At 40.6% G+C, this 288358-nt stretch overlaps 5 protein-coding genes and 1 pseudogene across 8 annotated transcripts; 4 read left to right on the top strand and 2 right to left on the bottom strand.

The window, feature by feature from the left end:
• Positions 1 to 4554: 4554 nt before the first annotated feature.
• Positions 4555 to 14951, top strand: SPIC (Spi-C transcription factor; the record flags this gene model as incomplete). Its single annotated transcript, XM_079776005.1, has 6 exons — positions 4555 to 4595; positions 6212 to 6236; positions 8393 to 8486; positions 10467 to 10579; positions 12016 to 12124; positions 14527 to 14951. The coding sequence occupies exons 2-6, from the start codon at positions 6234 to 6236 to the stop codon at positions 14949 to 14951; spliced, it is 744 nt and encodes a 247-aa protein (XP_079632131.1). The 5' UTR covers positions 4555 to 4595; positions 6212 to 6233.
• Positions 14952 to 78134: 63183 nt separating this feature from the next.
• Positions 78135 to 166204, top strand: MYBPC1 (myosin binding protein C1; the record flags this gene model as incomplete). The annotated part of the gene is made up of 31 exons (XM_079775502.1): positions 78135 to 78171; positions 97976 to 98017; positions 102034 to 102075; positions 110027 to 110065; positions 110980 to 111015; positions 112624 to 112734; positions 114618 to 114766; positions 115095 to 115212; positions 116409 to 116460; positions 118987 to 119043; positions 123894 to 124063; positions 125834 to 125966; positions 127508 to 127632; positions 128567 to 128672; positions 129555 to 129721; positions 131192 to 131354; positions 133098 to 133204; positions 133538 to 133671; positions 142173 to 142332; positions 143926 to 144030; positions 144799 to 144987; positions 146641 to 146775; positions 149818 to 149874; positions 150690 to 150857; positions 152758 to 152846; positions 155676 to 155871; positions 156557 to 156696; positions 160602 to 160761; positions 162214 to 162350; positions 164148 to 164334; positions 166086 to 166204. The coding sequence occupies 31 exons, from the start codon at positions 78135 to 78137 to the stop codon at positions 166202 to 166204; spliced, it is 3630 nt and encodes a 1209-aa protein (XP_079631628.1).
• On the top strand, positions 139894 to 140532 carry LOC307102274 (UMP-CMP kinase-like; annotated as a pseudogene). The gene has a single exon. The product of its transcript is annotated as a UMP-CMP kinase-like (transcript).
• A 13636-nt stretch (positions 166205 to 179840) lies between the features above and the next one.
• CHPT1 (choline phosphotransferase 1) lies at positions 179841 to 202069 on the top strand. Of its 2 annotated transcripts, none has more exons than XR_013813706.1 (9): positions 179841 to 180257; positions 188662 to 188809; positions 189089 to 189230; positions 190995 to 191079; positions 193683 to 193814; positions 196454 to 196612; positions 197079 to 197204; positions 199317 to 199516; positions 201901 to 202069. XR_013813706.1 is itself a non-coding variant. In XM_079774949.1 (9 exons), exons 1-9 carry the CDS (start codon positions 179985 to 179987, stop codon positions 201943 to 201945), a joined length of 1221 nt encoding a protein of 406 aa, XP_079631075.1. In that variant the 5' UTR covers positions 179841 to 179984; the 3' UTR covers positions 201946 to 202069. The 2 variants fall into 2 exon arrangements, 1 of the variants encoding a protein (XP_079631075.1); XM_079774949.1 differs by having other exon boundaries at positions 199317 to 199427.
• Positions 202060 to 211506, bottom strand: SYCP3 (synaptonemal complex protein 3; the record flags this gene model as incomplete). The annotated part of the gene is made up of 7 exons (XM_079775501.1): positions 202060 to 202215; positions 202864 to 202962; positions 206736 to 206835; positions 207632 to 207749; positions 210450 to 210484; positions 210657 to 210723; positions 211422 to 211506. 7 exons carry the CDS (start codon positions 211504 to 211506, stop codon positions 202081 to 202083), a joined length of 639 nt encoding a protein of 212 aa, XP_079631627.1. The 3' UTR covers positions 202060 to 202080.
• Positions 211507 to 223252: 11746 nt separating this feature from the next.
• Positions 223253 to 273408, bottom strand: GNPTAB (N-acetylglucosamine-1-phosphate transferase subunits alpha and beta). Of its 2 annotated transcripts, XM_079774617.1 has the most exons (21): positions 273009 to 273408; positions 259292 to 259377; positions 253814 to 253933; positions 252746 to 252787; positions 250274 to 250479; positions 248897 to 248961; positions 248496 to 248630; positions 241787 to 241948; positions 241220 to 241399; positions 240837 to 241007; positions 238945 to 239068; positions 237703 to 237906; positions 235950 to 237055; positions 234672 to 234871; positions 233774 to 233993; positions 232748 to 232861; positions 228873 to 228958; positions 228521 to 228619; positions 227793 to 227960; positions 226978 to 227068; positions 223253 to 224306 (listed from the first exon to the last, which is right to left on the bottom strand). In XM_079774617.1, exons 1-21 carry the CDS (start codon positions 273123 to 273125, stop codon positions 224229 to 224231), a joined length of 3774 nt encoding a protein of 1257 aa, XP_079630743.1. In that variant the 5' UTR covers positions 273126 to 273408; the 3' UTR covers positions 223253 to 224228. The 2 variants fall into 2 exon arrangements, with proteins under 2 accessions (XP_079630743.1, XP_079630744.1); XM_079774618.1 differs by lacking the exon at positions 259292 to 259377.
• Between the last annotated feature and the right edge of the window lie 14950 nt (positions 273409 to 288358).

The following is a 288358-nucleotide window of genomic DNA, read 5'->3' as shown; positions in this document are numbered from 1 at the left end:
GATCTAGCTCCAACCCGGACCTATGCCAGGACCGGGAATTGAACTGTGTGACCTCTGGTTCATAGGTTAATCTACTGAGCCATTCAGGCTTGATAGGATTATATAAAAACCATCTACATTTCAGAAGAGGGATGGTGTGTATATTTGCATAACAAAAACAGGTCAATAAACAAAGTAATTCGTTTCGAACAATAGTCCCTATCAACAGTGACTTCAGATTCAAAAATGCTAAAATCTCTCCCCCTCCCAGAAGATTTACTATAAATCCTTAGGTGGGTTTCCCCCTGGCTACTGGTGACAGCTATTATAAAGTGGCAGAAAGTTGCCTTGAGTTAGGATGATATAGGCTTGTGTTTCAGAGGAGCGGATGATTTCCAGCTGGTACCAGTGGATGCTAGATTGGATTCCGAAGAACAGGTAAGACGGATGGGCTGAGAATGAAGCATTTGTAGGTGGACGGAGCACCCATAGTTTCCATCAGAGCCCCTGGAAACCATTGCAAAGAAACCTTCAAGCTAAAGAAGAAAACTTGACACCCTCGGCAAATGCAGCAGCTTCAAGCAGTTTACTGGTAGATCACCACCCATAAACCTCTACCAACCATTTGCTAAGCTCCTACTAAACATGGGGATCCAAGTGTGCAGGGCAAGCAATAGCATTTCCTCCTCTAAAATGAGCGCTGGTTGTTTTGGTTGGTTTGGCTTAGTGGTTGGAGCATCGGCTTGTGGACCAAAGGTTTGATTTCTGAATTCCCTGTGAAAGGCACTTTCCTCAGTTTCAGGTGTTTTTTGTTTTGTTTTTTGTTGTTGTTTTAATCTTTGTTGTTGAAAGTATTACATAGGTCCTTCTTTTCCCTCTGTTAACTTCTTCCAACCTGCCCCCAAGCCCTCACCACCCCATTGTCTGTGTCCATGGGTTATGCATATATGCATACAAGTTCATTGACTGATCTCTTCCCACCCACCTTTCCCTGCCTTCCCTCTGAGGTTCAACAGTCTGTTCATGCTTCTTTATCTTTGGATCTATTTTTGATCATCAGTTTATTTGGTCATTAGCTTCCACATTTGAGTGAGATCATGTGATACTTATTTCCTCTGATTGGCTTATTTCACTCAGGTCTATCCATGCTGTTGCAAATGGTAAGAGTTCTTTTTTTTTACTTTCAATAATTTAATCTTTTTACATTAAAAATGATGGCCAACATAATACTGATCAATATTTATGAGGATTGTTTGAAACCCTCTGACAGTCTTCGAAAACATACTTGTAGTTAGTTCTATTTAGAGATGCCCTTTGACAGTTTCCTAGTTGTCTGTTTCCATAATGAGTCACAATTTGGGGAGTTTTATGCTAGTATTTTCACCAGTCACCTAGTATTTGCACTATTCTTTTTATTTTTTTCAACTGTCACTCCAGACAGGATCCCAAGAGGAGTTTTACCATCTCTTCTCTGGGTTTAATGGAGATTTTAGTTTACCCTTCTGTGTTAGCCTCTAAGTTCTTTCTTTTTTGATTGCCATGTAGTTTTCCATATGTAAATGTACATAGTTTTGTGTTTGCTTGTTTTTTAATCCATGCAAATGGATATAATTTCTTTTTTTAAAAAATATTTTTTATTGATTTCAGAGAGGATGGGATAGGGAAAGAGAGAGAGAGAAATATCAATGATGAGAGAGAATCATTGATTGGCTGCCTCCTGCATGCCCCCTACTGGGGGTTGAGCCTACAACCCAGGCATGTGCCCTTGACTGGAATCGAACCCAGGACCCTTCAGTTCACAGGCCGATGCTCTATCCACTGAACCAAACCAGCTAGGGCTGTACCATAGTTTTTTTATCCACTCATCAAATCTTAGCTTTTGTAAATTGTGCTGCTAGGAACATAGGGTGCCTGTATTCCTTTTTTTTTTTTAATACTTTTTTTATGGATTTCAGAGAGGAAGGGATAGGGAAAGAGAGAGATAGAAATATCAATGATGAGAGTTATTGATCAGCTAGCTGCCTCCTGCAGCCCCCTACTGAGGATTGATCCCACAACCAGGGCATGTGCCCTTGACTGGAATCGAACCCGGACCCTTCAGTTTACAGGCCGACACTCTATCAACTGAGCCAAACCAGCTAGGGCCATGTATTTTTTTTAAAATATATTTTATTGATTTTTTTACAGAGTGGAAGGGAGAGGGATAGAGAGTTAGAAACATCGATGAGAGAGAAACATCGATCAGCTGCCTCCTGCACACTCCCTACTGGATATGTGCCCCAACCAAGGTACATGCCCTTGTGGGTATGTGCCTGCAACCAAGGTACATGCCCTTGACCAGAATCGAACCTGGGACCCTTGAGTCCGCAGGCCGACGCTCTATCCCTGAGCCAAACCGGTTATGGCCATGTATTCTTTCTGATGAGTGTTTTGGGTTTCTTAGGATATATTCCTAGAGGTGGGATCATTGGGTCAAATGGAAGTTCCATTTTTAATTTTTTGAGGAAACTCCATACTCTTTTCCACAGTGGCTGCACCAGTCTGCATTCTCACCAGCAGTGCACTAGGGTTCCCTTTTCTTCACAACCTCGCCAACACTTGTCGTTTGTTGATGATAGCTATTTGACAGGTGTCAGTTGATACAACCAATGAATGATACAACCGCTTACCAGTTGTGCGCTCCCATGTAGTGGGCTCTTGTTATTTTGTTGGTTTCTTCTGCTGTGCAGAAGCTTTTTATGTTGATGTAGTCCCATTTGTTTATTTTCTCCTTAGTTTCCATTGTCCTAAGAGATGTATCAGTAAACATATTGCTACAAGAGATGTCTGAGATTTTGATGCCTATGGCTTCTTCTAGGACTTTTCTTGGTTTCACGTCTTACATTTAAGTCTTTTATCCATTTTGAGTTTATTCTTGTGTATGGTGTAAGTTGGTGGTCTAGTTTCATTTTTTTGCATGAACCTGTCCAATTTTCCCAACACCATTTATTGAAGAGACTGTCTCTGCTCCAATGTATGCTCTTGCCTCCTTTGTCAAATATTAATTGAACATAGTGGCTTGGGTCAATTTCTGGGTTCTCTGTTCTGTTCCATTGATCTATATGCCTATTCTTGTGTCAGTACCAGGCTGTTTTGAGCACAGTGGCTTTGTAGTATAACTTGATATCTGGTATTGTGATTCCTCTAACTTTGTGCTTCTTTCTCAAGATTGCTGCAGCTATTCAGTTTTTGTTGTTGTTCCATATAAATTTTTGGAGTGTTCTAGGTCTGTGAAGTATGCTATTGGTATTTTAATAGGGATTGCATTGAGTCTGTAGATTGCTTTGGGTAATATGGGCAATTTTAAAAAATACATTTTTTGTTGATTTCAAAGTGAGGAAGGGAGAAGGAGAGAGAGACAGAAATATCAATGATGAGAGAGAATCATTAATTAGTTGCCTCCTGCTCACCCCACACTGGGAATTGAGCCTGCAACCCGGGTATGCACCCTGACCGGGAATTGATGACTAGGAATCCAACTGGGGTCTCCTGGTTCCTAAGTCGACACTCAACCACTGAGCCACACTGGCTGGACTCAGTTGCAGGTTTGATCCCTGGCCTCAGGGTCGGGGCTCATGTGGGAGGCAACCAATATGTATCTCTCTCATGTCAATGTTTCTCTTTCCCTCCTTTCCATTCTCCGAGGATCAATGGAAAAAAATCCTCAGGTGAGTATTATAAATAATAAATAAGTAAATAAATAAGTCAATAAGTAAATAAATAATCAGGTGAGTATTATAAATAAATAAGTAAATAAATGAATAAATAAAATGAACTATGGTCAATACAACTAAGGCTGGAATGAATAGTCTCCAATGCCAAGGCAAGGCCTATGCCTTTAAAAACTGTCCGTATGGTGATCAGTAAATCACAGTATGAGTAAAGAAGTTTGAGAGTAAAGAGACCCATTTGGGGAGATCAGAGTGAGACAGCTGCTAAATAGTTCAAACAAGAAAGGCCCTATATTGCCCTGCTGGCATGGCTCAGTGATAGAGTGTTGACCTATGAACCAGGAGGTCACAATTTGATTCCTGATCAGGGCACGTGCTCAGGTTGCAGGGGGGTGTGCAGGAGGCAGTCAATCAATGATTCTCTCTCATTGATTTCTCTCCCTTCCTCTCTGAAATCAATGAAAGTATATTTAAGAAAAATAAAAAATACATATGAAAAAAAGGAAGGAAAGGCAATTAAGGTCCAGAATCAGGGGAGAAGTAACAGGAATTAAAAAAAAGAGGAGGGGCAAGCATTGCACAGGTTAGAGTTTCCAATAGGGCTGTGCAGGCCTAAGGGCTGCAACTTACATTGGGTGGGGGTTTCATGGGGTTTGTTCTAATGCTTTCGGCCCATAGGATACAAACTATTCTGCGCCTCTTCAAAATATTAGCCCCTGGTGTCCACTGGCTGTCTCATGAAATAGAAATTATGAAGGCACTGTATCTTTTAAAAAAAATCCCCTTTTGTAGCACTTCCTTAAAAACAGCTATTTAATGCAACTCTGCAGTGAGTTCTTGACAGTTCTGTCTTAACAATTTCTATATTCATGAAACATCATTGTAAAGGGTTGAAGTGCCTTCCTGGTAAGTGTTACGCTTATTCTTTTCAAAGCATCTTGTAAAAATGGTTATTAATTTTCTCCTTTGGTCTAACGAGTGTTTTCTATTTACTGCCTGTCCTGATACAAGATATATTAAGCAGCTGAGTGATCAATACGTTTTCAAACTTTTTTCTTCCCTTTGAGTTTGCTACTTTTGAGAGTTGTGGCAGTTTCGTGGGGTATTGTAGTAAAAAAAGGAGTAGCTTCATTTAAGTATTTAATTCAAAGTACAGCACTCATGTATTTGCTTTGGCGCTTGCGAGTAGAGGCATATTTAATTGAAAGTCATTAACGTGGCTTTTGAAAAATACATTTTTTCCCAGTTTTTTTGAGGTACAATTAACGTATAATATTTTAGAAATTTAAGGTGTACAACATGATGATTTGATATAAGCAAATATTAGGAAATGATGACCACAATAATATTAGTTAACACCCATCATCTCAATAGTTTCCTATTTTATGGCTTTTCTTTTCGTATTCTCTTTTTACTGACATGATATAGTGATTTCAAAGAGCTGAACAGAATTTCTATATTTGACTTATTGATGTGTTTTGGATATGTATAATTATAGCATTAGATCCTATCACCTCATTGTATAATGCCATATTAAATATTAGAGTAAGCTCATTGTGTTTGCAGAATAAATGTTAACAACTTGTATAAACAGTTGTTAGGTGTGCTAAATGAAATGATAAGCAATGTTGGTTACAATGTTGTTATATGGATTTATCTGTGTGTGTGAAGTTTTATAGAATGTAGAGTTAAAAAACATTTAATGTGGGTCAGTGTGATAATTGTTTATTTAAAACAAAATCTAAATTATTTACAGGGATAAGAAAGTAGATAACATAAAATTATGGATCAGGGTTCTTAACTCAGGATTTTAGGAAGTCCATGGATGGGTTTCAAAGGCTATATTTTTATTTGTGATATAATTCTATATTTCATAAGAGAAAAAGTGTGTCTTGCCCTAACCAGTTTGGCTCAGTAGCTAGAGCATCGGCCTGTGGACTCAAGGGTTCCAGGTTCGATTCCCGTCAAGGGCATGTACCTTGGTTGCAGGCACATACCCATAGGGAGTGTGCAGGAGGCAGCTGATCGCTGTTTCTCTCTCATCGATGTTTCTAACTCTCTATCCCTCTCCCTTTCTCTATGTAAAAAATCAATTAAAAAAAAAAGTGTGTCTTTCACCATATTCTCTGAAGGCTATATAACATCTGAAATGTTTAAAAAAATCACTGCTAAAAAACAAATAGCTATGTGTGAGGTAGAAAATGATTTTGTTTATCAGAATTTAGAAATACTTTTAAATATTTAAATACATACCTGAGTTATTTCTGTATTCTCTTATAAGCTAAACCATGTAGGAAATTAATTCTATTTAGCTTTTTTAAATTGAAGAAGTTTTATAATGATAGAAAAGCAAAAAAAAATATTTATAGGAAGAAAATTTGTACTCATCATATAGGATTCAGATGGTGCTTTTGGTTTATGTAAGACATTTTAAGAAAAAAATTTGAGTAAGATCTTTTAATTCAGAGGAAAATTAAATAGAGACACTTTAATTTTGGTTTTTAAATCTTAATCTTTTTCAGAACTTCCAAGTTAATAAGAAGTATGGTAAGTGGCCATTTAAAAATCTTTATTCATCCTCCATTTTGAAAGTAAAATATGTGGATCAGATTAATAAGAGCAAGCAATGGTTTGCACAACAGTTCTATTTTAATTTATTTATTTACTAGAGTCCTGGTGCATGAAATTCATGTGTGTGTGGGGGGGGTCCCCTCAGCCTGTCCTGCACCCTCTCCAAACCAGCAATCAGATATCCCTTTCACAATTTGGGACCACTGGCTCCTAACCGCACACCTGCCTGCCTGCCTGACTGCCCCTAACCACTCTGCCTGCCTGTCTGATTGCCCCTAACCCCTCTGCCTGCCAGCTAGGTTGCCCCTAACTGCCCTCCCCTGCCAGCCTGATTGCCCCTAACTGCTCCCCCCTTCCAGCCTGATCACCCCTAACTGCCCTTTCTTGCCAGCCTGCTGGCCCCTAACTGCTCCCCCCTATTGGCCTGATCACCCCTAACTGTCGTTTCTTGCCAGCCTGGTCGCCCCTAACTGCCTCTGCCTTAGCCCCCACTGTGGCTTTGTCTGGAAGAAAGGAAGGATGACTGGAAGATATCCAGTCAACCCAGTCTCATTAGCATATTACCCTTTTATTAGTATAGATTTTCTTGATTTCAGAGAGGAAGGGAGAGGGAGAGATAGAAACATCAGTGATGAGAGAATCATTGATGGGCTGCCTCCAGCACACTCCCTACTGGGGATCAAACCCGCAACCCAGGCATGTGCCCTTGACTGGAATCGAACCCAGGACCTTTCAGTCTGCAGGCTGATGCTCTTATACACTGAGCCAAACCGGCTAGGGCTAGTTTTTGAAATTTAGAGAATTTCAGCCCTGGCAAGTTTGGCTCAGTGGGTGGAGCATCACCCCTGATACCAAAGGGCACCATGTCTTGGTTGCAGGCTTGATTAGAGGCGTTTGTGGGAGGCAACCAATTGCATCAATGTTTCTTTCTCTGTCTCTCCCCCTCCCTTTCACTCTCTCTAAAAATCAATGGAAAAATATTCTTGGTTGAGGATTAACAAAAGGAAAAAGAAAAAGAAACGAAGAGCATTTTGTTCTTAAGTAACATTTCAGATTCTGTTTGATTAAAGATAATTTCTTTTTAAATATATTTTATTGATTTTTTACAGAGAGGAAGGGAGAGGGATAGAGAATTAGAAACATCAATGGGAGAGAAACATCAATCAGCTGCCTCCTGTACACCTTCTACCGGTACATGCTCTTGTCCGGAATCGAACCTGGGACCTTTCAGCCCACAGGCTGACGCTCTATCCACAAAGATAATTAATTTCTTGATCCCTTTTTCCAAATCAGTCTCCAGCTTGAAAAAATTCACAAGAATGTTAAAATACTTTACTATAGTCCAGCTGGTGTGGCTGAGTGGTTGAACATCGAACTACACACCAGGAGGTAGCCAGTTTGATTCCTGGTCAGGGCACATGCCCAGGTTGGAGGCTCAATCCCCAGCATGGAGCGTGCAGGAGGCAGCTGATTGATGATGTTTCTTTTTCAAAATTTAAATCCTCACCTTCACCCGAAGATATTTTTCCATTGATTTTTAGGGAGACGAACAGACAGAAATATCCATGTGAGAGAAACACATGATTGGTTGCCTCCTGCATCAGGGCCCAGGCCTGGGAGGAGCCTGCAACCCAGGTACGTGCCCTTGACCAGAATCAAACCCAGTATCCTTCTGTCTACAGGCCGATGCTCTACCCACTGAGCCAAACCAACTATGCCAATAATGTTTCTCTCTTATCAGTTTTCTCTCTCTCCCTTTTCTTTCCTCTTACCCTAAAAATCAATAAAAACAGATTTAAAAAATTACTATACTATATAGTATGAATACTGGTCTCTAAATATGATATTATAGAGCACTGGCTCTCAATCAGGGTTGAATTTGTCCCCAGGGGTATATTTGACTATATTTGAGACATTTTGGCTGTCACAGCTATTGGAGTGCTCCTGGCAGCTAGTAAGTGGATGGAGGCCTGGGTTTCTGCTAAACATCCTACAATGCCCAGGACAGGGTCCCCTTCCCCCCTCCCCCCCCAACAAAGACTTGGCCAACCTAAAATGTCAATAGTGCCATGGTTGAGAAACCCTCCAATTGGTAATTTTGCAACTCCAGAGCATTGCCATTGTTCTAACAGGCTTCTGTCGAACAAGATAGGCTGGGCCAAGCATTTGAAGATGCTTTTGACGTACTGAGGCAACATTCAGCTGGAGATCTTCAGTACCCTCCAGGTAAGATGTTAGCCCCTTCTTCTGCTGCTCCATCAAATGGCTGGTTGGTAACATACATATGCAAGAATAATGATAAGAACAGAGAAGACCATTTTTACCCAATGCAGCTAGAATTAATTCTAACAAAGGCAAAATGCATCCAGGGTTGCCTCGCCTAAATCAAACTAAAGTCTCACATATAAAATCCAGAATACATAGAGAATGACATTCCATACAGGAATACTAAGACATATCATTCTTTTTTATTAAGCACCAGAGGCCTAGTGCACAAAATTTGTGCATGGGGGCAGAGGGGTCCCTCAGCCTGGCCTGCACCCTCTCGCAATCTGGGACCCCTCGGGGGATGTCCGACTGCCGGTTTAGGCCTGATCCCATAGGGATCCCTGCGGGATTGGGCCTAAACCGGCAGTTGGACATTCTTCTCACAATCTGGAACCGCGGACTCCTAACCTCTTGCCTGCTGGCCTGCCTGATCACCCCTTACCACTTGCCTGCCTGCCTGATTGCTCCTAACCACTCCTGCCTGCATGATCACCCCTAATCACTCTCCTGCCTGCCTGATCACCCCTAACTGCTCACCTGCCTGTCTGATTGCACCTAACCACTCTGCATACCTGCCTGATTGCCCCTAACCACTCTGCCTGCCTATCTGATTGCTCCTAAGACTCTGCCTGTTTGCCTGATCACCCCTAACCACTCGCCTGCCTGTGATAGCCCCTAACTGCTTGCCTGCCTGCCTGATCACCCCTAACCACCTCTGCCTCAGCCCCTGCCGCTGTGGCTTCATCCAAAAGGATGTCTGGAGTGACATATGGAAGATCATTTGGCTGTCTGATCTAATTAGCATATTATGCTTTTATTATTATAGATATCTTATTGACATTTTCAGAAAGGACTTTTCAATTATTCTAGTTTATTTTAAAGACCTCCCACCCAAGCAAAATATATTCTACTGGAAAAAATAAGTATGCTATTCTTTCTTACCCATAATCCCATAGACTATAGAAGTATAGCCTAGATGAGATGCAGATATTTTAAAAATTGAGTTTACACAGGGTATTGTGGGAAGTTCCAAGATACAAGAACTCATGTGATCTCGTCCTGCAAGGAGCATGTGCTCTTGTAGAAGAAATGGAATATGTAAAAATATATCTGTAATACCAGCATAATGCAATAAACACTCTAGGGAAATGCTAAGTGATGAAAAGAACATGGTGGAAACAATCCTATCTAATAAAGAGGTAATATGCCAATTGACCGTCACTCCAACACACAAGATAGCCGCCCCTATGTGGACACGAGATGGCCACCACAAGATGGCCAGCAGGGGAGGGCAGATGTGGGCGATCAGGCCAGCAGGGGAGGGCAGTTGGGAGTGATAAGGCCTGCAGGGGAGGGTAATTAGGGGTGACTGGGCTGGCAGAAGAGGACAGTTGGGGGGAACCCAGGCCTGCAGGGGGGAGGGCAGTTGGGGGGGGACCAGGCTGGCAACAGAGGGCAGTTAGGGGTGACTGAGGCCAGCAAGGGAGGGCAGTTGGGGGCAATCAGGCCTGCAGGGGAGGATAGTTAGGGGTGACCAGGTCTGCAGGGAAGGGCAGTTGGGGGTGACCAGGCCAGCAGGGGAGGGCAGTTAGGGGCAATCAGGCCGGCAGGGGAGCAGTTAGGCATCCATCAGGCTGGCAGAGGAGTAGTTAGGGGGTGATCATGCTGGTAGGCAGATGTGGTTAGGGGCAATCAGGCAGGCAGGCAGGCGAGCGGTTGGGAGCCAGCAGACCTGGATTGTGAGAGAGATGTCTGACAGTCAGACATTCCTCGAGGGGTCGCAGATTGGAGAGGGTGCAGGCTTGGCTGAAGAACACCCCCCATGCACGAATTTTGTGCACCAGGCCTCTAGTTGCATACATACGCATATACGTATAAGCACGTATACACACAAACATAAACTTTATCTTTTTAAATTTCTTTCTGTTTTTACATTAGATTGCAAAGACTACGTGAATGTCATCAACCACTGTTCTCATGTCATAGGAAGTCCCAGCTACTATGGTTTGCTTCCTCCAGAGCAACCTGTCTATAACTGGAAAACAGTGATAGTGAGTATACACACCAGGAGACCTCCCTTCTTCCCCTCCTCCCCCCTCAGTAACAGGTAAATTTCCCTTTTGCACCAGATTTCCCCTTGGCACTTGGTGTATGCTAGCTGAAACCCAGCTGAAAGACAGCACAGACTGCAAACGCTTACTCATGGCTACCATCAATCAGGGTATGAATTTGACAGGCAATGTGGGCGGTGATGAGCAGTGCTGTGAAGAAGGAAACTGCCCTTTGTTATTGCTCCTCACCCAGCGGCAGACTGGTTCGAATGACTTCTAGAAAGAGGAGGCGCTTTCAAGGTTCTAACATCACTGCTTCTCTTAAGTCCATCCGGAAAATTGCAGAGCAGTTATGATGGGTCCCTAAAAACCAGAGGGCAAAGGCCCCAACATCCCCTGCGCTGGCTTTACCTACAATTTTGTATTCATCTGTTCTATCCCCCACCCCCCAAGCAGTAACTACATGTATTGAACCAATTAATTTATATTTTAGTAGCTTCCTGCAAAAGTAAATATCCCCACCATCTCCATTCATTCGTGTGTTCTTTTACATTGTTATAACGTGTCCATTTTATTAAAGCAGTGTTAATGTAGTGGGGAGTAGATAGGAAATGATTTTTCTTTTTCTCCTGTCATTACTTGCAACCGTGCTATGCAAAAATCTTTTTTTTTTTTTTTTTTCTGACCCTGCGAATTGTTCTGTCACGGCCTTTCCACGAGACATTTCTTTGAAGAGGGAGTTTTTGGTTCCAGCTTAAGCTCTTCTGCCTCCATTTAGGGTTGCCAGGTAAAATACAGGATGCCCAATATTTCTATTGGTTAAATCTGGCAACCCTCCTTCCACTTCAATTCCCACAGCCTGGCACACACACACTGCACTGCCTCTTGTGGTTGGGAAGTCCTTGCCTGTTGGGCAGCCCTCTTGCATGGGGTGTGGTAAGATCACTCAAGTTCAGCCCCTTGCCCCCGTGGAGATCCACATGTCCTTGTCATACGGAATGGTAGGAACTCCTGTCCCCTTTCTTCGCTCTGCCCTCCTTTGGTTGCCATCTTTCTCCTCTTATCTCCTCTTTGGCATCCAAAGCAAGAAGGGAAGCCCATCTCTCCTTTTTGCTGACACCTAAATTCCTACCACTGATTCTTTTTGGACTTGCATTCTCATTGGTATTTTTAGGGGAGGGAAGCCACCCCCTGTCCTTTCTCACATGGAGAGGACAATATGGAACTCCTCAGAAACCCAAAGATGACCCTCCATCGCTAGGTCCTCTGCATAATATGCTAGTTCTCCCTGGGAGATATATGGCTGCAGTTGAGGGTAGTGCTTTGGAGAATCTGGAGGATGTTTAACACTCTTTTGTCCCCAGCTTTTGACTTTAGCCATCAACTGAGGGCCACATAGAAAGTCCCACTTAACATCCTGTTCATTGTTTGTATAGAACCATCCTGTGGACCTCCGTCTTGAAGGGAATATTCATCCATCTCTGCAGAACATCCCTGAAAACCATGTGGTACAATATCCTGTTCTCCAGCAAAAGGGAGGAAAAGGTACATGGATCCATCATGTAAAAGAACCAGGTCCCGCCCTGGCCGGTTTGGCTCAGTGGATAGAGCGTCAGCCTGCGGACTGAAGGGTCCCAGGTTCGATTTCGGTCAAGGGCATGTACCTTGGTTGCGGGCACATCCCCAGTAGGGGGTGTGCAAGAGGCAGCTGAATCGATGTTTCTCTCGCATCAGTGTTTCTGGCTCTCTATCCCTCCCCTTTCCTCTCTGTAAAAAATCAATAAAATATATTTAAAAAAAAAATTAAAAAACAAACAAACAAAAAACAAACAAACCAGGTCCCTCTCAAAGCAGTTTTAAGGGGATTTCATATCTGTTTGGAATTGTATTTGCAAGATATTCTCTAATCACGATTGAGCATAATTTAACTCAGACAGACTGAACTATACTAAGCTATTCATCTTGGATGAGCTTTCCTATTGCTTAATAGAGATATTATAAAGCTGCAAAGTATCCACTTAGCTCAAATAAATACATAATGTGTATATATTGTATTTTAGGTATCGAAAGGGGGAATTTTTCATGTTATTTTAGCATTCTTATTCCAGTTGTGAAGTCCTTGGGATAGAAATCATCTTCTTTATTAAGTTTTCTGCAAAAAATGTTCCATAATAATTTGATATTTTATAAATTTGAACTCCTGATGTGAGAGAAACATGGATCAGTTGCCTCCCGTATGCCCCCAACCAGGGATTGAACAGAAAACCTAGGTTATGTGCCCTGACCGGGAATCGAACCCTCAACTTTTAGGTGTATGGGACAACACTCCAACCTAGTCACCTGGCCAGGGCAGCATTTAGAATATGCATGTTTGTATATGCAAAAAATAAGAAAAATTTCTAGAAATATGTAGGATAGACTAGAACTTTTACTTTCACTTTATGCTTCTACTTAATCATTTACCATGAGCATATAATATTTTATTTAAAAAAAATAAAAATTTAAACATTTTTTTTAAAAAGCTGAGGATCCTTTATAATTGGTTTAACCACTGAATAAGAGGCAGTGAGTTTGTTTAAGGTTATGACTTTTAATTCATGATTTGTTTTTGGTAAGTCCCTTTCATTTCTCAGTTCATAAATTCAAGATAATACCACGCAAAAGATAATCTTTGTAAAAAAAAACCTTTGAGGTTTTTGGATGACTAATGACTGATGCAAGAGTATGACTCCCCAGAGGCTATTTAAAGCAATTTGGAAATCCACTATTTTAATTTCTCAAGGGGGAAATGGAATTTGGCCATGGATTTTTTATTTTTATTTTTTTTTAGCTCCTGACAGATCTGATGAGGCATGGCATTTATAGGCCAATCCCCAAGTTACAAAACGGGTGGTCACCTTTGTTCTCTGTTCCACTAAAAATATACAATCAACCAACCAAAAAACCACAACAAATCTTCCTGAAGTTTCCTGTCTAGTAGTTCTAAAATATAAAGGGCTATGCTCCTAACGAGAAAAACTCTGGCAGTACCAGTTTATGTAACAGCAATAAAAAAATATCACAGTGCCCATTGTCATTGCTCATAAACAATAACAAAATGTCATGAAGATATTTCGGCATTTTCCACTCCAGTTTTCTCTATACTTGATTTTTCAAGAAATTATGCAGACCCAGAGTTCGCATTTTTACCTTAGTCTCTGTTATTGAATTCACTTAGATTTGCATAATGTTTTGCCTTTTACAAAATGGATTCATACTCCTTACCTCATTTTGACAACTCATTTGAATAAAGATCTTCAAATGACTTGCTTTCTGAAAATGGCTTTTGGGGCTTCTCTTTAAGACCACTAAACTTGGTCATCCATTTGGCTCAGTTTCTTTGGTCTGTAGAAAGTTTAACACTTGATATAAAAATACTAGTTAAGATTTAACTAGAGAAAAAGAACACATGAGAAATGGGAGATTCAGGTAAAGAGGTTCCAGGCTTCTTTATCATTGAAAGATGATACAATATTTTTTGACAACTTTTCCAACAAATAAAGGTCCAGTTGAAAGTTCAAGGTCAAAAAGACCCTTGACTTTCAAGTCCCATAAAATGATGCCCTAAATCAGTGGTCGGCAAACTCATTAGTCAACATAGCCAAATATCAACAGTACAACGATTGAAATTTCTTTTGAGAGCCGAATTTTTTAAACTTAAACTTCTTCTAATGCCACTTCTTCAAAATAGACTTGCCCTGGCCGTGGTATTTTGTGGAAGAGCCACACTCAAGGGGCCATAGAGCCGCATGTGGCTCACGAGCCGCAGTTTGCCGACCACGGCCCTAAATGCATGCCTACCAGTCCCAGGACAGCTTTTCATGTTGTAGTCCATCAATAAACTCTTCCTGAGGATGTTCCTTGTTACAGCAATGAGTGGAGTGTGATGTTGTTTTCCTCCTTTTTAGGCAGAAAGAAGCTCCGACTGTTCGAATACCTTCATGAATCTCTGTGTAATCCTGAGATGGCATCTTGTATTCAGTGGGTAGATAAAACCAAAGGCATCTTTCAGTTTGTATCAAAAAACAAAGAAAAACTTGCCCAACTTTGGGGCAAAAGAAAAGGCAACCGGAAGACCATGACTTACCAGAAAATGGCCAGAGCACTGAGGAATTATGGAAGAACTGGAGAAATCACCAAAATCCGGAGAAAACTAACTTACCAATTCAATGAGGCCATTCTCCAAAGACTCTCTCCATCTTATTTCTTGGAAAAAGAGATCTACTCACAGTATGTTCAACCTGGTCAAGGATATCTAAGTTTAAATAGCTGGAATGCAAATTGTAACTATACATATGCCAATTACTATGAGTTGAGTTACCCTAATTGCTAAATATAATCTTACATATTATGATTTCCTAACATCAGAAATCCCCAAACCCACAATACAATGTATAACTAATAAATTATAGAATTGTATACTATATAATTTTATTAACCAGTCACCCTGATAAAATTCAATAAAAATTTGAAAAAAGAAATATCTATAAATTTCAGGATTTTTCTCTTTTATATTTAAATCTTTATTGTTCAGTATTACATATATGCCCTCTTTTCCCCCATTGACCCCTTCTAGCCCACCCCAGCCCTTCATCACCCTATTGTGTGTGTGTCCATGCATTATGCATATTTGCATACAAGTTCTTTGGTTGATCTATTCCCACCCACCATCCCTCTGAGATTCTACAGTCTGTTCCATGCTTCTATGTCTCTGGATCTACTTTGTTCATCAGTTTATTTTGTTCATTAGATCCACATATGAATGATTTCATGTGATACTTGTCTTTCTCTGACTGACTTATTTTGCTTAGCATAATACTCTCCAGGTTCCTCCATGATGTCTCAAAGGGTAAGAGATTCTTTTTTTACTGCTGCATAGTATTCCATGGTATAAATGTACCACAGCTTTTTTATATAGTCATCTACTGATGGGCACTTGGCCTGTTTCCAGATCTTAGCTATTGTAAATTGCACTGCTATGAACACAGGGGTGCATACATTCTTTCTGATTGATGTTTTGGGTTTCTTAGGATATATTCCTAGAAGTGGGATCACTGGGTCAAATGGCAGTTACATATTTAATTTTTTGAGGAAACTCCATACTGTTTTCCATAATGGCCGCACCAGTCTACATTCCCACCAGCAGTCTACTAGGGTTCTCTTTTCTCCACATCCTCGCCAGCACTTGTCATTTGTTGATATGTTGATGGTAGCTATTCTGACAGGTGTGAAGTGATACCTCATTGTTGTTTTAATTTGTATCTCTCTGATGATCAGTGATTTTGAGAATTTTTTCATAGGTCTTTTGGCCATCTGTATGTCTACTTTGGAGAAGTGTCTATTTAGGTCTTTTGCCCATTTTTAATTTGGATTGTTAGTCTTCCTTTTGTTAAGTTGTATGAGTTCCTTATATATTTTGGATAATAACCCTTTATCAGTTGTATCATTGCCAAATGTTCTCCCATTCAGTGGGTTGCCTTTTCATTTTGTTGACGGTTTCTTTTGCTGTGCAGAAGCTTTTTATTTTGATGCAGTCCCATTGGTTTATTCTCTCCTTAGTTTCCTTTGTCCTAGGAGATATATCTGCAAACATATTGCTATGAGAGATCTCTGAGATTCTGCTGCCTTTGGGTTTTTATGGTTTCATGAGTAACATTAAAGTCTTTTATCTATTTTTAGTTATTCTTGTGTATGGTGTAAGTTGGTGGTCCAATTTCACTTTTTTTGCTTGTATCTGTCCAATTTTCCCAACATCATTTATTGAAGAAACTGTCTTGACTCCACTGTATGCTTTTGCCTCCTTTGTCAAATTAATTGAACATAATGGCTTGGGTTGATTTCTGGGGTCTCTGTTCTGTTCCATTTATCTATATGTCTGTTCTTGCGGCAGTACCAGGCTGTTTTGATTACAGTGGCTTTGTAGTATAACTTGATATCTGGTATTGTTATCCCTCCAGCTTTGTTCTTCTTTCTCAGTATTACTGTGGCTATTTGGGATTTTTGTTGTTGTTCCATGTAAATTTTTGGAGTATTTGTTCTAGATCTGTGAAATATGCTGTTGGTATTTTAATAGGCATTGCATTGGATCTGTAGATTGCATTGGGTAATATGGACATGTTAATGATGTTGATTCTACCAGTCCATGAACATGGTATATTCTTACACTTGCTTAAATCTTGCTCTATCTCTTTTTTCACCATCCTATAGTTTTCTGAATATAAGTCTTTTTACCTCCTTGGTTAAGTTTATTCCTAAGTATCTTAATTTTTTTGTTGCAATGGTAAATGGGATTGCTTGTTTAGTTTTTCTTTCTGATAGTTCATTGCCATTGATTTCCTGGTGTTAATTTTGTATCCTGCTATATTGCCAAATTCATTTATTAAATCTAGTAGTTTTTTGGTGGAGTCGTTAGGTTTTCCTATGTACATTTTTATGTCATTTGCAAATAATGATAGTTTTACTTCCTCCTTTCCAATTTGGATACCTTTTATTTCTTCATGTCTGATCACTGTGGCTAGAACTTCCATTACTATGTTGAATAAGAGTGGTGAAAGCGGACATCCCTGACTTGTTCCTGTTCTTAGGGAAAATGGTTTTGCTTTGGCCCATTGAGTAGGATGTTGGCTGTCTTTTTTTTTTTTTTTTTTTTTTTTGTCTTTTTTTTTCACCAGATTAGGAAAATTTGCTGCCATTATTTCTTCAAACACATTTTCTATCCCTTTCTCACTTTCTTCCCCTCTGGCACTCCTATGAAGTGAATATTGTTACGTTTCATGTTGTTCCACAGCTCCCTGAAGCTGTCCTTGTGTTTTTTAATTGTTTTTTTTTCTTTTTGGTTCTCTGATTGAGTGATTTTTTTTTTCTACCCTGTCATATAATCCACTGATCTGATACTCAGCTTCCTCTAATCTGCTGTGTATTCCTTCCAATGTGCTCTTTATTAGTGCTATGACATTCCTTCTGACTGGTCTTTTTTCATAGTTACTATATCTTTTCTCATGCTGTTGAGTATCCTTGCCATCATTATTCTGAACTCTATGATAAATTTATTATCTTCATTTCATTTAGCTCTTTTTCTGGAGAATTCTCTTGTTCTTTCATTTGGGGCTTGTTTGTCTTCCCATTTTGGCTGCCTGTTTGGGTTTGTGTCTATGTATTAGGTAGATCTGCTATGACTCCCAACCTTTAGTGCAGCACCATTTCAGATGCTGTTTCTGACTGGCCCTGAGTCCCCTGTTTGGTGCTATCAGCAATCCACAGCTTGTGGCTTCCTCTGTTGGGGCTGGCTGCCTTTGGAAAGAACTAAGATGTGCACTAAGGTCTGCTTTTTCTAGTCCTAGGCCCTGAATTAGATCAGGCAAAGACGTATAGGCTCCAGATACCTGCCTCTGCCTGCAGTCTGATTGTTATTCAGTCTGATTAACCTCAGGCTATCAACCACAGGATGAGGTGAGAAGTTTTCCAACAGGGTAGGGCAATTGCTTCTGCCTGCAAGCTGATTGTTATTCTCACTCTCTTAATGGGCCTCATAATCCCCACAGGGTAGGTCAATGGTTTTCCAATAGGGTGAGGCAATTGCTTCCCCCTTCCCACTCCAGACAAAAGCTGCCTGGATGGTAAAAGTCTGCTGGAGAAAGATGTCCTCTGCAATATGAGGGAATGACTCAGCACAGGAAATGGGTGTCTGCCTTCAGAGTTATAATCCCAGAGCCCCCAACCCTGGCTTCTGTTCACACAGTCCAACCCACTCTGCCTTCCCTCTGCTGGAACCCAAGGTGAGTGCCTGCACACCTAATTTTGTGCATTGGCTGTTTAAGAGGTTGCCTGTATTCCCAGCTATCTCTCCAAGGCAGACAGTAACCCTGATGCTATTCACAGCCAGATGTTCTGTGGTCACTTTTCTCAGTTCTGGTGCCCTGGGCTGGGGAGCCCAGCTTGGGTTTAGACCTCAGAGTTCTCAGTGGGAACTCCCCACAGCTGAGATATCCTTTCAGAACTTCAGCTGCTGTCTGTGGGAGTGGGTCAGCCCTTCCACACCTCTGTACTTCCTACCAGTCTCTATGCAGTCTCCACTTTTTATCCTTGGTTATCAGGGTTCTCTCCAGCTAGTCTTCAGTTGATTATTCAGGGTGGTTTTTCCGTATTTGAGTTATAAGTCCAGTTTGGTCCTGGAAGCAAGTCAGTGTAGCTTCCACTTACTCTGCCACCATTTTGGAATCTCCAGTATTTTCCTCTTAACGCAAATGCTGAAGAGAAGAACTTCATTGTTGTTATTTGTTATTAAATAGCATATAATTGCCTAGCCAGTGTGGCTCAGTGGCTGAGTGTTGTCATGAAAGAGGAGGTCATGGTTTGATTCCCGGTCAGAGAATCATGCCGAGGTTGCAAGCTCAATCCCCAGTAGGGGGCATGCAGAATGTAGTCGATTGACGTTTCTCTCATGGATGTTATTATCTCACTATCCTTCTCCCTTCCTCTCTCTGAAGTCAATAAAAACATACTTTAAAAAAATAAAAGCATATAATCTATAGCAACTTGGTGAGATGTTCTCCCAGCAAAAGATAAAATTATCAAGGCTCATATGAAAGCATAGTCTAAATGTCTTTGTTCTTAGTATTGACTAAATACAATACTTTCTTCTAGATTAACAATGTCTGAAGAGATTACTTGATTTATATATTCACTTAAACATTTTCCTGCCATACTAAACAAAAAAAAGTCACTAACACCTTATGGCTTTAGCAATAAAACCAAAACTGATTGTGATGATAGTGTTTATTTTATGCTAATATACACTTAATGGCTTTATCATCTTCAGTGGCTATCCTGAGCTGATATTTTTCTCTGCACTTGGGACCTTATGATCTATAACCTGTGGTGCCAAAGAACAATGGTCTAAGGAAAATGCCACCTAACTTAAGAAAAGCTTATACCTCTCAAAAATTATTTCCTTTCATTTCTTTCTTCCATAGGGTAGATCCAGAAGCTAATGGTTCTTGCTCTCCTGCCACTAAGCCACAGGGAGGGGCTCTTGCCCCATTATCTCTCTGGTGCAACCTTGGAACATGATCTCCTTTTTCCCTTGAACAAGCCCAACTGAGACCAAACTGGAAGTTGAAAAGGAAAAAGACTGATAAATGATAGAAACTAGCAAATACTAAACCCAGAATGAAACCAGAATTTAGTCAGTCTGGCTTGAAAGCTATGGTTTAATCTCCATGGTACATAAGGAACGCTGGGAAGAAATATTTTGCTTTTTCCTGCTTGGCAGGTTCATGCCTGTGCCATCCACATAACTGTGAAGCAAGAGAGCTTCCTAGACCACATGGACCATTGTCATCCAGGCCAAGAGCCCCCTGGAGTCTGCCTTATCCCATTTGTAGCATTCCCACTCTCCTTTGTCTTTGTGTCCTCCTGGTGCCCTTCCCCAGGGACTCTTAAAGAAAAAGAACATGTGTGGATTATAAAACAAAAAGCAACAAGCTCATAGTTAGAAACAGCAGAATGGTGGTTACCAAAGGCAAAAAAGGTGGGGAGAAGACAAAGAATGCAAAGGATGTCAAATACATGGTAACAGAAGGAAACTAGACTTTGAATGATGAGCACACAGTTGAGTATACAGGTGTATTATAATGTACACCTGAAATGTATATAATGTGATTAACCAATGTTACCCCAATAAATTCAGCAGAAAAACAAAACAAAACAAAAAATCAACAACATGATAGATCCAGAGTGATAAAATGAAGGCTAACTTGATATTGGTCATCTCTACATGTACTCTGGGTTTCTGTTATAGACTGAATGTGTACACCCCTGAAATTCATGTTTAAATCTACTCCCAATGTGGGGGTCTTTGGGAAATGATTAAGTCATGAGAGTGGAACCCTCATGAATAGGTTTAGTGTCCTTATAACAGTGATTCCCAGAGAGCTTTCCTTCCCTTTCCATCATGTGAAGATACAAGAAGACGGCCATCTTTGAATCAAGAAGTGGCCCTCACCAGTTACTGAATGCTCTGGCACCTTGGTCTTGGACTTCCTACTCTCTTGAACTGTGAGAAATAAATTTTTGTTATGCTATTATAACAACCTGAACAGACTAAGACAGTTTCAATGAGTGCTATCATTAAAGTAGGACTCAGCAATTACACTCATTCTCCCACAAAGAGAATATGCTTTATAAAACATTAATAAAGAACATAACATTTAAAAAATACATTTTTTATTGATTTCAGAGAGGAAGGGAGAGGGAGAGAGAAAGATAGAAACATCAGTGATGAGAGAGAATCATTGACCAGCTGTCTCCTGCACATTCCTCACTGGGGATTAAGCCTGAAACCCGGGCATGTGCCCTTGACCAGAATCTTATCCAGGACCCTTCAATCCACAGGCTGATGCTCTATCCACTGAACCAAACGAACTAAGGCTAAATTTGACCACAGATTGCAAAGGAAATGAAAAGGGTTTAATCATTCAGTCAGCGACAATAAAATTCCATAAACATATTCTCTCCATTATCCATCCTATATCTATTACCAGCCTGAGGGGCTCATCTGGACAATTCTCCCAGAAGTCCCCAGTCAGTTCAAGTTCTTTCTTACTGTTATAAAGAGATGCTTCCTCTTGGGCAGAAACCTTGGATCTGCCTTTTACCCAAAAATGCACCTACCAAAGCCCATTTTCACAATCAGATCTTTCCTTTTAAAGACATCTCATACTGTTCAAAGACTAAAACCCTCTTTATATATTATGGGAAATGATACCCTATTTCAGTGGTTGACAAACCGTGGCTCACAAGCCACATGCGGCTCTTTGGCCCCTTGAGTGTGGCTCTTCCACAAAATACCACGGCCTGGGCGAGTCTATTTTGAAGAAGTGGCGTTAGAAGTTTAAGTTTAAAAATTTTGGCTCTCAAAAGAAATTTCAATCGTTGTACTGTTGATATTTGGCTCTGTTGACTAATGAGTTTGCTGACCACTGCCCTATTTCAAACAGGATGTTCTCCTGGCCACCACCCAAGGACAAGAAAGAGACTTCTTACCCTTGACTCATGACCCCTCTTTCCCAGCCTCCATCTTTGTCACTTTCCTCTTGCTGAATGTCTCAGTGCATGGGAGTTCTGAAAAGCAAACTCCATCCAATTACAGTGCATCACATGGGCAGTTTCCCCTTATTCCGTCTCTTGGCCCATATATTAAGCATTAATTCTTTCCTTCAGGGTACTTCCTGTTAGTACTTCTTTAAATCAAAGGATCCTCCTCTGTACTCTGGTCCTGGAGTCTGTGGTCTTTCTGGTTGACTTACCCTCTTTTCTGCCTTCAGTTCTTCCTATTCATAAAGTTTAAGGAAGTGCTGAGAATGTTTCCTTTTCCTCATCCCAGCCATGCTGAGTAAGAAATATTCTATGGGCAACCCTGTTCAAATGCATCTCCTTTACCAAATTAAGGGGGCAAAACCTATATAAAGTGGATGGCAGCATTAATTATAATGCATAACTAAAAAATAGCGAATATAATTTTCTTCCTCCCCTCCTCTGTTCCCTTTTTCTGCTACCCTGTGCCAGGTAGAATATATCATGCTCTGGGTATTCAATGCTAAGCGAAACAGACATGTTTCCTTCTGCCATAAAGCTTCAATTCTACCAATATTGAATCATCCTATCTAATAAAAGAGTAATATGAAAATTGACTGTCACTCCAATACACAATATGGCTGCCCCCATGTGGTCAAATATGGCTGCCCCCATGTGGACACAAGATGGCTGGCAGGGGAGGGCAGTTGTGTGCGATCAGGCCAGCAGGGGAGGGCAGTTGGGAGGGACCAGGTCTGTAGGGGAGGGCAGTTGAGGGGGGACCCAGGCCTGCAGGGGGGGACCAGGCCTGCAGGGGAGGGCAGTTGAGGGGGGACCCAGGCCTGCAGGGGGGGGGACCAGGCCTGCAGGGGAGGGCAGTTGGGGGGGATCAGGCCTGCAGGGGAGGACAGTTGGGGGCAACCAGGCTGGCAGGGGAAGGCAGTTAGGGGTGACCGGGCCTCCAGGGGAAGGAAGTTGGGGGCAACCAGGCCTGCAGGGGAGGGCAGTTGGGGGCAACCAAGCCTGCAAGGGAGGACAGTTAGGCGTGACCAGGCCAGCAGGGGAGGGCAGTTAGGGCCAATCGGGACAGCAGGGGAACAGTTAGGCGTCGATCAGGCTGGCAGGGTAGTGGTTAGGGGGTGATCAGGCTGGCAGGCAGAAGCAGTTAGGGGGAATCAGGCAGGCAGGCAGGCAGGCGAGCAGTTGGGAGCCAGCAGTCCTGTGGGATCAGGCTTAAACGGGCAGTCGGACATCCCTTGAGGGGTCCCAGATTGAAGAGGGTACAGGCTGGGCTGAGGAACACCCCCCCACCCGTGCACAAATTTCGTGCACCAGGCCTCTAGTAGATTTATAAATTCTTAGTGGTTTACTGATGAGCAATTTCTTTTTTTAATCTTCACTCTAGTATATTTTTCCATTGATTTTTAGAGAGAGTGCAAGTAAGAGGGAAAGACAGAGAGAAATATCAATGTGAGAGAAATACATTGATTGGTTGCCTCCTGCATTGATTGATTTCCTCCTGACCAGGGCTGGGCTGGGGATGAGCCTGCAACTGAGGTACATGCCCTTGACTGGAATCAAACCTGGGACCCTTTGTTCCACAGGCCGATGCTCTATGCACTAAGCCAAACTGGCCAGGGTAGCAATTTCTTCTTTGATTGGGCACTCATACAGTATATAGTAAAGTGAATAAAGTGCATTAAGGTGGAGCATTATTATATCTAACCTTCACCGTATAGAATGAGGTATACACCTGCATAATAATCATCTAGATTAAGAAAAACAACACTTCCAGCACTCCATAAGTTTCTCTCACTCTCCTTCCCAATCTATGTCCACCTCTTGAACATTATTATAAATGGAATCACATAGTATGTTCTCTTTTACATCTGGTCTTATTTTCCTCAATATCATATCTATGAATTTAATCAATGTTGCTGGATATTCCATGAGTTTATTCTTTTTCATTGCTTTTCAAATTGATTTTTAAAGAACAGTGTCAATTCTTTCACAGTCCTAGAATCTCTCCGTTACTCTCTAGACATTGAAAATATAAAATGGACCCCAAATATATCCAATGCTCACATGGATAATTTTACTTTCTGGTTTGAAAACTGTTCCTCCAAGAGCTGGAATGACTTTTGACCTTAAGAACATTAACTTACCTAACACTGAATAATCACACAAATTAATAAGCATAACACAAATAAACCTATTTTTCTTGTTCTCTAAAAGTGAAATATTTCTTGTTGCACACACCAAACAAGTCAGTCCAAGACTAATGACGTGGCAATCGACTGCTAAAATATTCGCTGCTAGTATTAGTGGAGAGAAATGGTGCACCTGCGCATAAGGCACGTAAGGGAAATGAATGCAACACGATTATAGTCATCAGTCATTAGCGAACGTTGTAGTTTGTTATTAATAATTATGTATAACAGGATATTGTAAAAATTAAGTTACAAAATTTTTATTAAAACATTTCTTACATACCATTATGTTGGCTGGGTCACATGAGGCCCTTGGGCCGCGAGTTTGACATGCTTGATATAGACTCTAAATTGGTTGGTTTGTAATTTAAAAATTGCAGTGGACTAGAGGACTCTCCATGGAGAGGTGTGGGGAAGATGAGGGTGGCAGTTGGCTAAGGCAAGGTGACTCAGGCATATGATTGGGTTGTCCAGAACCAGGTGTGTTTCACATATGCATGCAGGGCAGATGCAAAGCATCAAGTTTACAGAAACTAAAAACATGATTAATACAAATGTTTAGTTGTCTCCTCTGATCTGTGATTGTGTTTGCTCTTCATAGTCCAGCAATCCTATATAATAAAGAGGTAATATGCAAATTGACCATCACTCCAACACACAAGATAGCCACCCCCATGTGGTCAAAGATGGCTGCCCCCATGTGGACACAAGATGGCCACTACAAGATGGCCAGCAGGGGAGGGCAGTTAGGGGCGACCAGGCCGGCAAGGGAGGGCAGTTGGGGGCAATCGGGCCGGCAAGGGAGCAGTTAGGCATTGTTCAGGCTGGCAGAGGAGTGGTTAGGAGGTTATCAGGCTGGCAGGCAGAAGTGATTAGGGGCAATCAGGCAGGCAGGCAGGTGAGCAGTTGGGAGCCAGCAGTCCTGGATTGTGAGAGGGATCCCAGATTGGAGAGGGTGCAGGCTGGGCTGAGGGACACCCCCCACTCCGTGCACGAATTTTGTGCACCAGGCCTCTAGTAGACTATAATACAAGGTCAGAGTGAAAAAGGACAAGAGCAGAACACAACTCCCCATCACTGTCCCATAACACACATTTCATCCAACTGCACAGGAATGGTGAGATTCCTGCCTGGAGAGGAGTAGATTCCATGAACAATCAATGGGACTGGTCCTATTTCCATTTTCTTCGGGGAATACTCTTTATTATGTCCTTCATGATCTCTAGTTCGGTTTTTTCGGATAATCTCCAAGTTTATTTATTTATTTTTGTATAATCGTATCCGAAATGGGCATTCAAAAGATGTGTTTTCTTAGTACCAAACAGCACTGTGCTAATACGAGTTCAGAAATCTGATATTGCCAATTCCATATTTTAGCATTTGCTACTAACAACACCCCACTTCCTGGTACTAAATTTTGAAGCAGTAAACTTTCTTGATTGTAGCTAACTGAAATCAGCTTTGACTCACTGAAATACTCATGGGAATTTATTGAAAGATATTAGATTGCTTACAGAATTTCTGAGAAGCCTGAAGACCATGCAGCCTTTGGATCATAAAGACCCAAACCACATCAAAGACTTGGTCAAGTGAGGACATTGCTGTCATTGTTACCAATCACGAGATGCCTCAAGTTATGTCATCTCACATGTTACTGAACAGAACTAGCATCCATCATTGCTGCCCCTAGAAACTAACTTGCTACAACTGTCATTGCATTCAGAGACAGTTGTCTACCATTCCTGCTTCTGTACATCGAATTGGCTGAGGCTTGGTCATGTGCCTATGTTGGCTACAAAGTAAGCTAGGAAAGCAATTATCTGGAACTTTCCATTTTTATTCTGGGAGTCTATTTCTGCATCCTATCAAGACTCATAAGGTCAAGAATTCCCCAGACATAAGAAGGGGTTCACATGTTGGGCAGCCAAAAGAATGACAAAAGTTCACTTGATTTTTAAACTACAGTAACAAAGATCAGAGCATGTATAGTTTAATTTTAAAGACCTTTGACATGCCTGGCCAATTTCCCAAAATTCTTTTTGTTCTTAGTACTTCTGTGGTCATAAAAATTTAAATAGTCTCTAAACAACTTTTTTTTTTAATCTTTCTGAGAAGGCAGTTTCAGCACAGTGTTTAAACTCTCTCAATATCAAGTAAAATTGTAACATATTTCTATAACAGAAGCTTATCTAAGAAATGGGGGTTTCTAACTTTCGCAATATGAAAGTTTTATTAATGTCTGTCTACCTTGCTCAGGAAACATTTATGATGTTCCAGTTTCATGATTTAATTTTATTGGGATGAAGTTTGGAGAGCTGGACATAATATAATCAACCAGTTACAATTATAAAAGACTAGTGGCCCGGTGTACGGATTTGTGCACATTGAAAGGAAATTAATTACTGCCAAGTCACCACAGCTCAGCAGTAAACCAGATTCGGGGCCAACAGTGCCCCAGCAACAACATAACACACGGCTGAAGGTGGAATCTCATGGCCCCTATGAGGAATCAGGCTCGCTTCTCTTTGGACCGGAGAACCACCACTGCCAAGTCACCGCAGCTTGGCAGCTCCTGCATTGAGCATCTGCCCCCTGGTGGTCAGTGTGCATCATACATACTGGCCGGTCAGCTGGTTGGATGATCAGATGGTTGCTTAGCCCTTTATATATATAGATAACTGATACCGATTCTATTCCCAAGAACATTTTTTTCTGTTTGCCAGAGCTCACTCTGAGGATGGGAGGGGTACATTGGAAGTGCTCAGGGTAATGGCCTCTTAGGAGCAGCTCTCAGTCAATGACAGATGGGAGTTCATAGGTACTTACCTCTGTTTCTTTATTGCATAATTGAAATAATGCTGAGACATGTCCTTACACTTCCCTCTTCCCCTAATGCTGTTTCTCGCAACCTCCTCTCAAACTACTAATATTCATGTTCTTGTCTCAATGTCAGCTTCTGGAGGAAGGGGAGGACCAAACATAAATGATTAAATGACTTAAGTCACTTATGACCATTCAGATGTATCAATTATGGATGAGAGCAATAGACTACCACTTAGAGCTTACTGCAATACTGATATGTTTCTTCTTCTTCTTCTCTCTCTCTCTTACTACACCGTGGGTGTTAGCAGCCCCATTTACCATTTATATCAATAAAAAAACTGAAAGAATTTATGTATTTTTTCTAAAGTCATCCAGCTAATGAGTGTTCCATTGTCTGTATTCAGGTCAATCTAATCCTTCCTACTGTGCTGTACTGTCTGCTGATGTAAAGACTACCTTAGGAATAAGTTAATATGTGTTCTCTACCTGTGCCAATGCCAGATCTTCATAACATTATCATTCTGGAGGAAAACATCTGCTAAGTGTATTATTCAGTGTTATTAACAAAAGTCATATATAAAATAACCACCTACTCCCCGTCACTGATGATGAGAGTATACTAACTAGTACATTAGTACAACCTTTGAGGACAATATTTTAAATTAAAAAGTAATGTATTTATTTGTATCAAGGTATAATTTTATCATGTACAAAAGTTAAACTTCAAATACTTCTAAAGGGCTTATCATGAAAAACAACAGTGCCTTGCCCCAACCCTCTCCTTCACCAAGACTTGCTTTCCAGAGGCAACCACTCCAAACTCGTTTACCTATTTCTTCTGTATTTGTGACACAGATCTAACTAAGTGCAGGGCTGCTATTTCTTGGTTTCACAGCTTTAAATAGTATCAGCTGACATTACCAACAAGTGACTTTCCTGTGATGGGCCCCCACTTGTAGCATGTTAGGCTTCTCGTTTTGCTAAGGCACATCTACAAGGAGCTTCTTCATAAAACTTCATGGCAGATAGATGATTTTAGCTCATGTATGTGTCAAGTCTTCTTCATTTAACCCCATATTTGATTTATAGTGTTATTAGGTAGAGAATTTTGAGGGTTTTTTTCTCTGAATTTGGAAGGCATATCTTCATTGCCTTCTCCCATTCACTGTCTTTTGAGACATCAGATGCTCTTCAGATAGTGGTGCCTTTTCTTTTCCCTTCTGAAAGCTTTTGGACTTTCTTTGTATCCTGGGTATTCTAAAAATGTTTTACTTGTGCCCTTGGAGGAATATTTCTTAAACATATTGTGCTGAGTATTTAGTGGATCTTTTAAACCTGAATGCTTATACCTTTCAGTTGTAGGATTTTGTTGTTTTTGTCATGCCTTTGAAATTTCTTTTCCCAAATGTTTTCTCTGTCTTACATTTTGGAACTCTAACTATTAGATCTCATAATTGATCTTGTCAGTCTTATCATTTCTCTTCTCTTTTTTGGGGGATATTTCCTTAATTTCACATTCTCATTTCTCAATTAAATTTTATTTTAGCTATTATATTTTAAATATACAAATGTTTTTTAAAAAACATGTTTATTAATTTCAGAGAGGAAGGGATAGGGAGAGAGAGACAGAAACATTAATGATGAGAGAGAATCATTGATCGGCTGCCTCCTGCACACCCTACACTGGGGATGGAGCCCGAAACCCAGGCATGTGCCCTGACCAGGAATCAAACCATGACTTCCTGGTTTATAGGTTGACACTCAACCACTGAGCCATACCGGCCAGGCAAATATACAAATGTTGTATCTTGTTTTCTGACTGTTTCTTTATTATTATTATTATATCTTATTTTTATTCTATAGATCTGTTATCCTCTACCATATTTCTGAGGTTATTATATATATGTAGCTTTAAGTTTTCTTCCATTTACAATAATATATTTTTTCCTATCCCCTCACTTAATTTTTCCCCCTATTTTTTTCCTTCTTTTTTATATTTATGAATTTCTTAAAATGTCTGGTGATTCTTGTCTCTCCACTAATGGGTAAGGCACTAAAAAGCTTTTATGGGTAGAACTTACTGACTATAGGCTTCACTTTATGATAGTATGGTTGGGAGGTGGCTATTTTCTAGAAAAGCCCAAATATCATCACATGCAGAAGAATATTCCTGAGAAGAATACTCATAGAGAGACCCTGGAGAGACCAATTCCTAGTTTTTGGGGTTTCTCGGAGCAGGTTGATAAGGGTCTGGGGATCCCACTATTCAGTAAGCAGATGTTCACTTAATGTTAAGGTTTTCAGCGTCACACTTCACTCTACCCTTTAACCTAAGTTGGAGTCCTTCTGATCCAATTTCTCCAAATAACAAACCTGTGATGGAAACAGTCCAGAGATGGAAGACGCTGACGACGCCTTGCCATACTAGCAGTCAGCAGCTGTGCGTTGCTGCAGGTTGCCCAGGACCAAACCAGAGAGGGTCGGACCTGCATTACCACCATTTGTCCACCATCCAGAACTGAAATATCATTGCTGACATGTACACATAAGGAACTGTTTGACATTGAAATTGGGACTCAAAAGAACTGTTGGCCCAGAAAGAAACTCACTACAGACTGATTCATTTGCCTCTCAGCATAACCATTATTGTTTGTCTCATTTTCTGTTCTTATGTGTGTATTTCTAGTATCACATGATCTCACTCATCTATGGGAAATAATGAACAACATAAACTGATGAACAAAAACAGACCCAGAGACAGGGAAGCATCTATCATACTGTCAGGCCTCAGAGGGAGGGTAGGGAAGGGTGAGGGTGGGGGGGAGAGATCAACCAAAGGACTTGTGTGCATGCATATAAGCCTAACCAGTGGTCACAGACAACAGGGGGGTGGGGGCATGCATGGGGAGGGGTTTGGGATGGGAATGGGGGGATGAGGACAAATATGTAATACCTTAATCAATAAAGAAATAAAAAAAATAAAAAACCAAAACCTGTGATATACTATTATATGGACTAGTTACTTACCTGTCTGGATAGAGAACCTAAGGACGCAACTGTTGCATTTAAAAATTTTCAAGTAATCACCCTATTTTCAACCCTATGTTGCCCTTAACCTTCCATGATACCTCATGCCTCCAAATATTGAACTTCTCAGGGAGAGAAATCAGCAAATCATCTTGGTTTTACAGTTTCCCCTTCAGTATGCATGTGGGTTGAAGTTTCTCTTCTTGCCAAGGCAGTTATTATCCTTTCATGGATCATTTGTGGGTCTGTTTCTGTTGTCTATTTTTTCTCTTGGTTTGTGTGGTAATTTTAAATTGATATTTACTATGAAAAATTATAGAGACTGTAGATGATATTATTTCACCAAGAAAGGATTTATCTTAGCTTTGGTTAGGAAACAGTTTAGGAATATATCATTGTAATCCAGTCAGGCACTATGTTAATTCAAGACTAGGTTTTGGGTTTTTTAAGGTATAATCCTGCATATATATATATTTAAAATTTTTACTTTAAAAAGCCTGTTGTATGATTTTACAAAATCCAATAATGAGAACTTTGTAAACATGTGCTTTTCAAACTGTATATATTTACTTCCCATGGGTAAGAGGAAATGTACCTTGTTGAGGGAATATGGTGTTAAGCTATAGGATTAACATGCTACTTCATTCTGGAGAATAAATTTTACTCAGAGATAGGGCTAATAAAACTCATTTTTTCATGAAAACAAATGTCATTGTATTAATGATAGAATGCAGTATTTCCATTAATCCTTGTGCTAAATCATAAACTGATTTTTTACTTCTGGTGGGTGGTTTCAGTCTATGCACCCAACGAGTCATTCTCCTTGAATTTTAGGGGGATATTCTTCTTAGCATTGATTGCATATAATCTGCTTCACCTCCTTCCTTGTTACTCCCATGGCTAGGGAATTCAGGACATCATATCCCAAACATTCAGTAATAATAAATACCATTAACTTATGTAGTCATTTGTCAGTCTCAATTTCAGATTTAATTATCCATATTTTGTCTATATTTGTTTTCTGTTTTTTATCTTTATCAAATATTCTTTAATTTTTTTTTAATGTGCTGATTTTAGAGAGAGAGGAAAGAAGACAGAGAAACATCTATTTGTTGTTCCACTTATTTATGCATTCATTGGTTGATTCCTGTATATGCCCTGACTAAGGATCAAACCCATAACCTTGGTGTATGGGGACAATGCTCTAACCAACTGATCTGTCTGGCTAGGACTCAAAAATGCTTTTATGTGTATTTATTGTCTGCTGCTTCATGGTCTTTTGGGAAGTAGATATATTTGGGAAGTAGATATATTTTATGTATCTATCACGTTGCTTATTTTATTCATTGTCTTTTTTTTGTAAGCTGACTGAGCCTTTCTTCAAAGACAGAGTGACATGATTTATTAATTTGTGTGGAATTTTTAATAATACCTATCATTTTTTTCTTTATTACGGTATTGTATATGTGTCCTTATCCCCCCAATGTCCCCCATCCCCCTCCGCCGCTCATGCCCTCACCCCCCTAGTGTCTGTGTCCATTGATTATGCTTATATGCATGCATACAAGTCCTTTGGCTGATCCCTCCCCCTTCTCCCCCTCCCCTGTCTTCCCTCTGAGTATTAACGGTCTGATTGATGCTTTTCTGTTTCTGGATCTGTCTTTGTTCACCAGTTTATGTTGTTCATTATATTATGTGTGGCATTTTATTAAAATCACTAGGAAATCAACCTAATCTAGGACTAGAAGGTTAAATGATCAATGTAAAATACATTAGTGTTTCTTTGACTATTTCTATGGAATTATTATATTGTTATATTTTCAAATATGTAAGGCACTTTAAAATACAAGGAAAACCATTCATTCTATTCATTTGGTCTCAGGAAATTATTATTTCTTTTAGGTTCCCCCCTGCAAATCTCTTTCAAAGGCAAAAGCAACCCAATGCTTTTATGGATATTTTTAGAAGCATTTATATGTAGGGACTACATGATATCAGGATGATGTAAAAATATTTTTATAGGGCAAGAATAGCTATCATATCCACTGAGTGGCAGAAGGAATATGTCATTCCATCTCATAAAAATACTTTTGCTATCTTATGACCTCCATACTGAGTAACTTATTCAGCTCATTTGACTTGTGGAGTACCAAGAGACTAATTTTCATTGCAATAAATAAGAGAACTTATAAAATTATTTCTTAGATTGCCATATGGCTTTGGTGAGGGAACTATGACTACCTGAGGAGTAATTTGTGGGAGAAAGGAAATCTTGAGTAAATTAAATAAGTGAAATAGCATTACAATGAGACTTACGGCATAGGAAATATTAATAACAAAATATGGGGCTGTTATACTTTTAAAATATATTTTATTGATTTTTTTTTTTTTTTTACAGAAAGGAAGGGAGAGGGATAGAGAGTTAGAAACATCGATGAGAGAGAAACATCAATCAGCTGCCTCCTGCACATCCCCAACTGGGGATATGCCTGCAACCAAGGCACATGCTCTTGACAGGAATCGAACCTGGGACCCTTGAGTCCACAGGCCGGCGCTCTATCCACTGAGCCAAACCGGTTAGGGCTAGGGCTGTTATGCTTTTAAAAAATGTATTAGATTTTCTCTGAGAATATACACTAGAGTGAGTTTGAATCTTCAGTCTTGGACAGTGACTTAAATTCTTTGAGACACAATTTATTTATCATTATAATGTAGATACTGCTCTCTCTCTCCAAGACTGTCTTGAGGGATAAATGACATATCAACCTCATAGAAAAAACGTATTCACTTCAATGAAGGGACCCCAAATATAACTTGATTCCTAATTTTCTCAATTAGAAGTCTAAACAATAAGTTTTCAATCACTTGAAAATACAAACTTCTAGGGTATACTGTAGATTAGTCAAATGACTATGTTTTAGTATAGTAATTTTGCTACTCCTATATATTTAAAATTGCACATGAAAAATAGCAAATAAACAATGATTATATTAACTATATAAATATTTATTGATTTAAGGAGATGCATGTGGGTACCAAGTTGATCAGGGGTCGATTTGTAATGGTTAATTTCATGTGTCAACTTCACTGGGCCATATGGTGCCAGACATTTGGCCAAATATTCTTCTTAGTGTGTCTGTAAGGGTGCTTCTGGATGAGATGAACATTTGAATCAGTAGACTTAGTGAAGTAAATTGGCCTCCTTTTCATGTAGATGGAGCTCATCCAGTCAATGGAAGACATGAACAGGCTCAGTAAGAAGGAACTTCTGCCTGACTGCTGGAGCTAGACATGGATCTTTTCTAGCCTTGATCTTAGACTGAAACATCAGCTTTTCTTGGATCTCAAACCAGCCAGCTTTTGGACTGACCTTTATACCCTAGGATTCCCTGGTTTTCAGGGCTCTCAGCTTGGACTAGAACTACACGCGGACACTCCTGGGGTTCCAGCTTGGAGACTGCTGATCTTGTAACTCTTTAGCCTCCGCAGCTGCATGTAGTTTAAATAAATTAATGTGTAGGCAGAATATCCAGCTGAGGGAAAATCGAGGGGGAAACCCTCTCTCTAAATCGAAGAGCTAGGAAAACTGGAACGTGGCAGATGAATTCGACACTGGCACATGGTGAGGTAAGCTTTCTATTTCCTTCTGCAATATGTCCTCCACATTGACTCCCATGGTCAAGGTGCCTGAAGCACTTTGCCTACCTTGAAGACTTCATTTTCTCTTCTCCCAGTGCTCTCTGCCTTTAGTAGACTTCCGTTGTCCCTATGCAAATAGAAGTCCTAGCCCCAGCCAAAGAGTTCCATGTTAATTTGTTCCTATGAATTGACTATAAACCTGTGGATATAATAGCTGATTAATTTTCCATAATCACTTGGTCAGGGACTTCTTTGATCACCATGTTTTTTGTTCAAATGGAAATTGCTTCATTTAAAAAATTGTACACACATTTCATACCTCTTGTAAAAAGCTCTCAAAGTATAAATATAAAGGCATAATAACCACCTTTAATTCTTTGTATTGCCTTCCAACTTTTTCTTTTTACAATATGCATATATTAATTGATTTTTAGAGAGAGAGGAAAGGAGAGGGGGAGTGAGAAAGAGAGAGAGAGAGACATTGATGTGAGAGCATCGATAGGCTGCCTCCTGCACACACCCTACCTGGGATTGAGGGCTCAAGCCTGCAACCAGGGCATGTGCCTTGACAGGGAATCAAACCGGCAACCTATGGTGCCCAGGACGGTGCCCAACCAACTGAGCCACATCGGTCAGGGCTCCTTCCAAACTTTTTCTATGCATATATAAACATGCACATATTTTACAAAATGATGCCATAAAAATACACTCTATTTGTAATCGTTTCTTTTCACAGAGAAATGCAGCCTGAACATTTTTTGGAGGGGGCAAATAAAACTTCATATTATCCTTTTAATAGCTGCATGATATTCCTTATGTAGATATGGCATGATGTATATAATAGATTACCCATCTTGCTCTATGACATTTTCCAGAAAAATTTCCAGATTTCACATCTATTTTTACCTTTAAAACTTTATTTATTTATTTTGAGAGTATGTTTATTCAAGCTGGGGACAGTGAAACAAGGGCTTAGGATAGAAAAAGCAACAGGAGAGAGACTAGATGGGCTGCTTTGGTTCTCTGAAAATGTTACAGGAGAGAAATGAGCCGAGGTAGGGCTGCTGTCAGCTCACTGGAGCGTCAGAGAAAAGGGGGGCTTGGAGGCAGATTCAGGGGGTAGCCTGGGATGAGCTGACGCTGTCCATTGCTCCCCTGGTTGCAAGTCTCATGGGGTCCCCTAGAGTTTAGGAAATGCATGCCTATGGGGGAAAAATGGAGTAAGGGACAGGCACAGGCATGCTCCTGGGAGGGAGAGTGGCAATTTTTACCTTTTTCTCAGACGCCAACCTTTTTAGGTTCAAACTGCAAGTTTTAGCAATAAAAATAGAAACCCAGGGCTCTGATGGCTGAGCCCTAACTCCTATCAGGTCACATCCTCTGTGGGGTGCCACCCTTTTTCCACTGTGAAACATTATTTGAACAGATTCTCAAAATAGCACTGCCTCTTTTTAGCATGCCAGCGTCTCCCTGGTGTTATCTGGCCTTCCCCAGTGGCCAGCAAGAATTCTCGACTCCTCGTCCCGGAGTCTCTCTGTCCCTGTGCCAGACCAGACTTAGCAATCAGGGCATGACGTCAGATTGCTGCAGGCAGTTGGACCTTTGGGACAGCAAGTGGGAATGCAGACTTGTGGGACTGGCCAACTCCCTGTCTCCACCCATAGCCAGAGATCCTGGTGTCATGCGTACAAGTGTTCTGAGTAGGGGAAAAGGTCAGGGGTACGGGCAGATGGCGTGTTCTAAACCCAGTCTAACCAGCTTCCACTTTGGACTTGCTGTTGCTTATAAATTACAGAGGAGGTTGAGGGAGGTCATAGATTTTTCAATTCTTTAATTTTCACTAGACATCATATCACTCCGTAAAAGAGCATGGGCTTCAGAATCAGTCTTTTCTTTTTTAAAATTATTTTTTTTATTGATTTTAGAGAGGAAGACAGAGGGAGAGAGGGATAGAAACATCAATGATGGGAGAGAATCATTGATTGGCTGCCTTCTTCATGCCCCACACCGGGGACTGAGCCCGCAATCTAGGCATGTGCCCTGACCAGGAATCAAACCGTGACCTCCTGGTTCATAGGTCAATGCTCAACCATTGAGCCATGCTGGCCAGGCAGAATCAGACAGTCTTAAGTACAAGACTATATCTTCCACTTACTTTCCATGAGACCTGATGCATACATAAGGCAGTCAATAAGCACCTACTGAGTAGATGTGTTGAAGGGTATGTCTGTGACTGTCCATTTCCCCAGCTGTAAAATGGGGGTGACAACAGTACCATGTCACAGGGTTGTTGTGAGGACTATTTGATGAATGCATAATTAGCATACAAAATGTGCTCCATAAAGTAGAGCTGTTACTTTATTACTTTGAGGAGAAAAATTAGAGCTCCTCTTACCAGTCTGTCTTACAGTCCCCCTTGCCACATTTATTTGCTCAACAAATCGTTATTAAATAGGCACTGTGCCCTAATCGGTTTGGCTCAGTGGATAGAGCGTCAGCCTGCGGACTGAAGGGTCCCAGGTTTGGTTCCGGCTTATCTTGTCCAGTCCTGCACTGCCAGCCACCTTCTCATTAATTTTCTTTCAATATGCATGAATCCATGCACTGGGCCTCTAGACTATACATATAAAAGGCTAAATAACTGACCAACCATCCATCTGACTGTCCAACCAACCGGCTGGTACATATGACGCACACTGGCAATTTAAAAATAAATGTTTACTTACGCAAGGAAAATTTTCCCATCGAATTTCTTTTTAAAAAAAATATATTTTATTGATTTTTTACAGAGGACTGTGCCTGCCACAGAGTAGGTACTCCATATTTTGTTACATGTAGGAGTGCATGAATGAATTTGTATTGTTTAAAAACCTCCAGAAATAAAAATTCCTCCAGGAATAAAAGTTCTGAACCTCAGGTTGGCACATTCTAGGATAGATGCCAAAAGTTATTTTTTTGTTGGGCTCAATTTTAAAAAAGTAATAGAATGAGATCTAGAGAGAAGGGAGTCAGTCTCCTCTAGGAGAAGAGTAAAGAGAACACTCCAGCAGCAGAGAATTTAAAAACTCATTTGTAGCCGAAACCGGTTTGGCTCAGTGGATAGAGCGTCGGCCTGCATACTGAAAGGTCCTGGGTTCGATTCCGGTCAAGGGCATGTACCTTGGTTGCGGGCACATCCTCAGTAAGGGGTGTGCAGGAGGCAGCTGATAGATGTTTCTCTCTCATCGATGTTTCTAACTCTCTGTCCCTCTCCCTTCCTCTCTGTAAAAAATCAATAAAATATATTAAAAACACACACACAAAAAAAACCCCCAACTCATTTGTATTTAGAGACTCTATTGATGAGTTCCTTTTCCACTATCTGTTAAGACCTGTTGGTGAATAGGATGAATAACAGAGTCAGGAGCCTGAATTTGTTGTCATCCTAATTAACTAGTTAATATTAATAAAGGAAGAAAGCAAAGACATAATAAGCATGGTCATCTGGGCAGCTTCACCAGGAAGCTGCAGGCACAGTGAAGGCGAGGTGACATAGTGAAGGTGCTTGCCTGTCAGTCTAGCCTGGAAAAAAGATCATTGGCTAGGACGGTGGAGCCACTGCAAGCATGCGAAATCTTTTTTTTTCTTCTTCTTTTTTCTATTTAAATCTTTTAAAAAATCTAAATATATATGTCCCCTTCTCCCCACATTGATCCCCTTCAGTGCACCCCTGGCCTTCACCACCCTATTGTCTGTGTCCATGGGTTATGCATTCAAGGTCTTTGGTTGATTACCTCCCACCCACACACCCTCCCCCACCTTCCCTCTGAGAAGCATGCGAAATCTTAAAAAGTTGATTCGTTACTTTGAAGAAACCCCTGGTTAAAATCCCCAGAGTTCCCTCTCTCTTGTTCTCTCTTGCTCTTGCTCTCTCTTGCTCCGTGACCTGCACTCACCCGTGCAACTCACTTGTTCTCTCTCCATAGGCATGTGGCCTTAACCCCATGGCCCACGGCCCTGCAGAACTCATGCACAATGGACTGCAGCTGGGAACACAAGCTAAGCCAGCCGGATGTTGGACTGGGCTGTAATATGGAACAGAAATTATGGGCAGTGGCCTTAATTCTGGCCTCGTTGAAGACAAGATTGGACCTCTTCCATGGCGAGGCGGACAGAGATGGGACCTTGGTGGGAAACCCCTTAATTTTACATCGTCAATAAAGCTTTCCCCAAAACCCCATCCTCCCCTGGGGGCCTCTTTTCCTTGTGGCACCCCGAGAACTCTACTTGCACTGATAACAGATTCGCATCCCTGCCTCACCACTTATTAGCTACGTGACCACAGGCAAGTTAGATAATGGCTCTGAGTCCATTCAAGTGAGAAATTGACCCCCAAATCTGCTACAAAGTAAGTGCTCAGCACATGTTAATTAACAACTATTTTTTTTATTCTGCTAAAATTATTTTTAAAGGCATACCATAGCCAGTGTAAACGATACCAATAGCTAAAGCCTAGCATGGTGCTGGGTGTGTCAGGTATCAGTGAGAGGGCTGGTTAAGACACAGAGGGTTGGAACCCTCCAGGAGTTTCCAATTTAGCAGTTCTGGTGGGGCCTGAGAATTTGCATTTCTAACAGTTACGTTTCCAGGTGATAATGATGCCGCTGGTCTGGGAACCACACTGTATTTGACAGTGGTTAAGTACACCAACTCTGGTGCCAGGCTGGCTGCGTTCAAGTCCTAACTACACCTCCCTAGATATATGATCTTGACTAAATTCCTTAATCCCTCTGGCCTCAGCTCCCTCCTCTGAAAGTAGAGATAATAATAGAGCCTTTCTCCAGAGGTCATTGGGTGGTTAAAATGAGGCCTCACATATTGTAATTGTTTAAGACACATTGATACATGGACCAGACTGACAAATGTCAGAGGGGAGGGGGCGGGACTGGATAAAAGAAGGTGAAGACATTAGCCAAAGAACATAAATGCACAGCCCATGGATACAGACACGTGTGGTGAAGGCCAGGGGAGGAAGTAGGGCTGGGTGGAGCTGGGTAAAGGGAGGGAAGTGGCGGAAATCTGTAATAGCATCAATAATAAAAAATAGAAAAAATTAATAGACAAAAAAAGACACATTGATTGTTATTTGTTAATAAAAAACAATTAAAATAAACTTCTAACAGTGCTATCCAATAGAACTTTCTGGGATATGGAAAGGTTCTATTTTGCGCTGTTCAATTTGGTAGCCACAAGCTACATGTGGCTATTGAGCACTTGAAATGTGGCTAGCTAGATGGAAGAGCTGAATGTTTGATGTCAATTCATTTTAATTAATTTAAATTTAAATAGCCACAAATGTCTAATTAGAGTTCCTCCCCAGGACCTGGGCAGAGCCCAGCTCTTTGGAAAGCTGACACACATGGCAATATAAAGACACTAGAGGCCAGGTGCACAAAATTTGCGCACTGGGGGGGGGAGGGGGTCCCCTCAGCCCAGCGTGTGCTCTCTCGCAGTCCAGGAGCCCTTGGGGGATGTCCGACTGATGGCTTAGGCCCACTCCCTGCCATCAGTTGAACATCCTTAACGCTGCTGTGGAGGCAGGAGAGGCTCCCTCCACCACCGCTGAGCTTGCCAGCTGTGAGCTAGGCTTTTGGCTGAGTGATGCTCCCCCTGCGGGAGCGCACTAACCACCAGGGGGCAGCTTCTGTGTTGAGCAGGATCAGGCCAAAATCGGCTCTCCGACATCCCCCGATGGGTCCTGGATTGCAAAAGGGCACAGGCCAGGCCGAGGGATCCCACTGGTGCACAATTGGGGCCAGGGAGGGACTGCAGGAGGGCTGCAAGGTATGTCCAGCCCATCTTGTTTCAGTCCCGATTGGCTGGACCCCAGCAGCAAGCTAACCTACCAGTTGGAGCGTTTGCCCCCTGGTGGTCAGTGCATGTCATAGTGCCTAGTTGACTGGACAACTGTCTGCCCCCTGGTGGTCAGTGCATGTCATAGCAAGCGGTTAAGTGGCCTTAGCATATCATTACCATATTACACTTTGATTGGTTGAAGGGCTGACCGAATGACGGGACACTTAGCATATTAGGCTTTTATTATATAGGATGGGTTTATGTGAACCAACTACTTTCTAAGTGCTTGACTTTTTAATTGAGCTGCTTCTAGCAAGCAGCTCAATTTCTTAGCAATGCAATTTCACTTATAAACGGGAATAACACCTGCCCTGACTCCTCAGAAATTCTCTATGTGCTCTGCGATACTATTCATTGTATAGAATGCTTCCTCACTTCTAGACTCTGTCCTGGCTCAAGCCTTTGATGGACAGATAACAACAACCAATCTACATTTTTCTTGGTCCTCCCCCATCCCCAAACAGAAGAAAAACTATCCCTTTTAATGATTTATCTTGGGGCTCATCAACATAATACTTCCCTCTACCCAGCAACTTCATTCATTCATTGATTTGTTCTTTTATTCCCCCTAAGGGAGAAAGGATGTAGGGCCATGAAAGAGAGGAGGAACAAACAAGCAAAAAGAACAAAAAGAGAGGGACTCCTTGTGAAATGGAGGGGGATATGGTGGTCATGGCTCAGAGCACAGAACAGGACAAATGTCTGTCCTTGCTCTCTCTGTCCAGCTGCTATAAGTCCATCCACCACAGTCTGAGCTTTTCTCCCCTCACCCCCTGTCATGCTCCTCCCATTCTGACTTAGAAGCCTCTTTCAGGATTTAAGTTTTCTATTTTTTTCATCTCAAGCTGCAAAGGTGCAGAGTAATTAGCCGTGTTAGTCATACAAAAATAGAAGGAGGTGGGCCACAAACAATGGGGGTCCTGATGATTCCAGAAAACTTTTTTGTAAGACCTAAAAATATATCTCAGAGTTGTAAGATGAAAGAGTGATGCCCAAAGACTCAGTAAAGTCTGAAATGTGAACAGTGAGTCCTGGACTTGGAATTTCCTGGATCTGGATAGGATAGTCCAAGGAATACAGCATTGGGGCAGTCCAATCGATCCCTTAAGAATATCACAGCCCTAGCTGGTTTAGCTCAGTGGATAGAGTGTTGGCCTGCGGACTGAAGGGTCCCAGGTTCAATTCTGGTCAAGGGCACATGCCTGGGTTGCGGGCTTGATCCCCAGTGGGGGGCCTCATGCAGGAGACAGCCAATCAATGATTCTCATCATTGATGTTTCTATTTCTCTCTCCCACTCTAAAATCAATAAAAATATATATATTTAAAAAAATGTATGGGCAAGCACTATCAAATAGAAATAGGATGAAAGCCATGAATGTATGTCATTGAAGATTTTCTAGTAGCTACATTAAAAAAGATGAAGCTAAAAAAAAAAAAGATGAAGCTAATTTTAGTCACGTCTTATTGAAATCTGTCTATCTGAAATATAATTCTAATATATAATCAGTAGAAATAACTGTAAGTGAGATATTTTATATATTTTATAGTGTTTTCAAAATCTAACATGTATTTTATACTTGTAGCACATTTTAATTCTGACTGAACACACTTCAAGTGCTCAGCAACCGCATGGGTTACTAGGCACTGTCTTGGGCAGTGCAGATGTGGGCTCTGCAGCCATAGTACCTAGAGCTATAATCTTGGGAAAGCTATACAACCTCTGTGCTTCAGTTTCCTCATCTGTAAACTGGAAAAAACTCCTTACCTTGTTTAGAATTGTTATGAAGCTTAAATGAGCACTCAGTACATTGTCTGACAGAGTTGGCTATCAGTTAATGTTAGCTTTTATTATCATCAGGTATATGTTTAACTACATCCTTATCATGACCAAAGCAGTCTTTCAGTCAGATCTTACTCTGGGCTTTCTAAATGGGGACTATATGTTTGATACCTTGCAACAATAAAAATCATCAGAATTTCTACCTCACTTCAAACAGAAATTATCAGGAGCAGCCTGGTCTTTCACAAAGCTGGGAAACCTATAACTTGACAAATTTCTTTATATTATTAAGTCTGCAAATAGATTCCTATTGAATTTTCCATATAAGCAATATCATATTTTTATTAGGATGTTTACAGTTATAAAATTATCCCAGATTGCTTTTTAATGAGCTCTTAAGAGATTAAAACCATGCTTCATTACAGTAAGAAGATAGCACTGTTTTCTTGAAACTATGGCACATAGCCATAAATTCATATTAATATCACAGGATATAATTGAGGGCCTAGGCACCATGATATATAAATTATTACTTGGGACACTCATATGACCCTTTGGAATAAACAGTTGAGTAATTCTACAACAGTTGTTTTGGGCCACTTAAAAAATATATCTTAGAAGTTTCCAAATCTCAAATTCTTTCATTCATTTATGCATTCACACATTCATTTATCAACTATCTGTTTATTCAGCAAATATGTGTTGAGCACTTACTATGAACCAGAAACTTGGCTAGGTAATGAGGAGTCTATGGTTAGCAGAACATACAGTTCCTGCCCTCATGAGCTTACTATGCAGTGGGGTAGAAAGACGTTGATCAAATAATCACACCAATAAAATTGCCAACCAGCATAATTGCTATTAAGAAAAGAAATGGTTGCTTTGGGAGTCTATGAGGAGGGAATTTGATTTGGTCAGGAAAGCCTTCCTCAAGGAAGTGCTAATGGGACTGAGGACTGGGGAGTAAGAGGTGGAGTGGGGAGGCAATTGCATCCCAGACAGAGGGAGCAGCATGAGCAGAAGTCCCGAGATGGCAGGGTCATGGTGAAGGGGAGAGACTGAAAGAGCCGTGGCCCTGAAACAGAGTGCCTCAGGGGCTCCCGCACCATTGGCCCCCAGGGGAGTAGGTTACTACTTCTGGGTTACATTTAATAAAGGGTTCCATTTCCTTCAGCTCAGTTCAAGCTAAGCTATTTGTAACCCACTTAACTTGTGTGTCTTCAAGGGTGCTTGCTCCCAGAAGCCATTTCAATTTCCTGATAATCTTTAGGTTGTAAGATCAGCAAGAAGAATGACCACTCCTCGTTTCCCAGATATTATCTATTTACCCAGTAGGCAACTAACTTCCTGTGATTTAAAACAGCCTTGGTCATTTGCTTTCATTTCATTTGTTACTTTTGTGTCCCAGGATCTACAGAGTGCATTGACTGTAGATGCCTCTGCAGCTGCCACTCTCCTCTTCCTTTTGTAATTTGGAGTGGGAATTTGAAGATTCTAAAATTAACACTGCACGTATTTGATTAGATTTTCTCTTCATTCGTATGTCAGCTTGATTTATATCCCATTGGAAGGGGGAAAGAGATACTAGTTTTGTGTGAAAGTTGATGATTTTAAAGCAGCCCAGGTTGACAAACTTAGAAAATGAGTTTGAAGAAAGAGCTTAAAAGTAAAAGTTACAGCTGAAACCGGTTTGGCTCAGTGGATAGAGCGTCGGTCTGCGGACTGAAAGGTCCCAGGTTCGATTCCGGTCAAGGGCATGTACATTGGTTGCGGGCAACATCCCCGGTGGGGGGTGTGCAGGAGGCAGCTGGTCGATGTATCTCTCTCATCGATGTTTCTAGCTCTCTATCCCTCTCCCTTTCTCTATCCCTCTCCCTTTCTCTCTGTGAAAAGTCAATAAAATATATTTTTAAAAAAAGTAAAAGTTACAGCTATTGCTTCAATATGAGACACCAAGAAGGACAATGTTAGGTAGTGCCTGGGTCTATACTTTTTAAAAGGCTTGAGTTGATATTTGAGAGGTGTACCCTAATATAAAAAGGGATCTCCATCAAGAGCATCAATGATGCCAAGTGAAAAGTGTAATGAACTTACTTGAGTATGCTTTTCCAAAGTGGTCTTCTGCTTCCAGCTGACACTTTTCAAGATATACACAACTCCCCTTTTAAAACATATAGTGATGTCCTTCTTTTCTTTAAGCCCCCATCCCCTCAGATCTCAGCATTTTGAGTTCATTAAAAAATATATTTTAAGCCACCATTGCAATCTCCTGGAAATGTTACTAGAATAACCAATCCAGTCCCTTATCCAGGTAGAGTGACCCTACATAACACTCAGTGCCTCAGTTTCCTCCCTGTCAAAGGAGAGTAGCAATAATACCTACCTCAGAGGGCTGTTGTGGGAAATAAATAAGTCAAGTGTCTATATATGTAGAAAATGTATAATCAATTACCTTATTATTATCAATATCATTATTATATGAGAGGTGAGTGGCTGGTAGGAGACATTCCTGGCCCAGCATTCTCTTGGGAGGATATCAGAAAGAGAGAGTGAATTGACATTTGAGAGTTCTTGATCTGTCCAGGGCAGATGAATATGTCTGTGTTCTTTCTGTACCCACCAGAGAGTCATGTGGACCTTAACCTCTGCCCTAAGACTTTTCTAGGGTTCACTGAGTCATTGAGGCAATTGATTTCTTGAGATTCTAATTACTTGCCATTTAAACTTATAGATCCAAAAGGTAATACCCTCTGCCCTTTTGAGGAGCCCAAAGTAGCCAGGATTTATCTACCACTGCATTGTAATACCAAGAGGCCAAACTAAAGCAAAAATGGAGTGACCGCCCTCACTGGTTTGGCTCAGTGGATAGAAGTCAGCCTGTGGACTGAAGGGTCCCAGGTTCGATTCCGGTCAAGGGCATGTACCTTGGTTGCGGGCATATCAAGTGTGCAGGAGGCAGCTGATCGATGTTTCTCTCTCATCGATATTTCTAACTCTATCCCTCTCCCTTCCTCTCTGTAAAAAAATCAATTAAAAATATTTTTTAAAAAAATGGAGTGACCATAATAGGGTAATTGACATGGTCAATATGGCAAAGCACAATCTCAGGAGACAGGCCCTGCTCAGCTTTTTATTTAAAGCATGTTAGGCCATGTTATTCCTACTGCTGATCCATTTGCATAGCAACCCCTGCTCCTCACCCCTCACCCCTCACCCAGGGTGTGCTTTATACATGGTGAAAACACACCAGCTAATTCTCTTTGAGCCCCAATCCCCCCAGGCTTGCCATTTGAAGATGGTTTGTGGGCACAGAGCTCATTTCTGGAATGCTGAAAGAGCTAAATATTTGCCCAGTGGACGATGCACCAAAGGCGGCCCCAGCTTTTTAGCTTTGATGACTGTTTCAGGGTAGGATTTTGCAAATCTATCTTGCTGCACCCTTAACCATAAAGATAGACTTCCTGGCTTTGGGAAGATGATCCAGTTCACAAATTCCCTTTACCGAAACTGAGTCAATTCTCCACAACTGCCCCAGTTTCCTGATTCCAAGTGTAATCCTTTTATGTTACCCCTGCCAATGAACTGTGACCACAGAAAGGTCAAGGGCTGTAGATAAAATTCAAATTGATTTTGAGGTAAGGGATTATCTCAACCGAATTTGAGGAGGCTCATTCCTTTCAGCATCTGGTGCTATCGTCTCATATGATATCGAAGTATTCGGTCTAAATGCCAATCCTACAGATCTGGGGGCAGGATATAAGGTAGAGCTAACCAATCAGGAGATATTTTTCATGCCAGCTCAAAGTAACTCACAGATACCTGACAGCTGCAGCTGTCTGGGCCCCTGGCGATGGCATTGGTCTATGACTCAGAGGGATGTTTATGCCAGAGAATGTTGCCTCTGCAACACTATCCCAGATATGCCCCAGGAGAAAGTAATTGGAGCAATGAGTGTGAGAGGAAGATCTCTGGGCAGATTTAGTCAAACCCAGCTCCATATCTGAGTGCAAATAGCGGTAAATGGAGAGGCAGAAAATGCATGGGCTTTGGGGTCAGACAGACCTGGCCACAATTCTCAGCTCTGGGTAATTTATTTTTTATTTTATTTATTTAATTATTTGTCTTTTATATATTTTTATTGATTTCAGAGAGGAAGAGAGAAGGAGAGAGAGATAGAAACATCAATGGTGAGAGAGAATCATTGATCAGCTGCCTCCTGCACGCCACACATGGGGTATTAAGCCCACACCCAGGCATGTGCCCTGACCAGGAATCAAACCGTGACCTCCTGGTTCATAGGTCAATGCTCAACCACTGAGCCATGCCAGCCAAGCAGCTCTGGGTACTTTATATTCAGTCAGTCAGTTATTTGTTCACTCATTCACTCACTCAGCTATCTTTATTGAGGAGGTACTATGTGGCAGCCACTGTGCTAGGTGTTGGGATATATGAAAAGCAGGTCTGGCTACATAATTTGTGGGGTCAGTGCACAAGAAAAAAGCAGGGCCTCTTCTTCAAAATGTATTAAGAATTTCAAGATGGTGACAGCAGCACATTAAACCAAGCGTGGGGCCCTTTGTTCCGCATGAAGCTAATTCTCATGATAAACCTTATGAGACAAGAGGCATAGTGCTCATAAAGCTGAATTTCTTGGGGGAGGGGATTATTGAATCACACCAATTAACCTATTTTATTTTACTAATTAAACATGACTTTATAAGGACTGTTGAAAGACAGGAGCATGATGCTATGAATATCTATAAAATGGGGTGTCAGCTCAGTATACCACAGATTGGGTGGCTTTAACAACAGAGATTTATTTCCTCACAGTTTTGGAGGCCAGAAAGCCAAGATCAGGATGCCAGCTTGGTCAAGTTTCAGTGAGAACTCTCTGGCTTGCATCTCAAAATTATCTCCCTTCCCCGGAGGGGAGGAAACTAGGGTATTTATCCTCCAATTCCCACTCACTTGGCCTGGCTAAGAAAAGGCCCTTAGGTGAAGATGACTTCTCAGGCATGAACTGGAGTGGTTAATGCTCAGGGGACAGGGATAAACACAGACGGGAATAGACACAACAGGGTCTGCTATGGAGAAAGCAAAACAAAGCAAAGAGCACAAATGAAGAGGAGAAGAAAGGAACTCTGTGTGTGTGTGTGTGTGTGTGTGTGTGTGTGTGTGTAGAGCAGCGATTTTCAACCTTTCTAATCTCATGGTACACATAAACTAAATACTAAAATTCTGTGGCACACCAAAGAATATATTATGCTTTTTTGCTGATATGACAAAAAATATGCACAAGTTTGATTCATTCACATTAGACGACTATTGTGTTAACTGTTGGAAGAGGTCAGTGCCCTTGACTAAATAGCCAGGTATTGCATATTTTAAAAATTCTTGCCTCTCTCTCTCTCTCTCTCTCTCTCTCTCTCTCTCTCTCTGTCTTTCTCTACATTGATAAAAATAAAATTATTGCAGCACAGCAATTGAAAATCACTGGTGTAATGAGCTCTATTAATACATTTTTAAAAATAATAAATAGAAACGCCTACAACCAACCCCTCTATACAACTCTTCTCTCTATTTGAAATAAGTACTTCTACATTTATCAATTCATAAATTGTTTCTTGTGTATGGATTTCCAAATAGAACAACACATTGCAAAGTATTTATGAATAAAAATGGATTCATAGAAGAGAAAATTCCCTAAAGGGTTAATAAACATAATAAATATATGAAAAGGTATTCACATCACTGGTATTCAGGGGAATGCATATTAAAATAGTAACATCCCATTTTTTGGGGGGGGGAAATATTAAAAAGATGAATAATATTCAGTGTTGACAAGAATATGAAGGAATAGACATTGCCATCAATGCTGTTAGGAATTTGAGTTACTACCACTTCTGGGGAAAGAAATGTAGCAGTATACGTTAAAATTTAAAAGCTCCCATGCCCTTTGGTGCTGCTTCTTCTTCTTCTTCTTCTTCTTCTTCTTCTTCTTCTTCTTCTTCTTCTTTTTTTTTTTCTGCAAAAGTTTATTGTTTTCATTTGGTCCCCAGAGCCTGGGAGAGGGCTCCAGGGTAGTGAAAAGAATGGCTAGGGGTTTAGGCGAGCAGTTCAGGCAAAAGCCAGACACCAGGGGAATGCAGAGGGGCCCCTCAAAGTCCTCTGGGTTCCAAAGGCTCCTAGTCATGGCTTGAGCCCGAGCCTTTCAAAGAGATACTCACCCAGCCCAGCCTGGGGCAGGCCTGCCTGCAGGAGGTGAGTCAAGTGGTCGCCCATCTTCTTGATGAGTTTCACCTGCTCACCCAGGCAGTGGATCTGCTCACCCAGGAAGTGAATCTGCTCACCCAGGAAGTGGTTCTGCAGGAAGCCACAGAGGCGAGGTTCTGTGCCGGTAGAACCCAGGGCATGCAGCTCCAAAAGGGCCTGGTTCAGGTTCCTCTCCAAGGCTCTGGCAGCTTCCATGGTGACCTGAGTGTCACCCTACTCGTCCTGGGAGGCTTCAGCACGTCCTGGAGAGAATGCGGCCACTGCGCTGGTTTTGCATCTTTAGGAGATGCTTGGCGCCCTCGCGTTTCTTCTCCGCCAACTCTGGGAAGAAGTGGCCCACGCCCTGCAGAGCCACTTCGTAGAGGTGGAAACCGAAGCCCAGAGAGAGGTAGGTGCAGGAGGCCCGCAGATGCCGGGTGAGCAGGCGGGTGATGGCAGCCTCTTCCTCGGAGGAATAATTCGAACAAACTTGGGAGATCTTGGTTGTTCAGCAATAAGAAGTTAAGGTCACCCTAGCTCTGTGGTCGGCAAACTGCGGCTTTCGAGCCATATGCGGCTCTTTGGCCCCTTGAGTGTGGCTCTTCCACAAAATACCACGGCCTGGGCGAGTCTATTTTGAAGAAGTGGCGTTAGAAGAAGTTTAAATTAAAAAAATTTGGCTCTCAAAAGAAATTTCAGTCGTTGTACTGTTGATATTTGGCTCTGTTGACGAATGAGTTTGCCGACCACTGCCCTAGCTGGTTTGGCTCAGTGGACAGAGTGTTGGCCTGTGGACCAAAGGGTCCCAGGTTTAATCCTGTTAAGGGCATGTATCTTGGTTGCAGGTTCCTCCCTGGCCCGGGCCCTGGTCAGGGCTCATGCAGGAGGCAACCAATCGATGTGAGATATTTCTCTGTCTTACCCTCTTTCTCTAAATAACAATGAAAAAATATTCTCTGGTGAGGATAAAAAAAAGAAAAAGAAAGAAGTTAAGGTTAAAAAAAACAAAACCACACAAAAAACGGGGTTAGCTGGTCTGGAAGGCCGAGATGGCTGATGATTCTGAAGGTGGTGACTGGAAAAGATAGTGGAGGGTGGCCAGAGGCTGGAAGAAGGGGTCCCCGAGTCTGTTCCGTCCAAACATTGTTGAAGCAAGAGACAGACCCGGGGGGTCCCCGAGGGCACTGTACCCTTTGGTTCTTTCTGGAGTCTTTCCTGAATTAATAAAAGCACCAGAGTGCAATGATATTTATACAAGGATGTTTATTGCAGAATTATTCGGGCAAAAATATTACTCCACCCCAATAAATTCAATAAATAAAAATAATAATTCCATTAGTATGAAAAGATGGAAAATATATGTTATATCCATATTAATAGAAATAATAAATTAGAGCTATGTGTTGTTGGCTTTGAGTAACATTTATGATATAGTGAGAGAAATTAACAAGTTGCACTATGCTATGTATAGTTCAATCCATTCAAGTAAAAAGTAATACCGTTATATTTGTATGAGCTAGAGAAAGGTATAGAAGAATATTCCTCAACTCTTACCACTAATTACCTTGAAGTTGGAGGGCATGGTGAGATTTGTAGTTGAGGGGTACTGCTGATGAAAATGTTTGTTCATTGTGTTGTCCGGCCTATGGCAAGAATCAAGCAGGTATTTCTTTTGAGGTATGAAAATAAATGAAATGAAATGAAGTGAAATGTGAAGTGAAAAACCCTCAGTGCTGGCAGGACTGTTGAGAAGCAGATATATTGACAGACAATTGGGGGCCTTGAAAATCAGTGTTTTCGTGGGAAGGATCAGAGCACATAAACAAGGGTTCTAAACCAGGTAATACTTTGGGATATATCCCGACGAAATAGCTTCCCCTCCCCTATCCTTTTTAAAAAAAAAGGTATAATTTTTTCTTTAGCAGTGCCATAAAAAACCAACATAGCAAAAAATTAGGGAGTAGTTCAGCAAATCATAATGTACTGAGTACATTGCAATAGACCAGTAATGGTCAAACTAGGTATCTGTTGGGTCTGTGCTTGACTTCTGGCTCTTTTACTTGCTGGTTATGTGACTTTAAGGATATCACTTAGCATTTTGGAGCTTTAGTTTCTTCATCTTGAAATGGGGATAACAATGGTATCTAAGTCTCAGATTTGCTCCAAGGGTAGGAGGATTGTGCATATCACTATGGTTACTACTAATACTTCATAATAAAATGAATGAGTGAGTGAATAGATGAATGCAGAACTCTCTATGAGATACCACTAAGTGAAAAAATAGAACACACATGTGCTTTACATTAATTATGTAAAACTTATTTACACAATAATTAAAATCAAAAGGTCAAAATATTTTGTAAATGCCAGTAGTTGGTACTTTAACATGAAATTATTTGCCTTTTTAATTTTGTTGATCTTTAAAGTTGGTTAATTATGTAACAACTTACATATATATATATATATAATATTAAAAACAAATCCAAGAAACAAAATTGCTTAATCTTTGACAATAAATATAATATTTGTGGTGTGCTTGGGACAAAGTTTATTATATCTCTTTCCACCTCCCCCCCTCCTCTCTCTCTCTCTCTCTCTCTCTCTCTCTCTCTCACACACACACACACACACACACACACACACACACACACACATCTCCCAGAATATCCCCAGGCTGCTGGTTTGAAGTTGAAATCTTAACAAACTAGAGCATCTTCTAGGACAGTGGTCGGCAAACCGCGGCTCGTGAGCCACATGCGGCTCTTTGGCCCCTTGAGTGTGGCTCCGCGTTAGAATCACTTCTTCAAAATAGACTCGCCCAGGCAGAAAACCTACTTCTGCGCATGGGCCACAAAGTTTCAATCGCACTGTACATGCGCACCCGCACATGGTATTTTGTGGAAGAGCCACACTCAAGGGGCCAAAGAGCCGCATGTGGCTCTCGAGCCTCAGTTTGCCGACTGCTGTTCTAGGATGTCTTACCGAAGTCCAGGCTGGTAGAGGCCTTTGAAGCAGTTTCACTTAGAGGGAAAGCCAGGGACACACAGATACTGTGTACTGTGCAGGAAAACTATATAAGTCTGGTTATTAATAAAAAGAGGAAGTTCAAGTTCCTTAGCAGAGTAGATAAGGCCCCTCAGAACCTGGCTCAGCCTCTTTGTCAGCCTCCACTCCTGGCACTAGGCAGGACCCTACCGGCATCCTTGATTCAGCCCCACCAGTCTCTGAATACAGCTTGATGGTCACACCTTTATGCCCTTGCCTGGGCTGCTTTCTCTGTCAAGAATGTCCTGCACACTCTCCAAGGCTCCTCTGGGAAATTTCCCTCATTATTCTCTTCTCTTCTTTCCATAGAAGAGAGAATCACTGTCCACTATGCACGGCATTGGGTACAGTCTCCGCTGGAGCACCTACCATCCTGTGCTGGAACTATTGGGTTCTATAATGTGACAGCCCCAACTACATTATCATCCCTACCCACTTTTGTTTCTCTTTCACCCTGCAGTGAGTAGTAAGTAGTAGGCATCCTATTGGTTGGCAAAACACCTGGTGAAAGAAAACACAGAAAGAGAATTGATTATTCAGTGACATCCAAGAACAATTGAATTCACTACCTCACTATGACACAACCAACTCTCACACAGAATTAAGGATGAACCTAGGCCATCTTCAAACATAGTAACACACATCACTTGATATTGATTGCCTTCTTTTCCTTCCCTCTTTTCCCTCCTATTCATTTGATTCATACAACAAATTTGGACCAAGCACTTAGTGTTTGCTTAGCATCAAGCTATGGGGATACAGCATCAATAAAATGTAATTCCTGCCCACCTGGCATGGCTCAGTGGTTGAGCATTGACCTATGAACCAGGAGGTCACAGTTTGATTCCTGATCAGGGCACATTCCTAGTGTGGGGTATGCAGGAGGCAGCCAATCAGTGATTCTCCCTCATCATTGATGATTCTACCTCTCTCCTTCTCCCTTCCTCTCTGAAATCAATAAAAATATATTTTAAAAAATGTAATTCCTACAATATTTAGATTTAGAAACTTGGTGCTATCACTCAGTAGTAACATGAACTTTGGGGAAAACAACCTCTCTGGCCATAGTTTCCTCATCTTTGAATTGACCTAGCTTTTCTTCCATTAAGCAATAAGAATCATTTCACTTTAGGGCTTTGGGAAGAGGGAGAATTCTCTTTAGCAGGACAGAGAAGAAAGAAGTTGTGGATACCCTTACATGACTTTTTTCTTTTTTTGTCCCATCACAATGATGTTTGGAAACCTGTAGGGAAAAATGTGTCATAGGCAAATGTAAGAGGAGAGCCAAGTTAGGAGTGGAAAGGTACGTGAAAAGAGTATCAGCAGGTGGATTTGCTAGGATGGAGAGGACCCATCTACCTGGTTGTAACTTAAAATAGCTTTTCTACTCATTGATGTGTCTATTGAATGTTACTAGTGTGGTAGAATTTGTACAGTTGATGAATGAATTCTATCAATGGGTATAAAATAATCTGATATCTTTGGAGAAGATGTTTTGCTTAAATTTTTAAGTATCATTTGTGAAAGTGAATTATTGAAGAAGCAAATCAGGAACAAACACATCACACTGGATTGAGCTCAAAAAACATAAACTATCAAAATGGTTAAATTACTTAAATGTAAGATGGGAAACCATAAAAATCTTAGAAGACTCCATAGGCAGCAAAATATCAGACAAATGTTGTAGCAATATCTTTACCGATATAGCTCCTCGGTCAATGGAAACTAAGGAGAAAATAAACAAATGGGACTACATCAAAATAAAAAGCTTCTGCACAGCAAAAGAAACCATCAACAAAACAACAAGAAAGCCCACTGCAACAATGCTATTTCAGATAAGGGTTTAATCTCCAACATTTATAGGGAACTCATACAACTTAACAAAAGGAAGATAAACAATCCAATCAAAAGATGAGCAAAACCTAAATAGACACTTTTCAAAAAAGGCATATGAAATCATGCTCAAAGTCACTAATCATCCAAGAGATGCAAATCAAAACAACAATGAGGTACTATCTCACACCTGTCAGAATGGCTATCATCAACAAATCAACAAACAACAAGTGCTGGTGAGGATGTGGAGAAAAAGGAACCCTCCTGCACTGCTGGCGGGAATGCAGACTGGTGCAGCCACTGTGGAAGACAGTATGGAGTTTCCTCAAAAAGTTAAAAATGGAATTCCCATTTGACCTAGTAATCCCACTTCTAGGACTGTATCCCAAGAAACCAGAAACACCAATCAGAAAGGATATGTGCACCCCTATGGTCATAGCAGCACAATTTACAATAGCTAAAATTTGGAAACAACCTACGTGCCCATCAGCAGATGAGTGGATTAAAAAACTGTGGTACATCTACACAATGGAATACTACGCCACTATAAAAAAAGAAGGAACTTTTACCATTTGCAACAGCATGGATGGAACTGGAGGGCATTATGCTAAGCAAAATAAGCCGGTCAGAGAAAGATAATTATCACATGATCTCACTCATATGTGGGATATAATGATCATGATAATTTGATGAACAAGAATAGATCCAGAGACAAATGGCAAGGCGGGGTGGGGGTGGGGGTGGGGGTAGAGAGCAACCAAAGGACTTGTATGCATGCATGTCAGCATTAAGCAATGGACACAGACACTGGGGCTGTGGGGGCTTGCCCTCGGGGGTGGGAGTGGTGGTAGGGGAAGGGGTCAATCAGGAAAAAAGGATACATGTAATACTTTAAACAATAAAAAACAAACAAAATAAGATGAACGAGGTTATCGTTGAGTGGGGATGACAAAATGAGAGCTCGAGGGTGTCAGTTTCTGAATATGGGCTTAGAGCCTGACAATCTAAAGTCTAATCTCATCTCCACCACTTAACTAGCCATGAAACTTTGGGAAAAATACTGAAACTTTTGTTCCTAGGGATCCTTACCTGCAAAATAAAGATAATAATACTACCTACCACATAGGATTGTTGTACTTGACAAATCATAACCGAGCATATTTAGCCCTCTTGTGATTGAGAGTTGAGAATGTTTTTCTTCTTATATTAAACTGGTGACCTGGTGCACGAATTCGTGCACATTGAAAGGTAATTAATTAGAAGGTGGCCGGCAGGGTGGGACTGGGTGAGATGGGCTGGACATGCCCTGGAGCCAACCTCCACGGCCCCTCCCCAGCATCTGCGGAGTGAGCAGGGGTCCCTTTGGCAGGTGGGGTCCCTTTGGCAGGTGGGGTCCCTTGGCCTGGTCTGTGGGGATTGGGCTGAAACCAGCTCTCCGACATCCCCCGAGAGGTTCCGGATTGCAACAGCGCGCTCTGCAAAGTTGCTGTAGTACAGGTTGTGGAACGCAAATGCAAGTGTGCAGTAAATCAGATTCGGGGCTGACAGTGCCCCAGCAACAACATAACCCATGGCTGAAGGTGGAATTGTGTGGCCCTGCGAGGAATCGGGCTCCCTCCTCTCTGGTTTCGGGGTGTGTCAGTTGAGAACCGCTGCTGCCAAGTCACTGCAGCTCTGTAGCTCCTGCGTTGAGTGTCTGCCCCCTGGTGGTCAGTGTGCATCATAGTGACCAGTCAGATGGTCGGACACTTAGCATATTAGCTTTTTATATATAGAGATGTTTTGATGAAATAGAACTTAAGCATTATAGTTAAATCCGAATGGGATGAGGAAAGAAAGCCAAGGGCATGGGAGAAATTTTCATTTGCCTGAGCTATTGCCTTGGATAATACAATTGTAGTATATTACAAGTGGAGAGAGCACTGCTGATATTTTTGGGGGAGCACCACAGATTTTTGACCAGATATTCACATAAACCATTAGCACTTTAATATACATATATACAATATATTTTAATTGATTTCAGAGAGGAAGGGAGAGAGAGATAGAAGCATCAACGATGAGAGAGAATCATTGATCACTCTCTCCTGCATGCGCCCTACTGGGGATTGAGCCCACAACCCGGGCATTGGAATTGATCTGCGAACTCCTGATACATGGGTCAATGCTCAACCACTGAGCACACTGGCTGGGCCCATTAGCACATTATATGTCAGAAATTAAAACCTAACCTCATGAGGAAAGTAGTTTGAGTCTATATTTATAACTACCCTGGAAGTCTATTGCTGGATCGGAAGATCTTTATTTATTTGAGCCTTAGTCAATTCAGGTCAATGAAAGGAAGGCACTAATCTAAGACAGGGCTTGTGATAGATGTCTTAACTTGTCACAGAGATGTTTTCCAGAGGAGATATGGAGTAATGTTGAACTTGGCAGGAAGTTCATATTTTGCAACTAACCATAGTATGGTTTGTTTATTCTTTTTTTCCCAAGTGTTTTTCTCTGTATTATTTTTTTAAATGTACTCTCCTATATTTTTCAGAGGAAAGGCTTGAAGGCTTGAATATTCCTGAATTGCTTATCTGCAAGGGAACATGACTTTGGGCATGTACGCTTGTTACTGCTATTTTTCCTTTTTAAATGCAACTCCCATCGTTACTCAGAGCAGTGCTGTGAGGTTGGCTAAAACAAAGTGTAACTAAGATTTTCATACTGTACCTGTGGCCAACTATATCCTATACCCACTGTGTTTCATCAGTCCTCTCCAATGTTCCTGTCAGCAGGCGATTACAAATCCTATGGGAAAACAGGACTAAACATGGGCTTGGGAATGCTATGGGTTTTACAGGAGAAAGGCAGACCAAAAGAATGGAAAAGACCCCTATTCACTAGCCTTTCGGTTGGGGTTTCACAGTTGCTTCAAATTCTAGACACTTAAAACACTTTACTCCCATCTGCAAAAGTAAGTCAAGGAGAGGTTCTTTGTTCAAGGTTCAAGTACTCTTGTGACCTTCCCAAAATAACTCTGAGTGTAATACAGTAGAGTCTCACGTAGCTAAACACTCAAGACTTGGACCTGTCATCATTGTCACCCCAATCATTCTTTCCTCCTTTCTTAGGTGAGTCAACCACTTGAATAACATTTTCCATCAGCACTCAGAGTTACATAAACCCCTCTTTTTGCCTTTCCGAATCCACTAGGAGTCTCCCTGTCAGTTAAAGAGAAAAGTACATAAGCTGGGCTTATCAAGGACTTCTTTTCTATGTAAGTTTTCCTAGCAGTTTATACTGTTTTTCACCGCAATCTGAATCAGATTAAGTCAATCTTCCCCATTGGTTTTATTTCACCAAGGGTCTTATTTTCTTAATTTGTGAGATTTTGCAAGAACTGTGACCATTTCAACCCGCTGTTTATTCCTAAGGCCATGTGTGCCACTGTTCAGCATGTATTATTTATTCCATCAGCCAAGTCATTGTGCTGAGTTGAGCATTCAAGAAATACGATAGTTTCCTTGGTCTCTGTTTTGGAAGAAGCTGGAGTTTTATCCTTGGTGACAGCATGAAAACAATATTTAAACGAGGTTAACAGAGATGGGAGGGTAAAACTGCAAATGTTTTGTTTTAGATGACTTCAAGATACAGCATAGGAAATGAAAATGGGGCAGTTTCTAGAGTTATGGTAATGTCACAAGAAAATGCAGCAGATAAAATGTATGTGTATAGAAAAGTGTGAAGTTGACACCAAAAGGAAGGAAATATACCAATAACATTGAATACTTGGGTAATGAAATCTCAGGTGATTTATTTTTTTCATATGTAATATGAGATTTCCCCCTATCTATTTCTTTAGCTTTCCTATATCTTCTATCTATATATATGATTTTACACAATCTTCACTATTTCGTGTAAGTGTTTTTTTGTAGAATAAGTTACTAAAATAGAAGTGGTATATATAAACCCCTACCCCCCACCAATTTAAGGGTCTAAACCATTTTTGTTTCAGAAATGTATAAAATTTAGATAATAAAATATTACATAACCAGCTGGCATGGTTCAGTGGTTTAGTGTTGACCTACGAGTCAGGAGGTCACGGTTTGGTTCACGGTCAAAACACAATCCCGGGTTGCTTGCTCAGAGGGCGTGCAGGAGGCAACCAGTCAATAATTCTCTCTCATCATTGATGTTTCTATCTCTTTTCCTCTCCCTTCCTTTCTGAAATAAATAAAAATATACTTTAAAAAATATTACATAGCTAAAACATTGAAAACTTTTTATTTTCCTTTAAAAATAATTTGTGTTGGTTTCCTTTTATCCTAGTTACAAATGGTACATGGTATAAAAAAATGAAAACTGTTACTACTTTAATGATTAAGCCATCCTATTATAATTATAATTTACAAAACAGGATCATGTTATAATACTGTTCTGCCACTTGCTTTTACCCCTGATATACCTCTTCCATATTGCTCCATGTCAACTTGAATAAGTTTACCTCTTTCTAATTAACTAGTGGCCTGGTGCACGAAATTTGTGCACGGGGGTGGGGGGGAAAGAAGAGGGTCCCTCAGCCTGGCCTGCACCCTCTCCAATCTGGGATCTCTCTCACAATCCAGAACCACTGGCTCCTAAGCACTCACTTGCCTGACTGATGCCTCTAACTGCTCTCCTGCCTGCCTGATGCCCCTAACTGCTCCTCTGTCAGCCTGATGGCCCTAACTGCTCTCCCCTCCTTGTCTGATCCCCCTAACTGCCTATCTGCTCTCCCCTCCTGGCCTGATCCCCCTAACTGCCTATCTGCTCTTCCCTCCTGGCCTGATCCCCCTAACTGCCTATCTGTTCTTCCTTCCTCTCGGTGCCTTCAGACCCCAGCACAGGAGTGCTGAGAGCTCTCCGCCCCCATCATGACACCCCTCTCCAGGCCAGGCGGCGCCGCGGGTGTGCGCGCCCTTCCACCAGGGGGGTGCTCCCTGCAGCAGCCTCATGTCCCAGTGGTGCAAGTCCCCACCCCCATCCCCGCCCACCAGCTCCTGTGTGTGCGCAGCCTGGTAGTGACTATGACACCATTAGGACCAATTAGCATATTACCTTTTTATTATATAGATTATATAGATGGTGATGAGTTTCTTTGTATGTGCCATTTCAGTGTAACGGATACATATACTATGTATACATACCATGTAATCAAACTCCCCTTACTGGACATGGCTCATTTTCTTAATAATTGCAAACAGTGCCTTTTATGTAATCTTTTAAAAATGTATGTTTTTATTGATTTGAGAGAGAGAGGGAGGGGGGATAGAGAGAAAGAGAGAGGGAGAGATACAGAGAGAGAGAGAGAGAAACGTGTGTGAGAGAGAAACATCCATCTGCTGCCTCCTACACTCCCCCTATTGGGGATTGAGCCCACAACTCGGGCATGTAATGTACGCTGACCAGGAATCAAACCAGAGACCTTTTGGTGCAGGGAAGGAGCCCAACCAATTGAGCCTCACCAGCCAGGGCCCTTTTATATTATCTTTACCAACTTATGCATAGATTTTTGTAGAGTCGATTTTTAGAAATGAAAACGTGTTTTCCAATCAGTCTTGGAAATGCGTTAGATGGCATTTCTAACTCCTCATGACCACAGGGTGGTGATTTGTGTATCCTCCAACCAGCTCACAGAGACTGCAATTGTCTGGAAAGATCCTGTGTTTTGTTGAGAAAAATGGCAAGTTCTGACTTGTTGTCAGTGTCTTCACCAGTAGATGGCACCTCATCTTCCCTTGTATTGATTGCAATGCCCCCTAACTTCAATGCATTCCCAGCGTGCCACTGAGCCCGCACTAACAAAGCTATGATCACATCACGTACAAATGCTCCTCTCTCAGCGTGCTTATCCCATGTTTGTATTGTTCTGGTTCCAGAACGCTGAGACTTTAAGCCCGAGGCTCTAACTTGAGCAGGAAGAGTTTATTTTGGGATGAAGCATCTTCCCCCCTAGAAGGGCCTCTCAACCAGCGTCTCTATTTCTCTGTCCTTAGAGCCCGGGAAGTTCTGGAGGGGAAAGCGTTTTCTAAATCTGCAGAATTGACTCTTTTCTCTCAAATAATATCAGACACGTGTTTGTCAGATTGACTCAGTTTACAGAGGGAAACACAGTTGCAGGGACGCCGAGGGGCTGAGGGGTAGTGCCCAGTGCGATTTCAGTCAATTATGCTTAGGAAGACGACCCTATAAATCTCTTTAAGTATGTAGAGTTGATGGGATAAATATATACAAAGTCTCCATTTCATCAACCCTATAAATATATGTGTTTAAGAGGGCTAAGGAGGAAGGAAAGAGCAGTAAACTATAATTTTTTAAAATGTGATGACACATCATTTTGTTTAGGGTAGGTGTCGGTTTTCTTTCAAATATATCAGAAAAGCTCAGTGTAAGAGTTTACTATTTTAGTTTGCTTTAAAGTGTTTTTTTTTTAAATCAAAGTGAGTAAGTGTGCATTTTTTTTCTCTCTAAAAGAATTAGTATGACCTTGAGTAAACCTTCAAGAAAAATGGGAGAGAACTGGAAATTCATGGTTTGCCTTTTCTATAACTATGGAAATGTAAATGACATTTCCATTTGTCTCTCTTAACAGTTCAAGTATATGGAATTTTCTCAAATGAGATAAGAAAGATGAGCTTTGGGGTTTGGTAAGAAAGGAAAAAAATAACAATTTATGATACATTTGGCCAAATGTGGCACATAGCACTGTGAAAATTCCACGTTGGGCCCTCTGGGCCGATTTTATACTATGACGCACAGAGTTTGCTAATCACCAGCACAGCCTGCGAAAGTCTAGTCCTCAAAAAATAGCCAGATTTTCTGCCTCTCCTCTTCCCTTTCCCTTTCAAACCCAGAGAGACAATGTAAAGTTAGGGTCTTTTCTAACAGAATATTTTATAAGCAATTTGGCGGTATTGGCCAGTAAAATATAAAAATATCTTAGTTTTGTTCTAAGGTAGCTGAATCCATCCTTAGGTCACCCTCTCCGCAGAATATGATATTGCTATTGGGGGGGAAATAAGAAGTGAATTTTCAAATTAAAAAAATATATGCTTTGTAGAATTATTTGCTTCCATATTTAGGCAAACACGTTTTCTCCTTTTTTAAGTTACAACATTGTGCACTTAAATCTTCTTGTCTTGCCTAAGTCTGATATAGCCCCAAAGCTCAAGCTCAGCCTAACTTGAGATTTTAAAGGAAAGGTAAATGATAACTTTGGAAATGGGGAAGAAAACTCGGTCTTTATGTGACTTCTGAACAGAATATAACCCTTTGTACCCAGATCCATATTAAGCTTTAAAATATTCTCTCTCTCTCTCACACACACACACGAAAAGTAAAAAAACAAACAAAAAAACACACACAAAAAACACAACACACACAAAAATAAAAGCAAAATATAAAAATAATCACAAAACTGTTTGCTACAGGATTCCTTTTATATCAGGTTTCTTGGTTATTAGAGCATTAGCTACTTGACAAAGAAGCTGAAGTGTGGATGAGTAGCCACAAATGAAAGACTAGGGCTTTTTAAATGTATAAAGCTAGTGAGTGAGCTACAGTGGCCTTTCAGAAATGCCTCCACATAGCATAATATCCTCAAGGTCCATCCTGTTGTCACAAATGACACGTGTCCTTCTTTCTCATGAGCTAAGTCAGACAGAGAAAGACAATTACTGTATGATATCACTTATATGTGAAATCTATAAAAGCAAATGTGTGAAAACAGAGAGCAAAATGGTGGATACCAGGACTAGGGAGGTGGGGGATAGGAAAGATAGTAACAGCACAAACTTGCAACGAGGTAAATAAGCCCTAGAGATCTAATGCACAGAATATTGAATATAGAAAACAAAGCTCTAGCATAGCCATCAAATTTCCCAAGAGACTAGATCTTAATTATTCTAACCACTAAAAATAAACGATAATCTGTGATGCGATAGAGATGTTAATTATTGCTACAACTAGGGACCCGTTGCAGGAAGATTCCTGCAAGACTTCCTGCGGGCTTCCCTCCTGCCACCACCACCTCTCCCACCCCGCCGTGCCCAATCCCGCGGCCACTGCCGCCGCCCCCTCTGCGGCTGTGCGCGCCGCTGCCGCAGCTGCGCACCCCACCCCGCCCCGCCCGCCACCACCCGCCGCTGCGCGCCCAGACCCACATGCCCGCCCCGCCCCACCCCGCCCTGCCCTCCACCGCCCACCGCTGTGGCCGCACACGCTTTCCCTCCAGCAGCCGCCTGGCTTTCCACTTTCCCTTCTATGCTGTCTTCAGTCTTCACTCCTCCCTCCCTCAGCATATGCAAATTAACCGCCATCTTTGTTGGGTTAATTTGCATACTTGCTCTGATTGGCTGTGGGCGTAGCGAAGGTACGGTCAATTAGCATTTTTCTCTTTTATTAGTGTAGATAGCAATCATATTACAATATATGAATATATTAAACACATTGTATACCTTAATTTTACACAATGTTATATGTCAAATATATTTCAATTGAAAAAAAAGAGAAAAAATAATATATTCAATGTATAATGTGAGCTACGTGGGTAGGAATTTTTCCTCTGAACCAATCAACGACCTCTACTAAGTCCTTAAAAGTCTGACTGTTGGGATCTGTGGTTACAACCCTGGATGCACGTTTCCTTTTAAAAAAAAAAAAGTTTTTATTGATTTTTAGAGGGAGAAAGGAAAGAGATAGAGATAGAAACTTCAATGAGAGAGAAATCATTGATTAGCTGCCTCCTGCACACCTGCTACTGGGGATCGAGCCCACAAATCAAGCATGTGCCCTGACCAGGAATGGAATCATGGGACGACACTGAATCACTGAGCCATACCAGCTGGGCAGGATGCACATTTCAATCACTTGGGGGAATATTAATTTTTAAAATGCTAATGCTGGCGCCCCATCCCACCCACTCCAGCTAAATCTGAATGCTGAATGTGGGCTTGGGCAAAGCAATGTAAGCCCCTGTATGGGTATTTTTTCAAAGTACCCAAGAGATTCTGATGTGCAGCAAACCATCTGCCTACATCTAAAAGGAAATCTCCATTTCATATTCCCAGAGCAACTTGCAAGTCACTGGTTAGATTTTAAAGGGTTTTCTCCCTTCCTCAGAAGGGGGCAACTGGACTGTGCTAATGATATAACCAAGACAGTTGGGGACAGAAGAGAATCTGACTTATGTGAAAGGGCCAAGGGTACTCACAGAAATTATTTAAAGAAAGCAAACTTTCCTTGCTGAGTGTGCTTCATGGCTACTATTTATGATCCAGTGCTTATCAAGGTCTTTTTCTTTTTTCAGAGCCAGTTTCCTAAGGAACTATAAAGCTGAACAGTTGGCTTCCTCCAATATCTTGGCCTCTCTCCCATTTAGTGAGCCCTAATGATGATTTGAGCCCATGAAATGTTCAAAGGGAGGACATTTCCGGTCAAATGCAGGCCTTCTAGTTTAGGTAAGGGGAAAGGGATTTATTCCCAGCTTTTCATGGCTGACTGAGTGTGCGAGACAGTGCACCACAGGAGTGAAGGGTGGGTGCTGGAGACACCCCTCAGGTTCTAATTCTGACTCCTCTATTTCTGAAATATTTCTACTTGAAGAAAGTACTCCGTTTTTCTGAAACTTGTTTTTCTCATCTGTGAAGTGGTGATGATAATTTTCAGGGTTATTATAAGAATGAAATGGGAAACTATATACAGAATGTAAGGATCAAATGGAATAAGGGATGCAAAATGTTCAGCATAGTGCTTGACTCAGGCTTAGTACTCAAGAAATAATAGCTATTACTACCCTAACTCTCTTTATCCACCTCCACTTAACTGACTGGCAAAATTAACCACCTCTCTTTACTCCCCTAAAAAAAACATACTGATGGCCGCACCCTGGAATACTCTTAAGTACGCAGGCTTACTTCTCCCACCAGTTGAAGTATAGGCTTATTAAGAGTATTATTTGTTCCCAAACCTGTTCATGCCAGTGTAAGACTTATAATTGAAATTTAATTAAATGTTAAGTAAATAGATGAAATATGAATATGAAGAGTTGTTTCTATAAACACTAGGTTGGATGCATAAACAAATTGAAATTGCAAAAAAAGAAAAATGTCAAAGTAGGTATGGTAAAACAAGCTGTAAAGATTTGGAAAATGGTAAAAAATCTAGCTGGTAGGAGAGTTGTCTGGTGCACTGAAAGGTCTTGAGTTCAGTTCCTGGTCAGGGTACATGCCTGGGCTGCGGGTTCGATCCCCCTCCCTGGTCTGGGTGCATGTGGCAGACAACCAATCCATTCGATGTTTCTCTCTCACATTGATCTCTCTCCCCCACTCTTCCTCCCTCTCTAAAAATCAATGAAAAATGTCCCCCAGTGAGGACATATGTATATATGTACATATATATATATATATATATATATATATATATATATATATATATAAATTAAACTTAAAATATTTAAATAATTCATGTGTGCATGTGTAAAATAACATTCTTTGAGATATGTGAATGTTGCCTATAAACTCAAGAAAATTTCAACTTAAAACCACAAATCTAAATCAATTACTCAATTACACCTTTTAAGTTGGAATCATGAGACTGTCTCCTAAATAGCTCAGTTCAAATGTCAAATATGAATATGAAAATAGTAGCACCATGGTTTTGATTCTCTGAAACTTTTCTACACTTTCTTCTAAATCTTCCCGGAGTTTGAAAAAATGCATACTCAATGAAGATGATTACCATGCTAGTGAACCAAGGTTGTCTTTTCACATAAAGACAGATACCATTCAGTTAATGGTGGTCATTTCAGATCAGAGATGCTGTCCAGACTTGAGACCTGGTGCTCCAAGGACATTTAGCTATTCTTCTCTCCACTCCACTGTCAACCTGAGCTCCTTCTTATAGTCACTGTGTTTTGGGTTTTGAAAATTGAAAAGACATTGCCCTCTAACTTGCATGACCCAATTCTCTGTTGTCAAGTGTCTGCAACTCTGGACCAACTCAAAACCAGACCGATCACTTGCTTTCATGCATGTCTTCACCTCTTAAGATAAGTGCATAAGTTTCTCATTTATATCTAAAGACTTTGGACTTAGGATTGAAGATACATAAATGCTTTTTCTCACTTAACTTAAAAGACTTTGAACTTGATAAAGTCCGAAGATATGAAAATGTTTTTCTGTTTTGCTTGATAAGAGACTATAGACCATATACCTTTCAGGAATATTTGAAATGATGCTTATGACTTTGTCTGACCTGTGGTCCTTATTCATGAAATCGTTTTCTTGCTACCTCTCTCAGAATTGAAGCACTAAACTCTTATTTGTGGACTTTGTTCTCTTCATCATCAATAGATGTACATTCTGAAAGTTCATGCAGATTTGACTAATGGATCACTGCATTTTCCTCACTTAACCCAAATGTGATACAGCCCTTTAAGTAGTGTTGCAAGTGGCACTACAAGATCTATAGAGTGAGCCTACAGAAGAAACCTCCTTGTCATCCTCCTTATGTTAAGGAAGAAATAAACAACTCATGATAGAAAGAAATGGGTTTGTGAAGGAAAGATATCCACCTAAATTTATTTGAGGAAGAATAGTTTAATAGTTAAGATAATAGATTCTGGAAATCATACCTGCTTTCAAATACAAGCTCTACCTCTTCCTAACTGGGAGCTTTGGGAAGTGATTTACCCTCTTTGTATCTGTTTCCTCATCTTAAAACAGGGGTAACAATGATATCCATCTCAGCGTTTTATGAGAATTCTTTAAATGAGATAATACATGTAAAATGCTTAGCAGGATGCCTGGGACATGCTAAGTATTTACTAAATGATGATGGTGACTTCCCTGCATTTTCTGAGAGACAGCTGAGCGTGAAGCACGCCTTCAACTAGGGAGGCAAAATGAGGGCACCGTGGGACGGCAGCAACCGTCAGGGCAGCTGAGCAGCACCAGTCTTTTCAACAAAAGCACAGGGCAGAAAATAAATCTGAGCCCAGAATCCTATCTCAGAGGCCCCAGCGCTGCAAATAGCAGCTGCAGCTGCAGACCACGGGCTGGCCTTTACATGTCCAGTGTGAAAAGACTCCTGGTGACAAACTAATCTTTTCTATCACACCCACACAGACTCAGCAATCACACATAGGAGTAAACTCTGAATATTAAGGAGCCATTTGCAGTAGCCGTATAGCAGACTGACAGATAATACAGACTTTATGGGAAACAGGGCTTGGTGAATTTTATATATGAAGTGTACTATGGATGATTCTGGATTATTCAGCTGCCAACAAAAAACGCCTTCCATCTATAGAGCACTTAACATGTCCAGACACTATGCCAAAGGCTTCACATGTGTTAGCTCATTTAACCTTCCCATGTCTCTATGGGGCAGATATAATTATTGTCTCAAACTAGGTCTTGAAAGGGGCCAGTAAAAGATGAAAAAAAAACCTAAGGCTAGAGTTAAATAATTTACCCAACATTACAAGTTTCTAAATAGAGAGCCAAGCTAGAAACCCAAGTCTGTCTGACTCCAGCATCTCATCTGTTAAACACTTTGCTGTGTTGCCTTGAAACTATAATGATATATTGCTCATAAATTATTTCATGTGCTTATTTCTCGTTACCTCAAATGGGCCCCTACAGGGAGGGGCAGGGTGCCACACTTGTTTGTTTTGTGCCTCGAAGCTTTCAACACGTAGTGGAAGATGAATGATACTTATTGATAGATGTTGAGCAATGTTGTGATGGAATAGGAGAATGGGAGGAACTGGTCAGATCCCAGTGACATAACCTCACAGTCACTTACAAATAAAAAAATACTTGCCTCTCAATCCATATACATTAACTTTTTTTCAGCCACAAATTCCTAAGTGCTTGCTGCAGGCTGTAAAGATGATTAACACAAGATCCTGCCTTTACAGTACTATAGTCTAGACTGAGTATTGCAAATTCAAATGCCCACCTGGGCTAGGCAGTTAGCCCAAATGATTGAAGAGGCCCAAGAAGCAAGCTGGAGTGGGTTCTATTGAGCTCCAGTTTAATGTGTCTACCTAGACCCAGTATTTCCAAGAGAGGTCAGAAATCCATACTTTGTATTATATACATCTATATATAGATATGTTATTGATTTTAGGGAGAGGAAGGGGGAGAGAGAAACATTGATGTGAGAGAGAAATAACCATCAGTTGCCTCCTGTATGCGCCCTGACCAGGGATAGTACCCGAAAGCTGGGTATGTGCCCTGACTGGGAATTGACTCCACCACCTTTTGGTGCATGGGATGATGCTCCAATTGACTAAGCCACATAGACCAGGGATGATTTTTATAGTGTTTTTTTTTAATATGAAATAAGTGTGTGTGCCAAGCAAAATTCATTTGCAAACTGGATTTAGCTCACAGGCTACCTGGTTGAGATCTGGTTTAAACAATAAGTCACATAAATAGGGACAATAGGAGGTAATCGGACTGTGTTTACTCTACAGGGAGTATATGTAAAGTATTCGGAGGAGTCAGAGTTCATGTCGAGCTAGAACAGTAGAGAAGGCTTTGTGGAGGAAGTCATCTTTGATTATCCTGCCAAACTGGATCAGCTTTGGAACCACCACGATGGGAAGTAAAGCTGCTTGGGCTGCAGGAAGCAGTAGGTACAAAGACCTGCAGCTGGGAAATAATGGGTCAAGGTCAGGGACCTCTGGGTTACTCTTACTTTGTTTTCTAGTGTCTCGCTGAAAAGAAATGTATTGCGCATGTCACCTACAGTCATCAGAATTTGGAAACATGTGGATTATTCCAATGCGCATTATAAGCCCAGAGTAGAAGATACTGAGGCTGAAAATTGTTAGGGTCCATAAATCAAAGGAGATATTAAGGCAAAGGAGCTCTCGCTGCTTATAGCCTACTGCATGGTGTGTGGTAGGACATGAAGCTTAAAAGAACATCTGAGTCTTGGAAGGGATCCAGCAAAGGCACCAGGACTAATTTGGGAGATGAAGGGTATGTCTTATGAGGAGCGGCTTAGAGGGCTTAACATGCTTCAGCTTTAAAATAAGGCGGGTGAGCAGAGTTCTATTGATAGCCTGCAAGGTTTCCAGTATGAACTTGTGCTTGGTGTGAGAGAAAATTCAAAGTCACACCAAGGAATGTCCAGAAAGTGGGTTTCTTTCTTTCTCATTTCAAGAACAATGAGCAAGAAAGTTTTTAAAACATGGAATGGATTTCCATAGACTATTGGGGGCAATACCTTCCATTTTATCACTACCCATTCCCCATTGGCATTCATAATGCCAATCTATAATGTCATGGGTGGAAACATCACTGCCCCAGTAGCTGCAAGTGTGCATGGAACAAACGTGACACAGACATCCACACAGGCAAAATTCACTTAGTCTAAAAGTTTACAAATTCATCAAACCTTCCCCACCTTCGTCACTTGTTCCTTCTTGTTTCATATACTGTAAGGCTGGTTATGGCTGGGAGAACTGGTAGACCTAAGACTGTAAGTGATAATACGGGGTCAGGCTTCAAATTTTAATTTACTCAATAGCCTGCTTTCTTTTGTATTTTAAGTAATTTCATTTTGGATCCTGGACCTCTGCTTTTCATGGCTTAGTTAAAACTCAAAAATTTCCACAATATATGCACAGGAAAAAATGAAAGATACTGTAAGTTTTAGCAATGGTTATCATCCTTAACTGGTTACATTTTTAATATTCAATGCAGATTGTCGGTTCAGAAGTGAAACTCAGGATCAAGGTCAGAGATGGGTTCTGCGAGTCATTCACACAGTAATAGCTGAGAATCTGAGAGGGGATTAGCTCACCAAGGGAGAGAATGTACACAGAGACCAGAAGGCCAGGAGCTGAATCTTGGGGAAAGTCTCCCCCCCTCTATCTCAGCCAGGGCCCAGGAAAAGAAGAAAGGGAAAGCAGGGGGAGAGGCAGGGTCTGTCTACTGCCACTTAGATCCATGAGCTCCTTCCCCCTGATCATTGTCCTCTTTTGAAACCAGCCGTCTAAACAAAGCCCTTAAACTATTTTGTTTGCATACTTTTTGCTATGGATGGAATTGTGTCCCCCCAAATTCATATGTTGAGTCCTAATCCCCAATGTGAAGGCATTTGGAGATGGGGCCTTTGGGAGGTAATTAGGTTTAGATGAGGTCATGAGGGTGGGATATTCATGATGGGTTTAGTGTCCTTTCTTAGAGACACTCGAGAGCTTTTACTCTGCCTCTCCTGCCATGTGAGGACACAATGAGCTAACTGCCCTCTGCAAGACAGAAAAAGAGCTCTCACCCAAACCCTGTCTTGCAGGTACTCGGATCTCAACTCTCCAGCCTCCAGAACTGTGAGGAATACATTTCTGTTCTTTAAGACACCCTGTCCATGGTATTTTGTTATGGTAGTCTGAGCTCACTAATGCATCTTCCAAAAATGTTTTTGGATAATCTTCATACATTTCCAAATTGATATTTAACATTTTTCTATCATAAATTTAAATAGTTGCAAAGAATGTCATTTCCAGCCTCCTCTAAAAGTTGGCCTTAAAAATAACAAAAACACTGTAACCTCACCATTTTAAATATCTCCCCTGGAATAAAAATATCATAGTGATATGATACCCAACATAATATATTAAAGGTATATAAATAAGCTCTTTAACCTCTGGAAATGTAATGTTATTTTATTTCTCCCTGAGTAAATATTTTTATTCTATTTACCTCACAGAATTCTATTCCCATTTAATATAATTTCTGGCCTTAAGTGTTAAAATTTTTTTTCATCTTATATTTCTCTACTTCAAAATATATATTTAAGTAGAAATTTTTTAAAAAACATTTTTTTCTGACTACAAGGCTTTGTAGTGTTAAAACATTCAGAATTAAGTTATTGTTATAAGCATTATTTGTATACAATTGATTAAAGTAACAAAAGATATATTACTAACTGATAAATTATTATTAAGCATAAAATAATACTTTATTGAAAATGCATATTAGGTGGGAAATGGTTTTCCCACCAGTTAGTTTATTTATTCATGGTTGAATATTATCCCATATAATAAAAGGCTAATATGCAAATTGCCCCCTTGGGAGTTTGACCACTCACTATGACGTGTGCTGACCACCAGGGGGCGGCGCGGAACGAAGGAAGGCCCCAGCCGGCAGCCAGAAGGCCTCGATCAACCCTGATCACTGGTCAGGCCTAGGGACCCTCCCATGCACAAATTTCATGCACTGGGCCTCTAGTTTCTTATAAGAAAGAAACAGTATCAATATCAGACAGAATATTCTAGCCTCAAAGAGCACATATTGTATGATTCCATTTATAGGAAATGTCCAGAATAGGTAAATCCACAGAGACAGGAAACATAACGTTGGTTACCAGGGCCTGGGCAGAGGGGTGAATGGGGAGTAACTGATTACTGGGTACCAGGATTCATTTTAGAATGATAAAAATGTTTTGGAAGTAGGTAGAGGTGGTGGTTATACAACATTCTGAACTTACTAAATGCCACTGAATTGTTCACTTTAAGATGGTTAATTTTGTATGATGAAAATTTCACCTCACTAAAAATTTAATTTAAAAATATGAAGAAATCTTAATTTTTTAGAAATTAAGAAATAAATCCCTTTTAAATAACTCCTGGATCAATAAGAAAATTAAAAATAAAACTGAAGATTATTTATAAATTAATGCAAAGGTTGGTAGGTTAAGGCAAAATCTATGGGATGCAGCTACAGTCCTAGGCTAAAAATGTCTAAATTAAATCTTCAACATAGAAAAACAACAAAAAATTTGACCAAAAGAAGTTATGAGAAGAAAATGTAATAAACCTACAAACTTGTTCTTCCAAAACACCAATAAAAATAGTTATACTCAGCAAAAACATATTAAGAGAAAATAAAAATATTTATTAGGAATAAAAATGGGGCATAAAAATCACAGATATACGAAGCATTACAAATTAAAACATTTATACAACAATATTCTTACTAAATCTAGAAAAATAAATAATTTTTAAAGTAATTTAAAAAGAAGTAAAAATCCTGAACATCTCACCGCCTAAAGAAGAAATTGGAAATATTTTAAAAGATTTATGAATTAAAATGGATAAGACCAGCCCTAGCTGGTTTGGCTCAGTGGATAGAGTGTCCGCCCACGGACTGAAGGGTCCCAGGTTCAATTCCAGTCAAGGGCATGTCCCTCAGTTGCAGGCTCCACCCAGGCCCTGGTCGGGGCATGTGTGGAAAGGCAACCAACCCATGTGTTTCTCTCACATCGATGTTTCTCTCTCTGTGTCTCTCCCCCTTCCCTTCCACTCTCTCTAAAAACCAATGGAAAAATATCCTCGGGTGAGGATTTAAAATAAAATAAAATGAAAAATAAAAATGGATCAAACCAGATGGTTTTATAATTGTGTTAGTTATCTTTAAAGAACATCTTTTCTTTTTATTTGTTTACTAGGGGCCCAGTGCATGAATTTGTGCACCTTGAAAGGAACTGTGGGCCGCGAGGCTGCAGTTGGCCCATATTCTGTGCCCCTGCCCGGCCCCTCCTGCTGCGCCCCCCACACCCCACCCCCATCCCCTGTTTGCCGGCAGCCCTGCTCCTGCTGCCATTGCTCCCACATGCTGACGGCGCCGGCCCATCTCTTACCCGCTGATGGCGTGGAGTGATTGGGGCCAGCGCCATAGCAGGTGCGAGCGGTGGCTGCTGCCCCAATCACCCTTCAGGAGCAGGGGGAGGTGGAGAAGCCCTCAGGGGCGATCGGGGCCAGCAGCCACCGCTCGCACCCACTGACAGCGCCGAGTGATCAGGTCCGGGGCTGGGCACCGGCAGCGGGTGTGAGCAGCAGCTCCAGTGGTGGCAGCAGGTGCAGGCACTGGCAACAGGTGTGAGTGCCCGGAGGGACCATGGCGCGCGGGAGCAAAGAATTTTCAGTAACCACCAGAGGCTTGCCCCAATGACAGTGACCAGTGCCCCACCTTGGTTTGAAGCCCCCACTCACCTGCTCCACCATCCTGCCGTGGCCGATGCCCGCCATGTTCTGCGCTCTGCCACCTGCTACTGATGCCCACCATGTTGCGTGCAAACCCCCTGGTGGTCAGTGCACATCATAGCCACGAGTTATTTGGTTGTTTGGTTGTTTGGTTGTTCGGTTGTTCTGCCGTTCAGTCTATTTGCGTATTAGGGTTTTATATATATAGATTCATTTATTTTTTTATTACTTTACTAGAGGCCCGGTGCACAAAATACGTGCATGGGGGCGGGGGTTGTCCCTCAGCCCAGCCTGCACCCTCTCCAATCTGGGACCCCTTGAGGGATGTCTGACTGCCCGGGCAGTCAGCTCTCACAATCCAGGACTGCTGGCTCCCAGCCACTCACCTGCCTGCCTGCCTGATTGCCCCTAACAGCTTCTGCCTGCCAGCCTGATCACCCCCTAACCACTCCCCTGCGGCCTGACCAATGCCTAACTGCTCCCCTGCCAGCCCGATTGCCCCCAACTTCCCTTCCCTGCAGGCCTGGTCCCCCCCAACTGCCCTCCCCTGCAGGCCTGGTTCCCCAAAACTGTCCTCCCCTGCAGGCCTGGTCCCTCCCAACTGCCCTCCCCTGCTGGCCTGGGTCCCCCCCCCCAACTGCCCTCCCCCTGCTGGCCTTATCACCTACAACTGCCCTCCCCTGCCAGCCATCTTGTGGTGGCCATCTTGTGTCCACATGGGGGTGGCCATCTTGTGTGTTGGAGTGATGGTCAATTTGCATATTACCTCTTTATTATATAGGATTTTTTCCATCACCATTTATCCCCTCTATGCCCTCTTCTACCTCCACCCTCCATCTTCCCCCAAATCACCACAGTGTTGTCCATGTCCAGTTCTTTCTCTTTTTTTTTTCTTTTTTGCTCAATCCCTCCACTAATCCCACCCCCTCCCCTATGACTCCCTCCAGAGATGTCTGCCTGCTCTTAATCTATAAGGCTGTCTCTATATTGCTTGGTAGGTTAATTCAAAGAACATGTTTTCTTGTTATTCCAACTATTTTAAATATTAGAAAAAGCAAGTATCTATAATCAATTTCATGATGCTAGCATAACTTACATGGTAAAGATAGCACAAAAAGAAGTTATAGAATAATTTCACCAATATATAAATGCAAAAATATATAAACTAAAATATTAGCAAATAAATCCAGAATTATATTAATAAAATAATAAAGACACCATAATATAATGGATTACCTGGAAGGCAAGGATTGTCCAATGTTTGGCAATTTTTCAAAATACTGTAACTCATTTTATAAGCAAATCAAAGAAGAAAAGCACATGATTACAATAATATATATATAAATATATTTGATAAAATTCACTAATCATTACTAACAAACACTAGATACAAAATAATTATAAAAATAAATTTTATTGCTTTTCTTTATACTCTTAGTAACCAATAAGAAATAGAAATGGAGAAAAGAATTTCATTTGAAATAGTAACAAAAATAGAATGCATAGGCACAAATTTAACATGAATGGTATAGAATTTTAATGGGAAAAATTATAAAGTGTTATTAAAAACTACAAAACAATATCTGACTTGAGAGACAAAACATATTTTTAGATGAGAAAAATTAATATGATCAAACGACAATCATCTATGAATTAATATGTAACAATTTATATAATTTTAATTAGAATATCCTTTCTGTTGGAAGCAGGTTACTGAAATTGACAAAATGAATTTAAATTTTACAAGTAATAACATAAATTGAGAATTGCAAAGAAAATTTTGAACGTTTAGGCCAGAGAGGGGGACTTGCCCCATTAGATATTAAAATATAATGTAAAGCTAATTAATCCAAATAGTATGATATTGGCTGAAGATAAACACACTGATGAGTGAAATGTGAATACTGCATCTATAAATAGATTAAAATTTATATGGGAACTTAAACCCTGGGTTACATTTCAAGTCAGTGGAATGGTGCTAGCATGACTCCCTGTTAAGCTGGGGCGGGGGAGAATAACCAAGTTTGGATCCCTAATTCACACAGTAAAAATATTTAAATATTTATCAATCTTTGAAAAAAAAATTAAGCGAGTATTTGAGTAACCCTGGGTGGAGAGACATTTTTAAGTAAGACAGAAAATCCAGAAGCTAAAGAGGAAAAGGACAGATTTGAAGAAATAAAATATTTATGGCAAAAAAAAAGCAATATAAAATCAAAAGGCAAAAAAAGGGGAAACATATTATAGACAGAGTTAATATCACTAGAAAAAAATTAAGTATTTGAAAAAAAGCAATAACAAAAAAAAATAGAAATCACCAATAAACATGATATGTTGCTTAATCTTTGGAAAAAATGGTTAATAATGACCAATCATTTCTAACATATTAAGTTGATAACTTTTAAAAAAACACATACAAGGTATGAGAAAATGGGCAATCTTGTACATTGCTGATTGGCCTGTTAAGTAGGCAACATTTTGGGAAAGTAATCTAACAAAAATCTATAAAGATTTGAACTGCATCTACAACAGCAAGTTCACTTTTAATCTCTGACTAATTTAAAAGTATCTATATAAATTTATAGTCTATGATGTTATTTATGGTGGCAAAACACTGGAAACAACCTGAATGTCCATCAAAAGAGAAGTAATTGAGAATACATGGCACACTATGGTGCATCCAGTCCATGAATGATTATTATTCAGCTATATGCACACACACACACACACACCCATACATACATACATACGTATACTAGTACATATTAACATGGAGGATGTCTGTCTATGACAGGTTAAATGGGAAAAGCAAGTTGAAGAGTAATGTACATAAAAATCGATGAAGAACTTCCTATGTATGAATATATATTTGCATGTGTATATATGAACACAGAGGAAAGTTAGAGCACGTTTGGATCCCTAATTCATACTTTGAAGTGAGGATAAGGTTAAGGAGAGGGTGAGGGTTAACATTTATACTTCTCTGCACTCTTTGTTTGGTGCAGTGAACATTATTGTTTTTATTTTGAAAGATGTGCTAGAAGTTGGTATTTGCCTAGCCAACATCCATTCTCTTTATTCTCTTTGGTAACAGAAGCCCATTGCCACTGAGAATAAAAGACTACATTTGCCAGGTCCTTTTGTGGCCATGTGATCAAGTTCTAGCCAGTGAGATGTACTAGACGTTGTGTGTGGGGCTTCAAAGAAGGTTCCTTAAAATGAAGAAAGTGAGTCTTCTTTTTTTCTGCTGCCTGGAATGTAGATGTGATGACATGAGCACGAGCAGCCATTTTAGACCATGAAGTTACCTGAAGGACGGTAGGTAGAGAAGAAAGGAGGAACGTGGATTTCCGATGACACTGTGGACCCACTACAATGACTAGACTAGTTACTTTTGGATTTCCTTTATGGGATCCAGAAAGACTTCTATCTTGATTTAGCTGTTATTCTGTGGGTTCATGCAATATTCAGCCAACTCTAATCCCAAAGAACACCAAGGAGGGTGGGGGACAATAAAGCATTTAAAAATGGAAACAAAGAAGAGCCCTGTTGACCATTTTCCCCACTCCCTGAGAGGCATGTTGGAGATAAAGCGTCTGCAACCTTCTAGATGGATGTGTAAGATCTGAAATAGGGTTTATGTGCTCCTAAAACGATACAATCCTGAAAAATTTCTCATGTCGACGTATTACCCTGATGAAAAATTTTACTTTACCCATCGAATACACTCTATAATCATTTCCCTAGAATTTGTTCATACTTCCAATTCCTCCAATTAGGTTTTGCCTTTTTGTTGTTGTTAATCCTCAGCCGAGGATATTTTTCCATTGATTCTTAGAGAGTGGAAGAGAGGGGGAGAAACAGAGAGACACATGGATGTGAGAGAGACACATGGGTTGGGTGCCTCTCACACATGCCCGGACTGGGACCAGGGATTGAGCCTGCAACCTAGGTATGTGCCCTTGACCAGAATCGAACCCAGGACCCTTCAGTCCTTGGACCAATGATCTATCCACTGAGCCAAATAGGCTAGGGCAGTTTTGTCTTTTTAGCAAAAAGTTCCCTAGGCCATAAAATATTTTCTCCATGGGTTTCAATATCTCCTGGCACTTGTTCACTTCAGTAAAATGATCAGTGTATTAAAAACCCAACAGAGTTTCTGCAGAGGCCAATGATGGCATGGCACCTCTTTTGTGGCATGCGTGAAATCTGCCCATCACTATAAACATTCTTCTGCAATGTGACACTCAGTCCTTATGTCCATGTCATATGTGGTGTTCAGTGCTATGGGAATGCTGAAGAAATGATTCCTTTTTAGGCCTACCCATGTAGAATCACTATGTTAAATCTAGAAGGATCTTCAGGGATCATTTAAAAGTATATATTTTATTGATTTCAGAAAGGAAGAGAGAGAGTGACAGAGATAGAGGCATCAATAATGAGAGAGAATCATCGATTGGCTACAGAGATCAATTTTTTTAAGCTTTTTTTTTTTTTTATCCTCACCTGAGGATATTTTTTCCATTGATTTTTAGAGAGAATAGAAGGGAGAGGGAGAGACAGAGAGAAACACTGATGTGAGAGAGACACATCAATTGGTTGCCTCCCACATGCCCCCGACCAGGGCCGGGAGCCTGCAACCGAGGTATGTGCCCTTGACCAGAATCGAACCCATGACCCTTCAGTCCGCAGGCTGACACTCTATCCATTAAGCCAAACCAGCTAGGGCCAAAGGTCATTTTTATATGCCCCTCAATTTACACAAAAGGAAACTGAGCCCCAGAAAGTCCCCTTATCTTTCTTAGAGTAACTCAGCTGATCAATGAAGGTCCGGAAATAGAACCCAAGGGTCCGACTTCAGATTCTAGCTTCTTTAGTTTACTTCATGTATTAATTGATACTCTCATGGTAGACTCGGGGGTGAGGGAGGAATGTTTGGTTTTGTTCTTTTCAAGGCACATCTAACTTAGTATTACAAAATATGCTGTATTCTGGCTGACGTTTAGCCTCTAAGAGCAAGGAAATCATTTTAAAAGCAAAACAATGGGATCAGTGGCGTTACGTGGTTGAGAAAAGGCTTTCTTTGTAGAAAATGGTCCTTGACCTTCCTGACTGCTCTCCTCCTCCCCCGCCCCCCACATAGCTAAAGCATGATGCTATTGAGTTCTAAGTTGAGTTTCCATCCTTATATGAAAAGTTAGCTTGGCACAGAGTTTGGTAGAGCTAAGTCTGACCAGCTGCGCTCTCAGCCACAAGGGAAATTAAATGAGACAGGGTGGCTGGTTCCCTACAAATCAATCCAAGTCTCTTGAGCATGATCTTGAAAACACATGGCAACAAAGGCACTCAAGGAGTCTTTTCATATATAAACTAATTTTAGTTCTGGTCTCTGAGGTGCCATGAATGTGGATAAAGAAAGTGAGGTGTCTTTTTTAGTTTGATCACTTGGTAGCTCATAGTTCTCCATGAAGTTCCAGGAGACTTTTGAGAGAAAGTGGCCAAATCTGATAGTCTACCAATATCTTCAGTTAGATTACTGTGTCTGTCTGCTGTCTTGAAACAAAACAATGGCTACTGGTCTGTCTGACTTTGCCCCATATATTTTTTATTATTTATTTATTTATTTATTTATTTATTTATTTATTACTAGAAGCCCGATGCACGAAGATTTGTGCAAGAATAGGCCTTCCTTCCCCTGGCTACTGGCACGCGGCAGGCTCGCTCCGGCAGCCTGTGCAGTGGTGGCGGTGGTGGCAAGCCCTGCACGCTCTGGCACCGCTTCCTCCTCGCCCTTTTTCTCCAGAGAGTTCCTCTGTGCAGCGCTGGTGCTCCCGGGGAGGCACGGAGGGGAAGAGGTGGGGGGAGCAAGGCAGGCAGGGAAAATGGAGAGGTTGGGTGCGCTAGTGCGGTTCACTTTCCCATTGTGCAAGTGGGACGCAACTGGCCCCCTTCCTCATCCTCTTCCTCCTCTGCCCTCCGCCTCCTGCCCTCCCACCCTCCCTCCACGCCCATCGCCCCTCCCCTCTTGATTTGGTGAGATAGGGAGGAGGGAGATCTGATAATTTGGGTTACTGTATAGGTGGCCTCTTTCATCTATTCAAAACAAAGTTGAGCTGCCTGCTGCTGCCTCCATGGCCCGGGGCTCCCGGGGTGCTCTAACTGTGCATTGAGCTGCTAGGGTTTTGTTTACCAGAGCAGCAGGGCAGGGGTGGGGTAGAGGGAGACGCCAGACACAGGGAACTATGACCTCAGGCACCAGAGGGTTGCCTCTGAGGCCAGGGTCTGGGCCACAGGGAGGCTGCAAGGACAGTTGACAGGTGTGGAGCAGGGCAGGGAGGCCCTGAGGAGGTGCGCTGTCCAGGGGCCCGGAGTGGCCAAGGGGCAGGGCCGCCGCCATCTTTTTTTTTGGGTTAATTTGCATACTCATTCCTGATTGGCTGTGGGCATCACAAAGTGATGGTCAATTTACATATTTCTCTTTTATTAGTATAGATTTTTAAATATGTTTTTCTTGATGTCAGAGAGGAAGAGAGAGATAGAAACATCAATGATGAGAGAGAATCATTGATTGGCTGCCTCCTGCATATTCCTGGGCATATGCCCTGACTGGGAATCAAACTGTGACCTCCTGGTTCATAGGTCTACGCTCAACACTGAGCCAGGTCACCCAGGCCCCCATAAATTTTGAAATGTACAATTCAGTGGTTTTTAATATATTCACCAAGTTGTACAACCATCATCACAATCTAATCCCAGAACATTTTAATCATTCCTAAAAGTATCTTCAGATTTATTAGTAGTTACTTCCAATTCCGCTTCCACCCAGCCACTGGCAACCACTAATCAACTTTCTGAGCACCCTGGGCATTTCACATAAATGGACTATATGGTAGGTGATCTTTTGTGTTTTCCTTCTTTCAGTTGGTACCGTGTACTCAAGCTTCATCCATGTGGCACCATGTATCATTCCTTCATTCTTTTATATGCTGGCTGCATATAAAACATTAAAAAGATGTTTCTTGAGAAAATATAAAGTCTAAGTATTCCTTAATAGAAATCTTTTTCTATTCTTAGAGGATTAAATCAGAGAAGATATTCAACATAGAAATTTTGCTATTCAAATTAACTTCAATATATCATTAATGGCCCTGGCGGGTAGCTCAGTTGGTTAGGGCATTGTCCTGATATGCCAAAGTTGTGGGTTCAATCCCTGGTCAGGGCACATATAAGAATCAACCAATGAATGTATAAATAAGTGGAACAAAAAATTGTTGTCTCTCTCTCTCTCTCTCTCTCTCTCTCTTTCTCTTTTTCTTCTTTCTCTCAAAAAAATAAAAAATTTAAATCTAATAATTAAGAACTGACAAAATAAAAATCTAATGGGAGCATAAAATGATCATCTTAATTCAGAGATTTTTTTTCTTTATAACCTTAGTAAAAATTAAGATAGATGTTGGATTCACATATTCTAATTTTTAATTAAATTAATTTTTTTAATCATCTGGCAAACTTTTTGCACTCCTGAGTCGAGACAGGCTTTCATTAGACAGAGAAAAAAAGAGAGAGAGAGAGAGAGAAAGAAGGAGCACGAGGCTGCAGCTGAATTTAGAAAGTAGAGGTGTTCTCATCAGCCACATGAGATGGACAGGAGATTCCTTCCAATAGGCGAGAGAGCAGAGTACAGACAACAGATGTGAGAAAGGTCCTCCTAGCTGTCAAGTTCCAGCATCCTTGTGCTGAAGAAGGGGCGGTGCCACATGATTGAAGTTCAGAGGCAGTACAAAAGCACAGGATTTCTCCCCAACTGCTTGTCACACTGACCTGCACCATCTCTCGACTGCTCGTGGGATTTCTGTCATCTCTTACTGGAGGGGAGCAAACTCTTTGGAGAATAACATTTTACTGCGGCCATGCCTGAACCTGTCCCAGAACCTGCTAAGAAGGAGGGTAAGACTCATCCATAAACCTTTTTGCTGTACTTTTTAATAGAGTATGTTCATGTTGGTATTAATTTTTAAACAAATCCAATTTCTTAAATAGACTATAAAATAATAGAAACACTGCTTTCAGGAAAAGACCCTTGAGAATAAAAAGACCAGAGGAAAGATATAGGAAGAGTATACCAATTTGAAAATATCTGACAATGATAGTTTGTGAAGGCACAGTGACTGAAAGTTTCAAATTGTGATTTTATCATTCAATGACAAGGGATCCTTTACATGTAACTTGAGGATGTTAGTTGCTTGTGGTGAGCCAGTTGCATTTTTCAAGTGTACTTTCATAGGTTGAATCACAAATTTTTCACTATGTATTTGCAATGTGTGTGTGTGGAGAAGAGCTTGGAATATAATTTTTAAAAAATGGTTAGTAGATTTGATCAAGATTTCAAAAAAGAATTGGTGACACTGTTTCCAGATTGGTTGTTTTTATCAACGGGCAAACTTTTTAGAAGAGACAGATGCAGGCATTTTTTGCTTTTAGTGCATTTGGAGCTTCATTCATTAAATTCTTGCGTGGGAAGAAAATCAAACACCTGCATAAAAGAGACAAACTTTGAATATCACTGATGGGTTGTGCTTTTAATGAGTCTTATTGTAGATAATTTCATAATATGTAGCCTTTAAAAATAATTAAACTGAAAATATGAAACTATTCTTCATTAGAAGAAATGCTTCTCCTTTCTATAAAACAATCAAGATTAACTACTAATTAGTAACATAAATAAATTGGAATCAGAAATTACTAAAATGACTTAATGAAAAGCACAAATTAACGGCACAATTACATTTAGTTCAGTTTGGAAACATCTGATAAAATATTATTTTATTCATATGAGCCTTTATTAGTGCTCATTGAATTTTTATTTTTGACTTTTGCAAATAAAAGCTGAAAAAAAGATTAGCAAAGAGCAAAATATAGCATTTAGTTTTTTCATTTTTAATTCTTAAAACTGCTTTTAACCATTATTATGAAGAACCTTGGAAAAGATGCTAGACATTGAACCAAATTATCAAAAGTCTTTGAAATATATTTTCTTTATGTAATTAAGTAACCAGTGTTGACAGGCTGTGGTGATCAGCTTACAGGTTGGCTTTACTTGCTGGTAGAGCATTGATGGATGAAGTCTTCCACCCGAAATAACCACACCAAATGCATGCATTAATATGGGAACTTAATCCTGACTATCGGGCAGGGAGTCCAACCCCTACTAAAGTGTCTTATTTGTAATGCAAATGATTTACATGCGTATTAAGTGTCCTTTTTATTTGATCTGTCACTTGACTAGCCTCTTCAAGGCTTATGTGGATGAAATGCATTCTATGTTTCCTGACTGAGGACAGAATATTGTTTTAACTAACCCACACTTAGTGGGTGAATTTGCATGAAGCCCACTTGAAAATGGCTGAGAAACTACTAAAGAAAAAACAAAAAAGATGACAGGCTATGGAGCCTATAAAGCTAATTAAATTATTCTGTTTGCTAAACTTTTACTTTGTCTGACAACTCAATCTGATCCATTCTACTTTTAGAGACAATGAAATTTTAGAGCTTACAAAGAGGAAACTATATCTTTAACTTCAGCTCCTCACCACCCAAAAAATGTATATTTTTACTAAAGTAACACAGATACCAAAGTCCTCATGATCTTCTTTTGCTATAAAAGTACTGTTGATATTCTGTGTAGGAGTCCCCGACCCAGGACAGTAATTTTATACTCATACATTCTTTGGTTAGTTTAAATTTAGGTGACAGGGAATAGAGATAAAGAAAGGGTTACTGATATATTTAAAATCTTTTCAGGAATTACAGGGATTTTTTGCATTTGTATCATTACCAGCGGGACTGATTCTTTTTTTTTTTTTGGCATTAATATATATTTTAGTATTGACACTATTACAGATGTTCCCCATTTTTTCCCCTCTTGGCCTACTTCCGCCCAGCTCCCCCCTCACCCCTCCCCTGACCTTCACCACACTTGTCTGTGTCCATGGGCTATGCATATATGTTCTTTGGCTAATCTCTCCACCTTCTTTTATCCAGACCCTCCCAACCCCCTTCCCCTCTGACATCCGTCAGTCTAGAACTGATTCTTAAAGAAACTGCACCTTGAAGAGTTTTCATGGGGAAATGTGTGCATTTTAATATTGTTTCCATCAGAAGAGTTAGGACTATGTCAGTTCAGGAACTATTCTGGTTCTTGTACCTTTTCCTAACTGATTTCATTTTTACTGGGGTTCGTTTTATTCCACGTAAACATCCCTCTGAAAGATAAAAACTTGCCTCAAGAATAAAACTTGCCTCCAAACCAGTTCTTCAGAGTCATTTCAAACTACCCAAGAGACAGGTTCCTCCAGCCCCTGCAGGTCTTACTACCTCTTCCCCAGCCCAGACAGCCATGCCCAGGAAGGACATGACCAGTTGCTGTCACTCTTGATCGAATACATGGGCTGTTTGGCCCTCCTAGGATCCAAGAGGACCTGGCAACTCTTTGAAAGAGGCTGAGTTTTCAGCACCTGAAGCTGCAAATGATGTATCTCTCAACTGCCTCCCAACCTTCAGTGGCCTAATTCTGGGAACTTCACGTTGGGTCTTGGGAGAGCTGGATCTTTTAAGGAGGAGGGAGAAGTACAGGTCTAACTTTGGCCCTCAAGAAGGAACCCTGATGGAAGTGATTAGTTAATGGGCCTTGTTTAGACCCTTGAAAATATTCTGGATGACTCACTAACCCTTTTTGGAGGAAGACAGTATTATTTTTAAGGAGCAGCCACTTCCTATTCCTTCTGTCAACCACTATAAATTGTATATTTATTCTGTGGAGAGCTGGATTATTTGTACCACCAGTTCTAGATCTTATAGTTTGGATTCATGCAGAACCTGAAGCCTGGTAATTTTAAGTTATCCTATTCTAAGGGTGAGAGAGGATGTGAAAAAAATCTCGAGATTTGTGGGGATGCTTTACATACATTTATGCATGCATCAACCTTAATTGAGCAGTTACTAGGAGTCAGTTGCTGGGACTTGAGAGATATATTCAATATGGCCTCTATTTTAAAAGCCCTTACTAATTGCCCTGGGGTTGATTTTAAAAAAATTACCTTTCGCTGGAAACTTCTCTTTTTTCCTATCAAAAAGTAATTTTATCAACATGCAATTAGAAAATTCTAAAAGCCTTTCTTCTGTGGTAGGCTCTCTAATAGTTTTAAAATGCTACAAATGGCTCTTAACCACCACCCCCCAAAAGATTCCTCAGAATGGTATCTCTGTAGTTTGTGATAATTAAAACCACAAAGCGGTTCCCTACCATACTTAGACAACTGTTTGCTGTCACAATCTAAAGTTACTAGAAAAACGCTCCTCTAAAGCACCAAGTTGAGGCTTCAACACAAATTTCACTTTCTGTTACACGACCTATCAGGCCCTTTTATATTTTATGTACTTAACATAAGCACACAAAGGAAAAAGGCAAAGTTCTTGTTATGGTGCTTGTGTAACATTCAAAAACCTTGGGGGAGTCACTGTCATTCCTTCATCAGCCATGTGGGATCTCTTCTTGAAAACTCAAACATACAGAAAAACATCACTCAGTTTATGACCATAATTTTAAGGTTATCATTCTTATTAACTCTGAGAATCAAAGGATGGCATTGTTACTAGATTCTTTTGCTATATCATCATGCAATATCTATCTAGCTAATCTATCTTGGCCCTTTTCAGTAGAAATAGGTGGGGACATGGTAATGGAGAATAACCTTTTTTTTTTAAAGTCTATAAGACTTTTTCGTTTGCTATATCTTTCTTTCTTGGTTCCCTAGAGATTTCGCCATATTTTAAAATTCTGCTAAGCCCCAAAACTATCTCAATGTAGAGCAGCATTCATTACCTCTTGCCTATTTCTCAGCATGGCTCAAGGCTTAATCATCATCAGAAAAAGGAAGCCTGGTGACAGAAAATCTACCTGCATGACATCGGATGGCTTATTTCAAACACCAAAACAAATTTATCTTTGGAAAAGTCATCTTATTCCCTGGCTGGCGGGGCTTAGTGGATAGAGCATCGGCCTGTGCACTGTGAAGGGTCTCAGGTTCGATTCAGGGTTAAGGGCAATGTATTGGGTTGCAGGTTCGATCCCCAGCCTGGGTCAGGATGAGTGCGAGAGGCAATCAATCGATGTGTGTGTGTGTCTCTCTCTGTTCTCTCTCTCTCTCTCGCTCTCTCGCTCTCTCTCTCTTCTTCCTTCCTTCCTTCCTTCCTTCCTTCCTTCCTTCCTTCCTTCCTTCCTTCCTTCCTTCCTTCCTTCCTTTTCACTCTCTGAAAAGCAGTGGAAAAAATACCCTCATCTTATATATAAAATATTACCTTTCCTTCAAATTGGGAAAAAGTTCATTTGCAGGAAGTAAGGGAAAGAACAGGGGAAGAGAGAGGAGGTATTTAAACTATTCTTCTACTTCAAATGGTTTATTTAGGCCAAGTGAAAGATTTGCAAGAGGAATAAAGAAGTTGTATGAATGAATGAATGCTACAATATGTTTCCCCCTGAAAAAACATTGCCATGCTGTACTGGAGAGGTCTGTGTAGGTTTGAGCTATCTGTTTTCAGAAGGAATACTCTGGGGCAAATGCACATGAGAGAGACTTAATACTTGGCAAAATCATTCTTTTTCAGTAGCCTGATTTTATGACTGTGCGGATTGCACCTGTTAGGAAGATAAATAAAGGACTGGCCAATTCTTTCCTCTCAAGCGCCCTAAATATATCACTTTAAAAAAACTTGGGAAAACAAATTGTATCCTTGCTTCTCATCCAGTAAGTCAGAAGTCTCCCCAGACCTTTCAAACAGCAGCAAAGTTGGGGTAAGAAAGTTCCTGAAATGAACAGAGATCGAGGTTAGGCCCTCTGGCCCCTGGTGGGTATGAGGGACCCAAGAGAAAGGGAAAAGTGTGGTACTTGCAATCTTTTGTTCTCTCAATGGCTCATTTTATTTTGTCCATGAAACATTTTTTAAAATTTTTTTTTATTATTTTTGTTGTTAATTTTCACCTGAGGATATTTTTCCATTAATTTTTAGAGAGAGTGGAAGGGAGGGTGAGAGACAGAGAGAGGAAAAACATTGATGTGAGAGAGAAACATCGATTGGCTGCCTCCTGTATGTGCCCCTACCAGGGCCGGGATGGAGCCTGGAATTGAGGTATCGTGCCCTTGACCGGAATCGAACCCGGTACGCTTCAGTCCATGGGCCGAAGCTCTATCCACTGTGCCAAACCTGCCAGGGTGAAACATTTTCTTTTAGACTCCTCTGGACACACAATTCGCAGAGTTTTCTTATTTATACCAATTGCCAAGTCCCTGAATCTGACATGAATATTGGAATAAATTACCCAGACTGAGGTCTCTAAAAAAACAAAACAAAACACACACACACACACACACACAAAAAACAAAACAAAACAAAAAAAAAACAACAACAAAAACACAAAAAAAGCCCAAAACACGACAGGGCACAAAGATAAATGGTCACTTTTTGAGTAAAAATAAAATGATGTTTTTGCAATACTTCTGTAAACAAATAGATGCTTTTTTAAACTTCAGAGAGTTGAGGGAAGAGGCTGCTATGAAAGGAAATAAGTGATATTGTTTTTATAGCCCTAGAAAGCTTTTTGGTTATTTTTGCTTAAATTTCTTGTGACTTTTTAAATTTAAAATTTATCTGTAGGCTCTTGATAAACACACAGAGAAGAATTTTTATTAATGTTAATAATTGCTATTTTTGTCTGCACTCTCCCTTAATTAGTCTATGAAACCTATATTAAGAGACACAAAATACTCTTGGCAGCCTGTGTCTTCTGGAGTAATTCTAGACCTCATCCCTAGACATGCTTGGGTGTGTTAGATAATAAAGAACAGGATTAAAGCTCTAGCAATAACAAATAAGCAGAACACTTTTCACTCCGTGTGTAGCCGAGGGGAGATGGCCATGTCTTCTTTCTTTGTTTTTACTTTATGTCCATTTGCGATGGGAACAGATTTCTTTCCTGCAGGAGTCCTTGGTTGGTTCAGCGTGTTGTGTCCCTAGGAAAACTCAAATACACAGAATCATAGGTGTTCTGAGTGAGGGTCACCATGAAGTAGCTATTGTTTGTGCAAGAGCAGTTTCCTAAGCATAATATTTAAGGAATAAGAAACGGAAAAAGCAACTTTATCATTTAATTTCCTATGTGTATGCAAATTGTCTTATCACCAGAGCAAACAGGGCTTCTGTCCCCAGAGCTTTTTACAAGGACGGCCTCAAAATATCAGTAGTGATCTTTTCTGCTTATAACTAAAAATTGAACCATGTCTCTTTGCATAGATAGGCCCAGGTGTAATTTACAAAGAGTGCATTCATTTTGGACAGCCACAAAAATACACAACAAACAACATTTCAGGATGTTCGCATTCATGGGGCGGGTTATTCCCGTGTTTTTATATGCATTTCCATCAAATTTTACATGGATTCCATCAGATTGGGGTGTGAAGTGGTTGATTTGGCAAAGAGAAATACCAGGATCATTTATTCACATGCTTATTTCTCTCTCTAAAATGAGCACAAATGCCCGGCCAGTGTCACTCAGTGATTGAGCATTGACTTATGAACCAGGAGGTCATGGTTTGATTCCGGCCAGGGCACATGCCCAGGTTGCAGACTCAGTCCCTGGTGTGGGGTGGGCAGGAGTCAGCCAATTGGTGATTTTCTCTCATCATTGATGTTTCATAATTTTTTTAAATAAACTTTTAAAAAAATTGATTTCAGAGAGGAAGGGAGAGGGAGAGAGAGATAGAAACATCAATTTTGAAAGAGAATCATTGATGGGCTGCCTCCTGCACGCCCCCTACTGGGATCAAGCCTGCAACCCAGGCATGTGCCATTAACTGGAATAGAACCTAGGACCCTTCAGTCCACAGGCTGACGCTCTATCTACTGAGCCAAACCAGCTAGGGCTATTGATGTTTCTATCTCCCGCTCCCTTTCCTTCCTCTCTGAAATCAATAAAAATATATTTAAAAAATAAAAATAAAATGAGTTTCCAAAAAACTACCTGCAATATGACTTTCGTTATGTCTTTCAAGTCTGAAACCCACTTTGATAAGACTTTTGCCCTTTTATACTCTCTTAGGAATCTTTTTATGGGCCTAGTTGGCACCTCAATACAACATCTAAAATTATGTCTGATATGCCTGACCGCTGTGGCTCAGTTGATTGAGCATTGCCCCATGCACCAAAGGGTTGCCGGTTTGATTCCCAGTCAGGGCACATGCCCAGGTTACAGGTTCAATCCCTCGTAGCGGGTGTGCAGGAGGCTTATGATCATCAATGTTTCTATCTCCCCCTTTCCCTTCCCTCTCTATAAATCAATAAAATCATATTTAATAAAATTATGTCAGATGTTAGATTTTATCATTTGGTCTTATTAATTTTTTTGTCCTGTACATTTACAAGAACCTGGGCTAAAATTTTTTTTTCTCCAAAATCATCTAATTCTTCCTCTAAATAGCATTAAATCTTTTTTTAAATGTCTCAGGAATTCTTTGCTTGTATTAGGTACTAGTTTCTGCCTTCTATAAAACTATATATATCTTGAAACAGAATTTTCTGCTTATAACTAAAAATGTGTCTATGTGTATAATTCTACATTTTAATTTCTCATTTTTAAGTTAGATATCTTTAGAGTTGTTTTGCATATAGTATGCATTTGGCTTTCTTCTTATCCATATTAAATAAATAATATTAATTATTAAGCATAGTGATATGAAAAATTATACTATTTATTAATAGAATATTCTAGACAGTTCAAAGTACAGTCGTACCAAGTACTTAGTTACCTCATCTGTAGACGAAAATAATAATACCTAACTCACTGGGTCTTTGTAAGCATTAAATAGGTCAGGTAAAAAGCTCAGAACAGGACTTAGTACATAATAAGAACTGCATTTTCCTTCTGAAGCAGCAAACTTAGAGAAATCTTGTCTGTTAAAGGTGTTAAATGCCACGTTTAATATAAATTTTGAGGATATTTGACTTCCTTACCTTGTGTTAATATCCATAATACATTACAAAAGAGCTGTTGTTATTATCTTAGCCATCATTGGCACCATCATAAGCTTTTCTTTTTTTTTTTTTTTAACTCGGGTGAAGCATCTTAGCTTTTACCCAGGGATCAAATAAGAGTTCTGTACTCCCAGAACCTCTGTTGTGTTACCTGAAATGTGTCATGTCCAGCTGGGGGTCTCCAGTTGTTAGACAGAAGGTGACATTATTGCGGGGCATGGCCTTTCCCACGGAGGTAAAGGAGTCACCCTGGACAGTTGACCATGTAACTAGATCTGCCACTATATCTGGGTTTGTTAGACATTAAGATGTCTCTCTGCACCAGGGGTGCTTTTTGCAGGTGGGGGTCTGACTATTTCTGTGATAACCACATAAAGAACGCCCCTTGATTCACATATGGATGTGGTGGGTGATTGATTGAGTGCTTATAACTAAAAATGTGTGTTTACTGCTGTGGAATTTTATTTTTATGACCCCACCTGGCATTGGCACTGTACTTCCTCTATTTTTAAAAAGTTACCCAGTGTGAGGCCCAGTATGCCTTGGGCAAGGTCTTTAAGGAATTATCTGATAACCTATAACCACCTAAGAGCGATATGGTTGTGGTGATGGTCAGCCGAGGAACAGACCCCCGGGAAAGGCATAAGAAGGGACTAATCGAGGAAATTGTTAACAATTCAAATCACTTTTGTAATAATTTTCTTTGGACCTGTGCAAAGTTTTTAAACTTCTTCCATTTGGGTAAAGGTCCCCCCACACCACTATGCCATTCAACCCCCATTCGATTCTTACTTTAAAGCATGTAAGAATAGGGAGAAAGAGACAAGTCATCAGATCTTAGCAGAAGGTCTTATTTTCACCCAGCCCCATGTTTATAGTGAGAAGCTATTTGTTGCAATGTAATACTAACCACATCTTAATCCTCTTCCTGTGTAGAATGACATCTTGAGTTGAAACATTCCTAATTAGAAAGACTTAAGAACAAGCTGACTAGGAGAGAAGGAAAATAAATCCTGTGGATTCAGTGAACTTCCATCAAACTGAATAACGAGCCACTGAAATTTTACATACTTGATGCACAATTAAGTTAATCTATTCAGAACCTTAGAATATCGTCTTTGGCAATACATACGCACAGTAAATGAATACAGATTAAATGGATCGAATCATTCTGAATAGCTGGATTCTCTGGGTAGCTATGGGTTTTTATTCTTGAATCTTATTATTTCAAACAATTTGGATAGCGACAAGCCTAAAATGTAATATATTGCTCCTCGCCCTTTTTTTTCTTTTTATCCTCACCTGAGGATATTTTTCCCATTGCTTTTTAGGGAGAGTGAAAGGGAGGGAAAGAGCAGGGGAGAGAGAGAGAGAGAGAGAGAGAGAGAGAGAGAGAGAGAGAGAGAGAGAGAGAGAGAGAGAGAGAGAGAGACATCGATGTGAGAGAGACACATTGCTGGGGATCGAACCTGCCATTCAGAAATCAAACCCATGATCCTTCGGTGCTCAGGCTGATGCTATAACCACTGAGTACACCAGCCAGGTCAATTACTCTTTGCTCTTAAAAACAAAGTTCAATGGATATAATTTAACGTTGTCTTAAGTTATAGGTATGTTATTGTACCACCTGAAATCCTGAGAGCCCAAATTATTTGCTTTTGTATTAAATGGGCTCGTGTTATTTGTATTTAGAATTTGTGTCCAATTTTTCATAGTTTTCCTGTCTCATCCCTTGCTGGGAGGCTGCTGTCTTCTTTTATTGCTTTTGTCAGTCAGTATGTGAAGCTGCCCTTGTCTTCCCTTTGTTGTTTGCTCTGGACCCCAGACCAGGTCACTGATCTGGTTGAGTAGGGCCTCACTAAGGAGTGTCTGCAGGGTACCTAACACATCACATTTAAGGAGGCACTCACTCTCAGGGTTGTGCAAGAGCAGTGTCAGTGCCTGTGAGTGAGTGCCCCCTTAAAAGTTAGTCCCTGGGCACCTGGCCTGCCTCACCCTGGTCCCTCCCAGTTCCTAGACCAAGTGAGGACCTGGGTCAGGGGCTTCTCTTGTCAGTAAAGCACTTGAGCTCTTAGTGCTCAGAACTTGAGGGGCTTGAGGAGCTTGAGACAAATCCATTTTGCCCTTGGGAGACCCTTTTAATTTGCTGCTCAGCAGCTGTTGTCTGAGTAAGTGAGGTTGCTAGATAGCTGAGTTCTGAGGAGAGGTGGTACTAGATAACATTGACCTTTTGTCACTATTATTGTACTAGGAAAATGGTTATTACCCCCAAATCAATTTATGACTTAGACTGCTTTATTTCTTTTATTAATCAAGGCTACAGATTATTCCTAAATGAGCCATATGACATGTTTATTTAAAAGAAAGAGAAAAGCACACATACAAAATATTTTTTAACAAGATTTGCAATAAATTCTAAACATTTCTTAAACTTTTTGGTCCCAGGTCCACTTTTATATTATTTATAACTAGTGACCTGGTGCACAGATTCATGCACATTAAAAGGAAATTAATTAGAAGGTGGCTGGCAAGGTGGGACTGGGCGCGAAGGGCCAGACACGCCCTGGAGCCAACCTCCCATGGTCCCTTCCCGGCCAGCTGCACGTGGGTGGCTCCGTGGCTCTAAAGGCACCTGCGGAGTGAGCAGGGTCCCTCTGGCAGGTGAGATCCCTCGGCCTGGCCTTTGGGGATCAGGCGGAAACTGGCTCTCTGACATCCCCCAAGGGGTCCCAGAGTGCGAGAGGGCACTCTGCAAAGTTGCTGTCCTACAGGGTGTGGAATGTAAACACAAGTGTGCAGTAAACCAGATTAGGGGCTGACAGTGCCCCAGCAACAACATAACCCACGGCCTGAGGTGGAATTGTGTGGCCCCGCATCCTCAGCTCCTTCCTCTCTGGTTTCAGGGTGCGTCACCCAAGAACCACCACTGCCAAGTCACTTCAGCTTGGCAGCTCCTGCGTTGAGCATCTGCCCCTTGGTGGTCAGTGTGCCTCATAGCAACCCATTGGATGGAGTGAAGGAAACTTAGGACACTTAGCATATTAAACTTTTATATATAGAGAGGCCGATCATATATATATATAGACTAGAGGCCCGATGCACGAAATTCTGCAAGAGTAGGCCTTCCTTCCTCTAGTTGTGGCACCGGCTTCCCTCTGGCACCCAGGACCCAGGCTTCCCTCGCAGCCCCAGTTTCGTTGGGAAGGATGTTGGGTCTAATTAGCATATTATGCTTTTATTATTATAGATAATAAGGAAATTAAAAAGCATTTATTTTGCTCATTATATCTATCAGTATTTACTCTACTAGGAATTTAAATTGATAAAAATTTTACAACACAAGAATACACAGCACAACTTATATTAGCTGTCAGAGCATCATGTCTTCACACATATATTCTATGGAAAGGTTACTGCATATTTGTGAGATTGTGAGTGCAAAGGGCAAATAATGTCTTAGCATTATTTTAAAAAATAGTTTTGACCTCATGGACTCCCCAAAGGGGTCTTGAGGGCTCTTGGGGATGCCAGACTATACTTATAGAATCACTGTTATAAATCAATATAGAATTGCCTCTAAAAAATGTGTAATTCCCTTAAGTGTCAAGGTATAAAATGTAGAATCAATAGAACAGGAAACAAATTAAGCACAAAACTATAAAAACATTAGATTAAACAATAATTTATGCCCAAAATCTATATCACTGATGCATAAGCCAGTAGAAATTATTATCATTTGTGTTTGCTGATTGTTTTGGTAACACAATTTATATAATCAAAACTTCTCTAAGAGTGATGGCCACCCCCATGAACAATATTTTATTTTTAAAAATATATATTTTTATTGATTTCAGAGAGGAAGGGAGAGGGGAAGAGAGATAGAAACATCAATAATGAGAGAGAATCATTGATCAGCTGCCTCCTGCACACCCCATACACTGGGGATTGCTGCAACCCAGGCATGTGCCTTGACCGGGAATCGAACCATGATCTCCTGGTTTATAGGTCAACACTCAAATCACTAAACCATGCCAGCTGGGCTGAGCAATATTTTATATTAAAGCATTTACCGCTGTTCTGTTGTCAAGGCATATATAGTCCAGACTGCTACTTGTTCAGAGTGCAGACCCCACTATCAGCAGGGGATGCACCTGCCAGTGTTTATGACATATTTACTCTAAAAAGAAAGATAATTTTCTGCACTACCAAATGTGACAAAACAGGAGTTGGCCAGACAGAGCCTTATTCATCATAATGTTTGCAATACATAAGGCATTTACATATTTTATTTCAAACCGAGAATTTCACTCTAAGAATAAGAAATAATAATTAGGGATAACATACAATATTTGCCTGCACCCCAAGTTACCAAAGGATGGTTTTAGCATGTTTATTTTATATAAAAAAAAAAGTGACAAAAAGAAAACCACAAAAAGACCTAGAATCCTGCCACTCAAGGGTAATAACTGTTATTATAGGTTCTTCCTGTCTTTTCTATGACAACATAGCATATTATATGATGCAATTGTGCCCTTCATGCTTTCAGAAAGCTAAATTAAATTGCGTATGAGGTCCCATAAGATATTTTTAAGCGGGTCAGGCAATGTATTGAGCCAGTGAGCCCATGGCAAGAGGAGAGCTGGGTTGTTTACATCATTTTGGTGTAGAGACACATACATATGGAGAGGCAAGTCAATGCCTCTTAAGACTTCAAATTTCCCCCCTTAGTTTACTGACCATGGGTCCCTTGATCATTGGAAGCAGAAACGGACTGCACTGGAGGCCAGTAATGGAGTTACTGGGTTCCTAGCCTTTCAGCAACAGCACGAAGGCCACATGTGGGCTGTCTATTTAATAGCTGCCACCAGTGCCCATCAATTAGAATGCCCTGGCACTCGCTGTGCGGGCCTGCCATTGGTGGCATACCTGTGCTTTTTACAGTAGGTGGTCATAGGAAAAATCCACCATAAATAGCTCGAGCCCTTTGAAAGCATTTCAGTGTTGCAGAGGGAAAGTCTATATCTGTGAACCAGACAGGATCAAAGAGCAGTCGTGCTTGCCAAAAGGGGAAGGAGCTCGCTTGACTTGCTGGTTCAGAGTCCAATTCATTTTCACATTGTCCATTAAAATATTTCCTTGGGCTTAACTTTTTAGAGTATTTAGTTTCTTCTTTTTGTTAAAAAAAAAAAAAGGAAAAGTTTAAAAACAGCAACAGCCTGGCTGGCATGGCTCAGTGGTTGAGCTTTGACCTATGAACCAGGAGGTCACAGTTCAATTCCTGGTCAGGGCACATGCCCAGGTTGTGGGCTCAATTCCCAGTGTGGGGCATGCAGGAGGCAACGATCATTGATGTTCCTCTCTCATCATTGATGTTTCTCTCTCTGAAAACAATAAAAAGGTATATTAAAAAAATAAATAAAAACAGCAACTTATATATCCCTGCTTCTTTAGTCCATCCTGCTGGTCTGCTTTCTAATGCAGACAATGGGATGAAGGCAAAGAGCCACCTTTCCTCACATGGCTGAAAAGTTGCATGGAATTTGCCCTTTGGCTTTTGAAAAAGCAGAGATGTAGTAGAACCTCCCCGGAATAAATACCCATTTGCTCTAAATCTCAAGAGCTTCCCAAGGCCAGGTGCCTTCCGATAGTCACAGCAAGGCTAAACTAGTTGACAGCAGAGGTGGCATGCTTGCCCATGCCTGTCTGGGGGGCTTTTTGCTAAGAAATGCAGCCCAGATTTTGAAAGGGGGGATTCCTTAGAAAGGCAAGGGGTATACTGTCATTGACGGCCAAAACTCTAGTCCTAATTGCTCTCCTGCCCTTGTTAAGAAATGGAAGAGGTGTTGACAGTAAGAAGAAATATAAATGATGGGGTTGGGTGAATGCTTGTGAGCATACAGCCAGCGGGAGGGTCACCAATGGGAGACATAGTGTTCCCTGTGGGTAAGACAGACGAAGAAAGCTGCCCTTAGAGTGCCAGGGGCCAGTCTTCATTTCCTGGCAGTGAGGGGAAGGGCCTTTTGTGCGGGTAGGAACAGGCTGCCAGTCAACTATATTTATGGAGCAGCTGCTGTGCAGACTTTGAAAAGGAGGAGGAGACAGGCCTTGTCCTCAAGAAGCTTGTGATCAAAGAGAGAAGAAAGCTCTCCACCTACTGTAAACCCTTCGCATTCACGATGGCATTTGAAATGGAGGGGACTTGGTGAAAGTCAGGGCATAGTCTGAGCCTTGTCTCTCTAAGTGTGTGTCAGGGACCGGCAGCATTAGCATCACCTGGGAGCCTGTTAGAAATGCAGAATCTTGAACCCAGAGTCAGAATGTGCACTTGACCAAATCCCTATAGATGATCTGTCTGCAGTTTCAAAAGCACTAGAGGGGCCTGGAGGTGGTGCATTTAGAATATTTTGAGAGAGCAAGCTACCTCAAAATATTCGGTTCAGTGAGTAAATTGGTAGAAAGGGAAGTTCATTTACCTGTGAGCTTCTTAAACACTGGCATCTCATCTTAGCCTCATTTACTAGTATAAGCACCGCCGTTCTTATTAAATTCATATGGGAGCTCAATGAATTCCAGTTGCATGGGTACCTTCCTCTATAGGCCCTATTCAATGTGATCCTGTGGAAATTGCTGTGAATGAATTATTGTTACAGAGGCAGCCAATGAATTTTGAGAACATGCTAATGATTATTAGAGGAGTGGGCAAAGCTATGGGCAAAGTCAGAGACCCAGGTGTGAATTAAAGTAAGAGAGTTTTGGCCCCTGAGACTTACCTTCAATGGTTTGTGTTCAGTCTAAGTCATGTGCCACTTGGCCTTCGCTACTCCTGGTTCCCCATCTCTCCCGGTTTAAGACAGCTGGTATTTTTTGTTTCACATGCACTGAAAACTATTGAGAGTTCATTTTCTTATCTTTTCTGTCCCACCAGGATTGATTGATAGAGTTATCTACATTGTGCACACTCTATATCATGCATGTAAATGTCATCAAAATCAGTTATTACCATTTTATAGTAGGAGAGTGAGAGTCCTCTGTTCGCTTCCCAGATGCTTCCTCACCTCCCACCCCAATATCAGACGTGTTCTAGAACATGACACAGCCCACAGACCTCGAAATAAGGCCAAACCCTAGCAGGTGGCATGTGTGGAAAGACAATGTGTGTTAGAGTAAAATTCTGATAATGATGATGATAACCAAGAAGGGATAAAACATATACAGGGTGTACCATGTTTCCTGCCCCTGCAGGAACTCACTCATTGCTGCCAACAACCCTTGAGATAAATTCTGCTATTATTTCCATTGCCTAGGAGCTTAAGGCACGCTCTACTCCTACAGACAAGGCAACATCCACCTGAGGCTGTGTGGCCATGGCAATAATAACTGCCATGCATCCAAAACGGAAACCATCCCCACACGCCACGAATTTTGAATTTAATTTAAAAAAATCAATTTGTAATGAATATTATAAATATATTACTCATAATTCAGGTGTTCTTGAATATTTTTGGCTGAAAATTGTCACAACAAAATGATTTTAAATTTGGTCAGAGCTGCCACTTAGGGAAAACATTTTTTTTAAATAGATTTGTGTGGCGTGTGGGGAAGGTCTGCCGCTTGGGTCTACAGATGCTTATGGCGTTCAATAGGTTAAGACCAGTCAATTCGGTGGGGGAAATGCAGTAATCCTATATAATAAAAGTCTAATATGCAAACAGACTGAACTGCAGAATGACTGGTTGTTATGATGCGCACTGACCACCAGGGGGCAGACGCTCAATGCAGGAGCTGCCCCCTGGTGGTCAGTGCGTTCCCACAGGGGGAGCACCGCTCAACCAGAAGCCGGGTTCACAGCTGGCAAGTGCAGCGGTGGTGGTGGGAGCCTCTCCCACCTCTGTGGCAGTGCTAAGGATGTCCGACTGCCAGCTTAGGCCCACAGACATCCCCTGAGGGCTCCCCAGACTGCGAGAGGGCACAGGCCAGGCTGAGGGATACCGCCCCCACAGTGTACGAATTTTGTGCACCAGGCCTCTAGTATCTCTGAAAAGGCCATCCGTTTACTTCTGCTCCACAAGTATGAGCATCTGAGAGGGGAAATGCAGCACCAGGCTGCAGAGCCCAGGTTCTGAGTCAGGCAGACCTGGGCCACCCTTCAGGAGCTGTGGGACCTCGCCTGGCCTCAGTTTCTTTCTGCAAAATGGGGGTAATTATAGCACTGATGGCATAGAGTTGTAAGGATGGTAAGAATTAATATACACTAGGTCCTACGTGTGGTGGGTGCCAAAAAGTGGTTGTGCTTTATTTATTCCTTCACTGGCTGTAAAGTAATGGATTTTCTATGGTTTTAAGAAGGAGAAGTTCTAGCTCTGCCTACCTACCAGGTAAGCTGAATTTTTCTGTTTTTCCTTCCTGCAACCTTTCTAAAAATGTACTAGCATTTATATCCTAAGTCTCTGTTGTTCTGACTATCCGGTAATGACCTATGCTATGTGGATTTCTCGGGAGTGGAATTAAGCCCTTTAAATTCTCACTTTGTTTTGATTTGGGGCATTCAGACACAATGGAAATGGAGAACTCATATTCAGGGCACATTTACAGTTTCAGTGTTCAAGACTATTCAATTTTATTTATTTGATTAGAATTCACCCTTGGCCTTACTTCCAAAACTGGATTTTAAGTAACTACAGCTTCCCTTACAAAATAGGCCTTTGTTTACATAGATGCTGAGAAAGTACCACCAATTTGATAGTTTATGTGCAATCACCAAAGAAGCCCTTCTTAAGTTTTTTTTTAATCAATTCACTGCACACTTAATGTGTTTTTGGCAGTAAATGAGGTACCAGGAAGAAAAGAAAAAAAATGAAAGATCCCTGTTCTGATTTTGTTGTGAGGGAAAAGAAACATAAATATACAAAGACAACTGAAGATTAATGAAAAATAATTAATGAATGAAGAATGTATTATGATGTGGCCCAGAATTCCAAGAAAATAAGGGAGAGGAACACAATGGAATAATTAGCTCTGAGTATCTTATAAGAAATGTCAAAAAGGTAGGTCAAGATTACTATCAGACAATAGTGGTAATAGTTATTGCTGTAAATTATAGAGCTCTATCTACATGCCAGGAACGTTGCTGAGTATTTTACATAGGATTAGCACCCTCGGAGGTCTTTTATCTTATTATTCTTATTTCACAGATGGGGACACCAAGCTGATAGAGATTAAGGAATTGCCCAGGTCACACAACTAATAGGGCGTAGAGTCAGGATTCAAAAACCCAAGTCTGTCTGACACAATCCCACGTAGAGAAAAACACAAAAAGTCTGTTGGGAAGAAGATCATCACTCTTCTCAGTGGCAGAAAGGTCAGAAGGCGAAGAGAGACCCCAGCTCTAGAACAGAGGGGCCGCCCGGAGGGAGAGGGAGGAAGTGGCCGCTGACAGTGGCTTTGAATGCTAACCTCCAGGGCCTAGACCTAACCAAATAGGTAACAGGACCCTCTCGTGTAGAATAACAGGATGAAAACCAGCTTCGCCTAAGTAATCCCTGCAGCTGTGGGGAAAGAGACTGAAGGGAGCCCAGTTGGTGTGGCTCAGTGGTTGAGCATTGACCTATGAACCACGAGGTCATGGTTAGATTCCCAGTCAGAGTGCATGCCCAGGTTGCGGGCTCGATCCCCATTAGGGGGCGTGCAGGAGGCAACTGATCAATGATTCTCTCTCATCATTGATGTTTCTATCTTTCCCTCTCTCTTCCTCTCTGAAATAAATAAAAATATAGTTTTTTAAAAACAGACTGGAGGGAGGAGAAACTTGTCTGCAGAGAGAGCCAGGAAGAGGTCCTCAGGCAATGGGCAACAGAGATAGCATGTCAAAGAAATGGGCTTCTCGCTCTCAGTATTCTGATATCCATGTGCTGAATCAGCTCACCCAAAGCTGAGAGCTCAACATTAGATTTCCACCTCTGCACTCAGAACTCTGAAAATAAAATGCTTTGACCCTGGGCTTTGTCTTCTGGTTGCCAATGGCACTAAAGATCATTTCCATGATGTGGCGAAGAAAGATGCCATCTATGGAACACGTGTCTTTCACTGTATCTTTAAGCCACATGACATCCTGTCACGTTATCGTCTGCCAATCTGAAAGGTTATATGTGTGGATTTTTTTGTTTGTTTGATTTTTAGAGAGAGTGGAAGAGAGAGGGAAAGACAGAGAGAAACACTGATGTGAGAGAAACACAGAGATTGGTTGCCTCCTGCACCCACCCCGACCAGGGCCCGGGCCAGGGAGGAGCCTGCAACCAAAGTATGTGCCCTTGACCGGAATCGAACCGGGGATCTTTTAGTCCGTAGGCCAATGCTCTATCCACGGAGCCAAATTGGCTAGGGCTATATGTGTGTGTGTCTTTTTCCATTTAGTCATTTTCCCCCTACCTTATTACTAAATAGTAATATATTTATATGATCATCTGAATGAAAATCATTTTTAAATTTCGATTGGAGTTTATACCTGGCACACACACAAAAAAATTAGTGATGGAAGAAGACGTTGCTACATCCTGGCAGCCCTGCATCTCTCCTTTCTTGTTTTCTGTTGCCATGACATCTAGCCCTTCTTCGGTGCCCACTCCTGTCTGCCCAGACTGAAACAGGGAGCTTGGCCTGCTCATAGAAATGACTCTTGGGCCACACCACTGGTTGTGAGGTATTGTCCTCTTGGCTTGGAAAGAGCCACTTGTGGAAAAATGTGGAAAATCGTAGATCCAGACAAAGATAAAGCTCCCGGGATCCCACAGAGTGCCTATAATATAAAAACTTTGCTTTGATATTTAATTGTCAAGAAGAAAATTGCAAAAGAGATCGCCTTCGTTAACTGCGTCTTCCTGCGCTGGAGGAGGAGCAGCTGGTCCTCACGCGCAGGTCACTAATCCCCAATCCTGGGCATCCGCCGGGACTCAGCAGGGGAAATTCTATGCCCTTTGGTCACGGGGTGTGCCTTTAGGGACTTGGACATAGAATGTTCTTTAACAGAAGTTTCTTTAACAGACTTTACTGCCAGACTGCTCTATAATTCTGGATCTCTAAAGCCAAGTATAAAACCTCAAAACCAGAGCTCTAAAACCTTTGGATAAGTGTAGGTGGACATCTACTCCGGGCATATGACCCTGCCACCTGGATCCCCATTTTACCTGTGCTCTATCCATCCCTAGTCTCTGCCATCTCCTTGCAAATGTATACAATACCATTTATTTTTTATAAAAAATATTATTTTATTTTTTATTTTTATTGAGTTCAGGGAGGAGGAGAGAAGGAGAAAGAAATAGAAACATCAATGATGAGGAGAGAGAATCATTGATCAACTGGGGATAGAGCCTGCAACCCGGGCATGTGCCCAGACCAGAAATTGAACTGTGACCTCCTGGTTCATGGGTTGACGCTCAACCACTGAGCCATGCTGGCTGGGCTATACAATACCATTTAGATGCTCACCCCACACCATACACCAAAAGGCATCGTGTTTTGGGCCTCTTGATGCCACAGGTTGATGTTTTACCTGCTTCATCCCTCTTGTTAGTACCAGTAAGATGACGGCCTAGACTTTAGTGCAGCCAGGGGCTATGAAACGTAGCTCTGTGTTACAAGAGCCTAACACGTACGTTACTCTTTTCATTTCTAGAAAATGAAGTGCCAGCTCCAGCCCCAGCCCCACCCCCGGAAGGTAAGTAAAGACACTATCTCACCCATTCGGGCTGCAAATCCAGAATGTCTCTCCGGCATGATTTGGCCTTCAGTGAAGCTGGGAGCTTTACTCTAACTCCTATGGAGAAAGTGGATGACCACAGTTGTCGTGGGTTTATAATAACAATAATAACAATACGTTGTGTCCATATAACCCTCTCACGTTGATCTAATTTAGATGACACGTCATATACTTGTAAAACCCTTCGAGTTATGCCCAAACTGTAGTTGTGCTGATGTTTTTGTGTTGTGGGGGCTGGGCCTCCGAGGGGCTGACGGCTTTGCAGGGCTTTTTCACATAAGCTCAGAGTAAACAAAACGCACATCCTTCTTGTGAGAGTGGAGAGCAGATCCCACCTCGGTTCTGGAAGATCAGCAGCCCCTTGGGGACTTGGACTCTGCCACCATCAAGCACCTCCAGAAACTCCTCAGCGAGTTTCTCGGAAGATTTGGTGGCCTGAGTCTCAACATCAGAACCAATTTCTCCAGTCCTTAGTATCCTGTTGTCCACCAGGTGGCAACAAAAAAACAAGGAGTAAAGAGTTCCAGTGAACTTGGCAGGTAGAGACAGTGCCCAGTGACACACACCAGGTGAAGTCAGCTTTTATACCTACATGGACCCAAGGAAGAGAACAAGACTGAAAGGACGACAGGCCTGAGTGGAATGTTAAACTCCCAGCATGGGTCTCCAGAGTCATTTGTCTACCATGCAAATGACCCTCAAGATGGAGGCGATGTACCTTTTCCTATGAAGACATCAAAGTGCCTTCCCGCATCTCTTCCTCCTTGAACAGGATGAGAAACTGGCATTCATTAAAGAATTATTCACACAGACTGTACATACAGAGAATAGACTGATGGTTTCCAGAGGCCTGGATGAAAAAGGTGAAGGGATTGAGTGGTACAGATGGGTAGTTACCAAATAATCGTGGGAATGTAAAGTACAGCAAAGGGACTAGTCAATAATATTCTGATAACTATGTGTGGTGTCAGGTAGGTAGTGGAGATATTAGAGGGAACACTTTGTAAAGTATATGATTGTCTAACCACTATGCTGTACACGAAGTAATATTGAACGTAAATGGTAATTGAACATTTTTTGTAACTCTGCCTTAACCCTTCAGAAGGATACTGGGCTCTCTACCAGATTCTTATTGATAATGGGTACAAGCAAACTGAACTGGATGCAGTGGAGAACTCTTAGAAAACATTTCTGTGTATTCAGTGTGCTTACTGCCTCATACAGAATAAAACACGGACCAGGGAACAATTCAGTAAATTACAGCCACTATGTTGAAACATGAAGCAAAACTCTAAGAACTTCACAAGGCGGTATGTGGTTTAATGCATGTTACTTGAGTTGAGAATGTGGTGTGAAGACAAGCGTGGGAGGACCCTGTAGACCAGTCCAGCCTAGTCGAAAGCAGGAATTGAATAAGACCTCAGTTGCTAGTGATCTTTTTGCAATTAAATGTGTAAGGGGGATTATGAAGTTCTTCCACCCTGGAGATCATTTTCTGGAAGACAGTTTGAGAAATCTAACTGCTCACAGAAGCCCCTTTGTCCAGCTAAGAATACCAGACCACATGCCCCAAACCCTCCAGTAGTATAGAAGAGTATTGCTATGTGTCAAAATGAATGAAACAGGCTCAGTGCCACGAGTTTAAACAGGGGTGAAATCAAGTTTAGTTTTCTTTCAACCATATAAATGTGTGACATTCTTCTGAGGAACTTCTCCTTTGGTATGTTTCCTTCTTGCCCATACAGAGTTATCTTTGCCAACATTGTGTACATTGAGGACCTACAGGCCATTACAGATATAACCTTTCCCTTCTGTTCTTCAGATCAGTAGCTGTCACTGGGCCACTATAAAGTTTCCCTTATTATGCCATATTTCATAGTCATTGCACAATACTGACTTCCTGTTGCTCAAACAAGTCTCCTACGAAACTCTGCTCAAAGTGTCTTTATTAGTTAACTAAGATTCAGATCTATATTCAATAAAAAAAGAGAAAGAGTTCTTGCTTGAAAGAATTTCTTTCTTACATGTACCACAAGTCAGATACCATTTGAAGGTATCTAAACTAATGTGGTTTTGAACAGAGAGAAATGCGGAGTAGATGGTCTCACCTGATAAAATATGATTTTCCTGCTATCATATTGTACTATTGGCACTCAACTCAACCCAGAAGATTAATATTTGTCCCAAATTATTTTATTTAAAACTATTGTACAATTATAGATTTTATACCCTATATGAAATAGGGTATTGGGGGTGATTGGGCTGGCAGTGGAGGGCAGTTGGGGGCAACCAGGCTTGCAGGGGAGGGCAGTTTGGTGTGACCAGGCCAGCAGGGGAGGGCAGTTGGGGGCGACCAAACCAGCAGGGGAGGCCAGTTGGTGGTGACCAGGCCAGCAGGGGAGGGCAGTTGGGGGCAATCAGGCTGGCAGGGGAGGGCAGTTGGGGGCGATCAGGCCAGCAGGGAGGGCAGTTGGGGGTGATTAGGCTGGCAGGCAGAAGTGGTTAGGGGCAATCAGGCAGGCAGGCATGTGAGTGGTTAGGAGCCAGCAGTCCCAGATTGAGAGGGATGTCCCAGATTGGAGAGTGTGCAGGCTGGGCTGAGGGACACTCCCCCCCACCCCGTGCACAAATTTCGTGCACCAGGCCTCTAGTCTATATAATAAAAGACTAAGCAACCATTATGATGGAATGACCAGAATGACCGGTCACTATGATGCATACTGACCACCAGGGTTCAGATGCTCAACGCAGGAGCTGCCCCCTGGTGGTCAGTGTGCTCCCACAGGGGGAGCGCTGCTCAGCCAGAAGCTGGGCTCACAGCTGACGAGAACAGCGGTGGTGGTGGGATCCTCTCCCGCCTCTGCGGCAGCTCTAAGGAGCAGCGAGCCAAGCGGTAAGGAGCAGCAAGCAGGCGGATGGTAGGGAGCGAGGGGTCCTGGACTACCAGAGGGCACAGGCCGGGCTCAGGGATGCCCCCTTCCCAAAGTGCACAAATTTCGTGCACCGGGCCTCTAGTAGGATCATGATAGTGCAGTATTATTTAGAAATAAAAACTATTAGAACCACTACATGGATCAAACATCCTTAAAAAGTCAGTAAGTCTCTTGTTGGGATCTACAAGGAATTGACCCACATTTTATAAGCACCATGCGTTAACCAATTGACCACTGGAGCATGACCCATGTTTTATTTTATTTATTTTTATTTTTATTTTTTTTACAGAGAGGAAGGGAGAGGGATAGAGAGTTAGAAACATCGATGAGAGAGAAACATCGATCAGCTGCCTCCTGCATACTCCCCACTGGGGATGTGCCCGCAACCAAGGTACATGCCCTTGACTGGAATCGAACCTGGGACCCTTCAGTCCCCAGGCTGACGCTCTATCCACTGAGCCAAACCAGTTAGGGCATGACCCATGTTTTATATTCACTTCCATGACAGCATGTTCTAACATGAACCCAGAGCTGAAAGTATTTTAACAAAAATCTGTATTGTATGTTTATACATACACTTTTTCCAAAAGTGATCAAATTAATTGCCTTTATAAACAGTTGAATGTCACTCTACATTAGACTCCCCAAATTCACCATTTCTGTACAGCATAATAAGTGAATATTAGTATCATTTATGATATGTCTGTTTTCATTTAAACCCCCCCCCCCATTTGCCCATCACACAATAAAATACTTTCCTTAAGACACTTTAAAAGTATGCTTGTTGCCTTAGCCGGTTTGGCTCAGTGGATAGAGCATCAGCTTGATGACCAAAGGGTCCCAGGTTTGATTCCAGTTAAGGGCACGTACCTTGGTTGCTTTCACATCAATGTTTCTCTCTGGCTTTCCCTCTTTCTTCCACTCTCTCTAAAAGATCAATGGGAAAATATCATCTGGTGAGGATTAACAAACACAAACAAATAAATAAAACATATAAATAAATAAGTTTTTTTGAAAAATGTTCTTGTACTTTCCACACAGAACCAAATAAAGAGAAGGAAGCCGGAACTGCACCAGCAAAAGGTGAGTGAAGGGAGGGAGAATGGAGCTGAATTCAATAAAATTAGAAGCAGAAAGAAGTCAGTAAACGTTGCCAGAGGGGCTCCATGGAATTTCTCTGCATTATCTTTCATCAGCCTGGTTATGTGTTCCTTGTTTTCATCTTATCTGTACAACCCAGTCAGTATAATGGCAAATGATGCTTTGATCCATTTTTATTACACACATTTCTAAAAGAAAAACAACGATAAAAAAAAAAATGACAAGCACTTGTTGAGATGCCAGCAAATTAATTGGTAGTTTCTAATTCCCAATGTGCATATGAAGTAAAAGGGGTGTCTGGTCTTCTGGGGAATACACCAATTTGGAAATTCATCTGGATTGCCCAGTTTTTCTTGAATTGAATGTTTTCATGTCACTGTGCTAAACTGTTCCAGGTTTCACTAGTAATTTTGAAGGCCAGCATCTCATTTTGTAACACTATGTATTCATGTAGATTTATATAATGACGTATAGATAGACAAGACAACCTTAAGCAAACATCACATTGCTCCTTACTGATTTGGAAACTCATTTATTTCTGCAAAATTATTGTTTTTACTTTATATGTAGATAGTCTAAACAATATATAATCTTTATTACATGGATCTGTGAAATGCAAATTCCTTTGTGTCCCTATGGAGGAAGTCATTGTCACTTCTGACCATCTGTCTTAAGCTAAGGAGTATTAGTTTTCTACTAAAAACAATTTTCACAGAGGCAGATATGACAATTCTGCTTTATATGTTTGCATCATGACTTATACATTCATTCTTATTTGTGTAATGAATGACATAGTTTAAATTTTGGAATAGCCAATTATTTCCTGACTATAATAAGACCTTTTTCTTTTTTCCTGGATACCACTCCACAAATGTTAAGTACCTTCATTCTTACTATGTTATATTTCATTACCTAATTCTTACAATATTATTGTCTTCTATACATGAGTAAAATACCTTTTTCTTTCTTTCAGTATATTGGACAACTTTTCTTCAGCTAACTTGAACTTATGCGCTCATAAATGAACACATAATGTTGTTAGTACACTCACTTTGTCCTTGACCTTCAGTGGCTTCCATGGATAGTAACCTGAATACTAATCCTGGCTACATGAGACGGTCTGAAGGTTATTTGCTTATGGAATGCAGACAATGCAAACTCCTAGAACTCCTTCCATGAGATGGGTTCAAGGATGTTTGGACATCTGGCTGAAGTTATTGTAACATTATTCTCTACAAAGCTGATGGCATACACCTCTGTTTCCAAATTTGGAAAGATGTCTGGGCCAGGTTGTAAGGCTCAACCAACAGAGCAGATGATATAATCCCAGAGGGCAAGCTGTCAACGTTTAAACAAAGCCTGTGCTTGACCCTTAATGTGAAAAGTCATCCAATTATATTTGTGTGTTTAAATGAGAAAATGACTTTCTGTATATTACAGTCAACCAACCAACCAAGCAGTCAACCAATCAACAAAACCCTTCTTTCTGGAGAACGCAGTTTGATGAAAGAGCCAGACCAGATGACTAGGGAGGGACTCCTGAAATTAGTAGCCTTTTTTCCCTGACATTTGCAGAAGTTAAGCAAGGCTGTGGCCACATACAGTCACATGCCCAAATACATAAATTGCCATGTATCTATTTTCTCTACATGCCTAGGAAGAAAATCAATTTAGGATAGAAGGTGACATCCCTAAATAAAGAAGGTAGGTAAATAGAAGTTGTTTCTAAATATACAAACCTTTCAACTATTACCCACTTTCATCAAGGACAGGAAAATTTCAAAGAAAAACACTTAAGCAAAGAATACACACAATAAACATTGCTGTCTGTATGGCTGTGGTTGAGAAAGAAGATGTGCATGAGCATAAGCAAGATTGACAAGTGCAATAGACCTTTTCTGCAGCATTGACTAGAATGTCCTTCCCTGCCCTTCACCCTCCCCAATCCTCAGTCCATCTAATTGATTTAACCCTTCAGCTTGGTTTTACTTCTTTATACAGCTTTCCCCTGACTTCCATCTCCCTCCTTCTGACTTCTCTTGGACCTACTGCCTCTGTTGTTCAATCACTCTTTTCTCCACTTCATCACATATTAATGGTTCATTTATTTCCCTCACAGGTGTAAGCTTTTTGACAGTCAGGTGCCATGTCTTACCACCTCTTTGGGCCCCTCATCTAATTTTTACTAGTTTTTGCCAGAGAGTCACACATGGCAATCTCCTAATAAGTACCTGTAGAAGGAATGGACATTTGAATTTTCGCTCTGGCTTAGCTGCTGATTCCATAGACAATGGTAATCTAGATAGATTTTTATTTCTATTGTCTGGGCAGGATGATGAACACCCCATGCATACTTTTAATAATGAGGTTCAGAATGAGACAATGATGCTGTGTATTGAGTGCTCAGAACAGATAGTCCTCAAAACAGATAGATGATGTACAACCAACTCACTTAAAGCTATTGAAAATGGTCATGCCTGGATATTAGTACATGTTCACACTTAATTGGTCCCCTATCCAAGTAATTTAAATATATTCAGTTGATAGCTCCAAGACTGTCACTGTAAAGAATGTCATTCATACCAATACAGCCTTAATATTCCCAGATATTTATGCAACAACCCGGAAATGTTCTGAACCTTTTTATGTAGCCGCAGACTTTTGTCTGGTTCTGATATCAATCTTACAAGTAATGCTTGTGGGTAGATGTGCCAAGTTTTCATGTTTACTAAGAGTCTCTGTCTGGGAAACAGCTGATTTCCCAGAATGGGGTTTTACTATTTGTTGATTTGCTTGTTTGCCTCTGGACTTGTCCATCCAGCTATCCTGTTCCTTAATACTGCCCACTTGTCCTGGAATTGAAACAGTAGAGATGGCAATTTGAAAAAAAAATGTGTTTAACTAAACAGCAGTATCAGAATTTACATGTGCAAATCCCTTTAAATCACTGGGAGGCATTGTCCTTATAAAAATAAAGCTACCGTGACTTAGAATTCTTCCATGTATTCTGAAAGAATATGACAAGTGGTTAAAAAAAAAAAAGAAAAAAAAAAGGTAAAGTACATATTCTTTTTTTATACCATCAGTGGTCCAGAGAACTGTCTTTTATTCTAACGTTCATTTATTCAGCAAGTGTTCAGAGGGAGCTGTGTACCAGGCCAGAGTCTAGTGCTGGGTCCTGCCCTCCTGGAGCATTAGAGGAGAGAATGACCATCAACAGAATTCAGTGCATTTCAGCTTTGAAAGCAGACAATTGTCATGGAGAGCCATGTGTAAAGAAGAATGTAGGTGTTTAAATGGGATTATACTTTTTATGGCCAACCAACATTGAATCCATGAACATAAAGTAATGAGACTGACTCTCTTCTGTGCCTCAACAACGGGCCCTCTGGCAAGTGTCAAAACTGGTTGGCCCTGTAGGTGGTTGCAAATGTGCCAGCAGCATTAGAATCAGAGGTTACTTTGACAATAAGTACTCATTTTAATGCCTAAGTTCTGATATATGTTTTTTAATTTTAGTTTTTGCATCTTATTAATGTATAGTCTGTATATTGTTTGGTAAGCCCAATTGGGATAGTTACTGCCTTTTGATAATCATGGCAAGAAAAGTAAAATCTTTCTTTTTCCCAGTCATTAAAAATAACTTTACCACATAAACTATCGTAAATGAATTCTGTGCATATTAAAGAGCTCACATAAGTTGAGTTGAAGCCTCTTTCTTTGGGAATGAGCGTGATTGGCAGAGGAGGAAGTGAATCAATAGAAGTTCCAGAAAATTTCTCCTAAATAATATGATTCTTTTAATTTAAAAAATGATTATATTTTTTCTTTATTTAGCTCTCTTTACATCTGCAATAATACTATCTTCATGCTTCTTACTAGCATGCTAAAATATTTTTGTGGAATTTTACCTTTAGGTATCAGACAACCATCTATTAAAATGTCTCTGTGCTTTATCTGTGTCTTCTAACTACATATTTCTTTGTGAAAAAGTTTGTTAGAAATTAATATCACCATAGTTTTCTTTTAAATAAATAAATAAATATATATTTTAGAGAGAGGAAGGAGAAGGATAGAGAGAAACATTGATCAGCTGCCTCCTGCACACCCCCTACTGGGGATCGAGCCTGCAACCCAGGCACCTGCCCTGACTGAGAATCGAACTGGTGACCTCTTGATTCATGGATCGATGCTCAACCGCTGAGCCACACCAGCTGGGCAATATCACCATACTTTTTTATTCTAAGACAAAACCATTATAAGATGCAATATCAATTTAATAGATTTGGGGAAGAAAAAACTTATTAGTCATGTTTATTGTAAGATGAATCTTGATTTCAGAAGCATGAAAATGTGAAGGCATGTATCTTCTCATTAAGAAAACACAATAATCTAACAAATGCCTTAACACATGATGAGTTAGTGTTAGCCATTGGTGTTATTGTCTTCCATACATGGTGGTTATTGTTGTTATTTTTATTTTTGGTATGTTAATAATTACTAGAACTGATTACCCTGCTTGAGGAATTCATAAATCTGTCTAAATCAAATCATGTGTTTACCTGAGGCTTGTTTATAGTCACTTTTATTTTTTTAGATATTTTTTAAAATATATTTTTATTGATTTCAGGAAGGAAGGGAAAGGGAGAGGGAGAGGGAGAGATAGAAACATCAGTGATGAGAGAGAATCATTGATCAGCTGCCTCCTGCATGCCCAAAATTCAGGCATATGCCCTTGACCAGAATTGAACCTGGGACCCTTCAGTCTGCAGGCTGATGCTCTATCCACTGAGCCAAACATGTATTTCACATGTATTTTAATTTTATAGGCTTTTTGGTCTTTATTCTAAAATCTCAACAATAATCTCAAGTTTGTTTTACATAAAAAATTAATGTAAAAAGGCAATTGAAATCAACCATAGGTAGAAGTTATTTTATGCTTAAGAGAGTGTGGAGAATTATAAGAATGTAAATATCCTATTATCAGTGGAAGTCTCTCCCTCAAATTTCAAATTTCATGTGTATCCTCCAAAAATCCCATGTAATAGGAGACTAAATTATTTCTCTCCTTTCCAGACATTCTTCTTCGGGAATTTCAGTTGCTTAAAGAATCATTTTCTACGGTTTTACAAATGCTATTTTCCCATGACTTGAAGGCAAATAAAATTCTGCTTTGGTGAATTTTCCTTCAGTGTAGCTAGGGGAGCTAGTGCAGCTGCTCTAGGTCCATGTCTTCATGTATGCTGTATCCTAAAGAGTCAAAAACAGATGTGTATGTTTTCATCATCATTGTAGTCACTTTTTAAATAGAAAAAAAAGAGAAATTGTGACTTACATTGTATATATCTTTTTTGCTTTGTTTTCTTTGAAAATGTTCTTTGTATGATGCCATACCTCCCCATGTGTGTTGTTGAATTAGGCACAACTCAAAAGATTTGGATATTCAATTTCCCTTCTAGCAGTAGATCCTGTTTTTCTATGGTAAAGAAAAACAACGAAACCTTTCATTCTCATCCAATTCAACCAGATTTAAACAGGCAACTTTTCAAGAATTTCAGGTCAGGATCCCTACATCTTAACTATGTTTCCTAATCTTAAGAAATGTCAGGACCAAAGTTACTTTTATTTATTTATTTATTTATTTATTTATTTATTTATTTATTTATATTTTTAAATTGATTTCAGAGAGGAAAGGAGAGGGAGATAGAAACATCAATGATGAGAGAGAATCACCAATCTGCTGCCTCCTGCACACCCCCTACTGGGGATTAAGCCGCAACCTGGGTATGTACCCTGACTGGGAATTGAACTGTGACCTCATGTTTCTTAAGTCAATGCTCAACCACTGAGCCACCCCAGGTGGATCAAAGCTACCTTTCAAAGAAGGGACACAGTCAACTTGTCCATTATATTTTCTAGCACTTAAGTAAATTTGGAAATGTATACATAAGAAATCAAAAATTGCCAATTGAGCAGGAATTGCTGTTTGGAAGTAATGTTGGATCATCTAGATCATTTCATGACACTCTGAAACTTTGGTTTAATATGTGGTGTCTTAATAGTCTAAACTAATTGTGCATGTCCATCCAAATAGTCTTAACATTTATTTAGTGAACGTCAAAACTACTCATTCATCAACATTTTGCTCATCTCTTCATTTTAGTTTTATGAAAGTATGTGAATATTCTTCTTAATCATTTAGCATTCCAAACAATTAACTCAAGGATTCATTATACCCTGTGCATAAAGCAAACAAATACCTATAAAACCTATATAAAATGAAGTGTTCATTTGACTCAAAATGGTTCTAATTTCTATATAATAAAGGAAGTTCCTTCCTAGGACTTGGTTGAGTTTTAAAACTTATTTTTTCAGTAATTTTTACAGGACTTTAAATCAAGATTCTTTGTGTAGTTCAGTAAATAAAAGTTTTTAAATTACAAGAATAAAATATTAATATTGAATTAAATTTATGGCAAGTATTTTTAAATCACCAGGTATTTCATTTTTATGTAAAATTTGAATTATCTAAGTCTTCTGAACTGTAGAATTCTGCTGATAGCTCAGAAATGCCTATCCTTCCCCAAATGTGCAATTTTGTGTAATGTTCATGGATATTCCAGAAGGAGCCAAACGTAAACTAAGTTTGGGAAATATTAACTGCTGTATCATTTCTTGTCTCTACCCCGACTGCTGGAGCATATTAGCACACTGACAGCTTTGAGATGTCCCTAACAAAAGCACACACACAGTACAATAGGATGCAAGCATTAAACTTCATTTAGCCTAACATCTTCCAAGCTTCTCTGACCACAGAAAGCTTCCTCTGAAGATCCTGATTCTCACAGTACCCAGCAAGTCACCTCATGGGTTCTGAAGATATAACATTAAGGTTCTCTATTACCTTAATTATTTTGTAAAAAATAATAATAGATATCTTTGGTTGACAGTCTTAGAAAAAAAATTTCAGGCTAGTAAATATTATTTGCTGTAAATATTCTAATAAATTATACAGAAATGTGCTATTTTACCTCAAGGAATCTTTTAAGGCACTTTACCTGGTATAATTAACAGTCATGTGCATGCATTTGCTGAACCCTATTTTATTTTATTATTTTGTTTTTTTAATTATATTTTTATTGATTTCAGAGAAGAAGGAAGAGAGAGAGAAACATAAATGAAGAGAGAGAATCATTGATCAGCTGCCTCCTCCAAGTCCCACATGGGGATCGAGCCCGCAACCTGGGCATGTCCCCTGACCAGGAATTGAACCATGACCTTTTGGTTCATAGATTGATGCTCAACCACTGAGCCACGCCAGCTAGGCAATATTTTTAAAATTATACAGCATTGGCCAACACCAATATAATCTTGATAAAGTTCTTACAAAATTTCTAAAATAATTATTGGTGAAGTTAATAAGTATGACAAATTGATTTATATTAGTTAATGTTGACTTTCGTTTTCTATAGAAAAGGGAAATTAATCATGAGGTTTTTCGGGGTGGGAGGAACAAGTTCTCAAACAATACATATATGCTTTGATGGCTGTGTCCAAATGATCGTGGTACATGAATTATGCCTGTCATTGATGTTAGCTACAAAATGAGAACTCAAAAATCACCTCCGCTGTGGATTTCATCAAGGTTAAAAATTTTAACATCCTAACCTACAATCACACAAAACGCTTGCATAGCGTTCCAATTTTTAATTTACACTTTCATTTGGATTACCTTACTCCCTTTTATTTATTTTTCTCTTCTGCCCAAAACACTCAAATTTAATCTTTCAGGTACCAGGTCTTCTAAGGCTTACTCATCAGTTGAAAGTGTTTTGTGTAGTTTCTCCTCTTCTTTTTCAGATTTCTCTTTCCTCAGGATACTTGGGATGAAGTCCTTTTCTCCTTGACTTTGTGTGCCTATTTCTTGTTTCAGATGAAGAGGAAGCCTCCCCATCTTTTGTCCTGCCTCCAGGTTAGGATGATCCCAAACCCCCTAATTCCCCACTTTGTAATTTATTACTAAGTTGCAGTAAAGGAAAAGACAGAGCACCTTGATGAGACAAGGCACAGAGCAGGTAATGCCAGAGCTAAGAGGAAAAACAATGGCTTTAATGGCAAATTTGTATTTTTTTCTTTAACATGAGGACATTTTTAAAAAGAGACTTCCTTTGTGAAATAAGTAAGACTCATAAGTCTTGGATATAAATTTTAGGGGCAAAAATATTTGTCTTCTATTTGTTTTTTAAATATTATTATTGGTTTTAGAGAGAAAAGGAGAGGGAGAGAGAGATAGAAACATCAATGATGAGAGAGAATCATTGATTGGCTGCCTCCTGCACACCCCCAACTGGGGATAGAGCCCACAACCCAAACATCTGCCCTGACCCGGAATTGAACCGTGACCTTCTGCTTCATAGATCGAGGCTCAATCACTGAACCATGCCAGGTGGGCAATCTTATTGATTTTATTTTATTTTTGTTAATATATTTTTTTTATTGATTTCAGAAAGGGAGAGGGAGAGGGAAAGAGAGACTAAAACATCAATGATGAGATAGAATCATTGATTGGCTGCCTCCTGCACGACCCCTACTGGGGATCAAGCCCGCAACCCCGGGCATGTGCTTTTGACTGGAATCGAACTTCAGTCCATAGGCCAATGCTCTATCCACTGAGCCAAACTGGCGAGGGCTCATTGTTTTTTAAATAAGACATCTTTTTAGAGATGCTTTCATAGTTGAAGCTCTACTGATTTTCCATCCAAGCCAACTTCTAGTTTCTTTCTCCCTATTATCAGAAAAGGGTTTGGGGGATCCAAGGAGGTTGCAGTCAGCACTTCATTGGCACCCCTTTCATCTTGCATCATCCAGATCACGCTTTCCTTTCAGGTTTGAGTAGTCGAGCCCTGGAGAGAAAAGACTCAGGTGAGCAGACGCCTGGAACAATCACTAATGGCCTCATTTCTTGAAGCTGCATTGATTCTAATCTTTGTTTTATTCCGTTTGGAGCTCTGATAGCCATCTTTCATTACATTACATTTCTTACAAGAAAACTAATGTATTAAGAAACAATTAATTTTGCATGATACATATACACAAATGCAGGAATCTACCTACATACACCACAGGTTTGTTTGTTTTATTATAACCATCATTTGACAAATACAGAGAGATTAAGAAACTTTTAAAATCTACACTTGGAGAGTGCTGAAGTTAGATAATAAACATTTTTATAGAGCTTTACATATAGTTGATAAAACACCTACAGATGCATCCTATCAGCTGTGCTACAATTCATTTATTCATTCATTCAACAAGTTTGTGTTGAGTGCCTACTATGATCCTACTATGGGCTTCATATGGGCCAAGCATTTGTAGGTATAGAAATGAAAAAAAAAAAAACACAGTAAAATTTCTGCCTCATGTTCTAAATGTGAATGATCACTATTCACTATTATTATTAATATCACAGACACACACAACATAAATTTTTAACATCAACTTTGTTATTAAAAATCATGTAATCATGTGACTACATTGCATAACTTCATTGTGAAAATGATGGTCTCTGTGGATAGAAATACTGAGCATGACTGATACATGACAACTAAAATAACTAAATCTACATTCTCTTCTTTTCAAGAAGCATTAACAGGTAAAGTTGGCAACCCAAGCATTTTTTTCCAGCTATTTAAGCAGCTGAAACTGAACTTCTCTGAATTCAGCTCTCAGAGACAGAGGGAATATCTACATCCTCTCTCCTACCCCCCTCATTGGAGTTGACTGATGATTAATCCAAGCTAAGAACCTGGAGTGCAAACTAGAAAATGCAAAATAAACTTCATTTCCAGGTTCTCTCTCTTCATGGGAAAGCCTCAAAGAGTTTTTTTTTTTTTTCGTTTTGTTTTTCTGAGCTTTCCCCCACTTTCAGGATGCTCCTAGTATCCTTGAAACTGTACCTGCAGGTCATGATCTGTTACTTAATTGTCCAACTATGGCCACATCTGTATGATCCTGATAGAATTGTCTAATTATACAATAGCAAGACATTTAGAAATATCAGGCCAGACTTGGTTGTCTCACCCTTCCCAGTTGACTTGCAAACTGACCCATCCAACTCTTTTGTTATATGTGTATAGCCTCATAGTCAGTGACCTGCAAAAATACTAAGAATACTGCACTTTACTATATTTCTCACCATTATTTATTTGTTAGGGTCAGGCAGGATGGGAAAAGAAAGGAACCATGGCTTCTAACGAAGATAGAATAACACCCTACCTGAAAAGTGTTAGTTTCTAGGAATTAGAAAATGTTCCTTTATCCCATCATGGAAGAAACATCCATGTAAGAATGGGAACCTGTCACTCTCTACTGATGACTGCAGGGAGATGGATGGAAAGAGTGGTGTTACATTTATCCAGGTTGACTAGACCAAGTCAAGCTTCCGCGATGATGAGAACGACAAACCCAGGTAAGTCTACCTCCGAAGAACCTGGCCCTGAAATGATCCTTTTCCTCCTTTCCGCTCATTAGAATGGTCTCTTGGAGAATCACCTGCCACAGAGGATCAAGACAAGCAGAACGCCAATTCTCAGCCATCCATCCTGTTCGTGGAAAAGCCTCAAACAGGAACAGTGAAAGTTGGTGAGTGCCAAGCATAAATCCCGCTTAAAAAAAAAAAATGCAGGTGAAATTCACATAACAAAAAATCAACCATTGTAAAGTTGGCTATTAGTACACTCAATGTACGACCACTACCTCTATCTAGTTCCAAAACTTTTCGTCATCCCAAACAGAAACCTTGTACCACCATTAAGCAGTTACTCCCGATTCTCCCTCCCCTCAGCCTCTGGCAACCACTAATCTGCTTTGTCTCAATAAATTTTGTTATTCTGGATATTTCATATAAATGGAATCATACAATATGTGACCTTTAGTGTCTGGGTCTATCCATGATGTAGCAAAAATCCTTTCCTTTTTATGGCTGAACTAGAGGCCGGGTGCACAAAATTCATGCACGGGAGGGGGGTCCCTCAGCCCAGCCTGCACCCTGTCCAATCCAGGACCTCTTGGGGGAGTCCGACTGCCTCTCACAATCCAGGATCACTGACTCCTAACTGCTCACCTGCCTGATCGCCCCTAACCCCTCTGCCTGCCTGATTGTCCCTAACCACCTCTGCCTGCCTGATCGCCCCTAACTGCTTCCCTGTTGGACTAATTGCCCCTAACTGCTCCCCTATTGGCCTGATAGCCCCTAACCGCCTCTGCCTCGCCCCGCACCCGGGACCCAGGATTCCCTCCTCTGGCTGGTCGCAGGCACCCGGTACCTGGGCTTCCCTCCCTCTGGCTGGCCGCAGGCACCCAGAACTTGGGCCAGCTTCACCCGGGCCGGCCGCAGCCGCAGGTGCCCAGGACCGTGGGGCAGGCGGCTTGTCCCTCCTCCAGGCCACAGGTGCAGATGCAGCCGCTGGTGCCTAGGACCATGGGGTGGGCAGCTTGTCCCTCTCCTGGGCCACAGCCCCAGCCCCTGGCGCCCGGGACTGTGGGGACCATGGGGCATGTGGATTGTCCCTCTCCCAAGCTGCAGGCTCAGGTGCAGCCGCTGGCACCCGGGACCATGGGGTGTGCGGCTTGTCCCTCTCCTGGGCCGCTTTTGCAGGTGCAGCCGCTGGCTCCCAGGACCAGGGGGCAGGCGGCTTGTTCCTCTCCCAGGCCGCAGCCTGGCTGGTCCCCATTCCTCTCTTGCAAGCTCATTTGTGCCTGGCTGGTCCCCATTCCTCTCTCCCCAGTATAGAGTGTCTGAGCCATTACGGTGTGATGGCATGAGGGCATGATGGCCATTTGCAAATTAGCTCTTTATTATATAGGATAGTATCCCATTGTATTTCATATTAAATCCTTAAAAGGGTGAGTTATCATTTCCGTACACTTTAGTATGTAGGAGTTGAGTGCCTGGAGCCTGGAGCCAGGTGGGATACAAATAGGTTTCTTCATTTGTCAAGTGGGGATGATACTACCTGTGAAGTACTTTGAACAATGCTTGGTGTATCTTAAATCTCTGAGCCAGTGTTTGCTGTCATTACAACACGCCTCATTCTGTAAGATGATTACAACACTATCAGAATGTATAGTATCTCAGAGGAAGCTAGTTAAGCAGATGGTTCGACTTTGAGATACTCATTCAAAAATACTGATTGCACACCTGTTAAAACACTGTTCTGAACACTAAGTATAACATGTGAGCACTCAGAACTTGCAGTTTTAACGGGAGGAGCAGACAACAACAGATTAAACCAACAGATAATCACAAAAACTAAGTACCATGAAGGAAATAAACAGGGTGGTGAGTTAGAGAACAACTTGGGGTCCAGGAATTTTTAACTAAGTAAATTTTTATAAGAAATATACTGGGATCAGAACTAGTCTTTGACACTTACTAAATAGTATGCATATGAGCCTATAGAGCCGCACTGGCTGGGCCAAATGACAATTTTTAAACCAGTCTGAATCACTTGTGCTTTTTCTAGGTGAAAATATCACCTTTATAGCCAAGGTCAAGGCTGAAGATCTTCTTAGAAAACCCACTGTCAAATGGTTTAAAGGGAAATGGATGGACCTGGCCAGCAAAGCTGGGAAGCACCTCCAGCTGAAGGAGAACTTCGAAAGGCACACTCGGGTAAGGCCCTGAACTCCTGGCATAGGGGCCTGGCTAGCTCATTCCTTCAGGGTGGGTAATAGGTCATTTTTATGTTCAGCTTTGAGAGATTTCAGTCCCACAAAATTCTCTGGAGTTAGTGTTCCTAGCGTCTACCCTTAGCATGCTTGCCATGCTGTGCCCAGGGGCTGCGGAGCATAGGACCCCTCCTCTGTTGAGAACATCGTCGTAGAATCCACAGATACAGATGTGTCTTTAAGACAGTGCTAAAGGGTTGGGGAAAAAACTGAAATGTGATGGCATCTTTCTGCCAGGTAGGACTGACATGTGTGGATGCATTTCATTGCAGATATACACATTCGAGATGCAGATCATCAAGGCCAAAGAGAACTATGCAGGAAATTACAGATGTGAGGTCAGCTATAAGGATAAGTTTGACAGCTGTTCATTCGATCTTGAAGTGCGCGGTAAGAGAGCCTTCTTATCTGGATAAATGTGATTTATTTTTTTTTTTTTGATGGGGCATGAGGGGATGGAGGAGAAGGCCATTTAATACAACGATATTTTGAAAATAAAGTTTTCTTTAAAACAGTGTGCATTTTTGGTTGTGATGGTTTCAGCAAGCCTGCTGAATTATATAGTTATGAGGTAATTTATAAGGGAAAGTTGGGGATATTATTGCTGAGTATCTCTTGTTCATGCTATCTATATCCCTTCAATCTCCCAAATAAGGGCTGATGCTGTACTGAATGTACATGTTTCATTGGGTCCATTTATTCCCACTCAGGTTTGGGGATAAGTTAATATGGCATAAGGATGTAAGGATACCCTGGCGGAAGGGAGGATTTCTCTTATAAGGAGAGAGATGAGATATGGAAGTTCTTCATTTATATGTTCTGTGTACCGCCCAGAGCTGATTTAATAGGGATAAATGTAAAGGTGTACAGGTAGTTTGGGGGTGGGAACCACTTCTCTGAGTACACAAAGGGAAAGTTGACTTGGCAGTTAAGTTTATCATCATAAACTTAAGATGATTCCAAAGTGTGATGTCACTGCAAAAGACAAAGCTGGCATAATTTAAAACTAGGCCATTAGACATGGCATAGAATCTAGGTTTAGAAAATGACACCCCACTCTGCAGCATGCTAGCTGATCCGCATCGGGAGTAATGTCTTGAGCCCTGGGCGCTATACTCCACCAGCATCCCTTCTGGAGGAGGGTAGCCAGGGGGATGGAGAATCCAGAAATCATTCTCTATTCAGTGTGGATGGAGGAGGTCCTGCATATACGATTCATTGTAAATAGAGGAAGGAACATCACACAGAAGGACAAGGCCATTTTCCATGTCCTTGAGAAGTGTTTAGGCAGATTAGAATCAAAAGGTGGAAATTAGGAGACGGTGAATTTTGTCTTAACATTAGAGTGAGCTCTGTCATTAAAGCTTTGTAGACACAACAGAAGGTTGTCAAGCAGAGGCTGCGGTAACATTGGTTCTGGGTGAGGGAGGAAAAGTTATGCTATCTCGGCAGCATTCCAGGAGCAGCCATGCCCCCTTCACCTGGCATACCTTCCTTCTGAAGAATCCCCACAGCCTGGAAAGGGACTGAACACAAAACTGCCTTCTTAATGGTGTTTATTTTATTGTTTTTCTTTCCTTTCAAAGAATCTACCGGGAGTACTCCAAACATTGACATCAGATCTGCTTTCAAGAGAAGGTAACTTCAAAAGGGGACTCAACATAGCTTTTGTACAACATGAAAGTGGAGGATTTTAAAAATGCACTTTCTCTTCCTCCACCCTCTATAATTTCAAATGAGAACTTTTTTTTTTCACTATCGTTAAACATACCATATATTCAAAAGTTAGCGTTCTAGAAAAGCCATGGGCTTAAGGCCAAATCGAGTATATACTGATCATGCTTTTTTTAAAAAAAATCCTCAACCGAGGACACATTTATCAATTTTAGAGAGAGAAGAGAGAGAAACATCGATGTGAAAGAGAAACATCGATTGGTTGCCTCTCATATGCATCCTATCCAGGGACTGAACCCGCAACCTAGGTAATGTGCCAGGACTGGGAATCCAGCCCGCGACCCTTCAATGTATGGGGTCAACACTCCAAACAACTGAGCCACACAGGCCAGAGCTTATGGGTTATTCTTAAGAATATTCTTGTTAGTAGTGAAGCTCCCATTTTGGCAGGTTTCACAGTTGTCTTATAAAAACATACTTTCAATCTATTCATATGTGCCTTCTTCCTTAATTGCATTATTTCCCACCAAATGGCCAAAAAAGATAAATATATAAAGATATACATCTTATGTAGAACCAGTTAAGTAATGTCAGAAAACATATCGCTTTTCATCTAGAAATCACTTATGGAGCTATTAAATCACAGAAAACCACAATTAAGTAGCTACTTACTAAAGTTGACACTATTTAAATATTGGATTATCCTAAATAAAAGACCACTGAGTCTGCTGGAATAAAAACCACTGTAAAAAAAGTTAAAATACAAATACCTACTTGATTTATTTCCCAACTGGCAAGGCTGAAAAATCAGGGGTCAAGAAAGAAAAATGAAAAAAAAAAATTTCTAATCTATTACAAGTGTAACTAGCCCTTTCCTGCTATTATTTTACTTTCAGTACTTGATATTTCCATAATATAAATTCCTTAATGAGAGCAAATGTTTTTGTTCTTCATACAACTAAAGGTACATACGGTTTTATTTAACAAGGAAAGTCATCCCAAACTATTATAAAACAATGAGTTAGTCTGCTGATAAAAGGCATATTTTCCTCCTAAATTATAAACAAATGAAAATTTTAATTACTTTAAAAGATATTTAATATTACATGATCAGTCAATTGGCATTTTTAAAAAAGTTATAACTTTCAAATCCTGTTCGTTTCCTTCCACCTTGCCAGGTCCAGCAAATGCAGAGGTCTGACACTCTGCTCATACCATGTACAATTGGTATATTTTACCAAATTTTGTGCTTTAAAGGAATAGAGATGTGTTTATTTCAAAATACACAAAATTCTCCAAATACACACAATTAAAGAACTTTTGAAAACACATTTTTGGACTTCAATTCATATGACTTATATGTTATACACAGTTTTTAAACCTGCAGACTCCCCTTAGGAATCATAGCTAACATTTGTAAAGAGCAGGAAACAAAATCTTTATTAAAAAATTAAACATGCAAGCCAGTATGTAGTGCCATTTAAGTGTAAGCTCCATAGCTTCTATTTAGAGTTTATAAGAAATCAAAGATGGCTGCATGCCTAATTTAAGATGCATTTCTCTATAGAAAAGCACTTTTAAAAAGTCCCTGTAGAAGGCTCATCAACATTTCAAAGGCAAATTTTTGAAAAATTCATTTTAAAAGAAAATGAAAAGCTTATACTTATTTCCCTTTAAAACAGAAAGGAATGCAACTTTTATTTTTACTTTTTGTTAATACTCACCTGAGGATACTTTTCCATTGATTTTTAGAGAAAGTGGAAGAGAGAGGGAAAGATAGAGAGAAACATCGATGTGATAGAACATTGGTTGCCTCCTGCACACACCAGACCAGGGCCGGGGCTGGGGAGGAGCCTGCAACCAAGGTACAGAATGGAATCCGAGACCCTTTGGTCCTCAGGCTGATGCTCTATGCATTGAGCCAAACTGGCTAGGGCAGGAATGTATCTTTTAAAAAGCTTTGCACTAGCTCCATTCTTACGTTATGTCGGTATCACATTATCTGATTCATCTATTGATGGACACAAAGAGGTTACCTTTGAATATAAGCTTTGCACTTATATATATTTGACACTGGTACACTTCGTCCTCCAAGCCAATCTCTGTTTGACACGAGTGACAGAGATCAGCAAAAGTCCTTTGCTTTTTACACGGGTATGTTTCCAGATCCCCCAACTTGCAAAAACAAAGTACTTTGTGTTGTTTGGCTTCATTGCATTTGTGTTACTCCATTTTAACACAAATCTGAGCCGTTTTATATATGCAATCTACAAAACTGTGTCTCTTCATGTTTACTTTTCCACAAGTTACATACTCCACAAAGTTTTCAATGTCACTTGTGTGAAAAGGAATAGTTTGTGTTGATTTAGTCCCAGGACTTGTGTGCTGGTACAAAATTGCATATACATTATATGTAGAGTGTTTGGGGGAAACTGTTGTGTATGTGTCTCAGCACTAAACCCAGATTTGCTTTTCTTTCGTTAATGACAGTGGAGAAGGTCAAGAGGATGCAGGGGAACTTGACTTTAGTGGTCTCCTGAAACGTAGGTGAGAACCAAGTGATGGAGTGAGGAGCTGTGGCCTGGAAATTTTTAGATACCCACTCAGAGAAGTCAAGTTTAAAGTAGATGTGTTTCAAAGAATTTCTTACTTCTTAAAACGTGTTTTGCTTCTAGAACATAACAGAGTCAACTAAGAAAGAGACAGAGAAACAACTGCATACTAATCTGATCAAGGTTTTAGCACACTAATCTGTTTAAGGTTCTAGCTGGTGCTGTTATATTTTCTTCTTAAATGTTTTATGAGTCTTTGCATATTCTCTTAGTTGGGGATGAAGAGACTGAAAACTGAGACAGAAGACTTAAATACCTAAAAACCTCTAATTTCTCTCATTTCAACCATGATTCCCTATGATGCTGGGATAAAGCTTCCATTCTCCTGCCTTTGATATTTGACTGAAAAATCAAATCAATTTCACAATTTTGGTAGAAGTCTATGTATACACACACACACACACACACACACACATATAATATACACATATTATATATATAAAATACATATATATTTTGAAGGCACACCTACTTTAATATAGCATTTATTATTTACTGTATTTCATCAAATCTAAGACACCATCCATTTTAAGATATACCTGTATTTTATAAATCACTGAGCAATAAAAAATTGCTCCAAATAGTTTAGTATGACATACTTTTGATTATAAGATACATCTTTCTTTCAGAGTTGTTTAAATGTCAAAAAATGTTCATTTAAAAAGAGACAAAATATGGTAGTAAAATAGAAATAAATATTTAGCATTATCACATCCTGTTAACGTTGTTCTCTTTTACAATAAAATTTGTACAACTTCATTATGGACATATAGCATATAATCATTTTATATTTCTGTCTATACAGTTGCATATATAATCATATCATATGCAATATTATATTTGTTATATATAAAGTTAAACATATCCAGATATTTAGTGCAGAAACAACAAGAAGAAATTGATATTTGCTGGGATTGTGTTTATCTAGTAAATTTGTAAGTTAACAGTAAAATTACAACTCTAAATTGATGATATATAATATTGATATCAGTTTTCATTGAACTTTTTAGGTTCACTTTTTATTCCTTTTAGTGCTTGCTATGGTTATTAAAGGAACACAAGTACAAATATGCTTGACAACAAATGATAAAAAAAAAATAACTGGGATATCTCAGTTTAGTTTGATGCCTTTATTTAAGTTCCAATGAATGAAAAATTCACCCCAGCTCTAAACATTTAGGATGAGAACAGAAATATTAAAATGTGCAATTTATTAATTACCAATTTATTAATTAGCTATTCAATATACATTGGCAGTATCAAATCATCTTTCCTCCTTTGGACACTTCAAATTGATGCTTCAATTTGTAACACAAATTGACACTTTATGAAGACAAGAAAGGTTTTTCCCCTGCAAACATTTACTCAACAAGCAAAATACTGTTTTCTTTGTATAGATATAATGCTACAGGTGATGTGAGGAAAAGAAATCTAGTGTCTTCCAGTGCCTGGCACACAGAAAGGGAAGAATACATATTTGTGGGAGGGAAAGAATAGTGGTAAAAACATGGGACTTGAGTTTCAACTCTACCACTTACTGATTACATGACTTCAGTCAAATTATATGTCCTCTCTGAGACTTGGTTTCCATATATGTAAATGTGGTGAATAAAAACTACTTAATAGAATTATTGTGAGAATTAAATGTAAAAGGCATGGCTCACAGTAGGTGTTGAATATTCATTTCCACCAAAAATGTGACATTTTCCCTTGAAGAGTTTATATTTGTAAACAAAATATATTCATATCAATCAGCCAATCAAAACATGATACAGTAGATTATTAATTGTCACACTCTGGGTAAAAAGATAAAAGAACAGACTAGTTCTACCCATTTGCAGAGTAAAAGAAATCATCTAATTAATGGTGAAAATGACTAAGGAAAAAAATTACTAGAAAAAATGGGCAGCCAACATGTCTCATTTTCTTTACATCCCCTAATTATGATTTTGACTCATAAATAGATTGTTGTTAACATAAGACAATATTCATTTAATATACTATACTAATCCATCAATATAACTTTACAAATCATTGTGTTTTTCTACTAACTTGTGAATTGCATATGTTTTCATTGTGGTAATGACACGTAGTTACCATTTCTACTCCAAGAGTCTGCGGCAAAACTGCTATCTGAATATATATCATTATAACCAACATCTCCATACAACAAAAGATATTCCTGCCCTGAGTAAATCTTTTAGGTAGCATCTTGTTATGGGTTTTAACCTATATAAATACTTGAAAGTTTTATTCTACATAAAATTTCTATAACTGCTTTGTACTTCTCTAGAATCATCAAGTTATAGAAATTTTGATGTAGATTAAAGTACTGTGAATGTTATATAGGTTGATCCCAGTGCTTGGAAAGGAATCAGGAGTGCCTATAGAAATTTGAATTTTTCTCCCTACTATAAATTAATGCAGCCATGCAGGTAGGGCCATCTGCAGCCACATATGTTAAGAAAAGATATGTTCTGGATGAGTTAAGGAACTGCTACAGATGGGACTCTTAATCTCACAATCCAGTACAAAATGAGGAATACTTCAATCTTGCAATTTGGGATTCAGTTAAGTGATAGAGAGAAAAGGAAGGAATAGACATGAGGTCATCGGTGTTTGCACACAAAATTTGATAAAATTAAGAATGTGGCAGAGTGAGGTATATTTTGGTGTTTTAATGGAAAAAGATGGTGAGGATTGGTTTTATGAATCTGCCAACAAAACTTAAGAAATCACACAGAAAACGATCTTTAATACTGGCTTCCATCATATCAATATTCACCTCATGGATCTAGGCATGCCTCAGTGTTTCACTTGGGCCTCTTTTTAGCTATTTCAACCTGGTTTGCTATTTTAAATCCTTTCGCCAGTGTCAGGAGGATACTTGAAATGTATATGTATCTAATTCTTCTTGGCTGAAATACAAATTTAACCCAATGTATCATGGCACAATTTTATAGTTTGGGGACTATATTGAGGCTGGAATGTGACAAAAACAGAGCATTAATAAAGTGGATTGAAGGAATACCCACACAGAATATATACATATGTACATATGCATTTGAATTGCAATTCTTCCAGACTTCCTACAAAATATTTAAAAGACATATTTGAAATTTAGACTGCTTTCAGGCAGTAGATTTAGTAGATCTGGCAAATTATTACTAATATTCCAACATCAGTACAATTTCCCAAACATTTCAATGTCCCCAGGTTAATAGAGGGTGTTGTTATTTCAGTGAGATGAACATAATAATACTTGTGTTTTTAAGAGGCACGCTTTTTCTAGTAGTGTTTTCTAGTCCTTTCCACAAAGGTTACTGATGGACCAGTGACCCTCACTCCCTTCCACTTTCTAGATTAGCCTCAGCATCCTCTGCCTCTCGGCAAAGTGACTTACATGGCAATGGAAATTAGATATTCAGAAGTCATCCTTGCCTAACATCACCCTAAACTCTATGTTAATATTTGTATTCTCCTCCCGTTCCCATAATTGCAATCCAGCATTTCCCCAAGACACTGAAACAAGTGTGATTCATGTGACAATGCAAACATATGTAATCCATCATTTGCTAACATATAGCATGAATCTGTTTTCACATTGATGTTTAAGATGTGTTGACCAGTTTTCCTGGAAAATCATATCCAAACCAGCATTATTCACAGTAAGTAGTCACTGTAACATTTCCTAATTAATCTGATAAAAAAATCAATTAAATGTCAGCAAAATCAGGATGATTTAGCCAATGAAGGAAATCCATTGAAATTATATTTTGCATTTACCCTAAAGATCTTTTCCTAAAGAGTGTTTATTCCTGAGTTTTTGTTTCATTTTTTTGTTTGTTTGTTTTAAAACGAGGGCAGACAAGTATACTTTAAATCAAACATTCTTTAGTTGTATATGTTCTTTACATGTTCTATATGTTCTATAGTCAGTAATCAAAGTTTTTAGTCATAATTTTGACAATTACATTAAGAAGTTACTATCCCCTTGTTCATGTAACCCTTAACCATTTGCTGTAAAGTTTAACATTTATATCTTCATAACTCATACCAAGCCTGTCCTAAAAATTTCAAGACAGTACTTTAAAATGAAATAATAATTGGCCTCGTTCTTCTTCCCCTGACAATTTAGAAAACAATTCTTTTCAAAATCATATGTATCCACAAAAATCAGACAAAAAAACCAACCAACCAAAAATAAAATAAAACGTGGCAATTTCAAATATTTTTTGCATTAAAAAATAGCAAAAAATGATTAATATGGTAAGAAACACGCTATTTGCAAAATCCAAAGGTGTGTGTGCTATATGTGTACTGTCTTCATATATAGATAGATAGGTAGGGTGTGTACACCAATAAAGGTAGAGAGCCTTTTCCCCCTCATAAACCAATATTTAAAACTTCTAGTTCTTAATCTACTTTTTTCAATAACCATATCCTGGATGAACACTGGTCTTAAATTCCTCAAATCTCACCTTCTAGACTTTTCAAGTTGAAAAAAAATCAGTAAAAATGCCTTCAGGCTATTTTCTGATAGCCTCCAGTCCTCCCCCAGGCCCCCACCTTCGACCCCCGGCCCATGGGCTTTGCACTAGGAAAACGAGTGTTCCTAATAAGTGCACCTATCTGATCTTTAACTTCAAGCAAAGCCCTAGACTTTCTTCTCAGCTTAAGTGCTCAGACGCTAAACAGCTTTCTTACACTGAACCGAGAAATCCTTCCCGGTCCTTAAGGGCCAGTGAGCAGCTGCTAAACTAAGCCGTGGTTCTCCCCGGTTAGGGAGGTGAAGCAGCAGCAGGACGAAGAACCCGAGATAGACGTGTGGGAGCTGCTGAAAAATGCGAACCCCAACGAGTACGAGAAGATCGCCTTCCAGTACGGCATCACCGACCTGCGCGGGATGCTCAAGCGGCTCAAGCGCATGCGCAGGGTGGAGAAGAAGAGCGCAGGTGAGCCCGCTGGGGGGGCGTGGCCGCCGGGGAACCCCTGCCCGAGAGCCTTCCTCTCTCCCCCTGGGTTTGGGGGGGACTGGATGGGGTGGGCTTGGCAGGAGTTAACGCTTCTCTTGATTACCTTTGGCTCCAGGTGGACTAGTTCACTGCCCCGCACAGCACTGACTTACGTAGGTAGTTGACAAGCTACTGAAGGTGTAAGGTTAACAGAAGAATTACATTAAAATACTGCCACGTACTGCATATAATAGAATATTAAATATTCCCAATGTGTCACTGATAATTTCTCAGCGGCCCCTCTCTCCAGCCTCCACATCTCCCTCCCTCTCTAGTCCTTCACTCTCGTTTAGGCAGAGTAGATTCGATGTCTCTTTGTTTTACCATCATGTTCTTGTCAATTCACTTCTCACAGCCAGTAAGGTTATCAGCCTGTTTTGTGAAATAGCTATGCTGCTCCCTGGTGACCTAAAGTGGATGCAGTTCCTCTGGTTTTTAAATACCCTTTAAAAAAATACTGTAAGACGTTGACATTTAAACTAAAAAAAAGAAATACGTTTTAAATTGATCATTAGCTCTTCATAGTTTCCTATACTTGGTCACCGTCAGTTATGGTTTATGACACAGCAGGCTTAACATATCAATCTAATTCTTGTTTATTGTTTGTTCATGTTCAAAGAGAATTTAAAGAATCTCACCACCTCCTTTTAAAAATCTGCCCTTTATTTCTCCCTGTAAATTGGCTGAGAAATGGCCCCACAGAAATATGGAAGTGGTTTGTTTCTGTTTTGTTTACTAACTCGGCCATTCTCAGACTTCACTCTCTCGGACCCCTGAAGTTTTATCTCTGAGAGGTGTCTGACACACCGGCCTTTCTTATACTTGTCACTTAGCTCTGAATTGATGTCTCGAGGTATGTGATAGATAACTTTTTTAAAGCTAATATGTATTTTATCTTGCTAAAATATGAGGACGTGAGCTTGTTTGAGAAGTAGTATAATAAAGTTGGAATGATGGAAATGCAAGCATGACAACTTCTTGAGGCATTCCACACTTAAAGGTATTTCACAAACTGTTAAAATGAGAAGTATTATCTTTAAAATCGTAAAACATATGGACTTTTAAAAAGGTTAACTACCTTTGTTTAGGACCTTTCAAAGGCAATATTTTAAAGAACCACTATGTTCTATGTTATTTAAATTTTTTGAAACCCTGTAAGAGGAGTTTTTAATGTGCCAGTATTTGGACAGGTATCCATAGTACAAAAATATCTGATAAGCCTATTTCAATTAGTCAAAGGCATTCAATTTAATCTTATGAGTCATTGAATTTATCTCACAAATTCTAGATTTTAAAAAAACTATCTGTGACATAGAAGACATACTAAGGTAACACCAATAATCCTGACAGTAATTATTAGTATACTAGGCGGATAAGCATATTCTTTAAATTCAATTTCATTTGGGTGCTTTATATTATACAACCCCTGAAGGATTAGGACAATCATTTTTAAAGCCTCTTCAGTAATTCCTTTCTTACGTTTCTTCCAAAAACATGTGGATTCTCTTTAAACTTTATAAACTATTTTATTGTATGTAAATCAGCCCAGAATTCTAAAATATAAAGGATAATTTGTAAGATTTCTAATTTTTTTCTTCTCTGAGTCTTGATTTTTCATTTTGTTTTGGGTTCTCATACATATATTGACTATTTAAATTCATAGCATACGTGTATGCATATTAACATAGTTTTGCTTCTTCTCTCTACTAGCTTTTGCAAAAATTCTTGATCCCGCATATCAGGTTGATAAAGGAGGCAGGGTAAGGTTTGTTGTGGAATTGGCAGATCCAAAGTTGGAGGTGAAATGGTATAAAAATGGTCAAGAAATTCGACCCAGTACAAAGTAAGTGAACTTTACAAATAATCAGTGATAACTATATCAATCAAACAGTAGTTTGACTTAATTTTCTATGAATAACAGCACTTTTTATTTAACCTTTACAAAGCAAGAGTATATAGAGGGAGAGTAAAAACTTTTCATGTATTTTGGAACCATTAAAATTATAGTGCTGTATGAATTAAACCTTGTTTTAGATTTAATTCTATATAAGCTATTTCAGATGACTCCCAATTATCGTTTTTATCACTACAAGTTATATGTGATTATATCAGGGCATTACCAAACTTCTCTCAATTTTTTTAAAATAAAAGCTTGAAAAATTTTGAAATACATATTTGATATACCAGCTGGGAGTCCCAATTTATAATTATATAACTTTTGTTTTCCCAGAGTAGCATCTAAAGCCTGTGTTTTATTATTGCTTGGCCCTCTCCCAAATGAAGGAGACAGACTAATCCCTGATGTCTGATGGTATCACTGGTCTATTATGACACTGATTTACAGCGATCCTTGTCAGCCCGAGATATTTTCAACTCCAATACATTTTTTTAAGTTAATAAGAGCCACATGCACGTCTATAAAAGACTTTAATCTTAAAAATGTGTCACTTCTGTAGGACAATTAGGTGGCTTCCGATTTCTTAATGTGGTCATGCCTACAGGGTGACTGTGATGATAGTTTGTACCTGATAAAAACCTCTTGAAGGTGGCCTGAATTTACCAAAAACATAATTTTACTTGGTTATCTTAGTCTAGAAAATGTTTAGTGTTTTATTCTCAAAGTCTTCAATTTGAGAATTTTCCAAATAAAATGTTTTTCTGTAGTAGGTTTTGATGCCCTACTACACTCATCCATAATCCAAATCATAGATAATGAAATTGGGCAGACTTCTTGGCTTTTAGTTTTTTTGTTTCCAAATACCCAAGTTCTTTCTTAATAGATGGTAACTGTGATCTGATAACACAAGTTCTTAAGTTCATTTAAAAGAATATCACATTCTATAGAATTACTGTCTATATTAATGATTAAGTTCATATTATTGCTTAAATTGTGTAATCATTTATTTGCCCCAAAAGTCTGTGTCACTGGACTAGGCAAGGAGTGGAATCAATGAATCAGTGAATAAGATCAAGGCTCTGTCCCTCTACAAAGTAGATAAATTGGTCATTTAAAAAATGTACAGAGTTGACAATCTCTCTGACTACCTCAGACAACACTATTTGCCAAAAATGGGTTAAAAATATTAAATAGAAAATATGTGAGCACTGATTTATATTTGAAATAAAAACCTTATATAGAAGAAAATTACTGAAATTAAACATTAGTGTATAAGTATGCATAAAAATTATATTATGTATTATAAAGATAAAAAATGATTTCATGTTTGCTGTTCAGTAAACTATGTAAGATATGCTTCATAAATGGCAGATCAAAATTATATCCCTATCTTTCAAGCATTACCAAATTATAAGCCAAATTTTCTGGCAAGAAAGAAAAGAATAAAATCAGGTTTATGGACTCTATCTTCCTCCTATTTAAAATAGATACATCTTTGAACATAAAGGATGTGAAAGAATTATGTTTATCAATAACTGTGGGCTAACAGATGATTCGGAGTATTATGTGACGGCTGGCGATGAGAAATGTTCCACTGAGCTCTTTGTGAGAGGTAAAGTGAAATCTCTTACTGTAGTCATCAAAAGCCATGGCTGTCTCTCGGGTGTAATAATTAAAGTGAAAGTGATGAGGTGAGGTCTTGAGCTCCACAACAGAACTAAGTAGCGTCTCTAGAGATGGTTTAGTTTGGATGCTCTATTGGCTTTGTATTGAAGCTACTCTACCCTGGCAGTTAATGTATATCCTAATTAAGCTTCAGTTTCATTGAAGACTAGAAAAGCCAACGAGAGAAAAAAACTGCTGAGTTCAAATGCCTATAGGTTTTTACTCAAGCAAGCAGTAGTTTATAGAGTAATTATCCCAGTTATACCTTCTGAAACCCAATGAAGTCTACAAAATAATGCTCACTAGCATGCTCATCTGATAAAAAAATAGATTTCTCTTGAACCCAGCTTCATAACTAAAGGGGCATCAGTGGTTGGCACTGAGGGCTCTAAAGAGAATCATTTCCTAAGACATCGTGAAAAGAGCCAGATGTCGTGAAGCCAGCTACCACTTATTTTTATTTTTGTGAGACCCCTGCTTAAGACAATTCTGCAATCTCTATCACCCATCTAGAGCCAGAATTGAAGAATTTTAGTCTTAAAGGTTCTTCTTCATCAGAAATGTCTACCAACTGGTATCTTATTTGTCCATCCTCCCCCTTCCCCACAGCAAAAAATGATGTTTGATACATTTTGTCTGCTCTCTAGAACAATTATTTATTTTATTTGATGAGTTCTGGGAAAATTTACTCAGGGTTGTCAGCTATTTATTTTGCCAAGATAAGTCATAAAGACCCCACCTACTATCTACCACCATCAAAAACCATAACTCTGTGGTATCATACTTTCTTACTTCTGGTTTTTCATCTGTGAATAAGTTTGGGGTTGTGAGGCAGGTTTGGGACATTTAATGATTCTGATTCTCTCTTGTTTTCACACTAGAGCCTCCAATTATGGTGACCAAGCAGCTGGAAGATACAAATGCTTACTGTGGGGAGAGAGTGGAATTAGAATGTGAGGTGTCTGAAGATGATGCAAATGTAAAATGGTAAATATCTTTTATGAGGTCTGTTCATTTTTAGTAGACACACAAAAAAGTACCTTCATAGATTGGAGAATAGGAAATTGTTTTTACAGATATGAAAAGAATCCAGTCTCATTCGTGTTAGTATAAATGGTAACTAAAACTATACTAAGATACTGTTTTGTTTTTTACTTACGAAACTGAAAAAGATCTGAAAAGCTGTATTGGTAAGGATGTAGGGAAGTAGGTTCAAGGTTGCCAGGTCTGTTCAACCCCAAAGACAATAGATGCTTTTCACCTCTATACCATGCTTCCTCTCACTATACCATGCTGGCAACTTACATGGAATATATACTTTTTAAAAATTTTATTCCTAAGCTTTTTATTGTGATAGTGCCTCAGAAAAATATTTTAGACTAAAAATCACCAATTACTTTAAAAAATAAAACCTTTTTTTTGTCAGATGGAAATATTTAATTTAATCCTAAATTAAAATGCTTTGTTGGGAAGTATAGTAAATTACATGGCTGGAGTCTGTAGTAATTGGCACAGAGTCAACTGTTCATTCTAATCTAGAATAATAAAATGTATTAAACCATTATACTCACTAGTGTACATCAAAGGCCCAAACATGGGTAATATCTGCTCTTAGCATATTCATCTGTTTGATCTTGAATGGAAAGAGGGAGCTTATGTTCTTTTCATGTAGTTTTTCAGACAACATTTGTCATAATCATAATTTATTGATAGATGGATTTATACATTCTTTAATTCATTAAATAGTTCTTGAATGTCTGGTGTCTTGACAAATATTCTACAAAACACTGGGATATGGGGAAAACAAGGCCAATAAGGCCCATCTCTTGAAGGATCATTTATAGAACATTTTAATCTATTTTAACCCAGGTTTAAGAATGGTGAAGAGATCATCCCTGGTCCAAAATCAAGATACAAAGTTAAAATTGAGGGCAAAAAACACACTTTGATCATAGAAGGAGCAACCAAGGCTGATAGTGCAGAATATTCTGCAATGACAACAGGAGGACAGTCATCCGCTAAACTTACTGTTGGCTGTAAGTAAGACTTCCTTGGATGTCTTCCTTGTTGGCTTACCAGTGGTGTTGCATTTGTTAATTTCATTTTAGAAAAGTTTCCATCTATTTGCTTTCTACCTGTGGCAATTTTAAATATGTAAAGTTAAATTCCATTCTAGCTGTGTGTCTATGTCCTATCAACCAGGGCCTCCGAGAAAAGAACCAACTATTCAAGTTCACAGTAGAACACCCATATTGAGAGGGAAGGATAAAAACCACCTGCCAGAAAAGTTACCCATGGTTAAGAAATATTTTCATCTCCAAATCACATAATAGATGGTAAAATAGCTAGACATGATATCAACTCTTGATCATGTTTGCTTAATCCATAGGCGAACTTGCTATCTGTTCATTAAATAAACATTCAACATTCTGCAATTACATTTGAGATGAGAGGTACTCAACTAATAGGCCTCAGTTGAGAATACTAAAGAGCTAATTTGCTAATATGCTTCAGAGGCATGAGAGAATTAATGTACTTCCCCCAAATACCCACTATTAGTTCTCAATGGCAGTCTGTCCCTTTCAGTTAGCTATGAAAATTAAAATAGCAGATCTCACAAGAAGATTGATAATACACACAGAGCAGAAATCCTACTTCCTTACTGCTTTCTTAGTCCAGTTGCAATTCATATGATCACCAAATTATTCAAAAGTAATTTCAATACACTCCTATGTTTCCTGGAGTAGTGGCCATTTTAGTTTAATATCATAAAAAGGGTTGGTTTTTTTTTTTAACCATAGGCAGATCCTTATCTGATATTTGTATCCATTTAAAGCAGATACAGTCAGTTCTATTATAATGCAACATATGCATTTCTGAAAATCACTGTACTATCCAAAGTCATGAAATAAAAATCAAAGAACAAGGGGGGGGGGGGAATATGGGGTTATGGGCACAACACTCAAAATTATTGTCAGCAACACATCTTACAAAAACCCAATAAGAACCCAACAAAAATATTAGCACAGTTTTACACATGTTAAGTGGTTAATAAATAGAACAATGTATATGGTACTTTACCTTAAAAAGGAACTGACATTTGCTTATGGAAGTGGTGTCAAAAGTGTTGCAGCTTGTGAGCTATTGGGTAGTGGTAATCTCAGTTGTGCATGGATGTGGCTCATATCACATGGGTGAACTGAGGTAGCTGGTAGATGTGTGTGTGGGTATGTGGGGGGTGTTTTGTATAGTCCTACCTGGCTCAGCTCAGCTGGGTGCAGTTTTTTGAATTCACCTAATCTTTGTCACGAATGAAATTGTACGCAATCAAACATGAAATTTGTGTCATGCTACAATTGCCCCCTTAATATATTAATTGCATTGGAACAAATTCTCATTTTCAAAGCAATCCTTAATAGCAAAACTGGCCATATCATTGTGAAATGACACCACGTTTGCCTGTCTGGATTGGGTTTGGCACTGATAATTGTCTATTATTTTTGTAGTGAAGCCTCTGAAGATATTGACACCTCTAACTGATCAGACTGCAAAACTTGGAAAAGAAATCTGCTTGAAGTGTGAAGTCTCTGAAAACATTACAGGAAAATGGACTAAAAATGGGCTACCTGTTCAGGAGAGTGACCGCGTAAAGGTTGTACACAAAGGAAGGTAAGCAAGCTAGGCAATCCTGAAGTGAAGGCTGGTCTCCATCTTTACCTTCTCCCCTTCTTGGCAAGAATGTTTGAAGAGCCCTCCAAGGGAAAGAATCTATTTCTGATTCATTGCTGCCGAATAGCAGGAGCAAATGATTTCTCTGTTATACATCATGTCCTACCTGTAATCCTGGATCTGCACCTTACAATATGGTGCTTTGTCTATTCAAAACCCACTGACTGATTCTTTCTATCTAAACATGATGTTAGAGGAATGATACTGAATTCTAATTGAGGAACTGATCAAATTGGATTAACTGTCCCTTTGGGGGTGAGGGCATAATATCCTAGAATCTAGCCATATATATATATGGCATGGGTTCTCAAACTTGGATCCATGGATCCTAACAATATCATGAATGAACTTTAAGGGTCCTCATAAATCCTCTGAAATTGTTAGCAAATTCTGTGTGTACAAAAATACTTGTTTTCTCCAGCAAGAAGATCCATAGTGGCTATCAGATTTTCACTGGCTCATGACCTCAATAAAGTTAAGAAGTATTACTCTTAGTTTTAGTATATAAAGCCAAAGTCAAGATTAAAGATGGAGAAACATCTTTAAAGAAAAAGACTGTCAACCTAGAATCTTAAAGTATGGTATTAGTGAGATATTTTCTTTTAGCCTTTTTAAATACACTGGAATACAGTGGAGCAACATCTTTAAAGAAAAAGACTGTCAACCTTGAATCTTAAAGTATGGTATCAGTGAGATATTTTCTTTTAGCCTTTTTAATGCTATGAGATAAAAAAAAGAGAGAGAGATTCTTGCTTAATAAGTAAGTTGTATTTGAGGATATAACTCCATATAGTCTAAAATAGGTATTTAATATGGACCAATACATAGGAAAATTAAGACTTCACATTATTCTCTCTCTCTCCAAGCTGCACTAAACAAGTTAATTAGATAAAAGCCAAGTTTCTCCTCAATTTGGGTCATATACAATCTAAATCTTTGCAAATTCTTAGAAATACTAGAGGCCTGGTGCACAAAATTTGTGCACTGTGGGGGAGCATGTCCCTCAGCCCAGCCTGCACACTCTCGCAGTCTGGGACACCTCAGGGGATGTCTGACTGCTGGCTTGTGGTTGGATGGCTTTCTGAAGCTGTATGGCCTGCTGCTTGAGCTTCAGCATCTGCTGCACGTGCACAGGCTGGGCCACCATGGTCTGTCCTGCGAACACCATTGAGTGGGTGAGTCAAGCACAGAGGCAGGCTCACCCTAAGTCCCCTGCACTTCTCTGAGTCACTGAGTTGTTCAGACTGACTGCCTTCTGCAGAGAACGGCACCGGGATCAGGCCTTAGCCGGCAGTTGGATATCCCTCTTGCAGTCCGGGACCCCTTGGGGGATGTAGCACTGCACCAAGTGGCAGGAGGCCAGGGAGGAGCTCGAATTAAGGCTGGGCGCTGCGCAGCTCATGCTCATCCCAGCACGTTGCGCCTGCTGCCAACTCTCAGTAGTGCTGCCATGGAGTCGGGAGAGGCTCCTGCTGTGGCAGCTGCGCTCCCTAGCCATGAGCTCAGCTTCTGGCTGAGCGGTGCTCCCTCTGTGGGAGTGCATTGACCACCAAGTGGCAGCTCCTGCATTGAGCATCTGACCCCTGGTGGTCAGTGCACATCATAGCGACCAGTCATTCTGATTGTTCCTCTGTAATGGTCACTTAGGCTTTTATTATATAGATGGTTTTCTTGTTTCCTTAGAATCCACAAATTAGTGATAGACAATGCTCTCATTGAGGATGAAGGTGATTATGTATTCACACCAGATGACTACCCTGAGACTATGTCTGCCAAAGTTCATGTTATTGGTGAGTAGATAAAAGTAACCTTTGCAGAATCCTGTTCTTTGATTTTTGTTGTTGCATACCTTGGAATTGTAACATATTCAAAACTACGTGATGTTCAAAGAAAAAAAAATACATGAACTATTATTAATGACTAACCATATGGTTGATTCTTAAGAAATCTTACTATGAAGTAGTTTTGAAAGGTGCCAGTACCATCTATACTGATTCCTCTTACATTCTTTTTGACCAGATAAAATATTGATTACTACCAATGTTTAGCACTAGCCAAGTACTAGCCCAGATATTCACATGGGAATGACTGTCTGATAACAAAGGCCATGTTTAATATTCCAGATCCTCCTAAAATCAACCTGGATGGTCTTGATGCTGACAATACAGTAACAGTAATTGCAGGGAACAAGCTTCGTCTTGAGATTCCCATCAGTGGAGAACCTCCTCCTAAAGTTATTTGGAGCCGAGCAGATAAGGTTTGTTCTACACATACACACACACACACACACACACACACACACACACACACACACTGTCCACCCCACTTCCTGACCTCCATTAGTTAGATGAAAGAAGAAGCAAATAAATGTACAGGGGTACAGCAACAATGTAAATTTTTTTATAAAGATCACTGATTCTCAGGGAAATGTAGTAATCATTCATTTATCTTTCATATATGTGACTACCTTCTATGTGACCTGGCATGTTTTTGTGTTCAGTGAACAAGATTCTATATTTCATTCTAATGAATGTGAGGAAAGGGGATGAAGGAGAAAGAGGAAATGAATTATTTAAATAAATATCTGGATAAAATTATTTTGCATAGTAATAAATGCTATGAAAATTAAACAAAAATAGGCTAATATAATTAGCAAGTGACTGTGTGGTGAATGACAAAAGCCTCTTTGAATGACAACAAGGAACCCATTATGTGAAGATCAAAGGAGAAAGATTTTCAGGTGAAGTCAATGCAAGTGCAAGGGATAAAAGGAGAGAATGAACTTGATGTGTTGGAAGAATAAAAAGAAAGCCAGTGTGACTGGGGTAGAGTGAGGGAGAGAATAATAAGGTTGTAGTGGTAGACTAGTATCAGCTCATATATAACCCTATGGATTCTTATATAAAACTAGAGGCCCGGTGCATAAAATTTGTGCACTGGGGAGGGTCCCTCAGCCCAAATTATGAGAGGGCACAGACCAGGCTGAGGGACCCCACCAGTGCAGGATCGGGGCCAGGGAGGGACGCGGGAGGTTGGCCAATTGGGGAGGGACCGAGGGACGGCTATAGGGCATGTCCAGCCCGTCTTGCTCAGTCCTGATTGGCCGGACCCCAGCAGCAAGCTAACCTACCAGATGGAGTATCTGCCCCCTGATGGTCAGTGCACATCATAGTGACTGGTTGACTGGTTGACTGGTGGTCAGTGCACATCATAGTGACCACTTGAGCGGCCTTAGCATATCACTAGCATATTATACTTTGATTGGTTGAATGGCCAACCGGATGACCGTACACTTAGCATATTAGGCTTTTATTATATAGGATGTCTTATGGGCAGCAAAACTACTCCATATGATTCTATAATTTTGGATATGTATCATGATAGATTTGTCAAAACCCATAGAATGTACAACACCAAGAGTGAACCCTAATGTAAACTATGGACTTTAAGTGATAATAATGTGTTACTGTAACAAATGTGCTACTCTGACATGGGGTGTTAATAGTGGGAGAGGTTGTGCATATGTAGGGACAGGTTATATGCGAACTCTCTGGACTGTCCAATTTTGTAGTAAACCATAAACTAATTTATTCTTCATCATCATTATCATCAAAGAGCTGGAGAGTATTTCCTCCTTTTCTATTTTCTAGAGGAAAAAAAAAGTATCATTGAGCCATGGAACAACTTCAAGCAGTGCAATTGGAGTCTTGAAAGGGGGTCAGAAAACTGTTTAAAGAAAAAATAGTCAAAATGTTTCCAAATTTGGCAAAAATTATAAATGCAGATACAAGAAGCTCAATAAAAACCAAGCACAAGGAGCATTAAGAAAATGGTTCCAAGACTCATCATAATTAAATTGCTCTAAGCTAGTGAGTAGGAAAAAAACTTTAAAAAAAAGAGAAAAAAGTCACATTCAATACACAGGAACATAGGCAAGGATGACTTCAGATTTCTCTGGAAGCAAGGCAAGTGAGAATACAGTGGAGCAACATCTTTAAAGAAAAAGACTGTCAACCTAGAATTCCATACTCGACAAAAATACTTTTCAGAAATGAAGGCAAAATAAAATGATTTTCAGATATATAAAATCTAAAAAAAATCATCAGCAGCAAACCTGAACTATAAGAGATGCTAAAAGAAGTCCTTAACTTAGAAGGAAAAGGATATCAGATGAAACATTTTCACAAAGGAACAAAGAGCATCAGGAATGGTAACTACATTTAATAGATAAACATATAAGAAGTTTTTCAATATTTAAATCTCTTAAAAAGATAATTGGCTAAAAAATAATAACAATGCACTGTGTGGCTTATATCATAGGTGTAAGTAAAATTTATGACAATAAAAATGTAAGGTCAAGTGGGGCGAAATGGAAGTAAGGATCAGTAGAAATAAAATGGAAGTATGTTATTGTAAGTTTCTTTTCTTTGGTATACATGAACTATTATGATATCATTGAAGGTAGACCATGAAAAGTTAAGGATGTATACTATAAACCCTAAAGGACCTACTAAAATAAAAAATGATTTATAGCTACTAATCCAACAAAGGACATAAAATGCAATCACCAAAACATTTATTAATTCAAAAGAAAGGCAGGAAAGAAGCATGAAGAATAGATGGGACCAATAGGGGGGAAAAAGCAAGATATAAAATTGAATATAAAGAGAAATATTCTATATAATAAAGAGCTAATGTGCTAATTAGACCAGATGGCAGAAAGACCTCCTGAATGACCTTCTGGAACAACCTTCCGGAACGACCAGTGGGCAGGGGTCAAGGCCATGGGGCCATGACACAGTCAGGGCCACGAGGCAGCTGATGTCGCGAGGGCCGGGGCAGCCGGGGCAGCCGGGGCCGCAAGGGCCAAAGCAGCCAGGGTTGCGAAGGCCTACTCTTGCACGAATTTCGTGCATCGAGCCTCTCATATAAATATATAAATTAGAGATTTCAATATTCTTCTCTCAATAGTTCGTAGAACAAGAAGACAGGCAATCATTAAGTATACAGAAGATTCATAGAACACTATCAACCATCTTGAACTAATTGACATTTATAGGACACTCCATTGAAAAAGCAGAATGGGCATTATGCTAATAAGCACATGGGAAATTTACCAAGATAAACCATAAAAAAGTCTCAGTAATGTTAAAGGATTCAAGTTATGCAAGCTATGTTCTCTGACTACAATGGAATTAATTAGAAAGCAATAAGAGTAAGATATCTGGAAATTTTCCAAATAGTTGGAAACCAAGGAACATTTTTCTGAAGAACTCATAAATTAAAGAAGTAATCATAAATAAAATTAGAACATATTTATGAACACACCACATATCAGAATTTGTGAAAGGCTGCTAAATCAGTACTGAATCGCCTTCTATTTATAAAAGAAACAGAATTTGTAGTTAAAAACTTGTCACAAAGAAAATCCCAAGTCTAGATAGCTTTATAGAGAGTTCTACCAAACATTTAATAAAGAAATAATACAAATTCTGCACAAACTCTTCCAGAAAATTGGAGAAGAGAGAAGAGTATTTCTCAATTCACTCTTGAATGCCAGTATTACTCTTATAGCAAAACCAGAAAAAAAAATTATAAGAAAACTACAAACCAATATCACTCATGAACATAGATGAAAAAGTTCTATATGAAATTTAGCAAATTGAATTCAAAGATAGATATATATATATATATATATATGGAATACTACATTATGACAAAGTAGAGAGTTTATCCCAAGAATGCAAAGGTTGTTTAACACTTGAAAATCAATTAATATAATTTACCATATTAATAAACTAAGGGGAAAAAGTTTAATCATCTCAATAGACAGAAAAACATTTGACAAAATCCAACATCCTTTTCTAATATCGCTCAGCAAACTAGGAAGTGAAAGGAACTTTCTCAACAAGATAAAAGACATCCATCATAATCCTATTACTATCATTACGTAAATGCTGAAAGAGTGAATGCTTTGCCCCTAAGATCAGGAACAAAAGAGAGATAGATGTCTACCCTCACCATTTGTCTTCAACACTGTACTGGAGGTTCTAGCCAGGGCAATCAGGAAAGAAAAAGAAATAAAAGGTAATCATATTGGAAAGAAGAAGTAGAACTGCATTTATTTTCATGTGACATAATCATAGTTGTAGAAAATCTAATGTACAAAAATCCCACTAGAACAAATGCTACCGTAGCCTAATTTGTATTATCGGAAAGCTGAAAACAATGCAATTGTCCACCAACAGGTGAATGAATAAACAAGTTCTAGGATAGTCACACAATGGAATGTTAGTCAGCAATAAAAAAGAATGAATTAAGGATATATGCAACAATGTGGATTAATTTCAAAATAATTATGCTAAGTGAAAAAAGCTGGACAAAAAAGTATTTTTAAAAGGATGTTTTAAAAAAAACTGGCAGTGCCAAATGCTGGGAAGAATATGGAACAATTAAACACATTGCTGGTGGGAAAACAAAATGGTATGTCCACTTTGGAAAGTTGGGTGTTTGGGTTTTTGTTTGTTTTTCTTTTTACTTATAAATAATCACTTTATTTTTTATTGAATTTATTGGAGAGACATTGGTTAATGAAAATAAAAAGGTTTCAGATGGACAATCTATAATACATATCTGTATATTATACTGGGCGTTTACCACCCCAAGTCTCCTTCCATAACCATATATCCCTCCTTTAACCTCTTCTACCTCCCCTCAACCTCTTCTCTTCTGGCAATCACCATACTGTTGTCTGTGTTCATGAGTCTTTCTTTTTTTAATTTGCTTAATTCCTTCATTCTTCTTACCCAGTCCCCAAACCCATCTCCTCTGACAGCTGTCAGTCGGTTCTCTGTATCCATGAATCGGTCTCTATTTTGTTTGTTAGTTATTTTGTTCATTAGATTCCACATATAAGTGAAATCATATGGTAAATGTTTTTCTCTGACTGGCTTATTTCACTTAGCATAATAATCTCTAGCTTTATCCATGCTGTTGCAGAAGGTAAGATTCCTTCTTTTTTACGGCTGAGTAGTATTCCATTGTGTAAATGTACCACAGCTTTTTTTTATCCCCTCATCTACTGATAGACACTTGAACTGCTTCCAAATCTAGCTATTGTAAATAATGCTGCAGTGAATATAGGGGTGCATTTATTTTTTTTTTAATTAATTAGTGTTTCAGGTTACTTTGGAAAGTGGAAAATAGTGTGGTAGTTTTTTATAAAGTTAAATGTGAACTTAACTACACAACTCTATAATGCTATTGTTACATACTTACCCAAGAGAAATGAAGACATAGGTCCATACACAAACCTATACATAAATAATTATAGCAGCTTTATTTGTAATTGTTAAAACATGGAAATGACTCAAAAGTTCAGTTGTACAAACATACAGTTTGTACATACATAAACCAACTGCACACGAACTATACAGTGGAAGACTGCTCAACAGACAAAAGGAATCTACCTAATAAAAGAGTAACATGCTAATTGACCGTACCTTCGTGACGCCCACCAGCCAATCAGGAGTGAATATGCAAACTAACCCAACAAAGATGGTGGGTTAATTTGCATATGCAGGTGCCAAGTGGCCATGGCTGCAACGCAGGCGTTCTGCATCACCCCAGCTGCTCCAGGCCTCTGGGCAGCATGCAAAGGGCGAAGGCGGAAAGGTGGCTCCGGGCAGAGCCAAGGCGCTGCCGGCAGCCAGGGGAAGGAAGGCCCATTCTTGCATGAATCTTCATGCATCGGGCCTCTAGTGTACTAATAATACATACAGAGACATGGATGAATTGAAAGAGCATCATGCTAAGTGAAAGAAGATAGATCCAAAAGGCTACACACTGATTCCATTTACATGGAATTTTAAAAAGGGAAAACTATCAGATAACAGACCAGTGATTGCCAGGGGTGGGGGAGGGGTCAGAGTGTGCGGTGAGTGTGTGGCTGCATGGGGACACTGTTGGTGGTGATAGGAATAATCTGTATATTGATTATGGTGGTGGTTACAGAATCATATAAATTTGTCAAAATTCATAGAACTGTATATATAAAAAGTGTGAGTTTTACTTTATGCACATTATAGCACAATAATAAGCAAAATAAAATATAAAAAACTGAGGATAATATAACACCACCTTAAATAAATATTTTTCTTTTCACATGAAAAAAAGCAGAACATCTTTTATAATCTTAAGATTAGAATTTGGCTACTATAATAAAATTTTGTTCTATTATAAAACAAAAATTATGAAAACTATTTCAGGTATTTTTACTGTTGTCAAAATCTTTTATTATTGAAGATTTATGTGTTCTAATCCAGAGACAATAGAGAGCTAACAATAGTTAGTGGCAAGTTACTTAGATGACCTAAAGTTACCTTTATCATCTCTGTTTTGCCTCTTTGTTTACTGGCTGTTCGTTATCATATAGAAGATATAACCTGGGAATAAAAAAAAAATGTAATTCTGGCTGTGCATGCTGAGCCGCTGTGGCTGCAGGCTGCTGCAAAACCTGGGTCTTCGTTTCCCGCTGGTGACCCGCTGGCTTCATGGCCTCATGAAGCCGCTGGTCGGTTTGTTCTTGCCAAAGGGACCCAGTGCGCCTGCGTCATCGAGCAAACTGGCTACACACACCTTTCTGCAGGAGAGCTTCTTGGTGATGAAAAAGAAAACCCAGATTCAGAGTATGGTGAACTCATTGAAAAGTACATTAAAGATGGAAAGATTGTGCCAGTCGAGATAATCGCCAGTTTGTTAAAGAGGGAGATGGACCAGATAATGGCTGCAGATGCTCAGAAGAATAAATTCCAAGATCTGAAGACAACCTTCAAGGTTGGAACAAGACCATGGATGGGAAGGCAGATGTATCTTTTGTTCTGTTTTTTGTTTTTTAAATTGTGATAATGAGATCTGTATTGTACGATGTCTTGAGAAGGGAAAGAATAGTGGTGACAACAGAGAGAGCGTGGAAAAGAAAATTCAAACCTATCTTCCGTCCACAAAGCCAGTTATTGACTCACATGAAGAAATGGGGCAAGTCAAGAAAATAGATGCTTCTAAATCTGTGGGTGAAGTTTTTGATGAAGTTGTGAAGATTTTTGACAAAGAAGGCTAACTCTAAACTAAACCTGAAAACATCCTTAAAATCGTGCTTGAATATTGCTTTGATAGTTGCTCTCACAATCCCTTTTTAAGGCAATTTTAATCTTTCATAATTACATCACCATTACTGGCCAGAAAGTATATAATAAGACAAATTAAATTTTTTATCTTCCAATTTTTTTATTTTTATTTTTTGTCACAGGAGTAGACAGTGAATTGGGGTCTAAATTTGTCTTAGCTGTGGTGCTCACAAAACAGAGAAGAGCATTAGCTAGTTCTCTGTTTTTATTCGATAAGGATATCCCTTTTATAGTTTGTGCCTTCTGTGAGCAAAACATGTTAGTATGTGCACATCCCTTTAGTGATTACAACGTGTCACGGTTAGGGATTCCTCACTTCCTCTTTTTCTCGAAGGTTTTAAATTTCCAACCTGCTCAGTGAATTTGTGGACCAAGTTCCAAGGAACTTTTTGTGTAGTTAGTTCTTGCACAAAGTGTTTGGTAAACAAACTCATAAGATGAATTGCTAGAAGTGTTTTAGTATTTATCCAATAATTGACCATATCCTATAGAAAGGTAAGCAAATTTAGGCTACGTTTTAGTTTTACTACAACTTTACAAAACTATGTGACGGCATAGTCTGCTTCCAGAGGTTGCGATGGGGGCACTGGGGGCTCAGAGCCTGGCAGAATTGTCAGTTTTATTCTGACATAAATCTGAGGGTCACATGTGTTCCTTATGCTCTATTATATAGTGTTATTAATGATGAAATTGATCTCAACAAAATTCCCAGCACTGGAACCTTGAAATGCATGTACTAGATTTATGGTGAAGTGGTTTGGGGTTTTTTTGTTTTTTGTTTTTTTGGTTTGTTTTCTAGACTAAATATAAGGTTTAGTATAAAGTATAAGAAATCTAATGGTTAAACTTCCCATTTGTATTTTATTTTCTTGAATATTCTTTTCATAGTTATTTGTTTAAGAAGATTTAAAAATCACTGCACTTTGGTCAGAAAAATAATAAATATATTTTATAAATGAAAAAAGTGTAATGCTGCTTTCAATTATGGTTTAAGAAAAATGGAAAGAAAGAAGTGGAGAAGAAAGAGGAGGAGAAGGAAAAAAAACATAATAGAATGCTCAACCTCACTTTGGGAATGAGATGTTCATTCTCTTGTGTCCTCTTGGAAGGGAAAAATCAATACTCAATTAACTTTATGAAAAATGGGCATTGTGACCTTCAAACCTTTTCAATATTTTTAAAATTTCAAGACCTCTAAAACCTGAAAGAAATCATTGTTTAGTTTCTGAAATGAATTTAACTATTTCTAATTTCATATGCAAAGAGACTTCTCTCCTAGAATAACACTCTGTACTCATATTTTTAGTCCTCCAACTTTTTCTTTGGTGAATTAATGATTGGTGGGCTTTGGAGTCAAATCCCAATTCTACCACTTCTCAGCCATGTGGCCATGGGCCACAGTGTTCTCACGTGTACAGCGGGATGATACCTTTGTCCTTAGAGTTGATGGAAGATTAAACTAAGAATGTGTGTTTTAGGCATTAGTACTTTGTCCAGCTTAGGTTATACAGCACTCCAGTATAGTCTTTGCTGTTGTCTAAGTCATGCCACATTTTATTTCTTTCCTCCTTAGGTCATCATGGAGGGCAGTGGCCGGATAAGGGCGGAATCTTACCCTGACAGCAGCACTCTGGTTATCGATGTCGCTGAAAGAGATGATTCTGGTGTTTATAACATAAATCTGAAAAATGAAGCTGGAGAAGCACACGCCAGCATCAAGATTAAAGTTGTGGGTAAGTTGCCCTATCTGGTTTGGCTCAGTGGATAGGGCATTGGCCTGTGGACTAAAGGGTCCCAGGTTTGATTCCGGTCAGGGGCACATGCCGGGTTTCGGTCTCGATCCCCATGGGGGGTGTGCAGGGAGCAGCCAATCAATGATTCTTTCTCATCATTGATGTTTCAATCTCTCTCTCCCTTCCTCTCTCTGAAATCAATATATATATATATTGATTTAATCAATATATGTATGCATATATATATATATGTATATGTGTGTGTATATATATATATACATATATATATATATATATATATATATATATATATATATATATATATATATAAAGTTGTGGTAAGTCCACTGGATCAGTAAACTTCTAAAGACAAGTTGGCATGTCTAGATCATGAGTACACCATCAGCTCTTGATTCTCTCAACATTTCTGGGTAGGCAACAAAGAGAAACACAGTTTGGCTCTATATTATAAATCACTGTCTTTCTTTATCTTTGATACTTCTTTTCTTTTCTTTCCTTCTCTTTTTATTTCCTTCCTCTTTTTTGTGACATGGAGGACATACTGCAGGAATGAGTAACTGAGACAGCCATTCTGGGTGGTGGTCAGTAGCTCTTCATAGTCATATTCCCTTTTGGTGTCCTCTAAAGTTACTGAAACAAATGTTAAATAATTTCCCACATCACAATCATTACAGAGGAGTAAGTCTGTCTTGGTCCTTCAATGACCATCTAAGTACATTTTTCCTGAGCCTGAATCCAAGTGAAATGAGTCTAGCAGATTAATGGTGATCCTAGGTTTCACAAAGTCTTTATCACACTTCAGATGTCCCTTAAACATATTTCAAATTGACCATAAACTAAGGTCATTTTATCAGGCACTGAACTATATATTTTTTTTAATATATTTTATTGATTTTTTACAGAGAGGAAGAGAGAGGGATAGACAGTTAGAAACATCGATGGTAGAGAAACATCTATCAGCTGCCTCCTGCACACCCCCTACTGGGGATGTGCCCGCAACCAAGGTACATGCCCTTGACCGGAATCGAACCCGGGACCTTTCAGTCCACAGACCGACGCTCTATCCACTGAGCCAAACCGGTTTCGGCAGGCACTGAACTATATTTACAAGACATGGTGACTTATCATTTTTACTTGGATTTTTATCAGTGGACATCTTGAATCTTCCAACTATTGTAAAATTCACAATAAACCATCCTGGATTCAGTTCTGCTGGAAGTTCACATTGTAGTTAAAAAAAGAAAACAAAATCACATTGGACATTTCATTTCTTAGTTACTATTTTCAAGGTAAAGAACAAGAGTCTTGGGTTCCATGTGGGGCTTGTTATCCAAGTTGTGACACTACTTTAAAGGATTCTTATTTTTATTTGGCTTACCTTCTCATATCTCAGATGAAGCATGAGTTTTTGCCCAAATTAGTTACTAAGTGCATGTCATTAAACATGCAGAAGTTCTCAGAAATAACACTGCTTCTATGATCATCACCAAAAAGCACATTTTCCAATTAACATGTTTCTTTGCACGTGCTCTCTCTCTCTCTTATTTTATTCTATGTTTTTGTTTGCTACAGACATCCCTGATCCTCCAGTGGCACCGAATGTGACAGATGTGGGAGATGATTGGTGCATCATGAACTGGGAGCCTCCTGCCTACGATGGAGGGTCCCCAATCTTAGGTAACTGCATGCTGGTCAGTCTGTGGAACTGCCACTGGAGTTGGTGTCCTCTGTCACATTAGGGCAGAGTACATTAAAAATTTGGTATTTAGAAGAAAATTTATTATACTGTCTTTACATAGCCTTTCAAAATGAAATACTGTATTTTAGGATGCTCTGTACGTATTCAAGGGTTTTAATAGTCATGATGAATATTGTATGATTGTGTGTTCTCTTTTTTGGTTGACATTTATAGTTGACATAATATTTAATTATATTGAAACACTATGAGTCTAACTTTAAACCATTCTAGTAAGTAAATGTCTAGTTTTGTAGAATTGTGTCTATGGGGAAATTTATTTTAGAGTTAAATACTTAGAGAATGTGCTCTCCCTATGGAACAAAAACTCTTTTCTACTTACTCAAAAAACTGGTCATTTCCCCTTCATATTGTTTGGACTCAGAACTAAATCTATTGCTCAACTACACCGACTCCATAAGTTGGTATGACCTATATGTCTATTATCTATTTTTCTCTTTTCTTCTTAGTACAATTCTATTTTTTTCTAGTCCTGTTATTTTTTTCTTTCTCCTATGCTATTAATACTTGTATTCCCTTCAATCTCAAACAACTGATGAAATAAGGTGGTTTAAAAATAACCTACATGACTCTTTGACTTAGAGTGCAGAGAATATTGGAAAATTGAAGAACTTCTAATATCTGACAAAGTATAGTTTTGGAGACCAAGGAGAAAAAAAACTTGCATTTCTATTTTATGTCATCTGTAGGATACTTTATTGAGAGGAAAAAGAAGCAAAGCTCCAGGTGGATGAGGCTGAATTTTGAGCTCTGCAAAGAAACAACTTTTGAGCCCAAAAAAATGATTGAAGGCGTAGCCTATGAGGTCCGTATCTTTGCCGTCAATGCCATCGGCATCTCCAAGCCCAGTATGCCCTCTAAGCCATTCGTTCCTTTGGGTAAGTCAGGAGAGATGTGTTCTTTCCTGGAAATCATTACCCCAGATTACGATTGCTTCCTTCTGACCTCCAACTGGAGCCGATCTGGAGGCTTCTTAGAGTGGTGGGTGGACAGGAGGTTGGAGGTGGTTAGGAGTAGTTTCTGACTAAGAAATTTGGTAGAGTTGAATGTCTTCCTAATGTTGGCCCTGGAATTGATGACCAGAATTCCAGTGACAGCTGTGGGTGGCTCCAGTTTCTGCTTCCCAGTGAAAACATGTTGCTGAACTCACTGACACATGACCACACGCCATTTGTCCTTCTGAAGGTACAACCCAGCACCGTGTGTAAACACTGTAACTAAAACAGATTGAGATCCGTTCAACGAAACACGCTTCAGAACTAGTCTTTGCTTTACAAGCACATCTTAAGTGTTATCTATTGGGCCAAAAAAGTCAGTTCAGCAAAGACAAAGAAACAGACGGTGAGGCCTTCACTATTTTATGGTAGTGATTTTTTTTCAATAGAAAGACTTAATACAAGAGTTTGTACTTTAGAGAGTTATGGGAAATGTATTCTAGATCATTAGATCCCAAACTTTGACTTTTTATTAACTTCCTAGGGCCTCCCAGCCTCCACACTAACCTCCCAAATTGGAGGGAACATGTGGCAGCATTTTAAAATATTTCCATGTTGCCCAGCCAGCGTAGCTCAATGGTTAAGCATTGACCTGTGAACCAGGAGGTCATGCCTCGATCCCCAGTATGGGGCATGTATGAGGCAGCCGATCAATGATTCTCTCTCATCGTTGATGTTTCTATCTCTCTCTCTCTCCCATCGTTGATGTTTCTATCTCTCTCTCTCTCCCTTTTTCTTCCTCTCTGAAATCAATCCTATATAATAAAAACCTAATATGCTAAGTGTTTGGTCGTCCATTCAACCAATCAAAGCATAATATGCTAATGATATGCTTAAGCTGCTCAACCACTCGCTATGACGTGCACTGACCACCAGGGGGCAGGTTCTCTGACCAGTAAGTTAGCTTGCTGCTGGGGTCCTGGGACTGAGCGAGATGGGCCAGACATGCCCTGGAGCCCTCCCGCGGTCCCTCCCCAGCTGGCCAACCTCCCGTGTCCCTCCCCGGCCTGCACCCTCTCACAATCCGGGACCCCTCAGGGGATGTTGAAGAGCTGGTTTTGACTTGATCTCACTCAACGAGGAGCTGCCCCCTGGTGGTCAGTGCACTCCCACAGGGGGAGTGCTCCTCAGCCAGAAGCCGGGCTCATGGCTGGCGAGCGCAGTGGCAATGGCAGGAGCCTCTCCCTCCTCTGTGGCAGCACAAAGGATGTCCAAAAGCCATCAGTCTGACATCCCCCAAGGGCTCCCAGACTGTGAGAGGGCGCAGGCCAAGCTGAGGGCACCCCCACCCCCGAGTGCACGAATTTCATGCATCGGGCCTCTAGTAAAAATATTTTTTAAAAAATAAAATAAAATGTTTCCATGTCTAGTGGATCTTTACACACAGCATATGCTTGAGGAGTCATGATTTAATTTTACTAAGTGGGTCTTCTGTGTATATTTTTATTTGTACCCTAGCTCCTTTTATTACCATTCCTGGTGCCATACCTCTGCAGTTAATAATTTCTTCTTTTTCTGTCTCTTTTATCTTTGAAGCTGTAACCAGCCCTCCTACACTTCTGGCTGTTGACAATGTAACTGACACCACTGTCACAATGAAGTGGCGGCCCCCAGATCAGATCGGTGCCGCAGGGTTAGATGGCTATGTGCTAGAGTATTGCCTTGAAGGAAGTAAGTACAACTCGTGGTTAAAATGAATACCATCATCACTAGGTGAGATATGCCCCCCCCCCCCCACTTTCTTTGGTTTCTCTCTCTTGGGAACTCACCTCCTGCCTACTGAAAATGACAAGCCAAAGGTCATCCTCCTAAGATGGATAAAAATTTAGCCCTTCTTTGATACTCGAGGCTAGCAAATTAAGATCTCAAAAATATCCTAGCTTGGCTGCCCGATGGGACAGCACCATTGATCTAAGTCAAGATATAGGAGGGAGGGGATGCTGAAAATAGTTCAGGGACTTCCAGTTCTTGAATTGGTGGAATTAAGTTGTACCAAAGCAAAATAAAAGTCTAGTTAGAATGAAGCGAATTTGAAAATCTCAACCCTAAACTGAGCAGAGGTCAGCAATCGAAAGAGCTGCCTCTTTCTGGGGAATAAAGAGCGACTATATACTTGGCTCTTTGGTGATCATCCCCTGCCTTCTAAAGTGGGAAACCAAAAGGAAAAAGAAGAATTAAGGACAACTTGTTAGTGTTTAAAGGAAGCAGCGTTAAATCCCACGTGGAGTACCAAATGGACTGCACATGTGGCAGTAACTTCTTTCAGGGCTTTGGCTACCTAAACATGTGATCACTCAAATTTAGGAGCAGAAAAGAAACAGGAAAACAATTGCTGATAAAAACCATAGAAAAAGGGAAAGTGGCACAAGAAAATATGGGCCAAAACCAAAAAGGAGGTGAAATTCACTCAAAGCCTCTAATGTTTCTTGATTTCCTACTTGTCATGGTTTGAAAATGTATGAATCAAACTGCCCCAGCTCTGGACTCAGGCTCCATTCAAGACCATGGCAGGTAAACCACCCTCAGGGAAGCACATTCATATCCACAAAGGATGAGCCAAGGGGTAGCCTTAAGGAAAACTTTTTGGACCCCAAACTTTAACTTGGGTCTCACATGAAGGACAGAGAGACCACAGAGCACACCTGGGAAATCAGGAGTGTGACTACAAATGCACCTCCCCAGGAGGCAACACCGTGATGGAGAAGAAAATTCTTATGAAGAGAAAACTGCTGAGAAAGAAACCCCTGGCCCTGGATGGGGGCACCTGTGGGAATGACCAGGGGTGGTCAGCGGGGAAGAAGAGGAGGGGGGATGAAGCCTCCTGGTAACACTCAGTTCCATTTACATGCGCTGCGCTCACAGAGCACTGGGTTTATTTCTCCAGGGCTTAGAAAGCCACTAACCAAAACCAGTGGGGACATTCTAAGGAAGTTCCCAGAGGTATCCCAGCATGGGAGGGGGGCAACAGATAAACTATTGAGAGCTTAATATGGTTGATTCCCATTGTATTCCCCTCCCCCCACCATTTCAAAAAATCATGAGCACTTCACTCTGTTGTCTATATCACCCAGAATTCCCCAATCTTATATGTGTTGTGGCTGCTGACCACGAACCTTTTGTATATGTATGACCCGGAGCAAATTCTTTACTCTTTTCTTTCTGATAGGTTTAAAAAGTAAGAAGATACAGCAAAATGATACATGGCTGTCATTTTGATGTTGCCCACCTTAGATAAAATACAACGAAGTGTATTTTACATGATTTTGTGTGTGGTCTGTGTAGATATATATGTATAAGCCTATACATATATATATGTACACAGTCATTATTATGTATATATTTTGCCACATAACGTTTTGGAATTAGCTTTCTATGGAACGTGTACATCTTTCTTCTTGCAGTCTTTTCTTACTTCTTTCATGTGGCTGACCTATTCTTCATTCTCTTTTAATGGCTGTTGTCCTCCAGACTAATTTTCTGTAGTGTTTAATGCTTTTCGACATGTCAGGTTTTATTCTGTGAGAGAACTCTTCCTTCTATAAGATGGTGTGTTGGTTTTGACTCTGCCTTTCTCTTGTTTGTTTTTTTTAACGCCTGCAGCATTTTACTCTTCTCTGTTTTCTTCCTTCACTCTCGCTCCTTCTTCTCTTTGCTTCCCTCAGCGAAAGTGGTTCAAAGGTGAAGGGATCAGCTAGTTTTGTTCCCCTAGGGTCCCATTGCGTCCTGTTTTCTCTTGAAATTTTCTTCTTTACTAGTTCTTTGCTCTTTCGTGCACGTTTTCTGCCTCCTGATTTCACTTGCTCATCAATTGTCTCTTGACTATGAGAATGTCAACACAGTAGTTCCCAAACCAACCACGGCTTAAAGATGTATCTCTTTTTCAAAGTCCTAAGTGATTTTTATTATCAACAGACACTCCCAGCCACCAGGATATTCTGGCTTCCTGCTCCTTCTCCCTGATACTAGTACTCCTAGAAGGGTTGGAATAAGACAGTAGAGAAATTCCATGGGGGCCAGTGCAGTCCCGATACCAAGAAAGTCATCATGCCAAACCAGCGGGGTGTGCCCTTGGCCACCCTGTGAGCCAGCACCATCTCCTCCACTCTTGCAGAATGCAGAGACCAGCTGGCTCCCTTGTCTTCTTGACCAACAGCTTGCTCTCCTGGCAACCAGGGGCTGCCTCTTCAGTAGCCGGGGCAGCTTCCATTTCCTTTGAGAATTAGAGCCCTGGTAAGACAGGGTTGGCCTTATTATGAGTGTCCTCACTCCCAGACTGATGCATGAGCCCCATCACAGGAGCACTTCATTCCCTGGCAACTTGGAGGACCCTCCCAGGCTGGGGTGGCTGGGGCAGGAGCAAGGATGGGCTGTTCCACTGTGCACTGCTCCTCCCTTCTCTTCAGGGTCTTGCCTGGTTCTTCTCTAACTCTTGCTCCCACAGCTGGAGGTGCTTCAGGCTCCTTTTCTCCTCCTCTTCTCTGTGGCCGGTGCCACAGGACAAAAACCACAGTCTGAGCAAAGCAGGCCATGCCCCTCCTCAGGAACCCGTCCTGCACCCCCCTAACGTGTTTGGTCTCTTCCGTCACTGCTCTGAAGACAAATATCTTTGCATACTTTGCATACTTTACTAACAGAGAATGCTGACTACTGATACATAGTCTTCTGGTGTGACAGTGGGTGTCTTTAATTAATTTTAATGACGGATTCTCAAAGGTACATCAGCAAAACAGTCTGATGAAAATGGGGAGGCTGCATATGATCTGTCGTCAGGTAAAGTATTCTCTGAAAGCTTTCACACTTTCTTACTCTATGATAAAGTTTCTGGGAACGCCCATAGCCCAGCATGAAGTACACCCACCATCCGTACACACAAGGGAAGTCCTTAGAGATGGAGGGAGGCGGGTGCGGGCAGTGAGTTCAGAATGTGGGATCCAAGCCTTCTTTTGTCCTGTGGGCATAATGCATAGGAACGTTCAGAAGCTGGAATAGTTATTAGCCCCGGATGCTGGCTTGAGGTGGAAGAATTGTGCCAACTCCTTAGGAGGTCTCGGCCCCTGCGCTTCGTGGGCATATGTGTATTGTCTTCGTAAATGGGAGCATGATCAGATTCCCTATCCTCAAGTTTGCATCGCATAGTAATAAACTAGCATCTGATAGTAATAAACCAGAGAGATCATATGACTGGAAAGTTACTATAAAATTCTGTCTCTCATTCATAAGAGTAACGTTTTCCTGTGTTTCTGAACTTTAATGTACATGGATGACTAGCAATCATGGTTACATCTTTCATTGTACAACTGCTGCCAAATTCTTTGGAACAGTTATTATGCAAGAGACCCTAGTATCCTGAATAGAGGTTTTTCCAGAAATAACAGAATCTGATTGTCCTTCTTCCTGTTATTTGCGTTAGCCAGTATGGGCCATTTTTCATTTAAGTATGAAAAATGCCCAGCCACACACGTGGTCTGAGTCCAGGCCAAATGATGCAATTATGAGTAAAATACTAATTTGGAGTTGACTGTACTGGTTAAGATTATTGTTTCTCTAAACACCGCTATGCCTTCTTTTTCTTTTGTGGATTTTAGCTGAGGACTGGATAGTTGCAAACACAGATCTGATCGACAAGACCAAGTTCACCATCACGGGTCTGCCCACGGATGCGAAGATCTTTGTGCGTGTGAAGGCGGTGAACGCAGCCGGTGCCAGCGAGCCCAAATACTACTCTCAGCCCATCCTTGTGAAGGAAATCATAGGTAGGTGGTGAGCCTTTCAACGGGTTACCTCCCTTTTACATTACTTGCTTTTATTTCTTAAATCTCTTTCTTCTTCAAAACTTTCTATTTCGTTATCACTCCTTTGATATTGTATTCGTGCTTCCTGGGAGTTAAAAATAACAAAACAGCCCAGCCTGTATGGCTCAGTGGTTGAGCACTGACCCATGCATCAAAAGGTCACTGGTTAGATTCCCAGTCAGGGCACATTGCCTGGGTTGCAGGCTCCATCTCCAGTAGAGGGTGTGCAGGACGCAGCTAATCAATGATGTTCCTCTCTCATTGAAGTTTCTATCTCTCCCTCTCTCTAAAGTCAATAAAAATGTATTTTAAAATAAAAAAATAAAAAGCACAGCTCTTTTCAGGCAGTGTTGAGGGTAGCCTGGGTTTATAACTTAGTGTGAGGACCAATTAGTTAGCCTCACTGGGTTCTTCACCATTGACTTGAGAGAGAGAGAGAGAACTGGTAATCTGGACACGCTGTTAGACATCTGCTCTAATGCTGTGAAAGTGGTCATGGGTAAAACTGCTGGGGCCTTAGTGTGGATCAAGTCGGTGCCACCAACTGTTACTCTTTCTTATCTTCCTCCCCACCATGCACTTGCAGCTAAAATAAAAGGGCCAGTGTTGCCTTGGAGTGTTCTTTTATTTTTAAAAATATATATATTTTATTGATTTTTTACAGAGAGGAAGGGAGAGGGATAGAGAGTTAGAAACATCAATGAGAGAGAAAAATCAATTCAGCTGCCTCCTGCACACTCCCTGCTGGGGATGTGCCCGCAACCAAGGTACATGCCCTTGACCAGAATTGAACCTGGGACCCTTCAGTCTGCAGGCCCATGCTCTATCCACTGAGCCAAACCGGTCAGGGCTGGAGAGTTCTTGATGTGGCATAAAACCATTAGTATTATTAAAGCTTGGTGCCTGAGCACACTTTTTTTTTCCCCTACACTCTGCGACAATAAAATGCACAGTAGGCATGACGCTCTGTGCTGTGTACCGTGGTATAATGGTTGTTTCTAGGAAAAGCCCTCGTGCAACTGAATTAGAGGCTAAACTAGTGACTTGTTTCATGAAATTCCATGTTTACTTGAAAGAATGACCATGGGACAAACAATGTCTTGTCATATTTGGTTACCTGGCAGACATTTTCTAGAAAATGAATGGCGTGAGCCTGTCACTTCAAGGAAAACAATTTACACTATTGGTTGTCAACTTGTCAATGAAATAAAAACGAGCTTTTCAGCAAAAATTAGAATTTTGGAAAAATGTTATCCATCACCCTGGACTTGGCAGCTCTCTAAAACTTAAAAATGTTTCCATCATTTATTAGCTATGTGGTCTCGGGTAAGAGACTTGATCTTTCTGAGCCTTGATTTCTTCATCTGCACAAGGGAGAAAGTTACTATAAAATGCCAACACAATCATCTCAATAGCAACTCCTCGGTGCTGAATCTTTTTTTTTTTTGGTCTGGTAAGAAAGAATAGGCAGTCCTACCAGCTAATGTGGTGTCTATAAACCTTCAATGGATTGTTCATTGGAGAATATACTCCCTGTTGGACACTATGAAAAATATGTACAAGGTCCCAAGAGAAAATTTGGTGTTTTTCTATAAAGTTGCTTTAGGCTTATAATGGCAATAAAAATAAGAAGTTGCAATAAAATCAAAGAGATTGAGGATAATTTTTTTGTGTGTTAAACTGTTAAAACATTTCTTGGAAGAAATCAATTGGAACCAGAGTTACCCTATATTATCTATTGGTGGCCCATCTAAGTTTTACTGCAAAGACGAGCAGTGAGCATCATGTCAGCATGCCGATATAAGGCTATTTCCAGTGCCCTATACTGATCACAAAATTTTGCTATGCTCCTCTCCCGCAGAGCCTCCAAAGATTCGCATCCCACGGCACCTGAAGCAAACCTATATCCGCAGAGTTGGAGAAGCTGTCAACCTGGTTATACCTTTCCAGGTAACAATTCAGGGCTCGCTCATTTTCTCTTTCAATGCCGGGGTGTTTAAGAAGACAGGGGAGATGCTCTAGTGTTGATGTTCATCAGGACTCAGGATTTCCTGCAGGGGAGAAGCTAAATAAGAGATTTGGGGAGTGATGATCTCCTGCTGTAAAAGAGAAATCGATAAAACTGTCATAGATTTTCCTTCTGCATGACACAAATGAGACCTGAAGCTCTGGGACTCTGGTGGGGCAGGGAGGAAACATCGAGGAGAAACCAAAACAAGAAATGCTTGGAGACTCTTTCTGGCCCTACACATCTGTTAAACTGACCTTCATTCGCAGTGAAGTTCTCAGGAAAACAACGTGGGATTACTTCTCACAATTACCCCAAACCAAGCAGAATTCCAATAAAGGACATTTACTGAAATTTGATGTCTCAATGCCACTAACTGGAAAAAATGTGAACATTGTTAACTCATTGCTCCATCGAAAGAATTTGTTGTTTATAAGATTAACTAGACTTTGCCTGCAGTAATCAGTTTTGGTCTCACACACACACTGTGTCATCACACCCTTACTTGTTTGACACTTTTTTTTTTTTTTTGCCTCTGTTTAATGGAACTTTCTGTGATGGAGGAAATATTTATATGTGGGCTCTCCAACACGGTAACCAGTAGCCAAAAGTGGCTGTTGAACACTTGAAATGTGCAACTAGAAACTAGTGTGAATTTTCAAGTTTTTTAAATTATAACTAATTTCAGTTTAACTAGCCACATGTTGCTATTATATCAGACAGCATGGCCTTAGAATGTAGGTCCCTGTGCACATTTGAAAACACACACACACACACACACACACACACACACACACACACACAGAGTTCATTCAAACTCAGAGCCTCATGAAAACCAAGCTAACAAGACAGTCAACTCAAGCCATGAGGCCCACACCTTAGAAGAGGCAGGTTGTTACCTTCCACATACACCATGCGTGAAATCAGAATGAAAGCCAGGGAGGACGTGAGTGTAAACACAGTAGAGGGGGAAGGAGATGACTTGGCAATGTTCCTCCCACTTCTCTCCTCCACAGCCTCACATAAAAGCAGGAGTTGGGACAAGGCAGCACTCAGGACCCAGCCCCAGCGCTGGACTGGAGCTGCTGAATCATTTCTACTTCTAGGGCTCATCCCAGTTCCCAGATCTTGGGGGTCTGTGTGTTCCATTTCTGTCACTGGGTCTGGGAGAGGAAAGAGCATGAGAACAGGCACCTCGTAAGTATGGCCTCCCAGGGGCTGCTTAGCTGCCAGGAGGGGGCTGACAAGACTGCTCCACAATTGTATAACCTCTAGAGTTCTCATAAACATTTAATTTGAAAAAATACCTTGTGAGGCAGGAAGGGCAGATTTCTTTATCCTCATTTGAAAAGAGAAGGCACTGATGGTCAGAGAAGTTAAGTGATTTGCCCAAGGTCACACAGCAAGTAAATGGCAGTACCAAGAGCAGAGTCCATGTCTCCTGACACTTAATCCAGTGCTTTTCTTACTTAATAGGTTATCAGAGAACTCAATAACCCCTCCCCCTCCCCCAGTAGTTAAGAGCATACATTTAAGGAACGACCTGGAATTGATTTTCCTTATCTTAACCATATTGTTCTCTACTGTCCATGTGCAAGTCTAAGCACCCCAACCATTTTTCCAGCTCTGTGGGCAGGGGTTTGATGTGTGTCTTTCACAGTCCTTATCATAACCTGTCAATAAGCCGCACTAGGAGCCGTGTAGGAAGGCCGTGCCTCACCTGACTGAATGAATGTTTGGTTCCCACCTTCGGGGTGAGCCTGGGAGCTCAGGAATCCTATGAAGTTTCTTTATCATATAAACTGAAACTCGTGTCCATGAGTGAGATTATAATTGCTCAAAGTCTGCTTTTTTAAATTGATTGATTTCAGAGAGAGGTAGAGGGAGAGATAGAGAAAAAAAAAAAACATCAATGATGAGAGAGAACTATTGATTGGCTACCTCCTGCACGTCCCCCACTGGGGATCGAGCCTGAAACCTGGGCATGTGCCCTGACTGGGAATCAGACCGCAACCTCTCAGTTCATAGGTCGACACTCAACTACTGAGCCACTCTGGCTAGGCACAAAATCTGCTTTGAGAGAATAGTTTCAACAGCTATATAAAAAAAAAGAGAGAATTATAGACAAGTCTGAAATGAGCTGGAATAAAAGGTGGAATAATAATCATTCACATTTAGATGATATTAATAAAACACTTAGGTAGTATACAGAAGCTTTCAAAGAACTTATCTTTATAACCACCTGTGTGGCAGTACTGTCCTTGTTCATGTTTTACAAATTGGGAAACTGAGGCACGGAGAGTTTAAGTAACTTGCCCAAGGAAACATAGCTATTCAGTGGTGGAATCAGAGTCCAAATATAGACTCCAGGGCCCCAGAGCCCATGCTCGTGGCCATTATGCTGTGCTGTGCAGGCTTTGGAGCTAGAGAAGACCCGGCAGTAAAACCTGGTTCTAATGCTTCCTTAGCTGCAAGGCCTTGGGCAAGTCATTTAACTCCTTATCCCAAAAATGAGGATAATGATACTATCTTGATAGGAAGATTGCGGGAAATAATAAACTTCATGTACCTAATGTAGTGTCTTGTACGCAGAATATAACTAAGGCAGCGAGAATTACTGTTGCTGCTGTAGTTGCCCACCACCAGGCTCTTTGCCAACTTTGCCTTGAACAGGGCAAGACATTGTCATTTTTTTGTAATAGTAGAAAAAAAACAAACATTGAGACAATCTGATTTCCCTCCCCCTCTACTTTCTCTGTCTTCCTTTTTAGGGAAAACCAAGACCAGAATTAACTTGGAAGAAGGATGGTGCCGAAATTGATAAAAATCAAATCAACATTCGCAACTCTGAGACTGACACGATCGTATTTATCAGAAAAGCGGAGAGGAGCCACTCAGGGAAGTACGATCTGGAAGTCAAAGTGGAGAAATTCGTGGAAAGCGCGTCGATCGACATCCAGATCGTGGGTAGGTTTGGAAGAAGGAACTAGAACGTCCTGTCAACTCAGGATTTGGACTAATTGTCCTTGTCATTAAGGCTAAAGCAACAATTTGTGTGAGGCAGGCTCTACATAAAATTCTTTTTTAAAAATTTCTTAACATAAATTAGTAAGGTTTGTTAGCATTTCCGAACAATTTTTCACTAAAAGGACTAATCATGGGAGACGGGGCATCTATATTAAAGAAAATTAATGGATATACTTTTTAGTGGAAAACATCTGTATTGCTTTACAATTCAGTCCTCTCATACTCTGTTTCTCAACTCCTCAACAATAGAACTACTTCCTGTGTTGAATTCTTGCATAGAAAACATTGTAGATTCTGGACACAGCCAGTATCAGCTTAGGTTCCCAATTAGGCAGCGTAGCCTTGTGATCCAATACTAGTAGGCTGCCCTGGAGGGCTAATTAATAAGGTCTGAGATTTCATTTTAATTTTATTCTCAAAATCCTTTTTCCCCCCAGGAAGATGAAAATCAAGTTTCCAGATAAGCTTAGCTAGAGTGCATTCCACTTCTCTGAAGTTTAAGAATGGTACAAGTAATGTGGGTAGAGATGCAGGGAGGGAGGGACATTTTAAAATATCCTCCTGAAGCAACGTGTAGGTTGGAGGGAAAGTGACCTTCCAGTGATGCTGTGAATTAATCCTGTAGACCGTCCGGGTCCACCCCAACTTGTGAAGATTGAGGATGTCTGGGGAGAGAATGTTGCCCTAACATGGACACCACCAAAGGACGATGGAAATGCGGCCATTACAGGGTACACGATCCAGAAGGCTGACAAGAAGAGCATGGTAAGGCCTGGCTTTCTCTGGTTCAGCAGCAGCAAAATCACATTTCACCAGAAGTAAAGGGGAAAGCAAGAGGTCCTCTCTCATGAGGAACCCATGGGGCCATGGAGAGATGAGCTGACTTAAGAGTCAGACTTGAATCCCAGCATTGCCGCTTAAGACCACATGCACATGGACATCATTTTGATCTCCATCTTCCTTGTCTATCATGTAGGTTCATGAATACTTACTTTGCTTGGTTATCATGAAGCTAAAATAATAAAGAATAATAATAATAATAATAATAATAATAATATCTAATACAGAGGGAATATGATAATTGACCATCATGCCCTCACAAAGGTGGCGGCGCCCACAGCCACAAGATGGCGGCGCCCAGTCCCCTCAGCCCCGCCAGGACGGCAGGCAGGCGACAAAGCCAGGCCCACCCCTAGGCAGGCCTGGCTGCTTCACGCACCTGCCTCTGGAGTCCCCCAGTCCCCTCAGCCCCCCAGCTGCCCAGGGCCAGCCTGAGGCACAGGCAAGCCTTGGATGGTGGCTGCCCAGCCGACGCCCGAGGCACAGGCAAGTCTCAGATGGTGGCTGCCTAGCTGCCCAGGGCCGGCCTGAGGCACAGGCAAGCCTTAGATGGCGGCTGCCCAGCCGCCCAGGGTCACCTGAGGCTCAGGTAACCAGGGCTGGCTGAGGCTTGCGCTGCTGGCAGTGGCAGCAGCAGACAGGTGTGATGGGGGCATTGCCTTCCCCTGATCGCCGAATCACCTCCCGCCCCTGATGGCTCCCAGACTGTGAGAGGGGGCAGGCTGGGCTGAGGGACCGCCCCCCCTCTAGTGCATGAATTTTCATGCACCGTGCCTCTAGTAATAATAATAAAAAATAAAAGCACCTGATACAATGCTTTTATTTTTTATTATTATTACTAGAGGCATGGTGCATGAAAATTCAAAATGCTTAATAGAATTTTATAGATTCATTTATTCAGCAAATATTCACTCACTCTGGATTCTGACTCAGATTTACACCCTTGCAACTCTTTCTCCTTGTAGAATAAATGTTGAATAGCATGGTTGCTAGTTAGAAAAGAAAGATTCTAAAGGGAACAGCATGTGCAAAGGTCCTGAGGAAGGAAGGAGCTTAGGGTGTTCAAGAAGAAACCCAGCCCGGCCAGTGTGGCTCAGTGGTTGAGCATTGACCTATGAACCAGGAGGTCATGGTTTAATTCCCAGTCAGGGCACATGCCCAGTCTGTGGGCTAGATCCCCAGTTGAGGGCGTGCAGAAAGCAACCAATCAATGATTCTCTCTCATCATTGATGTTTCTCTCTCCCTTTCCTTTACTCTCTGAAATCAATAAAAATCTATTTTTTTTTTAAAAGAAGAAACTCAGTTGGAGTATGAATTATTACTCTCCATATTTTATAGATGAGGAAACTGAGGCTCAGAAAGTATAAATGCCTTGCTTGAAATCAATAGATTTTAAATGTTAGAGTGTCGGTCTTCCTAAATCTGAATCCATCCACTACAACCTGCCTGTAATGAATGAAGAATTAAATGAAAGTTTGGACATACAATGACATAGAGCCATTTTTCACTCTCATAGTAAGAGTAAAACATCTGTTGAATTTATTGGGATGACATTGGTTGATAAAATTAAATAGGTTTCAGGTGGACAATTCTATAATACATCATCTGTATATTGTATTGTGTGTTTGTTCAACACCCAGAGTCAAGTCTCCTTCCATCACCATTTATCCCCTCTTTACCATCTTCTACTTCTTCCCACCCCCAATAAGAAGTCTTTAAACATTTTCACCAGTAGACAGCAGTAAGAACATAGGTTATGAAATTACATAGTGATAATAGAACAAGGGAGGGGAGTTGGGAAGGGCCATTTAAGCCCCACCTTTTCATAAACTATTTCTAGCATGTCTTCCCCCCCCCCCCCCATGGGTGTTATGTGACAACATGAGATTTGTCATTTAAAGCAACATCTTTTAGCAAAACATGGGCAGCTTGAGAGCTGGATCAATGGATGACTTTGCAAGGGAATTACTGCACGTCGTGAATTTCCTTAACACTGAGGGCTCTCCTCTGGACTGTGGCTTAGAGACTGGCAGTGAATCCAGAGGTACCCCATTTACTTCAGGTGGTACCTCCATTCTTCCATCCCCGTCTGACTTGCTCAATATTTGTTTTCTTAGATACCCAGTCAAGTTTAGATGAGCCAGTACTTTCCTGATGCTTCATATGTCTCAGGTCTGCCTGGTGACAGGGGATGATCCCTAACCCCTACACCCCTGTGTTTCTGTTGCATTTCAGCAGGGGCAGACCTATGGACCCCAAGATGCTCACTCTGCCCAGTGCACTTCCCAGGAGATCACTGTACCATTGCCTTGTTGTGGCTACAGATTCTATTCTTCACTTAAATTCCGATAGTCTTTCATACCTTCCATAAACATTGTTTTCATTATCTGTGCCAACATACAAGGGTGGGCAAAAGTAGATTTACAGTTGTGATTATGTGGAACACAAAGTTTATTCTTGTATTATTTATTAATTATTGTATTATCTTTAATAGGCATAACTGTAAACCTACTTTTGCCCACCTGTGTATTTATTTATTCAGTCATTTACTATGGGTTGAGCACACTTCTAGCTGCTGGAGAAAAGAAGGAAGGAAGGAAAGAAGGAAGGAAGGAAGGAAGGAAGGGAGGGAGGGAGGGAGGGAGGGAGGGAGGGAGGAAGGAAGGAAGGAAGGAAGGAAGGAAGGAAGGAAGGAAGGAAGGAAGGAAGGAAGGGATAGCTCCTATTCTTAGCACACTCACAGTCTAGGCAAGAAGAAAGACATAAAACCAAATGACAAAACAATATAATAAATGTTGGAATAAAGGTTTATATAAAGTACTTTGGATATAAAAAAGGGCATAAATATATTTGTTTGCTGTCTTAAAATATGCAAAGTACATATATAACTATGGCCCCTAAAAGTTGTTAAGAAAAATTCTTTCCTTTATGAACTTTTTTGTTAGAAAGTGTGTTTTCTCAATTAGTGGTCTCAAACATATGTGGTACAATGGGAATTTCCACTGGTTGCCAGATAAATATTGAGACTACTATATTTTTTGGTATGGTGAGGGGGAAAAAAAGTAAAAAAAAGTTTAGCTTCTCATTCATTCATTCATTCATTCATCCATTATAGTACTTAATAAACATTTATTTTTGCAAGGTACCTACTATGTGCCAGGTATTGTGATAGGCACTAGGGATACAAGGAGAGAGAAGAAACGTCTGTCTTTAACATCCTGGCTTGTTCACACCAGTGATGGGTGGGGTAGAGAATAAACAAGTCAAACAGTAAATATATAATTTAAGGTAGCAAGTGCTGTGAAGAAAACTTTCTCCAGGTTAAGGTGACAGAGTGTGGCCTATGTAGAGCAATGGAAAGCTGAACAGTTAGGGAGGAGGTGAGATCTGAGCAAAGACCTAAAAGAACCTGTGTTGATAATATTAGGCAAATTTGTTGAACAATTTTAATTTTTTTCTGGTGATTTAGCATCATCTCAGAATAGATATGTTGGCAATAAAATGTTATAATTACGTTTTGTTATACAAAAGGTAGATAAGTAGACAAGTAGATTGATAGATGACAGACTGTACAGTTATGAGAAAAGTATAAAGGTAGTAGTTGACATCTAGGGTATATGATTCTAATGTATAAATGAAGATTAAATTATACAAGTATAAATCAATTATAAAGTATTAAATAAATTAAATGTACACAGTTATTGCTCTCAAGATAAAAATTAGTGCTATTTTTCTTTAATGAATGAAACATCCCTGATATTTATTCTAATCAACAGTTGGACTAGTTGTGTATTTTTAGGTGATTTTCCTCAAATTGTTTTTCCTTCAGGAATGGTTCACTGTCATTGAGCACTATCACCGAACCCATGCCACCATTACTGAACTGGTCATAGGCAATGAATATTACTTCCGGGTCTTTGCTGAAAACATGTGTGGCCTCAGTGAGAATGCAACGATGACTAAAGAGAGCGCTGTGATCGCCAAGGATGGTGAGTTAGTAGTGGGCTGATAAAGGGGGCTCTCACCCAATTCCAGTGAGTGGAGGTTTGGGGGAGTTTCCCTGACACCAAACAAGTCTTAGACACCAGCTGGATGTCCCACAATTCCACTCCATTCTGCCATTACCCAGAGATAGCATCAGATCCCACAGGTCCCAGGCTCAGTCCCACAAGAATGTCCCCACCTCCCACTTCAAATGCCAATTGCAAGTCCAAGCTGTCTCCTGTGCTTCTAATGGGCTATCAACCAGAGGTTCCAATGACCCCCTCCTCAGGTTTGAGTAACTTCCTAGAGTAGCTCACAGAACTCAGAGAAGCTGGCTATCTACTGTATCGCTGGTTTAATAGAAAAGATTGTAACTCAGGAACATCCAGATGGGAGAGGGGCGAAGGCAAAGGATGGGGAATGGGCAAGGAGTCTCCAAGCTCTCAGAGCGCCATCACTCTCCTAGAATCTCCCAGTGTTCACCAATCCAGAAGCTCTACAAACATGTCCTTTTTGGCTTTTAGGGAGGCTTCATTACACAGCCATGGTAGATTAAATCTCCAGCCCCTCTCTCCTCCTTAGAGGTCTGGGGGCGGGACTAAAAGTCCCAACCCACTAATCACAAAGTTGGTTCCTTTGGCAGTCCCTAGGTGGCGGTGTGTGTAGGCACGCGCGACAAATGCTACCTCATTAACATAACAAAAGACACCTTTATAGCTCTCCTTGCTTAGGAAATTTCAAGGGTTTTAGGAGCTCTGTGCCAGAAATGGGGATAAAGACCAAATGTATGATTCTTATTTTAAATCACAATTTCACAACTAGACATCTGGAGACTGAAAGAAAAAGAAATGTGGTGAAAGGAAATAAAATTATAAACACGTATTTTTAAATTATGGTAAAAATGTCCAAGTAAATAATAAATTTAAAAGTAAAATTTTTAGAGGAAAATTATATTATTATTGCATTTTTAATGACAGACTATACAGTTATAAGAAAAGTATAAAGGTAGTAGCTGTAATTCATTCCAACTTCTGGGCAGTAGCTATATAAATGCCTAAATTCACAAGGATAGGAAAAAGTAGATATTGACTTATTGAGCGTGGGTTACTTCTATTCTTAGACACCTTCAAAGTACCTACACATGAGACCCATGAAATGGGTGAGGCTGAATTCCATGCCTATCATTTCATTTCCTCATCACTGTCACAGTAAAACGCATTGTTGATCAAAATACTCTGACACCAAATTCTTCTCAATATTTGTTTCAGTTTCAGATGACCACTCTGCCCCCCTGTGGGATATGTGTACCCTCCAGAATGAATGCTGTGTGGTGTTCACTTGTGTTTTTACATGTTTGTTTGTTTTTTAAGTTCAGGGAAGTTTTCCTGGCGAGTAAAGTATGCCAAGAATAATATAGTCTCAGGCCAGTTTGTGAATTTCTAATGCTTGTTTTTAAGGTAAAGTCTACAAAAATCCAGTGTATGAAGACTTTGATTTCACAGAGGCGCCCATGTTCACTCAGCCTTTGGTCAACACCTACGCTGTAGCTGGGTACAATGCCACTCTGAACTGCAGTGTGAGAGGAAATCCTAAGGTACCATGTTTGTTAGTTTTTTAATCACATTAGTTAAATTGAAGAATTAACCCGAAACTCTCCCTTTTGTATTTGCCACACTATAAATATAAGTAGGAATACAAACGGACCCTCCAACTGCTGTTTGTATCTTATCCTGGGGTTGGAGGGTGGTATTGTTGGAAAATTAAGTACACTATTTAAGTAGTAAAAAATGATTACATTTCTTTACTAAATAAGGAATTAATTCTAAGGAAAAACCAAATCACCTGTTGTAAAAAGAACTGAGAGGTGAGGAGATGGAAGTAATATTGATTCACCTGAAAAATTAGGTGGAAATATTGATTCATCAAGTTTTCTCTAATAGATTAAGACAAATGATGATACTATAATGCAAAGCAGAATGTAGTGTGCTATATTAAGGGTACTGAGTACTTGGAAGGGAGAAATCACATCTGACAGAAGAGAGTTAGAAAGGTTTGAAGGTTTCATGTTGTTGGCATTTGAAAAGAACAACCAGTTAATGAACGTTGCCCATGGAGACATTTATCTGGGTGACACCGAGGGAAGGAGCCCTAGAATTTGAAAAATTGCAAACAGTGGTATTTTTTTCCACATGTACCATGAACAGAAATAGGAAAGTCAGAGAGAAGCCAAACTGAGGATAGGGGGAAGATGCTGAATTTGTGTTTAATTGCAAGTGATGTTGGTCCTTCCAAGTAGGAATGATTAGTAGGCAGAGGAGAACTTCACTGGAGCTTAGACAAAGGCCAAGGCTGTGACCCTCAGTTTAGGAGTCCCCAGGCATGGGGGCAGATGGGAGGTACAATCCATCCCTTGGAGTCATTAGAAAGGAATGCCATTGAGGAAAGAGGCTAATGAGGAAAAAGCCCAGGACCAAGTGAGCCTCAATGAATACTTCCACTTGAAAGGTGGAAGGAAGAAAGAACAGTGTGAAGAAGAAAGAGAGGGGCCATCTCTAAGGTCTGAAAAAGCAAGATCATATAAGAGGTAGAAGAGGGAAGGAGGAGGCTGTGCACTTACATAAGGAAGGGGAAGACACTATGAATAAGGAGTGGGAGGTCAGTGATGTTAGATATAGTTCAGGGGTCAAGGAGAATGGAGTCACCTCCCTGGGTGATTAGGTTATGATAGATCTTGAATTATCTGGTTGGAGAAGATCCATTGCCACCAGATGATGAAAACAGATGTCAGAGGACAGATTAAATGGCGAGGAGGCATAAGTAGCCTACAAATAATTAGAAAAAGATATCAGGAAAATGAAGTGAGGAAATCTGATGGTTATGACACCTTATGGGGATTCTCTGAAAAATGTCCAACAATCTATAGTCTCTTGGATGAGTTAACCTCATGGACCTGTACATCAAATTGAAATGCAATTGAATCCTTTTGGGAAGTTTGCCCCAGAGCTGTCCTGTGAACGAACCTGGCTTACTTTTTCAGAACTGTTCATGTAGTGCAAACTTGATCACTAACTCTGCATGATGTTGCAGAAGTGAAGGGAACCAGGTTTGCTGCATTTACTGTGGTGATAGAAATGTATTAGCCTCAGAAGCTACTGAGGTGGCCCATTCCATCCTAGCACAATGTAAAGAAAAAAAGAAGAACTGCTCATTTGCTCTCTTGCCAAGCACTAAGTAGAGTTTAATTTGAGAGAAACTGTGCTCAAATAGATGTGGATTCTTTTGAGGTGTTCTCTCTAAGCTATGCTTTAAAATCCCGTCACTGCTTTGATGGCCTGTTAATATGCTAAGTACAGATATGTTTTGACTTAATTTACTTCAATATTAATTTCAGCCCAAAATAACCTGGATGAAAAACAAAGTTGCTATCGTGGATGACCCAAGATACAGGATGTTCAGCAACCAAGGGGTCTGTACGCTGGAGATCCGCAAGCCCAGCTCCTATGACGGAGGCACTTACTGCTGCAAAGCAGTCAATAACCTTGGGACAGTGGAGGTTGAATGCAAACTGGAGGTGAAAGGTATGACATTCAAGACCTCGGGTGTAGAATAAAATGAAAGAAAACCATTTAATTATTGTGCTTACTGCAAAATCCAAATTGTTTGCCAAAATATTCTGGGGTGGAGGAGGAAGGGGCAAGAGAATTGGGGTAGAGAATACATTTTTACATCTTGCATTCACTCTTTTTTTTTATTATTGTTTAAAGTATTACAAATAGTAGTACATATGTCTCCTTTTTTCCCAATTGACCTTCCCCCAGCCTCCCCTACCCTCCTTTGATTTATTTGTGAAGTTTGTTTGTCTTGTTAAGTAGACTTAGCTTTATCTCTTGTAATTCTTGTTAACTAAAGAAATATTAATTACAGTGGAATGCTGGTATGTGTACAGCATGATGAGAATAAATGAAGTCAAGAGGGTATTATTTTGGTGATGTAGTCCATCTATAAATAGAAGCCTACGGCAAAAACTTATCTAAAGATATAAATTTACACTATATTTAATTAGTTTACTATTTTGTGAAACTTTCAATACATATGGGTAAGTTTGCTAATTTGGTGTAGACTATTACTTATGTGGAATATAGCATCTGCATATTTTAACCAGTTGCTTTTAAAATCTCACTAGAGAACCTCCATTTACAGGTATACATTTCATTTATACTAGTTTTCTACCAATGTAAATTAAGAAAACATATAAGGATTGATGTGGTAGAAAAGTTTCAGCATAACCTGTCGTCTTAATCAGTTTTCATATTAATTGAGTATAATTTGTATATTAAAGTTTTTTTCTTGGCAATCAAAACCTACTTTGGGACACCATAAGATAATAGGTGACATGATTCTAATATCTTTTCTCTCATTTGTATTGTATTACCTTGCCTTTCTATGACAGCCAAAGTCTTTTCTCTATAATGAAGAAATTATTATTTAAAAGTCAGAAAGATAATCTTATAACATCTATTTTTTGGAAAAACAGTAAATGCTTAGCATACTTATGTTAAAAAAAGTTTTTTAGTCCTAAATTTAGTATAAAATAGTTAAGAAACTGATTGAAAAAAAATCCTTTTGTAACTTTTTAAAAATATATATTATTCTTTCTCTTCTGATCTCTGTCAGTACTGTGGTAATATGTACAATAGATTCATAATTGCCTGAGAGAAAAAAAAAACAAATTTAAAACATAATATCCTTAGAATAATTTTAAAGCTTACTCTTGAGATAGTGCTTACAAAGGTAAATATTACTTTTTAGTTTTTATTAGCTTTAAATGCAGATTATGGTCCCAGTTGCAATACATCTGGTATCTAAACTCTTAGGCTTAATAATTCCAAGGTACTGTTGGTACTTATGTTTCAGCATCCAAAAATAAAAATAAAAACAAAAGCCTATTGCAACTTCTGCATGTTTTGAAAATAACTGAATGTTGCTAATGATATAAAATGATGATTTCATAAATGGTTCAACATTTGGGGTCCTTCCTAAAAGATAACCATGTTATGTATCTATAGATGATATATTAATTATGTAATTGCATAGTGAATTGTATGGTAATTGAATTTAATAATAGAAATAACGTATTCTAGTACATACATTCATAGTAAGATATCAATTGCAAATTACTATATTGGTAAAAGTTTTGGGTCCTAAAAGTAAAGCCAAGGTTGTTTATCGTCAGATTGTTATCTGATAATAGGTGACTTGAATCAAGTTAAACTGTAAAAATGTGAACTGAGAACAAATAAATATTGGTACAAATATTCTAATTCTACAGTGATATATCAAGGAGTATATTCCCCTGGAGAACCACTGTTCCTGGAGGGGCAGCAACAGGTTTTAAAAATTCATATCGCACCGGATATTTCTACTTCCTGTTCCATTCCTCTTACATGAAATCGCACTTTGCATGTAAAGCTTGACTTTCTCATTTGCTTCTCATTATATTTTTTTTAGCAGCTCATGGCATACAGTGTTTATGCCATGAACTAGGAAGGCCAAATTATTCAAGGTTATTAAGTAATTAGGAACAAAGTTTTGTCAGAAAACTAAGTACCATAGCACAGGTCCCCATAAATAAAGCCGGAAGGCTGCATTTGAAGATACCATATTTTAGATGTAAGATTATCAACACCTGGGAACCAGTGACATTTCTGTAATAATTGCATTTTTCACATGTAAAGAGATACGATCTTCCTTTAAGATAGTTTCCAGTGTGGTTTCCTTAGATTCATGTTGAAATTCAGAAAACTGAACCTTCTTAAATTGCTAAGCTGTAGAAAAAGTGTTCCAAGCATTTTTGATAGGGAAAGGTCACAAATAAAAACAGATCCAATATTTAGAAACTTTCATAGTTAAGACTTTCCCATGAAAAATTCACCAGTAGGGTATCTGTAACCCATCTTTCTGTTGGACATTTTAGATATTTTCATGGGACCAAAAGTGTTTCATATACTCACAAACTTAAATGGAGAGAAAATTCTAGGCCCCATTATTAAATGTATTAAGCATTAAATGAGTCCAATAGTATATGTATGATTTCTCCCCCATTTGGAAGAGTGGATTAAGGAGTTCTTTGGATGGGTAAGAAACTTGAGGTAAACTCTAATGATGTAGATCTATGCCTGCGTTTATCATATGCGCTCTCTGAATTCCCAGAGGTAATGTCAGCTTTCAAAGGAAGAAAGAATTAGGGCAGTTTCTTAAAAGTTTTGTACATTATACATATAGTCACTTTCTAGACTGTTTGTTTAAGCCTTGTGTTTATTTAGATTAGTCACATTTGGAATCATTTCAGAATACATATTATAGAATATACTAGTCTGATATTAATATCTACTTGATAATTTTGCCTTTTAGAATTTCAACATATATATATGTACACTAATGCTTTGTTCATCATCTATGTTTTTCTTTTGTTGAAAAACACAATATATATATGTTGTAGGATTTTTTTTTTAAGCTAATGGTTTGGAAGCTCTTACCATAAATATTCACTGTACAATCCAATTGGCTTTGCCACCTGTTTAGGCAAAGTGGTTTTGCATATTAATAAGTGTTTTACATATTAATGATCCTTTTGAAGTGACTGGATCCCTGCCCTTCATTCCATGCGCTTCTATGTTCCTACATCTTTCACATGACTAAGGATTAATGAAATCACCTCATCATAATCGCGACCATAATTTCATCCAACACGTACTCAACTCTGGTTTTAGCACTTTATTAATGCTCACAACTTCTCTCTTTCTCTCTCTCTTTCTCTCTCTTTTCCTTAGTTGTAGCACAGTAAGGATTTTTGAATGTGTATTATCATCTAAGGTAAGCTTTCATATGGATTTGGCATATGAAGCTTATGCTGTCATAAGTCATACAGAGCTTGTGGAGTATGGCATGATTTTCATTATGTAGTCCAATGAAAATAGACTATTTAAAACATCTAACTTTGTAGTTTTTAATTTGTATTTTAGTATCTTGAAATTAACAACTAGTACTTATTCAGCATAACAATCTCCTGTTGACATGAATGCGGTAGAGCATGAATTAAAGCATTTAATGTGGATGAAAATGAGTGATACCCAAGCATTCTGAACTCTTTGCATCAAGGAATGGACATGTACAAAAGTGGCATCATTTCTACCAATATGTGACTTGAAGTCTTTTTTTAAAAGGAGAATGACTTTTCCAAATTTGCACTAAAGAAGTTTAAGAATGTTCATATGGCATGCTGTTTTTGTCTGGACATGAATTTATTAGCAAGTAGTGAAGTACTTCTCCAAAGGACTATGAATTGTATGGTTTCATGGGTTCTCTCATGAAGGGTACTTTTATTTTTTTAGATATAATTCAGAAACATGAAAGGTAAGTATGAAATATTAGTAGGTATTTCTCTGATCTTCAGAAGGTATTGGATAGGTTTTACTATTTTTAACAAAATATTCCAATGTGAGCCCTAGCCGGATTGGCTCAGTGGTTAAAGCATGATCCCTCAGACTCAAGGGTCACAGATTCGATTCTGGTCAAGGGCACGCATTTTGGTTGCAGGCTTGATCCCTGCTCTGGTCAGGGTGTGTGCAGGAGGCAATCAATCGATGTGTCTCTCTCACATCAATGTTTCTCTCTCTGTCTCTCCTCCTTGCTTCCACTCTCTCTAAAAAAGTATCAATGCAAAAAAATATCCTTGGGTAAAGATTAACAAACCAAAAACAATTTTTTTTCCAATTTGTTTCACTCTTGACAATGTATAAGTAGCCAAGTTTAAAGGAGTCATCTCCTTTTTCTTCTCTAATGTGTTTGAGTCAGAACTTGGTGCTTATTTAAAAAGAACAGAAATAAACCGGAAACAGTTCTTCCTGCTGATTCATAACATGGTATGCATTTATTCTGCCATTCAGCCAGAGCACTTAAATCATCTATAGAGAATCCCAAAACCTCTCAACGAGTGATAAGTATTTTCCAACCAGTTAGGAAATTAAATTAAGATTGAATAATAGCAGGAAACGAAGGGACTTGTATGGGTCTAGCCAGAACTTGCTTTTCCTTCTAGATGTCAAGTGCTTTAAAGTCTAAATATACTAAACCCAGGAGAAGATTTCCGAGTAAGGACTGATTGAGTCTTTGTAGCTAACTGGAACATAATTAGACACATTTCCAGGCAGCTAGTCCAGGAGTCTTGTTTCAGCGATTTCTCACATAGACGGTTTTGACTTTGCCTTTGCCTTTTTTGTCCTCTCCAGGTGGACTTTCCTTCTGCAGGCTCCTCTTGCAAGGTGTACCTCCTAACATAATTGAGTCATATATGCGAGATTTGCACTCAAGCAATCCTGAGGAATACTAAGGGCCCGGCCACTGCCCCTGCACTCCACTGCTTTGAAATATGGTTGCAATGAGAAAGCATTGTCTGTGTTAACACCAGGCACCCAAGTGTGGCCGTTGTTCTTTTTTTTTTTTTTTTCCTTTTTTTTTTTTTTTTTTTTTGTTCTAATGTTGAAGAAGAAGAAAAATGTTTGCACGGATTGCTTCATTAAAAATTGTAAACAAAATCCCATTTAAAGTCAGTGTTTTGATCATTATTGTCTATGTTTTGTCACTGTACTTTACAAAAAAAGCAAGCTATACTATAAGCAAAAGTAGTTACTTTAGTTTAACAGGCTGTAAATGCTTCTTTTTTCCAGACTAAAAACCAGTCCAATACACCACGATAGAATCTTGAAAACCCATCTTTCTCTTGATCTAAGAGATTTTCTAAGCAAAGCAAAATTGTGTATTTCCCACAACCCTGCATAACACCAGTGGATCTGTGCCTATTTCCCCATTTGAATTTGCTAGAAGACTTCTTAAAGTCAAACAAGTTTTCTCAACAGAAGGGGAAGTGTATTCAATAACTGCTACAATAAATCTGAAGTGTTTATGTTGAAATGACACAGTACTGGTTTTTGTGTTAGGGTCTGTGTGCTCAGACAGAACTGAGGACAAAAGGCCAGGAGCCAGCATGCTACCAAACTCAGCCCTGACCTCCAGCGTGTCTCTCTGGCTCGGCATCCTGGCCAAACCCACCAGAGCTCCTGCCAAAACAGCCACAGTGTCAGAGAGCTGGTGCAGGCTACAGAGCAGCTACAGATGTGGGGTTTGCTGATGGCATCCGTTCAAATGGGTGGAAGCCTTCTTAAAAATCTAGAAGCTGAGACACATTTGTGCAAACCCATAATCTCTCTGGCAGCTCCCTTCCCTCCTCTTGATGTAGGGAACGCTGCAGTTAAGGGAGAGTAGTAGGAGTGTGAGTAAGCTACCACACTTCACCTTGCCCCCTTTTTCTCTTTTGGCCTTTTGTTCTAGGAGCTAACTACCTTGTGACCTGTAGGTGGGCCCATAGCACCCTGGGACAACATTTAGAAATATCTGCTCTGCTTCCTTTCCATCTGAGAGCTGGGAAGCAGTAAGGGTGGCTCCTGGGTGGATGTGTGGCTCCTAACAGGAAGGAGTGAATAGTGCGGGTAGTTGTAGTATGTTTGGGAACAGCAAGGAGAAACTCGAGTTCCTGTCCAAACAATGGTGGCCACCTCTTTTCCTGTCCTGATTGGTTGGTGATCTTGCCTTCCTGGTTGTTAAGAATATTGGCCATCACCACATGTTCTCAACAAATCTGAAATAATAATGTGTGCAATCCCTATGCAAAGCCCCATTTTAATCAGAAAATCCATTTTCACATTATTGACTAAGATATTTTACATAAAAGAAGTCTGGCCCAGCCGGCATGACTCCGTGGTTGAACGTCGACCTATGAACCTGGAGGTCAAGGTTCAATTCCTGGTCAGGGAACATGCCCGGTTGCAGGTTCAATTCCCCAGTGCAGGGCATGCAGGAGGCAGCCAATCAATGATTCTCTCTCATCATTGATGTTTCTATCTCTCTCTCCCTCTCCCTTCCTCTTTGAAATCAATAAAAATATATTATTAAAAATTCTTAAATAAATAAAATTTTTTTAAAATAAGTCTGGCTTATCTATAAAGGAGTGAAGACCACATATCTCTATTGCAAACCAAGTAAGACCCTATCTCTATATGGCACAACCAATCAGTATGGCCCCTGCTGCCTGGTTGCTGGGTCAGAGGCCCAGTGCAGCAGGTGAGCTGGTTGCCTAATTTAAACACTCATGGTCAAGCTTGTTATGCCATTTGTAAACATAGCCTAAAGGGATTATAAAGCATCCTTATAAAATGCTGGTTCCCCAGTCATTACTTATGCTCTAACTATATTTTGTACCAGAGAATGTTATTTTTCTGCAAGTGATTTCTCTCCTCATATTAAGGGCACTTCCATTACTGCAAAGTTCTAACAGGAAAGAAAAAGCCTATTTTAGAACTACAAAGAGCAAAGGATGTCAGAAGCTGTCATTGCTATTAGCTGCCTACACCTTCGTTCTAGTTTTGTGTTAGTTTCACTCTGCTACAGAAAAAGTTATATAGTAGAGGGATTTACCAAAAATTATTTTTGGGAACTAAACATTTGGAAACGAAAGCCAATGAGAAATAAGCCATTTCATGCCTTTAAGGAATTTATAACGCATCACACGAATACGTGTAGGGAAAGACACAACAGAGCAGCACGCAAGTGTAAGAGATCTACCCTGAGTGGCCAGATTATTATGATCTCTGAACGCATAATAATCTGTCCACTCAGTGTATATCCTATATAATAAAAGGCTAATATGCAAATTGTCCCCTCGACCAGGAGTTCGACCAGCAGGCAGGCAGGCCAACCGCCCTTGTCCTCTCCCCCTGGCCAGGCCGGCCAGACCCCCCACCCATGCATGAATTCATGCACTGGGCCTCTAATATATATATATATATATATATATATATATATATATATATATATATATATATATATACACACACACATATACACACACACACATCTACATACCGAGTGGCCACATTATTATGTGTTCAGAGATCCTAATAATCTGGCCACTCAGTGTATAAGGCTTCAGAGAAGCTGAGTGGTGTGGTCTATGTGCTATAACCCATGTGTGTATCACACCAGAATGTAGTACAAGACATGCCACATGACTTTGTTTTTGTAAATCAAATTAAAGATCACTCTGAGCTCCCCACTAGCCAGAGAAATTGAGAAATTCTCTCTGCCCTGCTTGGAAGGTCCTATCTCAGGTCCTGGGCCAACTGGAATCTTTCCTGGAGCCTAGAAAATGGAGAGAAGGGCCCGGCCGGCATGGCTCAGTGGTTGTACATTGATCTATGAACCAGGAGTTCACGGTTTGATTCCCAGTCAGGGCACATGCCCAGGTTGCAAGCTCGATACCCAGTGGGGGGCATGCATGAGGCAGCCATCAACGATTCTCTCTCATCATTGATGTTTCTATCTCTCCCTCCCTGAAATCAATAAAAGTATATTTTTAAAAAAAGAAAACGGAGAGAAGTCTCTGCATTCCCGTCTCCATTGGTAGCTACAGAGATCCCTGCAGTTCAGCTCAGCATTGTCCCTTCAACTTGCTAGACAAGTGTGGGGGCACTGGACAGCTCTACCACTTAGTAGCAGCCTTGGACCTAGGCAAGAGGGACTTCTGCAATTTCAAGAGTCCCACTCTAGTGACAACTTGGAACGCTTACCACACTGCTCCTTTTTACAGATTGTAGCCACCCTCACTGCCAGGGCTTCTGTGGGCCTTTTCCCTGGGTTCAAACCCCTAAGGAAGAACCATGTGGCCTGTATATGAACCCTGAGGCCCAAGGCATGGACAGAGGCATGGGTTTGCCAGGAGTTGGGCTGTGCAGATGTGACCAGTGCTTGTGCGTAAGGCTGGGACATCTACCTGTGTGCACCTGAGACCCCTCATGGTGTGGTGGAGGAAGGATCTGGGTTGCAAAGGACAGGGAGACCAGAGACTGGCAGTGGGCAACAGTATTCTAGCCAATATTTCTGAAGAATCTGATAATTCTATGTTCAAACCAGGCCTTCCAGGTCATTCTGAGGGTATCCTCATAAAGACTACAGGATAAAATTATTTTTTTTAACCATCTGATAGCTTGATTTAGAACTCCTAAATATTTATGTATGAGTTATAAAGGTTCGAGGTCAGGAAGCCCCCAACCATCTCTGTTCCCTGTCTTGTATCCTTTCCGCCCCTCCTCCACCATCCAACATCACTCTCATCTCTCCACTCCCATTACTTCCTCCTCCCCACTCACCAAACTCACATCCAACCATTTATCTCCTGCCCCATTTACATTCCCTGGAACAGAATTCTAGAAATATACATTTTCTCTTTGGAGTAGAATAAGGGATAATAATACAAGACAATATTACCAATTGTCCCTATAATATTTCTTGATTCTAAATTGAACTCTATGTTTATTTCCTTATTTTAACCAGGCCACTATATCACCTGTAGAGAGCGTCTGGAAAGACACATGAGCATTTCTTTGGTTATTGTCAGCTAAGTCCAGTGGCGTTGGCAGAGGCAGGTATGTTGTCAGCCTGACCCCTTACTTAGCTCAGGTGCCAGGGGGATGCAATTATCCGGGCTCAGCCAGGAGTGACAATAACAAAGAAGCCACAAGAATGAAGAATTGCAGCTTGATCCTTAGCCATGATTTCACATAATTTCCTTTGTTTTAAACTCTAATAAAACTTCCTGGAATCATGCTGTATATAATAAACGTGCTGCACCAGCTCTGTGTCACTGTCCCTCCATCAGAGGGTAGCATCCCACCTGGTCCCAGCTTTCCCTACTGTCTCTGTGTCTGTCTCCTTTTATTCCTTTTCTCAATCCCCAGCAGACCCTACTCAGGAACTTGTCTGCTCTCTAGCCGTGCTGGTCGCAGTAAAGAGAGAAAACTTATAATCACCCTTGCACCAAAGATTCAGGTGATTGCTACATGTAGATATTTATAAAATCCTTTGTAAAGACTTTGATAACTTAGAATGGACTGGAGAAACAAGCCCATCCATGGGATGACCAGTTCTCCTGATTCTAAGGGCTGTCATCACCCTCTCAGACACTTGAGCTCTCTCTGACCCCAAATGTACTGCCCGGCGCAATCTCTGGCCTCGCTGAGTATGTATCTATCTAGAGTAGATTACTAGGAACAAAATACCAGGAAGACAGCAAGACAGTTAAACACTCCCAAAGGGATCACTCAGAGTGTGGCTTGGGGCACTGGCTGACTTAATTCACTAAAGGGAAAAAAAACCAACCTTGCACTCTAGTGAATAATTGACCATATTTATTTTCTCCCAAGCATTAGCTTTAGAAAAAGCTTTTCATTCTTTGTGGATAAGCACTTAGCTATCCACAGCAAGAGATCCCCTCCATTTATTATTCTACTCGCACCTTTATCCTAGCCTTAGAGCCCAGGAAAATATCTTAAAGACATCATACACCAATTTGGCATCAAAAATTTTTTTTAAGTTAATGAAAAAAGAAAACAAAACAAAACGAAAAAATAACCAAGGGTTACCAGCCACACTGTGGCAAGGAAAGAAGCCATTGTTCAGATTTCATAAGGCATCCCTCTTGGATGATTGGGACAAAGGGTCATTGGAAAGGAGCCACGTTACAAAATAAATCAAAGCTGGCTTAAAGTCATGTGGATACTTGGAAAATTCCGGGCACTAGAGAGCCAAATAATGTATCCCCTTTAAGCTACAGGATAAAGTGCCACTGGGCTGTTCATCCGAGGCCCCCTCCTGAGTGTCCGCTGGAGGGTTACTGTCAAGTCAGTCCCAGTTCCTGCACTGGGAGGTACCACTGAGCTGGAGGCGGGCTGGATAGCAGTGGAGGTTGCCAAGCTGAGGCAGAGCCTCTCTGTGCAGAGCTATTTTCATGTACTTCTTAATAGCTCATAATTGGGTTCAGTAAATATTAGCTATCAATAGAAGCAGGAGTTCATCGGTGAGATGATGTTCCCTGGGTCCTTCGATGATGATTATCAAGTCCAAGAAAACAATGCAGGCAGGGACTCTGACCCAAAGTCAGCCTTTAGTAGCTCCACTCTCTGAAGATGTTAATAGAGAGTGATGGAAAGATAGGGAGGGTGTGGCAGGAAGGGGCTCCTGTGAAGGCCAAGACTAAGCTGGAGGGAGAGAAGGAGGACTAACAGGATTATTTGTACAGAGGAAAGGGCAATCAGCAGACAAGGAACTACAGAAAGAGGAAACGGCAGTGAGAAAATCAACAATGAAAAGAGAACAGTACCTCCTTATGTGTTTTACAGGCATTATCTCAATCATGGTTTCGCATCTCTACTCACCACTGCTGCACTCCTGTTTAGAGAAAGGAAAACCTGGGACGGGTGTGATAGCAGAGCCTGAAGCCAAGGCCACAACCCCTTATATATTTGCTGTTGTTGTTGATCCTCACCCGAAGATATTTTCCATTGATTTTTAGACAGAGCAGAAGGGAGAGGGGGGAAGGCAGAGAAGACAGAGAAACATCGATGTGAGAGAGAGACACATCAATTAGTTGCCTCTTGCACGCACCCCAAGTAGGGCTGGGGATCGAGCCTGCAACCAAAGTACAAGCCCTTGACCATAATCGAACCTGGGACCCTTCAATCCACAGGCCAACACCCTATCCACTGAGCCAAAGTGGCTGGGGCACAGCCCCTTTTATTCATTAAGATTTATCCACATGTTGTATTCTTCTCTATGATATAAGAGTTTATTTAAAGAAAACAATTTTTTCTTCCCAGATCTTCAAATGGATGTTGTTCCAATACCTTCACCAAGGACCAAGATCTTTATTCCACTGGATTTATTATGAGATCAATTAGCACATACATATTAAAATACATATAAGATATAAAATAAAAATAAAGTATAAAAATAAAATAAAGGATCTTAAACATCTATCTATCTATCTATCTATCTATCTATCTATCTATCTATCTATCTATCTATTTTTCTTCACCCTGGAAAGAATAGCCTTAAGCAAAATTGATCCAAGCTGGTCTTCCTCATCCCTTAATTGCCCTGAGTCCTTTCTCTCTTCTTTCTGCCCCTTTCTTTTCCCCTTGAGGCTCGAAGGGCTTGCCCAGAGTAGTACCTCCATCCAAGCTTTTTAAGCCTGGATGCTTCAGTTCCCAAATGTGGCCCGATGACTGGCAGCAGCACATGGGAACTTGTTAGAATGAAAACTCTCAGCTCCACTTTCACTCCCCAGCTCCACTGACTCAGACCCTGCATTACAGCAGGATCTCCGGGTGATTCCTGTGCTCATTCTTATTGGAGAGTTGCAGCTCCAGCCTTCGTTCTCTCTAGGTTCTTGTATGAATACTAGTATGTATATGAAGCCCTTCTCTCTCAGCTGTCCCAAAGGAAAGCATTCTGATAAAAATATCCCTCTTCCATCCTTGCCAACACTTATATATTTCTTGTCTTATTGGTGATGCCATTGTAACAGATGTGAGATATCTTGTGGTTTTGATTTGCATTTCCCTAATAATTAGTGATTTTGAACATCTTTTCATATGCCTGTTAGTCATCTGTATGTCTTCCCTGGAAAAATGTCTTTTTAGATCCTCTGCCCATTTTTTAAAATCAGATTGCTTTTTGGTGTTGAGTTGCATGAACTCTATAAATTTTGGGCATTGACCCCTTATAGGATATATCATTTGCAAATGTCTTCTCCCTTTAGGTTGGTTGCCTTTTTCTTTTGTTGATGGTTGACTTTGCTGTGCAGAAGCTTTTTAGTTTAATTTTGGAGAGGCTATGAAGAAAAGGGAACTGTTGAACACTTTCTGTGGGATTGTAAATTGGTGCAGCCACTATGGAAAACAGTATGGAGGATCCTCAAAAAATTGAGAATTGACCCAGAAATTTCTTTTCTGGGTAATTTATCCAAATAATATGAAAACACTATCTCAAGAAGATATCTGCACCCCTATGTTCATTGCGGCATTATACATACATGGTAGCCAAGATATGGAAATAACCTAAGCATCCATCAACAGATAATAAAGAAGATGTGGTGTATATATACAATGGAATACTACTCAGCCATAAAAAAAGATGAAATAGTGCCATTTGGGACATGGATAGAGCTTGAGGGTGTTATGCTAGGTGAAATAAGTTAGACAGAAAAGGACAAAAGCCATATGCTTTCACTAATATGTGGAATATAAAGCAAAAAGAAACTAACAAAACAACAAAAAAACTGTGATATAGTTAAATTTATTAACCTAGAAAGGGATTTTTCCTTGGATTACTCATGGTACTGAAATTTAAAAAGCAGGTATCTCCAAGTTTACTATCCATAAAACCAGCATAGTTCAAAGTCAGTCTCTGCCATTGTGATTAGTTTCCTGCATTTTCAGCATCATTTTTCACATTAAAGATGAGGAAACAGTTTGGCCTGCAGACACCCGCATACGGCCTTAAGGCAGGATTTGCCAAACTTTTTTCTGTAAAGGGCCAGACAGTAAATACTCTAGGCTTTGCAGGCCATATGGTCTCTGCCACATCATTAAACTTTACCCTTGGAGCACAAAAGCGGTCATAAGCAATATGTAAGGCATACTCATGGCTTTATTCATGGCACTGAAATAGGAATTTCGTATAATTTTGCATCACAAAAAATTCTTTTTTAAATTTTTTTCTCAATGATTTAAAAATGTGAAAACCAGCAACATAGTGCTTACAGTTAACATGGTTCTGTGCACTTCAAAATTTATTGAGAAGATAGATCTCATGTTAAGTGTTCTTACAACAACCAAAACATAACAAAGGGAAGCAAGGAAAGTTTGCACGGTGTTGGATATGCCTGTTACTTTGACTGTGGTGATGTTATCATGGATGTTTGCATATGTTCAAACCCATCAAACTGTACACATTAAACATGTGCAATCCATTACATATTAATTATACCTTGCCCGGTTGGCATGGCTCAGTGTGTGAGTGTCAACCTATGAACCAGGAGGTCACGGTTCGATTCCTGGTCAGGGCACATGCCTGGGTTGCAGCTGGATCCTTGGTGTAAGGCTTGCAGGAGGCAGCTTATCAATGGTTCTCTCTCATCATTGATGTTTCTATCTCTCTCTCCCTCTCCCTTTATCTCTGAAATCAATAAAAATATATTTAAATATATATATATATAAATTATACCTTAATAGAGCTATTTATAAAAATAAAAATGTAAAAACCAGACTTAGCTCGTGGGCTGCGTGAAAGCAGGTGGTGGTCTGACCCACCTCCGAGGTATTGTGATGAATCCTACGGAACAAACTGCATCTGCTGACAGACGCTGCCCAACGCAACTGTCTTGAGCTTATTCTGTGCAGATCAGAACCAGGAAGAGAAAACAGTCAAGTGGCAGGCTCATCTCAATACAACATGTTTATGGCAGGACTTCCCTGTCTTAAGTGGGTGCATTGTGAGGTAAGGCCTGTGAACTATCACATGTGGCAAGTGTGATGCGCCCATGTGCGGTGGAGGACACCGCCTGGACCCCTGTCCTCTAGTCCCACAGAGGGGTATGTGTCAAACCATCCATTGTTATTGGTATTGTGGTAGGCAGTCAGACAGACAGGAGCAGAGCAGGACAGAAGGCCAGGTCCAGATGCCCGCAGGGCAGAAAGCCCCAGGTGCCTAGCAACAGGGGAACTGGGAAAACAAGGACCTCTCCCCCAGGGTAACCTTTCCTCCCCTAGCCTATGGCCGGTCATGGCATGTTAGCCCCCCTGACCTTTCATACTACTGGTCATGGGATTTGGAAGCCCCCCCTCCTCCTGACCTTTCCTCCCCTGGCATGTTGCTAGTTGTGAAGGTTAGACCCCCTTAGAGGGGGAACCATCGAGGGGGCCGAAGAATAACCTTGAAGCATCCAGTTCCCAGGAAAATAGGATTCTGACCTGAATCAAATACGCCTGGGCCTCAGCTGTGTTTCAGCTCCAGCTCCAGGAAAGGAGCAAAACCAGCTGCTCTGATGCCGTGGCGGACATCAGGACCAGCTGCATTGACTAATGTCCCCCTGCCCTGGCTCGGACCCATGCGTGGAGACCAAGACCCTGAAAGGACACACCTGGAGAGCTGATGAGTATTGTACTGAGATCCTCCCTGGGACCACCCCTCAAATCTCCCAGCAAGCTGGCCCCTTCCTGTTTCCACCAGGAATGTTACCTTTTCCCTAAGCTCAAGGGCCCCTTCTTTTGCCTCGGTAACTTGTCTCCTGAGCCCATTTCTTCTACAGCTCACTTATTCTAAATAAACTTTCTCTGACAGCTTGAGTCTTGGTTCTGAATTCTTTCTCAGCCAGAACTCAAGCACCGCGGTTGCTGGGCCCAGGTCTGGTCAGACTTCACCTAACACCTGTTGCCAGTTTCTGCCAAGGCCAACAGTATCCCACGCTCGGAAAAATGGGGACTGGGTTTCAAGCATTCATTCCCCCTGTTAGCGTTTCCAAGTCCTGATTTTTTAGTTCCAACACCTTGGTCTCTGAACCCTGAACCCCCAGAAAGGGTCCTCCAGAAGGAATACCTGGCAGGGGCCCCCTGTCCTGGGGGTGGGAAGGAAGAAGTGCGCTTGTGTGCTTGGCCCCCAGGACCTCTCTTCAGGCTGACGGATGGGGCCATCCTCCTGGGGACCCAGGACGTGCAAGATCCAGTTCCCCCTTCCTTCCCGCCCTGCAGGAAGGGCGGTCCTGCCGTGGGGCTCAGCCCGAGGCCACAGCAAACCGCACCCTGGGAGGCCGGAGCGGTGCACAGGCACCGGCTCCCCACCGTCTGGGCAGCTGGCTTCCTCCGGGGAACGTGACCGGCCTCGGGAAGAAGACCCGGACCCGAGCACCCCGTGCATGGAGCCCGCGGGGAAGTCAGGGCCCGCGGGGCGCCAATTCCAAAGCGGCCGTGGGCGGGGCCCTCGTGGTGACCGGGTGGCCTGTGGGAGCCCGTCCCAGCCTCGCCGCCACCTCCCCGGCTCCCCCCGCCCCCCCTCCCCGCCCACCCCCTCCCGGTCCCCCAGGCCCCGCCCCCCGCCTGCGGGCCGCGCCTCGGGGGTGGGGTGAGGGCGGGGGCCCGGGACCTGGGGCCGCCGGGCCTAACCTCGACCTCGGCCGAGCGGGTTCCACCCGGCCGCGCAGCCCGGCCGCGAGCCCTCCCTCCCCGTCCCCGCCCTGGCGCCCGGCGCGGGCGGCTCGCAGCGGCGGGGCCCGCAGGCGGCCATGGCGGCGGGCGCGGGGGCCAGGCCGGCGCCGCGCTGGCTGCGGGCGCTGGCGGAGCCGCTGAGCGCGGCGCAGCTGCGGCGGCTGGAGGAGCACCGCTACAGCGCCGCGGGGGTCTCGGTGCTGGAGCCGCCGCTGCAGCGCTACTGGGCCTGGCTGCTCCAGTGGGTCCCGCTGTGGCTCGCCCCCAACTCCATCACCCTGCTGGGCCTCGTCATCAACCTGCTCACCACGCTGCTGCTCATCGCCTACTGCCCCACGGCCACCGAGGAGGTGAGGCGCGCCCCCCGGGGGCCTCCCCGTCCCGGCGGCGGAAGAACCCCCAACTGCTGTCCGGGACGCCCGCGTCCCCCCGCCGGCACCGCCCCGGCTGCAGGCGCCAGGGGAGCGGGAGACCCCCCCCCCCGCGTGGCTGAGCCTCCCGGGCCGGCGGAGGGCGGACCCCGCCGCTTCCCCCCGCGCCGCGCCCGCCCCGAGCCTCCCCGGCTGCCCCGAGGCTGTCACGCCGCCACCCCGGTCCCGCGGTCCCGCGTCCGCCCCGAGCCTGGCCCCGGCGGCGCGGCGGAGGGGCTGTCAAGGTCACGGCGAGCCGGGGGCCCGCTGCCGGCCGCCCCGCCGCCCCACGCCACGCGGGGGGCTCGGCGAGCGGTGGGTTACGTGACACCCACGGCGGGCTGACACCCCATCCCGGTCGGCGGCGGGGCTTGTGGTCGGTCAGGTAGGTCATCCCGAGATGCCCTTTGGACACCGACGGGCGTGTGTGTTTCTCAAGGTTGAGCTGGTGGTCCTGAAATGAACCCCCAGAAAGGGGCCCCCAGAAGGAAGGTCGGGAGCATTCATCCGAGAGAAGTTCCTCGTCTGAGAGGTGACGACTTCCTCTTCGCTTCGTGGACTTTTTCATGAAACACCAGCTAAGATAGTAGCGAGGCGATAATCCTTATCATCACGACCCAGGGAGCAGGAAAGCCAGTGGGTTTTGTGAGCAACAAGTCGTTGACCTGTGTCCCAAATAAGAGTCAATAATGTGGGCTTGACAGCTGTTCATCATAGCACCCCGTGGGCTGAGTGTGGAGGGTTTTGGAGGCGGGGATGGGGTGGGGGGGTAGGGGGAGGGTAGGGGGGAATAGGGGGAGAGGAGGAGGGGTTCTTCCTATAGCTTTGTGGAGAGCAGCGATAAAGGCTACATTGCACTTTCTGTGACATTGTCTTCTTGTCTTTGCCCTCCAAATAGTGAACTCCCTTTATAATCCTATTTGAACGTAGGTCCTGTGGGAGAACTAATGTGATTTGAGGTTGGATAGCATGAATACAGTGGAAATATCTCCTGTCCTCCATAGATACATCCATTAAAAAAAAATAATTAGTGGCCCCTACATTTTCCCCCCACTTAGAATGCTTTTTTTTAATTAGAGAAACATTGGCCATAGAAATAATACACAGTGATTTAAACTAATCCACACCCCAAAAAAAATCAAAATTAAAATAATCCACACAAGATTAAAATACAGTCTTCTGAAAAGTGCACACTCATGTTATAGACCTGATGTATCCGTTGGACTTAATAATGCTGCAGTTGTGCGGTTATTGCCTTTGTTGCGTAAGGCTTTTTAAAAATTTATCTTTATTGTTGGAAGTATTACAGCTGTCCCCTTTTTTTTCTCCCATTGACTCCCTCAACCCCACTCCCGCTTTAGAGGGAAACCAAAGAATTTATATGCATATATGCATAGCCCATGGACAGATAATATAGCATGTGGAAGGCCTGAGGAGGGAGCCTACATTTTTAAACAGATTTTGCTGACTGGTAGTTATATTTATTATAGATGATGTCTTGGCAGACATTCCTGTTGTTATTCATTTCCATCTTTTTTTGAAAAAAGTAAGTTGCTTTAGTTTTTGGCTAGAATGAGGAAGACGTAGATTCTACTGTGGCTCTCCCACATCAAGAAGAGAACGCTGGTGTGCTGCCCAGGTATAAAATAGAAAGCTCTACCTGCCAAACCAAGTTCACGAGGCTGCAGTGAGGACCCAGATAAATCACATGCAGATAAACGTAGAAAGTTACCACTTGCTCAACAAATTAAAAGTATTACTGTTATTAAACATGTCCTGAAAATATATAATAAAATGTAGTTCTTCTTGGGCCTAGATTTGGCCCAACAGTCTTTGGATGTTTCTGATATTTGCCAGTTAGCTTGTGAACTTTTCAATATTGTTATTAATTTAAGAACCATTTGTTGAGCACTTAGAAAGAACAGGGCATACAAACAAGTCCAAGAGATTCTGTTTAGGGATGTAAGGGGGAGGGGAGTGAAGGAAGAGGTCAAAATATAATTAATTAATTTTTAGGCTCAGCCTCTTTTAAAAAGGGGGGGGCAATTTAAGAAAAAGTAAAAGAGAAATCAGAATGATCTAAAAAGGGAGGTAAGGGCTAAGATGAAAGCCAGAAGAGTTTCTAAAATATGTCAATAGATCCTGCACATGCTTCTAAGTGGCTGAAGCCGTGAGGAGAAACACCTTTGCAGGATTCACATGGCCTGTTCGATGATTCCAGCAGCAACAGGAAAGAAAAGCGTGGTTTGCTTTCAGATCACTGAGCTAGTAAATGACTGGTCCAGGCAGGATTCTGATCTAAGTCAGTCTGACACCAAAGTTTATATATTTTTTACATATACTACCACCTTCTTATCTGGAGTTCCTGCCTTTTTCTATACGGTATGTAGGGGGAAAAACCTTGTATCTTATACAATATTTATCAGGTATGTAAAGTGCTTTCACATCCATTGATGCAAGGACGTTGGCAAATTTTTTCCTTCCTAAAATAGTCTTTCCACCATTTTAATATTCCTTCTGTCTATTCATCTTGAAGTAACAGTAGTACAGTATTTTTAGTAAGAGGAAATTGAGGCCCAGAGGGTTAAGTGACTTTAATCTGGCTTGGAACTTGTTTTCTTATGCTTAGACTTAAGAATTCTTTGTGCTTTTTCAGACTTGACAGATCGCTTCCATAAAGGATCAGGAAAAACACTTAAGTGTTTTAGATTTAGAGGTGTAGGCTTATCGACCCATCTCCTATATAATAAAAGCCTAATATGCAAATCAACCAAATGGTGGAACAACCAGTGGCGCGACCGGTCAATATGATGCACACTGACCACCAGGGGGCAGACGCTTAATGCAGGAGCTGCCCCCAGCCCACAGGCCCCAGGCCAGCCAAGGCGGGTGCCATCAGGAGCCCCCGATCACCCCTCAGAGGGAGGCGACCAGTGGCGGCGGTGGGGGGCGGGGCTGGCAAGCAGTTGGCGCCAGGCTGGCCAAGGCAGGTGCCAGTGGGGGGCCCCCCTCAGTCATCCTGCCGGTTGCCCCACAGATCGGCCCTGATCGCCGGCCAGGCCTCGGAACCCTACTTGTGCACGCATTTTATGCACCGGGCCTCTACTAGGAAATAATCCTACTCATAGAGGATTATATGTATGAAATGCAGACTACATATCTATATTAATAAGATTTGATCTATTTCTTAGCTAGTGTGTTAGTTTCTAGGACATGACTGGGGGATGAAGGGAAATTAATAGGAAAAAGTTAATGCAAGTACTCTGAATTGCATTTCACACCACCATTTCTGTTAGGGAACTTTCCGCTCCAGCCAAATGGAACTGCTTACTATACAGCAAGCCTTTGTCTCCTTGTCCCTCTCTTTTCTCCTTCCTCTTGCTGTCTCCTGTCCCTCTGCCATCTTTTAATGCCCAGTTCTAACACTAACTCCTGATGAAATATTTCTTCCTTCTCCGGAGTCAAATCAACCACTTAATCTTCTAAACTCCAATAATAAGAAGAACTAATGTTGACCAGGTATTGACTATGTTGTACCTGATGTTATTTGAAGCGACTTTTGTCTGTTGCTTCATTTAATCTTCTCAAGGACTTAGGAAAAGGGACTATTAATATCCCCATTTTATAGATGAGGAAACTGGAGGGAAATTAACCTCTTCAGGGTATATAGCTTTAAATGGAGACCAGGATCCCAAACCTGAAAGTTATGCTTCACCGCAGGACTTTGTTCTCCATTTGGGGAGCCTTTTTTTCTGCCAAAGGCCATTTGGGTATTTATAACATCATTCTCGGGCCATATAGAATTATCAACTTAACAATTAGCCTGTAGTATTTGGTCAAACATTTAATTTACTTACCTCTAATGCCTTGGCAGGGCCAAACCAAATGATATCGTGGGCCTTAGGTTATGTGTGTCTTTACTGAGCAGGACAACCTGCCAGATTTTAAATCCAGACAGCGATTGCTCATTTGACCATTCTCCACAGCACAGTGCCTTACACAAAGCAAGAAGCTTAGTAAAAATATTTGCTGAATTATTGACTGCACAAATGAGATAACAAAATGTAATCGGGAGATCATGTTTGTCCAGCCTTATCCAGTTTTATTGGGTCTTAAGTATTTAGCAGTTGTTTGGCCTGGGTAATTTTACCAAGAGTTGGGGCGAATAGAGAAAACAAGAACTGAATGGCCGCCTCCTTACTTTGATGAAGCAGTTCTAAACACTGTCCTGTCCTTGGCCCCCCCACCCCCACCCCGCACCCCCCATTCCTTGGCTGCCTGATCCTACGTAGGATCATAGACGCCTAGCGTTTGAAGGGCCTTAGGGCTTATTTAATGTGATTCCGACATTTGCATATGAGAAAACTCAGTGATTGGAATCTAGTTTTTCAAACTCCAGTCTAGTAGCATTTATCTACCATAAAACCCTCATACACCTGTTTTTGACTGGTATAAACGGTGGCTCCATTGTTTAAGTTGATTTGAGTAAATGTTTTTTGCTCTATCTTTTTGGTCTGTGTGTATAAATCCATGTCAGTGTCTCTGTTAAGAGTGCGTTTATAGCAGATGGGCGCCTAGCATAGAGCTAGGTCAAAGGGCACTGAACAATTTCTTTTGTTTATGATAGAAAGTTGAATCAAAAAGCAAGTATATCTGAGGAAGTCAGAAAGACCCTAAGAAATGTTTTATTCCCTGTTTTAATAATTTAGGTTATAGTTGCCTTTGCACTATAAAGAGTTATTTGTTGCCGGAATAAGAAAAGGCAATAATCTGTAGATTCCTCTTCAGTTTTTGTATAGGTTTGGTTTCTTTGAAATCTAGTCTATTTCCTTTTTTATCCAGCTCCATAACTTATCAAGTATCATTTATTAAGGCAGGACTCTTGTAAGGGATTGGCCTCTCCTTCTACCGTAAAATAAAATATAAACTCCAAACTTTCAGGAGGTGAAAGGTCTAGAAGCAGGGCAGGGGCTTGAGTGAGGCAAGCAGGCGCTCAGGCCTCAGAATGGAAGCAGGCAGGTGCACCACCCTGAGAAGAAATTGTGCCACTCCCTGGTCCCAGCCTGTCTGGAAGGAACTTCTGCAGGTGATGTGGAGGAGCTCTGCCGTGGGGGTTGCCCCTTGATTCCTGTGGTTTTCCTGCACTCCATTCCCAAGGACTAAGCTGTTTCTCCTTGAGAATTCTGGCTCAAGTGTGGCTAAAACATGGCATTGGAGTGTATGGAAAGAGCTTTAAATCACACTCCCTGTGTATTCGACCTGGGCATAAGGCTCTGGCCACTTGGAGTTTGTGAAGTTATAAAACCCAGCAGATGTTAGAGCACCAGGTACAGTTGACTTTGATGATAGATCTGACCCCAGGGATTCTCTTCACGCCCCTCCTCCTTCCTGCTCCCCTTAGCACTATGGGAGTCTGGCATTTTCAACAAGAACTCTAGTAAGTACTATAGTTGGTATTTTTTTTAAAAAAAGGACGTTTCACACAAAATAGAAAAAGAAGCCTACCTTTCAAAGTACAGAGAAAGCCCCTGTACCCTGAAGTGCTGGTGAACCACTGCGTTCTCTGGCTGGCTTCCTTCCCCAGCTTGGGACCTGCCTCACTTCCTGAGAATGGGTGCGCCCTTCTCAAATGCTGGCCTCTAACCAGAGCTGAGGCCAAAGGTCCCTGTTGAAACCAGTTAGCCCCCAGGGCCCTTCCTGAGCAGCTTGAGAATGGTGTCACCCTTCCCGACACCCAAGGCCTCTGGAGCCTCCCGGGCTTCCTGTGGGAGCCTCCCTCTGTAAACAAGGAAGTGCCCCATCCAGCCAGGTGAATGTCTCAGCTGTATCACAGGCACCTGACGTGGGTTAGAGCAGGCAGTCTGTTAGAAACTCCAAGAATTTTTTCTCAAAAAAATCACTAGAATCACTCCACTAGGATCATAGTCCTCCTTTGACACCACACCAGTATTACATTTTTTCACACATGCAAGATCTGCCTTAACGGTTTTCTTTCTTCCTACCTGTTACCAATGCAGTTTCTATTTTTATGGAGAGAGTAGTCAGTTGACGTTTTGGATCATTGAAATGTCCCTGTTAGCAGCTGACCCAGTCGTTACTGGTTATGTAATATCTTGTATATCAGTCAACTATACCCAAGGTTATTTAAAGCCACGAGGCCTTTTTTTTTTTAAGTATAAAAATTCATATAAATGAGCATTGTATAGTTCCAGTATTTCCTAAATTTTAATTTGGGAAGATTTGCTTTTTGTGTATTACCTATACTATTTTTATTGACTATTTTTCTTTCATCAACTTTCATTTTTTAAAGACTTAGGCTCATTCGAAGCCTTTTAGTAACCATATTAAAATTTTCCAAAATACACTAAAATAAAGATGTAAATATTGAAATGAAAAATTTACCCATGAAGCACCTAAAATGATCTTATGCAGGTAGTATCAGTAATAACGATTACAATACATAATGAAAATTTACTGAGCTCCTTCTGTTACCGGTCAGGGAACCTGGCCCCGAGCAGGTCTGCCTAGGGCCAGCTGGTAGTATGTGGGTTCTTTGTGCAGAAAAGATTTCACAGTATGAGTCCAGGTGACTATGAGGGTACGTTTATTAAAGCTGGGGACAGTAAAGTAATGAAGGGCTTAGCAATGAAGAAACAACAAGAGAGCCTGGGTGGGACTGCTTTGGTTTCTAAAAATGTGATAGGAAACAAATGAGCCGAAGCAGGGATGCTTTGGCTCAGAGAAGTCAAAAGAGGAAAGAAAGCCTTGGAGACAGTTTTGGGGGTGAGCCTGGGACAGGCTGCTGCTGACCACTGCTCCCCTGGTTGCAAGTCTCCTGCGGAGCCTTGGAGTTTAGGAGATGCTTGCCTGAGAGGGAAGAAATGTGATGCCTGCCCCTAGGAGGGAAAGCTTGAGCTGGGTCCTTTGTCTTTTTAAAAATATATATTTTATTGATTTTTTTACAGAGAGGAAGGGAGAGGGATAGAGAGTTAGAAACATCGATCAGCTGCCTCCTGCACACCCCCTACTGGGGATGTACCCACAACCAAGGTACATGCCCTTGACCGGAATCGAACCTGGGACCCTTCAGTCCACAGGCCGACACTCTATGCACTGAGCCAAACTGATTAGGGCTGGGTCCTTTGTCTTAAGGGCTTTATTCTCTCTTTTGCAGGCGGGAATCTTAGGGGAGGTCTCAGGGAAGGTTTCAGCAGCATATTCATCAGTTTTCCAGATGTGCTCTTTCAGGGTCTCGGCTGATTGGTCAGTACCAGGGCAGGGGGTCATTGGTCATTGCAGCTGGTCCTGGCTTCCACCACCTCCTTTTGCTGCTTTTCTGGAGCTGAAATACAACTGAGGCCTAGATGTTATCTCTAGGGAGGTGACCTTTTGTATGTAGCTGTAAATTGCTCCGCCAGTGTGTTCAGCTATCTGTCTTGGTTTCCCCACTCCACTTGCCAAGGAATTTTTCTAGCTTACTATCTTGCCTCATTTCTATATGCCAGGTGCTTTTCTAAGTGCCTTATATGTAATCACCTGAGCACCTTCCTCTTCTCCCGTGCTCTGCCTCACTAATTCTAGCTGCCTTGACCTTCCTCAACTATGCTACGTTTCTCCTCAACACAGCAGCATCACTGGGCACTGTTCAGGTCCCCCATTCCTTTACTATGGTCTAGAAACTGCCTCTAGACCATAAGCTGTGGCAGTCATAGGCTCACCTCATTTGTTTCCCTTCTACTATAGGGATCACATCCTGTATTGCCTGCAATGTCTGAAAACTGGTGTTTCATTTATTTTACTGCTTTTCTTGTTTTGTGAGGTTGGAGAGTAAATCCAATCCCCTGATACTCCATCCTGAATAGAAGCAGGGGTCTGTAATCCATCTTTGTTTGAATAATGTCAAATCTAGTGCCAGATATGAATAGTATTGAAAGAATCAAAATCAGGTCCTAATCTTTGCTCAGTGATTTAACTTTGTGCTTCTCACAATATGGGCTTCTGAGACCTTCTACCCAGATGACTTAGAGCAACTCATTTGATTTCTCAGTTTCATTTTTACCTGTAGAAGGAAGATTATGAATCTTCTTTATAACACACAGAGGTGATATTAAGTATGAACACAAGAAAATGTGTCGATTGGCTTAGATTGAGCTATTGTCAAACAGAAGCTAGCTTACTGTCACTCATTATTATTTATTGTTTAAAACTTTTTATTGAGATATAATTAACATATAACTCTGTATTAGTTTCAGGTGTACAACATAATGATGTGATATTTTTATGTATTGCAACATCTGTCACCATATATTTATTATAATAGTCTATTATTTACATCTGCTTTTAGGCACCATACTGGACATACCTATTATGTGCACTCGGGCTCTTTATCTACCAGTCCCTGGATGCTATTGACGGGAAACAAGCCAGAAGAACAAATTCTTGTTCTCCTTTAGGAGAACTTTTTGACCATGGTTGTGACTCTCTTTCCACGGGTAAATTAACTAAAGTTGTGTTTGTTTTTTTAATAATGACTTAAACACGAAATGAGCTGTTTGAAAGGTTTATTTTTTTTTTGGATAGGTGTACCTCTGGGAGCAATTTTTGCACAGTGTATTTTAAAAGTATCTTCAAGTGTTTATTTTGTTTAGTGTACCTTATTTTAATGCCAAAATTATGTTCCTTAAAACTCTGTATTGCTAAACAGTAGATGGCGATTGTTTTTCATTAATTATTTCTAAGTCTTAATGGTTCTTAAACCTTGTTTCTTTCAGTATTGATGGCAGTTGGAGCTTCAATTGCTGTGCGCTTAGGAACTCATCATGATTGGTTGTTTTTCTGCTGTTTTATTGGGATGTTCTTATTTTATTGTGCTCATTGGCAGACTTACGTTTCGGGTGTGTTGAGGTTTGGAAAGTAAGTATGTATTTTAAGTTGTACATTTAAAAATATAACCGAATTTATTTTCACCATCTGTTATAGTTCATATATATGTAATAAGGGGAACAAAGCTTTAATCAGGAATTTAAATGATCTTTTAACTTATTGGAGCACCCATAAATGTTCTATCTTAATTTAAATCTTTTAGGTATTCTGCAGGTTATAAATAGTTACATATTTGATAATGACTTTATTTTCTCTCCTTCTCCAACTTATTAGCCCAAACTTATATTAGACAGGAGAAAGAAAAAAAATAAGGGACCCGAATAATATAGAAAAAGGACTCATGATCGATGCTCAGTAAATGTTAGTTCCTCTCTCCCTTTTTCTCCACAGAGTACCAAACATTTTATTATTATGTTTTCCTTTTCCAACTAACTTGATTATTTCTCCATGAAGCCTGGAGGCCACTGATCTTACTAATACCTGCATGTCATTATTCATATTTTCCTTAATATTCAGTTCACCTTTTCCTCCTAACTGTCCCCAAATAACTTAGTTGTGTTTTCTTCCATTTCTGTTTTTGTTGTTGTTGTTGTTGTTTTTTTATCATCTAATCCTCACATTTTTTATATTTGCAGAGCATTAAGTATTCCTTTAGCATCTAGAGACTCCGGGGCATCCAAGTGGAGATGTAAAGTAGGCTGACAGAATATAAAAATCTGGAGCTCAGAAAAGAAGATGGGGACTTAGAGGTCATTAGCATATAGATGATAGCCTTAAGTGCAGAGAGAATTGTTCAGAGACTCTAACAGGAGAAAAGATGGAATTCTGGAAGTAATCGCATTTAAGATGTGGAAGAAGAAGCCGTCTAGGAAGGAGCCTGAGAAGAGCTTCCAGCAAGTTAGGAGAATCAGGAAAGAGAATGGAATAAATAAAACCATAGCAAAGCATTTCAAGAAAGAGGGAATGATCAGCATTTTAAATATTGTAGAGAAGTTATGCAAGATAATAACTGAAATGTATTCCTTAGTTTCGGCAAATTGGAAGTCACTGTTTACCTTAAGTAATTTTAGTAGAATGGCGCCAAAAATCAGACTAGAGTGGATTAAGCAGCAACTCTGAGGACAGGAGGAAATTAGAAATGTACTTCTTTTCAGTTAACCTGTTTATGGAGCAAAGAAAAGAGGAGTCGATAGCTTCAGGGGGTACCGATTAGAGACTGATATTAGCTGGTTTTTAGGGGTTGTTTTTTATACAAGAAATTGAAGCACATTTTTATATTAAGAGGAAAATATTTGTGCAGGGGGAAAAAAGGAACTCTTAGTAACTTAATAAGGAAAACTATTGGAATTTTCCCTGCTTCTTAAGTTAAATTGACTTGAGAGTGTTTAAGAATTTGTCTTAAATTATCTGTTGTTTTTATATTTTATAATTTTTTCTGATTATGAGAGTAATTGTTATAAAAAAATTCAAACTTTACAGAAGTACATAAAATAGAAAGTAAAAAGTCTTCTGCAATCTCAGTGGAAACCACTATTAGCAATTTTATATACGCTATAGAGTTGTCCTCTTTATGCATATACTAATATTTACCTGTATGTGAGCACATGTTCTATAGGTATGTTTTTTACTTAACCATGTAGTCAGCTGATAATTCAGTGATGGAACTAAAGGTAAAAATAAACTAAGCCTATAGCTATTTTTACATCTTTGATATTTAATATATGGTTAACTAACCTTTACATACAGGAATTTTATTTACAAATATCTTTTCTATTCTTTATCCTTCCTCTTTAGAGTGGATGTAAATGAAATTCAAGTAGGTTTAATGGTCATCTTTGTGTTGTCTACATTTGGAGGAGCAACAATGTGGGACTATACGGTAAAACTTAATGTTTATATTTATTTTTAAGTACTTTTTAAATATTTAGGAAAAATATGCATTGTTAATTTTCTTCAGAAATCCTTGGCATTCGTTGCATTTCTTAACTTTCTCCTTTTGTTTTATAATTTTTTATCCTTATTATGACATTTTCCTTTATGCAGGAATATATTATCACAGAGAACAAAACAACCCCACTTCCCTAAATATAAACTTAAACACAAGTTGAACTGCGTTTTCCAGGCCAAAATTTATCTCATAAAATAGATGTTTAGAAGAGTAAATTCAATAAAATATTTCACATTTGGAACTTGTCCCTCAATATTAGGAGAGAAATGTTGCTAATTTGCATTTTTTGTAATCTATAATGAGGTGAAGTGTCCCATATTGAGGAGTATTTTCATTTTCTGCTTGGTTGGTAACCTCACAGTATTTTTATCAAAACTGACTCTCACAAAGCCACTGTCATAAATTCACTCTTTGCAAAGGAAGAAACTAGAAAGAAACAAATTATTGTGTCTCTACAACCTAAGTTCACAATACTGGCAGACTCACAATCTCATTCCCCTAGAGTTAAGAAGAATAGCCAACAACTAACGTTTATTCAACACTTATTATGTTCCTAAACATTTTACTATCATTGTTTCACCTGATCCTCAGAACAATCCTATAAAATCGATATCATTAATCTGTTTTATAAATGTTTTAGAATAACTAAGTAATTTGTCCAAGAACACATAGCTAGTGAGATCTGGAGCTAGAAATTAATTCCAAACTCTATGTTTTTAGTCACTAAGCTACATTATACGTCCAGTGAAAATAGTATGAGATAAAAAACTAAACATACTCCTACCATAAGATCCCTTAGAATTTATCCAAATAAGTTGAAAACTTATCCACACAAAAACCTGAACACAGATGTTTATAGCAGCTTTATTTATAATTTCTAATACATGGATGCAACCAAGATGTCCTTCAGTAGGTAAATGGATAAACCATGGTACATCCAGACAATGGAATATTAATTACTATTAAAAAGAAAAAGCTACCAAGCTATGAAAAGACATGGAGAAACTTTAACTGTATATTGCTTAGTAGAAGAAGCCAATCTGAAAAGGCTATGTACTATATGACTCCAACTATATGACATTCGGGAAAAGGCAGACGATGGAGATAGTGAAAAGGTTAGTGATTGCCAGAGTTTGGGGGGAGGAGGGTTAAGCAGACAGCGCACAGAATTTTTATAAGGCAGTGAAACTACTCTGTATGATATAATGCTGGAGGCACTGGGGCCTATGGAGACTCTGTGTACTTTCGTACAATTTTGCTGTGAACCTAAAATTGCTCTAAAAAGTAATTCTATTAAAATAGTAATAGGAGACTTCTCTGTGACATTTAGGTTCAGAATTGGCTAATTATAGTTTATATAACTAGGATCAGAAATAGACTTTGAGCATATTTTTAAGTAGTGTACATTCCCTGAGACATTCATATTTCTTCTCATCATGTAAGATTAAATAATAGAATCAAGCAGAATGTGATGTGTCTTAGCTGGTAGCTGTTCTGCTAGTACCCATATAAAGGTGAATGTGGACCTAGAGGCAATTAGGCATCTCTGATCATTGAGTCAGACATAGTTGTCTTAAATTTGGAAATCTGATTTAGTGGAGTTTTTTTTAAATATATTTCTTATTGATTTTTTACAGAGAGGAAGGAAAAGGGATAGAGAGTTAGAAACATCGATGAGAGAGAAACATTGATCAGCTGCCTCCTGCACACCTCCCACTGGGGATGTGCCCGCAACCAAGGTATATGCCCTTGACCGGAATCAAACCCGGGACCTTTCAGTCCTCAGGCCGACGCTCTATCCACTGAGCCAAACCGGCTAGGGCCTGATTTAGTTTTAATGGGGAAGAATGTAACTTCATCTTAAAATCATTTCATTCACTGTTTTGACAATACTATAGGAAGAAAGCACACTGCTTATTCTCACCAATAAGGATATTTATTTTAGATGTAAATTTTCTAAATTAATTGTTAATCTATAGTTTACACAGATTTTGGGACAATATTTCAAAGTCTGTTTTCAGAACACAACAGCCTAAGCTTTTGGCAATTCATTGTTACTGTTTTTAAATCCTTTGCTGCCTTTGGAAGTTTTCTTGAACAGCATTTGACCAACAGGTAAATATACTGCTAGAGATTTAATCCTGGATCTTAACTACACAAAGTTTTTGCATGGACACACATCATGATTGTCACATTCATGATGCAGATTATGGTGTCTGACTTTCCTGTGCTTTACTAAATCCAAGTGACCTGTCCTTTTTCATTCATTTAAGTCAATGAAGGTTTATGAGATTAAATGCCTCAAGACAATTATGTAAATAGACTTAGCTGAGTTTAGTGGATTCGTTTTTCACTTAATGAATAAAACCATTAAAAGAGAAGTTACTACTTCAGACTATCTTCCAGAAGTTAAGGTTTGAGTAAAAGGAAAATGATAACTTATTGTACAGGACCATATTGTAATGTTTCTTTATTATTTAATAGGAAAATACATTCTATTTTCTTAATGATGTTTCTTTCCTCTAACCCTCAAGATACCCATTCTAGAAGTAAAATTGAAGATCTTCCCAGTTCTTGGAGTTGTAGGCGGAGCAATTTTTTCCTGTTCAAATTATTTCCATGTTATCCTCCATGGTGGAGTTGGCAAGAATGGATCCACTATAGCAGTAAGACATTAATTTAATCATCATGTAGTATTAATTTTATGCTAAATTTACTTATCAACAGCTACAGAGATACTAAACATATGCTGAAGTTCAAAAATGGGGAAGGGAACTAAATATTTCAAAGAATTCTTTTTAGGTACATAATACAAAAAGCATTTTTAAAAGTTTAGACTGATGATAAAGCACTTTTCCTCCTCGTAGCCTTTCTGAATAGACATTCCTGGCATTTCATTTACTCATTTACTGTTTCATTACTGTACATAATTAAGAGTTGCCATTTGTTGTCTTGCATTTTGTGCCTTACACTAATAAGGAGAGGAGAAAAGGTAGAAACTGAGTTCCTGATTGAATGGCGGGAAAGCTGCCAGGGGTCATTGTTTCACATATGAGGTACTTATTACCAGCGAAGTATATTTCACTGAAATATATATTTTTAAACTATTTTAAAAGGTAAAATATTTTAACCTTAATTCTTAAATTGAGTGGATAGACCTGGTGCTTTATGTTCTTTACACTTTGCTCATGCTCTAATACTTTCGTATTTATTTATATTTATTTCGTCAAATGTCTTTAATACTTTATATGAGAGTCAGAATTCCTGCCAAGCTTTTAAATAAATATAACACAGTATCTGTTTCTTAAAAAACATATTGTAATCTTCAAGGTTCTTGAACATAAGGATATGAATACTTATTCCAGTGATGCCATCTTTTATCAAAAACGTTTTTGGAATGTCTTTTTAGAATTACTTTAAGCTGTAACTCATTCTCGTTAATTTCTTTGGTGCTATAGTTCAATTTTTCTGTCCTTTAAAGGTGGATTTGATTTTGAAAAAAAAGTCATTTGGAGCTAGGTCTAATAAATAAGAGGAGTAATAAACATAAAATACAGCATTTTCCACTTTTAAAAAGTCTTATCCTCTTAAATGACTTATGAACTGGCTTTCAGGTCAATTTCAAAAGAATTCACATAATTTGTAAATTATCAATCTTTTAAAATATATTTTATATGCATAATTCAAAAGCAAAGCATAAAATTCATTTAAATACATAGGTTCTGATATATTGGGAAAAATTAATTTGATGTTTTTTGAGGTGTTTTGTCTGTTGACCTCAGTACAGTACTGTGCAGAGGTGCTTAGGAAGACTAGTTGCTTGACCATGGGTGACAAAATAGAGCACTAGCTGGAACATGAGTCCTACTAACGAAAATATGATTTAGTAAGGATCAGTGTCCACTTCATAGAATGTTTTACTAAGAAATAATTGATGACTGTTTGAAGGAAGACAAGAAATCAAATATTAGGGCTAAGAAGTAGTTGATTTTAAACTCTTAAACTGATGGTTTTCCAACTTTTTTAGCAGCAGATTTTCTTGAATAAAATCTCCTGAACCATCTATACTAATAATAGCCTAGGTGGTGTCACACCCTCACGTCATCACAAGATCTATACTAATAATAGCCTAGGTGGTGTCACACCCTCACGTCATCACAAGATGGCTGTCACAAGATGGCCCGCGCACAGCGGAGGCAGGACCCGGCAGCTGCTCCGCACAGTGAGGCCTAGGGGTCCCGTGGCTCTGCGTGGCATGGAGGAGGCCCAGTATCTCTGCCACCTCGCATGGAGGAGGCGGGTTGCGGCAGGGGAGGGCAGTTGTGGGCGATCAGACCAGCAGGGGAGGGCAGTTGTGGGCGATCAGGCCAGCAGGGGAGGACAATTGGGGGCGATCAGGCTAGCAGAGGAGGGCAATTGGGGGCGATCAGGCCTTCAGGGGAGCAGTTAGGCATCAGGAAGAAGCGGTTAGGGGCAATCAGGCAGGCAGGCGAGCAGTTAGGAGCCAGCGGTCCTGGATTGTGAGAGGGACTGTCGAACAGGGATCAGGCCTAAACCAGCAGTCGGACATCCCCCGAGGAGTCCCAGATTGGAAAGGATGCAGGTCGAGCTGAGGGACAACTCCCCCCCACCCCCTGTATGAATTTCGTGCACCGGGCCTCTAGTAATACAGATAAAAGCACTATTAGTCTAAATTTTTATGTTATTACTATATAGTATAATGTCTTATTATATATGGCTTTGTAGTATTATTACTATAATTTTATAGTAAGTTATAACATGTAAACTTAAAGAATAAGTCTGTTTTAATGAACACATTTAAATTGGTGGTTTTAGATTTAGTAAGTCTTAAGACCAAATTTATTTCAATATTTTGTTTAGGATATGCAATGCTGAGAGAATCCTGATTCACAAAGATAAAAATGTAATGGGTTGGATTTTACAGTGTTACGTAAGAGTGCATTTGCAGTCTAAATACGAAAAAAGGAGGGGGGGGCGGTTTGGTATTGAGAGAAACCGAGGCAGATATTTCTGGACAAAAATATGTTAACTTTGCAGTCCAAGAGTTGATGATAAAAGTTGGTATAGAATAAATTATTTTTTAGTGTTTATTAGTTGGGATCAAACATCTGTAGCACTGAATCTTTGTAACCCTAGAGTTCTGTGAAAGTTTGAAAAGCACAGCTAATGCCGGTATACTCACTGTTCCTTAGGTTTCTAGTTCCTAAAACAAAATAGATGCTCAGAAAATGCAATGTAATCAATAGTGTTAAAATGTGATGTGATTTTCTGCTTTATCCATTAGGGCACCAGTGTCTTGTCACCTGGACTTCACATAGGAATAATTATTATACCGGCAATAATGATCTATAAAAAGTCAGCAACTAATGTGTTTGAAAAGCATCCTTGTCTTTATACGCTAATGTTTGGATGTGTCTTTGCTAAGGTCGCACAAAAATTGGTGGTAAGAAATCATTTTATTATTTATTGTATAATATTCTACTTGGTCCTCAAACTCAGAGCTGGAAACTATTTTATACAATGGGTATTTTGTGTGTGTATGGTGTTATTATCACAAAATGTAGGTATCTATTTGTCCTCCAAGTAAAATTGTGAATGAGTTAATGTTATATTTAGGGAATATATTTTACAATGTTATAAAATAGTCTGTATATAAGTTCTTTTATTTGTTTAGCTATAATTATCAATTATAACTTTCTGATATCAAGAAATTGAAATACTGGAAACTTTAATAAGCTACCCAGTCATCAATCATGAATTTAAGAAATTTTAGATTCAGTATTTCCATATCAAATGTGAGGTTAAATGATGTCTCTATCCTTATTTGTCTTAATTCAATTCTGTTCTGCAAGTAAAAGCTAAAATGTTTAAAATTTAATAATAAAATTATTTTGTTTACTTTTTTATAGATAGCTCACATGACTAAAAGTGAACTGTATCTTCAAGACACTGCCTTTTTGGGCCCAGGTCTTTTATTTTTAGACCAGTACTTTAATAATTTTGTAGACGAATATGTTGTTCTATGGATAGCAATGGTAAGTTCTTTTTCTGCTAATATTTTATTTTTAACAGATGTCAAATAACACTATGCTTAAGAGTCATTTCAGTGAAATATCAGGTAGTCTTACTACTAGTTTATACCATAAACTTTTTTATAAAATTACTCATTTAAAGCTGTGAATTGTTTTTTATTGAGTATAGAAACAGCCTACATATCTGGAGATCTTGCTTCCAACAACCCAAATTTTTAAAAATACAACTGTTTACTTAAAATAACTATATCTTTCTCCTCCCCCCCAAAATAGTACAAAGATACCAAAAATGACTTTACTCGGCCAAAGGACTATAGCACTTATTATTATCTTTTACCTAATCAAGCTCATTAGAATTAATCAAAGCTTATGACAAGTAACAGGTAAATTAGATGGAGTTCGTGTTAGCAAAGGCGAGCACTTATTGCATTAAAAACTGTCAGCTAATATTGAGGAAATGAAACAAAACAGTATTACCAAGTACCAGATTGGGGACCATTTTCTGGTAGAAGTAAGCAACCCTATATATGGCCCTCGAGGATAATGTGTAATTTTATATTCATCATGGTGTCTCATCAAGCAAAGGTTAAATTCTCATTGATTACATCCTACTTAAGAAAGTGATGGATAATATATATCGGTAGTTTCAAAATATTATTATCCAAAATGATTATATAGAATTATGGTACTTAAGAGAGAAGCTTTAGCCATCAAAGAAAAAGAAAATCATTGTTGGTAATAATCACAAAAATGGATAAAGGAATTATTTTCTGATTTTATTGAGACAACTTTATGGTAGATCTTTAATTATGGTGGTTTCAAACAATTCTGCTATATTTTCCCCTACCTCTGGACCTCACTTGCCTTCACCAAATTTTTAGTGATATATAAACACATATTAAAGTGTGCTGAAAGAAACCCTGCAGTGAATCTTTTGATAATTTGAATCAACTCACCCTATTTGATTTAGGCACTAAAAAACTGTATGTGTTCTGTGTGGGGTACCACATCTGATGATCCTTTATACTAGGTTCTGGAGTAAATTAATATCCATTCGTGGTTCATTCAAAGGTTTTCCATTCTTCAAATGGTGGTGAGATCCTTGAAAGTTTTTCAGGCAGTATTCTAAAAAGTATTTGCAAATCAGAATTTCCTTTAATTTGCTGTCCACTTTAAGTATTTTTAGAGCTCTAAAACAGTATACATTTAAGAAATGGATGATTATTCAAACTATCTGAGAATTCAATGTAGGGTTTCTTTTAGTGAACTTAAATATTACCAAATGGAATTGTTTAACATAATTAAAATATCAGGTTAAAAACTCAAGTACCTAATTTTTAATGAGTGAGTTGGCCTGGTTTACACTGATGGTGATTATGGTGAGGAAGTTAAATTCAAAACACTTGTGCCCTTTGGCATCCTTAGGGGAAAGGTTCTTGCTTGAGAGAGAAAAGGGTCACATGGAGCTTAATGATAAGCTCATTACTAGCTTTACTATCATTCAAGTAAATGATAGGGGGATTTACCTCATAGGTGAGAATTCCCTCTCTACCAACAGAGCTGTGAGGCTCCTTTTTCTGAAAGGAAGCATCTGCCTCTAGTCTCTGGGAAAGTTTTTAAATAGTGTGCTTTCCTCAGTTTTTTATACAACACAATTTTGTATATGCTTCCCCTTAACTATGGTATCTTTTCCAGGCCTTTTTGTCCCCCTTTATCCACACAAGGGACATCTCACTTCCATGAGCCTTTACTTTCTAAGAAACGTCTGTGATGGAGTGATTTTGTTATAACTGATAGCCCCTTCTAGTAGAAATTTGTAGCTTAGTTGCACAGCAGATAATTGAAAGAATGTGAAGACTTCCATTCTGTTACTTTCCAGCTTTTGTGTTTTAGTCTAGGCTTTTACCACTGTGCCTCAGATTATATAACTGTGAAATACCTTGCATGTTTCAGAGGACTATATGAGGTTCAAATATGAAGTATATTGAAATACTCTAAAATGTATTTTTATTGAATTTTCAGTTAAGTTTAAGATTGGGGAGGGGACAGGTAGAAAAATAGCTGCTGCTTCAGAAAAGATAGACCATAATCTATATTTTCTTTTTTGCTCTAAAGGTCATTTCTTCATTTGATATGATTATGTACTTTAGTGCTTTGTGCCTGCAAATTTCAAGACACCTTCATCTAAGTATCTTCAAGATTTCATGTCATCAAGCACCTGAACAGGTTCACAAGCATATTGACTAATAACCCAAGGAAAAAAGGAGAAGCAGTTAGGGGAACCTAGGAGTGAAGGAAATCCCCTTTTGCAGGAGGCTAGTATACTATCAAATAAGGTTATATTTGAATATAAAACATTAAGTCCTGTAAATTCCATTATGTCTATTTCAGTTGTGAAGTCCTCATTGTGTATCAACATTTTTTTACCACGGATAACCAGAGTAATACAAATCTATAAATTATAAATAAAACTAAAGAAAGAAATTTAAATTTTCTAGGTACAAGAAAGTGAACCACTATAGTTCTAAATAGCAGTTTCTGTCTCAGAAATTCTTACACTCAGGATTTTCATTGTCAAATGATTACATAAAAATTCAGAAATTCAAGGATTTTAGCCATGTTGAGGATGATGCTACTTTGCTAAAAATTGGTGTGTTCATAATACTGCATAAGTGCATGGATTATAATACTGTATTTACTAAGAATGATGTATGATTTTATTAGTCATTTTCAAGAGGCATGTTAACCGCTATCATATAAAATGAAATACATGCTTTAGTATACCAACTAGAATTTAAAAGGGCTATTAGAATTTTCTATAATTTGTATTAAGTAAAATCAATTTGTCTTATTATACAACACTATTTTGTCTTATTATACAACACAATTATTAGTTCAGAAAAACAAATGAATCTTTATAGTGAGGGCAACTTGTTTCTTGATAGTCTGAGTTAAAATTTCATTGTCACAAAAAGATGGGCATTAAACATCCCTTTCTATTAAAAGTAAAACAGTACTTAAAATACAGTTGACTTAAGAAAATTAGTAATTTATGAAAACATGGCAAAAATATCTTCCCTTTAGAATACTAGCCAAAGTTACTACAACTACACATTTCATTTGAGATAAAAAGGGGATAAAATAAGTATCAGTTACTCAACCACTGAATGCACTATGTACTGATTCTTGTCTTTCTACTCTCATTTCAAAGTATTTATAGTGTTCATTATGAATAACAGAACTATCACCAGGCTCTTTGGTGATCCAAATCCTCAGACTCCCTCCCCTCTTATCCTACGTTTAATTTTATCCCACAGTTCTGTAGACCATAAGCCATAGGATGAAATAAATAAAATAAAGGAGTAATGAACATGTACTATATCCTAAGCAAGAAAAAGACAATGAAAAAAGTGAAAGTTGATATTCCTTAGAAGGAAAAAGTATATACTTACGTGAATTAAGGACACAGAAAACACTCCACGGTACTTATTTTGTCTCTGTAACACTTGGTAAACTCAAATAAGGACCTTCTTAGACATTTGAATAGTACCTAAGATTTATATTCCAAAATATACATTGGCTTACAAGGGAACTCCTCTACAAAATGTAAAAATTTAGGAAGCAAATTGTCCCCCTAATGTCAGGTAGACTATTGTTAATCGTGGACTAATTTCTTCCTATATAAGTTATCACAGAAAAAGAGAATCCCCATGGGTTTGTTTTTTAAAACTTTGAAAACCTTTTTAAAAGTAAGATAAGAGTGGGTTATGGGGTAGGGGAGAATTATAATTTAAAACATTGAAAAACAGGGGAAAATCACTTCTAATGGACATATTGGGGGGCGATATTTTTTGTTTTGAATGATTCAATGAAAGTAGTTTGAGCAAAAAAATAGTAAGTTTAACTGATACTTAAAAAAATGGTGGAACAATTTGTTTCTTTATTAAATCAAGTATTTCATATATTTTGTTTTAAAAATACACATTTTAAAAGACAAGGTATATGAATTAACTGTTCAAGTTTGGAAATGAATGTAAAATCAAACTTCCATATATTTACTCAGTACTACAAGTATGTGCCATTTAATTCTGAACCAAGCTCAATTAAATGGCATTTTATTGTCTTTGTGGAAATGACATTCACAAATCTGTATTTTAAAACAGATATTTATATCTTGTTCAATCACCTTAATGGTCCTGAGTGGTTTTATTTCACAACACAAATTTAAGTTGCTTTTAATACATTTTATAAGTCAATAGATTTTTCTTTTGAAATCTTATCATTGGAACTGGCTATGTAAGTTAATGACTTTATACAAAAGGATGTACATATAAAAATAGATTTTTTTTTCCTTAAAGAGTAACAATGTAACCTACAATACTTGTGCTTTCTACTTTTTGGGACTGATACAGATACATTGAAGCTAAAACTTGAAATTGGATAATCTTTATTATTAAGTTAATTGACAAGTGTCATAAAAATTCACTATTACTATTAAAAGGCAGAAAGCTTATACATACAATTTAGGAATTGCTGCTACTCACATAACTGTTTAGATTTTATTTGAAGGTTAACAAAGAGGAGGCTTGCACTTAAGCTAATGAGTAACACAATGTAATATTTGAAAATACAATTTTTAAACGACTCTAAAAATGTATATGCCTCTTAGCTAATGTTATAATTGTATCATATTACTTAGGTTCAAGTTCTTCCTTCCAAGAACCATCAGAGTAACATGGACTGAAGAGACTTTCGAACAATTGCCATCTCTTGCTGCTGCTGTTCATGAAAGGAGATATTAAACATTTGTTTAATTTTTAGATAAGTGTTAACCAATTTCAACAAATAAAACATTTCAGTGCTTAAAACATATTAATTCTTACTTTTCGGTTTTAATATCATAACTTACAGTATCCATCATAATTTGTTTTTGAAACATAGCCATTTCATTTTTAAGTTCATTTTGTGCATCAGTAACTAGAGTCTCATTGTTCTTCTCCAAGTCCTCCATACTCTAAAACACAAAAAGCTTGTTTAGTTATAAATCACCATTTTTAATCTCAGGTTCTAAACTTGTGCCATTAATTTTAAAAACTAGGAGCTTTTAAAAAAATTCAAGTAGTGTACATTATTTATTCTGAATAAAATATTATCTAATGCATCAAAACCAGAATACCCACTAAAGGATTAAAAAGTGCCAGACATGAATCAAATAGTATTAGAGGAGGTAACAACTGTAGTGTACTTTGCTTGAAACAGTGGGTTAATGAACTGTTAAAGTTTCAATATTGAACATACTAAAAAAAAGAAAAAAGACTGGAAATCTACCAAGAAATGATTTATGAACTTTCTGTTTTCAGGTGAACCAAGAACTATCACTAGTGCTTATATTATGTACAAATCTTATTCATAACATATATATTTTTTGGTAAAATTCCCAATTTACTATTTTCTATTTTGAATAATGTCCACAAAAACATTAGAATCTGAAAGTAAAATACATTTAGTACTTAAATAAAAAACAATGAATTTAAAATTAAAAGTGTTAAGAATTTTAAATGCATAAGCAAAATTTTCTTCCTTAAACTTAGAAAAAAATTATATTCTACTTCCAACATAAATTGCTTTAAAAGAATATGCTATGTTACCAAATACAACAGACCTTTATGAATTGTTCATATAACTGTTTAATTGTTTTCAGTCTCTGGCTCTGACCAAGTCTAGATTGTTGAAAAATCTGTTGTTGCTGTCTAAATAAATTCTGAAAATGTAAAAGAAAAGAATCATGTGATAATTTAAGTAAGCTTTTAAATGTAGCAAAAAAAAAAAAATTAAAGGGAATAGTTTTAAAGTCAATACTTTAAATATTTTTTAACAGCTATTATAACAAAATTAGAGAAAATCTATGTTCACCAGGAATATCTTCTATACTAATAAAAGGGTAATATGCTAATTAGACCAGATGTCTCCTGGATAAAGCCACAGTGGCAGGGGCCGAGGCAGAGGCAGTTAGGGGTGATCAGGCTGGCAGGGGAGGGCAGTTAGGGGCAATCGGGCTGGCAGGGGAGGGCAGTTAGGGGTGATCAGGGTGGCAGGGGAGGACAGGGGCGATGAGGGCAGCAGGGGAGGGCAGTTAGAGGGCGATCTGGCTGTCAGGGGAGCAGTTAGGGGCATCAGGCCAGCAGGCAGAGGCAGTTAGGGGCATTCAGGCTGGCAGGCAGGCAAGTAATTAGAAGTCAGTGGTCCCGGATTGCAAGAGGGATGTCTGACTGCCAGGCAGGGATCGGGCCTAAACTGGTAGTAGGACATCTCCCAAGGGGTTCCAGATTGGAGAGGGTGCAGTCCAGGCTGAGGGACACCCATGCACAAATTTCATGCACTGGGCCTATAGTACAATATAATAATCCTACCAGTCATTGAATAGGAAATCTTAACAATACTCAACATATCTTAATTCTTGGTGCTTTCAATATCAACACAGATAATCCTTCTGATAATGCTTGTCTTTCAGTTCCTTGGCTACTTTCTACCCTACTTTAGTCATTCTCTTACATACGTATACCCTAGATTCTGTCATTACCAATAACTATAACCTCTTTATAGTATGAATAATAGCATACTACTCAGAACTCTTTTAAATAAACTTATTATATATAAATTTAATCCTCCAAGCAACTCTATGAGATAGGTACTCTTACTATTCCCCCTTTCATAAATGAGGAAACTGAGGAAAAAAAATTTTTTCATAGTTCACAGTATTTGGTCAAACCAGAATGTGATTCCAAACAGTATGTTTCTAGAATCCAGGCTCTAACCATTACTCATACTATTTCTCCATATATCCCTTTGTTCACTTCTCTTTACTGTTCTAGTTCACTCTTTATAGTATTAAAGCTCAATAATTTCTATGAAGACCTAGAATCTATTCATCCTACCTACTTTTCACTGTCCCCTATTCCCATGTCCTCACATTCCTCTTTCCCAGTATAAATTCTGTGGTAAAACATTATAATTACTCCTTTCCATCTATATCTTGCTATCCCTTTTTATTCTGTCACACTTGTTTGCCTGATCTCAACCCTGGAAAATACAACTCTAGCTACCCTGCCTACATTCCTGCAGATGGTCATAGTTGAAGAAAGCAACTACACTAACAGGTCTCTTTAAATCATGATCACAAGCCTAAATTGGACCCTTAGTGCTGCTTGAAAATTATATTTTTAGTCTATTCACTGTCCCACTCTCAAGAAAATATCTTATACCTTCTGGTTTGACCTCAAAAGGCAACATATTTTCCACCCTATGATGACCTTAATTATTTCACTAAACAGAAGCAATCCAGAGTTTTCAGTCTTCTATCACCATATCTACATACCCATCTACATCCCTCTGTGCTCATATACTCTACCTTCTCTCCTATTTTTAAAAAATATTTTTTATTGATTTTTTACAGAGAGGAAGGGAGAGGGATAGAGTTAGAAACATGGATGGGAGAGAAACATCAATCAGCTGCCTCCTGCATATCTCCCTCTGGGGATGTGCCCGCAACCAAGGCACATGCCCTTGACCGGAATTGAACCTGAGACCCCTCAGTCCACAGGCCGATGCTCTATCCACCGAGACAAACTGGTTAGGGCTCTCCTATTTTTAAGGATGTACTATCCTTACTGAGGCTTTTTCACGTGTCCCATACATTCTCAAGAATTTAGCAACTCTCTCCCCTTTTTCCACTATTTTTTATTTTTCCCTGAAGATTATTTCTATTAGCATACAAACATGCTAGTCTTTCATCATTTTTTTAAAAAACAACATCAAAACCCCATGCCCTGGCCAATGTAGTGAAGTGGTTAGCATTGGCACACACACCAAAAGGTTGAGGGTTTAATTCCCGGTTAAGGGCACATTCCTGGTTGCAGGTTGGATCCCTGGCTCTGGTTGGGGCTCCTGCAGGTGGCAACCAATCAATGTGTCTCTCTCTCCTTTCCTTCCACTCTAAAAAATCAATGGGAAAAGGTCCTTGGGTGAGGATTAACAATGCAAAACAAACAACACAAAAAAACACAGTAACACTTTCTTTTCTACTCAGGCTACCACTCCTTCTTCCCACCCCCGTTCTTGTACTCATTCCAATTGGGTTTTTGCACTCACTATTCCACCAAAACCACTCTGTTCAAGACTGATCAGAACCATCCTTAACACCAATGACCTCACATCACCAAATCTACCTTATTTGGCCTATAAGCAGCATGTGAAAGTTAATCCTCTCTCCTTAAAAGGCTTTCTTCACTTTGTTTAAAATAGTTTTCTTTGTAGCTGTTAGGGCACTCATTCTCATCTTCTTGAACTCTAAACATTGAAATTTACAGGTCCAGTTCTTGGACTTCTCTTTTACATTTACAATCACTCCTTTGGTGATTTCATCCAACCCAATGGCTTAAATGCTGTCTTTATGTTGAGAGTTCCCAACTTTGTATGTTCAACCCACACCTCTTTCCTGAACTGGCCTCATACCAGTGACTTGCTCAACATCTCCTCTTGGTATGTTTCATATGCATCTTAGTATTTCCAAAACTGAGATGATCAACCAACCCTTAAAATTATTTGATATGAATAGCACCTTAGCTCTTAGATAATTTTACAAACAATGAAAGGATGAAATAAAAAGATAATGTAGTTATATAATATATATGTGGAACTGACTTCCATCACCCATAGAAACATGCAGGTAACACAAGAGTAAACTATGTTTTTCCCTGGTTGGTTTGGTTCAGTGGATAAAGCATCAGGCCTCAGAATCCGGGTTGGATTCCGGTCAAGGGCCGGTACCTCGGTTGTAGGCTTGATCCCCACGCCCGGTCGTGTAGGAGGCAACCTATCAATGTGTGTGAATCACATCTATGTTTCTCTGTCTCTCCCCTCCCTTCCACTCTTTCTAAAAATCAATGGAAAAATATCCTCCGGGGAGAATTAACAAAAAAAGGGAAGAAAAAAAAGAGTAAACCATGTTTTGATCAGAATAACTGATTCAATAATGGGCAAATTTTCCAAAGGGATCAGTGATGCTCCTCCAGAGGACTCTTCTGCCAGGGTTACTAAGAAAGACAGTCCACTGTGATTACTAAATTTGTTAAGTCTGGGATTGCAAGAAGCTATCTTGCTTACCACATTGAGAGAGCCTACTAAGAATTGGAGACAGAGCCAAGACTATACTACATGAGCAATCCTCCACCCCCGTCCACCTATGCCTGAAGCTAACCTACCCCTGGACTTTTTTTTTATATAAACCAATAGTCCCTTTGTACTTGGGCAAATTTGTGTCACTTGGAAATGAAAGAATCACAACCAATATAGGAAGCAAAGACCATCAGTTTTTATGATTTTGGTATGTGCCTATACTTCTCTAGTTTACCAATCACCAGGACCAAAGCATAATGCCAGCAATGGATAATGGAACCTGGCCACATTCTATGGGTCTCCATTTCCATTTGACACTTGGTTAAATAGATTAATTATAATTCTAAGCATGATACTAACAGCTAGTTTTTCTTCTTGTTCCTTGGCGTTCTGTATATCTATCTCCCACTGCTGAAACAAAGTCAGAAACTGCTGAGAATATTCTTGATTAAGCTTCTGCCTGAAAACATAATAATGATATTGTCATATTTCATACCAGTATGAAAAAAAGATTCAAAACAAAAGTGACTTTACATACTTTGTACTATAATAAAAGAAGGAAATAAAAGCACCTTAAAATTTCAGATATGAAACCAAGAAGTAAAATCATGATTCCAGAAGTGTTTATTCTCCTAACCCTTTAGCTCTTGAAATTTTTAAAAATTTTATTGTATATATAAAATTTCCAGAAACCCCATTTTACTGCCAAGCAGTTTATTTTTCATTTATTCTACTGAATATGGGTTCAGATATGATAGATTCAATGAAGTTATTATTCTAGTATTTATCATATAAGATTTCCAAATAGACATATTTCACTTAACTTGTGCCCATTTTGGTACAATGATTTTATACAAAAGAATAGTTACTTCAGCTTAAATATACAAATTATTTACAATATCAGATTGATCTTTTTCTACACTGTTAAGTAGCTGACTTTCACAAGACTAATGGTTTAATAACATTTACTTTTTATTCACTTAGTATATTTCTATAACAAATACAAATTACCTTTAGACAAATAAACCTCAATTTTCATTTAAAAGGGGATAAAGGTAATCTTTACTGATTTCTAGGAAATACATTTCAAGTCTATGAAGGAGTGAAGTTATAGTACTAAAGGACTTAGAGAAAAATCAAGCCAAATATATTTTTTACTGGAGACCCCAATAAATATAATAGTATTTTTCATAATTTACACTAATGAATACTATGACATGATAAAAATGTGGCTGTGAAAGAACCAACAACCATACCTTTGTTCTTTTTGGATTTTCCAAATATGTTCAATTTTCTGGTTACTGGTTTTGAGAGAAATCTTCGTATACAATGCTAATCTTTTTTTCTTTGTATTAAGAGAATTGCTAATGTTAGCTATGTGGAAAATAAATATTCATTAAAATGTAATACTGAAGAAAATTACATATTTTGTTCCCAAATCCTATATAATAAAAGCCTAATATGCAAATTGACCTAATGGTGGAGCGACCTGTGGAACGACCAGTCACTATGACTTGCACTGATCACCAGGGGGCAGACGCTCAATGCAGGAGCTTCCCCCAGCCCACAGACCCCAGGCCAGCCAAGGTGGATGCCAGTGGGGGCTCCGGTTGCCCCACAGAGGGAGGCGACCAGCGGGGACAGGGTTGGCCAGCGAGTGGGCGGTGCTGCCCCCCTATTGCCCGGCCGGTTGCTTTCCTCTATGGCAAGCGGGCAGCGCCAAGCTGGCCAAGGCGGGTGCCAGCGGGGGCCCACAGATTGGCCCTGATTGCTGGCCACGCCTAGGGTCCCTACCCATGCACAAATTTCGTGTACCAGGCCTCTAGTACTGAAATAAATATGAGTAAATGTGGTTCAACAGTTTCAGAAAGACATTTAAAATTAAATTTTAAAATAAGCATAATATCCAAAAGCAAGGTTATTTGCTTTTTTCTGAAAACTTTTCATTATTAATATCCAAGTTCAGATTTTTAAAAAATTTATAGATGATTAAAAGGAGTTAATAATAGGAAAAAAGGACCTCAAGGACAGGCTTTAATTTCCTCATGAGAAAACACAAAGGCTACATTTTTCTAAATTTATAAAATACTCACCCACTTCACCCCAACTGAAACAACACATTTAGATGAATTATTATTAGAACTCATTATAGGAAACACACAAAACTATTTTTAAATCCAAAAAGGATAAAAATAGTTAAATCAAATAATAAGAAAATTATTATTTTACTATTTGTTAATCTTCACCTTGAAGACATGCTTACAGAGAGAGAAACACCAATGTGAGACAGAAACAACAACTGGTTGCCCTCCACATGCTCCTCAACTGGGGATCAAATCCGTAATCCAGGTATGTGCCCTCAGCAGGAATCGAACCAGCAACCTCTGGGTGCATGGGAGGATGCTCAACCAACTGAGCCATTCTAACTGGGCAAGACAATTACTTTTAAAAAATACAGTTGGTGATCATTTAAATCATATACTTTACTAAATCTGACCAAAACCAAGCATAGAAAGAACCAAGAAAATATTTAAGAAAATATCTAGCCCAGCTAGCGTGGCTCAGTGGTTGAGCATCAACCTATGAACCAGGATGTTACGGTTCAATTCCCAGTCAGTACATTTGCTCAGGCTGTGGGCTCAAGCCCCAGTGTGGGGCATGCAGGAGGCAGCTGATTGATAATTCTCTTTAATCATTGATGTTTCTATCTCTCTCCTTCTCCCTTCCTCTCTGAAATCAATAAAAATATATTTTTTTAAAAAAGAAAATACCTAGATAAATAATTTAAGAACCTTTTGAATACTTTCATGGAGCTATTTATAGTACATTTTTATTCGTAAGTACTGTATTTAAAAATTTTTTTAATATGTTTTTATTGCTTTAGAGAGAAGAAAGGAGAAGAAGAGAAACATTGATGTGAGAAAGAAACATTGATCAGTTGCCTCCCATACATACCCTGACCAGGGACTGAACCCGAAACCTGGCATGTGCCATGACCTGGAATTGAACTGGCCCCTTTTGGTGTGCAGGGCAACACTCAACCAACTGAACCATACTGGCCAGAACTCAACAAAATTTTAATACTTTAAATAATGCTTTGGTAAACACATGCATATGGATCTATCTTCAAGTATTATTTTTCAGTAATCATGATGGAGCTGCATTATTCTAATATTAATACTAGTGTCCCGGTACATAAAATTCGTGCGGGGGGGAGGGGTCCCTCAGCCCGGCCTGCACCCTCTCCAATCTGACATGCCTCTCACAATCCAGGACCGCTGGCTCCTAACCGCTAACCTGTCAGCCTGCCTGATTGCCCCTAACCGCTCTGCCTGCGGGCCTGCTCACCCCCAACTGCCCCCCACTGCTGGCCTGCTCACCCCCAACTGCTCCCCCTTGCTGGCCTGCTCGCCACCTGCCTGATAGCCCCCACATGCCCCCCCCTGCTGATCTGCTCGCCCCCAATTGCCCCCCCTTGCCAGCCTGCTTGCCCCCAACTGCCGCCCACACTGGCCTGCTTGCCCCCAACTGCCCTCCCCTCCTGGGCTGATCAACCCTAACCACCTCTGCCTCAGCCCCACCACCATGGCTTTGTCCAGAAGGTCTCCCAGTCTAATTAGCATATTACCCTTTTATTAATATAGACTAGCGTTCCCGTTGCAGGAAAAATCCTGCAATAGGGTTTCCTGCTGCACTCTACCCCGCCCTGCCTGCTCTCCTCCCTTGTCCCCCGCCCTGCCTTCTCCGCCAGCCCCCCTGCTTTTCTCCCTTTTCCACCAGCCCGCCCGCTCTTCTTCCTTCTCCCCCAGCCCCGCCTGCGCTCCTCCCTTCTCCCCTGCCCCGCCTTCTCTGCCAGCCCGACAGCTTTTCCCTTCTCCCCCCCGCCCCGCCTTCTCCGCAGCCCATTAATGATTCTCTCTCATCATTGATGTTTCTATCTCTCTCTTTCTTCCTCTCTGAAATCAATAAAAATATATTTAAAAAAAATAAATTATAGTCTTGCATACACTGATTATTATACAAGTTATTTGGTTTAAAACAATTTTTTAATACAAAGAATATTCTAAAACATACCTCCAAATCTTTCCAGCATATTCTGTACTTCACCTCTGTGAAGAAATTACATTTAAATATTTTTAAATTAAGGATCCATAAAATATCATACTTATTTTGGAAGAAATATCACACCCCCAATATTTTACATATAATACTCACTGGACAACCAAAATCTACTTTTCTTAAAGTACTACTAACAGGCAAAACTTATGTTGAGCACATTACCCCATATCTTCAACTATTACTGCAGAAGTCCTTTTCTTTCCAAGCTTATCAATTGCTGTAGTCTTTGCTGCATTGACAATAAAAAATAAAAATATTTTTGAAATTAAGTATGCTATTTGGATAACTTTTAATGAAGTAATATCTTAATTTTGAGATCTTTTAGGCTTTTTGCTAACATGAGTTTTTAAAGTCAATATAGAAATGCAATACTTTCTCTGCAGGTCAGGTGGAATTAAATCAAGATCCAGGACCTTTTTTTTTTTTTTTCCATTCTTACCCGAGGATATGATTATTGATTTGAGAGAGGAAGAGAGAGAGAAAGAAGGAAAAAAAGAGGGGGGGCGGAGAGAAAGAAATGTGAGAAAGAAACATACATCTATTGCCTCCTGTACCCGCTTGGACTGGGGATCGAACCCATAACCTGGGTATGTGCCGTGACCGGAAATAAAGCCTGCCACCTTCAGGTGTATGGGAGGACACTCCCACCAACTGAGCCACACCGGCCAGGGCTCCAGGACCATTTTAAAGGAACAATTTTGCAAGTTTTCCTGTGTTAATGTCATAGCAAAGTCATGCACTATTTAGTCGACATTTTGGGAATAACGACTGCAAAGGCAAGATCTGCTATATAAGCTACTCTAACTCCAAATGAGAAACATTAAGTACATTTAAATGCTTGAGAAAGTCTTATTAATTAAAATGCAGTATGTTCAAAATAAATGAGCTGTAGGACATGGTGACTGCACAATATGAGATATACTGTACCATCAGCAGCATCCTCCTCTGAACCATTCAGATCTCGTTTATCTTCTTTCTTAAAGTCATAGGCAATTACAGCCCGATCCTTCATGGATGTCTTCCTATCCTCCACTGATGTCTTCCCTGATTTCTTGGTTTGTTTGCTTCCAGGGGGCACCATATTTTTTACTTTTAAAAAATAAACATCTTAAACCTTCTGAATCCAAGGATACCATTTAAATAAACTGGTAAATTTCAAAATTAGAAATATCAAATAAAGATTATCTTAGTTGAGTAACATTTAGGAATCTCCTCATTTATTTTGATGGACCAAAAATTAACAATGAGAGTATCTGATCTCTGCCCCAGAGGAGGCAACCAATCGTTGTGTCCCTCTCACATCGATGTTCCTCTCCCACTTCCTTCCACTCTCTAAAAAAATAAAAATAAGTCAATGGAAAAATATCCTCTGAGAATTAACAAACAAACAACAACAAAAAGAGAGCACCAACCCTGCGTCCAGGGGTGCTGCTATGGAGAGTTCACACCGGAAGGGTGGGAGATCAGGATTTCAGGCCGGCCTCTGCCAGAGTCTGGCTAAACGTGGGCAAACCCAGCCTTTGCATTTCAGTCCCCAAGTGAAAACGTGGTTGACAGGATGACCATGAGCATGCCCATCAGACCCAGCTCAGCCCGCTTTCTGCCCGCCCCACCCCGCGGCCTGGCTCCCTCTCCACTCCGCCCGGTCCCCCTCAGCCCTGGCCGCCCCCTCGGTCCCTCGGCCCCCTCAGTCCCTCAGCCTCCTCGGTCCCTCGGTCCCTCGGCCCCGGCCGTCCCCTCGGTCCCTCAGCCCCCTCAGTCCCTCGGCCCCCTCGGTCCCTCGGCCCCGGCCGCCCCCTCGGTCCCTCGGCCCCGGCCGCCCCCTCGGTCCCTCAGCCCCCTCGGTCCCTCGGCCCCGGCCGCCCCTTCAGTCCCTCGGCCCCGGCCGCCCCCTCGGTCCCTCGGCCCCGGCCGCCCCCTCGGTCCCTCGGCCCCGGCCGCCCCCTCGGTCCCTCGGCCCCGGCCGCCCCCTCGGTCCCTCGGCCCCGGCCGCCCCCTCGGTCCCTCGGCCCCGGCCGCCCCCTCGGTCCCTCAGCCCCCGGCCGCCCCCTCGGTCCCTCAGCCCCTAGGTCCCTCAGCCCCCTCGGTCCCTCGGCCCCGGCCGCCCCTTCAGTCCCTCGGCCCCGGCCGCCCCCTCGGTCCCTCGGCCCCGGCCGCCCCCTCGGTCCCTCAGCCTCCTAGGTCCCTCAGCCCCTAGGTCCCTCAGCCCCTAGGTCCCTCAGCCCCCTCGGTCCCTCGGCCCCGGCCGCCCCTTCAGTCCCTCGGCCCCGGCCGCCCCCTCGGTCCCTCGGCCCCGGCCGCCCCCTCGGTCCCTCGGCCCCGGCCGCCCCCTCGGTCCCTCAGCCTCCTAGGTCCCTCAGCCTGACCACGCCCTCGGCCCCGGCCGTCCCCTCGGTCCGGCTGCCCTCTGGCCAGTTCAAGGCCCTGCTCTCATTTTCCTGTCAAAGGCCCCAGGTGCAGCCAATGAGAATGGTTTACCTCGCGGAGCAAGAGTAACCTCTGATTCAACTCCGGCCCCGTACGAACTCCTACCCGCCTCACCTGAGAAAATAACCTGCCGGCTGAGGACCGCAGCACAGGCCTCCGGCAGGGGCCCTGGGCACTCCAGCCTCCTCCCCCAGCGCCTTCCTTGAGGCGGCCGCTTCGCTACCTCGACGCTCCTCGCTCCTCGAAGGCAGCTTGGAATTGGCGCACCGAGAACAAGCCGGCCTCGCAGCACCTCGCCCAGGAGCGTCGCTGATTGGCTGGTCGCAGTGCACGCACGCATGCGTGCCGTGGGCTGCTGGGCTCCGCCCCTCTGCGTGAGGGATCACGAGACTGCTGCTGACCCAGAGCACCTTGCGCGCTGGGGCCTGTGGCAAATGTATGCTTGAGGCCTGTTGCTTTCCAGTTTCTTTTTCTTTTTTTAATTTAAATGTTAAAATTTTATAATACTTGAAAGTTACAAAAGCATATATAAGTTATGAAATATGGTGAACACATACCTAATTTGGGACGTAACATTTTACCAGAACCCAATGAAATCTCCCCAGGAAATCCTTGCCAACACATTCCCCCATTTTCCATTCAGAGATAGTTTCAATTATCCTGGATTTTGTGTAAATATTTGCCCCTCCCTCCCATTTTCCAAGTTTTGTTACCACATATATGTGTCCTTAAACAACCCTGTTTAGTTTAGTTTGTGTTTAGGCAGTACAGAAAATTGAGCCATATTCTATGTAGTATTCTGCCACTCACTTTTTTTGGTTAACATTATGTCACAGAAAATCTATATTATTGCATGTAGCTATGGTTCTTTCATATTCACTGCTGTATAATGTTCCATTGTGACTCTATTCCAAAATTTATTCGCTGATGTGCTTGTCCATGGACAGGTGGGTTATTTTAATATTCCCAACTGCATAAGCAATGTTACTATAAATGTTCTAATCTCAGACATATATGCTAAGGTTGTTTGGTTTTTGTTTTTCTTTTTTGGCTAATCCTCACCCGAGAGAGCATGGAAAAGAGGGAGTGGGGGATAGAGAGAAAGAGAAACATCTAAGTGAGAGAGACATCAATTGGTTGCCTCCTGTATATGTCCTGACTGTGGTGGGGATCAAACCTGTAACCCAGGTATGTGCTCTTTACCGGGAATCGAACCCAAGACCCTTCAGTGTGCAGGCCCGGTGCTCTAATGACTGAATCACACCAGCCAGGACAATGCTAAAGTTTTTACAGTGTCTAGGTGTGAAGTTGCTAGGTCATAGATGATATTCAGTAATGCCAAATTGATTTCCAATTTATACTCCCACCAACACAGGGAGTGCCCATTGTTCAATATACTCATCACCAGGTATAGTCAGATTTCTTAATTTTGCCACATGAATATCTTTGGGGCCTTCTTTTTTATTTCTCTTAATCACTCATAAGTTTATGATCTTGTTATGCTTATTAGATATTTGCATTTCCTTTTCACTAAAATATCTGTTTTGGTTTTTGCTCATTATTCAATTGAGTAGCATGTGTCTCATTGATTTGTAGGTCTTTATATATGCTGGATATTAACCTTCATGACTTCTGTATCTTTTTAAAGCTATATATCTTTATTCTGAAGTCATAAAAATATAAAGGTTTTAAGGTTTTTTCATTTTTAAGTCTGTTCATCTAGAATTGATTTTTGTGCATGGTATGAGGAAGGATTCAATTCTTTTTCTTTTATCATATGCAAACCTATTTATTGAATAGTGCATGCTTTCCCTATGATATATGTCATACCTCGAGTTTTTGTATGTTTTTGAGTCTGCTTCTGTAGCCTTTTCCACAGGTCAATTTGCCTACCCCTATGACAAAACCATTTTTCCTTATTCCAGCTTTATTAACACTTTGGTAACAAGGCAAGTCTCACACCTTGTTTTTTATTCAGGAGTATCCTGTGCATTCTTGACCTTTTGCTTTTCAAATAAAATTTATTTATTTATTTATTTATTTATTTAAGAGTTTTTTATTGACCTGCTAACTCCTGTTCATCCCCCATTGGGACTGAGCCCGAAACCCAGACATGTGCCCTGACCGAGAATTGAACTGGCAACCCTTCAGTGCACTGGACGATGTCCAACCAACTGAACCACTCCAGCCAGGGCATCAAGTAAATTTAGAATCAGTTTTTCGAATCCCATGAAAAAGATACGCTGGATTTTGATTGGAATTGCCTTGAATCTATAAATCAATTTGGAGAGAGCTGAGTCTTGTACCTTTATTAAATCTATTTATAAATAACATTTTATTGCTATTTTATTCTAATTGTTGCTGGTATATAAAAATCCAATTGATTTGTAATATTGATCTCATTCTTATACCCAACAATTTGCTAGACACTTTTATTACTTCTAATAATTTTTCTGTTGAGTCACTGGTATACTATTTCCTGAATATCAAACATATGATTGCCTACCAGTGCCAGACACATTTAATAACAAAAAATAAATAAAAATAAGAATTAATGTTATTAACAAATGTGGATTTTTTAATGGAAAATGTAAGTTCTTTCATATATGAGACTTACTTAGAATAACATTTTGCATTTCCTTCCTCCTTTGTCCATTCTTTAGTCCTTTAGACTAGATGTCCTTCCTCCTTTGTCACAGGCACTCTGAGTCTTTAAGGAAGCATCAAAAAGGATCTAAGAAATGAATGGCTATTTAACCAAAAGGAAAACTGCTTGCAGAGACTGTTGTCGGACCCTGTGGAAATCACTGCTCTCACTATCTTGAGGCCCATCTCTCACATGTTGCCCCATCCAATTTTGCCTGTAACTGGCAAATGATATTGATTTTATTAAAAATACAGTCAGGTAACATTTTGAACAAACTTTTCTTTGTTCTCAATTTCCAAACATCCCTTTAACCAGGGGGCCTCTTTCCGTCCAAGTCCCCATAGGAGAGATTACTAGCAGCTGCCAGTTCTCTCACACTCTCTCTCTCTTATTTGCTGGCCTCCCCATGAACACCTCTTCTCTATTTTTGTCTTCTTCCTACTACCCTGGATCTTCCCTTTTGGGTCACTCTCACTTTGTTCTGGAAACAACATAACTTTCTGATGTTTCTGTTGCGTCCCCCCTATAATTCCGCTCACCAAAACAAAGGAGCCTCCTTAGAAAGTTTGAAAGGTACAAGATTATACATAACTAGGTGATACTTTTGCAATCACAGTTAGAAAGAATAAAAGTACAATTTGGAAAATTAATCTTCGAGGTAGATGTCCCAAGCAGTCTTGATATCTACCTCTTGGCCTCCCGTCTATTTACTGAACACGCTGGCATCTGGCACAATCTTCTCACCCCAACTCCTGCCCTCAGTTCCTAACGTCCTCATCTGAAATGACCTGCCTCTACACTCCATTCAAAGTCCCCCAACTTCTATGGCCACACCTGAAGCTGGTCAACCTTCAAAATGCCTCTTTTAGGCATCCTCTCCTCAAACCAGTACCTCCCACCTTTCCAGATCACTTAGTCTCATCTGTCCTCCCAGATTCTCCCATTTCCTTCTAACCAATTCATTCTCCCCAGTTACCATTTTAAGCCTTTGTTACTCTACTCACACTTCAACCCTGCCTCTCTCTTTAAAAAAAAATAAAAAAATTTTATTGATTTTTTACAGAGAGGAAGGGAGAGGGATAGAGAGTTAGAAACATCGATGAGAGAGAAACATTGACCAGCTGCCTCCTGCACACCTCTTACTGGGGATGTGCCTGCAACCAAGGTACATGCCCTTGACCGGAATCGAACCTGGGACCCTTCAGTCCGCAGGCCGACGCTCTATCCACTGAGCCACACCGGTTAGGGCCCCTGCCTCTCTTTATGTTTAATATTTGGCCCTCTTCCTATTTTTCCTGAGGAAGTAGTTCAGACTGAAACTGCCAAATCTGCCATCAAACCTATAACCTACCTGTATGTTTGTTCATTCTTTAGTCCTCTAGACTAGGAGAGATGTCCTTCCTCCTTTATTCTGAGTTCCGTGGCTTCTTATCTTCCAAGAATCTTACATTATCCACTATTTTTCTCTCCTTTTCTGTCCCTCCCATTACATTTACAAATACTCAAATCTCTCACAACTTAAACAGTTCCCGAGTCTTGTTTCCAAAAGCTACTGTTCCCCTATATCTTTCTCTTAGCAGTCAAAGTTTCTAGAAAGAATGACCTAAGCTTGTTGCCTCAATTTCCTCTTCTCACATGTACTCTTTAAACCACTCTAAACCAACTTTGGTCCCTCCCACTTCTTCAAAACAGTGCTCTCTCTAAAGCAAGCATGTCAAACTCAAGGCCTACGGGCTACATGTGGCCCACAACAAATATTTTTGCGGCCCAGCCAATATAACGGTATGTAAGAAACATTTTAATAAAAATTTTGTAACTTAATTTTTTACAATATCCTGTTATACGTAATTATTAATAACGAACTGCAGTGTTCTCTAATGACTAATTACTATAATTGTGTTGCATTCATTTCCCTTCTGTGCCTTATACGTAAGCACACCATTTCTCTCCACTAACACTAGCAGGGAATATTTTAGCAGTTGATTGCCATGTCATTAGTCTTGTACTGATTTATTTGGTGTGCACAACAGGAAATATTTCGCTTTCGGAGAACAAGAAAAATAGGTTTATTTATGTTACACTTATTAATTTGTGCAGTTATTCAGTGTCTGGTAAGTTAATGTTCAAGAAAAAAATATTAATTTTTATTAAAATGTTCTATTATTTTATGTTAACAATTACTCATTTATTTCAGCCCTTTATATTCAGCATGTCTCTATCGAAATAACCTACATTTCTATGAAAATTGAAGCTTTTGTTTTTTTTGCGGCCCACATAAACTTAAACCTTGTTTATTTGGCCCATGTTAGCCTTTGAGTTTGACATACTTGCTCTAAAGTGACTGGTGACCTCCCTATTGTTAAATCAAGTGAACATTCTCCCGTCCTCATCGCATTTGACTCTTGGCAAGAGTCAAAACTGTTGACCACTCTTTTTTTCTCCATTCTGTCTTCCTTTGGCTTCTCTAGCTACACAGTCTCATTATTCTCTTATCATTCTACTTCCTCCCTCAGTGGCCTCTTGCAAGACTTGCAATTCCCCAGGACTTGGCTTTACTCCTTTTTATTTCTCATTTTGTATCCTTTCTCTAAATGTTTTAATATATACACATAGTTTCACATATCAGAGTGGTTCACGGACCAGCTTGTATCAAGATCACTAGCAGAGAATGAAGTGGGGAAGTCGTGTTAAAATTCAGATTCCTAGGCCCAATTCAAGCCCTACCAAATTAACTCTGAAAGTGGGGACTGGGAACCTGCATTTAAATAAATTCTCCAGGTTATTCTCATACCACCTAAAGTTTGGAACCACTACCTTCATTTTACGTTAACAAGGACAGCTCAACATCTCCATCTGGTGACTTACTAACACCATTGCCTTATTTTCTCAAATGTTAGGAAACTTAAAAATGTGAAAAACAGAAAGAAAATAAGGAACAAAAGATATGAATGATATACCCCAAGAATAATCAAGATTGGGTTATGTCATCTTTTTATACTTTTCTGGTTCCAACAGAGAAATCATCTATGTTCAAGTTTCAAATTTTAATCCTCCTCCAACTAAATAAAAACACAAGAATTAGAACGACTATTTCATCACATGAAGTCTCTTAAAATGGAGCCAAAGCTTAGCTTTCCTGAAGTTGGCTAACAAAAAGCATTCTACTTTCCACTAAAAATTTAATATGGGTTATTAAAATTCACCTAATATTTACCCTTAAATTGTTATTCTAGTTATAAAACTAATATGTAAATCAATTTCAGAAGATAAATTTTATGAAGAAAATGAAATTCCCACTCATAATCTCATTACCAAGAGATAATATGCAATTTTAAATTTGCTGTATTACCCGTTATTCTTTCTTTCTGTACATGCATGTATTTCCCCCAAAATAATTTAAAAAATATATTTTGACTTTTGTTCTGCAAATTTTGTTTTTAATTATTTTACCTCTTTTATCTAAGATGTGGCAAGCAAAGCCTCAGCCAGATGGCTCAGTTGGTTGAGTATTGTCCCCGTACATCATTAAGGTTTGGGGTTCAATCCCTGGTTAGGGCACATACTTCGGTTTCGGGTCTAACAATGTTTCTCTCCCCGCTCCCTTCTTTTCTCTCTAAAATCAGGTGAGAATTAAAAAAAAAAAAAAAGATGTGGAAAATGAGGGCTTCAGTGTTTTATTGACTTTGATCACTCTCAGACTGCCTAGTTCAAGTCTCAGTGCTAATTCTTACAAGACCACATCGTTCCTACTCCTCCATATAGATCATCACCCATTTACTCTACCTGGATTTCTGACAAAAAGTTTTTTCATCTTTAGTAACCAGTGGTGTAGAATCTTGCTAAGGTCCTTTGCAAGTCTAAATAAGGATGGCCCTTATTCCCTATTCACTGTCTTAAAGAACTCCAGGTGACATAGTCAGTCTCTTAGAAAACTTCTCAGTAGATGAACTACTGGTGATGGACCTTGCAATATGAGAAGTTTAACAGATAAAAAGGACAGGTCAAACAATAACAACAGCATCTGAAAGGATATAGAGGCATAAAAGTACATAGTGTGTTTGGGAAAATGCAATGTGGCTGGCACAGTGTGTGGCCATGGGTGAGGCTGGAAGGGGAGGAAAAGTATAAGATCAGAAAGATAACTTGGAACCAATTGTGAACCATTTATAAAGTATTTATTATGTGGCAGGGAATGTACTGATGCTTTACAAACATTTCTTTGAATCCTTTCAACAATGAAAAATGTATAAGGTTCGCTGTATTCTAATCACCAGATTTGATTTTTTCTAATTGCTTTCAAGTATGGCAGCTTACCTTCAACTTGAGTGATTAATCCAGAAACCTAGTCTTCCACATGCACCCAATCTTTATTCTGTGAAGCTATAGTGTTTTTGGTCAGCCCAGCATCCCTTCCCCCTTCTTTTGGTAAAAGTCTCCATCCCCCTGGCCACAGAACCCAGGCCAAGCCAATCAGAGTAACTCATGTCCACAAGGGTTTTCCTCATTGAAGCCAGAGAGGAAGCTTCCTGCTTCTTGGGGGATGTGAGCCAGGAGCTGCTACCACCCCCTATGGGGAGAAAAACTGACACACAGCGAGGCAGGGATAGGCCATATTGAGTGACAGTCCTGGCAGGGTATCTGTCTCCTTCACCCTTCCTTGTTTTTTTCCTAAAGCAGGTTGACTTAGATTTGTCCTTTGCAAATCCAAGTGAATCTTAGTGACTAAGAGTGAATTTTTGGAATGATTTAGGTTAAAGGTTGGAGCTGCCTCTTAATAATTAGACCTCGGGCAAGGCACTTAAACTAGCTAGGCCCCCATGGTAAAATGGGGATGTGATGAGATTATGAACATGAAGCGTTTAGCACATAGAATGTGCTCAGTAAGATGTAGCTATGATCAATGCAAATGGGAAGGAGAAATTCGTTTGACAAAAGCCCTTTCACCTCCCAACAATTGAGGCCCTGTATTCCTGTTTCCAGGAAGTCTGATAATCACTTTAAAATGTATCAACAAATAAATAAATAAAAAGACTAGAGCCAACAAATGTGGCAAAATCTTAGTAACTGTTGAACAGATGGGAAGTCATTGTGCTAGATTACTTTTAAGTTTTGCCCGGCCAGTGTAGCTCAGTGGTTGAGTGTCGACCTGAGTACCAGGAAGTCACGGTTCAATTCGATTCCCAGTCAGGGCACATTCCCTGGGTTGCAGGCTCGATCTTCAGTGTGGGGTGTGAAGGAGGCAACCGATCAATGATTCTCTCACATCATTGATGTTTCTCTCTCTCCCTCTTCTTTCCTTTCTGAAATCAATAAAAAAATATTTTTAAAGAAGTTTTACAATAATTTTTTTTTTTAAAGAAAGATTCCATTGAGATTTTCATGAAATTTCTCTTTTCCTGGTCATGTGAATTGCATTGACTTTCCAAGTGCTGGGCCAACCTTGCATTCCTGGAATGGACTCACCTTAATCATAAAGAATTGCTCCTTTGGGGAATAACTGAATTTGGCTTGCTAGTGCTTTGAGATTCATAAGGTATATGGCCTGTGGTTTTTCCTTGCTTGTGGTAACTGAGCCATATTTTGGTGTGGGATTGTATTGACCTCAAGGAATAAGTGTGTTTTCCTTCTCTTTTTTACACTCTACAGGAATTTTTGTGGGGTTGATGCTGTTTCTCTCTTAAATGTTTTGATCTGAATTGTGCTTAGACTTCCCTTTAAATCCTTGATTTGTCAGTGATTTATTTGTATACTTCGTGGTATGTGTAGAAATAATCTTAATAAAAACACTTTTGAAAAATTAAGAAGGCAAAACATTTTTTAATTAAAAAATGTCTCACTTAGCTAAGGGCAATGTAATAATTTTCTCCTGACTACACTAAAAACCTCACCTCTGCCCTGGGTAACAATCCTTCACACAAATTTTCACCTCTACCATCATCACCACTGACATTTAGCAGGCACTGTGCTGGGTATATTACATATGCCATTTCCTTTAGATATCAGTGTTGCCTCCCATGTTTTAAAAGAGAAAACTGAATCATAGCAAACAATGTCCAGGATCCAGAACTCAAAACCCAGAAGTCTGACTGCAGAGAGTGGGTGTTTTACCTGCTTTTGACATTATGTCATGGGGACTCAACATGGCCTGCAGGGGATGGGAAAAAAAGAGACAGACAACCTGGGCACCAATCCACCTTTGCCTCTAACTGGCTGTCAGACCTTGGGCAAGTCACATGATCTTCATGACCCTAGTAGCCTCATGATAAGATGCAGGGCATGGTCCAGGCAATTTTGAAACTCTGCCTGTGAGGCCTGGGAGTTTGGAGGCACCGCCTTGGGGTTAAGCAACATGAGCAGCTTTCCTTCTTCTGTATTACATACTGGCCTTCAACAGAATGTCATTTGAACGAAAATGATTCTGAGGCTTTAAGAATTTGAAACCACTTGATTACTCATCAACTTCTAAAGTTCCTCTGTCCTTAGGACTTTATATAATCATTAGATGAATAATTCTATGAATATTCTATGATCAATCCCATTATCTATTAAACTTCTAATTAGATGTGAATAGATTTACCAAACCACAGACATCTCCACCACACCCAAAGGATCATTTCTCTACCTTTCTAAAATAAATTCTTCATTTTTAAAATGATCTCCAGCATGGCTGGTGTGGCTCAGTGGTTGAGCATTGACCCACCCACCAAGAAGACATGGGTTCAATTCCCAGTCAAGGCACATGCCCAGGTTGCGGGCTCAGTACCAAACAGGGGGCATGCAGGAGGCAGCCAATCGATGTTGGTGTTTCTCAATGTTTCTATCTCTCCCTCTCCCTTCCTCTCTCTCTCAAATCAATTTAAAAAATACTTAAATAATCTCCAGATAGCCCCTACATTTTTACCATATGATAAATCCCATTTAGAACTTATTTCCCTCCTACAAAATGACATTCTCCAGTATGTTATAATACTACTGTGGCCTTACATTCCTTTCCACTTATTTTCTCATACCCTGATACACTGTCTAAGCCAGTGATGGGCAACCTTTTGAGCTTGGTGTGTCAAACTTCGCCAAAAAACTGAGCATAACTCGGGTAGTGTGTCACTTTGAGGAAAAAACATTATTTCGCAAATGTTTCATCCTCGGCATGTGGCCGCCTCAGCGGCCGCGTGTCATCAGAAATGGCTATGCGTGTCAGTGCTGACACACGTGTCATAGGTTCGCCATCACTGGTCTAAGCATTCAAGTGACTACCAAATCTCGATAAAATATACTCATTCCTCAAAGATTTTAAAAAAAAAAGCATCAGACAAAACATAAATTGTTATGAGACTTCAGTTTTTGAAATACATAACTTACAGCACAAACAAAATATTTACATCACAAGTTCTTTTTACAAAATGTGTGTCATTTTGAAAGAATACTGTTGAGATCCTGATCTAAAATACCTGCCAGAGTTAAAAAAGACTCATGGGAATCTGGTCTCCAGAAATCCACTGCATAATGATATAAATAAAATATGGCTGACTGTCAGGGCTTACCCATACATAAAAATACTAATTCTCTATCCCAATGGTCAGCAAACAATGGTCTGTGGGCCAAATCCAGCCAGTGGTCTGGTTTTGTACAGCTGTACGCTAAACACGGTTTTGACATTTTTACAGTTTAAAAAAATGTTTTAAACTAACTAAACTAAACAACAAAGAAGAAAATGCAGCAGAGATAGATATGGCCTGAAATATTTACTATGTGGCTTTTTACAGAAAAGGTTTGCTCATCCCTGCATTATATAAAATCAATTGGGATATACTGATGGGTATTAAAAAAGACAACACTGTAAGGTCAGTACCATCAGCAGTACTCATTTCTAAAATGAATCACTTCTGTTCAAATATGTACATTTTCAAAACATAATTACATCTGAAAAGTAGCTCTGCTACTTAAGTCTAGCCCTTTACAATTAGATCTCCACATGAAATCACAGTATTCTTAGGGGACAGAGGAAACAAGGACAAAGTATTCCAGAGGTCAGTCATGGAGCTTGTCAGTAGTTGTAAGTCATTTAAGACCACTTAATAGTCTTAACCATTAATAAAATTAATAATTTAGATATTGCCAATTAGAAGGTGATATTGCTGCATTATTTAAATAACACTGATTAAAAACACGTTTAGACTTCCCAATTCATTATTTTCAGAAGCAAGAATTACTAGCTAACTTAGTAGCTACTTAATTTTAAAAATGAGAAATGAAAAAAGAAACACCAAAAATGTAGAACCACAGCAAAAGGCTTTGGAATGCAAAAACTGGGGTCTCTCCCAATCTCCCAGCAATCCCAAACTGGCGTAGGCTTCTCATGTTCAAGTTAGTTGACAGTGGTTGCCGTGGGAACTTGGCAGCCGTCTCTTGTCAGTGACCCTTTTCATTAAAAGAATGACAGGTCCATGAGCAAATGCTTTAAAAGTAAAACCAATTCAGAACTGCTCAACACACGAATGTTCACAATCCCCGGTCAGTAGGCTATACTAACACCACAAAACAAGTATTGTCCTGGGTGTTTTTCCTTCTTCAGGCCTTCACATCATGAAGACATCTCTGTTTTGCCAAGCTTTAAAATGCCCAGTGAATGCCGAGGTAGATGACTTTCAAATGCAGATCTTCTATACCCTGATTCGACTGGGACTTGCTTCTTTCTGTATTCTCCTTCTGGGAAATATCTTCCGCTTAAGGGCAATTAACTGAATGATGAAAGACAAAATAAATTTTAATTTCCAAATTGACAAACTTTAAATTTTCTGAGAGTCATATGACCTTAACTATGTCCACAGTCTTATACATAAAAAACAGACAACGAATTAGTCTCATTATTCCTCCCCCAAAACAAAACCAATCCCTACTTTTGTTTCACTTTGTAGGATCAATATACCTAGATATGTGCCCACAAGATATTTAAATCCCTGAGGATTAAAATTATTTTGGTCTAAGCTTCACTTTTTAAAGACCTATAGCTACAGATTTTTATACAGCTATTACCAAGCATACTTATTTTCAAGATGTCGTGTCAAGTCTTTCTGTTGAAGGAAAATGGCTCTGTTTAGCCATTAAGACACTGTCTCCAGGCTTGAAAATGACTACAGATGCAAGACAGATTTCTTAAAACATTTTTTAAAAACCTGGCTGGTGTGGCTCAGTTGGTTGGGCATTGTCTTGTGCACCGAAAGGTTACGGGTTCAATTCCTTGTCAGGGCAATGCCCAGGCTTTCGTGGCTCAATCCCTGGTGCGAGGGCGGGGGGAGCATGTGGGAGGCAGCGGATAGATGTTTTGCATTCACATCGATGTTTCTTTCTCTCCCTTTATCTCCCTTTCAAGTCCTTTCTCTCTAAAAATCAATAAATCTTAAAAAAATCCACACACCCTATATTAAAATCCTATCACCATTTCTCCCTATACTTAAACAGAGCAACAATCATTTGAAAATACAGGTAATACCTAATTTATGAACGGGTTATTAGGCAAAAAGTTCATTTATAATTTACTAGCTTAGAATTGGGATAAATATTTCTTCCTCATCGAAACAGTTTATTCATGTTACATCTGAAATAGAAACTTGACCACTTTATGAGAAAAATAAATGTGTTTTTATGGTTTCAATTTGGGATTCTGCTGTCTACTCCTCCATGTCGAGGTGGAAGCAGGGCTCTGTGCAAGCACAGACGTCCATGGTTTGAATGATGAGCTGGGATTCTGGGGCAGAGGGAGAGGCAGGGTTGGCTGGTTTGTTTGTGAGCACAGTACAGGTTAAGGAATTTGATTCAAGTAGGTAAAGAAGAGAGGAGACTCATTCCTCTCATCCCTCTTCCCTCCTCCTCTCTGGTTCCCTTTTCTCTGCTGGCATAAATGACACGGGTGAAAGACCTGAGCCCTTTCACCCACGGTCCCTCTCCGACCTGACCGCTGGCCAGCACAACAGGCTCAGTTTCCTCACTGGACTCCTGTTCTAGAAGCAGGTACAGTCTTTTTAAGATTTTTTTAAAAAGATGTTACCTGCCAGGAAGAATGGCAACAAAAATCAAGAACAAGATTTATATTCCCTGTTCTCCTGTCCAATTCTCCATTTCCTAAATTTCCTTCCCTCTGTGGCAGGAAGCCCAGGCTCTGTGACCTCCTCCTCCATCTCAGTGTAAATAAATTCAATGTAAGTTTCCTGTAAGTGACAGCTAAAAAGAACTCCACTCCACAGTCACCGGGAAAGGAGGCTGAGCCCAGGTTCACTTGCCCAGCACAAGTCAGGTCAGTCCAGACACCTTCCCTTCCTTCTCCAGCCCGTTTTCTTCAGAGCATTTCACACCTGTGGCCTAAATAAGGATTCTCTTGTCCCTTTCTTTTGACATCAGAAATCTCCCTTCTACTCCTGGACCCTCACCTGAAGGAGGTTGTGTGCCTATATGGAGAACTCTCAGGAATTCAAAGAAAATTTAATAGGGAAAAATGAAGATAAGATACTTCACTCACTTTTAGAAAGGTTATAAGAAATAAAAAAATTGGAGACACATTTTCAAAAACAATACCAGATAAGAATTCTACTTGGGTTTTGGTTAAAAATACTTAGAGCATTTCAGTTTTAGCTTAAAGTCTGCAAGTTAATCTACTGAGGTCCAGATAAAAAGAATACTGGTAATAGATCTAAAAGATAAATAAATAAAAGGCTATTATGTTTGATGCCTGCATATTATGAAATACTAGAGGTCCGGTGCATGAAATTCGTGCACGGGGCGGGGGGGGGGGGGTCCCCTCAGCCCAGCTGCACCCTCTCCAATCTGGGAATCCTTGGGGAATGTTGGACTGCCGGTTTTGGCCTGATCCCGGGGATCGGGCCTAAACTGCCAGTCGGACATCCCTCTCACAATCCTGGACCACTGGCTTCTAATCGCTCACCTGCTTGCCTGCCTGCCTGCCTGGTCACCCCTTACTGCCCTCCCTGCCAGCCTGGTTGCCCCAACTGCCCCCCTGCTGGCCTGGTCACCCCTAACTGTCTCCCCCTGCTGGCCTGGTCGCCCCCAACTGCTCCCCCCCGCTGGCCTGGTTGCCCCATGCAGCCTGCTGTTCAGTCGTTTGGTTGTCCCTCATTAACCCCCCTGCCAGCCTGGTCACCCCACACAGCCTGCTTGTTCAGTCGTTTGGTCGTCCCTCACTAACCCCCCTGCCAACCTGGTCATAGCCAGCCATCTTGTGAGGGGTGATGGTCAATTTGCATATTACCTCTTTATTATATAGGATACTTGACATATTAGCTACAAACCAATAGAAGAAATTAAAATTTTTTGTGACTTTATATCATTTTCTAAAAGAATCAGATACTAATATACCAAGAAATACTGTTTGATCCCCACATAAGATATAAAACTTACCTGTTCAGCAAAAAACGAGAATATAGTAAACATAATCAATGTTGCTAGTACACAATGAGTCCAAAACTTCAATTTGTCTCGATATGCTCTCCTGTGTAGAGAGAGAAGAAAGCAATTATGTAGTTTTGTGCATGGTTTCACTATATTACTTAGAATTATTTATATACCAGTTTAGCAAAAACAACCATGGGAAACCAAAAAACACTGTCTGGAGGCAATTCTAAAATGTTAACACGATATACTTTTCCAACATGAGTTCTGATTTTTCATTACATTTGAATTAGTAAAAGTTATCCAGGCAGAGATGAGGACTTCTAAAGAAAATTACTTCTAGCCCTAACTGGTTTGGCTCAGTGGATAGAGCGTTGGCCTGCAGACAGAAGGGTGCCAGGTTTGATTCCGGTCAAGGGCACATGCAGAAGGCAACCAATCGATGTGTTTCTCTCACATCAATGTTTCTCTGTCTTTCCTCTCTTTTCCACTCTCTCTAAAAATTAATGATAGAGCAAACAAATACCGCATTAAAGAAATTTCAACCCAGCCAGCATGGCTTAGTGGTTGAGTGTCAACCTATGAACCAGGAGGTCATGGTTCAATTCCCGATCAGGGCACATGCCCAGGTTGCAGGCTCAATCCCCTGTGTGGGGTGTGCAGGAGGCAGCCAATCAATGATTCCCTCTCACCATTTATGTTTCTCTCTCTCTCCGCCTCTCCCATCCTCCCTGAAATTAATAAAAGTATATGTTAATAAAAAGACATTTCATCACTCTGAAACAAGAAATACATACATACATATATGAACCATGAGCACTTACCATTCCTGCAGCTCATGCATATGAAGAAAACGGTTCCGATACTCTCTTGGCAGCTCAAACTGGGATGGTACAGGGAACATGGATTCATAGAAGTCCCTGAGCACAGCTTTCACTGTCTGGGCATCTTTATGATTATGGTCAATGTTGTCATTCAGGCAAACAAACTTCCTGAAAATAACGGAGACCCAGGGTTACCGATTATCATAAGGATGATTCTGACCTCACAAAACAAGAAAATGTGGATTCCAAATATATTTTAAATAGACTTATGCCCTAAGACAGATGCTTTATTTACTGATAAGGTTCTCTGAGGCAGTAATGTTTTATAATTTTTTCTTTGGATATTCCTCGCCTGTATAACAGAACTAGGAAAGATAATCTTGAAAAGTGCCTTCTAGCTGTGGAATAAATTAATGATTTCTACTTATCATGTCCCCAACTAAGTGTTCAATAAATGCAGTTTACTAACTGGATCATTTTGTTAGCAGACAACAGCATGGTGATACCAGAGGGAAAGGAGGTAGGGGGAGATAGAAGAGGATAAAGGGGGCATAAATGGTGATGAAAGGAGACTAGACTTTGGGTGGTGAACACAAAATACACTACACAGATGATGTATTATAGAATTGTACACCTGAAACCTATATCATTTTATTAACCAATGTTATCCCAATAAATCCAATAAAATATATTTTTAAAGTTATTAATTTAAAAAAAAAAAGCAGTACCTAGGGTTTTTTCTTATATCATCCAATTGGCCAACCACATGAGAAACATTGGTACGAATCATTTTAAAAGCAATTTCTTCTTCTCCCATGATTTCAAACCTAATTATCAAACATAAAGAGTATAAATATTTATGTGGATATGACAGATTTTCAGTAAGGAAAATATTTTATTAAACTTTAACAGATTCAGCATCCTCAGAATGAGTTAATCTTTCAATATTACTAAAGAAAACAATCTCACATAAAAGTTAAAAAAGAATGCTTAATAAGCCATTGTAAAATGATGAAAATACTAGACTCTCATAATAATTATTTTTAAACTAAACGAAGAGAATATTATATGTCTACTTACCTATATTTGTTTTTGTCCTTATACGCTTTGTGGATTTTATCAGTTACTGGTTTACAGCTGGTTAACAGACTCTTAGTGACGGGTGGCTGTGAGAAAGTCAGACATTAATTACAACAGGGGCCAAGACTAGGGTGAGGCAAGTGAAGCATTCAGATTGGGTGCAAAATTTAAGAGGGCACCAAAAGACTCAGCAATCAGGATGAATATTTTCAAAAATCAAATTGGCATACTATGGCCTGCAGGCAAATTGCCTGTTTTTGTAAATAAAGTTTTAAGTGGCACATATCTGTATACTAACCCATGTCATATGCTAACCAGAGGTTGGGAACCCTTTTTTCTGTCAAGGGCCATTTGGATATTTATAACATCATTCTCGGGCCACACAAAATTATCAACTTAAAAATTAGCCTGCTATATTTGACCAAACTAATGCCTTGGCAGGGCCAGACCAAATGATTTTATGGGCCTTATACGGCAACTCGGGCCGGACATTCCTCACCCCTACTAACCAACGCATGATCAGCAATACCTATAGTTTGTCTCTGGATACCCATAGCTCCTGTGCTGACTTGTCTCACCACAGCTGCTGCTCATGCCTGAACAGGAGTGAGGAGCACAGTGTCCGGCGTGCACAAGGAGTGAGGAGCACAGTGTCCGGCGTACACAAGGAGTGAGGAGCACAGTGTCTGGTGTGTACAAGGAGTGAGGAGCACAGTGTCTGGTATGTACAAGGAGTGAGGAGCACAGTGTCTGGTATGTATAAGGAGTGAGGAGCACAGTGTCCGGCGTGCACAAGGAGTGAGGAGCACAGTGTCTGGTGTGTACAAGGAGTGAGGAGCACAGTGTCTGGCGTGCACAAGGAGTGAGGAGCACAGTGTCCGGCGTGCACAAGGAGTGAGGAGCACAGTGTCTGGTGTGTACAAGGAGTGAGGAGCACAGTGTCTGGTATGTACAAGGAGTGAGGAGCACAGTGTCTGGTATGTACAAGGAGTGAGGAGCTCAGTGTCTGGTATGTACAAGGAGTGAGGAGCACAGTGTCTGGTGTGTACAAGGAGTGAGGAGCACAGTGTCTGGCGTGCACAAGGAGTGAGGAGCACAGTGTCCGGCGTGCACAGGGAGTGAGGGGCACAGTGTCTGGTGTGCACAAGGAGTGAGGAGCACAGTGTCCGGCGTGCACAAGGAGTGAGGAGCACAGTGTCGGCGTGCACAAGGAGTGAGGAGCACAGTGTCTGGTGTGTACAAGGAGTGAGGAGCACAGTGTCCAGTGGCACAAGGAGTGAGGAGCACAGTGTCCAGTGGCACAAGGAGTGAGGAGCACAGTGTCCGGCGTGCACAAGGAGTGAGGCGCACAGTGTCCGGCGTGTACAAGGAGTGAGGCGCACAGGGTCTGGCGTGTACAAGGAGTGAGGAGCACAGTGTCCGGCGTGCACAAGGAGTGAGGCGCACAGTGTCCGGCGTGCACAAGGAGTGAGGAGCACAGTGTCCGGCGTGTACAAGGAGTGAGGCGCACAGGGTCCGGCGTGTACAAGGAGTGAGGAGCACAGTGTCCGGCGTACACAAGGAGTGAGGAGCACAGTGTCCGGCGTACACAAGGAGTGAGGAGCACAGTGTCCGGCGTGCACAAGGAGTGAGGAGCACAGTGTCTGGTGTGCACAAGGAGTGAGGAGCAGTGTCTGGCGTGCACAAGGATTGCTAAATGAATGATTTCCTTCTGTCAGGAATCAGATTTTTAATCGATTTATTACTCTTCTCTATAGTCATCTAAAAATGTCTTATCTGCAGCTAACTATAAATTATTTATATGTGGTTTGAACTTTTGCAAGATAGTAAATTTTTTAAAATACCATTTTATTCTAATTATGAAATTGAAAGCTCCTTATAGAAAATATCAGTATGAAAAAAGGAAAATAAAAACCACCTATGATTTAACCTATTGTCATTTCCATTACTTTTTGTGGTGTGTGTGTATGTGTGTGTGTGTGTGTGTGTGTGTGTGTGTGTGTGTGTGTATGTGTATGTGTAGGTATTTAGGACTTTTCTATGGTTTAAATCATACTGTGCACCTGGTACTATTTTCCCCCACATAATTTTATTTTGTAAATATTTTCCATACAGTAGTAAATATCTGTAAGCATCACATTAATAACTATATTAACCCTTTTTCCCTTGATTCTAAATGCACATTTTCTCCCACTTCTCTGAAAATGAGATGCATCTTACAAACAACAGAGATTTCCAATCATTTCAACCAAGTGACACTCCAATATCATTGTGTGCAAATCATCCACATTCCTACTGGTAAGAGCAAGAAAGGGCCAGCATCAAAGCCACTTAGCTTTGATGAAAAATTGTATTCTACTTGATGAATATTTCCTTGGTTAACATTTAACCTTTGGACTGTTCTCCCAAGCCAATAAGAATACTTTGGGGCTATCTTCTGCTATCCTTAGTGAATAGGAGTCTGCTTATCCTACCTAATAAAACAATAATATGCAAATTGACCACACCTTCGCTACGCCCAAGCCATGCCCACCAGCCAATCAGAGTGAGTATGCAAATAAACCCGGCCAAGATGGCGGTTAATTTGCATACATAGGCACCTTGAACTGACCCCCTGCGATGGATTGCAGGGAGCTAGGGTCCACTCTGGCACCAGACCGAAAGCCTCCGCCGGAGGCTTTTGGCCTGGAGCCGTTGCGGACACCCAGCTCCCGGCTTTCGATGTATGGTGGGCATGGCGGACACCCAGTTCCTCACTCTGATTGGATGGTGGGCATGGCAAGCGGACCCCCTGCCATCGAAAGCGGGGAGCTGGGTGTCCGCTCCGGCTCCAGGACAAAAGCCTCTGCCGGGGGCTTTTGGCCGGGTGCACAAGGGGACACCCAGCTCCCCTGCCATCGAAAGTGGGGAGCTGGGGGTTTCTTTGGCTTGGTACACCAGCGGAACCCCTGCGATTGATCACCTGGGCAGGAAGCTTGGAGTCTGCTTTCGGCCTGGGCAGGAGTGGACCCCCTGCGATTGATTGTAGGGAGCTGGGGGTCCGCTCCTGCCCAAGAGGCTTTCGGTCTGGGCAGGCCCAGGCGGGGGCTGAGCCGGTGATCAGAGGGAGCTGGAGAGGCCTGGGCAGGGCCCAGCCCTCCATTGGTGTGAACTATAGAGGAAACACCTTTTCTGACTGCACATTGGCTAAGCTTCCTGTATGCCACTGGTAATATTCTTAGTAACTTGGGTAATAAGAATCCAAAAAGGTGATCTAGGGTTTTTCCACCACACTTCTGGAGAAAAAACTGAAGGTCCGCTGCTGGAAGGCTAAGAAATGTCATATCCTGCCCTAGCCGGTTTGACTCAGTGGATAATGCCTCAGCCTGCAGACAGCAGGGTCTGGGTTTGATTCTGATCAAAGGCATGTACCTAGGTTGCAGGCTCCTCCCTGCTTGCTATGATGTTTTCTTACCACCAGGGGGCAGCACAGAACGTGACAGTGGTAGGAGATGTGGCATTGGCAGCAGGCGGCAGTGGAGATACTGCCAGCTCCAATGGGCCCTGATGAGAGTGGGAACCCGGTGGGATGGTGGAGCAGGTGAACAGGTGGTGCCAAGCCAAGGTGGGTGTGCACCCATGCATGAATTGTGTGCACCGGGCCTCTAGTAGAATATAAACAACTAATCCTAATATTAGCTTAAAATCCAGGAGAAGAAAAAATATTTTAAGGCAAGATATAAAATATTCTGGATTATCTGTGCTACTACTTTCCACCAAATATAAATATACATAGAGTCCGCTTCTAGTTTTTGAAATGCCATACAGAAATGGTGTAAATAACACCCAATAAAGATATACTTTCTGTTTTACATAAAAGAACCCATGCCACTTACCAGATTGGGGTCATAGTATGCTTCCTGAGTTGGGGGAATGTTGCTTAGCTGAGTGATATTAGCAGGGAGCATTTTTGAGCAATTTATTAACATGTGTTCCAGGCCTGTTAAATCCTAACAAAGAAAATAAAAGAATAAACATTCTAGGTACATTACAAGTAATGATTGTAGCTTTAAATAAAAAAACTACATAAACGTCTCCAAAATTTTTTTAAATGCTACCTTCAAAAAGAGTTTGACTATATGATTCTTAAGGAAAAGAGAGCAGAATGAGACAATATGAACACGAATATTTCCTCTTTGTTTCAAAATAAAACATCCTGAACCGGGAGGCACCATTTACACAAGATGGGCCCGGGGATCACCAGACAGATGTCGTGCAGCTAGATGCATCCTGGCACTCTGCATTAGTGAGCGCCCTGCTCCCGGGACTGGAGAGGCCGTGGCAGAGGGGCTGCTGCACCACAGGCCTGGCCGATACCCAGCCGGCCACACCTGAGGCCCCGGAGTGAACTTGTCCCAGAACCTTACGTGCAGGTGTGGCCTGGCTCTTCTCTAGACAATACAATGGCAATCCCCACTGCAAGCCTAAAAGAAGGAAGCTCAGAAATATGAACTTCAAATCTGGTTTTCATTCTGGCACTAAAAATGGACTAGTTGTGAATACCCTCATTCACTATTAAGAATGACTCTTGCCCTAACTGATTTGGCTCAGTGGATAGAGCGTCGGCCTGCAGAGTGAGGGTCCCAGGTTCGATTCCAGTCAAGGGCATGTACCTTGGTTGAGGGCACATCCCCAATAGGGGGTGTGCAGGAGGCAGCTGATCGATGTTTCTCTCTCATCGATGTTTCTAACTCTCTATCCCTCTCCCTTCCTCTCTGTAAAAAATCAATAAAATATATATTTTTTAAAAAGAATTACTCTTGCTTGCATTACACTGAAATATGCAGGGGGAAAAGAGAAAGTATCAAAATTAAAAGTTTCATTTAAAACTGCTGCAAAGCATAGGGGGAAAAATACACCACCTGCAAGCTTAAAGGCAGGTCATGAATTCTGGTAGCCAGTGTTCGGATTTCTCTGTCAGATAAGACACCAGATTGGTCGGTATCAACTTCATCAAAAACTTGAGATATATTCAGCGGCTGAACTGCACTCATGAGGTAGTAAAAATAAGAAAAAGCAAACTGCATATCCTCAGAATGGCGCACTTTGTGAAATGACGTCTTGTCAAATTCTTCAGGGAACCTGTACAAATATAACACATAATGAGCTCGGGATATTTAAAATATAAAGAAGTACCTAATGTTTATAGAGTTAGCATCTCTTTCCTTTCCGTTAGAGCCATAAATTTAGCACAGCACAGATATAAGTTTCTTTTTCTGTTTTTGTTATTTATTTTTATTGAATTTATTGAGGTGATATTGGTTAATAAAATTAAACAGGTTTCAGGTGTACAGTTCTATAATACATCATCTATATATTGTATTGTGTATTCACCACCCCAAGTCAAATCTCCTTCCACCACCATTTATCTGCCCTTTACCCTCTTCGACCACCCTTGTCCCCCCTTCCCCTCTAGTAATCATACTGTTGTCTGTGTCTACGAGTTGGGTTTTTCTTTTTTATTCTTTTTCTTAATCCCTTCGTTTTTTTCACCCAGCCCTGAAACCCTCCTCCCCGCTGCCAGCTGTCAGTCTGTTTTCTGTATCTACGAGTTTGTTTCTATTTTGTTAATTTATTTTGTTCATTAGATTCCACATATGAATGAAAATCATATGTGACTTGTCTTTCTCTGACTGGCTTATTTCACTTAGCACAATGCTCTCCAGATCCATCCATGCTGCTGCAAAGGATAAAGATGTAAATTTCCAGCAGCTGTGGCTCTGAGCACATGCAAGCAACCCAAACACAAGTCAGACTTACATGTCCTGCAGTTCCTGCATAACTATTCGGTCGATCATGTGAGGCATGTGTGCAGGGACTTTCCTAGATGTGAATCCGAACTTGCTGTTTAGAATTTTATTTACATATCGGAGAGAATCTGCAAATGTATCTTTTAGTTGCCTCCCAGTATGTTTGCTGTCAGTAAAGTATGCCAACTGCATCTTCAATGACTCTTCTTCCTAAAAAGAGAATTCCACGTAATACAGCATTAGGTTTAGTGCAAAAGCATACTTGGTCAACAAAGATAAAGGTACCCTTTTATATACAGTGAGTGGCCAGATTATTATGATCTCTGAACGCATAATAATCTGGCCATTCAGTGTGTGTGTGTGTGTGTGTGTGTGTGTGTGTGTGTGTGTATTAATTAGAGGCTCAGTGCGTGAATTTGTGCATGGGTGGGGTCCGGCCAGCCTGGCCAGGGGGAGGGGACATGGGCAGTTGGCTGGCCTGCCTGCTGGTCGAACTCCTGGTCGAGGGGACAATTTGCATATTAGCCTTTTATTATATAGGATATACACTGAGTGGCCAGATTATTATGTGTTTAGAGATCATAATAATCTGGCCACTCAGTGTAATTTAGTAACTAGTCACTAAGAATCCATGAGGGGCAAATGACATGAGGACCCTAGGAGCAGGACTAAACTGGATTTCAGAGGAAGTATCACTGGCATTGGCTTGAGAACAAGAATTGTGTGGTGAAGGGGGGGGGGGGGGCGGGGGCGCAGGGGTATGTGTGAAAAAAGTGAGGAAATAAACCTAGACAAGAACTCTGCAGTCCTCACTCAATAATCAGCCAATGCCTACTGCACCAGGTACAAGATCCTTCCTGAATACAATGAAAGGAGTAAGACACAGTTCCCTCTCCATCCTCCTTTCTTCCAGTATGACATCAGCCCATGGCTGTGCTTTGTTCACAGTCCGGCCTAGACCACAGGATTTTTCTGGGTCTATCAACGCTGACCCACTCTTCACAAGTCAGCTCCCAGGATACTTCCTCAAGGATGCCTTCCCTGATACCTCCAGGCAAAGTTAAGGAGTTTTCCCTATGGACTCCTTACCCACACCTCAACAGAGACAAACACTTGTCAGTTAGGGTTACTGAGATAATTAAATGAAACCATGTAAGAAAAAGCATTTAATTCAGTGGCTGGCACAGGGAAGTGCTGAACAATTGGTAGGTATTGTTACATTATCATCACTTACAAGATTATTTATTGTTCCTAAGCATGGGAAGGAATAAGGCTAGATGTAACTTACATCAAGAAGATCTTGGAAATACTTTTTTTTCTCCCAGGGCAAAAAGCCGGGGTAACTGTCAGTATAATGTTGCAGCTTTCTTCCAGGCAATACTTCCTTAGCACCTATGTGACTTTCAGCGTTGTCCTCCATTCTGTTTTCCTCTTGTTCTTTCCCTATGATTTGCTCTTCTCTGGGCACCTGGTTCTTCTGTGGAACAATCAGAGATGAGAGCTTTTCTTTGGACACACTTCCACCTCCCACTTTTTGGGTCTGACTTTCAGATCGAAAGCTTGCTTGGGTTTCCAAGTCCCGGGGTGGAGTCCGACGCTGGTAGTGGCCATTCACTTTTATTGTCTTTGCTGGAAAAGTCGACCTCTGTAATCTCTCCGGTGCTCCTAAGCTGTTTGGCCCGGTGCTTCTGTGAACCTGCTGCTCCAGTGGGGCCGCCACACTCTCATTTCTTTCCTCTGTGATGACAGCCTGGTTTACTTTTACTTCAGCATCCTGTGAGTTCATCAGAAACGATGTCAGCAAGGCTGACTTGGATAGGTTGTATCCCTTCATAGTGATATCTCCACGTTCTAGCTGCAAATCCAAGTTAGTGAGACGCAACTGGGCCTCTTTGGGGAGGAGCGAAATGTTGACCAGGGGAATTTTCACCTCCTCTTGCCATCTCCCTGTTGTGTTAACATCGTGTCTCTTGAACTTTGGGAAGCGTTTTTCTTCGGGAATATCCTCAAATGGGATTTCCACCTCTGGAAGAAGTGTTATGGGGCTAACCAATGTCTGGTAAGACCTCTGGGTGGTAGAGTTCAGTTTCGGTTCTTCTCTTGTGTCAACCTCGACTGAGATCTGGATTTTGAACTCCTTGTCGTCCCTACTTTGAAGTGTGAGATTAAAATGTATGGTAGTTGCATTCATTCCACTGTGCATTATGAGGTGGATGGTTTTCCACTTATTGGCTATGGAAGCGTGTCGAATTACGGGGTTGTCGCTGTAGGCGCCTTCGATTCCCCTTTTGGCTATTTCTGCAAAGCTGAAATAAGGCAGGCATTCACCTTTTGGGATAACATAGTGAGTCTGGTTTGGGAGAAGAGTTACTTTATATAATTCATGAAAATGATCTAGAGGAGAAAACACAAAAATTACTTTTTAGAAGCTAACCATTTCCCCCTTTTTCCTTTAATTCTTAGGGTTTGAGGTTTTACTTGCTAACAGTGACTCTAAATGGACTTTAAAATAATCAGAAATTCTAACACAGGAGCTACTGATATAGGGCTCCTTTCCAGTCATTGACAGGGAATGCTTCTGAGTCTGACTCACTACGGAGATAGGACACAATTCTGACAGTAAGTTCCAATGATCGACTTCCATCTACTGTCCATGTGAAAAAATACAACTGTCGGCTAAAACAACCTCTGTTAATAAGCTATCAACAAGATCCAGTAAAATTGTCTTTCTTTAATAAATGTCTTTTATTATTTCCAAATTAAGCTATCACCATATATTTTCAACTAAGGGAAATCAGCTTAGTGAAAAAGACAAGACACTGGAATAATACAGGAAAAGATGCAGCCTTAGTATTTACTGTTCTTTAAAGATCTGTGTCCTTCTCTTATTTTTAACTTACAAATAGTATGGATGCAAGGCTGGGAAAAGGATACACAGAGAATAATGACTTTAAATAACAACGAGCCAAAATGCTCTCTAGTGTCCAAGGACTCTTATCCTCTTATTCTTTTTCAGTAGATTATTAGGACAATATATATACCTTGCCCACAGTCGCCAGCATCAAACCCACAGGACAAGACGTTGCAGGCCTGGTCACAGAACTTATCAGCGAGCCAGGAGTTTGCACACCCTTGATTACAGTAAGAGACACTGTTTATTCCTCCACCAAAGTGCCAGGGCTGGACAGCTCCCAAGCTCCCGGTTCCCCCGCCTCCGGCACCGTAGCGACTCCCTCCACTGTTACCTGTAGAGGGAGGAGGAAAACAGAATCTTGCTGTTTTTACGTGAAAAAGCTCCTTATTTCTTCACAGCGTTTTCAAGATTGAGGCATGAGTCTTAGTCAGGAAGGGTTCACTCTTTCCTCAGTTCATGTAGCTAAGAATAAACTGAAAAAGGAACATCACCTGACAGTGGGCTGGGCACCTACTAGCCTGGAGGGACCTCAAACTGTCTCAAGGGGGCACCTACGGATGTGGATGGAGGAGCAGAACAGGGAGAGGTTTTCCAAACACTGACTGTCAGAACTGCCCTAACATACCCTAATGCAGGTGCTGCCCTCATTGTCAAGTGTGAATGTCTTATCAGGGGCTGAGTTCTCTGGGCTCCACAGACCCATTCTGCACGTCTGTTCTCTCCCTGCAGCTGGCTGCATTTCTCAGAAGTGCCTCTGACAGATCTGAGTGAAACACAACTTGAGGTTTTGTTTCCTCCCATACTTAACACTTTTCCAAATCTGTTTCCTCACATGGAATACGGGGTGCCATCTGTGCATACAAGCTCTCTTTCCTAGGTGACTAAGAAATTAAGGGGAATAATGTTTCATAAGTTTAAATTCTTTGTACACTGAAGGGCAATAATATAAGCGTCTAAGAAAAGGAGAAGAGATGCTGAGGAGAAAAGACATTTATCTCATTATCTCTTTTTCATTCACCGACCTAAGACATCTGCTGCTGGAAGCCACCAGCCAGGAGCTCCTACGAGAACCAGTTAGAGTAGTTCTTGCTCTTGAACGTACATAATGAAGGGCAGTCCCTGTTTTCATATTTTCAATAATAAGAAAAGGCTGTGCAAGTGCAGGGCCCATGTGGGAAAATGCCCTCAACAACGGATAATATGAATAAACTGGGCCACAGCAGGACACTTGTCATCACCTCCAAAGAGTCTACGGATTACTGGTTATTTTAATACATGAAAATGTTTAATTCATGGTGCATGTTCAGTAATGATTAGGAATGAGAAACTTCCATGAACAGAAGCAAATTACCCTTGACCGCATCCTTACCAGAGCAATCCCCGCCATCCCAGTCACAGGCCGAGTTATTGCAAGCCTTGTCACAATAGCCATCTTTAATCCAGGAGCCCGGGCAGCCCTCAGCACAGTTTGGCACAGGCCATGTCAAATAAACCTACGACAAAACCAGAGAGAATATAAAACAGTTTCTGACAGTCTTCCTAATCAAATTAGAATTCTTTAAAACAAAACTGAGCCTCTGGAAAAAGGTTAATATTTTCCACAGGCTGACTGCATTCATGGGGGGTATTTTGCTTTAAGTTTGCCTGCACCGAAGGCATTTCCCCAGTTCTGCTCTTCTGATGATACTGACTGAGCACATTTACTCTGTTCATTACACGAGGAAAGCAGACAAGGACTCAGCTCACGGAGCAGTTTCTCACACCGTGGTGTTATAATATATTTTGAAATAAAATTGCAACAGGTCAGGCCCTAGCTGGTTTGGCTCAGAGGATAGAGCATTGGCCTGCGGACTGAAGAGTCCCAGGTTCGATTCTGGTCAAGGGCATGTACCTTGGTTGCGGGCACATCCCCAGTACAGGGTGTGCAAGAGGCAGCTGATCGATGTTTCTAACTCTCTATCCCTCTCCCCTCCTCTCTGTAAAAAACAAAATCAATAAAATATTTTTAAAAAATAGCAATAGGTCAGACTTAACTGGGAGTACAAATGCATGCCACAGTAGGTGGAATGTATTCCACACGAGTCACTGCTTTTCCGTGACAACTGTCACTAGCTCCTGAGTGTATTTGTACTTGCATCATGGCTGAGAAAAGCAGATGAACTCTACACATCCTCCACTGCTAGTATTACGTTTTGTGGCAAACTAACCAGCCCAGCGACCTGAGCTATGAGCCCCCTGCTTTCTTAATGAGTGATATGGTACATGGTGACTTCTCAAACTAAAATTATAAAAACATGCTCCCCTTCGACAGTCTGCATGCCTTTGCACATTCCATCTGTTTGGAATCTAGTGAACTCCGACTTGTTCTTCAAAGTTCATCTCAATTCAGATGGTCATCCTTCCCTGTTCCTGTCTGATTTCACCCTCCCGTGCGCCCACCGTTTAGCAGCCGGGCACACTTGCCGGCATGGAAATCACTGCGTGGAGTCACTGATTTGTGTGTCTTCCCTGTCAAGCCACAGCTCAACTCTGCAGCCGTACAAGCTAACACAGGGGAAGCCACTGAGCAGAGGCACAGGGCAGTGAGCACACTGGAGTGACACAAACAGCAACAGGAAAAGTAGCTACGTGCATTTAGCCTTACAGTTGCAGAGTTCATCACAAGCTTATGGTGATGATGACTCCTTCTAACAACTACCCTGGTATTCCTATTTTCCCCACTGGGCAGACAGGAAACATAAAGGTCAGGTCACTGCCGAGGACCATCCTAAATAGCTGGCTCCTGGTCTGTGCTTCTCCATCCTGCCTCTCAAAGCCAGAGTGAGACCAGTCTCGATGAAATTTCACCCACCTCTTTAAGCAGAAAATTGAGCTAACTTTCTATGTTGGTCACTTTGCTGACACTGTAACCATGATTTTGTGTTTTACAGTGATTTTGCCTTTTTTGCTGTTGTTGTAGAACATTTAAAGGATTGGGGGAAGACTGGGGGGAAAGAGTGGTTCTGGGTGACTAAGAATGCAGGCAAGCGAAAAACTACCAATCAATTAAAAGTTCCAATCAACTCAAGTCCTCTTCCTTCTTCTAACATAGCGACTTAAAAATCTTTAAGTAGTTTTCTTTCTCCCAATTTGTTAACTCTCCTGATCAAATGCTTATTTGATCAAATCTGAACACAGTTGTACACATATTGATTCCTGATTTCTTGTTAATAACTCCCAAGTGACTTCCGAGCCAGGAATCCCTTCCTCTTAGGTACCCACCTTTTGACCTTTGGAGTGACTATAAAAATCATCTGGCCAGACATCCTTCCCAAACATGACATCGTCATTCAGGTAAATGAACTTCTGGGACAGCCCTTCGATGCGATGAATGTGACTTTCAATAGCTGGTGAACTAAAAGTAGGCAAGTGGCTCAAATTTCGAAAAACATCCTTTGAACAGAAAAATACAAGAGAGAAAGAGGGTGGATGAGAGGGGTTTTTCTTTTATTTTTGGTTTTGAAGGAAGGCAGGCAAATGGAAGAATGAAAGGAAGGTGGAAATGGAGGTGAGGAGGGTGAAGGGAATGAAATCAGGGAAAAGTAAAAGAACAGAAAAGACAGAACAGAAAACCACAGCCTTGTGATATATGGAAAGCCACGTGCCTGGTGTGTTACTATTGTCACTCGAGGATTATCAAGGTTCAGCCAGGATGGAATCTGCCCATTGGTGACTATGAAAATATTCCGAACCCACGGCGCGTGCCTCTCGATAGATCGCAGTGAGTATCTCAGTTCTTCATTATCTTCAAAGCGGCTGGCAGAAACATCTTCATCCTGCTTGGACTGAGAAAAACGCCTGGTGCTTGAAGATGTAAAATAGCCCTGAAGTCACACCTCCCCCTGTGTCTCCCTGGCCCTCTCTGCTCTCAGGGTGCTCTGGCAGACTTTTAAAGACCCAATCTTACTTTGAAACATTACGAAAAATGCAAAAGACTCAGCTCAGTTACAACAACAACACAGATACACAGCATTTCTTTAACACACTTTTTTAGGAAAGGTTCCTGGATCTGCTTCTTGGTCACTTCAGGTAATATTAACCAATGGCAGGGACTGGAACATTAGAAAAGTCCCAGTGAACTCAAGTCCTCTTCCTTCTTCTAACATAGCAACTTGTAAATCTTTAACAACATAAACCCACTCAGGTTTTGAAAGGATCTTTGCATCCCTTACCTGGCTGATGGCACTCAGATCCCATAATAAATACGCAGGACTTATGGTCAGTTCTTTCCCATCGATGGTCATGTTCTTCTTCGTCTGCTTATTCAGTTCTTGGAAATCTTTGGGGTTGTTTAATTTTAGGAGTGCTACACCGGCCTCTGAGTACAGGTGCAACTATAAAATGACAACAGGGTTACCAGTGGAAAAACTGAGCCCTCATGAAGAGACACCTTGAAATTCCCATATTATCTTTAAACTTTAAATATATATAAAACATAGGCTATGTATTACCAGTATGTATAGTATACATCTAAATATATATTATACATATTTAAAGATTAAGAGTTTCATATGTATATGAAATAGCAAGCCAATATCACACACACACACAAAGAAGAAGAAAACCTAAACAGGCCAGATGCTTTTCCCAAATGAATGGAACGGGCCTGGAATTAAGAACAAGAGGAAGTGGCAGGGCCCTGGCCAAAGGGACATCTCAGGCCCCATCTGAAAGCTGCAGCCACTGCTCAGGGCCACCCAGAGCTGCCAGATCTAAGAGGCCAGGAAATCTCCTCATTCCCTTTTTAAAAAATATTTTAAAATTTTTAATTACAGTTGACATTCAATAGAAATTTCCCAATTTTCAATGCTGGCTCAAATGTTTTTGATTGTCATATGTTCCAACACAGCACATCTGGTCACCAGTTTATGACCTGTGTTCTAAAATACTCTGTGTTCTGCTTACTCTGGGGGCAAGTCCTGCAGTGTAACCTCACTCTACTTGGCGGGGACCACGTCTGCTAGCAGGCGTCCGGATGGCTTTTGTGCCCACACGTGAGATGAATGAGTGTCTTTGGCAGAGCTGACTGACGTGCTTCCAAAAGCACGTTTGGGGCAAAGCGTTAGAAGGAATCGTAAATCTAAGGGGGAACATCATAAGCATCAACACGTTTTTTTGTTATCGATGTGAGAGACACCGTGATCGGTTGCTTCCTGTACATGCCCTGACCTAAGCTGTGATTGGGCCTGCAACCCACGTAAATGCCCTTGACCAGGAATCCAACCCTGACCCTCAGTCCATGGGCCCATGCTCTAACCATTGAGCAAAACGGGCCAGAGCTTAACACATTTTATAAACAGGCTTCCCCACCTCTACGCAAGTCCATAACACCCTTGATGTTTATGTTCTAAGCCTATAATACAATTTCCCCATGAAAACGGCCTTTCAGAGCTTAAAAAGCCAGGAAGAGGACTGAAAACCACCAATTGAGGACAGCAAAATCCGTCTGCCGAAGTGACTCTTCTAATGGAGCCCGGGCTTTGTTTTAAATTTATAAACCGAAGCAAACACAAATTACTATGGCCTCAGATTAAGCTCTTGTATTTGTAACATGACTATACTTAGCTCATCTTTCAAAGGTTCCTGAGTTTACGTAGGCCCCAAAACTAAAAGTTAGAGTTAGAATTTTCTCTTTTCCCCTTTTTATTATGTGGGCCGTTCACTCTTACCAGAAATGCTTGTCATGTCTTCCTAACTGATTACGTTCTTTCACCTTGGCAGTGCCTGGCATACACTAAGCACTCACTGAAGGTCAGCTCTCACTGCTGCCACCGTCCTGCCTCTGGGCGAATACTCTTCTACCTGGGAACCTACAGAGCCTCACTATCCCCCCTAGGCCTCCGCTGCTCCCACAGCACCTCTTTGGGCTCCCTGGAGTATAAGAACCACTACTCTAGAATGAATCAATATAGTGTTATCATACACTAATTTAATTTAAAAATTACTGGGGAAATATCCTTATCTTAATCTCTTCTTCCAAACTGCTTTTATTCTGGAAAACTATTTCGAAATTTCACAGACAGTTGCCTAAGGTAACTACACAAGTAAAAAACATAAGGGAATATTTGTGTATGAAAAAGAATTTCTGCCACTGCAACCAGGTTTTGAGTAGTGAAAAAGGGTGGGAAGAAAGTCCTGGGCTAGCCACTAGGTGGCTCTCCAGTCCTGGACACCGTAATTACTTTTCCGGAAAAGACAGGAAGGGTACTGAAGCGTGGTTGTAGTGAGTGCCAAAGGCTGGAATTCCCAGCTTGGGCAACTGTGGGCAACTGCTTCTATATGTAGCTTCTTACTTGAAATTGTAAGTTTACCTAAATTCTTTAAATCATAAGTTTGTCAAGGAGAGAACAACTGGACACCTACCCCCTGCAGACCCACAAGGGACAAGTTAGTGTGACTGAGAGATAAAGTGTGCTATCTTTAAGTCACTGACACTTCCATATGTTTGTTACTGTGGCATTTTCAAGAATGATGTGCCTCCCCTGGCTGATTTGGCTCAGTGGATAGAGCACTGGCCTGCGGACTGAAGGGTCCCAGGTTCGATTCCAGTCAAGGGCACATGCCTGGGTTGTGGGCTCGATCCCCAGTGTGGGGCATGCAGGAGGTAGTCGATGGATGATTCTCTCGAATCGTTGATGTTTCTATCTCTCTCTCCCTCTCCTTCCCTCTCTGAAATCAATAAAAAATATATATTTAAAAAAAAAGAAATGATGTGCTCAATACGCCCATATATGAGATAGTATATGGTTAGGGAAAAAAACATACCAGCTAATAAAACTGAGAAACAAATTAGCTCCTTTTAGTGATCCGACAACTCAAACCTACTATGACTTAATATGTGCTGGTGGTTTTCTAAAACTTAAATCAGTTCCAGAGTTGCTTGTTTAATCTGCTTATGACTTTATTTTAGCAATAAAACCAAAAGAAAGGGTGTCGTGCTTTAAGAGAACAGATGCATAACCAATTGAAGGGAAGTTACTAAAAGAAGGGGCATGAATACAATATTCTTACAATATACTGTGACCTTGAACATGCCCTGAACGGAGGTCCAGGCAGGACAATATGTTGTTCCCACTCTGCCCGCACTGTCCTTCCTGCTGAAGCATACAATTTGGTCAGCCTTCAAGTATCCCGGGAGCCTCTTTCTCTTTGAAAATTTCCCACATGAGCCCTGACTGGTTTGGCTCCGAGGATAGAGCATCGGCCTGCAGACTGAAGGGTCCCGGGTTCGATTCCAGTCAAGGGCATGTACCTTGGTTGAGGGCATATCCCCAGTAGGGGGTGTGCAGGAGGCAGCTGATTGGTGTTTCTAACTCTCTCTCCCTCTCCCTTCCTCTCTGTAAAAAATCAATAAAATATATTTTTTAAAAAAAGAAAATTTCCCACATGTCTCTGATCCACACAGAACTCGCCTTTCTCTAAATGCCAACCTCAACTCTAGACTACTCTTCTCTGTAGCTAATCCTATACTGTCTTGTTTTGCTACTTGAACACTTACTATACAAACATACTGCCTCCCAAAAGAGATTACAAATAGCGTGAGGACAGACCCACGTCCTCCACTGCTTCTGCACACCCACCCAGCAACCATTATCATGGAACTGAACCAAATGTGAGACTGCACTTGAGAGCTTTGGGAAGATTTTCCACCTGCTCTAACATATGTTAAAGAAGTGAACAAGAACAAAAATCAAAAAACAAGCAAAAACCCACCATAAATAAGATGTCTAAAAATGCAGGAGGATTTAGAACGAGTGAGCTGAAAATAAAGACCAATAGACAATCTAGTTTCTCAAAAGGTGAATCCTGTGTCCAGCACATACAAAAATTCTACAGATCATACAAGAATTCACCTCAAGGTATCTCAAACTAGAAAGCCTTTAATAGAAAAGATTGATTTTATAAGACTACAGTCCACAGTAAAGTTTTTATGAATTCAAATCTATTACCTGGTAAAAAGAAACCATTTTCCTCAAGTCCCACCTCCCCTCCAGAGGGTGTAGGAGTACAGATTCTGGCTTTGCTCTAACCAGAATAATAAAGGCAACGTAATGGTACCATAAACCTAGTGAGGCCTATGGATAATCACACTGGCTGACCTGGTTCCCTTTGTAGTCCAAGACAGTGTATGTGGTGGGTGGGTTTACAGTCACAGCCTTTCTTCTTGCTCATTCTTCAACAAGCATTTCTTGAGTGGCCCCCTAAATGCCAGGCCCCAAGATAATCACTAGGGGTACAAAGGTGAACAGGCAGTATCAGTGAGGGGTCTGGGGCAGAACAGAGCTCTAGATGGCAAGGCCTCCTGGAGGAACTGAGAGGGAAAAATGGTTCAGCTGTCGAGGCCCTGGAGTCCATGCCTAACGGCCCTTTCCTCCACATGCCACAAAGCACCTCCAAGGAAACATTGCCCACACTGAGCTCAGAGTTTCCTTCCTGAAAAAGCTTGCTTCTCCCACTGAAGCTCTGAGTGTGGCTGATGCCATCACTCCCATCTTCTCTAGAAGCACCCACTTCCCCTTTCATTTTTCCTTCCCTCTTCCCCAGCTAGTAAGTCACCAGGTCATGCTGAGGGGCTCTCTCTGATGTTTCTGGAACCATGCTCATCCTTGCACCACTAACAAGGCACTTGCTGAACCCAAATGTCTTGCTGGGCTCGGGCAGCAGTGGCTAAACTGGTTTTCCTGCCTCCAAAGTCATCTTGTCTAATCCCTAACTGCTACACCTTTTCCTGCTGTGTTCCTTTGAAAGGAGTCCTTCTGCCCTGGCTGGTATGGCTCAATGGTTAGAGTGTTAGCCCACGCACCAAAGGGTCTCGGGTTCGATAACAGGCAAGGGCGAGTAGCAGGTTTGCAGGTTAGATTCCTGGCCCCCGTCAGGGTGTGTGCGGGAGGCAAGCAAACAATGTGTCTCTCTCACATCAATGTTTCTCTCTCTCTCCCCTTCCTCCAGTCTCATTTCCACTCACTGAAAATCAAAGGGGAAAAAAAATCCTCAGGTGAGGATTTTTAAAAAAGTACAGATATACCTGTTTCTGTAATTCTACAACCAATAGCTAGGAAGCCAAGAAGCCAAATAAACATGGCTGAAATCAATGTTAATCTATGGTTTTATCTACCCAAATCAATAGCAAAAATAGTTCAGGGGAAAGAGGAATGTAATATATCTTTTAAAAGAACTGCAGATTAGGAAAGAATTCAACCCTAATCTAGCTGGGCACTACCATATTTCCAAGTACCATTTAAAAAGTAATGGAGGAAAATATGAAAAAAACAACCATAAATGTCATTCATGTTATCATTATTTACAAAAATTGTACAATGTATCTTAAAACAGTGAAACACGTGGGAAAAAAGAAACAAGCTGGGGAGAAGAATATAAAAAACATGTTCAAAACAGGTACTAAAGTAAGAACTCCCCCACTTACAGCTCTCCCCCACCACCTCCAGGTCCATCCTTTACCTCCAAATTGTTCAATGACATCAACAGGAACAAGAAGTAAGAATCAGTAAGCTAAACACAGTGGCAGAATTTAACACTTCTTAGTAATATCAAGAAAACCAGGGCCTAACAAATTCTGAGCCAAGAACCTTATGCCCTCTCTTTTAAGAGAAAAGACATCTATGTTTTACAACCTGGAAGGCTTCCGACAGACAGCAGGCATCCTGACACAAGGTCAAATGGAAAGTATACCCACAGAAACTGTGCCCTAAATCAACAAGGCAATTGGCTCTGAAAACAATACAAACTTTGTTTCTCCAACGCCTCCCTTCCCCAACAATTCAGTTCTCCACCAAGTGGTTCACAGAAAAAAATGTCTAAACCGAACTTCCGTTTTCAAACTGACAACCCGTTCAAGCTGACACCTCCACCTCAGCATGACAAAAAGCATCTCACAGGCAACAAACAAAGAAGAGAATGCTTTCCTTGCTGGTGATTAGCACAATTTTAAAACATAAAGAGGCCATCAAGAGTGCTAATGTTGCTAAGGGTGTGAAAGAAGCAATGATCACAGACAATTGAAGAGGTAGAAAAACTTGTTCATTTGAATAAAAGAAGAGCAGTTAGCCAGCGACAGCCATTTCCAAGACAGTGATACTAGTATATGAACAAGCTAAGATGCTGCATGCTGACCTGAAAGACATCCCTAGACCTAGGCCGAATGCTAAAAGTGATTCATTTAAGGCTAGTAAGGGGTGGTTGGATAAATTTAGGAAAAGAAGTGTTTATTTATAGATTAAACAATACATTAGACATGTACTGTATATGAGAGAGAAAGGGGAATAATTTTTGGGTCTGGAACGGATTAATTCAATTTACATTATTTCTAATGGGAAAAAAGGATTCTGATTTCGAAGAAATCGCTTCTCCAACAGCCTTCCAGAAAGAATTAAGTTCGAGAACCAAGGTTCCACTGTAAATGTGACGGAAAAGGCATGTCACAAGGCAGCCTCCACAGTCAACTCCAACAAATGGCATCACTGGTCAAGCATGAAGAGTTAATAAATATAAATCCTAAATATGTTAATGGCTCAATTAGCTATTAATGAAGGGAGGTTTCACATTATCAAATGTCCCAAATATCTGAAGCACACTCCCTCTGAGTAACAGCACCTGACACATAGTAGAAGCTCATTGGTTAAATAAATGATCCTGCTTCGGAGAAACCTGCAACCAAATAAGACCCTTAAGATTTTACCCAAATGAAGAGTAAGGAGTGAGGATCTCCTATAAACAAAGGGCTGTCTCCATACTGTGGCAGAATAGAGACCCACTTGGTTTCCTACGATTGCCAGCTTTCCTATGAAAGAAAGGGACCGAAAGAGAAGAGTCATGCATTAAATGAGATGTTTATACTGGGTGCTCTATTGTCTGGGTCCTTACCAGTTTTATTTTAGAAGAAAGATTTTCTGGCAATTTTGCTTTTAGTTGATTTGTCTCCTTGAAGGTCAGTGGAAACCCACTCAGAAAAGCCAAATCTTGCATTAGCACTAGCCCAGGGACTTCTTTATCTGTGGTCTAAAATGAGAGGGGAAAAATACAAGTCACTTTCCACATCACAAGGCTGGTGAAATCTTACAGCTGAGAAAACCAGCAAAGGTCTATTGTATCATACAAGCTTCAAAGTCAGAATTAAGATTACTTAGATCAACATTCATTAATCCTAGCAAGCTAGCCTTAGAGGAAAAGTAAACATTAAAAAGTCTCTCAAAGTAAACCAGCTTTACTACTCATACTTGTATTCTAGTCTACTACAAGAACAAAATTAATTTAAAATAACATACCAAATAGCCCCTCCAAACTGTCTGTTTGCTGTTTCCTTTAAAGGTTTCAGCATGGGCATCTTCAACTACAATAAAGAATACAACAAACAAGCCAATTTTTAATGAATACTTAACTGTAACATCTGACAGGACACTGTACAAAGCATTTTGAGAGCTGTTAAAATAGTATTATACATGGTCTCAAAAAAAGGTAGTTAAGGGAGACAAAACCCATCCAACAAAAGTGGAACGATGTAATGCAGTGTGTGATTAATGTTAAATTTTGCAATCCAAAAGGAGAGATTCAAGCGGGCAGCAGAGACATGGAGATGACAATTTGACAGAAATCACAGCTGTAGGAGCAGACAGAAGGAGCTCCCGGAAGCCAGGCCAGTGGATTTAAACTAGCAGTAGGGACCCACTGTAGATCCTAGGGCTCCTCAAGAGTCAGAATGAACTGAGGGGATGCTGAATAGATTATATATTTTTAAAGGTTAAATGATAAATTCTTATATAACTACCTATACAATATTGGTCATTTTGGCTCTGCCCCCCCTCCCCTTTTCTTTCTTTTTTGCCTCTGGCCCTTTCTGAAAAGATCTGCTATCACTGACCTAGATAACTGAGGATGGATGATGTGACAGGGGGTAGGGGAGGCTGGGGGAAGGTCAATGGGGGAAAAAAAAAGGAGATATATGTACTAATATATATAATACTTTAAACAATAAAATGAAATAAATAAAAAAAGAGTGAGCCTATGTCCCACTATAAATGTAAGCACCACAAAGGCAGGAATGTGTCTTTTTGGTTCTCTGCTGTATCCCTATTACCTAGAACATCAACCAACTCAGAGCAGTGGCTCAACGAACCTTTACTGAATGAATGATATAATAAGTAGAGCAGTCAAATAGAAACCCAAATAGGAATTCAAAAAACAGCTTTTAGAAGACTACAGTTTAATGCAGATTTTATTAATCAAAATCAAGTCTTTGCTATGCTATAAAATTAGTAGAGGAAAATCCAAGATTCTCTCCATAGGTGTTACAACTGAGTTATAATTGTTAACATAATGTCATTTTTTTTTTCTTCAGGTGAAATGTTTTCAGAGTACCTTAATTTAAGGACATCATCATTTAAAAAACAAAGCTAACTTTAACCAAATAATAAATCAGATAACTTACTATAATTTGTCAAAGATTATCCCTTTACTTTCCCTATATATTTAAAATATAATGAATAGAAAAACCTAGGTTATTTATACTGAATAAATAGTGCTTGTCAAAGCGAGCACAAAAATTGAATTTCTTTGAAATTGCATCATTTCTGTTCCACTCAGAATTTTTAAATTCAAACATCCAGTGATAACATGACTTTGAAATACCCACAAGAAGACCTTACCATTCTTAGTACTATCGAAAACAACAACTGAAACGTTAGTCGAAGGGTTTTTTGGTTTTGCAACATTGAATACATCGCTGGCAAGATGAAAAGAAGGGTAAAGAGATGGCAGGTCCTTCAGTGTGACGTTGGCCGGCAGGGCTGGGTCCAGGACAAGCATTGGCACCTTAATGCAGTGTGTCAGCAAACATTCCAGCTGCTTCTCACTGGAAAGAAACACCAACACGCTCACAACAACATTCTTGAAAAACTAATCAACACTAAAAAGCTGGTTGGTATCACTACATTTCCCAGATGTTTGTCTAATAGCCTATTAAAAATAATATTTTAATAAACAAGGAATTTTATCTCAAAAATATAAAATTTAGTAAGTTAGAAGTATGAGATATAAAATCATTAAGTGCAAATCTAAAGATAGAGCTTTTAAATTTCTATTAATAAAATGACTGCCACCAAAATTTAATAACTCAAAGTAGCACCAAAAAACAGTATTTCATTACTATCATTTTAAAGATCACTCATAATTCCAGAGAAGCCCATTATTAGGCTGAATAGAAAGTTCATAAATTCTGTTTGATAGAGTGTCATCATACTACACACAACTTACCAAGTTCAATTAGAATACAATTAAATATATTGGATATGATACAACACTGATGCAAACAAAAGTAAATGGTACAAGGTTCTAAGATAATTTCATATGAGACATTTCTATCTACACCTAAGAAATACCTAGAATAAACATATATATATATATTTAAACATATTTTATTGATTTTTTACTGAGAGGAGGGAAGAGGGAGAGAGAGTTAGAAACATCGATGAGAGAGAAACATCGATCAGCTGCCTCCTGCACACCCCCTACTGGGGATGTGCCTGCAACTAAGGTACATGCCCTTTACCGGAATCGAACCCTGGACCTTTCAGTCCGACGCTCTAGCCACTGAGCCAAAACGATTAGGGCTAGAATAAACATATTATCTAAACAAATGAACAGGCAAAAGACACAGCTAGAGAGTTCACAAAGTGATAGCTATGACTATAAATAAAATTGTCCAACCTCACTAATAATCAAAGAAATGCAAAAGAAAACAATGTTTACTAAATTAGCACCCTTCAAAAAATACTAGTAGTGACTCAATGTTAGCCAAGTACAGTTAACCTGTTCCTCTCCAAAACTGTTAGTGGCACCATAAATGTTTACCATTTCCTCTTTGGAAATACATGTACTGTATATCATATTAGTTGAAGGGTTTTTTGGTTTTGCAACATAAAAACATATACATGCTTCTTCCTCAAGAGTTTACTTCCATGAATCTAGTCCAAATAGGAGAAGAGAAACAGGAAGAATAAATAAACCCACACACAGAAAATACCAGACCCCCAAAAAATATCACTAAGTATTGACAACAGTGAAAATACGTAAGTGTCCAACATTTAGTAAATTATAGTGCAGTTACTTTATGGGATATTATACAACTATTAAAATTGAAAAGAAAGAAGCATGAAGGTAATTTATCAACACAGAAATATGTATAATGGTATAAAATTTTAAAAATAGGATAGGACACAAAATTGTACAAAGATTACAAGTTATAAGTATAAAAACATGCATGAAAAGAGAATAATAAAATGATCATAGTTGTTGAATGAGGACCACAGAATTCTGTATATCCTTTTCACTTTCCTCTCAACTTTTCTGTAATGTGGCATCATCACTTTAAATAATTTAAAAGGAATTTTAAAATAATAGTATAACAGTAGTATATATAAGTAAATATAAATAACATAAACAGATGATTCAGAAGGTACTTCTGGATCTCAAAACTGCTCAGGATCATTTTTCTATGAATAATTCTTTTATTTTTAAGTCTGTTAAGTGGGGAAGTGGTCATTAACAGAGATTTCCACTTCTCAGTGAGACAGTCTTGTTTTAAGGATCTAAGTCAGGTATGATTCAAATCAAGATAGATATATCAGATTTTTGTCACTGAGCTAAATTCCCTTCCTAGCCCTCAAATATAAAACATACAACTTCAAAAAAAAAAAAAAAAGACATACAACTTCGACAGAATTTAAAGGTAAGGAAATATACATTAAGCGCATAATTAAATAATGGATATAAATGAAACACTGCAGTTAGAGTTTAAGAAAACAGTACACCAAGACAGATTAATGTGAACGACAGAGAAGAAAAACCTGTCTAACCCTTACAAAAAGTGATAAAGCTTTGGTTAGTTAGCTACAACCCAAATAACCAGAGTCCTCAATCAACTACACCTTTAACACTGCAAAATTTCCCATCTAATGAATGCATAGTAATTTGGGGGTCAAAAACTAGCCGAAGAGGGATTGAATAGGAGTAAAAGTTAACACAAAATACTGTGTTCCCAACAGAAACAAGTGCGAACCTAGAAGTTTCACTTCAGTCCTTCAAATTTTTATTCCTGACAGAAAAATCAAACTGCTTACCTCTTCTTAGTTGGTTCTGTTGTGTTCTTCCCAAGGATTTCTCTAAAGAAAGCAAACACATTTCATTACATATGCATGGACCAGTGCTGGCCCTAAATGTGAATAAGAGATGACTTACAGCATTGATTTTCTCGGTTACCCCACTGGAACTAACCAGTAGGAAGTACTATAATGCTTATAACATTTAAGGTACATTATTAAATTATACATTTAATGACATCTGATCAACAAATAATATCATGTGCCTTCCACAGTAATCATGACAGATTACTTAAAATAGAAGCTTTTACATCTTACTAGTAGAACATGGTACCAGACTGTCAAAGCTGTTTGCATGCCCTGGGAAGGTCTTCCATCATTCTCTAACACTGAGAGAAAGACTATTTGTTGCAGTATAACCTGGCCAATGACCTGCAACTGGGTGGCACCCATAACCTTCACAAAGGAGTGAATGGAGAAGTTCTCAGCAAACACTCCTGAGGAATCAGAGGGGAAGTTACATCAGCGAGGTCCCTAGCTCAGAAGGCTCTCCAGAAGCCCACTGTACCTACCTTGCCCAGATAAAGTAAATAAAATGATCAAATTCCACATTAAAAAGAATTACCCAGTTTCTAGTTCCATAGTATATTAATTGATATTAAAAGGGAATATATTTTTACTGCCTTTATTGGAGAAAATTTAAATCTGTAGGCCTGTTTTCTTTTTCCAGGGACCAACCTAACTTCCTGTATAGCTATTTTATGTACTAAAACCTCACTTCTTGAGGATGCCTGGGACTCAGACTGAGTGAGCAGGAGCTCCTTTGGGAGGCTCCTCCACCGTGAGGCCCCTCAGAGACCAGGCCACCACAGAGTGCCACGGTCTAAAAAGACCATCTAACAAAGTGAGGCCAGGCTCTCACCAAAGTGGCTGAGTCCTCTTTAGGCACCAAGAAACAAGGGTCAGACATATGGCTGCCAAGATCCTGCAATGGCATGCATTTGAGATGCAGATTTTTGTTTGGATGGCTTCGCAGCTGTACTGTTACTTGTAGAACGTTGTGTTTTGCTTTTCAAATCTCAGCTTTACCTCATGGCTTTCTGCTCCTCTTCCATCTGTTCCCTGACTTGCTGCAGTTCCTTCAGTAGTTCAAGGTCGGTGCCATTCACCCAGGTGTACACCACGTCGATCGGCATGGGCAGACAGAGCCTAGGGCAGACCCACAAGTCCTCAAGCTCATATGCATTTTTCCATATGCATATGAGCTCATATTTGAAGAGTATGTCAGGTTTAAACTTAGAGGTCATGAAAAAAAATCAATGAGAAGGTAATTCCAGCATGGCATATGTCACAGAATTGCACATTTCAAACGGGAGCTGAGGGACGAATACATGCTGGAGAACTTAATGCAGTTTATGTACTTTATGTAGTTGGCATCATTTGGTCCTCACAACCACCTTGTAAAGAGACTGCTATCACTCCACATTTAGGATTGGTGTGTGTGTGTGGGGGGGTGGGGGGGCGGTCTTAGAAGTACACATCAAACTGATACATTCTCAGTTTAGTGAAAATTGGTATACAAATGCAGCCAAACATAGAAAAGAATCAGAAGCTTAAAATGACCGAAGAGTTATCAAGCAGTCCAGAATGAAGGCCTAGCTCTACTGAATGCTGTAGCCTTCCTGTTCCTTGCTGCCTCCAAGTCCTAGAATGTCCCTCCCCCAGAATGTAAGCTCCAACAAAGCAGGAAACTTCCGTTTTATTCCCTGAATACCCGATAGATTAGAAGAGTACCTGGCACATAGGAGCCGAATGAGCCAATGATTTCTATGAGACACTAGCACGGAACTTCCCAAACATGCTCAAATTTTCCCCTCATTATCCTCAAAATAAGGAGTCAGACAGGCTTTTAATTCTTTGTTATATTATTGTTGTTGTTTTGCTCTTTTTGTGTGTGGCGGGGAGAGTTTGCTTTTAATTCTTGAGTGTCCTTTCTAAGCCTTATCTTAGTGTTTCTGTTCAGGTTGTACCCAGGATAAAAGCTTCCTTTCCCTTTCTTTCATCAGCTTACCCAATCCTACCCATCTTTCAGGGTCTGCTCTAGAGCTGTGACACAGGAGTTCATAGTGACATAAAGGGCTCAAGAGCCTAACCAAAACATCACGTCTTTGCTTGTGGATACAATCATACCATGCAGCACAGGGTTAATTATCTCATGGAAAATAAATGTGGTTTGGTGGGTAAATCTTTCCTATTAAAAAAGGAAGAAATAAAGAAGTGACAAGTTTTAGTTTAAAAGAAGCAAGTGAGCCCTAGCTGGTTTGGCTCAGTGGATAGAGCATTAGCCTATCGACTGAAGGGTCCTGGGTTCGATTCCGGCCAAGAGCACATGCCCGGATTGCGGGGCTCAGTCCCCAGTGGGGGGGGGGGGGGGGGCGGCGTGCAGGAGGCAGCCGGTCAATGATTCTTTCTCATCATTGATGTTTCGATCTCTCTCTCCCTCTCCCTTCCTCTCCAAAATCAATAAAAATATCTTAAAAAAATAAATAAATAAAGCAAGTGAGATGAGGAGAGAAAAGGAGTGGCTACTCATTCAGTGAATAAGTGTTTACCGAGCACTTAGTATGTGTTAGGCATTGTTCTAGATGCTGGGGATTCAGCAGTAAATAAAACAAAACTCAAACCTGTGCTTTCATGGAGCTTACATTCTAGAAAGGTGAAGACGTGAAATAAACCAAATAGTCAGACGATGGCCGGTGTTATTATGGAGAAAACAACACAGAAAATGGGGATACAAAGTGTGCCTATGTGGGAGGTCAGTGTTAAACGGGAAAATCAGAAACAGCCTCACTGGAAGATGGCATTTCAGCAGAGATGTGAAGGAGGGAGGAAGTCAGCCATGTGGGGAACTGGGGGAAGATGGTCCAGAGGAAGGGAATGCCCCAAGGCAGACACCTATGGGGCATGGTCAGAGGCCAGTGTGGCAGAAGCAATGGGAGCAAAGGGAAGAACAGAAGAGGAGGTGGGGTAAAGAGGTACCAGGGGACGAAGGGCTTCATGGGAAAATGAGGAATCACCTCACACGCAGGCATGTGTGATGGCTTGAACCCTCCTGAGTCAAGGGTCACCACTGCCTGCAAATTAAAATCTAAACTCCTACACACTCTGCACCTTGTTTTCTAGACACTCCAATTGTATGGCCTTACCCAAACAGGATGAGACCTTGCAGGCTTCTGTGCCTTTGAACATGCTTCCTCCTCTGCCTGAAATATCCTTTCTTTCATGCTTCTTTCAACCACTTCCTCCTTCCCAATCGCCCTCTTCCCACTGCTCCCACAAAGAGCATGTACTGCTCAACATTCAGCTCCCAGCGTGCTTTGTACACTAAGGGATCCTTAGCACACTGTGTTGGACTGTTGTTTAGTGTCTATCTTCCCAGTCTAGATGCAGTATCTCTGGGCAGAAATGTTATGCATTCTGTGCCCTGCTTCATTATTTCCTCTCTTACTTTTATCTTCAGGCTCTCTTCCTCCGTAATGGTGTGCAAAAAGCTTCCTCGTGTGGGTTTTTTCTGCATATATCTATATCCATGGTTCTCAAATGCTAGCAGGAATCACAATCTCCTGTAGGACTTGTAAAACAGACTGCTGGGCTCTATCCCCAGAATGTCCAATTCACTAGGTCTGGCCTGGGGCCTCAGATTCACATTTCTAACAAGGTCCGAGATAAAGCCAATGCTGCTGGTCTGAAAATTCACTTTGAAAACTGCTGATTTATATGTCCGTTATAGTTCACATTTTTAAGTAAAAAAAAAAACACAAAAAACTTCCCCACTAAATGTCATTTCTATATGAGTTCTGCTTATTCATCACTGCATGCTTAGGAACAGTGCCTGGTACACGAAAAGGGCTTAATATATACTTGTTAACCAAATAAGTATTAGTTCATTCCCTCAACATACATTGGTCTTTTCCATTTAAAAAAAAAAAAAAGCCTCACATTACCCTCATGTAAATTATCTGAGGTCATCCCACTCCTACTTCTTGGGATTGATTAGACTGAAAATTTAAAAAACTGCTTAAGTAATTTAACTTAAAAATGTTTTAACAAGAAAAAAAGAACTGTACGTTCCAAAGCTTTCCTGTAAAAGTATTTATCTGCTACTAAAGATTTTTAAAGTAGAATCAAGAGATATCCATACACATTCAAATGAGGAAAACAATGTAAGTACATAATGCATTTATGTACTGGTTTTTCTAAGGCTATATTATAAGATCAATTTAATTCTTTGAAGTTAAACTAACAAGCCTAAGGAGACCATGTGATCTACTCTGGGTCAGTGAGTCAATTGTTTTTCTATTAGACACGGTCACAGTGAGTGTGAGTCTTTCATTCTAACCACGAGATCACTATCTTAGTTTCCAGATGAGAAGGAAGTCTTTATCTTAGCCTGAAGACTATCAGTCACTTCTGACTCAAAACCAAAGCTGTGGTGACAGTGACACAACTTTTATTTTAATCAGTTTAGATTAAATGAAAAGTAGGTAAAAAAACCCCAACAACTTAGGGCTTAAATAGTATCTCAGAACCAAAAAGTTGGGAGAGATTTTATATTTAATCTAATATCTACAATTTAGAGAAGACAAAATTGAGCCCCAAACAAACATAAGGCCTCACAATTAGCAGTAAATAATTTATATATTCACTTGTTACTGACATATAGAATGGGATTTTTTTCCCATTCAGGGCAAACAACATGAAAAAGACTTATAGAAAAACTAGCAAAATCATGAAACTTCCTATAAACATTATGATATTTTTAAATATATTAGAACATATGATATGTTATATATGACCCATTTACTTGTCATCATCAAAATTATGCAATTTTGAAATACCCCTGCATAAAAATCAAACTTCATTTTAATGAAATCGAAAAGCAGGAAAAGAAATATTTAACACACAAAAAAAAATTTCTTCAGAAAGAGAACAAGAGGTTGATTAAAACTGCTGATCTCAATATTTGTATTTTCTAAGCTAGTTTTCCTTCTAAAGGCTGTGAAGCGCTTGCTTGGGGCAGGGATTTATACAGCTGCACCATCAGTACCCAGCACAGCAGAAGGCACAGTAGGTTGACTAGGTGCTCAATAAATGGTTGAGTAAGAAAAAAGACAACCCATTTTGAGCTTTCCTTAGAAAACTCAGTGTTACTAAAATGAAAACTGAAGAAGCAGGGAAATTCTATTTCATTAAGAATTCGTTAATGCAATAGTCCTCAAAGTGTGGTCACCAAACCAGCGGCACAGTATCATCAGTGACACGTTAGAAATGAAAATTCCCCGAGCCCCTCTTAGACCTACGGACTCAGGCACTTCTGGGCCGGGGAGAAAGCCTTCCATGAGATACTGGTGCATAATAAAGTTTGAAAATTGCTACATTAAGGAAATGGTTCTCAAACTTTTTAGTCTCAGACCCTTCACACTCTTAAAAATTATTAAGGGCCCCCCCAAAAGTTTTTGCTTATAGGTTATAACTATGCACACCTAACATATTTTAAGATAAGTTTTAAAATATTAACTCATTTTAAACTCATTTTAACCTCCCATTTGTTTTGGTCCCCTCTTGCTCTTTCCCCTGTGTTGATTTGCTGTGTGTCATTACAATGAAAAGGAGAGTCAATAGATACTGCACAAAGTGAATAAATAAAAAATGAGAGGACTTTTGTTTTTAAAGATGGGATGATCACCAGAAGAATCTAAAACAAAAATTCATTAACAGTGGTTCCTGAGAGTGGGGAAATCCAGAATGGAACAGAGAGAGGCTTTACTTTCTACTTTTCTGTATTGCTGAACTGTTTTCACCAGAGACATCTATTGCTTTTATGATATAAAACAATATAAATAATAGCTTTATAGACAAACACTGAAAAGAACCTGTGCAATTCATTTCAACTACAGGAAGGGAAGGGAGAGATTGGTAAAGACTGCTCCCAGTGTCTTGTGAGAGAGGAAACTCTCCAAGAAAAGGAAAGGTTGAAGGCAGCATTCAAGAATGGCTGTACCAAGAAGCTTGGCCTTAAGGAGCCAAAGATCCAACCTGTGAGGTCGCTTGCTCCTTCCCATAGCAAGACAGCAAGATGTGGTGGCCACAGGGGCAGGTGAGGTCCAGTCCCGGTGGCGACCATGGGAATGGCCCTGGTTAACAGAGTGACGTCAACCAAAGAATACTGGTCAGGGCTCAGAACAGCTGCAGAGTAGCCACTCAGTTCCTTCATCCTTCAGGGGGATCAAATTACCTTTACCTCGTGGAACTGGGGCAGCATAAAATGAGATCATGTAACAAAGTACTCAATAAACTGCAAGGCAGCATTACTCTTCGGGAGTCAGATTTTCCATATAAAAAATGTGAGGATGGACTACAAGGTTCCTTCAGATGGGAGTAGTCTTGAATAAGTTAAATCATACCTACAACTTGGAGAGATCCCTTAATTGCTATATTTAAACATGGGTGCTTTCATGACTTATAATTTAACTAAAAATAAAATCTCCAAAATTTATCTTTTCTCACCGATTCTGAAAGGACTTTCCAGCAACATTGTCTCTGTAGGAATCAAACAAAACGTGGTATTGATCCCGGCTCCATTCCAGAACCACCTAGGAAAAAGAAGACGAAGAAAAAAACAACAATGTTTTGGGTGTGTGTTGTTTTTTTTTAAATCTTCACCAAAGGAAATACTTTATTAATTATTTAGAGAGAGGGGGAGGGAGGGAGGGGGGTAAAAGGGGGAAAGAGAAACATCAATTGGGGTTGCCTCCCATATGCACCCCAACTGGGAATCTAACCCACAACCTTTTGGTGTGTGGGATAATGCTCCAACTGAGCCACACTGGCCAGGGCAAGAAACAATGTTTTATTTGCATCAAATAGTAAGAGTTTACAACTTTCATTTCATTAAGAATTGCTCAAAGAACAGGTAAAGCAATGAAAATCTATCTATCACTCAGTGCCTGCCATATGCCAGACACTGTGCTCAACCCAGATGAATAAATTACAAGATAAGAATAGTCTCATACATATGAAAATCAAAGAGATTTAGAAGGCTGTGATATGAGAATTGGGTCTTGGGAGAATGAGGTCACCAGGTAGAGAGAAAGGACAGTGCCAGAAGAGCATGCTCAAAGGCTGAAAGCAGCAAGGGCGAGTTGTTTGAGGTTTTGGCTGGAGCACAAGCAGGTAGTAACTGGAGGGAAATGCGGCTGGGAAAGGACGCTGGGCCTGGACTGGGATGTGCCTTGTGTGCCAGGGGAAGCAGAGGTACTGGAGGGTTTTAAGGGGGCTACATGATCCATTCAAAACTTGGAAAAGGCCCAGCTGGTGTGGCTCAGTGGTTGAGCGTTGACCTATGAACCAGGAGGTCACAGTTCGATTCCCAGTCAGGGCACCTGACCAGGTTTCAGGCTCAATCCCCAGTAGGGGATGTGCAGGAGGCAGCCAATCAATGATACTCTCATCATTGATGTTTCTAACTCTTCCTCTCTGAAATCAATAAAAATATATATTTTAAAAAAATTCTTACTTGCCATTTTGAACTATTCCACCCACCCCCACCTCACATGAACATGCACACACACACACACACACACACACACACACACACACACACACTTCCTCTCTACACTCTACTACTAAGGATAGTTTGTTGGTAAAATTTTAAAAAACAATGAACTGAAATACTATTTATTAAAATACTACATGAGCTCTGAAATATGTCATAAACAATGTTATTAAGAATTATTGCCCAGCCAGTGTGGCTCAATGGCTGAATGAGACGCAAAGCCTATAATTCTTTGCATCAGAGGAATTCCCCAGCTAAGAAAAGGAGGAAGGTAATTATTAAGAAGAGAACGGGTATAGTGGAAAGTTCGTAAGATTTACAATCATAAGACATGAGTTTAAATCTGGGACTTGATAAAATCTAGAGCGCTTCTCTATTCTCAATTTCTTCTTCTGTAGAATGAGGATATTAATGCCACCTATTTCACAAGACTGTTTTGATGAGTAAATGAGATATGCCGGTCATACAGGGCTATACAATACTTACATACGAATTGTTTATACGTCTCTTAAAGATAGCATTTACAGTGCTGCGGTATAACTTACTGGTTTAAATATGTGTCTCACCTCTGTGAGCAACTCACAGCCAGGAACTTGACCTCTTTTATTTTTATTCCCAGATTCTTGGACAATGCCTGACATAAAATCAATCAACCTTTTTTTTTTTTAATCCTCACTGGAGGATATTTTTTCCATTGATTTTTAGAGAGAGTGGAAGGAAGGGAGGAAGGAAAAGGGTAAAGGAGAGGGAGACGGGTAGAGAGAGAGAAACATTGATGTGAGAGACACCGATTGGTTGCCTCCCAAACATGCCCTGGCTGGGGCTTGGGCTGAAACCTGTAATCCAGGTCTGTGCTTTTGACCAAGAATCGAACCCAAGACTCTTTGGTGCTCCCGCAAACACTGGCTAGGACATAAACATTCTAGAATGAACAAATATGGCTACTAGTTTTACAAGGCAAACAACTCGGAACAAATTACCACTCCATAGTTTCCCTCTAGAACTTTCTGCTTTCGGATCCATTCCAAATAGTCAGGTAAAGACTAAAGGGCTAGTCCGGCTGGTGTGGCTCAGTGGTTGCACGTCGACCTATGGATAAGGAGGTCATAGTTTGATTCCCGTAGGGCACATGCCTGGGTTGCAGGCTCGATCCCCAGCAAGGGGGGAGGAGGGGGACAAACAGGAAGCAACCGATCGATGATTCTCTCCTCACTGATGTTTCCATCTCTCTCTCTCCCTCCCCCTTTCTCTCTGAAATCAATAAAAATATGTTTAAAAACAAAAAAGACTAAAGGGCTAGAGTTGTGAAGACACAACAGCAGGCCTACTAGGCACACTCTGTAAAAGCACATGTCACTTTCTCAAGTTTTCAAAGGAATGTGACATGCTATCCTGTAATACTTAAGGTGTTGGAGCTCTAACCTCAAGTAGTAAAAACTCTAGGTAACACTGACAGGGCTTTTCACACACTGATAATCAGAAGCCTACATTATTCTTAGAGTATAAAGGTTCTGCATAGTTTCTGAAAACAAAATTCAGTTTGAAAAAAATAAATTTAGTTTGCATTGAAGTATACTAAGGGAGACCAAGATCTCTGTCTTAAAGATATTCTAAGCTTTATCTTTTCTACCAACCCTCTTCCTCTTCCTTCGATAGCAATCCGTAAGTCCTATCTGCTTGTCACCAGAAGAATTCTCTAATCGCATCTGATTAAGCATGCTCATTTCGTTTTCCTGTCTTAGCCCATAGCTTATAAGCAAGAGAAATGTATACCTCACAGTTCTGGAGGCTGGAAATACCAAGGCACCGGCATATTTGGTGTGAGGTGAGAGCCAGCTGTCCTCTCCTGTGACACCTCGCCTGGTGGAAGGGGGCCAGGAGCTCTCTGGGGTTTCCCTTATAAGCACACTATTCCATTCATGACCTAATCACCTCCTAAAGGCCTCACCTCCTAATACCATCCCATGGAGGATAAATAAAAAGACTTGCCCAAAGTCAAGCAATAAATCAGCAAGAGATAATGCCAGTTTCCAAAAGCAGATACACCTTTCTTTCAGGCCTTTGTATAATTATAAAAATCAGTATTGAAAGCCTGCTGATTCTGAAGCATTGCACTCAATGTGGTATTTTCACCTCGATTCCTACTGCCCGACGGCCTCCTGCTACCCTTCTCTTCCACCTGTGATTCACCTTCCACATACCTCAAGAGCAGTGGTTCTCAACCTTTCTAATGCCGCGACCCTTTAATACAGTTCCTCATGTTGTGGTGACCCCCAACCATAAAATTATTTTCGTTGCTACTTCATAACTGTAATTTTGCTACTGTTATGAATCGTAATGTAAATATCTGTGTTTTCCGATGGTCTTAGGCTACCCTGCTAGCGGTTCTCAACCTGTGGGTCGCGAAAATAATTTTATGGTTGGGGGTCACTACAACATGAGGAACTAACTATATTAAAGGGTCAAGGCATTAGAAAGATTGAGAATCACTGCTCTACAGCAATCATTCTAAACAGAGACCTAATTCATCATTCTCTTTTTTAAATTGTTTGAATGACCCCCATTTTTTCAGGATGAATTGAAATTTGTTAGCCTTAGTAGGCAAGTCCTAAAGTGGCCACCGCCTACCTCTGCAGCTTCAATCCTGGGTATGCTGCAGCCCTTCAGAACTACCTGAGTCCCTAGAAGGTGATAGTGCCTCCCACACCTATGGCATCCTTCACTTAAGGGAGGTCCTGTCTCCCTCTCTCTCTTTCTCTCTCTCTCTCTCTCTCTCTGCCCACCAAGTGATGACACAGCAAGAAGGCGGTCATTTGCAAGCCATGAAGAGAGCTCTCACCAGATACCAACCATGCTGGGCACCCTGATCTTGGACTTCCAACCTCCAAAATCATCCTACCTAATAAAATAGTAATATGCAAATTGACTGCACCTTCGCTACGCCAAAGCCACGCCCACCCGCCAATCAGGGCGAGTATGCAAATTACCCAACAAAGATGGCGGTTAATTTGCATACACTGAGGGAGGGAGGAGTGAAGACTGAAGACAACTTAGAAGGAAGAGGGAGGAAAAGCGGAAAGCCAAGGTGGCTGCCAGAGGGAAAGCCTGGGCGGGACGGAGCAGGGCGGCAGTGGCGAGCGGATGCAGGCGCGGTGGCCGTAAAGGCGGCGGTAGCGGCAGCGCACGCGGCCGCAACAGCCGCTTGCAGGATTTTCCTGCAAATGTGCTACTAGTAAGAAAATAAATGTGCTGTTTAAGCCAAAAGGGGGGAGACCTCCCCTTTCTTCCCTCAGCCATCTTCTTCAAGATCAAGCTCATATGTCACCCTGTCTGAGAAACTGCCCAACATCCACCCTCTGTCTTCTACTGAACTTATCACAATACATCTTAAGATTGTCTATCTGCTTGTCCATCTCTCTGTCCAGAGAGTGAGTTCCTCAAGAGCAGAAAGAAACTGAACCATCGTTGTGTCTCTAGTAAGCAGTAGAGTAACACCTCCATAAACCTCTGCCAAATGAATACTTTGTGAAATTTTGGTAAAGAAGCTTTATCCAATTTGGAATTAATCAGAGACAGAAATTAAGTTAATGGAATAAAAGGGGGAAAGCAAGATATATCACGGGGAAAAGAAAACTAGAACCCTCCTAAAAGAAGAAACAATTTTTTTTAAAAAAGAACAATTTTAAATTGTTTAAATGTATTTATTCCTGGGGGGAGGGTCAATTGGGGAAAAGGAGACATAAGAAAAACTTTAGACAATAAAAAAAATGTATTTATTCACTTGAAAGAAAGACAGAGAAAGAGAGAGAAACATTATGCATTCATTGGCTAATTCTTGTATGTGCCCTGACTGGAGATGGAACCCGAAACCTTGGCGTATCACGATGACACTCTAATCCAGCAGTTGCCAACCTTTCGGACCTCACGGATCACCAGTGGACCTCACGGATCACCAGTGGTCCGCAGACCACCAGGTGGCAACTGCTGCTCTAACCAACTGAGCTACTTACCTGGCCGGGGCAAGAGGAAACAATTTTAGGATGCAATTTTAAAATGGGAAATATGGTTTTTAGTCAATTGTAGAATTCATTTGGCTCTCCCTGTACAAGTGTGACTTAATCTGTAATATTTTTGAAAGATCACATTTTCCTGCTTAATTTAGTGCACAAATGAATCACACACGGGCTGACTAGTCACCCGTTTAAGATACTGCATGTGATCATAAGATTGGAACAATCAATCTAAAGAACAGCAAGAGCTTCAAAAGCTATATTGAGAATACAGTATATAACCTTTTATAGCTCCACTTGTTTGTTACATTTTAGAAGGAATTAGAATAACATATGGTATTATATAGTTCCGGCTGTATTAAATTAATAAACTTACTCCCTCTGCTTTCATATCAACCATAATAAAGCAGTCAGATAAAGAAATCACTGTGAACTTTTCTGCTGTCTCTAAGGAAAGATCAATATACTCTTCAGTGTGACCTTGGCACCAGCCCAGAAGTAAGGTCTCCTGCTGCTGCCTTCATAAGCATCACAGCCAAGGGAAGGACTGTCCTGGGACAGAACACTTGGCATTTAATTAGCATTTACTGAACCCTGCACCAGGTACCGTGCAAGGTGTCTTATATACATGAAGCATCTCATTTAAACCATCTTTCCTCAATAGGCTTAATCACAATCAGAGAGCAAAAATAAATTTTTATATGTATTTATTCAACAAATATTCACTGAGCACCTATAGTTGGGTCTGAGTGAACAAATGAACTTGTCCATCTTGCTCATTTTTGTATCTCAAGAAGTCAGCAGAGTGTTTGGCACATAATGGAATAAAAAGGCCAGATTATCTTGCACCCTAAATCTCTCAAATCGGTTCAGTTCTCTTAAATGTCCTCTACGGGCCTAGCCCAAGGTTCCCAACTAACTGTCCTAACTGAGGGTTTCTCAACTTTGGCTGTATTGACATTTAGGGCCTGATAACTTTGTTATGGGGTGTCCTGTGCATCATAGGATGGTCAGCAGCATCCCTGGCCCCCACCTTCTACATGCCAATACCTAACAACCTTGAAGGTTATCCCATTGTGCTCAGGACCAACACCCAAACCCTGAACACCTATTCTACCAAGGCTGGGAGCAGGGCACCAACCACACCAATCTTTCCTACATCCACACTTTCTCTTGCTCTCCATCGTCCAGCCACATGGACTTCTCACATGTACCCCATCTTCAAGACCTTCTCATGGTTCCAGGGCCCAAGCACTAGGAACATTTTTGGCTGCATAATCTTTGCTGCGAGGGCGGTGCTGTGCATTGCAGGATGTTTAGCGGAATCTCTGACCTCCACCCGCTAATTGCTAGTAACACCAATCCCACACTACACCCCAATCATGGCAACCCACAATGTCTCCAAACGTTGCCAAATGCCTCTGGGGTGGGGGCGGGGGGGCGTGCAAAATACCTCCCAGTTGAGAACATTCGGTAGGCCTACCCTCCTCTGTCGCCTGCCTCAGAAATTCTACCCTTTCAAGTTGAGTTCAAACTGCATCAAGAACACCTCCCCCAGGCATGGCTCAGTGGTTGAGCGTCAACCTGCGAACCAGGAGGTCACGGTTTGATTCCCAGTCAGGGCACATGCCTGGGTTGTGGGCTCGATCCCCAGTGGAGGCCATGTAGCAGGCAGCCAATCAATGACTCTCTCTCATCACTGATGGTTCTATCTCTCTCTCTCCCTCTCCCTTCCTTTCTGAAATCTCCCTGACCCACCCAGCCACCAGACAGTTCTCCCTGCAGGTCTCTCCCACAACACCTTCTCCTTCTTTGCAGCATTTCTCACAACTGTTCATTAAGTAGCATTTAATGTCTGAATGCACCACTGGAATATAAACTCCTTGTCTGTGGGAACCTGTCTGCTCTGTTCACTACTCCGTGCCCAGGGGCCTGGCTCTGCACTCAAAGAATGTACCTACTGAATGAGTGATTCAGGCGCTCTGCTGGGACACAGGGATTCCAAGATAAGAAGGAGAACATCTCTGTGATCAGCATGCTGAGTACAGAAGTGGCAAATCATCATTGAGAAGCTTGTGCATGGAGAAACAAAAGTTTCATCTAAGGCACCAAAATACCAGATACCACATTTCAAAAAGAAGTGTGGGACCAAGATGTCAAGTTTCCTAAAGAGGTGGTTGAAAAGTCATCCAAATCACAGTAAAAAGGTCCAGGGGAGGGTTTTTTGGAAGCTGCCGCTGGCATTCTGTGACTTCTGCTCCACCTCAGCTGAAGGGGAGGGGTGGAAATCTTCCCATCACCTCAAGCTCAGGAAAAGGACTCCGTGGTATGACCTAGGGAGCCCATGACAGGTCCCTGCAATTGGGTGGATGCCACGTCTGTCTCACGCCTGGGAAATAGAAAGGACTGGCTGCTACCTGCTCTGCGGACAAGGGAAAGGCGGTTGCTATGCAGAATCAGCTCACCCTCCCTCACTCTGAGCTGACAAGGATCAGGATACGTGCCCCTAAAATACGGCAGCTTGGCATAATGAATATTTCAAGTTGAAGAAATTTGAGAAAGAGCAGGCATGGGAAGCATGTTCTGACCTTCCCCTGAAGCAGGTCATATGACCTTCTGTGAAAGGTGCCCTCTCCATAACTGGAGGAAAGGAGCATCCTTGTCTCCATCCTTGTCTGCTGAAAGGAATTCTGAACCAGCAGGCCTGTGTTTCCCCAGCTCATTAAACTCAGCTCATACCCTTTTTGTCCTACCACAATGCTCCACTCATCAAACCTAGCATTAAAACATTCAGGTTTAAGCACTTCTTTGGGTCTTCATCTCCTTATGAAGGCTTCCACGTCATGTAAAACTCAATTGCTCCCTGGTGTGACTCAGTGGTTGACACAGCATCATTGATTGGCTGCCTCCTGCACCCCTCACACCGGGGATCAAGCCTGCAACCCGGGCATGTGCCCTACCCAGGAATCAAACCGTGACCTCCTGGTTCATAAGTCAACATTCACTCAACCACTGAGCCATGCCGGCTGGGCCAACATGCTAAATTTCATTAACATTATCAACAAATTAAGACCTCAAGAGTAAGTCAAACCAAATACAACTATCAAATTACCACATTAAGTTAACGATATATATTGAATCGTTACTGAAAGATTTATGAGGGCACACTTGAGCTGTGTTGAACAAAACTCCATATTAATACGCCCACTTAAGAACACAAGATTCACAGATAGAGAAATTAACAAGATATTACAAATGGAAACAACCCGCTTTTTCATCTTCTACAACAAGGTAAAGGGCTAACAGCTGTCACAGTCACAATGTCAACGTTCAGAACCAGGAAAGGAAATGGGTTTTGAGTCAAGCCAGTGTCTAGGACATCTGTTGCTCTGGCCCTTCTTTTGATAACAACCTCCTGATTTCCCTCTAGGGAACCCCTCTCAGATCACATGGTTCACTCGAGCCTGGAGACTGACAGCTGGCTCACAGCCCTAGCTCTGGGGATGATCCAGGTGGCTAACAAGGGAACAACAAGGGCACGCATTCCCTGGCTAGGCAGGCCACCTGGGTCCAGCTGGCACTCTGAGGAAGGAAGTTCTCCTTTGCCGGGCTTACTAAAATGGTAGCTCAGAAGCTAGAGTTGCTGGCAGCAATCTTTGTTTCCACATGGGAAGAGCTCGCCTGAGAACCAAACCAACAGAAGGGAAGAACAGGGACAGGAAGAGATTCCTGATGACATCACTTGGGCACCTTGATCCAACCCTGCCATAGTTTTACCCTATAATTTTTCAAATACACCAGTCAAATAACAACCTTTTCTTTTAAGCCACATCGGAGTTGGGATTCTGTCACAACCAAGCGCTGCTCATACTAGCAGCAATTTTAAACCACTAATAACCCCCCCCTCCCCACGGCCTCACCCCCCCCAAAAAAAGCTCCTGCCTTCTTGTAAAAGTCTCAGCTTCCTCTAGGATGCTTCAATCCATAATTTCCTTCCCATCCTCTGATTTTCTAAGTGATTATTGGGTACCTACCCAGGCATTCAATTACCTACTCCCTTTATTACTACTCAGTCCTCATGGCCTCATCCCAACTATGTATATAAAGATGGTCAAGGATGAGCTAAAATTCTTTGTATCTTTGACAGCATCTTCCACCCTACAAAGTACAATCAGACAAATCATGTATGAGAAAGAAAAGGTTACTACAGATGGTCTGCATCAAAGTAGAAAACTTGCCCTAGCCGGTTTGGCTCAGTGGATAGAGCGGACTAAAGGGTCACGGGTTCGATTCCGGTCAAGGCACATACCTTGGTTGCAGGCTTGATCCCTGGCCCTGGTTGGGGTGTGTGCAGGAGGCAACCAATTGATGTATCTCTCTCACATCAATGTTTCTCTCTCTGTGTCTCTTCCCCACCCATCCACTCTCTCTTAAAAAAAAACCCACACAAAACAAACAAACAAAAACTCAATGGAAAAATATCCTCAGGTGAGGATTCACACACACAAAAAGAAAACATATACCTTTACTGGAAACGAGCTTGAAGGGATGTTGGTTAAGGTCATCTCCATCCTTTCATTCGAGCGCTAATAATACACCAGGGAATAAGACAAGATCCCCACTTTAACAGTTAGCTGGGCTGTGGATCTCTCCCAAACCACTCCAAAGAGAGACCACTGGTATCTAATGGCTCAACCACTGAGCCACGCTGGCCGGGCTGGACCGAGTTTTCAATCTTCCTTTTCACTGAACAAGAATCTCACTCATCCAAAATGGCAGTAGAAGGTGGGTGAGCAAAAGAAACCGGCGGGGACGGGGGAGGGGGGGGGGGCAGGGACAGTTACTATCCACTACAGCAGATTCTGTCTGAACCTCTCTGACTTCCTCATGGAAGTTCATTTTTGAATATTTGTTCCCATACTTAGTGCATGTAAGGAAGTGATGTATTTTACACACATACATACACACCCAGCAGTGATCTACAATCCCCTATTCGCAATCCGGAAATCCAAAAAGTTCTCAATAGTGACAACCTTTTTGTTTCTTATTTGGCAGCAAAACTTGACCTGACCTGAACTTATTTGGTGGCAAAACTTGGCCTAAACTTACTGGAAGTTATTTATAGTCTTTATTTTCCTCACTGAGTGTGAACAGTCATATGTTCCGCTGTAAAAGATACTGGTATTTAATTATAAGGTCATTCAGTAGTTCCAGAAGTTTCAGATAAGGGAATATAGATTTGTGTATAAATAATTCAACTAAGTAATGATGGTCCTGAAATAATACATTTTTTACTTCAAAAGCATGTTTGAAAGTCTATACAATATCAACTAACAAAGGGCAAATATTTAAAATCAGGACTTTCTAAGCTAAAATGAATCTTGAGAGCATAGTTAAGCTAGTGTCCTCATTTATACATGAAGACACTAGATTCCCAAGGGCACATGACTTGCCCAAGAAAACCAGTTTTCAACAGACAAGTTCCCACCTGCTACCCTCACCCCAAGGCAATGAACTTCAGTGAACTTTAGATCCCAGCTTGAGGGTGCTCACTGTGGATGTGGATCCAGCTCTGCTTTTGTTAATCAGAGTTCCCATGGGTTCTCCAGAAAATACCTGATTGAACTTAAGGGAAAAGTAAAAAAATATTTGAAAACTAGAGGCCCGGTGCATGACATTCATGCATCAACATGGTCCCTAGGCCTGCCCTTCGAGCTTCCCCGGCTGCCAGCAGCTAGCTCCGCCCCCTACCACAAGTCTGCTGCTACCCATACCCTGGTTCCCCATCCCCCATCAGGTGATTGGGGCCTGCAGGCTGGGGGCAGCTCCTGCGTTGAGCGTCTGCCCCCTGGTGGTCAATGCGCATCATAGCGACCAGTCATTCTGCCGTCCGTTGATTTGCATATTACACTTTTATATATATAGATATACTTCCCTCCCTCATTTCCACTTTTCTGTCTTAGAATTTGGATGGGTGTACAGCCAATACCACTTATTCTAAGAGGGAAGGTTTGGCTCAGTGGATAGAACATCAGCCTGTGGACTGAGGGGTCTCAGGTTTGATTCCGATCAAGGGCACATACCCAGGTTGCGGGCTGGATCCCCAGTAGGGGGCCTGTGAGAGGCAGCCGATCAATGATTCTCTCTCATCATTGATGTTTCTCTCTCTCTCTCTCTCCCTCTCCCTTCCTCTCTGAAGTCAATAAAAATATATTTACCAAAAAAAAAAGAGGGAAGGAAAAAATATTATGAATTCAGTTAACAATTAGTGAAATTATTAATAAGTTGGTAATATTAACTGTATGATGACAGCATTCTTATTTCAAAATAAGGATTAAAGATATAAACCAGTTGATGATAACAATAATAGTAGCAGTAGTTATTACCATTTAGTGAGAGTCTGCTATGTGCCAGGAACTATGTGTGGTACTTTACATGCAGATCTTACTTGGTCCTCACTATCAAACCTGCAAGGAAGGTATTCTTGCCTCCACTTTAAAGATGAGGAAGCTGAGGTTCAGAGAGCTTAAGTATCCTTTCCAAGATCATACAAAGGACAGTCTGGGCTGTTTGAGAGGTCATGAAGAGATGTGCTTAACAGAACAGCTCTGGAGCCATCTACTGCTGTGGTTTGAACCCAGCTCTGCCACAGACTGGGCTAGATTAACATGTGCAAGTGCCTCAGTTTCATCACCTGTAAAATGGGTGTAATAATAGTACCCATCTCACAGGGGTGTTGTAAGGATTAAATGAGTGAATGTGAAAGCAGTTAAGAGAAGGCCTAGAACTTGTATTAACTATGCATTAACTATTATCACCATCATGCCCTACGTATTAACTATTATCATGATCACGAATAATGGCACCAAGCATTCAAACCCAGATCTGCCTAGTCTGGCAGTTCTTCTTTCCCACTGTGCTGTACAAATTAACAACAATATTAGTGGTATTGAGTCATCTCCTATGCCACCAGCTGAAGTTCTTTGCCTCTCATTTCTTTTGTCTGTTCCAAACTCTTAGATCTGTGGTCATCTCAAGACTGACAAAAGTCTTTCTTTTAGTAAATAAATAACCAGCCATCGAATATATAAAATAAAAGATTCCAACAACCGATGCCTCTAAGTCACCTTCACACTGTACGGGTTTTAATAAACGGCTAATTTAAATTACTCGGGGCCAAAAAAAATAAATCTTATCAGCAATAAGACACAACTATACATAGATACAGTCACTATATTTCATTGCAACACATGAAACAAAGAACAGCAGGTGGTGTATCAGTTACATATTCCACTTACAAGTCTGGGGCACTTTCTCACCCTCACTTATAAAATGTATTTTTATTAGCCCCTGACCAACCTTTCGCCTGGCTGGTGTGGTTCAGAGGTTGAGCTTCGACCTATGAACCATGAGGTCACCCTTAGATTCCCAGTCAGGGCACATGCCCGGGTTTCCAGCTCCATCCCCAGTAGGGGGCGAGCAGGAAGCAGCCTATCAACGTTTCTCGCATAGATGTTTCTCTCTCTCCCTCTCTCTTTCTATAAATCAATAAAAACATATTTAAAAAAGAAAAGAATACCGTATGAGACCATCAATAATGAAATAACTACCCACCCCAAAGTAAAGGGCTGTCATGAAAAATGTTTAAAGTGTATATCCGGAGCGCACAAAAATCTATTAAACCCGTGTGTGTGTTTCCACCTCCCAAACCTGTTGCTGGGACCCTCTGAGGAATTTCCACCCCGACCCAACTACTTTATTGTACTGCTAACTACACGCAGACTCACAAAGGCAGGGCTTGTGTGGCCTGGGATCGAAATGATTAGCCGCCCTATCCCATAACCCCGGGGCTTGTGCTGGCTCCCAAGAGGTTAAGCGCTGGAGTCCAAACGCATTAAGGTGCCCTGGTCACGCGGGTCACGTGAAGGTAATCTCGGGACAGGGAAAAGTGGAGGTGCCAGGCGACCTCTCACATCAGTGTGTGCACATCTGCCAGCAGGGCTGACGGACGGTGTACACTTGTCCCAAATGACAGAGCGAAAGTGCAAAAAAAAAGCCCCCTTGCACACGGAGTCCTTTTACATTTTGAGCCAGTTACCCTATTCCCACGGCAAATTCTTGTGCCATAACACACGTGCCCTTGGATGAAGTTTTGAGAACCGGGAAGAAACTAAGTTAAGAAGGTTCAAGTGCCTTTGTCAAAGGTGAAAAGATTAGAAGGGTGACACCCGAGGGGCAACACGGTAGGAGGGGCAAGCGATCAGCGTGTAGGAATGGAAAGACACCAACTCCGGGTTCCAGGAGGGAGGGGATTCCTGGAGGTTCAAGGCCTGCGGGAGAAAGTCAAATGACTTGGGGACCCCGAAGAATGCACCCGGTGGGAAAGGGAATCAGCAAAACGAGCTCCTATTCCCCCCAAACCATTGGGGTGGGGGTGGGGGGGGGGGACGAAATCTCGACCCCAGATGCAGAAAGCCGGTCGGAGTCCTCCGCGTCTCCGGGGAAAGGGCAGGCGCTAGGACGGGTCCTCGGGGCGGCAGGGGTCACGCGCGCCCGGAATCGCGGCGTCCCGGGCTCGGCGCGGGCGGCAGGGGGTCGGGGGCCGCGGGGCCGCGCGGGTTCAGGGCGCCTTGGCCAGGGATCCCGAGCCGCTACTCACCTCGCCGAACTGGAAGGCGGAGACGATGGTGACAACGACGCCCACGAAACAGACGTAGAGCCCATACCTGTGGGACAGGCAGGTATAGGTCTGTCTCTGCAGGAGCTTGAGCAGCATCACCACGGCCGCCGCCACGCCACGCCCCGAGGAGCCAGAGCCAGAGCCAGAGCCCGAGCCGCCGCCTCAGTGCGCCGCCATGCAGCGGTCCCCACCGGGCCGCCCGCTCAGATCACGGCCTCCGGCCGCCGCGCATTGCAGCTCCGGCGACTGACGCCGGCTCGGCTCCGCGCCGCGGCCGCCGCTTCCGGGAGCCGGGAGCCCGGAGCCCACGCCCACGGCGCGGCGGAGGCGGACCTGCACCCCGCGAGGCAGCCAGCGCCGCCCTGGTCTGGCCGGGCGAGCGTCGGCGGCGGCGGCGGAGGCGGCAGCGGGGGGCCGGCAGCGCCCCCTGGAGGGCGGAAGGGCGAAGGCAGGCGCGCGCCCTCCCGATCTGCGCGTGCGCGGCGGCCCTCCAGACTGGGCGGGGGACCCCGAAGCCGCGTGGGGCAGCCCAGCCGAGATAAGATCGGTCCTTGCAAGGACTCGGTGTCACGGGCCGCGCTGTTATGCCACGAATACTTCTGTGCTCAGATCCCTTTCTTCATCTACAACAACTGTGAAATAGGGTTCATAGGGCTCCTTCCCCCTCTGGCTCTCTAACCATATTGCTTGAATGAGGAAACTTTGGGGCTAAATGTGCCAAAAACAAAATTAATTCATTTATTGATTTAAAATGTAGTTAGGGTCCCGTGCCTAGCATAGTGTTTGGTGTCAGGTACTCAAGAAATTAACTAGACTTGGGCACCGTTCCCAGAGAGCCTGGTTGGGGAGATAAGCACGTAAAGGATCAAGTGCAAAAAAAGTTATGATAGAAACAGGGGTGGTAGGGTATTTTCACATTGGCTCCAGGTGATTTTGAGGAGGGCCTACCCTCCGCGCCTCTTATTGGTGAGAGATTTTGTTTTCTCTGAATATACCCTAGTTAATGTGATTTTTGTCTTCAATTGAGCCACCTAGGGAAACAATCCACTTAACCCAGTGTTCCCATCATTCATAGCATTTTTAGAATTATCTTCACAACCAGGGATATACTCCAAATATGTACTCAACAGGATGGTCAGATGCAATTAACAGACTTGCAAAAGGGAGTGACTACCTTTGCTCCAATCTAAAGTGTAGAGGGCCCCCTGGGAAGACACATGGACATTCTTTAGATTGCTGAGCCCAAGATATTTGACAGAGTCATATTAGTTGCACCCCCGCCCCAGGAGTGCGGAGGTGTTGTTATTTCCTGGCTTACCTTTGTCTAGGTTCCGGAAGAGGGCTTTGAGATGTGGGAACCAGTCTAGCACCAGAAGAGGAAATGAAATAGACCTGGGCCCTCCCAAGCTCCTTTAATCTTAAGTTTTCCAGTGAACCCCCCTTGTATATGGGAGTATAAATAAATGTGCTGTGTGGCTCAGGGAGTCGTCTGTCTCTCCAGCAGAAGAGGTCAGCGACCCACCTGGGACCCAGCTTGCATCTACTTCTGTGTCTCTCTTTATTTCTTTATTTCTCAATCCCTGGACGCCTCTATCAAGAACCAGTTTCATCTCTCTCCGTGCTGGCCACGGAAAAGAGAGATCCCCGCCGCATCAGGCCCCCGCACTAAAGTGAAGTGTTGACACTTTTCAGTCCTTTTAATCCTGTAGGAGAAGCTGATGCGTGATATACATGCATGGCAAAATTGTGGCAGTTGTGCAAGACACTTATAAAGTGTTAGGGGCAGGAATTGAATATTGGGGACTAGCTATAGTTATAAGAAACATTAATCATGCTCTGTTAACCTTGATTGTTTTGTTCTAATTAAATAAACACATTCTAACCCGGCCATATGCCCCAAGGACCTGGGAGTCAACCTTGGACCTGGGAGTGAACCTTGGAATGTGGTCCATTCTCACTTGAGAAACTGCCTATTATCATGGAGAGATTAACAACCTTGTTGCCCAAACAATGGAGTCCCACCCCAGCCTGCATTCCTGTCCTCCTATATAATCCTATGTAATAAAAGGCTAATAAGCAAATCAACTGAATGGCAGAACAACTGGTCACTATGACGTGCACTGACCACCAGGGGGCAGATGCTCAACGCAGGAGCTGCCCCCAGGTGGTCCGTGCAGTCCCACAGGGGGAGCACTGCTCAGCCAGAAGCCGGGCTCACACTGGCGAGCGCAACAGCGGTGGCAGCAGTGGGACATCCCTGGAGGGCGCTCAGACTGTGAGAGGGTGCGGGCCAGGCTGAGGGACACCACCCCTCCCCCCCATGCACTGGGCCTCTAATCCAATATAAGCAGCTGGGTTATGTGGGGGTGCAGAGCAGATTTTTGTGAATGGCTGCTCTCCTATACTGCCAGCATTTTTGGAATAAAGCTCATATATGATTCAACCCTGTCTCTGCTTAATTGGCTCAAGTAGTGACCGGCAGCCTGGACCCATTGGTTGTCTGGTTTCAAAAGTTTCAAGGTCTTTTCAAGCATGGTAACAGATATAAAACCATCTATCATTCACAGGACTCTCTTAAAATGTTTGTTTCCACAATAATGATGACCAACGTTTACTTAGCATCTACTGTGGGCTGAGTCATCTAATTCCTCACAACAACCTTCTAAGGTAGATATCGTTACTATCGCCATTCTACAAAGGACGAAACTGAGGTACAAAGAGGTTAAGTAACTGTCTAATATCACACAACCAGTAAATGACAGATTTGAACAGGATGGCTAAGTGGTTGAGTGTCAACCTATGAGCCAGGAGGTCACGGTTCAATTCCTGGTGAAGGCACATGCCCTGGATTTGGGCTCGATCCCCAATAGGGGGTGTGCAGGAGGTAGCTGATCAATGATTCTCTTTCATCATTGATGTTTTTATCTCTCTCTCCCTCTCCCTTCCTCTCTCTGAAATTAATCAAATATATATACATATATATACACATATATATATATTAAAAATCAATAAAAACATATTTTTAAAAATCTTTTTTGATATTTTGTCCTTTTTGTTAGGTACGTGCCAAAAGGAGCCACGCCAAGAGATGTTGTGAGAGTTTAAGAAATTTTATTACATTCTCCCACAGTGGACTAAGACCAGTGTGTAGGTGTCAGCCCCGAGGGGGTGATTAGGTTCTCTTATATAGGATAGAAGTATGCAATATAGGGTCAGGTGTGGGTGCATGAGTTGGTCAAGTGCAGGGGAGGGCATGAGTAGGTCAAAGGAGTCAGGGGAGGAAAGTTCAGAGGTTGGTCAAGTGAAGGGGGATTCATCTTATCTTGCTTCTGCAGGCGCCAGCCATCTGTCTAAGGGCTTAGACTCTAAGCTATGGGAAAAGGTTATAACAATATCTATTTCAGAATACATGTCCAAGCAGGAGAGATTAGGGGTAGTTCATCCTAACACTTTTCACATTAACATGAAAGCTTCAGCCCTAGCTGGTTTGGTGCAGTGGATAGAGCAGTGGCCCGTGGACGGAAGGGTCTTGGGTTCGATTGCAGTCAAGAGCACATACCTTGGTTGCAGGCTCCATCCCCAGCTCCAGGTTTGGGAGGCAACCAATCGATGAATGCCTCTCACATTGATGTTTTCTCTCTGTCTCTCTCCCTCCCTTCCAGTCTCTCCAAAAATCAATGGAAAAATATCCTCAGGTGAGGATTAACCAAAAACAAAATGAAAACTTCAAATATAACAACAGCTCTCTGATTTGTTTTTAAAGTTAATCTTTCACTAGAGCATAAAAAAAGAGTAATTTAAACATAAATCACACATAATAAACTGTAGACTAAGGCAAGTTCTTTTTTTGGCTGGAAAGAGGAATCATATAAAGGTTATTTCTGTCCCTTCATCAGCAGGATCTTAAAAATATTTTAAAATTGTGAGATTTCACTGAAAATCCTAACCCTAATGTCCATTTTCTTATTTATTTATTTATTTATTTATTTATTTATTTATTTTTGATTGAATTTAGAGAGAAAGAGAGAGAAGCCTCAATTTGTTGTTTCACTTACTTCTGCATTCATTGGTTGATTCTTGTATGTAACCTGACTGGGGATTGAACCCGCACCACCTTGGCATATGGGACAACACTGCAACTGTGCTATCTGGCCAGTGACAGGTGTTTGTTTGTTTGTTTTTGAATAAATGGAAAATCTAGTCATACTGGGGCCACATTTCCACGTGGCAACAATCTGCTGTGGCTAAGTAGGGACTGCCTGCCCACTTTGTAGGACAGTGATTCATCTCATCGTTTCACCTCCCCATCCTTGAGGTTTAGGGTCAGCTGACATTTATCATAGTGCTGGCCCTGTAATTTACAGGTGAGAAGTATTTCTTTACACACACTTTATCAAAAGGTAAATAGAAGGCGGAGAGAGCCCCATGATTCAAGCAAAAAGGGACGTGGTTTTGCATGCGTGTAGAAATGAAGATATCCTTCTGTGTATTTGGGACACCCAGCCTGAGTCACCCAGTTACGTTACCTGCGTCAATGACATTATCTGCCTGGCACTTGAGTATGTGATGCCTTAATTAAAGCAACAGCTAAGATTGTTGACTGACAGTTTGAATTTTGTTGAGATTAAAACCAAGGTAAGGTTGGTTATAAACAAGATTTATTCTTTCTTCCCCATCCCTCTGCACTTCCAAGTTCCTTGCTCCCAGAAGATAAATCGTGAGAGGATGAGTAGAATCTTGTCAAAATCACTTAGAATGCTACAAGAGTCCCTCAGAAATGTTAATAGCCCACTTGCGACAGAGACAAACTGTAGTGTACTTCAGGTAGAAGAGGGGATTTGGACAGTATCACCTGATGGAATAAAACCAGAGGGCTTTTGTCTCAAGGGCTTTGCAGTGACTATATTTCATTTCAAGAAGCACTTTTTTCTTTCAATATTTTTAAAAGTATGTTTTTATTGATTTCAGAGAGAGGAAGGAATAGGGAGAGGGAGCTAGAAACATCAATGATGAGAATTATCCATCAGCGACTCTTGCACGCCCCACACTAGGGATCGAGCCTACAACCCGGGCATGTGCCCTTGACCAGAATTGAACTGTGACCTCCTGGTTCATAACTCAACACTCAACCATTGAGCCACACTCTTTCAATATTTTATTGACACTCCTGGTCTGTCTTGCCACCTCTCATCCCAGAAGATGAGGAATGCACCTGACTGGTGAGGTTGAGAGGAACTGAGCAGGTCTGCTAGAGATAGGAGTTCTGATACTCTACCTTCCAAGCACAGGAGAATCAGCACCCGGGGCCTGGGCAGGGCCAGAGCTGGAAAGTCTGTCTCACTCAGGGATGAAATATGGACGGCCCACTTGCTCTCAGAAGTAAAACATTCTCTATTTCACTCTATCAGCACAAAAGCTGATGCTTTGATCTCCATCTGTCTGTACCTTAAATAGCTTTTTCAATTGGTTCAGAACTCAGAAGTCAAGGAGAAATGCTTTCATGGGGCCCTAAAACATCAACCATCTTTGGGTCTCCTTTTGCTCAGCTTAGATGGGAAAATGATTACCCAAAGCAAACAGTCCTGCACAAAAAGGAACCGCTGTCCCAGGCCTACAAAACATATGCTGTGTATAGCGATGGTGTACTTGGAAGGCCTTACCGTGAGCTGATAAGAAAATTGAACTTAAACAAAGAGCTTTAACTAGCAGAGTAAACAAAGTTGAAATAACTCCTGATACATCTATATTTAGCTGAGTCCTTGCTTTATTCAAGGTAAAAAGAGAGAATGTCCACATTGTGAAATGCTTTTGCTTTTCAGCTTTAGGCTTGGAAAACTTGCTTGTTGCCAAGAAGCATATTTTGATTTTGTCCCCTCCCCCTGCTTTTCAGGATAAACACTGTGTGTTCATAATACATATGCCTGTTGCAAGTGACCTCATCCCTTTCTTTCTTAATTCTAAAGTAAGAAAGCCAGGAGAGCTTTTAAATTTTTCAAAAATAGTAAATAAAACAGGATTAAGAAATTTGATTGCTCTGATAGAATGCCAAAACATAACATGTCCTACTCTTTTATTTATTTATTTATTTATTTATTTATTTATTTATTTATTTATAGGAAAAGATAGAAATTTATTGAGAAATAAGCACTGACTCCCACATGGGGAGGGGGAGAGAGTCCCCTGTCCTACTCTTTATTTTAAAAAGTTTTTTAAAATATATTTTTATTAGGGTATATATGTAATATTTTCAATAATAAAGATTATATATATATATATTAATTTCAAAGAGAAAGGGGGAGAGAGAGAGAGAGAGAGAGAGAGAGAGAGAGAGAGAGAGAGAGAAGCATGCATGATGAGGGAAGAATCATTGATCAGCTGCCTTCTGCACACCCCCTACTGGGGATCAGGTCCACAACCTGGGCAGGTGCCCTGACCAGGAATTGAACTGTGACCTCCTGGTTCAAAGGTCGACCCTCAACCACTGAGCCACATTGGCCAGGCTTTATTTTGTTGTGATTTCAAAGACATCATGCATTTATAAACAAATATACATATTTTTACATACTTTATTCATTTGATACTTATTTGTCGGTGTTTTTTTTTTAAATCATTGAATTGTACATTTTATTTTATTTATTTTTAATCCTCACCAGAGGATATTTTTCCACTGATTTTTAGAGAGTGAGTGGAAGAGAGAGGGAAAGACAGAGAAATATTGATATAAGAGAAACACATCAATTGGTTGCCTCCTGCACGAGCCCTGACCAGGGCCCAGGCCAGGAAGGAGCCTGCAACCTAGGTACAGGCTGGAATCAAACCTGGGACCCTTCAGTCCGCAGGCCAACGCCCTATCCACTGAGCCAAGCCGGCTAGGGCATTTTTTGTTTGTTTGTCTGTTTGTTTTGTTTTTTCTATCTTTTAGCCACAGAATATAGACATCATAAAGGCAGGAGACTTGCCCATCTTATTCATAACTTGTTAATATTCCCACCTTTAGCATTGTTCTTGACTATAGTAGCCCATTGATAAAAAAAAATGTATTATATAAATGAATATCTTTTACACTGATAAAAATACTAAAATATCTAGTTGGCAACTACTGAAGTTTTGGTGAACTGAACTGTAATGTGTTGTTAAAGAAAATGACATGGAGAATAACTAAATTTTGAAGTGGAACTCACTTTGAAAACTGTCTGGACATGAATCAAGTATTTTGGTTTGGGGGATTTCCAGAAATGCAGTCAAGTCATCTAGGTTTTAAAATCTCTGTTGTGGTTATTGCTATTTACTCTCTGTTTGTTTCATTTTGTGCATTACTTCTTTGTATCTTCTCAACTTTTTTCTAAACCATTTTTTTTTTTTTGCTTACTCTTTGGCTTATTCTATTTTCCTGTGTTTTTTTTTCTTCATCTCATTGATTTATGTCTTTATCTTTGTAACTTCCTTTCCTCTTATTCTCTGAATTTTCTCTGCTTTTCTTGTACTAGTTTCTCAAAGTTACACTTAGCTCAATTTGCTGTCTTTATTGCTTTTAATAAATGTTTCAAATCTATAAACTTCCCTCTAGGTGCTAATTTTATTGCATCACCTAAATGTTGGAATGGGATGGAGGTGCACATTGGGAGTTTGGGCTCTGCTGGGGGCGCCTGGCCTAAACACATGGTGTCCACATCAGGCCTAGGGCAGGATGGTAACTGTGCTCTCTGGGCGTGCATGGCTAAGGCAGAGCACTGCGGATATTCTCACCTATGGGTACACTAACACACCAGGCAGCAGAAAGAAGGAAAACCCCGTTATTCCTGTAAAATCCCTCTGTCGCCCTCTACTGGCAGAGCCTAACATCGTACTCACTGCAAAGGAGAAATGCTTGGGAGTCCAGTCCGTTATCACAGAGCAGGTTCTGAAAGGGTGAATTTGGAACCAAGAGACAAGAGTTGATAACTGACACATCTGCAAAACGAGGTTTGCGGATGAGATTTAGATTTTCCTCATCATGTAAATGTACAGGTTTTAATCTGGATGTGAGTGACATGGGCAGAGAGACAGGGGAAAGGGCACCTACTGTAGCTAGCGAGTCCACGCGAAGGTGTAGTTCCCAAGTCAGTGGCGGAGTCAGCAGCGTCCTTGGCCGCTCAGTTCAGCTGAGGCTCTCGGAGCCCTTTCTTCAAATTCAACCCAAAGTCTCTTTGGTTCATGGATGAACCAACTGAATCTCCTTCTGCTTAAATCAATGAGTGGATTTTTTATTTTTTATTTATTATTATTATTTTTTTATTGTTTGAAGTATTACAAATTACATATGTCTCCTTTTTTTCTCCCATTGACCTCCTCACCTGCCCCGCTCCCCCAGTGTCTTGTATCCATTGGTTACGCTTATATGCATGCGTACAAGTCCTTCGGTTGATAGTGAGTGGATTCTTTAATCTACAAATAATTACTCTGACCAAAACATGGTAAGGAACATTTGGATGATACTGACTCTTTAGAATTTATTGAGGCTTCCTTTGTTGCTTAGTACATGGCCAAATTTTGTGAATGTTTCAGGTATGCTCAACAAGAATGTATATTTTCCATCTCTCTCTCTCCTGCCAGCCATTTAACAAGAGACTTCAAATAGTTCCCAGGGTCAATATCAAGCCCACCATAATATACTTTGCAGAATCGACCTATTTGCAAAAGCTAACTCTCATCCCTATGTTTAAGAGTTGGATCAGTCTCCTGATCGCCAAGCCTTTGGAACTTCATGATCTCTGTGATTTTTGTTTTTTTAATTCTCACCTGAGGATATTTATTCCATTGATATTTTAGAAAAAAAGGAAGGGAGAGGGAGAGAAAGAAACATTGATGTGAGGAAGACACATTGATAAGTTGCCTCCTGCATGCACCCCAAAAGGGGCCAGGGATGGAACCTGCAACCCAGGTACATGTTCTTAACTGGTATGCAGGCTGATGCTATAACCACTTAACACACCGGCCAGGGCTTTGTAATTAAAAAAAAAAAAAAATGTTATTTGGTTTTCTGCTCCTTAGAGCCAAAGCAATGAGCAATCAACATATATTTGTTGAGCCTGGCTTGGCATGGCTCAGTGGTTGAACATCAACCTCTGAACCAGGAGGTTGAGGTTCAATTCCTGGTCAGGGCACATGCCCAGGTTGAGGGCTCGATCTCCGGTGTGGGCTGTGCAGGAGGCAGCTGATCAATGATTCTCTCTCATCATTGATGTTTTTATCTCTCTCTCCCTCTCCCTTCCTCTCTGAAATCAATAAAAATATATTTTTAAGAGACATAAATATGTTAATAATCCAACTGATTGTCCAGCTCATTGCAATGTTAAGTGCATGATTAAGTAGGAAGACTTTTGCATCTTGCACAGTCGGCCTTCTTAGAGACTGTCAGGGGTAACTCTGATATTTGACTATAATAATCTTTTTGCAATACTTTAATTTTATAATAGTCATTGTAACCAATCTTAAGGAAACAGTATAAATCCAAATGATGCCAACTAATTTAGTAAGGGCACCAAATCCCAGAGTAAGTTTATCTAAAATACAAATGCCATAGTGAAAGGCTAATATAACTGATGCCTCTGACTTTTCAGGCTAAAAGAGTGAGGAAATGACTACCGTAAGACTCTCTAGAACAGTGATGGCGAACCTATGACACGCGTGTCAGCACTGACACACGTAGCCATTTCTGATGACACGCGGCCGCTGAGGCGGCTGCATGCCGAGGATGAAACATTTGCTGCTCCTGAGGATGAAACATTTGCGAAATAATGTTTTTTCCTCAAAGTGACACACTACCCGAGTTATGCTCAGTTTTTTGTCGAAGTTTGACACACCAAGCTCAAAAGGTTGCCCATCACTGCTCTAGAAGGTACCAAGGGGAAGGGTTAGTAAATCTTAGGGTTAGTGTGAATAAAGGGAAACTCATGAAAAATAAAATCAGATTTCAGATTTTCTTCTGTCTTGTCTTCTGCCATCAAGTACAAACTAGCCACAGGGTTCTCTAAATGGCTCCACTGTGAGGAACATACGAAACAAACAAACAAATTCTAAAAGCTGCAATATAAGTTCCCTTGCAATGTGGACCATTCTACTCCTTTCTAGGGCTCATATACCCTTTGAGTTCTTAACTTAGAGCAGCGGCATTACAGTTGCACTTGAGATGAGATAGAAGCGCTTTTACTCATGTTTCCCATCTCACTTCATATTGATCACTTCATACTTGAAATAGGTAAAGTCATACTTTTTGGCTTTATTTTCACTTCACAGTGTACAGATTCACTGCTAATTAATTTGGGAAATTTTCCTGTAGATAAGCTGGAAACATTCTTTTATATTAAAACAATTTTTTCTCAAATCTATCTATCTATATCTATATCTATATCTATATCTATATCTATATCTATATCTGTATAAAAACCTAAGCAACTGTTTGTTTGACCATTCGACCGGTAGCTATGACACTCACTGACCACCAGGGGGCAGACACTAAATGCACAGGCATGGAAACATGGAACAGACTGATGAATCTCAGAGGGAAGGGGGAAGAGGGAGCGGGGGGGGGGGGAGGAAGAAATTAACCAAAGATCTTATATGCATACTATAGGCCCGGTGCACCCTCAGCCTGGCCTGCGGGGATCAGGCGAAACTGGCCTAGTGCACGAATTTGTGCACCAGTGGGGTCCCTCGGCCTGGCTTGTGGGAATTGGGCTGAAACCGACAGTTAGACATCCCCTGAGGGGTCCCGGATTGTGAGAGGGCACAGGCCAGGCCGAGGGACCCCACTGGTGCATGAATCCCTGCACCAGGCCTCTAGTATTATATAAACAAAAAGTCATGGGTCAACACCTCAGTATCCATTGAGTAATCATGCAATATATTTGTTTCTATTTCCATTTTCTATCCTAATTCTTTTTTAATTTCTTTCAATATTCTCTAACATTTTTTAAAAACCAACTTTATTGAGGTATAATTTTACATATTATAAAATTGACCCATTTTAGGTCAACAATTATTTTAGTAAATATATAGAGTTGTTCAAACATAGCCATAATCCAGAATTAGAATTTAGAATAGTATTTCCATCACTCTAAAAGTGTCTTTATACCTGCTTGCAGTTAGTCCCTCCTCCCACCTCCAGCTCTAGGCAACTACAGATCTGCTTTCTATCTCTCTAAATTTGTCTTTTCTAGAAAATGGATTGGAATCATACAGTGTCTAGAATATCTAGTCTCTTGTGACTGGCTTCTATCACTTAGCATGACGCTCTAGATTCATTCATGTTGTAGCATGTATCAATAGTTCACTCCTTTTCATTGCTGTGTAATATTCCATTGTATGCTTTTAACATTTTGTTTATCCACTCACTGGTTGATAGATATTTGAATTGTTTCCAGTTTGGGGCTATTATGTATCATGTTGCCCTGATAAATTCTATACATATCTTTAGGTGGATGTATATTTTTATTTCTCTCAGGTAAACATGGAGGAATGGAATTACTGGACTGTGAAGTAAGTTTATGCTAACTTTTTAAGTAACTTTAAACCATTTCCAAAGCGATTCTGCCATTTTACATTCCCACCAGCAATGCAGGAGGTTTCCAGTTTCATCCCTTCCTCTCCAACACTTGGCACTATCTGTCATTTTCATCTTAGTCACTCAGTGTAGTTTTAATTTGCATTTCCTTCTTTTACATAATGACTAATGATGTTAGCATCTTTTCAGATCTTTATTAGCCAATTGTATATCATCTCTAGTGAAACGTCTATTCAAACCCTTTGCCCATTTCTAAATTGGGTTCCTTCTTTAGCCTTTAGCAGCCTGGTTTCTATCCTTACTCTGTTAAAACTGCCCTTTGAAATAATGAAATACCACTTAAATAATGAATCCTAACAAATATGGTACTATTTTTTTATTCATCTTCTCCTGACCCTTCGGTAGTACTTGATAGTGTCTTCAATAGCCCCTTCTGGAAATGTTGTCTTACTTTGAGAACTCACGTTTTCAGGTAATAGTCCTCTTCCTGGTCTCTCTAGGTGGTCCAGTCCAAATAGACTAGACCCTGCCTCTGCTCTTCTCCTTCTAACTTTAATTCCATGGCAGTTATAGTTTCTTTAAGGAAGTGTCTAAAAGGAAATGAGATATCTAACCATGTCTTCAGGGAAATAGTGCAATCAGAACCTGGAGAGAGCTGGAGCTGTGGGAGGGGCTGCCTGGTAGGAGTTGTAGTTAAGCATTGGAAATGCAGCTACTGTGAGAAAGGATGTAGGGAGGCAGAGAGAGCAGAGAAATCACCAGACTTTTATCTATTTCCACCCCTTGATTTCCTACTGGTGCCTCCCGTTGGTTGAAGCCAGAGGCTAAAAGAGGAAGGGTAAAGCCATCAGTGGGATCACCAAAGGGGAAGGGAATTAATCTGGGAGCAATGAAGAATAGCCAACATAAGACCCTATTGTGCCTTCACATTCGGTGCCTAAAACAGATCTCATCTCAGTGGCTAAGTCATCTCCCTGTTTTGACTTCTGTGTCTCTGTCAATGGTACCGTTACTCTTCTAGTCTCCCAGGCTGGAGCCTTCAGAAAGCACTCCAACCCCCATTAAGTGATCTGCTCTGCTCATAAAAGCTCTACTCCGTATTTGGCATTAACCATCTCATGAGGCTGTACTTGATGACTGTTAAGATCCTCTATAAATGTGAGATTCCATGGTTTTATGGTACACAGCATTGTATCATGATTTTATTGAAAAGCCCTGAAGTGTGAACTTGTCCCTTGAACAAGACTGCAAGCATTTTGGGGGCGGGGTCTGTTCGTCTTATTTCTTCAAACCCTTTTTGTGCCTATCAGCGTTAGGGCCTCAGCAAATGTTTGTAAAATGAGTAAACGAATGATTCAGACATGGACCTAAAACTCACACCAAAATGACAGATGTTGACAGCAAATAGTCAACACATTTCACCACTAAGTGGCAGCATCCACAGTGATAATTTCCAAAGATGGCCCAACTCAGGCAAGCGCATTGTGGGGCTTCACTCATTCAAGCAATAACAGTATGATAAGAAGAGAACCAGTTAGTCAAACTGTTCTTTCTGGTGAAAAAATACCAATGAATTACTTTCTCTGCAGATAATTCCTAGTAAATACAGTTAAGAACCAAAAGTGTTTGTGTGCTTAGCAAATATTTACTTTCATGTATTATTTATATGAATATTAATATTCTTTTTAATTAAAGTTTAGTTTTCTTATTATGAAAGTGTTATATTCTTAGTATAGAATAGGTCAACAAAGATACAAATCTTCCTGTTCTTTTCCTCTGTAAATGTTTCACCTTGCTTTTTACTTTTGCAAATTGACCTTTAAATTATATTGTCCCAAAACAAATCATGCTCATAAAAAATAAAAACAATACCCCGGACCAGTGGGGCTCAGTTGCTTGAGCATCGTTCCATGTATTGAAGGGTTACCAGTTCAATTCCCAGTCAGGGAATATACCCAGGTTGCAGGTTCAATGCCTGGTTAGAGGCAACTGCTCCACGTTTAACCCTATTTCAAAAGAACAATTGTAATTTTGCAGATGATTAGACTGAGACACAGAGAAATTAAATAACTTGCCCAAGATCACAAAGCTAGTCCATGACAGAGCGGGAGAAAAACACAGGCAGCCTAGCACCAGAGTCCACAGGTTGTACCATTACACTATTGCCTCTACTCTATGCCCATAATATATGGTCTACCCTATTCCTTTTACAGGTGCATGATATTCCACAGAATTATTTTAATGCAATATATTTAATGATGCCCTTACTATCCTTATTCTTTTCTTAAACTCATTGTTTATTTTTATTTATTGATTTGAGAGAGCGAAGAAGGGGGAGAGAGAGAGACAGCAGTTTGTTGGTCCATTTATTTATGCATTCATTGCTTGATTCTTATACGTGCACTGACTGGGGATCAAACCCTCAACTTTGGCTCATTGGGATGATGCTCTAACCAACTGAGCTACCCAACTGGGGCTGACTATCCTTATTCTTAAATTTTTGTGCATGTTTATAAATATTTGTGTCAAGCGCTAGCTAGTGTGCTCAGTAGGTAGAGCATTGTCTTGCAGACTGAAGGGTCCTGGATTTGATTCTGGTCAAGTGCACATACTTTGGTTGCATCTCAATCCCCAGAGAGGAGGCAACCAATCGATGTGTCTTTCTCAAGTCAATGTTTCTCTCTCTCTCTCTGTCTCTCCCCCTCCATTCTCTCAAATTCTAGGAGTAGACTTGTTGAGTCAAAAGCTACGTATATTTTAATTTTGGTAAATATTGTTGCATCCCTGCAGCACCCTGAATAGGCCTAGAAACACTCTGTAGAGTGGTGTTTTCTTTGTTTCCAAGCAACGAGCCAGGCCCAAGCCCCCTTTGCATTTGGTTCATCTCTTCATTGCAAACTGTAGTTTCCCCCTTTTCTGATTAAGCCCCTTGAGTTTCACTAGGAAGCTGTGGCTAGGTGCAAAGCAAAGGTCTTCATCTCTAATTCCTTCCCCCGTATCTTCCACACCCTGTACCATAAGACCAGAGGAAGGCTTCTCAAAGGGTACCAGAAAATGCCACCCCAAAATATGCCTTTTTGGCATTTGGATTATTTTGAGCTAAAGGGCATTGAGAACCGGCAGATACAGGAAAAGCTTTAGAAATTGGGCACAACTTTTCCATTTGTAATGGAAATTTACAAATTGTTACTGGAAAGGGGACCTGGCCCTTGGCGGGTCTGCCTAGGGCCTGCTGGTAGTGTGCGAGCTCTTGATTTCACGCAGGAAAAAAAATTTAACAACACAAGTCCAGGTGAATTTTAGAGGCTGTGTATTAAAGCTGGGGACAGTGAAACAAGAAAGGGCTGGGGAAATGAGCCTAGGCCAGTGGTCGGCAAACTCATTAGTCAACGGAACCAAATATTAACAGTACAACTGATTGAAATTTCTTTTGAGAGCCAATTTTTTAAAACTTAAACTTCTTCTAACGCCACTTCTTCAAAATAGACTCGCCCAGGCCGTGGTATTTTGTGGAAGAGCCACACTCAAGGGGCCAAAGAGTCGCATGTGGCTCGCGAGCCGCAGTTTGCCGACCACTTGCCTAGGCTGGTCTGCTTTGGCTCACTACGAAGGCAGAGAAAAGGGTGCTTTGGGGAGAGGTTCAGGAGGTTTGCCTTGGATGAACTGCTGCTGCCCATTGCTGCCCCAGTTGCAAGCCTCATGGGGTCCCTTAGAATTTAGGAGATGCGTACCTGTGGGGGAAGAAAAGGAGAGGGCAAGGGGTGAACATGCTCCCAGGAAGGAGAGC

This window comes from Cnephaeus nilssonii (genome assembly GCF_951640355.1).
Source record: "Cnephaeus nilssonii genome assembly, chromosome: 6".
NCBI lineage: Eukaryota > Metazoa > Chordata > Mammalia > Chiroptera > Vespertilionidae > Cnephaeus > Cnephaeus nilssonii.
Note: the sequence above shows the minus strand (reverse complement) of the source record. Positions and strands in the feature narration are given on the sequence as shown.

What these genes read in the sequence shown, in the direction of transcription:
- GNPTAB (XM_079774617.1), bottom strand. Translation starts at nt 273,125, where the DNA reads ATGCTGCTCAAGCTCCTGCAGAGACAGACCTATACCTGCCTGTCCCAC. An exon ending in GAGGAGCAGAAAGCCATGAG is followed by an intron (nt 252,788 to 253,813) that starts GTAAAGCTGAGA and finishes TGCTTTCTTTAG; the next exon opens with AGAAATCCTTGGGAAGAACA. An exon ending in AAGGACAAAAACAAATATAG is followed by an intron (nt 228,620 to 228,872) that starts GTAAGTAGACAT and finishes TTTGATAATTAG; the next exon opens with GTTTGAAATCATGGGAGAAG.
- CHPT1 (XM_079774949.1), top strand. Translation starts at nt 179,985, where the DNA reads ATGGCGGCGGGCGCGGGGGCCAGGCCGGCGCCGCGCTGGCTGCGGGCG. An exon ending in AGGTCGCACAAAAATTGGTG is followed by an intron (nt 196,613 to 197,078) that starts GTAAGAAATCAT and finishes ACTTTTTTATAG; the next exon opens with ATAGCTCACATGACTAAAAG. An exon ending in GTCATCAAGCACCTGAACAG is followed by an intron (nt 199,428 to 201,900) that starts GTTCACAAGCAT and finishes CATATTACTTAG; the next exon opens with GTTCAAGTTCTTCCTTCCAA.